This window comes from Capricornis sumatraensis, chromosome 1 (genome assembly GCF_032405125.1).
Source record: "Capricornis sumatraensis isolate serow.1 chromosome 1, serow.2, whole genome shotgun sequence".
Lineage (NCBI taxonomy): Eukaryota > Metazoa > Chordata > Mammalia > Artiodactyla > Bovidae > Capricornis > Capricornis sumatraensis.
The window spans coordinates 240,943,362-241,231,719 of NC_091069.1; the positions used below are offsets into that span (position 1 = coordinate 240,943,362).

Genomic DNA, 288,358 nt, shown 5'->3' on the forward strand with positions numbered 1-288,358 from the left:
AGCTTCCCCCAGCTGGCCCGCAACCAGCAGGGCCCCCTAGCCAGGGGCGCCCCCACTGCCGAGGGCCCGGAGCCGCGAGGACCTCCACCTCAGTACCCACACGTCATGCTAGCTCACGAGACCACCTCTGCCGTCACTGACCCGCGGTACCGTGCCCGTGGCAGTCCACACTTCCAGCATGCGGAAGTCAGGTAACTGCCCACCTCGGTCTTCAGGCTCTTGGCTTCCTTCCAGTGTAGTTTTCCCAGGGTGAAGAGCCTCCAGGAGGCTGGTGAGCTCCAGAGGAAGGCTGATGATACCCTCTCCCTCCCAAGATGGGAGCTAATGCTGGAAGGAAAGAGGGATTTGGCCAGGGTCACATGAGAACTTAGCAGCATCCCTTGCTTTAATTCCGAGACAGACACCATTGCCTAATTGGCTGTAGCCTTCAAGTAACTAGGGTTCTCAGGGGCTGTCAGTTAGAGCAGGGAGCTAAAGGGTAGATTTCAGAAAGAACTTGCAAGGACTAGAGTTGGGAATCTTTCCCAAGTTAAGTGGGAAGAAGGTGGGACCTCCTCTGGAAGCTTCTAGAAACAGAAGAAGTCTTTTCTTCCTTGCTGTCCATGATTTTTGGGAGGCATTCCTAAGTGGGGGCAAGAAAGAAAGGACCAGATGGCCTCCGTAGAGATCTCTCCTCCCCTACACAGGGGCGGGAGCTGCCCTGGAACTGCCATTCATTTCCGTTCATGTTCTGTGTGGTCCATGGGGCAGGAGCCTGGGAGAAGGTTCTTGTTCCAGAAGCCCCTTTATGTGGAGGCTCCAGAGTAGCTGCGGGGGAGGGAAGGGGTGTGGGGGGGGGGGTGGAGGGGACTCAGCTTTTAATTCTGAGAGCAAAGGGAAGCCTTTAGAGGATGTGATTTGGCGTCCCTTTTCAAAAAGGTTCCTCTGTTTCTTGTAGAGAATGGATTCTAGGGGCATGAATGGAAGCAGGGATTCCCAGGAGGGGCAGGAAGCCCAGAGAGTTTCCAGAAATAAGGTTGCTAGAAATGAGGCTCTCGTTTGGCCCAGGACCTTCTCCTGAGAAGCTGGCACACGCCCTTTTCACACGCCCTTAATTCCCCCCCACCCCCCACCCCCCACACAGGGGTCCAGGAAACCCCGGTGGAGGGGCCTGAAGGCTTGCAGACCCCCTTCCTCTGGTGTCCCAAGGTTCAAGTCTGGTTTTGTTCGTGCCTGCTGAGTCCTCATTTAGTCACCTGCTTTGCCACGGTGCAACGTTGCCCGGGAAAGATGCCTTTCTCTGCTCTCGAGAAATGAGTGACGTGATGGCTCTGGAATGGAGGCGCCAGAGGACTGAGCCTGTGGGGTTTTGCCAGCCTCAAGGCCCCCCTGCCTTACCTCCCTTCTCAGGGCTTGGTCCTAGAAGAGTTTCAGAAGCTGAGTCGTGGTTTCTTCTTTGGACCATGCTCACTGAGCCCTGTCAGGAAAAGATAATGTCGTGGAAAGGAAGTCGACTGTTTGCTGGAGAACAAAAAAAGTGGGGGAGTGGGGGGTGGGGAGCAAGTGTGAAGGAAAGGAGGCTCCATTCTCTCGGAGAGCCCAGTCATCCCCAAAGAATGCCATTTGTGTCTGCCTGGCCGGGAGCAGGGGAGCGGGTTGGAGGGAGCCACATTCAGCAGCGCAGGGGGAGATCGTACACTCCAGTGGGGTACCCTCTCAGCCCTCACTGGAAGCTCTACCTTGGACAGGAAAAGAAATACATCTGCCAGCTTCTCCTTCAGCTAATCTGGTGAAGATTGTTTGCTGGGAACTGGCGGTGGGACTTAGCCTTGGGTCTAAGAAGAGCAGGGGAGCTCGAGTCTGGAAGGGGAAGGATGAGGGCACAGGCAGGCATGGGTTCTGAGGGGATGGATTCATCTGCAGCTTCTGGGACTTGGGAAAGCTCCTGGTGAAACTGAGGCAGTCTAATTCTCTTACATCGGAGCCACAGGGCCCCAGAAAAGCTGTGTGACCCCACATGCTTGACGGTGGGACCTTGAGGGTGAAGACCTTGACACGGGACCCCAGTATCAGAGGCCAGGAGAACACTGTCCCTAACCTCAGGCTATTGTAATAGTCCACAGGTGGTCCCTTCACCCTGGATAATCCACTGTTCGGGTCACATTTACTCTCTGAGCAGAGAGTAGGCTGTGGTCTCCACGAGAAGAGACAGAGAGTAGGCTGTCACTGTGGAGATGCCCACTGCAGGCCCAGCACTCTGCCAGGCAGATGTGACCTGACAACCTGCCTGAGGCTAGAGACTCTCACCCTCCGGACTGAGCATGGGCCCATGCACCATGGCCTCAAACACTGGAGCCAGAATTTGAATGCTTGATCTGTCAGACTGGAGCCCAGACTCAGCCTGACATCTGTCTCACCACTCTAACCTTAGCCACAGTCTTCTAAAAATGTTTCTTCAAGGGGTGACGGGACTCAAAATAGGAGGGAGAAGAAGCGAGTGTGCTGCGTGGGCAGGTGTGCATGGAGGGCCTGACACCAGCAGTGAGAACAGACACAGGGTAGCTGCTGGGGCCCAGGGGCCTGGAAGGTTGTGAGTTTCAGTCATGATGAGTGACCTCCAGATTCAAAAAGAGCTGCCTATGGCTGGGACTATTCAGGCTGATCCCCAAGGCCTGGACCACAGGAGGCTGGGCATGAAATAAGTGTGCTGATGGTAATGCCCTGCAGCCCTGCTTCCCTGGCCCTTGAGGGTCTTGGGGACACCATGTGGAAAGGCCTTGCCTAGAGGTTACTGCCTAATGCTGCAGGAAAGCTGTCTGCCTGGGAGGGCTAGGGCAATTCTTTGTGGCTCCGTGGTCTCTGAGGACCGTCCCTTCTGTCCCCCAGGATCCTGCAGGCCCAGGTGCCCCCTGTGTTCCTCTCGCAGCAGCAGCAGCAGTACCAATACTTGCAGCAGCCTCAGGAGCGCCACCCGCCCCCACACCTGGCCGCCCTCAGCCCTCCTGGGGTGGAGGGCCCGGCAAGCACCCAGGCCTCTTTGGCCACCTCAGGCGGTGCCCACCTGGCCCAGATGGAGACTGTGCTAAGGGAGAACGCCAGGCTGCAGAGAGACAATGAGAGATTGCAGAGGGAGCTGGAAAGCACGGTGGAGAAGGCTGGCCGCATTGAGAAGGTAAGCCCTGCTGAGGCCTCAGAGAAGCAGCAGGGGGCAATAAGGGAACCCCAACAGGGCTGACCAGGGAGGGGGCTGTCAGAAGGGAGGCAGAGGAGTCTAAAAGCTGGTCTGGCTGGGCTTCTCAGCTGCCCCTGGGGGACCCCCCCTGCCCACCATCCCTCCTGCACCCTTTCCTGGCTGACTCCAGACAGCTGGGGAGCAGCCGGCAGAGCAGGCCCAGAGCACAAGCAGTTGCTGCCCAGTGGTGGTTAGAAAGAGCCCATTCACCGACTCGATCATGGTCGCACCCTTTCCCTGCACACGCCCCCTCCCGTGGACACCTCCCACAGAGAGCCCTTTGTATCCCCCACACAACAGCAAGTCTGTTCCAGGCCAGCCCTGGTCACAGAGAAAGCCCCTCCTCTTGGCAAAAAACGAGCGACTTATTGGAATCACGGGCCAGCTGGGAGCACGTGCAGAACCTGCCCGCTGCCAAGTGGGTGGGGCATCCGGGGCCAGGCTGGCCCTGTTGGGGGATGGCTGGAGAGGCACATACTCCAGGCAGCTCAGGCTGGATCCGGTGCTGAGTTCTGAGTGAAGGGGCACCAGCTGTGCACTCAGCCTTAGCAGGTAGCCTTAGGCTTTCTGTGACTGTGCGTGGTCTCCAAGATAGGTCCACCCCCACAGACCCCAGTTGGAGCCTCAGTGCCTGATCCTGGTCCATTGTGCTCAAATTTCTCACTAGAAGCCAAAGAAAAGGAAAATGCTTCTTTCTGGACACAAGGCACCAGGGAGCTGCCCTCAGTCACCCTGGATGCAGCTCCTTCCAGAGAACGTGGCCTTGTGTTCACTCAGCACCTTGGGACAGTTGAAGGGACCCTGGCTTGCCTGTTCCAGCAGTCTGGTCCCTCTCTGGAGGCCACAGGCTGCAGCCTGTCCCTCTCAGGCTAGGTGGGTTTCTGCTGTGGCTTTGTCTCTACTCTCTCACTCTTTCTGATGGAGAGTCAGCAATCAACCCTGGCCTAAGGAGGGGACCTTGATCCCATTGCCACCCTGGGAGCTCTCCCCTTCCTTCAGCTCTGCTCTCTGCCTCTTGCAGCTGGAGAGCGAAATCCAACGGCTCTCCGAGGCCCACGAGAGCCTAACAAGGGCCTCTTCCAAGCGAGAGGCCCTGGAGAAGACCATGCGGAACAAGATGGACAGTGAGATGAGGCGGCTGCAGGACTTCAACCGGGATCTTAGAGGTGAGGACCGCTCACACAGGTGGAGGGACAGGGACCACCTATGGACAGCTTGATTCCACTGTTCTAGGACATCATTCAGAATCTCTTGCCTCTGCGAAAACAGTACAAATCAATTCAAAGGGGACTCGGCTGAGACTCCTTGGGGGCCACCTCGATAGATGCTTGTCTCTGTGTTCTAGACCTTGGGGCCCCTCCTGGAGCTCTCCCCCATGTGGCCCAGGGTGACCCGGGGCTTCCCTATGAGCCCACCCCCAGCTTGGAGAATGTAGCCTGACAGACAGTTCCCTGGGGAGGGGTGCACCTCGGCAGGCAGCTTCACCTGCACTCAAACCTTTTTCCTTAAAGCGTCTTTTCTTCATTTGAAACAGAAAGATTAGAATCTGCAAACCGCCGCCTGGCAAGCAAGACGCAGGAGGCCCAGGCAGGCAGTCAGGACATGGTGGCCAAGCTGCTGGCTCAGAGTAAGTAGGGGACCCACTCAGGAGCCCAAGCAGAGGTGTGGCTGGTGGAACCAGGAGAGCTCCTCTTGAGGGAGGGTTGGCCTCCTCTGCCAAAGCAGGGCTTGGAGTGTGGGTTTACTGAATGCCCACTATGCACCCATCACTGGACTGGACTCGGGAGGGGCGGCTTCCCAAGGGGAGCAGGATCTGGTTCCCTGTGTACTGGGAAGATCAGGGGTAGAGGGACAGCTGGGGAGGTGTGCTGAGCGTCAGTTCGGTGTCCTCTAGAAGCAGTTGAGGAGAGCCGAGCACTCTGGAAACAGGTGGGATGAGAAAGAAGGAAGAGTCTGAGTCTCCCAGGGCGTGGACGTGTGGAAAGCTGGGGAGCATGGTGAGGCTGGGCCATAACAAGTGTTGGCACCAGCCAAAAATGGAGCTCACGAACACCGCAGCCTAAAGAAGGAGGTCAGGAGGGATCCCCTAAAAAGGATAGTCAAAGGCTTCTTGAAGAGCGGATGAGTTCATTGTTGACTGGCACATGCAGTCACTCATTTGTTCCCTAGCGCAGCCATGCTGAGCCCCTGGCAGGTGTGCAGCAGAGAGGGAACAGGCCAGGAAGGGGCCAGCACAAGGTCATGAGAGGTAGGGAGCTTGAAGAAGGAGCAGGGTCCTCCCACCATGGATTCCAAGGAACAAGCATGGCCTGGCCCTGGAGGCCAGCGATGGGGGGGGCAGTCCCCAGCACCCTGAGAGAGAGGTTTTGTGGGGTGGCAGGTGAAGCACCAGCAGGATAGCTCCAGTGGAGGTGGAAGCAGTTTGAAGGAAGGGGGGACAAAGGAAGCCACCAACTCAATAGTAGGAAGAAGCTGTAGCCATCAGAGAGGCAGTTATTGATAAGCTCCTCCTTTATGCTCTTACTGCCTGCTATAGTGATATTTGAGCGTTTGCAAAGGAGTGCACTGGGGCAGCTGATGTCTGAACAAGGATGCCTTCTATGAAGGAGGAACCCCTCCAAAAGCTTACTGAGCTTAAGCTAGATGGTTGGGGGTGTCTGGAAGCAGAGAGGCAGCTTGAAGACTGAGCTCTGGCTAGCAGCACCTACCTCCTTTCAAGCAGGGCTCAGGCCTGGACAGGGTGGCCCCCAAAGGGAATGGGGGAATGCAACACTGAAGGGCTGAGGGTTGAGGGTGGGCAGGAGGAGATGACTGAAGGCCTCTGGGAGGGAGGGGATGGTGGTAAAGGCTGGGGGGTGGGGATAGCCCTGGGGGGTCTCATCATTGTCCAGAGAGGATGGGTTGCTGGAAAGGAGCAGAATGGGGCCAGGCTTTGCCAAAGAAAGGAAGTCACGGCGGGTTCCTGGGAGCAGGCGGGGGAGGGGCCCGGGGCTGGCCAGCCTGGAGGCGTTTCCGCTCCCTGGGGAGTGGGGCTGTTCTTGGCTCCCGCCTGGAGCCATTAATCTCGAAGCGGCGGGTGACCTGGATGCCGGGCATTCCTGAGCCCGGGCTGTTCCGCTGCGCGCGCCTCCCCCTCCCCCCGCACTCCTGACTGCGCCCCGCCCGCCACGCTGGGAGGAGCGACTGTGGGACAAAGGGACTGGGACTTGCTGGTGGGGCCTCCCTTCCCCCATGGAAGGCCTCTTGCTCCCTCCACTGCTCCCCAGCCCACGGCCCCCCTCTGTGTCTCTCGAATCTGCTCCCACCCCAGCCTGGAGACAGCGGCACCCTCCCCCCAGAGTTTTATCCTGGTGGCTGGGGATGGCCAAGGTCTCAAGCCTCCGAGCTCTACCAGGGTCTTCAAAGTGTTAGTTGTTCAGTCGCTTACGACTATTTGTGATCCCATAGACTGTAGCTGGCCAGGCTCCTCTGTCCATGGGATTTCCCAGGCAAGAATAATGGAGTGAATTGCCATTCCCTTCTCCAGGGCACCTTCCTGACCCAGGGATCAAACCTGAGTCTCCTGCATTTTAGGCTGATTCTTTACTATCCAAACCACGAGGGAAGCCACCAGGGTATTAGAGGTGTGCAAGGCAGCAGGAACCTTCTGGAAGCCAAAGGCTGGGCCCTTGGTACCGACCCCAAGGGCTGAGGAAAGCCAAACTACCCTTCCTTGCTCCTGACATCCAGAAGCAAGAATCCTCAGGGAAAGTGTCTGTGGTTGAGCTCACCTGTTTTCCAGAGTCAGCGCTAGTAGCAGACTGTGGCCCCGATCACCTGTGCTATCTGCTTTCCTAGTAGGCAAGCAGTACAGACTCCCAGCTCTGGTCAGGCCCTGCCCACCCTGGGCATCTGGCCGTGAGTCCTGAGGCCTGGTTCTCCCAGCCGAGTCCCCTTTGAGCAGTTTCTTCTCACCCGAACCTCAGATTCTGAGGCTGTAAGATGGGACCATTTATGACTGGGATGAGCTGCCAGCCTCCGGCTAACTCTATAAGCTGTCCATTTCTGTGAAGCCTCCCAGGGCAGGGCCATTGTCTCTGGGTCCAAAGTCCCAGTCCCCATTCAGGTGTCAGGCCAGCTCAGGATGAGAGGCCCAGTGTTACTGAGTTTCGCCAACTTTTCCCTTCACCCCAAAGAATGAGGTGGGCCTGGGCCCAGCCTTCGAAAATTCAGAGTGAACCAGAGCTGACCTGGGTGGCCTGTGTCCTCTTTCTCTGCCCCAGGGCCTTGTGTAATTCTTTTCTGTTCCAGAGTCTATACTGTCCTATCTGATAGGTATTTAGCCACACGTGGCCCAAAGATTTAAATTAATTAAAATGAAGTAAAATGAAAAATTTGACTCCTCCCTGGCACTAGCCACATTGCAAGTGCTCACTGGCCACATGTGCCCAGTGGCTGCTGCCCTGCTTGGCACAGCGTAGAGCAAGTCCATTACAGCAGAAAATTCCACTCTGCTGTGACAGTGCTGCTCTAGAGTCCATCAGGCAGGCCCCATGACAGGTCCCCCTCTGCCTTCCAGCAAGGCAGGCAGCCTGCACACTAGGGGTGGGGTGGGGTGCCTGGTTTCACAGAATAAGCTCTGAGGCCTCTTGAGTACGAGGGCCTCACGCCATAGCCAAGCAGCCTGGTTCTTCAGAGGCAGGCTAACTTCGATCCCCACCTGGTGGCACCATTCACCTCCTATGATTCTTCCTCTTGAAGGTGGGGATCCCAGATCCCAGACTGTCATTGGAGGCTTCAGGGGAATAAGATGTGTAGATGCCTGACTCCTGGGGCAGCACACGGTGCTTCTCCCCCTTGGATGATGACCACGTGACAGTCCACCTGAGCCTGTTTTCTCATCTGCAGATGGGCACCGCGGTTCCTGCCTGCCCAGTCTCTAGTATCACCATGAGGCTAGAGGGAAGTTGTGAATGTGTTTTGGAGGTGTGACACCCAGCACAGGCGGACAGTGTCTCTTGCTCTCTCCCGGCAAGGCCACGTCCTAGCAGAGAAGCAGTGTGGCCCAGTTATCACTGCAAGGGTCCTGGTCTGACATTCCCATTTGCTCAGGCCTTAACCTAAACTTCAGTTTCCTGGCCCATACAACGGGGTTAATAAGGGTACCTAACTCCTGTGTTACTGAGAAGATGCAATCAAGCTTGAGCAGCGGTCAGCACAGAGCGTGGCATGTGGTGGGTGCTCTGTGGGGCAGCGAGGGAGCTGCCGCCCCTGACCGGGCCCCTCCCTCTCTCGCTGCAGGCTATGAGCAGCAGCAGGAGCAGGAGCAGCTAGAGCGGGAGATGGCACTGCTGCGCGGAGCCATCGAGGACCAGCGGCGGCGGGCCGAGCTGCTGGAGCAGGCCCTGAGCAACGCACAGGGCCGCGCGGCAAGAGCTGAAGAGGAGCTACGGAGGAAGCAGGCCTACGTGGAGAAGGTGGAGCGGCTACAGCAGGCCCTGGGGCAGCTGCAGGCTGCCTGCGAGAAGCGTGAGCAGCTGGAGCTACGTCTGCGGACGCGCCTGGAGCAGGAACTCAAGGCCCTTCGTGCACAGCAGGTGAGCTGGGAAGACCCCAGGAGCCCCTGTTGAGATCCAGGCCAAGCCCTCTTGGAAAGTTAGGACCACCTGGGCCAACCTTACAGAAGTCCCCTCCTGGCCCATCAGTCTCAGCAGAAGCCTTGCCCCTTGACCATGTGCCGACCTCAGGGACTCGAGCCTTGGGCCTCTATCCTCAGCAGCAGCTAGGATTGGCACCCTTGGTCTCTGGAGAAAGTCTCTCAGGAGCTGCAGTGGAGGGGACTGCTGCTGCTGCTGCTGCGTCACTTCAGTTGTGTCCAACTCTGTGCGACCCCATAGACGGCAGCCCACCAGGCTCCCCCGTCCCTGGGATTCTCCAGGCAAGAACACTGGAGTGGGTTGCCATTTCCTTCTCCAATGCATGAAAGTGAAAAGTGAAAGTGAGGTCGCTCAGTTGTGTCCAACTCTTAGCGACCCCGTGGACTGCAGCCTATCAGGCTCCTCTGTCCATGGGATTTTCCAGGCAAGAGTGCTGGAGTGGGGACTAGCCAGCTCTTATATGTCTCCCCAAGATCGGAGGTGGGGAAGATAGTCACTCAGATCCTGGGCCTTTATCCTCGCTTTGGACTGTGTAAACAGCTCTCGTGTTTATAGACCAGATGGAGTCCTATCTCCACCCCTAGCCTCACCCTTCCCACAGAGGCAGGGTGACCAGAGTTCCTGGATTGCCGGGGTCTGTCCTGTTTACAACAGTTCTCCTGTGTGATTAAGTCACCCCTTCCCCAGTTTGGAGGGCAGTGTATATGGTCACTATGCCAAAGCAAACCCAATCTCCTCTGCACCCTTGGCCACAGGATTTGGGGCAAGGCTGTGGGGCCCTGTGGCTCCCCTCTGTCTCCAGCTGGAAGCAGGCTGTGCAGAGTGCGTGGTGCCAGCTGACCAAGCCCTGGCCTCAGATTCCTCACGTGGCAGTGAGGACCTGCAGCCAACACACCCCACCCTCCACCCCTGACCACGGTACCCCTCTCTCTGCAGAGACAGGCAGGCCCCCCCGGAGGTGGCGGTGGCAGTGGTGGGACCCCGGAGCTCAGTGCACTGCGGCTGTCGGAGCAGTTGCGGGAGAAGGAGGAGCAGGTGCTGGCGCTGGAAGCTGACATGACCAAGTGGGAACAGAAGTACTTGGAGGAACGTGCCATGAGGCAGTTCGCCATGGATGCGGCCGCCACGGCCGCCGCCCAGCGCGACACCACTCTCATCCGGCACTCGCCCCAGCCCTCGCCCAGCAGCAGCTTCAACGAGGGCCTGCTCACCGGCGGCCACAGGCATCAGGAGATGGAAAGCAGGTTGGACACTGCAGGCCGGGTACCTGGGGCAGGGGGTAGGGGTAGGGTGGGATTTGTCCAGCCCTTGCCTGGGCCTTAGGTCTTCCCTGGTAGCTCAGACGGGTAAGAGTCTGCCTGCAGTGCAGGAGACTGGGGTTCAGTCCCTGGGTTGGAAAGATCCCCTGGAGAAAGAAGGAAATGGCAAGCCGCTTCGGTATTCTGGCCTAGAGAATTCTATGGACAGAAGAGCCTGGCGGGCTACAGTCCATAGGGTCACAGGTCAGACACGACTGAGCGACTTCATTTCTTTTCTTTGCCTGGTCTTTAATCCATGATAAACACCCCTCACTCCGCCCAGCCTAACAATCCCTCCTACTTCTGAGCTGACCCCCTGCTTTAGGCCCAGCTGGCATTACAGGCTATTCTTTCTCAGAGGTGCCAACCAAGTTGTTGGTCTGCCCAAGAGACTCCACTCATGGATGATACCCGAGGCTTCAGGCCTCTACCTGCACCCTCACTCCCACCATGTAAATCAGAGAATTAGACTTTCCTACCCTACATGCCAGGTACCACCCCAGAACAAATGTGGCCTAGGCCCCTGGCCTGTGGGGAGCTGGTATTTTCTCTCGAGAGACAAATCAGAGGCCCCACAGGATTTCCATTCGACCTCTTCCTGGCTCAAAAATACAAGCAGTCGACTTAGCTCCCTTGATCAACAGCCCTGGGGATGGCCCTCTAGGACAGGGTTTGTGCCACTACCGTCATCAGATGAACCCAGAACCTATCTCTGGGTTTGCTGGTGTGGGAACGGCCCAGCCCCTCAGGCACTGGTAGTTTTCAAAGCATCCCATTGCAGAGCTCTGATGGCACTTCTGAAGGCCCCATCCTGGCCCCTGCTGCAAGGCCAGGAGAGCCCAGCCTGGCTTTAAGGAAAGCTTTCCCTCCAACTTCCACAAGGCGGGGAGGGCGGAAGCCACAGGATCTGTGGGTCTGAAGATGTAAACATGGCCTCTCACCCCTCAGGTTAAAGGTGCTCCATGCTCAGATCCTGGAGAAGGATGCCGTGATCAAGGTCCTTCAGCAGCGCTCCAGGAAAGACCCTGGCAAGGTCACCCCAGGCTCCCTGAGGCCTGCCAAGTCGGTGCCATCTATCTTCGTGGCTGCAGCAGTGGGGACCCAGGGCTGGCAAGGACACTCCTCCGGCGAGCAGCAGGTGGATACCTCTGCCCAGCTGGCTGCAGGTGAGAGGAGATGGGTGGGCAACAGAGGCTAGGTTGTGCTCAGGCCTTTCCTTCCAGAACTGAAGTTCGGAGGAGCTAGGGGTCCCAACTCCTCACCCAGGGGAGCCGGCTTACACTCTGGCTCTAGTGACCTTGCAGCCCGCAGCTGTCCCCTGGTGTGACAAGGCAGGCTGAAGCCCCTGTCTCTGGAAATTCCACCACCCTGGCCCCAGCCACTCACCATCAAAGTTAAAATAAGCTTCCCCTGCAGAGGTGCCTTCTGGGCCAGCACTTCCACTTTTCCTCCTAAGCAGACACCACAGAAATCCAGGAATCCTTACTGTTTTAAGATTTAATCTACAACCTTTTAAGAAAGCTTCTTCCGCTCCAAGCTTCTGGAACCCAATCCTGTGTGGAAACAGGAGTGTAATCAAAGTTCTTGCAAATCAACAGCAACTAGCATCCCCAGGAGGTTAGTTAGGGTATTCTTCATGGGGGCTACATACTGTGGACAGGGCAGTAACTGAAACTCCTGCCTTCCTAGCAGACAGGGCCCCGCTGGAGGAGCCTGTGGCTGTGGCTCCCCTTGCTGCCCACGCCAAACATGGGAGCAGGGATGGGAGCACCCAGACTGATGGCCCCCCGGACAGCCTGGAGCCTGACAGCCTTTTGGGGTGCAGCAGTGGCCAGAGAACAGCCTCACTGGGTAAGTCACCCCCAACTTTTGTGGGGGGCTGAGGGCACCCTGGGGTGTGAATCCCACCCCGACTCATTGCCCACACTCCACGGGGAGCCCTACACAGGGAGGGTGAGCAGAATGTGGGACCCACCTCAGTAGCGGGGAGAGATATGGGAATAGGGGAACTGGAAACCCTAATTACAAACAGATCTACCTGGGAAGCCCTTTTATCTCCTCTTAAGAAGTCTTCCTTACATCTTTAATGGCCAATCTGAACATTTAAGATCGTGGACCTTGGCACTCCCAAGTTAGAAGACTTTGTTTTAAGACTCCCAAGTTAGAAGACTTTGTTTTAAGAGTCCCGGAAGGAGAAATTTGAGAAGATGCCCTTGAATGTGTTTGCTCTCTTTCACAGTAGCCTTTGCATAGTTGCCTGTGCCTCACCGGCTCAGAAAACCACAGGCACGAAAAGAATGTGGCAGCCTCCCTCCCTCAGGGCTCTCCACCCTCCCTCCAAGCCCTCCAACCAGTTCCTAGTTATAAACATTTGTATCTTCCACTCTGGAGGCTGATGGTCTGGATGGAGAGCTGGGAGGGAGCAGAGCTCTGTGACTGGTTGGCCAAGTTATGGGGACCTGGGCAGCTGAGGTGGGAAAAGTTGGTGAAGACAGAGCCTATCTTTAAAATGTTACCCGATTTAAAAGAGCAGCCTAGTAACCCTCGTTGCCATGTGCCTGGGCTCTTATCTCTCCAGATTCTGTTGCTACGTCCAGAGTCCAAGACTTTTCTGACATGGTGGAGATACTGATCTGAAGGAGGTGGTGCCGTGGGGACTCTGAACCATTTCCTGCTGCCCTCTGCCACACAGCCGTTCCAGCAGGATGCTGCATGGGAGAGGGGAGCTGTGAGCACCCGTCCCCACAGAAGACCCTGTTTCTTAGCCCCATGCTCCTCCTGGGCCCACGCAGCATGAGGCCTGGACCTTTACCTGGCTTGCTGCCAGGGTAGCAGTTGAAAGCTCAGAAGGGAGTAGTGTACCCACACTGGGCACTCGGGCAGGGAGGGAGGGGATGTGTTGATTTGGTGGCTGATTTCCAAGGATGGCTGCCCATGGACTCCAGGTGGACTGGTTTAATAGGCCTGGCTCAGTGTGGTCCCTCCAACTCCATCTGCCCCTCAGCTCCTCACTGCCTCCTGGGCATCACCCGGACTTGAATCTTGGCGGCCTATTGAGCGTGTTAGTCCTGCAGAGGCCGCAGCGTCACCCGTACTGTGGAGAGGACTGGGCTGTGCCGTGCAGTTTGTACATAATTCCCTTTCTTGTGAAATAGAAGATTGAAGTGGGCTGCTTCAGATTCACCCCCTCATTCCATGCTCCCAGCCCTGCTGCCTCGGTTCCTCCCAGCTATCTCCCCTTCTCAAGTCCTTGGTCCATGGATTTTGTTACTGCTTCATCCACGGGATATTGGCTTCTTAATCCCCATCTTGAGCCCTGTTTGAAATGCCCAAGGGACCTACCACCAGCCTCTTGAAATGGCTCCACAGCTCCTGTCCCTGGGACAGCTTGTCAGTTTGGCTATGAACCCTGAGCTAGATGAAGTCTGCCACCACACAGGTCTGCCATGGTGGGCTTCCCAGCACCAGTTCTCTGAAAGGAAACTGGAGAGATGGCCTTGTTCTCATCAGAGTCTTTGTTCCCCCTGGAGGCACTGGGAGAGGGAGATAGGCTGGTGAAAACTAGTCTATGAGCTGTAAGACGTGACTCAAATGGTCCTCTGAATGGAGCCCCCGTCACAGCATGGCGCCCTGAGGCTGGCTCCTCAAGCCGCCAGTGCGCAGCACCCTGAAATAGGGCCAGCGCTTGGGAACTGGAGTGAGGTGTCCGATGGCAGCCTGCCAGTAGCAGTGACTTTTATTTCTGGTCTTAAAGAGTCTCCCAACTCAGCCCCATGAGTGACTGGTGGGTTTTAGTGGTTTGTCTCGGCTGTTTTTAGTTCTCCGTGAGTCTTTGTTTTTGTTTTTCTTTTACTGTTTTTAGGTTTTTGTATGTGTTATTTTATTCCTATGGTTCCTCAAGTTTTCTTTTTAAACATTCGCATTTGCTGGACAATTGCATATTTTTTTAAATCCCCCTACCCCTCTGTAAAACTGAAAAATGCATTTGGTTCATGTGCATTGTTTACAAAACAAAAAGAAAAAAAGAGAGAAAAAGGCAAAAAAATATTGTGAAAGAAAAAAAAACAACTTAATATATTTTGGATTAATATTTGGTATTTCTTTTTAAAGTATTTTTTTGTGCTGTGAACATTTTCTGCCAAAGACCATGATGTGTGTCTGTATGTTTAAGTTATCGTGAATATTTAAAATGTAAACATGGCTGTTTTGTTATGCCACCCTGTACTAGGATTGCTGCTGCATTCCACTGGGTATAACAGTATTTTAATAAAAAAAAAATTTTTTTTTAATTAAAAGCACTGTGTTTGTACAAGTGAGAGACTGCACTGAGGGGTAAAGGAGAGAGGGAAGGAACTTTGGGAGGGGGCCTCCCATGTATAGTCCCGACCGCTCTCAACAGCGAGCTGCACCCCAACTTGTCCACCCTATGCTCCTGGGCGCCTTGGTTCTTAAACACTGACCAGAGTATGTCCATAAGCCACCAGCTCGGTAACTGCTGTCTCTCATAGGAGAAGAGTGAAGGGTGCTGGTTTCCATTTTCTGGTAGTGGGAAACCTTGGGGCATGGCAGGTCCCTCCTTAATTGCAAAGCTTGGAGGACACACAGTGTAATCTCTTCGAGGATCCAAAATTCCTGTAAATTTTGTGAGGCTGCATGAAGAGGAGGGTTAGAATGAGGATGTGATTGGCTTTCCACTTTCCAGAGAACATTTCTCTCAATCTGGGAGGGTCCGGCAGAGGGGCAGCCTCCTCAGATAGCTTTGTCCTAAACAGCTTTGTTTGGCAACATGCTGTGGTTACTCCACAGTAGGCCAAGGTGTCCGAAGGTGGCTTTATCCTTCCCTCCCCCTACCCAGCACAGAGTCCTTGTCTGGGACCATTGGAGAGACAGGGTTCTTCGCTGAGTATACACTGGCAGAGGGTCTTCATGTGCTTGACATAGTTCTGGGCACTGCCTCCTTCCCAAGCTGTGGCATCACCACTCCTGCCCCAGGCCCAGCAAAGCATACCACTCCAATCCACAAAAGAAAACCATCCTTGTATCAGAAACAAAGCCCCTGCCTCTGTGGGCCGGTTGGCACACTAAGGTTCCCCACCAGGATGTGGGCTGGCAGGCAGTGGGCAGCCAAACAGGCCAGTGATGGGAAGAGTCACTGCCATGCCCATGAGTGAAGTATTTTTAGGGTAGGTGTAGGGACTCGGCAGCCATGTTGTTTTGGGTTGTTTGTTTTTTTTTTAAATTGGAGTATAATTGCTTTACAATGTTGTACTAGTTTCTGCCATACAACATGAATCAGCTATTAGTTCACTTTAGTTCAGTTCAGTTTAGTTCAGTTCAGTCGCTCAGTTGTGTCCAACTCTTTGCGACCCCATGGACTGCAGCATGCCAGGCTTTCCTGTCTACCGACTCCCGGAGCTTGCTCAAACTCAATGTCTGTCGACTTTGTGATGCCATCCAGCCATCTCATCCTCTGTCATCCCCTTCTGCCTTCAGTCTTTCCCAGCATAGGGTCTTTTCCAATGACTCAGTCCTTCGCATCAGGTGGCCAAAGTATTGGAGCTTCAGCATCAGTCTTTCTGATGAATATTTAGGACTGATTTCCTTTAGGATCAACTGGATTGATCTCCTTGCTGTCCAAGGGACTCTCAAGAATCTTCTGCACCACAGTTCAAAAAGCATCAATTCTTAGGTGCTCAGCTTTCTTTATCATCCAACTCTCACATCCATACATGACTATTGGAAAAAGTTTTGACGAGATAGACCTTTGTTGACAAAGTAATGTCTCTGCTTTTTAATATGCTGTCTAGTTTTGTCATAGCTTTTCTTCCAAGGAGCAAGTGTCTTAATTTCATGGCTGCAGTGACCATCTGGAGTGATTTTGGAGCCCAAGAAAATTAAAGTCTCTCACTGTTTCCATTGTTTCCCATCTATTTGCTGTGAAGTGATGGGACCGGATGCCATGATCTTTTTTCTGAATGTTGAGTTCTAAGCCAGATTTTTCACTCTCCTCTTTCACTTTCATCAAGAAGCTCTTCAGTTCCTCTTCACTTTCTGCCGTAAGAGTGGTGTCATCTGCATATCTGAGGTTATTGATATTTCTCCCAGCAATCTTGATTCCAGCTTGTGCTTCATCCGGCCTGGCATTTTGCATGATGTACTCTGCACATAAGCATGGATCAGCTATATATATACATCCTCTCCCAGCCCCCCGACCCCACCCCGTATGTCATCACAGACCACCAAGCTGAGCTCCCTGTGCTATGCAGCAGCTTCCCACCAGCTCTATATTTTACACATGGTAATAAGCTCAACATTCAGAAAACGAAGATCATGGTGTCTGGTCCCATCACTTCATGGGAAATAGATGGGAAAACAGTGGAAACAGTGTCAGATTTTATTTTGGGGGGCTCCAAAATCACTGCAGATGGTGATTGCAGCCATGAAATTAAAAGATGCTTACTCCTTGGAAGGAAAGTTATGACCAACCTAGATAGTATATTCAAAAGCAGAGACATCACTTTGCTGACTAAGGTTCGTCTAGTCAAGGCTATGGTTTTTCCAGTGGTCATGTATGGATGTGAGAGTTGGACTGTGAAGAAAGCTGAGCGCCGAAGAATTGATGCTTTTGAACTGTGGTGTTGGAGAAGACTCTTGAGAGTCCCTTGGACTGCAAGGAGATCCAACCAGTCCATCCGAAAGGAGATCAGTCCTGGGTGTTCTTTGGAAGGAATGATGCTAAAGCTGAAACTCCAGAACTTTGGCCCCCTCATGCGAAGAGTTGACTCACTGGAAAAGACCCTGATACTGGGAGGAATTGGGGGCAGGAGGAGAAGGGGATGATAGAGGATGAGATGGCTGGATGGCATCACCGATTCGATGTATGTGAGTCTGAGTGAACTCCGGGAGATGGTGATGGACAGGGAGGCCTGGCGTGCTGCGATTCATGGGGTCACAAAAAGTCGGACACGACTGAGTGACTGAACTGAACTGAATGTATATATGGGGGCTTTCCAGATGGCACAGTGGCTAAAAAAAAGTCCACCTGTCAATGCAGGAGACACAAGAGATACAAGTTCAATCCCTGGGTTGGGAAGATCCCCTGGAGAAGGGCATGGCAACCCACTCCAATATTTTTGCCTGGAAAACTCCATGTCCAGAGGAGACTGGCAGGCTGCAGTCCATGGGGTTGCAGAGTCGGACACGACTGAGCAACTGAGCATGCACATAGTATATATATGTCAGCCCTACTCTCAATTCATCCCACCCTCTCCCGCCACTGTGTCCATGTCTGTTCTTTACATCTGCATCTCTCTTCCTGCCCTCAGCATTCATGTTGATGAGTATCTGAGGCAGGATCCTAGAGATTGACCTCCTGAGGCGGCCACCTGCCAAAAAGAGATGGAACCAAACAGATAGAGGAATTGGGAACATCCAAGGACTTTTTAGCAACTTTGCTGATAGCATGTCCCAACACAAGGCACCTCATGTCCATGCTTCCACCCCAGCCCCTGCAGGCCACCTCCCACCAGGCAGGCAGCACAGATGCCCATCTCTCCCTAGATTAGGATTTGCTGTGTGGAGTGTGAGTAGGTTGCCCCCCTCAGATGCGGGCCTGGTCCTCAGAGGTGGCCTGAAGGGTAGAGCCGCTGCTCCCATCTGCTTCTCCTGGCCACACCAGCCCCCAGAAACATTTGCTAAGGTGTATCCAGACAAAACAGCAGCACCCGTGGCAGGGCATTCCAAAGAACAGCCTGGCAACGAGGTTCCTGTCCACCTCCACCTGCCCCCAAAAGATCCCTGGAGGGCAGCTCAGACCCAGTGCAGTAAGGCCTGATGAGGGCACCATCCTATCCCCAGCACCTTGGTCAGGGGCTTGCAAAGCATCTTTAGGGCCTTTTGCAAGAATTCAGTCCATCAAGAGTGACTTTAGTTTTTCCTCTGCATAGACCAGGTGGTCGAAGAAACCAGTGTACCTGGCATACATACGTGTGTGTGTGTATGCGTCTGTACATGTAAGTGCCTGAGTCTGTTCCAAGAGAAAGACAAGAAGGACATCTATTTCTGGCTGGTGTCCTTTCTGGGTCACCGCAGTGTCCAGTGACAGGGTCACCAGTGGGTGTGAAGAGCCATGTCTTCTCAAGAAAGGGTTTGGGTCAGCTTCTCACTGCCATTTAAAATACAGCCTAGGGATTTCCTTGATGATCCAGTCGCTAGGGATCTAAGCTCCCAATACAGGGGACCTGGGTTTTATCCCTGGTCAGGGAACTGAATCCCATCTGCTTCAATGAAGATCGAAGATCCTGCGTGCTGCAACTAAAACCCAGAACAGCCAAATAAAGTTTAAAAAAAAAGAGGAAAGAAAGATAGAAAGAAAGGCGCCTGGCAAAGCTGTGCAACAGGTGAGCCATGGGGTGGTGTGGGGTGGGGGCGGAGGGGGGCTGGCCCTGGGGAGGGGAGTGTCTACCCACGTGCCTGGGCACGGGTGACAAGGGGGCCTGGGCCATGATGAGGCCAGTCCCTGAGTCCCACTGGCATCTCTGCTGAGTCCTTAGAGGCCCAGTTCTTCTCTGAGGGACAGCTCTGCTCTGCCCGCCCAGCCCCCACCCAGCCCCAACCCAGCGCCTCGGCCAACAGGGCTGGGAGCTCAGGAGGGGCCCCCACCACCCCAGAGGGCTGGAAGGCTGCCTATGGGTGCTGTCCCAACCCTCTCCTTTCTCTCACCTCTGAGTTAATGGTTAACTCTTCCCCGTCCCCAGCAGTGTTGGCAGCAGGCTCAGAGGGCTTGGTAAATATGCCAAGATGGGAGCAGCAAAAGAGGACCCAGGAGCCCAGAAGTGGCTGAAGCCCCTCCACCAGTCCCAGGGACCCAAGCCGGACAGGAACCCTGTCTGCAGTACCAGCATCTTGTCCCCCAGCTCAGTGAGGACTCGGCTAGGATGTCACAGTCCCTGAACACTTGTCCTGTGTGTGATGCCTCAGGAAGAAGCCCAGAAGCCCCAGCACCAAGCTGTGCCCTCTAGGGCCAAGCCAGCAGGAAAGCTCCACAGCCACTGAGCTCTCAGTATTCTTTGTTATTATTAATATGAAGATATAATTCACATGCCATAAAATCCACCCTTCCAAAGCATACAGTTCAGGGTATTTTATATCACAGCATCTGTTTTAAACCAGCAGTCAGCCCTGGGTCAACACCAAATGCCCCACCAGTGGACCACACGGACGCAAAGAGAAGTGCTGTTTGATCTGGTGCATTCACACGTGTCGGTTCCTTCTTCTCAAGATGACACTTTGATCTTTCTATAGCTGACAGTCTCCTTCCACTGGACTGGCCCGGCGATTCCAACACACCCGCCCTAGGCTACAAAGAGGACACTGCCTGCTCTGAGCTGGAGCCCTCAGCCATCTGACTCCCAGGCTGCGGGACAGACCTCCTGGCCTGAGATTCTGGGCAGAAGACCCATGAGCCTGAGCCCCCAGGCACCCACTGACTGCTCAAGGTTTTCCAGAGTCAAGGAGCACTGGCAGGGGTGGGTCCAGTTTTGTGGGCTCTGAAGTTTATATAATTTGGGGAGATCCTCTTTAGGAAGAAGAATGGAAATTGCAAAGACAAAGAGAGATCTAGAGTCTTGGAAGAGGCTTGTTCAAGTGAGCGCCTCAAGGCATAGGCTTCATTAACTTCCTAATCAATCTGCATCTGAGCATCATCACCTCAAAGAAATGGTGCTCTGGGAGGTGCCATGATTCAATTTGGGCTCATCCTTGTTCTCCGAAGCTTGGAGCTGGGGATCAATGAAGCTGCAGTTATTCCAACCCCAGGGCACAAGGAATGGCTGCTTCTGGGTCCCCTCTCTTACTGCATCCCTCCCGCTGGGGCAAAGGTGCCCACAACCAAGGGGCCTGGAGGGGAGATGTCTGGTGGGGAGATGTCACCACAGCTCCTATACAGTAGGGCTGACCAGCATGCAGAAGACCAGACCCATGGCTGGTCCATGTCCACCCGCTGCTCTCCCCCACCAAGCAGAGCTCCAGCTGCCTGCCAGAGCTGGTGTGGCTATGGGGTGGGGGTGGGGACGCACGGACATCTGCAGTTGGCTGGAGAGCCACGAGACTTGATGGTGCAGGGCCTGACTATCCGCTTTCGATTCTGAGCTGGCCAAAAGTCACGAGCTGTCCTCAGATAAATTCCTCTTGTGAGTCCAAAGGCTCCTACCTGGGGCCACATTCCAGGTGTGGTTGGGCAACAATGGACAGTTCCCTGCCTCAATGTGGCTTCTTTTCCAGCTCCAGAAGGCCCTGCCCCATCCCTCCTCTGCAGGCTTTGCTTGCTCGACACAATGTTCTGTGGAAATCCTCACGGCCTGTTGCATCATTGGCAAAAACACCAAAATCCTAACCATGGAGTGACTTAACTGCACAAGCCACAGTCAAGTTTCGCTGTGAAAAACTACAGCAACCTTCTCGAAAATAAAAATCGTTCTGCTTCCCAGAGAATCTTCTCTAAGGCTTGGGTTCTCTGCCTCAGCAAAACTGACTTTTCTTTAACCTATTTCACTGTAAGTGACCTGGCCATCCCTTCATTCGTTCATTCATTCATGTTACAGATGTTTACTGAGTGCCCTCCTTGTTCCCAGCACTGGGGTGGGCACTGGGGATCCAGGGATGAATAAGGCAAATTGTGTGTCCAAACATCCTTATGTTCCCAGCACCTCTTTTATCATTATATCCCATCCTGAGCTGAGTACAGGGTTGGTCAAAGATGTTGACTAAACAAGAACTGGCCCCAGTCTGCCTTCCTGGTTCTGGATTCCACCACTTTGCTGTTCACACCCAGCCATACAAACAACGGCTCTGTGGTTCCGAGGACACTGTGGTCTCTCTCACCAGCGGGCCTTGGCCCACACTATTCCTTTTCTCTGGAATGCCTTTCTCATTTCTTTTCTCTTCTCTTGGACTGTTTAGCTCAAAAGTCATCCATCAAAACCAAGCTTGAGCATCATTTGCCCCTGTAGCCTCCCTCTCCACAGCATCCTGTGTGTTTCCCAGGACGAGGAAAGGGAAGAGAGGTGAGACCTGCAGCCTGTGGGACCCTTGTTAGCAGACAGTAGTCTGTGGCTCTGCTGTTCAACAGGGAGCAGGTAAGAAGGTTTAACTGACGTTTTTAACTACACAGAGGTTCCTCCTGTTCCCATGCTGAGGTCACAAGTGGCCCTGAACACTGCCTGGACATCCCTAGGATGTTTGGCCCCCGATCCCTCCTCCGGGGCCACACCTGCCACCATTCTGATGAGACTGGGTGCGTTCAGGGAGGTACGACTGTAGACAGTCACCCCCCTGCCCCTGCCCACCACCACCACTCTGGAGCTAGCTGCTAAGTCACTTCAGTCGTGTCCGACTCTGTGTGACCCCATAGACGGCAGCCCACCAGGCTCCTCCGTCCCTGGGATTCTCCAGGCAAGAACACTGGAGTGGGTTGCCATTTCCTTCTCCAATGCATGAAAGGAAAAGTGAAAGTGAAGTCTCTCTGTCGTGTCCGACTCTGTGCAACCCCATGGACTGTAGCCTACCAGGCTCTTCCGTCCATGGGATTTTCCAGGCGAGAGTACTGGAGTGGGTTGCCATTGAGGAGGACGAAAAAGATTCTGTGGGTGGAGTCTCGGGGTCAGAGAAGGAGAGGTTGAGCCTGAGGGCTCAGGCCAAGGTGGAGGGGAGTAGCTAGGCAGGCAGCTTGGGTGTGTGAGCCCAGAACCAGCCCTGCAGGATGGCTGGCCCATGAGGCAGGCCCAGGCACTGCAGGCCACGAGCCCAGCCGTGGGAACAGCTGGTAGAACCAAACCTCGCCTACCTCCAAGAGAACTGCTCCTGCCTGGCCCTGCCAGCCCCAGGCTTCTTCTGGGTAAAGGCAGGGTGGAAAGCTTCTGATCAGGATGGCAGCTCCCAGCCATGCCCTGTGATACTGAAGTCCCAAGAAAACTCACAAGAGATCAGACCATAGCCCTGTGCTCATGGCCAGCGGGCAGGGGTGGGGCTCAGGGGGCATTTGCTGCCCTCCCACCCGTGTCCAGCTGCTGATGCTTCACCCGCTCGTTCCACCTCTGCCACATTCACTTATTCAACACATATCCATTAAGCCCCCACTATGTGCCAGACACTATTCCAGGTCCTGGGAGAACGTGGGGAAGAAAGCTGACAAAGCACCCGGCCCGTGGAGCTCGCGTTGAAGCAGCGATGGGCTGAGAGGAGGACAAACAGAAAACTGCATACATTTTATAGAGTGTGTTAGAACAATGAGTCTTAAATCCTCTGTGCAAAAAGCCCATTTATTTTTTTTCCAATCTGCATTTTTATTTCTAGACAATGTCAAATTGCTATAGATTCTGAAGTATCTGTAGAAGTTTCTAAATGCTTACTTTCCATGTCTGTAACTCACATCCACTCCTGCTGCTGATCACACTGTATGAGAAGCTGACAAAGCTTGGGAAAAACAGGAGGGCAAGAGAGATGAGGAGCTGAAAGTAGGGCGGTTGAGTAAGTGAGTGAAAATCGCTCAGTCATGTCTGAGTCTTTGTGACCCCATGGACTATACAGTCCACGGAATTCTCCAGGCCAGAATACTGGAGTGGGTAGCCTTTTCCTTCTCCAGGGGAGCTTCCCAACCCCGGGATCTAACCCAGGTCTCCCGTGTTGCAGGCGGATTCTTTATCAGCTGAGCCACAAGGGAAGCTCCAAAGGGGTGGTTATTGAGAAGCTAATATCTGAGCAAAGATTTGAAGGAGGTGAGGGGGAGAGCCGCACATGTGTCTGAAGTCTGGACTTTGGTTGAAGCCTTCCTGAGGGGCAAGGGGCAGAGGGCAGGAAGTGAGGGGGCATTATAAGGGAGGACAATGGGGATCCCCACAGATGACCCTGAATCCTCACAGGCTCTATAGCTCCACGAGGTGTGTCTCCCCTAAGGTGGGCCTGGGTCATCCACACCCTCTCAGCATTCATCTTGAGCCCAGGAGGAGCCTTCCTGAAGCCACTGTGATCCTAATGGGAGCACAGTTGCCCTGTAAATGGTCTCCACTCCCTTTTTAGGACTCTCTTCCTCCATGAGCCAGCTCTCCACACCGGCCACGGGACATTATCTTGGCCAGGCTCAGTGCATCCACTTCCAGCTTTGCACAAAAGACGTGCTCCCAGCCTAGGAGGTGATCTGAGCCCTGCTCCTGTGTCCACAAAAGTGCCGGGCCATGACTTCAGCAAATGTTCTTCTGATTCGTATCTGCATCTGAGTTCAGGGTATGTGGCAGTGGACACGTGGAGACATGTGGATATGTGTTCTCTTGTTGAACACACTTTCACACCCATAAATGCACACCCAGTCATATATACACACTTCCACACCAAATACACACCCAGACTTGAAATATACTCACAGGTTTAGCCACATGCACCCGTGCCCACCAACATCCTGCATAAACCTTCAGGTACACTAATGTGGGCATGCACACTTTTACACACACTCGAAGACACACACACATGCACAGTCTTGTGGGCCCACATCCATACCAACATGCACACCACAGACACACTTCCAGAAATGCACACATGCTCCCTGAACCCAGACCCACTCCTCTTCAAGAGAATTTCTACTAGGAGCAAACACCTGGTGTCTGCAGTGAGTGGCAGACAGACAGATGGGACAAAATTCATCCATGTGTGATCCTGCCAACACAGCTCCACAGGAGCAAACATCAAGCCTGTCCCCTTACCACCTGGCCTTCAGGAGGACAAGGCCAGGTGGGGTCAGGTTTGGGCAGGAGTATGTCAAAGCTCCCAGGAGCCAACTCAAGGCCAGGAGAGGACAGCCTATGCATTCCCGACATGCAGGTCACCATGATATTAAGTGCCAGCCTACACTCTGGCACCCAAGGTCGACTGGAACAGACCTAGGGAAAACCCAGTTGTTATGCGGAGGAAGGTGTTAAATAGATGTTTCCTTTTACTCCAACTGTTTGGTTAGGTTTTGGGCTTCCCAGGTGGTTCAGAGGTTAAAGCGTCTGCCTGGAATGCAGGAGACCCGGGTTCAATCCCTGGGTCGGGAAGATCCCCTGGAGAAGGAAATGGCAACCCACTCCAGTACTCTTGCCTGGAGAAGCCCATGGAGGGAGGAGCCTGGTAGGCTACAGTCCATGGGGTCGCAAAGAGTCAGACACGACTGAGCGACTTCACTTTCACTTTCATGCAGCCCTGGAGATTGTGTGTCAGGGGGCTGGCACCCTTGTTGTATACGGTAACTTATTATTATGTATTTTTAGTGGATTCCTTAGAATTGCCTATATACAAGATTATCTCATTTATAATAGAGATAGTTTTATGTTTTCGTTTCCAATCTGGATGCCTTGCATTTAATTTTCTTGCCTAATTGCTCTGGCTACAATTTCCAGCACAATACTGAATAGAAGCAGTGAGAGTAGATATTCTTCTCTTGATCTTAGGGGGAAAGCATTTAATTTTTTACCATTAAGCATGATACTAGGTATGAGGTTTTGGAGATGCCCTTTATCAAGTTCAGGAAGTTCCTTTCTATTTTTGGTTTGTTGTATGCTTTTATAAGAGAGTGTTAAATTTTATCAAAGGCATTTTCTGCAAATATTGAAATGATCATACAGTTTTTGTCATGAAATCTACTGATATGGAGAATGACATTGATTTCTAGATGCTAAACTAAGCTTGCATTCCTGGGATAAATCCCACTTGGTCATATTATACATTCTTTTTATATGGATTCATTTTGTTAGTATTTCATTGAGGATTTTCCCCACAGGAATATATGTCCAGCAAGGCTGAGGCCATATCATTGCAGTATTTCCTGTCCCTCAAGCAGGGCCAGGTGCAGTGAGTACCTACTGAGCTCCAAGAAATGAATGAAAAAATGGATCTATAAAGCATAGAATCTCAAGAGCATAAAGGCTCTTGTTAGAAATAGTGATCATTGTATTATTACAAATGTCTGAATATGCATTATCCTTACAAATCACAGAGGCAGTGGAGACTATGAAAAATCAAAACCTAGAATGAAGCCCTTCCCATTGGGTGGCTTGGTCCACCAGTCAAGAGTACCTCACCTGGGGACCCAGACTTGGGGGGGGTGCAGAAGCTTCTGGAAACTTATTCCAGAATCCTCCCTTCATGGGAAGTCCCTTCTCAAACAAGGGAAACATGGCAAGGACCCAGGGTGGTGGCATATGTCTTAGGGCCCCTAAGAGCGTACACAAGGCAGATGAATAGGTGAGCAGTGGACAGTGGGGTCTTATCCACTGTGATCCAGGTGGCGATTTCTGGATGCTGTGGCAGCCAAACCTGTCACCACTCTCAGATCTGGCTTTCATACAGCTTCTGAGTAGGTTTTTAAACTCATCCTTGAACACAGGGCTGGCATGTGGGTTAAATGAGATAATGCATGAAGAGCTCTTAGTTCTGGCATAGAATAGGCGTTTGGTAAACGGGGACATTGTTATTTCTATGGTCATTTTTTAAACTTTTTAATTTATTCTAGAAGGAAGTCCACTGACACCCAGACTATCTTGTAGTTTTATTCTATTCATAACTTCAAAAATCTTCCAGTAGGTGCCACTTGGACCACTCTAAGACCGAAGGAAATGATGTGTTCCCCACCTCACCACCCAGGAGCTGTCATCAGAGCTGCACTCTCACCTCTTACCTGGACACAGATGAAGCCTTCTTCAAAACAAGCAGGAAAGAAAGTTGGTGTTTTTTTTCCTGTCTCACTGAGTAGGAGCTTTAGGGGAAAGGAAAGGTGCCCTTCTTTTTGCCCCCTCCTCCCACCATGTATCAGCTGGCTTTTGACACACACCATAAGAACAGCCCAGTCACAACACCAAGGCTCAGGAGGGCACCACTGGAAGAAAGCAGGGCATGTCCAGAAAGCTGGGGCAATGGGCCCGCCTGCCAGCTCAAAGAGTGGACCCCAAGTTCTTCCTTCTCGTGTGTTGGGAATTCTTCTCTGGATTCTGGCATCAGGCCTAAACTCCTTATCTCCCCCATACCAGTCTTATCAAAGCAATTCGGTGAATCTACCAGGAATGTATTTGCTGCCCTTTCAACAACCAGAACACTTGCAGAGCTGGCCTTGGGCCCTTCTCTTCCAGGAAGCAGAGCAGCATAATTAGCCAGGCCAGAGCTCCAGCCTGAAATGCCCCCAAGACAGGACCCGTAGTGCCCCTCTACCCAGGTGTGAGCTAAAGACCTTCTACGGGACCACATCCCAGATCACCTCACAGATTCTTCTAATGGTGTGAACTCCGGGGTGGCCTCAGTCAACTCTGGCTTGAATGAAAGTATAATAGAGTTAGGACAGAAGTCTCAGGCATGGAGGGTTGGAGGAGAACAGGCCTAGAAAACCATGGGTCTGGGAATGAAGAGGCTATAGGTGACTATTTAGAGCAAAGCTTCATAGCTAGAGAAGGTGCCAACGTTGTCAATGGTGAAAAAGTGAAAATAAGTTCAAGGTCCAGCCATAGGATAGAGATAAGTAAATTATGATTCAGCCCTGTACAGGTAAAAACTCACAGCTGGGGCTGGAAGGGGAGAGGGAAGGGATAACGAGACAGAACACAGGATCTTTAGGGCGATGACACTACTCTGTATGATGCTACCGTGGTGAATACAGATCATCTTATACTTGTCAAAACCCATAGAGTGTACAACACCAGGAGTGGACCCTAATGTACAATTGGGACTTGGGGTGATCACGATGAATCAGTGTATGTTCAATAGATAAAACAGACATGCCACTGTGGTGAGGGGTATTGATAATGAGGAAGCTGTGTGGGGGGGGTGGGGACAGGGTGCAAATGGGACATCTCTGTACCTTCCCCTCAAGATCGCTGTGAGCCAAACATTGCTCTAAAATAATAAAGTCTTATAAAAAAAGTCCAAAACTCTGATCACAGGTTTCATTTGACTTTTAAGGAGAATGGGATTATTTGCCAACATTAAAAAGGAAATTTTTATGGAAAAAAAAAATCCCGATGTCTAACTTCTCTTGAACTCCAGAAATTTTGGCAATTCTAGGCCCTCATTTCCACCTGGGAAGGCTTTGCTGGAGGAAAGAACAGTGCTCCCCTCAACTGAGGAAGCACCTCCGGATGGCCGAAGTTCCTATCTGGCCAAAGTTGATCATGCAATTTTATATAGTCTCCTTCAGCTTTGGGAGTAAATCACTTGTTTGGGCTACTCCCTGTGCCTGAAACATCCCATGAGCCCTGGTAAGTTGTTTTGATCCTGCAGGAATTTCTCAAATGTCACCTCCCCAGGGCAGACTTCACTGACTACCCCTGACTAAGTTAAGTCACTCTTTTCCATTCTCATTGCATCCTTGTAAAACTCTTCAGTGCTGTCATAGAAGAAGTATTTGTGACAACTCTCCCTTACAGAAGAATTCTACTTGCTAAATATAGAAGGAATGAGGAAATACAAAACTACTATTAGGACACCAGATCTCCATAGGCAAGATCCGCCCCTAGATATTAACTTTAGTGGGCAAAAGCTAAAAGAAGAAACATGGTATTAACATAGTTTCAAAATTCTCTTCCAAAACCAAATTTTTATGAATGACAAAGGGGAAATAGCAAAACTGGAGTGGAGAAACCTGGCAGATTTTTAATGTATCTAAGTGAAAAATAGATTGACATCCTTAGTAATAAGACATTGTGATCATGCACCTCCTGAAGGACATGCCACCCCTGTGGCATCCTTTATGATCACATAAATTCAATCTAATAGTGAGAAAGTATCAGACAAACCCAAATTAAGAGACCTTCAAAAAGTAACCAGTAGTCTTAAAAAGTCTCAAGATCAGGAAGGACTAAAAACTGTCACAGATTGGAGGTGATTAAGGAAAAATGACAACTAAATATAACATGAGACACTGGGTTAAATCCTGGAACAGAAGAAAAACAGAATAAGAAAGTATGTACTAGACAGTTCAGTTCAGTTCAGTTCATTTTAGTCGCTCAGTTGTGTCCACCTCTTTGCAATCCCATGGACTGAAGCACACCAGGTTTCCCTGTCCATCACCAGCTCCTAGTTGCTCAAACTCATGTCCATCAGTCGGTGATGCGATCCAATCATCTCATCCTTCTCCTCTTGCCTTCAGTCTTGCTCAGCATCAGGGTCTTTTCAAATGAGTCAGTTTGGTCAAAGGATTGGAGCTTCAGCTTCAGCATCAGCCCTTCCAAGGAATATTCAGAACTGATTTCCTTTCGGATTGACTGATTGGATCTCCTTGCAGTCCCAGGGACTCTCAAGAGTCTTCTCCAACACCACAATTCAGAAGCATCAATTCTTCGGTGCTCAGCTTTCTTTATAGTCCAACTCTCACATCCATACATGACTACTGGAAAAACCATAGCTTTTACTAGACAGACCTTTGTCGGCAAAGTAATATCTCTGCTTTTTAATAGGTACTGAACCAATATTAACTTCTTGGTCTTCAAAACTATAATAATAGTTGTGGGGGATGTCAATATCAGGGGAAGCTGAGCTAGGTGATGGATATTAGAGAACTCTGCTTCATTTTGCAAGTCTTCTGTAATTCTAAAATTGTCGCAAAATAGAAAATCAAAAAAAGTATTTGTTTTCTTGAGGCCTGTGTCCCCTGCTGGGCTGCAAACTTCATGAGGACAGGGGCTGAGAACACTGACGTTTCCGTCACTGCATGGTTCCATGTGTCTGACACACAGAACATGCTGAATAAACAGACCTGGGGTCACTGACACAGAAAAAGTCCATGGCATATTATAGAGTGGAATACATAGGACACAAAGCAGCCATATAGTATGTCAAAATGTGGATAAACAAGGAGACTAAGGATTTACAAACCAGTGTTGATTGTGGCCATCTCTGGAAGATAAAGTTACAGGTAGTTTTTCTTTTCTGCTTTTTACTTTATTATACTTTCTAAGCATATGTAACTACTTTTATGTGCACCAGAATACACACACACACACACACACACACACACACACACCCTGCATCTTCATTTCAACGAAAGCCATAAGCAACATGCCTGGCAGACCTGGAGCCATCCCTAGATGGCTGAGCAGATGTGAGTGTCTGAGTCCCAGGTGGTGGTGACCCAGCTGCACCATGACTGCAGCCAGTGTGGAGACGAGGTTTCCACATGGATGACTTCTCTGCTTCTCAGCTTCTCAGTGTCTCAGCTTCTCTGCGTAGCCAGCCAGCACTCCCTGAGCAAAACCATTGATTTGCAAGTTTTACCATCATCTTCAAAAACGTGTGTTGCTCTTGGCTCATTCATTTATTCATTCACTCACGGATGCAGTGTTTAGCTTTGTTTTGTCTGTCCAAGGAAGAATTCTCCTCCTAGGATCTACTTTTCACCCTTCTTCAACCTAGGCCCCCTGTTGTTGTTCAGTTGCCCTAATGTAAACCACATGAAACATCATGAGGAAGAACCCACAGCTAGACTCAGGGAGCCCCCGGGAGCAGGAGTGAGAATTCCACACTTAGGAAGGTTGGGTAAGTGGCTCCAGTTGCTCAGGTAGGTGAATGGGCACAGGTGCCTGCAGGCTGAGAAGATACTGTGGAGAAGCTCCTGAGGGATCCTTAGCGCTTTGGTCAAGAGTGTGACATGTGGGCCCACTCAGCAGTGCACTTAGCTGGCGGCCGGTGGGAGCTGAGGGGCTGCACGGAGGAACCAGGTGGGAATCAGAGTCATGGTCCTGGAGCAGCAAGTGCAGCACACACAGGCCTGAGTTGAGTGCCAGCGCCCAGCCTTCAGGGCAGAGGGATACAGAAGTGGTTCACAGGAGAAGACAAGTGAGAGGCGAGCAGTGTGAAAAGCAGATCCTAGGAAGAGGGCTCTTTCCTGGAAGTGAGGCTAGACAGAGTGTCAAGACTGTATCACAGGAGGCAAGGGTTGCCTGTCACCCTGCCCGCCTAGAGGGCACAGGGAAGGATGCAAGGCAGGGAATGGTAGGGTCAGATTGCATCTTAGGAGGAGCTGGAGACTCATTCTGCTCCACAGTGCTGGGTACCCTGGTATTTCTTTGGCAGCTCTGTCCATAAGTTCCCAACAGTGACCTACCAGAGGGCTGGAAAAGACAGTCAGGGGCCCCAGCGGGCAAGTTACCCGTGGGAGATTCCCTGCTAGACACTGACCATGGGGGCCATCAAGCCCAGGGGTCACATGGACCTAGGATCCCTGGGCACGGGGGCAAGCGTGGCCCTCAGGCCTCACCCAGAATGGAGCCTCTTAGCAGGTCACTGACTCCCCAAGGCACTGAGCCTGGCCTGCATGCGTACCCATCCCGCCCTGCCTTCCTGCCTTGACTGCCCATTGGGCTGCTCTGGCGTAGCTACAAGGCCCAGGGCCCTGTCCCGCATCAAGTTTGCCACCCACCTCCCAGCCCAGGCTTAAGGAGGGGATAACTGGCCCTTGGCTCCTCACCAACTTCCAGGGGCTCGCTGATCCCATGCGTGTCAGGCAGTCTGGGCTGGGCTTCCTCCTCCATCATCTGCCAAGGATGCCCAGGCCCCCAGACCCCATCTCAGATGAGGGCCACACCACCGCCCCTCTGCACAGCCCCTGCTGGCAGAAACCAAGGAGATGCTCAGGGCAGAGCTGGGCTCCCACCCTTTCCCCCCTGCACAGGCACCTCCCACCCAGCGCTCCCTTGCTCCCCATGACAGGGCCCAGCCACAGTCTGTGGCACTTCCTCCACTCTCCTGGGAGGGGCTTCTCACCACCTGCTGCTGACACGGGGACAGGTGAGTCATCACTTTCAGCAGCAGCAGGCTGACATGGTCTCTAGCTCCTGCCGGAGGAAGGAGGAGGATGCCAGAACAGGCCCAGAGTGAGTGAGAGGGATTCACCAGTCCAAGCAGCATTTCAGCACCTCCTCTACTGTTGTGCTGGCCACAGATGGTGCGGCAGACCTGCCTCAGAGGAGTTCAAGCTGGCTGGAGGCAGCTGATTAAAAAAAAAACCTCACAACAGGTGGAGCAAGCATTCGTGAAGTTGGTGAAGGGAAGTAGAGATTCTACAGGAACCCAAGGCAGAGACCTATGATCTGGGGGAAGCAGGAAAATCTCACAGAGGAAGAGCAGCTCAGCTGAGGCCTGTAGGTTGGACTGGCCAGTAAGAGACGGGGTGTGAGAGTAGAAGGTGGGTGGCTGGGGTGAGAGGGGAGAGCTGTGTATGGGGTGGGGGTGGGGGTGGGGCAGCAGCCATTCTACATGGCCAGAAAGCAGAAGGCCAAGGGTACTAGATGGCCTGGAGGAAGGGAAATGCCGGCTGCCTAGAAGGGGGCTCTTTGTTCAGATGGCTGGGTGGGTCAGAAGGGGGTTCCTGGGCCTAATCCTGAGGACCATGCCCTCCAGAGCACTCACCCCTGCTTCTGCCCTGTGAGCCCTAGACCATAACAAGCCTAGACCCACAGGAGCCCACAGTGTGTCCTCCTGGAACTCCCAAGCCAAACCTGAGCCAAACTCACTCTCACTGACCACATGAGGAAAACTTATTCTGCTAACAGACATCTGAGGCTCAGAGCATCCAAGGAACTTGCCTGAAGTCAGGTGGTGGCATCAGGCAGGTGGTGGAAGGAACCCTGGGCAATGTTAATGGGCCTCACCCTTTGTGTCCCACAGGCACACAACAGAGCCCCTGGCCTCATCAACTTGAGAAGCACGGACTTCAACAACAACAGGCACTTTCTTGCAGGACTTTTCAGAGCCTTTAATGTTCTAATGGGCATAAGGGATGTAGAGCATGGAGAGATTCTGAAATGTATTTGGCAGGGAATCCTTTTGTCCCTGCCAGAGCTGCTGTCTCCAAGGGGCCACCCTGGGGCCTGCTGGTCTGGATAGCACAGTCAGGGACTGGGCTCTGGAAGTCTCCCTGCCTTATGCTTTGTTTGCACTCATTTTCACTTAGGTGTTTCCTTGTGTTTGAGAGACTTGTACACAAACTTGGGCAGAGGAGAATGGGAAAGCCGGGCTCCCTGGGTCCAGCCTTCCACTCTGTGCCCACTCCCTATCTCTGGTTAGAGAAGGGACACTCCCAGATGGAAGAGCCATTCCAGGTCACCAAGGACACTGGCATGTTTGGGAAAGGTTTCTGGGAAGTGGCGACACTTTACAATGAGGGATGAGTGACAAGAGAGGAAGTGCCAAGGAAGAAGCTGCAGTGATGCGAAGCGGGGAGAGAGGCTAGGAGAGAGTGGGTGCCTGTGCTTGGGTTTTGAAGGCTGTCGTGAGGGACCTGGACTTGGATCTGGGGTATCAGAACCACAGAAGGGGCTTGAGCTAGGGCTGACTCGGATCCACACACAATTCTGGCCTGGAATCGTTCCCAGCAGAAGGATGTCCAGCTTTTCTTCCTCCCATGGGCTCCTGGGATCTGCACCCCCATCATCCCCACCATGTGACCTCAGTCACTGTCTTTGACCCCCATCTCACACCTGCTGGAGTATGTCAGCTGTGACCCAGTCATGACACCTCTGACCTTGGCCCCCCTCCTGCAGCCTCCTTGGCCTGGTGTCTTGGTCTCCATAGGCCCCCATGGGCCAGAGGTGGCCTCACATCGCCCTGGCAGAGAACTGTGTGCTTGGCTTTCCCAAGGTTCCTGCCCTAGAGAGCAGAGGGCCAAGGGGTACTAGATGGCCTGGAAAGAGGATGGCCAGGACAGCTTGGACCCCAAGAAATGCCTGCTACCTGGAAGGGGGCTCTTTGTTCAGATGGACTTGGGGATGGGGCAAGTTTCCCCGGTGGCTCAGCAGGTAAAGAATCCACCTGCAATGCAGATGAGGGTTTGATCCCTGGGTTGGCAAGATCCCCTGGAGGAGGGCATGGCAACCCACTCCAGTATTCTTGCCTGGAGAATCCCATGGACAGAGGAGCCTGGTGGACTACAGTCCATGGGGTCGCAAAGAGTCAGACGTGACTGAAGCGACTGAGCACAGCACCCAGCTGCTCTGGGACACCATGGTATCTGAGCATGGAGAAAAGGCTGGGGATGGCCCCTGCTCCAGAGCACACAGGAAGGCGTGCTCTCCATGGGCCAGCCTGCTCTTCATCCCAGATTTCCTGGAGCCTGTCTCTGCCTCTCTGGGAAAGGGGCACATCAACCAGACCAAAGACTGGCCCTCATGTACCGGCACCCTGACCAGGATGCCAGGCACTTGCTTCACTCATAATAGGCAAATGCCAAAAGCCACCTGCAGAGATGGGGGGAGACAGAAGATAGCGGCCTGAGAGACTCAGACTTCACTGCCCTGCTGCCCCCACCCCATCCCTAGGAAGGCTAAGTGTCCATGTGGCTGAGCTAAGGCTGCTGTCCCCTCTGCTCTCTGTGCCAAAACAGGGATGGGGCTAGCTCCCTCCAGGGCTCTGCATGACATCCTTTCTCTGATGGTTTAGACCTTGGATGTGATTCTCCCTCTGTTACAGAGGGGTGGCTTTTCTGATCTCTGCTGGGTTCTAGGAGTGGGGTCATGGTGTCAGCTTCTGTTATACAAGTGCATGCACACAGATACACGTAATCCTGACACCCTGAGCACTCTCTTTGGAAATCTCCTTCCCTTGGCTTCCATGGAAGCTCAGAAGCTTAGCACCTCTTGAACCCACTGAGCCATTCCCTGCTGGCATGCTAGGCATTTTTACAATTGTTCTGAAATCCCATTATCTCTTCCCTCTAGACAGCCTCTGTGACTGGTTCCGCCTGAATACGTGACTGGCTGCTGGCCACTCACCGGTCCCCTGCTGCCCTCACTCCCAGGAACCCTGGGGCAGCGGAGAGACCTTTGAGTCTTCACATACTTCCCCTGCCTGCGGCCTGAGCTATGGGAAAAACACAGCGATAACAAAAATAGAAAAGAGCGGTCTGGACTACATGGGATAATTGTAAACACGGAATGACATTTCAAAGAAATACAGAAGTAAAATTATAGAGTTGAGACAAGCTCAGAGATAATTTTGCTCATTCTTTCTAGCCAGCACTTACCACATTAGTAATTTTAAACTTTATCTGTGTTATTATTTGCTTAATTCATTCAACAAATATTTACTGAGCACCCATTCTATGCCAGGTACTAGTCTGGATCTCTGAAAAGCAAAGACGCTGCCCTCTGGGTGCTTGCATTCCATGAGGGGGTGGAGAGACTGACACCGAGAGTACTGTTCACAATAAGCAAGCGAGGGACAGAAGACATTAGGAGGTGATCTGTGCTAAGGCAAGCAGAAGCGGAAGAGCAGGGAGAGCCGTGCTCCGGTGGGGGCAAGTGGTAGCCTTGGGTAGAGTCAGCAGAGACGACCTTACGGAGGAGATTGGCAGTGGCAGGTGCCACTAGAACAAAGGCCTGAGCACGGCTGGGGGGAGGTACAAAGGAAGACACCCCATGGGTCTCGATCACCGGCTCACTGTAAGGAGTTTGGCTTTTATGAGAATGAAGTAGGGAGCTCTGCAGAGGAGAGGGGTGGCTCGATGGGCCCTCACACTGTGAGACCCCCAGGGAACCAGGATCAATCTGCGACCCCAGGCCTAGCATTCAATAAGTACTAAACACCAGTGAAATATCCTATTTTATAGAAAGAGTACCTTATTCCAGGTATATGCAAATAGGGAAATCCCTGGTGGCCCGGTGGTCGGGGCCTCACTGCCGAGGGCTCAGGTTTGATCCCTGGTCAGGGAACTAAGATCCCACAAGCAGGGTGGCATGGCCAAATAAATAAATAAATTCAAATATAAGAACACGTGGTGTTGGTATATATACATATCTATACACACAGATATGTGTGTGAGACATACCTCTCCAAGCTTAGAGATGAGTCTAAAAGGTGCTCAGTATACTGATGACAGTATCTCCGGGGAGGGAAGTATGGTTGTGATGGAGTAAAAAGGGAATTTTCTTTTTAAAAAATATTTTATTTATTTGGCTGTGCTGGGTCTTAGTTGTGGCACACGGGATCTTTTGTTGTAGCATGCAAACTCTCAGTTGCAGCGTGTGGGGTCTAGGTCCCTGACCAGGGCTTGAACCTGGGCCGCCTGAGTTGGGACCTCAGAGTCAGCAACTGGAGCACCAGGGAAGTTCCAGGAATTTTCTATTTGAGTTCTTTGGCACTCTGGATTGGTTTTTTAACAATAAGAATGGATTTATATATTACTTACATAACTTAAAAATAAATAAGCTTAAGTTAAAAAAAAAAAAAAATCCTAAATACCAGTGGAATGAATAAATGAATCCAGGCTGGAGATCATGCCTCCACACCTTTCCAGAGAGATTGGAATGTGAACAAAAATGCTTCCAATCTGGTCATTGTGTCTGAGCCAGACATTCTGCTCCATATTATTTGAGGAGTTTTTCAAATTCTTCAGGCCCAGACCTCTCTCTAAAAGTCCCAATTCCTAGATTAGGTGGGGCCCAGCACGTGCATGTGAAAAACTTCAGTCTCGACCTTTCCCAGATGCCTCCAGCTCCTCAGCACCTGACAGGACATCCAGCCCCAGGGCGCAGATCAAATGGAGGAATGAATGTCCATTGGGTGAACTCATGGATGTGCACGTGCTTGAAGATGGCTAATGAACGGCCCTTCCCAGTGTGTTTCTCTGGAGTTCTTACTGGCGGGGGCTCTTCTCACAGAGGGTTGCTGAGGAATGGGGCTGGACTAGACACCCCAGTGCCCCCAAGAGCAAGGGGGCCCAGCCAGAGTGGAGGCTTGGAGGGAGGTGGCCATTCACTTCCCCTTCCTTGCAGGATGGGCCACCCACATTCCATAGACAAGGACCACATTCTTCCGGCAGGAAATGCCAGGGCTGGGAGGACTGTCCTGTCCACTCCTTTCCCTTCTTGCTTCCTCCCTCTTGGCCAGCTGCCAGCCCCGGGATCTTGGGGCCCCAGATCAGAGCATCTGGGTCTCAGATTCCTGGCCTCTAGCTTGCAGGTGTCACTTGCCAGAAATTTTTGCATGTGAACAGTAGGTAGCCCCTTATTAGTTTGACATACTTGGAATAAGCATGGCTATTTATTTTCTCTTCCCAGAATTCAAAAAAGGTTAGAAATTCCACAAGGCATCTGACTCAACTCTGTTTTATCCTTTCTCTTGCTTTTCCTAGTGTTGTTTGTAGAGTAGCCCAGGAGCCTGAGTGTTCCAGCCCTGTGTAGCTGTGGCCACACCTGGTGGCCGGAAGGAGTCCCGTGACCCAGGTGGGGCCAGAGGCCTGTCTGGTGCACCCCACCAAGGGGCAGCTCTGACTGCAGTGGAGCAGATGGTGATGAGCTAAGGGCCCAGCACAAAAGTCAGGCAGCCTGGGCTCGAATCCTGCCACTTCTCAGCTTGGCAGCAAATGCGTTCTGTCTCTGAGCCTCATGTCTAAGATGGATGTGTCAACAGTTTCTTTCTCTGAAGGAGGCTGTGAGGATTAAATAAGATAATACATGGAGAACACTTCACAAGTAGTAGCTGAATTATCGTATATTTTTAATACTGAGCACCTGTCAGCTCAGTTCAGTTCAGTTCAGTCACTCGGTCATGTCCGACTTTGTGACCCCATGGACCATAGCACGCTAGGCTTCCCTGTCCACCACCAGCTCACGGAGCTTAGTCAAACTCATGTCCACAGAGTCAGTATGCCATCCAACCATCTCATCCTCTGTTGTCCCCTTCTCCTCCTGCCTTCAATCTTTCCCAGCATCAGGGACTTCTCAAATGAGTCAGTTCTTTGCAGGAGGGGGCCAAAATGTTGGAGTTTCAGCTTCAGCATCAGTCCTTCCAATGAATATTCAGAACTGATTTCCTTTAGGATTGACTGGTTGGATCTCCTTGCAGTCCCAGGGACTCTCAAGAGTCTTCTCCAACACCACAGTTCAAAAGCATCAGTTCTTCAGCATTCAACTTTCTTTATAGTCCAACTCTCACATCCATACATGACTACTGGAAAAACCATAGCTTTTACTAGGTGGACCTTTGTTGGGAAAATAATATGCTGTTTAGGTTAGTCATAGCTTTTCTTTCAAGGAGTAAGCGTCTTTTAATTTCATAACTGTAGTAACCATCTGCAGGGATTTTGGAGCCCCCAAAATAAAGTCTGTCACTGTTTCCATTGTTTCCCCATCTATTTGCCATGAAGTGATAGAACCGGATGCTATGATCTTAGTTTTCTAAATGTTGAGTTTTAAACCAACTTTTCACTCTCCTCTTTCACTTTCATCAAGAGCCTCTTTAGTTCTTCTTAACTTTCTGCCATTAGAGGGATGTCATCTGCATATCTGAGGTTATTGATATTTCTCCCGGCAATTTTGATTCCAGCTTGTGCTTCACTCAGCCTGGCATTTCTCATGATGTACTCTGCATATAAGTTAAACAAGTAGGGTGACAATATACAGACTTGATGTACTCCTTTCCCAATTTAGAATCAGTCTGTTGTTCCATGTCCAGTTCTGACTGTTGCTTCTTGACCTGAATACAGATTTCTCAGGGGGCAGGTCAGATGGTCTGATATTCCCATCTCTTGAAGAATTTTCCACAGTTTGTTGTGATCCACACAGTCAAAGGTTTTGGCATAGTCAATAAAGCAGAAGTAGATGTTTTTCTGGAACTCTCTTGCTTTTTCCATGATCCAGCGGATGTTGGCAATTTGATCTCTGGTTCCTCTGCCTTTTCTAAACCCACCTGGAACATCTGGAAGTTCATGGTTCACATACTGTTGAAGCCTGGCTAGGAGAACTTTGAACATTACTTTACTAGTGTGTGAGATGAGTGCAATTGTGCAGTAGTTTGAACATTCTTTTGCATTGCCTTTCTTTGGGATTGGAATGAAAACTGACCTTTTCCAGTCCTGTGGCCACTGCTGAGTTTTCTAAATTTGCTGGCATATTGAATGCAGCACTTTCACAGCATCATCTTGTAGGATTAGAAATAGCTCAACTGGAATTCCATCACCTCCTCAACTTTGTTCTTAGTGATGCTTCCTAAGGCCCACTTGACTTCGCATTCCAGGATGTCTGGCTCTAGGTGAGTGATCACACCATCGTGGTTATCTGGGTCATGAAGATCTTTTCTGTATAGTTCTTCTGTGTATTCTTGTCACCTCTTCTTAATATCTTCTGCTTCTGTTAGGTCCATACCATTTCTGTCCTTTCTTTTGCTCATCTTTCATGAAATGTTCCCTTGGTATCTCTAATTTTCTTGATGAGATCTCTAGTCTTTCCCATCCTATTGTTTTCCTCTATTTCTCTGCATTGATCACTGAGGAAGGCTTTCTTATCTCTCCTTGCTATTCTTTGGAACTATGCATTCATATGGGTATATCTTTCGTTTTCTCCTTTGCCTTTTGCTTCTCTTCTTTCCTCAGCTATTTGTGAGGCCTCCTCAGACAACCAATTTGCCTTTTTGCATTTCTTTTTCTTGGGGATGGTTTTGATCACTGCCTCCTGTCATATACCCACTAATGTATAAAGTTCCAGAACCCTGAGCTAAAAGTTCAGGGCCCATAGAGACCTCCTCATTGAGGAGACAGTCAGGGAAGCAGCAGCTCTGGGCTCCCTGTCATAAAATGGTTTTCAAGATAGAAGTGGGCTTAACCCTTTGCAATAGACCAGTTTCACAGAGGAAAGAGACCATTGAAAAGACTTTGCAGATTGAATAGTAACTCTTAAGACAGGAAGAAAGGACGTTATAGGAAGGGGAGTCAACACATCCCAAGACTCAGAGATACAGCTGGAAGGCTGGGTTTGGAGATCCATGTATAGGAATCTAAAGTGGAAAAGGATGATGGTGGCAGAGGAGGTCATGAGATAGGTAGAAAAAGTCACAGGACGGGCAGAGACCATCCTAGAAGGCCTCGGAGGCCTTGCCAAGGAGCAATCCAAACTTCTTCCTGAGGGTACCGCCTTGTAGCAAAGGTTTCCTTCTAGGAAGATCTCTCTGCTGTAGTGAGAGGGAGTCAGGGCAGATACTGGAAGAGACAAAGCTGAGTCAGAATTGGAGGATAGATGCAAGAGGGCAGGGAGTGGCCCCCAAGCTTCAGTCATTCCCTGGCTCCTTCTTGGTGTTTGACATATCTGGGTACAACCCCAGCTATTATTAATGCAATGTTTCCCTTTGTGTTAGCTCAGTTTTCTGTCGCTTCTGTTATACCATTATACTACTGCTTGAAATGAAACATGTATGTCCACTTGCCACTGGAAATAGTCTTTGCCCTCTGGGGCACCTGCTTTGGGAACCATGAATCTGGCTACAGCCCAACAGCAAAGAAGGGAAAGGGATCATTTCAGTGTATGGTGTCAGCCGAGCTGCAGGAGATTGGTCCCAAACCCCTGTTTCAAACCCTATGGCCTTTATGACTTTACTTAGGGGCTAGAGGTGGGGCTCTGAAAGCAAAGACAAAACAGACCTGCCCCGTCCCTGGTGGTCTGGACTCGTCCTTCCTTATCAGAGCGTGTGGGCTCCAGCTCTGCTTGAGCATAAACAGGCAGATACACTTCTCTAAGAGAGAGAGCACCAGGCAGATCTAGCGATGACTCAGTGGTGGAATTCTTTGTGGGTAATTGCACGGTGCTGTGTTAGTGAGAAATATGCAGCGGGAGGGAGAGAGGGAGAGGAGGAAAGAAGGCAAGAAGGAAGGAAATGCATCATCTGATTTATCTTCACAGGAATCTTGTAAGGCAGGAATTTTTATGCCCATTTTACAGATGAGAAACCAGTCTCAGAGATAATAAGCTAACTGCCAAGGTCACTTCTAATGAGAACTATAACTAAGCCAATAGTTCAGATCTGTCTGACTTTAAAGCCACTCCTTTCTTTTAAAAGAATGATATCCATAATCACACCATGGTAGCCACTGTTATTTTTTTAATCCTTTTCTAGTCTCTCCTTTTTGGTGTGTCAAAAAAATGCATCTCTTCCTTTTATTCACCTACCATTGTATCACAAACATTTGCAATGTTGTTAAATAGTATTTACAATAATGATTTTTACATGATATGTGCACCCTGTGGACATACCGTGCTTCTGAGCCATCCTTGAACATTGAGGTTGTTTCAACATCTCAGGATTATCAATTCTCCCCACCCTCTACCCTTCCCAAGTCATACTCCCCTGGAATGAGTCAGGACTCCCCCCTGCCCTTCGTCTGGAAGGTTATGTAGGTCACTGGGGTCCAGTCATACCTGCAGTGGTGCAGCAAGGCATGCTAGAGCCTCTCAGAAGGTGAGAGCGACTCAGAAAGTCAAGTCTTCTGCCTCCCCTCACAGTCTGCCAAGCCCTGCCACTGCCCCACCCCATCAGGTCACAAAAGGAGGTGCTGTGAACTGGGCAGGCCAAAGGCTGTTCCAGGTGGCTTCTTAATGCGGTGAAGGCAGCTCAGACATCTCAGGGGCCAAAAGGCACCTGGATGACCCCAAAATAGGAATAGAAGCCAGACCTCTGCAAAAAGCCTGGGTCATTACTTGGTCCTCATTTTCCTGAGAGGCTCTGTCCAGAGAGTTCTCTGTTCTCTGACTCCTTGGGGAACATGCCACATGCCAAGCTGGCTCCCTAACGACTCCATGATAGACTCTCAAAGCAGAAACACTCCTGGCAGGCAAGCAGATGTGCACACTGCCTAAGGTGAAGGGCCTAAGATCACATTTTCAGGATGCTTCCCTGCTTTATCTGTTTGCAAAGCAGATATTTGGGGAGGTTGGGCTCAGAACTGCTTCTCAGTTGCCAGCCCCATGGGAAATGGTTCACATTCTTAGCATAGCTGGAGGACTGTGAGGCAAGGGAGCTGACTGCATATGACTGCCAGGAGGCTGCTCCGACCAGACCCGAGGAAGATGAGCCACCAGCTCGGCATCCTCTCTGCCTGGACCGGTTCCGGTGTGGGTATGCTGGACATTCTTCCCAAGGAGGCAGGGTAGTGGGAAATCTCTAGGGGGGCTACGTGGCTATTGTCATCACTGAAGTAGACCCAGGACTGAGAGGGCTTTCAGAGGTCAAATTCTTCATGCCCCTGACCAGCGCACACACCAGTACCAGCAGCACTGACCTTGGAAGATGCTCACCAAGTGTTAAAGAGACTCGCTTTCTTGAGCCAGTGGGATTTCAGTGTGTTCTGGGTGTGTTGCTCTTTGCACTTTTTCCTTTTAACAAGGAACATGTATCATTTAAAAACAAAATCAAGGTAACTGTGAAATAAAATAACTAGATAAAAAGGCTTCTGAGCTAAGGCATTTCATCTCTCACCTCGATTATAAACCCCAGCATATAGCACTCTCTCTTATCAGAAAATCATGATGTCACCCCTCTGTGCCCTTTCCCGCGGTTGCTTGGACACGCGGATGAGCTGCTGAAAGGAAGCAGAGCAGTAGCCTCCTTGGCTTGAACCTGGGACTGGCGCCCGGTCCTCACCTGGCACGCTGGCTGGCGGCCACCAGTCACACCTACAGAATTCTCTGAAATGAGGAACAGCATTCTTGAGACCACTGAGTGGAGAGCCTCAAGCTGGAGTTTATTCAGGCCCTGCTCCGTGCCAGAAACACAGGGAGAGAAACCCGCTCTGGCACCACCTCTGTGGTCCAAGCCAGACCCCTGCCCGGTCTGTGAGCATAGACATGTCTGTGGGGAACCTTCCAGGAGGGGTGTCCTGGGAGCTGGGTCCCCGACGGCTGCCGCTTCAGGGCTTCAGGAAGCCTCCAGGGGAGAGGCACTGAGGCAGAGGGAAAGCCCAGCAGCTCGCAGCCTGCTCGACAACCATGGCTGCTTAGCGTGAAGCTGGTAGAGAAATATTCCTGGGAACCAGGTGTGTGAGTCGGACTTAAGCCCCGGGCCCCTCCCTGGAGTGGCCACTGTCCAGGAGGCTGAAATGAGCGGCATGCCTCAGAAGTGCCAGAGCCCAACAGGTGTGTGTGCCTGCGGGTTGAAGGGCTGACAGCCTGCGCTGCCTGAACTTCCTGTGCAGCCCAGGTGCTCAGCCTGGATCACATTTTCAGGATGCTTCCCTGCTTTACACACCATACATCACCAGGATAGCTTTCTAAATTCCCAACACCCGGGCCACACCCCAGGCCAATTCAGTCAAGCTCCTTGGAGGTGAGACCCAGATACTAGCATTTTTTCAAGCTTCCAAGTAATTAAAATATTAGCCATGGTTGACAACCAGTGCTTTATAGAGATATCTGATGCATCCCAGGCTCATCAAACAAAATAAGTAGGGTTCTCCCTGAGTGATTCATGGAGCCACTGTCTCCTGAGAAGCCCTCCTCTATAAGAGTGAGAGGACAGTCACTCTTCAAAAACCATCTCGACACCCCCTCCTCCTGTGGGAGGTGCTCCCCGGCTGCCTCCACTGTCCCTCAGGACCTGCGTCACCTACCACACATAGCCATTGGTTGACTGAAATTCGCGGTGCCCACAGATGGGGCAATCTGTTACCACGGGAGCAGGTCATCAGTTGCATATTATGCCTCCTGGTAACCCGCTGACCTTCCACCTACCACCATTCATCACCCATATTACATGCTCAGCAAGTGTTTTCGGGCTGACTTATATTCTCTTGCATTTTAACATTTCAGGCAATCTTGGTGACGAAATTTGACACAAATCAGTGGGTTTAGTGTTGGTCAATGACTGTGGCCAAGGAGGAAACAGGGGTGGTCCACAGTGAATGAAATGGGAAGAATGGCCAAGAACTGCCTGTTAGACTGTCTTCCAGGAATGAATGTGTAACCCTTATAACTCAGCTCTCATGTGATCCAGGCTCTACACTGAGAAGACGTGGCAGTTCCGTGGGTTAGTAGGGAGGGGAGAGGGGTTTTCTAATCGAGAGCACTGTGAATATTTGCTGCAGTCTCTTAAGAAAATTTGAACGTGGCAAATGGAAGCCACATTTTTCTATCTCCTTTTTACCTCTTTCCCTGGAATTCACATCTGAGGAGCTGATATATCAGCTTGGCCTTAAAGGGTAGGGACAGAAGGAGAGGGTGTTTCAGGCAGAGAGGCTAATTGGGTTTTCAGACTGGCCAGTGGTCCTGTGCCTGTGGAATGAAGGATATGGGTGGTTAAAAAGTGACCAGAAAGGAGGAGCATGGGCAGTGTATGAGGGCCTTGAATTGCAGGTCAGGCAGATGAACTCCAGGTTTTAACATCCACAGCTTAAGGCCAAGGTGTAGTATAATAGGGTCACTCTGGCACCATGTAGAGGGTGGGATGCCAGTCAGGATATGACAGCAGGCCCAGGAGAGATGGCTGGGCCAGAGAGAGGCTGCCCATGAGGGAAGCACACTCAGGTCCTCCTGTGGCTGCTGAGGAAGCCTGTTCTAAGCCCCACATCCTGCATGATGTGTTCTCAGACCTGGGGCCAGTGATGGAGGTGCTCCCACACTCCTTACTCCACAGACCTGTCCAGAGGTCGTGGCCTACCTGGTCAGTCACCCCAGACCCAGACCAGCCACCCCACACTGCCTCTCCAGCCTCTGAGCTGAGGTCAGAAACCCCCGCCCAGGAGTTGGCAGACCCAACTGTCTTCACCCACAGGCCAACATGTTTGCTTTATGTCCAGTCCGAAGGACACTTACAGTCACCACCAAATAGAAAACAAACAAATCTTTAGACTTCAATATGAAATGCATTTCAGTGAAATTTTTTAAACTGAGGAATAGCTCTTGAATTCTAAAGTTTTACGTCAATTTTTACCAGAAAATTTCAGGAGTCTGGACTGCAAATGTTTTCCAGGGAGCTGATGCTGAGATAGAGTTAGGAATGCAAGAAGACTTATAGGGAAGTGTAGCAGAGGAGATAAAGCCTCTAAAAGAAGGGAGAGAAACACAATCGGAGCTTCATTCTCTGCCAGCCCACCGGGGGCCAGAAGAGCCCAGGGTTGCCCAGGGTTGGTGGGGGAAGCTTGAAAATGCCTGGGCCCTTGTACCACCACCTCGCTCAGTCGTTTGCCAAGGCCACCCCAAGAAGACCTTAAACTTGCTCTGAAAATTGGGGGAACCCAGGAGAAGCCCACAGTTCTACAGCTTTGAGGTCACCATAGCCTTGCCACCAGACAGTCCTTTCTTGAAGAGACATCTCTGCATCTGCCATGGAGTCCCTCTTCCTCCCACCTGTTGGTCTGAGTAGACCGTACCTGAGGCCTGGCTTCAGTCTCCACAAGCAGTCCATTCAATCTCGCCATCACCTTCCTCCCCTCCTGGCTCCGAGAATCTGTTCTCTCTTCCCCCTCCCTCCACTTCTCAACACTGAAGGCTTTTCCTTCATTCACCTCCTCACAATATTCTGTCCCAAATTTGCCACATCCAAAATCAAAAGATGAACAACCACCTGGGAAATGCTCTGTGTAACTGGAATCACCGAGAAATTCATCTTCCCAAGATATAAACAAACTCAACAAAAGTCATAGGCATAACCAAACAGAAAACTGAGCAAAAGATATGAATGGATGGCTCATAGGAAAATAAGTATAAATGGCCCTTAGATGAAGAGATGCTCAACCTGACTCACAGTAAAAGAAATTCAAATTATGACTGTACAGACACCATTTTCACCTATCAGATTGGCAAAGATCAAAGCATCTGATTCAGCACAGTGTTGGCGTGGAAAGAGGGCACTCACCCTGCTGGTGAGAATGGAGATTGGTCACACTGTTCGGAAGGTGATTTGGCAACATCCTCCTAAGTGACAAATTCCCACGATCTTCAAAAGGCAGTAGAACAGAACGATTAAGAAAATGAACCGGAGTCCTAGAAACTTGGTTTGCATCTTAGCTTTTCAGGTAGCCTACTTTTCTGTGCCTCAGTTTTTCTCATCTGTAAAATGGGATGATAATAGTACCTACCTTTGGAGATGCTCAAGAGAATTAAAATATATCAGTAATTGTAAAGCACCTACTCTAGTGCCCCACTCTTAGTGACTGCCATGTAAATGTTAACTAATACTATTTATTGACCCAGCAATCTCACTGCTAGGAAATTATCCCACAGATATGCTTGCACCTGTGCTAAATGAGTACACCGTGTGCTCACTGCGGCATTGGCACAGCTGGGGAGAAAACCGCAAACAACCCAAACGTCCTTTAAAAGACGAGATTGACTGGGGCATGTGTGGAATGGAATACCATGCAGATGCAGAAAAGTAACAAAGAAGCTCCTTTGGACTGATCCCGTGTGTTCAGGATACTACTGTGAGCTTTTAAATGCGTTGTATAGGCGCAAGTCCAAATACCCTTATCCACAGTTTTGAAATTCAAAACTCTCTCTCTAAAAAAAGCTTTTGTTTGTTTTAGGAGATTTGGCACAAATACATTTGGTAGCAAAATTTGAACTGAACTGAACTGACTTAAGGCTGATAACGTCTCTATTTATCAAAATCTTCATGTGTTTTATCACAGACTCTGCTGGGGATGTGACATAATATATACCCATTACCTTTGTAGATTCTGAATCCTGAATTCTCGGACTCATCTGCCCCCAGAGGTTCCAGAGAAGGAAGTGTGGATTTTCTCCGACCCTTTTTCTCTCTTTGAAGTATCTCTTTAAGAATACACAGGAAACTAGGCCCAGTTTGCCCTAATGAAGAGCTTCTTGGCTGTGCTACAGCAATGTGAGGGACAATTTCACCATGTTCAAATCCAAGAATGTGAAGAGTCTATGGATATCTTACTTATTCAAGAAACAAATAAATGCCATTGAAGACCTCCTCAGCCCAGGCTGTCAGGTCACCTTACAGCCTGGCTGCCCTTTCACTGGCATGTCTGTGGCAGCCTGCCCAGAACTCGGACCTGGGAGCCGGGGCTGGAGAGTGGGGGCAGGTGGGACAGGAGCCTCATCTCTGACTCAGGGTGCTGCCCTAGGCAGGTGGCGAGGCCTCCTCCCTAGAAAAGTGGAGATAATAGGAGTGACTCAGTGTCAGGCACTGAGATGGGCCGATTGGCAGGGAAGCCATGTCCCTCACCAGCACCCTGCTGCACACCTACTCCATCGAACACCTCCTAGCAGACACATGGTGTGAAGGCCTCCAATCCAGCTGGGAGCAGCAGGGTCCTGAAAACTGAGGCTCAAGTACACTATCCCAGACACATAGGAAGCTCCCAGCAGCCTGGTTCAGGGCTGAAGATTCTGAACAAGATCCTGCATGTGGACATGGTAAGGTGGATAGTTAAATACATCCAAGACCTGAGCGTGCAGCACAGGACAATGCCCATGGCCTGGCAATGAGTGAAAACGCAGACTACAGAACTATACCTGTGTATGGATAGGGCCAGTTTTCATTACAATCCCAAAGAAAGGCAACGGCCAAAGAACGCTCAAACTACCGCACAACTGCACTCATCTCACACGCTAGTAAAGTCATGCTCAAAATTTTCCAAGCCAGGCTTCAGCAATACATGAACCGTGAACTTCCACATGTTCAAGCGGGTTCTAGAAAAGGCAGAGGAACCAGAGATCAAATTGCCAACATCCGCTGGATCATCAAAAAAGCAAGAGAGTTCCAGAAAAACATCTATTTCTGCTTTATTGACTATGCCAAAGCCTTTGACTGTGTGGATCACAATAAACTGTGGAAAATTCTGAAAGAGATGGGAATACCAGAACACCTGACTTGCCTCTTGAGAAACCTGTATGCAGGTCAGGAAGCAACAGTTAGAACTGAACATGGAACAACAGACTGGTTCCAAATAGGAAAAGTAGTATGTCAAGGCTGTATATTGTCACCCTGCTTATTTAACTTATATGCAGAGTACATCACGAGAAACGCTGGGCTGGAAGAAGCACAAGCCGGAATCAAGATTGCTGGGAGAAATATCAATAAGCTCAGATATGCAGATGACACCACCCTTATGGCAAAAAGTGAAGAGGAACTAAAGAGGCTCTTGATGAAAGTGAAAGAGGAGAGTGAAAAAGTGGGCTTAAAGCTCAACATTCAGAAAATGAAGATCATGGCATCCAGTCCCATCACTTCATGGCAGATAGATGGGGAAACAGTGGAAACAGTGGCTAACTTTATTTTTCTGGGTTCCAAAATCACTGCAGATGGTGACTGCAGCCATGAAATTAAAAAACACTTACTCCTTGGAAGGAAAGTTATGACCAACCTAGAAAGCATATTCAAAAGCAGAGACATTACTTTGCCAACGAAGGTTTGTCTAGTCAAGGCTATGGTTTTTCCTGTGGTCATGTACGAATGTGAGAGTTGGACTATAAAGAAAGCTAAGCACCGAAGAATTGATGTTTTTGAACTGTGGTGTTGGAGAAGACTCTTGGGAGTCCCTTGGACTGCAAGGAGATCCAACCAGTCCATCCTAAAGGAGATCAGTCCCGGGCGTTCATTGGAAGGACTGATGTTGAAGCTGAAACTCCAATACTTTGGCCACCTGACGCGCATAGGTGACTCATTGGGAAAGACCCTGATGCTGGGAAAGATTGAGGGCAGGAGGAGAAGGGGACAACAAAGGATGAGATGGTTGGATGGCATCATTGACTCGATGTTCATAGGTTTGGGTGGACTCTGGGAGCTGGTGATGGACAGAGAGGCCTGGCGTGCTGCGGTTCATGGGGTCGCAAAGAGTCGGACATGACTGAGCAACTAACTGAACTGAACGGAACTGAGCTATACTGATGGATATCCCATATATATAGGATATGATAAATCCTATCTATATATGTGTGTGTGGTATAGCCCACATATGTGTGTCGGTATCCCACATATATAGTATATGATATATCCCATATATATATACATGGTATATGTATACTTATATATCTATATATAAAATCATATATATAGTCCCACCCTTAGATGGAAGAGGGGAGAGGGGAGAAAGTAACAGAGCAAAGATGTTAGTGTGTTTACAAAAGAGGAAAAGTAAGTGGCAGATGAACAAACTAAAAGCCAAGTGCCAGTCCGGAGAGACCTGCCCACCAGAAGCCTCCTGGTTTCTCAGAACATGGGCACTGCAGGAGGGACTGGAGTGGAAAGCAGGGAACCAGCAGTGAGACCCTGCCTCCCTCCCCACTAGCAGCAGGCTAGCTTCTCTCTCACCCAGAGGAAACTGGAAAGTTACACCCTGGGGACTCCAGATTCAGGGGGCACCAGGGCCTGACAGGGGGCAAAGGGCGATCCAGCACCTAGACAGGGCACTGGATGAGAGTCCAAGTGTGAAGGAGGAGCCCCCAACCCCTTTCCCCTAGATCCCCAACCACTGCCGCCAAAGGCAGATTATATCATTCTCAGAAGGGACTAAAAAGCCTTCGAGGAAAGACCCACAGAAACTGACTCCTGCGGCTCCCCCAACAAACCCTTGAATCCCCCATCACTCTCCAGTGACGCAAAGCTCTAGCTAAGCGCACAGTGAGAATCTCGTGCACCACAGCAAAGAGTAGGCCCTGCTTGCTGCAGTGAGAGAAAGCTCTCTCTCAGCAGTGAAGACAGAGCGCTGACAAAAGTTAATTAATGAATTAAATTAAAAAAAAGAGGCAGAGTAAAGCAGACAACAGATAAGACCCAGAGGAGAAGAAAACGTCAATAAAAACAATAAAGTGAAAGTGATGAGAAAATGGCTTCTGCTAAACTAGATCAGAGTATTTTTTAAAGACAGAGAAGAAAAATCTTAGAAATTAAAATAGTGATTCTAAATAAAAATAGACAAGATTTAATAGGAAGATTTGGAGATGAGAAAATCATCCAGAAAGACTAAAGCAAAAAGGACAGGAGAGAAAAAGACGAGAAAATTTGGAGGCTCAGTAGAGACCAGTGAGCAAAGGAAGCAGAGAGGAAATGGAGAGAAGGAAATGATGTGTAAAAATATCGCAGGAGAATTTCCTTGAGCGGAAGGATGCGCGTTAAGTGCTGTCCAGTACCCGGTGCTGTAAATGAGGACAGACTCACAGCAAGACAAGCGGCGGTGAGAGTTCAGAATATGGGGCACAGAGAAGATTCTCAAGGCTTTCTGCAGGAAGAAAACAGGTCAAGTACAGACAAATAAGAGTCAGAAATGGAGAAGAGCTTCAGGAAGAGCCAGGTTTGATCAGTGGAGGGGGGCAAACTCAGGAATTCATTTTTTAAACAGGTTGAAATTGAGATGCTTCTTCAGATGTTGCGTAGTGCAACTTTTTTCTTTTCTTTCTTTCTTTTTTTTTTTTTTTGGTAGGATACCTTCCCATAACCCTTATAACAACCTATTACATATCTTGTCTCTATGCCATACTTGTCTCTATGCCTAGGTATACACACATCTACAAAATGTATATACATGTATATATACAGACATATCTACATGTATACATACATGCACAAATATCCTTATGTAGACACACACATACACAAGCGTATCCACATGTGTGAACAAGTGACAGCAGAGGGATGTGCCTTCAGACCTCTGACTGTAGTGTTTGCACTGAGGCCAGGCTTCTCCAGTTGCTGAACTATCAAGGCAGGGACATTGAGGCAGACCTATTCTCAGGACTCCGTACTCCAGGAACTTGGGACTTTGACTCAAGGACACCCATCTGAGTTGCCAAAACTTTCTTAAAAATGCACCTTACCAGTCTCCTTCAGTAAACTCCCCAATTTTCACTCACAGGAGCTTTTCCCAATAAACTTGAAGTCTAATACTGTTTTGGAGACTAACTCTTGAAGGACCCAAACAAAGCATACAGATAACATACAAGCATGAAAGTGAAAAGTGAAAGTGAAGTCACTTAGTCATGTCCGACTCTTTGTGACCCTGCAGACTGTAGCCTACCAGGCTCCTCCCTCCATGGAATTCTCCAGGCAAGAATACTGGAGTAGGTTGCCATTTCCTTCTCCAGGGGATCTTCCCAACCCAGGGATTGAACCTGGGTCTCCCACATTGGAGGCAGACGCTTTAACCTCTGAGCCACCAGGGAAGCCCAACCTGGTTATATAACATATAAGCATATATATATATATATATATATATATGTTTTTAAGTTGTTGTTTCCCCTAAATGCTGTAAATGCTTTTCTTCATCTTGCCTTTCTTATTTATCAATGTCTAATGAAAATTCATCATGGCATTTCTCTATTTCATTTTTTTAAATGGCTGCACAGCTTTCTTAGATATGGATGTACTTACTCAACCTACAAATAGGCATTCATTTTGATTCCATCGACTATAGAATAACTATGGATAAGTGCTACAATAGTTATCATCATCTTGTGCAGATATTTGAAGACAGATGATAAAGAATAGATTGGCAGTCAAAATATATTTATACACATATAATTTATATGTCATAAGATATCAAATTGCTAATTTTATATAATAATTTTAATTGATGTGGACAGATTGATCTTTAGAAAGGGTATAAAATGAACATTTCTACTAATGATGTATGTGAATACTCTTTCTCTGCATGTCCACAAGCAGTAGCTATTAACAATAATTTTCATTTTTATTTTTGGGCTGATTTAACTACCTTGCTAACTACTAGTGATTTTTCATATCTTTTGACTCTTTAGAATTGCTCTTGAATAAATTGCTAATATTTCTGTTCAATCATTTATCTTTTTCTTGTCAGTTTGTAAAAACTCTTTTCTCCCTTTGTTCTGGTTTATAAACCAGGACAAATCTATCTGTTGTCTTTGTGTTATCTTTTGCTATGCAAAGTTTTATCAAGTCAAATATGTTCATCTTTTCTTTCATAACTTCTGGGTTTCTTGCATTTGATAAAGCTTTCCCCTACCCGAACTCCTCATGGTCCAAGAAGGCTGCTAGAGCTCCAGCCATCCTATCCATAGTACAGGCTACAGTATGGAAAAAGAGACCAGAAGGGCATTCCATCTCTCTTTGAAAGAAATTTTCCAGAAATTTCTAGACCATAATTCTACTCACATGTTATTGCCATAACTAGTGATATAGCCATAGCTAGCTTCAAGGGGAGTGTTGTCACAGTCATCTTTGAGAAATGCAATTTGGCACACCCACACTTAGAAGCAAGGGTGCCCTTTTTTCATGGCATTCAATAGACAAGCAGAGACCACACACTGCTAAGAGTAGCCTAGAGCCTAGAAACCTGTTTCTTAGGAGAGAGAGAGCGCGCCTCTCTTTTGGCTCCACAGGTACCATGCGTAACACAGTCAGCCTACTGAGTCAGGAAGGTCTCAGCTCTGAGGCTTGTGCAAGCATAACCCCAGGGTGGCCACAGGATCCAGAAGTGACACCTCTGCCCCAGGGCCCTCGCCCCTCAGTGCCCTCCCCAGGGGGCAGTCAGAGGTTTGCGGCTGCGTGGGGAATAAACAAGTTTGCTGGCATGAAGGACTGATGGCTTCTGAACTCTGGGAAATACCACTAGGCATTTCCAGACAGACGGGGGCCTCAGAGAATTACTTATGATTCATGCCAATCTGTGGGGTGTGTCTGTGCCAGAGAGAAAAACATGACACTGGAAACACTTTCTCATTCCCTTACTCAGTCCCTCACAAGCCCAGAGAGGGCCAGCCATATCCACCCAGATATTTCTTACAGGTTTTCTCCCTACAGTTATGCTCTCAGTTGAGAAAGCATCAGTGGAAGAGGTAGGTCAACACAGGAAAAACTGGCCAAGAAGAAGAAAGGCAGAGGTTTCTGTTTGGAAGAAGCTGGGAGGCAAGAGACCCAGCACACAGGGCTGTGGGTGATTAAAATCCCAGGAGGGCAGCATGCAAAGGCTGGTTCCACCAGGCCCCAGTGGGTACTTTTCTTCGAGTCCCTCTACCTCGCTGAGCCTCAGCCTCCTCATCTAGAAAGTGGGAGTGGTAATCCTGGGTCGGCCGCCTTGCCAGCATCGAGAAAGGGGCTGATTGTACAGTCCAGCATGCTCTGCTACAGTTCTCTTGTTTTTTAAAATATCTTTAACAGTAAGTATCACTGTTAACCAAAAAAAAAAAAAAAAAAAAAGAAGCACAGACAAACAAAAAGAAGGCCATAAAAGAGGGAAAATAAAAGAGAACACAATTAACATCTTGACATATGCACTTACAGCTTCCATTTGTTGTTCAGTTGCTAAATGGTGTCCAACTCTTTGTGACCCCATGGACTGCAGCACACCAGACTCCTCTGTCCTCTACTATGTCCCAGAGTTTGTTCAAATTCATGACCACCAAGTCAGTGATTCTATCTAACCATTACATCCTCTGCCACCCCCTTCTCCTTTTGCCTTCAATCTTTCCCAGCATCAGGGTCTTTTCCAAAGAGTCGGCTCTTGGCATCACGTGGCCAAAGAATTAGAGGTTCAGCATCAGTCCTTCCAATGAATATTCAGCATTGATTTCTTTAAGATTGACTGGTTTGATCTCCTTGCAGTCCAAGGGACTGTCAAGAGTCTTCTCCAACACCACAATTCAAAAGCATCAATTCTTCAGCGCTCAGCCTTCTTTATGGTCCAACTCTCATATCCTGGAAAAACCATACATGACTACTGGAAAAACCATAATTCTGACTATAGTTTCCCATCCTGGATATATTTTTAATAGGACCATACTTTATACGTAAAGTGAAATCGCTCCGACGCGTCTGACTCTTTGCAACCCCACGGACTGTAGCCTATGAGGTTCCTCCATCCATGGAATTTTCCAGGTAAGAGTACTGGAGTGGGTTCCCGTTTCCTTCTCCATACTTCATACTTTATGTATGGTTCTGTAATCTATTTTTCACTCAACAATATATCATGAGTTTTTTCTATGTTGACAAGCAAACTTCATGAGATATTTCAATACTTGTATGATATTCTGCCCTTGCTGTATTCAGTTCTGAACCTGTGATCACTATTACTGATTCTTCCTTTCCCACATGGCCCAAATTCCAAAATGTTACTAATTCTGTCTTTATTTAAAATCCTACTATTTTGTTCACCACGGATTGATTTTTATTTTTTAAAAATATTGCATTACAATATTATTCATCTTATTTATTTCTGGCTGCAACCCGTCTTCATTGCTGTATGCAAGCGTCTCAATGTGGTGACTTCTCTTGTTGCAGAGTGTGGGCTCAGTAGTTGCAGTTCATGGGCTTAGCTGCTCTGCAACACATGGTATCTTCCTGGACCAGGGATCAAACCCATGTCCCCCGCACTGGCAAGCAGATTCCTAACCACTGGACTACCAGGGAAGTCCCCCAATATTACCCATTTTGATTATGGCATCTTCCCCTAAGATTATTTTCAATGTTTCCAGTTCATTCATCTATTTCCAGCATCCAGCACAGTGCAGGACACATTGTAGTGCTCAATAAATATTGAAAGAATGAGTGAATGGATGGATGAATTGGTGACAAAAGGAAACTCTACACGCAGCTGTGAGTCTCCCTCACACAGGCGGAACCAGGAGCTCGCTGACACCAGGATGAAGGCCTGCTGGCCCTTCCCCCAAGGCGCTGGAACTGTGCCCTGCCCCCGGTGTGGAGCTATCTCTCCAGAGCACCAAGGGATTTTCCCAGCCCTAACCAACGTGTGGAGTTTTAAACTAACAAAACCAGAGCTCAGAGAGGAAATTCTAAGAACGTGAAGTAAGTCAGAAGAGCAAAGGTGCGTGTTTATTTTCCATCAACTGCTTGGGCCTCTGCCTCCCTTCCCCCACCGCAAAGACTGGGGAAGGGGTCCGGATTCGGATGTCAGCACAACAAAGCTAAAGGAAACCCATCTTCCTGTGTTTGCCAAGGAACAATGCTGGAGAGGCCATTCCAAGGCCTGCACTTTTCCTCTGTACAGAAGAATTTAGGTCCTGGAGGATTCCTGAGAGGGAGGCTCAGGAATTTCTGGATAGATGTTCCTGTTCCCTCACTCAGGGACATTGGGGATGCACTGGCTATGATCCCGGTTGGCCTTTGGTACTCAGCTCCATTCTGACCCACACTAGGTGGGGATCTAACCCACCCCTAGTTTGGGGCCTTGGGCCCACCCTGCAGCCAATCAGCTCGAGTCTGGTCATTGGCCTCTTTAGTCTCTATCTTCCAGCACTGCTTTCTATTCTCTCCCCCTTCAGCTCTTATCTGGCTCTTATCACTCCTTTTCTGGACTACTGCCCAAGTGCAGCCTTCCTGGCCCTGACCCTCCTATCCTCACTCACAGGCCATGTTCCCACAACACACCTCCAGGCGAGGCCCTTCTCTGCTCCCAGTCCTCTGCACCCACAGCACCAGGTGCCTTAGATGTTTCCAAGGAGCTTTGTGAGGACCAACCACACCGGGCTCATCTCCCAGCGAATCAGGCAGGGCACTGAAAACCAACCAGTATTAACTGAGTACCTACTAGGTACTAGGTGCCATCTAGACCCTTTGTGGGCTTTATCTCACAATACTCCAAAGCATCATGTTGAATCCTCACAGGCCCACTACTGTGCCTTCCGTAAACAGGGGCTCCATAAACCAACCAATGTCATGGGTTCAACTGAGGTGGAACCCGGGCCTTGTTGTGACTCAGCTGGTGGTCTGGCAGCCACTGATGGGTAGGCAGGCTCAGGGGGCTGTTTGGATCACATGCTTTTCCTTCAGGGGTTTCCCCGGTGGCTCACAGGTGAAGAATCCACCTGTAATGCAAGAGATGCAGGTTTGATGCCTGGATCTGGAAGATTCCCTGGAGGACATGGTAACCCACTCCAGTATTTTTGCTGGGAGAATCCCATGGACAGAGGAGTCAGGTGGGCTGTGGTCCATGGGGTCACAAAGAGTCAGATGTGACTGAAGCAACTAAGTAGGCATGCTCTTCCTTAAACCCTCTGAACACAAGGCTCCCTCTTCCACCCATCTTTTGGGCTAACTCCTATTGGCCTCTCAGGTCACTTGGCAGCTTCCTCCTGGAAGCCTTCCAAGATCTCCCAATCTGGGTTATTCTTTTATGTTTCCCAACACCCTTGGCTTCATCCCTCTCTGGGTGTTTCAGCAACTGTCTCTAGAATCTGAATGTCAGCTCCTAAAGGACAGGAGGTGCCTTGTTCACCTCTGTGCCCCCAGAATTTAGCTCAGGGACTGTCACAGCTCAGTCAATATTTGGTGAATGAATTAAATACGTCAGTTCAGTTCAGTTGCTCAGTCGTGTTCGACTCTTTGCGACTCCATGAACCACAGCATGCCAGGCCTCCCTGTCCATCACCAACTCCCAGAGTTCACCCAAACCCATGTCCATCGAGCTGGTAATGCCATCCAAACATCTCATCCTCTGTTGTCCCCTTCTCCTCCTGCCCTCAATCTTTCCCAGCATCAGGGTCTTTTCCAATGAGTCAGCTCTTCGCATCAGGTGGCCAAAGTGTTGGAGTTTCAGCTTCAACATCAGTCTTTCCAATGAACACCCGGGACTGATCTCCTTTAGGATGGACTGGATGGATTTCCTTGCCGTCCAAGGGATTCTCAAGAGTCTTCTCCAACACCGCAGTTCAAAAGCATCAGTTCTTCGGTGCTCAGCTTTCTTCACAGTCCAACTCTTCCTTTATAGCCCAACATGACCACTGGAAAAATAGCCTTGACTCTTGGATGTTTAGTCCCTCCCTGGCTTGTCAAAGAGCACCTGATCCCAAACTGGATCTTCTGCTTTTCCCTTCCCCTCTTCAAGCCTTACCAGCCACAGTATGCCCTAAAGTTGGCAAATCTAGGGTCTGAACTCTGTCCCTTGAGGCTGGTGGATTCCATCTTCCCTTCCACCCCTTCCCCTGCCTTCTCCATGCCACAGTGGACTACATCGGGTTTCCCTTCTTTCTAAACCACATCTGCTCTCGAAGCACGCTACCCTGGGACTGGTGTTGAGTCCCCGCTGGTCTGGCAGCCATCAGTACCCTATCCTCCAGCCGGACGTGCTACAGGTTCTGGGGGGTGGCAGAGAGGGGGCCCTCCCGCGGAGCCGCTGCCAGGCGTTCTCCAACGGGAGGGGACCGAACTTCTGCGTTCAGGGCGCGCAGTGTACAGCCTGTTCACATTCCTGCGCAGACCGGAATGCGGCCGCGGGACAAGCCAAGGGCCGCATTCCTCGGGTTGGGCGGGAGCACGGCCCGGGCCCCGCCCCACCGGCCCCGGCCCCGCCCCCAGGCCCTGCCTGCTGGACCCTGGACCACAGCCTGAGAGGGCGTCCCCTGGCGGTGCCGGCGGCCAGAGGCGGGACCCGCGGCTCTGCCCTCTATTCCCGGCCCCCTGCCCGTCCTCCCCGCCTCCTCCCGGGTTCGCTGGGCCTGAACCCAGCCCGCCCTTTGGATCTTAGAATCCCCTCCTTTATCTTCCCCGGGAAGCTGCCTGCTTCCGGAAACTGATTAGGACTCCAAAGCGCTGATTGGTTTTTGTTATGTGCTGCCAGTCAAATCAGAAAAAAAGGAATGGCTCCCCAGGCCTTCACAAAATCCTAACTCCAGGGTGGCTTCCTCTCCTGGCTTCCCATCCTGTCCCCAGGGAGCCCGTCTTGACCTGCCTCTGATGGGTGCCTCTGTGGGAATTTCCCACCCTCGTGCGCGGTCTCCTCCCAGCTGGCCCAACTGGCACCATCAGGGCCAGAGACCAAGACGAATGGCCTCGCCCCTGCCGAGTCACCTCCCACTGCTCCACTGAGGGCTTGGGGAAAGAAAATGTGGCCCTAAGTCAAAAGCTGTGAGAAAATGGGCCTGAGCCTTGGCCTCTACTGGAAAAAGCACCACTGCCTCAGAGGAAGGATCCCTGGGAGCCGAGGCCCCAAGAAAGTGGAACGCCACTGGGCTGAGGGTTTCCACGATGGTGTAGAAACACAACACACACACAAACTGCACTAACCTCAAAACACCACTGAAACAGGTTAGCAAAAAAGGGCTTGTACCCATAACCAAGACTGGGCTATACATGTTTAAGTCACCCTCCAGGGTCTTGAAGAAGAGGAGCTGTTTACTCACTCCTGCGTGAGGGGACAGGCAGCTTGTTTCCCCAGATACCTGGTCAATGGAATGGTGGACACCGCCAGGAAGGCGTGGGCTCACACCCCACTTTCTCAGCTTGTTGCAGGTATCCTTCCTAGTGGGAAAGAAGCTGCGCCCTCACGTTGCTTGCATATGGAAATTTGCATGTTTATCAGCCCATTACCGGTTAGGCACTCACCCTGTGGTTAAAGTGACATCTGAGCAGCCAGTAATGAAAGAAAGCATGCCTGGAACTTGCATTGCTCACCGTCAGAGGGGGTTGTGAATGTTGCCAGGAAAGACGGGAAAGCAGAAACCAAACTCTCATTGGCCAACACCTCAGCTGTAAGAAAGGGCAGGGCAGCAGGGGCACTGGATTGGAGCTTGGCCTTGATTGCTAGCTTACCTTGACCTTGAGAGCTGGCTTACCTTGCTCAGTTGTTTTCTCAGCCTCTCAAGGGAAGAAAACATTGTGGTCCCTTTGTCCCTGGCCAGGAGGGAGGCCCACAGTGGTAGACAAGGTGGCCGGTGGCCCTGCAGCTCTGGTTTGAGATGGCAGCCCTAGCTCTAGGTCTGCCTCTTCCCCCGACGCAGAAAATGGACATTCCAGACTGTCACAACACCCCAGTGGTTCCTTGAATGGCAGTGCCAGAGCTCTGTCTCGGTGGAGTGTGAGGAGCTTGAAGTATTCATGAAGGACGCAGGAGAAGACCCAGTGATGAGTCTATTCACTTCACACACTGACTCAGGACCTACCCCAGGAGACTTACCGTCCACTGGGGGAGAGTGATGTCAATCCGGCCAGTACAGTGCAATGTGACGAGCAGCAAGGCAGAGGAAGGCTGGGCAGAGCATGGGCAGGAGGGCCTTCTTCGTGGGAGTGGGAGGTAGAAGGGGTGGATGGTGGGGAGGTGAAGGGGTTGGAGGGAGGCTCTGCCAGAAGAGGGAGCTCTAATTCTTGCCTCTACTCTAGACTCAGTATTGTGAGGCCATCATGCGTTGTGCTACATTTTGCTAAAGAATCTCCATGGACTTTGCTGGTCACATGGTTAGATCGGCCAGACTTTAAAGCTTGAGTTCTGAGGTCACTTTCTAAAGATGAGTGACTTTGTATTCCCGTCTGGACCTGTAATGGGATATGGTTTTAGGACTGAATTTGCCCCCAGAATTTTCTGCTTCCCATGGAGTTACTTGAAGCCAGCATCCCCTTCACTGATGTGTGGACTGTCATCTCACTCCCTTCCACCGTGAGTTTAATGTGTGCAGCAGAACCGGGCAGCTCCCATCCTGTACACTTAGGTGAGTGACTGACCTCCTCTGAGCCTCATTCCACTCCACCCTTGGGCTTAAAATCAACAGAAGGCTACCAGGTCCTACCTATCCCATATTGAGAAAAATGAATTCAGATCATAAGTCCTTTGGAAAACTACAGTTTTTGAAAATTTTATTATGGGGAGTAAAGTTTTTAAAATATGAGTGTGCTTTAGAATCATCAGTTGGTGGGAGTGGGGATGAGGGTATATTTTAAATGTTTTTTTTTTTTCAGCCCACTCACAGATTCTGAGTCAGGAGGCCTCAGGAGGGACACTGGATCTGCACGTTTCCAAATCATCCTAAAGAGTCCTGATGCCATCAGTGCTTGAATTGCACTTGGCTGCGTTGGGTCTTAGCTGTGGCACATGGGCTTGGTTTCTCCACAGCATGTGGGATCTTAGTTCTCTGACCAGAGATCGAACCCGTATTCTCTGCATTGCAAGGCAGATTCTTAACCACTGGACCCCCATGGAAGTTCCTGGACTGCACTCGGATAAGAACTGATACCGGTGACCATGCATCTATTCGCGGTGAGTCCACTTAGAATGAACTCTCCCTATGTCAAGATTTGGACAAATCCCTTGATATTTTTGTAATCTTATGCCTTGGAAAGGAAGTACATGTGGACTGGGACTGAGGGGGAAGCCTCTCCACTGTGCACGGTGTCCCAGAAAGTAGGCCTACTCCAGTGAGCCCAGAAGAGGGTCACCCACAGAAGGCTCCCCTTTCCCCTTCCTCCTCCTTCTGTTACAGGAATTGGGCACTCGCGAAGCAGACCAAGAACAAACAAAACCCACCTGATTTGAAATGCCTCAGCAGGAATTTGAACCAAACCCCAAAGTGTCATCATTCCAATGACTGGTCTTAAGCAATGTCAGTAACAGTCTTCACAAAACCCAGTGCTTAGCCCTTTGGTCCACAGCGAACTCTGAGAACTGTGAGGCCACGAATGTGGCACTGTTGGCAAGTGGCACACACCGGGGATCTCTAGGCTCTTTTGATCTGGTCCTCAGCTTCCAAACATGCTTTTGCTTGCACCCTTGATATGCCATATGGCTGTACTCCCATCCCTAATACTCGTGACATCAAGGCCCAGGTATGTTTGCTATTATAGCAGAGCTCCCTATAAATATTAATGGGTATCATTTCAAATGGTTTTGACAGGTTTGGGTTTGGGAGAATGATGTTTTGTCAGATCTGAATGGTTTGTCCTTGTTTTTATGTCATATACTTCTAAGAGCTCATACAAGGAGTTGAGTGACAGCTCAATCATTTCTCTTTCTCTGGGTCACTTGTACCTTCAGACTCTGGTTTCTTTGTAGGGAATTATTAAAAGCTACTTGTCCATACTGTAAAGACTTTGGTCAAGTGCATAATACACTCTATAAGTTCAGCCTAACAGGGACACATAACCTCTGTCACACATGCTTTGCTGACACAGGGCTATTTGACATCCATCCAAGTGAGAGAGCCACCACCAATTTGGATATCAAATGTTAGTGAAACTACATTCTTCCTTTTAGATTAAAAGGATAAATAAATACATAAACTAGTGTTTTCTCCCTGGACCTCCAACAGATCACCGTGCATACCCCAATTTGGAGACCAGGGGTCTAACTGTGGATTCTCCCACCCCAGGGGCCCACATCTCTGAAAGCCAACCTTCCTCTCTCTGAAAGGGAACCTGACACTAGCCACACCCCTCGAAACCACTGGCAAGAAACTGCAAGGACGGGGGAGCCTGGTGGGCTGCCGTCTATGGGGTCGCACAGGGTCGGACACGACTGAAGCGACTTAGCAGCAGCAGCAGCAGGGACATCACATTCTCCAGTTCGGACATCTGCTGTACCGTCCGCAATGGTTAACCTCCACGTCGCTCCCTTTGTCTACCTGGGTTGCGTGCAGCCTGAAGGCTGTGCTGAGGGCTAGTCTCCTAGAGTCTGGGGGACGCCCTTGGGTTCACAAGTCCAAGCCCGGTGTGTGTTCTGTAGAGGACAAACTGGGTGAGTCGGGAACTGCGGCCGGGTTCCTGACCGGAGCACGGGGAAACAGCGGCCCCTGGTGGTTGGGACACGAGTGCCTCAGAACCTCAGCATACTTCCTGCTGTTAACACTTGCTGAACCTCCGCTGTGGTGTTCAAGTATTGTGGTGTAGTTAATTGCACAGACACGAGCAGGGAAGACCTGGCTCCTTCTCTGTGCTCCTCTGTGTGATCCCAGGCAAATTAACTTCTCTGAGTATTGGAGTTGTTGCTAGGAGTAAATGAGATGCTGAGTGAAAAGTAGAGAAAAATACTGAACACATAGGAAGAACCGTGCTGTAATATCACTGATTGATGTGAATGCCTCCAGACATTTAAAAACACTTGGAAAATATCTCTGGGGGAAGCCTGGAGGGAGATGGGAAACCATGAGCAAGAACTCTTGTGTTTCTGTGCTAAGAGACACAAATGAGCAGTGACTGTTCTGGGCAGTGATGGTGAGCATCAGTCTCTGTGTGTGTGTGTGTGTTTGTGCAAGCCCAGCTGCAGTAGAAAGGCAGAGAGCTCTGGAAGATGCTCAGAATTCCTTCCCGGGGGGAGCAGTGCTGACAAAGGGGAAGGCAGTGTCAGCTATTCCTCTAATCACACTGTAAGCTCAGCTCTGAGAGAGGATGAGGATTATTGAGTCACACAGCAATTACTTATTGATCACTTAGTATGTGCTGGGCAAGGTTATCAAAATGAGCCAGGACACAGGACGAGACACAGGACACTTTCAGATAGAGATCAGGGCCAAACAACAGGGATGTTAGTGGGTCAGTCTAGACTGGTGGTCTGGGGACTAATGGCTGCATTCCCTGCATCCATCAGGACAGAATCTTGTAAAGTGCACAAAGCCAGACCAGGCAGAGTAAAGACTTCTCTGCTCAGGTGCCCTGCCAGAAGTGTGTCACCGCCCAGCATTTTTGGAAAGTGCTGGGGCCTGCACAGTCCAGATGAAGCCGGGGGAAATTCTGAGGTGCAGTCTGTCGATTACCCCTACCTCATCTCTGGGGTTGCATTCAGTTAAAATTTGGTTCTGTTCAAACTAGCAACTTCTGAGAGTCCCCCTCCCCACTTGCAGAAAGAAGAGTTTGCTGATGGAGAAAGAAGGAGGGGCTGGTGTCACAAAAGAGATCTGCCAAGTTCTCGTGAGCCCTTCTGGGCCCCTCTTGGTCCTCCTACAACTCATTGAATAAAATTCTATCAAAATGCATGGGCCGCTTGTTACTGTGCTCCCCATCCTGCCTCCAAATTACAGACCTCTAACATGCCAACAGCCTTGAGAGGTACCCTGAGCTCACATTGCTTAGGATTTATATTACTTACTAAACACCTGTTCTGTGCTGAGCAGGGGTAAGAAAGGAAGGTGCGTGGTCAGAGAAGTGTTTCTGTCCAGGTTAAACTTCCCCCTCATCATGATTTGGTCTCTTCTCTCTCTCTCTCTGCTCCACTTGTCCCATCCCATTTGCCCAATTGGAGACATTAAGGGCTGCCTTTGTTCCACATCTGCCTCCACCAAGCATGACTCATCACATACCCCTCTACCCTCAACATACCATTCTTAGATAAATGCAACCTTGCTGGAGCTAATATGAAAAACTGACACTGCTATAGGGTTACAAGCCCTCCTGTAAAGGTCCAGCGCAGCTATTCAGCTTGGGCATTGGCTGGTGTGGGAGATGGATCAGGAACCAGCCACCATTGAAAATGCCATGTCTATAGAGACACTTTGAGTTCAGACAGCTGACCCCTGAAGCTCCAGTTCCAGATTGCTGTAGATCTGTTTTCCCTTTCCTAGGCCCCAGGAAGAAAAACCAGGAATCTGTTTCTTTCCTGACTTTCATTCCTCCCCGAGAGCCCTGATCCTGTCTTACCTGGTTCTGTTCTCAAACCTCAAGAGGGAGAGAAACAAAGGAAGGAGCCATTCCATGGAAAAGGGCTCTTCCAAATTCAGAAGGCATTTGCAGTGGTTTTTTTTTTTTTTTTTTTGGAGGGTTTAGAAGGCTTTAGTTAAAGATGTATGTAGGCTCAGAGAGCTCTATGAGTGCTCTGTGACAACCTAGAGGGGTGGGATGTGGTGGGAGGGCGACTCAAGAGGAAAATGACATATGTATACCTATGGTTGATCCATGTTGATTTTATGGCAGAAACCAACACAATACTGTAATTATCCTTAAACTAAAAATAAATTTGATGAATAAATGAGATGAATGTAGGGCTTCCCTGGTGCTCCAGTGGTTGAGAATCTGCCTGCCAATGCAGGGAACACAGGTTCAACCCCTGGTCTGGGAAGATGCCACAGGGCCATTAAGCCCCTGCTCCACAACTGCTGAGCCTGTTCTCCAGAGTCCAACCTCCACAGCAAGAGAAGCCACTGCAATGAGAAGCCTGCTTACTGCAACTCGAGAGTAGCCTCCACTCACCACAACTAGAGAAAACCTGTGCATAGTAATAAGGATCCAGTGCAGCTGAAAATAAAATTCATTAATTGAAGATGCATATAAAACTAAGGTCAAAAAAGATTTTTAAGGTAGTTATTAATTCCAGGGGGAGCAACAAAAGAAACATAATAATAATGGACACTTTAACTCAGCCATGAAATACACTCACATATTTATCTCAAAAAGTAACTAATATATTAACCAAAAGTCAGGCACAACTATTGCAGCAGGATGGAGAGAATGGCAGTGTGGACAGGGAGATGGTAGTAGGGCTAACTCTTCATCTTCCATGGTAGGAATCAAGGTAAATGTCTGGATTGAGAAATACAAAGAGTTAAAAAATACAGAGGTACATACCAAAAAAAAACATTGCTAAAATGTTTAGGAAAGGGTATCAGGAATAAGAAATTGCAAGACAGTGCTATCTATAAACTGGATAAACCACATTTTGTTTATACATTTTTTTTAAAGAGCAAGCTGAATGTTGACGAGATAATGGTGAAAAACATTTTCTTGAAGGCAGAGTGAAAAGACCAACAGTTGGAAAATGTGAGATAAAAATAAAATGCCACAAGGACGAATGTAGATGTCTGTACCCAGGGGAAAAGGCAGAGGACATAGGAGAGAGGAGACAACTGGAGAAGTAACAGAAGACTTTTTTCTCGAGGCAAAGGACACAGGTCACCTGAAGCCAAGAACATAGATACGGAGCCAGGACAAAGAAATTCAGAGGGCCAATAAAGACAGGAAATGATGCTAAGCCATACATTCAGCCGCAGAAACTCGTGTGAAAGCAAAGATGTTGTCACCTATCCAGACTGGCAGTACTCAGAGAGCTTGATAATACCTACTATTAAGCTAGCAAAGAATGAAACACTCTGATAACCTGTTCTTGAGAATGAAATGTGCAAAGTTTTTACAGGGCAAATTGGCACCAAAAGAAAAAAAAAAGGGATCAAAAAATAAAATGTCCATATTCATTATGCCAGCAATATCACTACTAAGAATTTATCCCTTGCATATAGTCATTAAAGAATGTCAAGATATCTATAGTCATCCAGTGTTTATTATAGCATTGTGTATATAGACATAAAACTTGAGATTATCTAAATGTTCGTCAACAAGGTACTGGCTATGTTAGCGAGTCCAAGCTCCTACTCTTCACTTCACGACAGGTCAATAAATACAGAAGTTGTTGGGGCAAGGAATAGTGACTTTCCAGAAAGCCAGCAGACTGAAAAGATGGTGGACTACTATCCCAAATGACCATCTTACTCAAGTTAGAATTCAAATTTCTTTTCTATTAAAAGAGCTTCCCTGATAGCTCAGCTGGTAAAGAATCCGCCTGCAATGTGGGAGACCTGGGTTCGATCCATGGGTTGGGAAGATCCCCTGGAGAAGGGAACGCTACCCACTCCAGTATTCTGGCCTGGAGACTATATATATATAATCCATGGGATCACAAAGAGACAGACAGTTTCACTTTCACTTCACTTTATTTTAAAAGGGGGAGGAGGTACGGTTGGTTGTTGCAAACTCCTTGCTGCTGGAATCGTTTGTTCCTGTTGCTGTCTGCCTAAGTCAAGTCATGATGTTTCTGTAAACCTGCAACAAAAGAAATATTATTTTATGTTCTGCAGCTTTTTATCTCTCTACGAATGGAAACATGTTATAGCTTTGAAAGTCAGAGCCTTGAGGACGGGCAATCCTGTATGTTTCAGGCTATAGGCAACATTCTTAACTTGTAGGGAAAGCAGTAGAATACAAAGATTTAAAAAAACAGATCCAATATGGAGTCAGATTTGTTCTTCCTTATCACAGTTAGATCCCTGAGGGAGTGAAGTGAGGGAGAGCTAATTGTGTTAAGTGTGTGTGTTGAGTACTTTTCAAAAGTGTATTCTATTCATCAGTAGAAATATTTTTTCCTGGAAGGATGTACTCAATGAACCAAGGAAAAAGGAGAGAGGGGCTGCAGGTGAGGCCTGAAAAAGGCTGTGCGTACACGCTAAGTCATGTCAGTCACGTCCAACTCTTTGCAACCCCATGTACTGTAGCCTTCCAGGTTCCCCTGTCCATGGGATTCTCCAGGCAAAAAGACAACTGGAGGGAGTTGTCATGCCCTCCCCCAAGGGATCTTCCCAACCCAGGAACTGAACCTACGTCTTTTGTCTCCTGTATTGGCAGTTGGGTTCTTTACCACTAATGCCTCCTGGGAAGCCCAAAGAGGGCTGTACCTTTCATTTTTATACAGTACAGAACTGTTTCGCTTTTTGCATGGCATTTTATTATTTTATGCTTTTAAAAAATGTTAACTGCGGACTTCCCTGGTGGCCCAGTGGTTAAAAATCCACTTTCCAATACAGGGGATGTGGGTTTGATCCCTGATCAAGAAACTAAGATCTCACATACCACAGGGCAACTAAGCCCACATATGGCAACTACTGAGCCTATGTACCTCAACAAAGACCCAGTATAGCCAAATTTTTAAAAATAAATAAATAAGTGTTAACTGGAATTATCTTCATGTTGCTATTATTGCCATCCTTTTTCCTCATAATATATTTTGGTACTAAACCAAATAAATGTTTTGTTTTGGATTTGTGTGTGTGTTTTTTAAGGGTCCCACTAAGTGCCAATGAAGATGAATAAAGAAATAACATGTTTAATTGCACTTGAGTAAAATTTCAGAACATAAAGTGTAAGGAGAAAAATCACATACTCTTCCAGAAAGAGAAAAAAAAAAAGTTACATATGAAAATGAGATTAAGTCTGACATCAAATTTTGCATCAGGTTTTGAAAGAAAATTAATTTGAATCTGGAACTCTACAGCCAACCAAAAATAACCACCAAAAGGAAAGATAAAAATAAAGACATTTTCTGAAATCCAAGGAGTCAGAAAAGGTAACATTAAAGAACAGCCAATGAAAAATATCACTCAAGAAAATGTCCCACTAAAACAAAATAATTCAAAAAAACAGTAAGCGAGATTTTAAAAATAGAAGCTGCATGTTAGCAGAAATATAAACAAAGAAAAAATAAACAGACACTCGTTTTGGAATTGGATCTCTGGAACATTCTTCTTTGACCTACAGATGTTTAGAAACTGAAGGTTATTTTCTTCTTTAGAGCTCCAGTCATGCAACTTGACTCTCTAGCAAATAATATTTACACAATTGTAACATCAGAATTACTTGTTGTAATAACGGTATTTATGTGGGGTTTAATATCTTAGATTCACTCTGTAGACAAAACATAGAATGAAATGAACAGAACAGAAAACTTGACAAAGTAAAGGGGAAATTTTACTTTGCTGAAAGCCAGGGAGCTAAATTCCCTAAATTCCTTTAGCTGCAATTAGTGTATCAAAGCCAGGGCTGGTTGATTAGGGTTTAGGGATTCTGTTAAAGAGCCCTGGCCAGATGTAAAGGAAGTGGCTTCAGGGCTGTACTGGAGGTGTTTTAACTTCCCCAGAGCAGATTGTCTTCATCTCCTCCCAGCTGTCACTGGCATCATGTTGTTAGCTTGAATCAGCCATGGTATGATATTTACACCAAAGATATGGCTAACTCTATGCATTTTTACCTCCTAGAGAGGCTTGTTGTGAGACATTTACCAGCATATCCCTGAGCCTGAAGGAGTATAAGAATAAAAAGGAAGATGAAGGTGGTGAAAGCAGGTGGTGAAGGCCACAAGGGTAGATGAGTTGGGGGAATTAGTGGTGTTCTTAGTGAAATTTTTTAAGATAGGAGTTAGCAAACTCTTCCCTAAAGGTTCCAGTGAGTAGCTGTGCTGAGTCGCTCAGTCATGTCTGACTCTTCATGACCCCATGGACTGTAGCCCACCAGGCTCTTCTGTGCATGGGGATTCTCCAGGCCAGAATACTGGAGTGGGTTGCCATGTCCTCCTCCAGGGGATCTTCCCAACCCAGGGATCGAACCCTGGTCTCCCGCATTGCAGGTGGACTCTTTCTGAGCCACCAGGGAAGCCCATGAATACTGGAGTGGGTAGCCTATCCCTTCTCCAGGGGATCTTCCCAACCCAGGACTTGAACTGGGGCTCCTGCATTGCAGGCAGACATTTTACCAGCTGAGCTACCAGGGAAGCTCTCCAGTGAATAGAACCATCTCAAAACTATTCAGCTTGGCGTTACAGCTCAGAAGCAGCCATAGGCTACACTAATGTGCATGGCTGTGTTGCCATAACACTTTAATTTACAAGTTAACTGGACAGCCCCTGAGCCATACATTAATAGTTTGTCAAACCCTGGACTAAGATAAATCCCCCAGAAGGGCAATTCAGATTGGCCCAGAAAGTGACAGCACTCACAACTGTAGGGAGCTAGGTATTTGACCTAGAAGTTTTTTCTCTGGCTCCCCTTGGCCTCCAAGTGGCTTGAAGGATTCAGAAATTCCTGTATCCCAACAGGTGCCGGAACACAAGGGTGCTGTATTAGATAGGATTAGGTTTGGTTTAAAGCAGCTTAAACTGTGGAAAATTCTTAGAGAGATGGGAATGCCAGACCACCTGACCTGCCTCCTAAGAAACCTGTATGCAGGTCAAGAAGCAACAGTTAGAACCAGACACGGAACAACAGACTGATTCCAAATTGGCAAAGGAGTATGTCAAGGCTGTTTATGGTCACCACACTTATTTAACTTCTCTGCAGAGTACATCATGTGAAATGCTGGGCTGGATGAAGCACAAGCTGGAATCAAGATTGCAGGTAGAAATATCAATAACCTCAATATGCAGATAACATCACCCTAATGGCAGAAAGCAAAGAGGAACTAAAGAGCGTCTTGATGAAGGTTAAAGAACAAAGTGAAAAAGCTGGCTTAAAATTCAACATTCAGAAAACTAAGATCATGGCATCTGGTCCCATCGCTTCATGGCAAATAGATGGGGAAAAAATGGAAACAGTGACAGATTTTATTTTCTTGGGCTCCAAAATCACTGCGGATGGTGACTGCAGCCATGAAATTAAAAGACACTTGCTCCTTGGAAGAAAAATCTTGACTTTTAAACCTTAACTTTGTATTAAAAAGCAGAGACATTACTTTGCCAACAGAGGTCCGTATAGCCAAAGCTATGGCTTTTCCAGTAATCATGTATGGATGTGAGAGTTGGACCATAAGGAAGGTTGAGTGCCAAATAATTGATGCTTTCATACTGTGGTGCTGGAGAGTCCCTTGGATAGCAAGGAGATGAAACCAGTTAATCCTAAAGGAAATCAACCCTGAATATTCACTGGAAGGATTGATGCTGAAGCTGAAGCTCCAATACTGTGGCACCCAATGCAAAGAGTTAACTCATTGGAAAAGACCCTGATGCTGAGAAAGACTGAGGGCAAGAGGAGAAGAGGGCAACAGAGGATGAGATTGTTGGATGGCATCATCAACTCAATGTACATGAGTTTGAGCAAACTCAGGGAGATAGTGAAGGTCAAGGAAGCCAGATGCTGGGAAAGATTGAAGGCAGGAGGAGAAGGGGATCACAGAGGATGAGATGGTTGGATGGGATCAACGGCTCAATAGACATGAGTTTTAGCAAGGTCCGGGAGTTGGTGATCGACGAAGACTGGCATGCTGCAGTACATAGGGTTGCAAAGAGTCAGACAGGACTGAGTGACTGAACTGAACTGAACGGAATGAAGCCTGGTGTTGGGCAGTCCATGAGGTCACAAAGAGTCAGACATGACTGAGCAACTGAATAGTAACATAGTAGATTAAAAACACAATTTAACAGTATCTTAGAACACTTGATTTATTCTCTCATATACAAGCATTGAGTTTGGCTATTCAGGCTGGTAAAGTGTGAAATTCCAGATCCACCTGATCTTTCCTCACCATCAGTCCTGGGCACAGCTCTCATGGCCACGGTGGCTGCTGAAGCCCTGCCATTATATCCCACATCCGTCAGGCAGGAGGAGGGAAGCAGAAGCGGGCAGCCCTCCCCACCCTCGGGGGACCCTGCACTCAGAAGGGCCCATACTCAGTTTAACAAGATGGTGGACTGTTACTGTTTTAAAATCTAACTCATGTTCTCTTTGAGCTTAGGTTTTGTAAACGCAATCCAATGGGACCAAGGAAAATGTCCACGAGCAGAGGAGACTAGTGTAACGTGCCATCGCCCGCTGCAGCCCTCGTTCTCACACAACATAGAAAATGCCTGCCACATAGCTTCAACGACGCACTTACCTTGGATTCTGACATGCACTCGGAAGGACCTCCATGAAAGCATTAATTTAATGCTCTGTAGTCCTATTTTGAATTCGTAATTAATTCTACCTTTGAACTTGTGCTTTGTGAGTGAAGTCCAGTAGGACAAAGGCTGATGTTTACTATGTGTGTCTTCCATTTGCACATGTGCCAGGACTCACAACATGCAAGCTTTTAGCAAGACTCAAAGTGAGTACAGATAAGGTTGTTACAATCTGTGACTGAGTGAGTGGGAGCCCACAGCCCTGAAAGGCCATGCTTTCCATTGGAATTAGAACTTGCTTCAAATGCAGAAAGAAGGCAGTGGTATTTTAGGAAACACAAGAAACCAAGGAACCTACCCATATCCTTTCTGACTTGTGTTACTTCCCTGTATCAGTTAGTCACTCACTTTGAAAATGATGACAGATAAATGATAGGGTAACGCAGAGTTCATCTGATGTTTAGTCCTTTAATTATCATTAAGGTGAAGGTAGAGAATGTTGGTACCATGTGAGCATACCAAGATGTAAAATTAAAATGTTGGTTTTATGCAACATTTTCACTGTGTTATGAGTAAAATACAAGTGCATGCATGATCTATGAAATATAAGCTGCATAATTTCTGTGATTCTTGTATATGAGTTAAATGCTCTTAAATTTTTAATTTAAAACTGGCCTTGTACAATTTGAAGATGAATGGTAAAATTCATAGTAATGGTATAAAATTTTAATTTTTTTACATAAATATGACAGTAAATATTGAATTAAAAACACCATGATGAATTGAGAGAGAGGTTGCAGAAGAAAGGAAAAATGATATTTTAGTACCTCTGGTGGTACTTTGAAATTTTTTTCTTTTACCTGTTTATTTTTGGTTGTGCTGGGTCTTTGTTGCTCTGTGCCGGCTTTCTCCTCATTGTGGAACACAGGCTTTAAGTGCTCGGGCTTAATAATTGTGGTGCATGGGTTTAATTGCTCTGAGGCATGTGGAACCTTCCCGTACTAGGGACGGAACCCCAGTCCCCTGTATTGGCAGATGGATTCTTATCCACTGCACCACCAGGGAAGTCCTGTAGTAGTACTTTTATTCTAGATTTTTGAACAAGGGGGCACTGGGTCCTGCAAATTCCAGAGCTGCCATGGAGCACATTAGCCCTGGTTGTCATATGGCTTGGTCTCAACTCCATGTCAACTGCCAGGAGCCGATGCCCCTCTCCTCAAAGAGAGTAGCAGAGATCCAGAGGACCTGGTGTGTTGAGGGCCTCCCTAAACTTCAGTGGTTATAATAAGGACCCTTATTTACCCAAATTCCCAGACAGCATCTTGAGGAGAGGAAGGGCAGGACAGTGAGTGTTCCAAAAGACTAGAAACCAGCCACATGAGGGAGTTCAGCTCCAAACAGACTGAACACCCAGACTGAGAGGAGGCCATTCCACGTGGAGAGCTGATACAGTGTTAGAGGAAGCCCAGGCTTCCCCCTGCACGGTAGGGTGGCACTGCCAAGGAAGACCCTCATCTTTGCAGATCTGAAGGGCATGTGCACTTATGCAAGCCTGCTACCCTGGGCCCAAGACATTTTCTGTCTGAAATACACTCCTTCCTGCTCCTCTTCCCTCACTCCACCCCTCATCCTGTAACCCTGGTCACCTGGCTAACTTCTCACCTTTCTATACTCAGCTTATTATCTCCCCCCAGGAAGGCTTCCCTGACTCCCCACCCTCATTGGCCCCTCCGGTGTTGTAACCTGCCCATCTGCATATCAAAGGAGCAGTTTGAATGACACCAGACATAGCACTTGTCTTGGAGCCTTCCTGCTGGTCCTGTATCCTCTTTGGGGCTTCCCTGGTGGCTCAGCTAGTAAAGAAGCCGCCTGTAATGTGGGAGACCTGGGTTTGATCCCTGGGCTGGGAAGATCCCCTGAAGAAGGGAACAGCTAACCACTCCAGTATTCTGGCCTGGCAAAGAGACACGACTGAACAACTTACACCTTCACTTTATCCTCTTTGAGGCAGTTTCTCCATTTGGAAGATGGGGTAATCATACCAGACCCACCCACTTTATTGAATTTTTTAAAATTTAGCTTCTGAATAGGTTCTACATATGCCTAGAACACAATTCAGAAGGTATATAAGGACACATAGTGAAAAATCACTCTCCTCCCCACTTCTCTCCTTTTGATTCCCGGTTGTCTTCTCCAAAGACAATCCTTGTCACCAGTTTCTTTAGCTTCCTTCCATAGACATGTGTGTAAAGTGTGTTAAGCTGCTTCAGTCGTGTCCGACTCTTGCAACCCCATGGACTGTGGCCCGCCAAGCTCCTCTGTCCATGGGTTCTCCAGGCAAGAATACTGGAGAGGGTTGCCATTCCCTTCTCCAGGTTCGATAGACATACCATGTGTTTTAGAGCAAATATATTGTCCATCACCCCCTATGTAGCATTCCTGGGTAGGAGAGTGCGTAACCTGCCTCTAACTATGAGGAAGCATCAGACAAATGAAGAATATTTTGTCTTTTTAAGTGGCAGTCACAGAGCATCAAAATCACAAAACGAAGAAAGGCTGTGGATATGTTCAAGAATTAAGAGAATGGTAGATTAGATAAAAGCACTGTATTTGTGTTAAATTTACTGTAGTTGATAAGTGTACATAAGAAGGGGAAGCAGGGCATACATGATAAAGAACATGGAGTAATCATTAACAATAGGTGAATTTGGGTAAAGCATTAATGAATATTTTTATTGTATTTTTATTTTTGCAATTTATGTCTACATTTGAGATTATTTCTCCTAAACCACTTTATATTCATATTTGTGGGTTCAAGTATTTGCAAATTCTTTTACTCACTAAACTTTATTTGGAGACCCAAATCGACACTTCAGGCACTGTCACAGTCATATGCAGACGTGCAGAGCAGGGACAAATCTGTGTCGTCCAACATGCGAGTTCCCAGCTAAGGTCAAACAAAGCAATCCCCTGCCTCCCTGCTTCAGCTCTCAGCCTGTAAATAAGTGTCCTCTTTGCACTCTATTTAGTGCCATGTTTCGCAAAATTTTGTGCTTTTTGTTGACAATTTGTTGCATAAAACTGCCTCCAATCTTAGTGCTGAAGAGCTGTCTAGCACTCCTGGGCACACAAGAGAACTTTGATGTTCCTTCCAGAGAAGATACAGGTGCTCTTAGATGAGCTTGGTTCAGGCATGAGTTCTAATGCTGTTGGCTACAAGCTCAATGAAAATGAATCAAAAATACAAATTACATAAAATGTCTTTAAACAGAAGCAGTAAAGTTATGTATGTGTTCATCAGTTGATGAAAATATTGTGAGCAGAGCTTACAGGAACCTAACCCTGCATTTCCCCTGGGAACCCTAGTTCAGTATCTGTTAATTCAGTGTTTGTGGCAACTTTATAGAACATAACTACTATAAGTAACAAGAATCAACTGTTTCTACGTCTTGTATTTCCTACACCAACGATAGAATACAGGCAGCACTGTTCTGTACTATATGAATATATTTAACAATGTTCATAGAGATCTTGCTGTTAGTTTGCATTCATTCTTTTTGGGGGGACCACAAAAAATCTGTATTTTTATACTGGGGAGAGAGAGTAGGAAAGAAAGTAGCCCTTATACTGGGCCCTATTCAGTGGGAGCTTCTTGTTCCATAGGGTTAAGGAAGACTTTGAGGAAATAAAAGTTGTTTGGAAAAATCCAGGTGTAGTTGCTTTGTACGTTGTGATGGGTAAAAGGGATGAAGTGTGAAGGCCCCTCACACCCTCCACGTTGCTTCAGACTATGTCCTGGAACCCAGGGGCAGAGAAAGCGCCACTTTCATTCCTGCTTCTTGGGGTTGTTGACGGCCACGCAGCATGTTGGCAAAGATGGGGAGCTGCACATCCGTGAGCACACGTATCAGGGGGTTCAGCTCCAGACATGGTCTGCACACTGACTGGAGGGAGGAAGCCTGGACCGGAAGTTTGCAGCACTCTGCATTCATTCTTGATCCGTTCTTTGTTTCTTTTCAATCAGGTGAACGACACATGATCTATGGAGATCAGCCTCTTTTCTCAGCCACCCCAGTGCTCACTCAGTGGGCCCATATAACCAGCTGGCCACAGTAGGGGGTTTTGTGGGCATTTGGGGCTTTTTGCTTGCCTTTTTTTTGCTGCTGTTCATTCTTTTGAACAGACACCTGGGATTCACCGTATGACTGTTTCTTAATTGGTCTGACTAATCTCCTAGTGACAAACATTAGTGTTTTATCTTTTCAAAATGTCACAGTCTTGCATATAGTACTTCCGTGGCATCTCCTGGTTCCTGGGATAAAATTTCAAGTCCTTTAATCTCAGTAGTTAAGACTAGGTGTTTCCAATGCAGGGGGCGAGGGTCTGATCCATGGTCAGAAAACTAAATCCCACGTGCCACGTAGTGTGGCGAAAAAAAACATTTAAAGCTCTTATCCATGACCTGCCAGACAATCTCACACCGCGTGCTGGTATCTGCCGGTCTCCCCTCCAGCCTTCTTTCACCCCTGGTTTTATCCACACTGCCTGCTGCCACAGCGCATGTGCACAAACTTCCCTCATGGGACTATGTCCCTTGGCCTGAAATTAACTATCCTCTTCCTTGAAACCTCTGTTTCACAGTTTTTGTTCACCAGTGTGTTACCATGGGGACCTGGCATAGAATCTGGCATGGAGAATATATTCAATACACTCAAGTTAAACAATGGAAAGAATGAGGTGGGAGGCAGGCCAGGAGGGAAGCCAGCTGGTGAGAATTATGTTTACGTGGCTCTCTTTTGACCAAACACTTAGTCTTAAATGCTTACTAGAATGAAAACTGCACAGCTGACTTATCTCCTGTCAGGCTCTCAGCTCATTAGCACTGGAGTGATTTCTGTTGAACTAGACCTGTAATGATGCTGGGAAGTCAGAAAGCCCTGCAGACTGACCCTGAGGAGGTCACCATACCTTTGTGTGCCAGTTCCTCCCCATGAGAGGAGGTGATAACGTCTGGATCTGCCTTGTTGCAAGCGAAACACTTAGGCACATCCCAGGGGCTCTCTTCTCCCCCTCTAGCTCCTGCCATCTATTGGATTTTTCCATCATCTTAAGATATGGAAAAACTCTGACAAATTTTAGAGTTTTAGATGTGTTAACTAATGTGTTAACATTAACTAATGTTAATGTGCTAACATTCAGTTCAGTTCAGTCGCTCAGTCGTGTCCGACTATTTGTGACCCCACGAATCGCAGCACACCAGGCCTCCCTGTCCATCACCATCTCCCGGAGTTCACTCAGACTCATGTCCATCGAGTCGGTGATGCCATCCAGCCATCTCATCCTCGGTCGTCCCCTTCTCCTCCTGCCCCCAATCCCTCCCAGCATCAGAGTCTTTTCCAATGAGTCAACTCTTCTCATGAGGTGGCCAAAGTCCTGGAGTTTCAGCTTTAGCATCATTCCTTCCAAAGAACACCCAGGGCTGATCTTTAGAATAGACTGGTTGGATCTCCTTGCAGTCCAAGGGACTCTCAAGAGTCTTCTCCAACACCACAGTTCAAAAGCATCAATTCTTCGGCACTCAGCTTTCTTCACAGTGCTAACATTAACTAATAACTAATGTGTTAACAACTTTTTCCTTAACATGATGTTATGGAAAAACTAACAAACTTTTCCACCAACCCAATATAAAGCATTGCCCCTGTCCTCTAAGGACATGTGGCTCAGATGGTAAAGAATCCACCTGTAATGTGGGAGACCTGGGTTTGATCCCTGGGTTGGGAAGATCCTGGAGGAGGGCATAGCAACCCACTCCAGTATTCTTGCCTGGAGAATCCCCATGGACAGAGGAGCCTGGCGGGCTACAGTCTATGGGGTCGCAAAGAGTCAGACACGACTGAGTGACTAAGCAAAGCACACTATCTTCAAGGGTGTCCTCAACATATTGACTCAGAAGAAAAGATCTGAATACAAAGATCCAGTGAGAAGTCACCATTCCCCCACAGGCTTTCTCCTACTCTCCCTCCAGCCAAGAGACGCCTGCTGGCATCAAGCAAAAGGGAGGGGTCCAAAGAGGAGGTGTCTTAGCCCAAGTGTTTTTCCACCTCCCCAGGGGCAGACTGCACATCCCTGAGAAGGGAGAGGCAGAGCATGGTCAAGGCCATCGCCAGGCCTTTGGCTCATTTCCACCTTCGAATGACTGATTCTATTCTCGTGGTTTCTCTAAAACTATATGAAACTCTTGGTTAAACCCACATCCTTCCCCTCTGCCAAAAGGCCCCCAGTCACATCCTCCCAATGACCACCACCACCACTTTTCTTCCGTTTTTGGTTGCAAAATGAATCCAACTAGCTCACACAGAAGGTCTGAGAGAAAGAGGGAGTGAGCATACACAGGGATCTCGTACACCCAGAATCCAACCAACTACTTCTCCCTCCCTACCAACCCCCTCCCCAGTATGAAGCATTCTCATCTCACCTGGTTTCTTGCGATATCCCTAGCTGATATTCCTACCTTAACCTTTGTGCACTAAATCTTTCTCCATGTATAGGATTGCCAGATAGAATTTAGGACACTGAGCTAAATTTGCACTTCAGATAAACGAAAAAATAATTTTTTTAGTATAAATATGTCACAAATATTATATGGGATACACTGCTACTAAAAATATTCATTAATCTGAAACACAAATTTAACTGGACATCATGAAGTTTTATTTGCTAAATCTGGCAACCCTACCCATTTAGCAACTAGAGTCATCCTTTTAAGATGCAAGTTAGCTCCTATATCCCTCCACTCAAAATCCACCAAGAGCTTCCCATCTCTGAGCAAAGTCCTTGCCATGATCTGCCTTTCCCGATACTCCTTGTGTCTCATCCTCTACCACCCACCTCCTTGGCCACCCAACCCAGCCACCCTGGCTTTCTTGTTGCTAGCTCCTTCTCCTTCTTAAAGTTTTGCTATCTCAGTGATCTCTTCTCTGACCATCCTTTAAATAAACACTGGAATCACCCTACCTTCTATCACCTCCCTGCTTTCTCTTTATCTTCTAACACACCACAGTTCGTATATGTATAGGTTTGCTCTCTTTTCTCACTAAAAAGCATGGTCCATGAAGGCAGGCCCTGCAGTTTGTTCAAGCTAAGTATCCGGCTTCAGTGGGCACTCAGAAATATTTGTTGAGCCAATGATGAAACCCAAGAACAAGAAGCACAGCCAGCAAAGTCCCAAAACAAGGGGATTTGGTTTTGTTTCCCTTTCTTGGCAGCCTTGCTCTAATCTTTCTCCACTTACTCATCTTGCTCAAGGCCCCCTTTGGACACCTTCCATGTTTTACCAGGACTTCTCAAGGGTGCCATCACAAGACTGAGGCAATCTGATTGACTCAGCTCACCTCCCTTTCTCTCCCTCTCTTTCTTTCTTTATCCTTTACCCCCTCCTTCCCTATCTCTCTTTGCCACTTATGTTTTTAATATTTTTAATGAATAAGTAATATTTCTAAACATATACTTTATTTTCTTTATGTCAAGGATGAAAAGGAGTGATTTAGGGCCTCTGTCAGCCAAGAGCAAATGCCACTAAACATTTTCCTGTGTCCCTACCCAGGCTCAGGTTCCCCACAGAAAGTCATTGGTGCTCTGGTCTGTATTAGCCAGAAAAGGACTGGTAGCAAACAGCCTCAAAATCTCAGCCATAAAAAGTAGAAATTTACTCGTTACATGTGATATACGTCTAAAATGAATTTGCAGGGATTCTGCAGTCCCAAGTCTGGGAACCCAGACTAATAGAGGCTCTTCTGAATTGTAGCAGGGAATTAGAGATGGAGGAATCCACACTGGCTCTTCAGTGGGTCAGCCCAGAAGTGAGGGCCAGCGCTTCTACTTGCAGCCCTTTGTCCAGAATTGGTCATATAATTGCGGAGGGGCTAGGAAATGTGAGCAAGCACAGATATTTGGTAAGAAGCAGATGTCTCTCCCTAGGCACCATCTTGCGAGGGGAAGAGAGGCAAAGTGGATGAGAAGCCTGTTCAGACATAGACATTCTTCTACTCACTCACTGCAACTCCCGGAGATCTGGAAACTCAAATGAACCCCAGCCAGTCAAGAGGAATAGATCAAATATGAGCCAACTCTAAGCACTTGAACCAGGCCAGATGGCAGTGAAAAAATAGATGATTTTTCTGAGTAATGCAGGCTCCATTTCCTGATCCCGTATCTGCTACAAAAAATTATAGCATCATCTTTCATTTTTTCAGCACTGACACCTTTCAAAGAGCTTTCTCTTCCATGTGGGCATCACAAAAAGGCAGAAATTACTACCTTTTTACCAAAGAGAAATTAGAGGCGCAGAAAGGATAAGAGAATTGCCTGGGGTTAGGAGCTCACAGAGGCGTAACTGTGACTTGAGCAGTTATATTTGTCTCTGCCTGGTCCGGTGATCATCATCACATCGTCCTTCCTTCGAAGGACCAGCATTGGCGAGGGACGAACACAACAGGTCCCACACGGGGTCTCTGCAGCCACACCACATACATGGGAAACCATCACTACTGCTCCCTCTCATTCATAAACAGGTTGCTGCTGCTGCTCCTGCTAAGTCGCTTCAGTTCTAGGCTCCTCTGTCCCTGGGATTCTCCAGGCAAGAACACTGGAGTGGGTTGCCATTTCCTTCTCCAGTGCATGAAAGTGAAAAGTGAAAGGGAAGTTGCTCAGTTGTGCCCGACTCTTAGCGACCCCATGGACTGCAGCCTACCAGGCTCCTCCGTCCATGGGATTTTCCAGGCAAGAGTACTGGAGTGGGGTGCCATTGCCTTCTCTGCATAAACAGGTTAAGATACAAAAATTAGGTAGAAGTTTAGCTGTGTTCAAGAGACTGAAAGCACGTTACCCTTTGGATGATAAGGAACAAAAGTGTGATGGATTTCCAAAGCAGAAAGATGAAGGAACTTTCAAAAAACCACATGCTTTCCATGCATCCCAGAGGGTTAAACTTTAGAACTAAACAGGCTGGTTACAAGGAAGGCTGCCCTGGGTTTGAATCCTGGCGCTGCCACTAACCAGCTATATAAACTTGAAGAAGTGACAGCCTTCCTGAATCACAGTCTCCACAGCTGTACAATGATCATCATAGCATCCCCTTTACGGACTCTTGTGTGGACATAATGTAAAGTGAACCTATATGGTTCTCAGTGCACAACTGTCATTTGGTAAAAGTTGTCTGTTTAGGGGACACAGTTTTCCAGGGCAGGAGCCCATTGTGTACCCCTTTACCTGGCAAAGCAATAAAGCTATCATTTTCTACTTCCAAAAAATAAGATGTCTGTTTAGAGTTTTTGGGTGGGCTGAGAACAAGCACGCGGGGTCCTCATGCTCAGAGAGAAGAGCGGAAGGAACTAGAGGGCAGGTGCATCCCAGTTTCTCTTCCTTTCACCCTTTCTTCTTCCTTCTCTCATACTACTTTTAAAGTCGGTAGAGAACAATTTTTTTTAAGTTTAGGAATAAAGAAGAAAAAATGCAAAAAAACTCACAAAACCTCATGACAGTAATCCAAAAGTCTTGCTTTGTTCATATTTAAGAATAAGTTTACATTCTCTAAATACTGTGTTTTGAGACTTTCTATTTATGTTGCCCGATAGGTTTAGGATAGCTTGTGTTCCAGGATCAACCCTCAAATCTCAAAAGTTTAAAATAATAAAGGCTTATTCCTTATTCTCCCATGTCCCCTACGGACCTGAGTGACTCTTGTACAACTATCTGCCACGGGGTGACTTAGGGATGGAGACTATTTCAACCTTATGGCCCCTCCATCTGAACACATGGTTTTCTTCTTGAATGTTATGAAGAACTGTGGAATTTGCTGTATGGCTCAGGAAACTCAAACAGGGGCTCTGTATCAACCTAGAGGGGTAGGATAGGGAGGGAGATGGGAGGGAGGTTCAAAAGGGAGGGGATATATGTATACCTATGGCTGATTCATGTTGAGGTTTGACAGAAAACAATGAAGTTCTGTAAAGCAATTCAGTTCAGTTCAGTTGCTCAGTCGTGTCTGACTCTTTGCAACCCTGTGAACCGCAGCACGCCAGGCCTCCCTGTCCATCACCAACTCCCGGGTCCACCCAAACCCATGTCCATTGTGTCAGTGATGCCATCCAACCATCTCATCCTCTGTCGTCCCCTTCTCCTCCTGCCCTCAATCTTTCCCAGCATCAGGGTCTTTTCCAATGAGTCAGCTCTCCGCATCAGGTGGCCAAAGTATTGGAGTTTCAGCTTCAACATCGGTCCCTCCAATGAACACCCAGGACTGATCTCCTTTAGGATGGACTGATTGGATCTCCTTGCAGTCCAAGGGACTCTCAAGAGTCTTCTCCAACACCACAGTTCAAAAGGGTCAGTTCTTTGGTGCTTGGCTTTCTTTGTAGTTCAACTCTTACATCCATACATGACTACTGAAAAAACCATAGCTTTGACTAGAAGGACCTTTGTTGGCAAAGTAATATCTCTGCTATTTAATATGCTGTCTGGGTTGGAGAAGGCAATGGCAACCCACTCCAGTACTCTTGCCTGGAAAATCCCATGGGCAGAGGAGCCTGGTAGGCTGCAGTCCATGGGGTCGAAAAGAGTCGGGCATGACTGAATGATTTCACTTTCAATTTTCACTTTCATGCATTGGAGAAGGAAATGGGAACCCACTCCGGTATTCTTGCCTGGAGAATCCCAGGGGCAGAGGAGCCTAGTGGGCTGCCATCTATGGGGTCGCACAGAGTTGAACATGACTGAATCGACTTAGCAGCAGCAGCAGCAGGTTGATCATAACTTTCCTTCCAAGGAGTAAGCGTCTTTTAATTTCATGGCTGCAGTCACCATCTGCAGTGATTTTGGAGCCCAGAAAAATAAAGCCAGCCACTGTTTCCCCATCTATTTGCCATGAAGTGATGGGACCAGATGCCATGATCTTAGTTTTCTGAATGTTGAGCTTGAAGCCAGCTTTTTCACTCTCCTCTTTCACTTTCATCAAGAGGCTCTTTAGTTCTTCACTTTCTGCCATAAGGGTGGTGTCATCTGCATATCTGAGGTTATTGATATTTCTCCCGACAATCTTGATTCCAGCTTGTGCTTCCTCCAGCTTAGCATTTCTCATGATGTACTCTTATCCTTCAATTAAAAAATAAATAAATAAAAAAGTCATGTGTGGGATCTTAGATGCTTAAGCCCAGCAGAACACTCACTTCTAGCCAAAAGACCATATCTTAAGGCAAGGCAGGGTGTGGAGAGGCCTGGTCAATGTAGTCTTCCTTGTGTCCAAGAAGGAAACTGAGGGTACCTGTGAGCCATCTTTCAGCACTGTGTTTGCTTAACTTTTCATTCATTGCACATTCTATCCTTTATAGTTAGACATTTAGATTGCTTGTAATTTTTCGATACTATAAATATAATCAGAGCTTCCCAGTTTCACTATGTTTATAGTTGGGACCACACTGGCACTGAGACTGCCCACTTGCAGATGGAGGCCACCACCTACTCAGGCAGAGCCTCAGCTCTCATCCCCACTCATCCAGATTAGCCCCATGTCCCAAAGTCCGCAGGGGAGTGAAGACCACTCAAATTCGTCTACTCATTCAGAAACATACATTGAGTGCATGCTGGAGGTGAGGCACTGTGCCTGACACTCCTGGGCATACAGCAGAAAATCAGATGAAGTCCCTGCCCTCATACACTCCATTCATGAGTCCTCTGCTCACACCACCTCTGCTGCTGGGAACCTCGCGGAGCACTGCTGAGAGCTCTGTGCCTTGACAGAGTGGCGTGGGTAGGAGAATGTTTCTCTTTGTTGCCCGTGGCACTTGACCATGTAGGCCCTGAAGCTGCATGGTTTGGATGTTGTGGGCTCACATGGCCTTTTGTTAATTCTTCTCTTTCTGTTTCTTCCACACAGAGTCAAAACCAGTGAGGCAGCCAGTCTCAGGGTGGCAGAGACTCAAACCCTTTTGTCCCTCATGGTCCTTATGTTTATCCTCCCTAGGAACCTCTTACTCATTCTTCAACCAAAATGCCAAAGCTGCCATATGTAAGCACACACTTGTGGAGAAGAGTGTCCCCTAACGCCACCCACCAGGACCATTGTGGATTCTGGGACAGGTCATCCAGAACCTTCTGAGATGTCAGTAACACCCAGTGGACATCACCAATAACAGCTTTTTTCTTTGCTAGATTATTTCCCTAAGATAAATTCCCAGATGTGGGATAGCTAGGTCAAAGTATTAAAATATTTTTTGTGGCTCTTGATTCAAGTTGACAAATTGTTTTCTGAGATTTATGTGGTGATAAACACTATCTATGATAATATCAGTTCTTTGCACTGTCATCAAGATTAGGAATTATTATTGTTATAAAATATTGTTAGTGTGGTGAGAAAAAGCCATACTTTTTCCTTGTTTTAATTTGTATTTCTGTGAATACCCCAGGTTCTAATTTTTGCCACATTTGTTTATAGCAGTGCTTATACTTGTGTGATTTGTCACTGAAGATGTTGGTTTATTTACTTATTCAAGCCTTAATTTCTTAAACCATTTTTTATGAGTTCTTTATATAACAAAGATGTTAGTCTTCTGGCTGTGGTAATTATATCTTAGAGCCTCCACCCCATCATCCTTCTTCTGGTCTTTTTGCTTTCTTATCCTGGTTATTTTATTTTCATTGTTTTTGTTGAAGTGCAGAAACTTTAAATTTTAATTTATTCAAATGTGTTAGTCTTTTCCATTGTGGTTTCTTCTTTTTTCTTTTCAATTCAAAGCTTACAAATATATTTCCTATCCAGAAACTTGATCAATATCTAATTCCATTTTCTTCTAATTTGTTTTCTATGGTTTGGTTTTAATTAAATAATTTTTTCCTGGGTGTGTACTTAAAGAAAACAATTGTTTGAGCATGGATTGTTTCTTAATTGTTTTCTTTAATGTTTATTCAATTTATTTAAACTTAAAAAAGAGTTCCCTTATTTCTCCTACCCTCCACACCCCCACCATATCTTGCAACCACCAGTCTGTTCTTTGACCTTGTTTTTGTTCTGTTTTGTTTTAGATTCTGCATACAGTATAAAAGAGATCATATGGTATTTGTTTTCTTTTCTGACTTATTTTACTTAGCATAACGCCCTCAGGGCCTTTTCTGTTGCTGCAAATGACAAAATTTCATTCTTTTTATGGCTGAATAATATGCCATTATGTATATTCCACAGCTTCTTTATCCATTCAGTTAGGATGTTTCCATATCTTGGCTGTTGTAATAAAGCTGCAATGAACTTAGAGTATATATGCATTTTTGAATTATTGTTTTTATTTTCTTCTCCATTTATTTTTTAACTAGACTTAGAGGGGATAATAACCCTCTCTGCGAGGTAAGGAAGCTTATTTGGATGTTTAATTCTAAACCCAAGTTGCTGAGTCTTAGATTCTCATTGGTTTGAAGGATTAGAGATAACTCTGTCCCTTGTTTCAAGCAAACTGAACTATAAAAATATTAATTCTTCTAATCCATAACCATGGAATATATTTTCATTTATTTGTGTCTTCTTCAACTTCTTTCGTTAAAGTCTTCTAGTTTTCAATATATGGATCTTTCAGCTCCTTGGTTATATTTTATTGACAGGTATTTTATTCTTTTCAATGTAATTGTAATGTATTTGTTTTCTTAATTTCTCTTTCTGATAGTTTGTTGTTAGTGTTTGAAACACAACAAATTCTGTGTATTGATTTTGTATCCTGCAACATTACTGAATTTGTTTATTATTTTTAACAGTTTTTTGATAGAGTAGTATTTTCTATACATAGTATCATGTAATCTGCAAATGACTTCCCTGGTGGTTCAGACAGTAAAGTGCCTGTCCGCAGTGTGGGAAACCTGGGTTCGATCCCTGGGTCAGGAAGATCCTCTGGAGAAGGAAATGGTAACCCACTCCAGTACTCTTGCCTGGAAAATTCCATGGCTGGAGGAGCCTGGTGGGCTTCATGGGGTCGCAAAGAGTCGGACGTGACTGAGCGACTTCACTTTTACTTTCAATCTGCAAATAGGGACAGCTTTCCTTTTTCTTTTCCAAGTTGGATGCCTCATCTCTTTTCCTTGCCTAATTGCTCTTCCTATGACTTCCAACACTGTCTTGAATAAAAGTGGTGAGAGTGAACACCCATTTCCTGTTCTTGATCTTAGAGGTAAATATTTCAATGTTTACTGTAGAGTATGATATTAGCTGTGAGCTTGTCATTTAGAGCCTTTATTAGGTCTCCAGGAGGGAAGCTTTACACATGTCTGGTTTATGCAGCTGATGCCCAGGGGACACTCCTTCATCACCTAACTACGGTGGCTGGAGGAGCTTGTGTTCCTGGGACCTATGGGAACATGGAAATCGATGGAACAGTCCTTAACAAACTATCATGTCTAAGATACAGTATAGACAGTGGACTGAGACACAGCCACCATTCTTTCTGTGAATGGAGACCATTTTGCTTGTCCTAGAGCTTCAAACTGAGGAGAAGCCTTCAGGTCTGGCTCACATTTAGTGGCCTACTGAGCTGCTCTCAAGAAACACAGGCAGGGGACACCATCTTGGTGCTCTCTCTCTGCTTTGTCTAGCTTTCTGGTATCTCCCAGAAAAGAGCTTAAACACTCATCTGGAGCCCACACAGTGGACACCTCTGGATCATGGATCTGGTGGCCAGTGGGACTTACCCTTGAAGCCCCCTAGGACTGTATATATTTGCATATTTTAAAAGCTGCTGCCTGAGGGTCCAGCTTCCAGTCAGCCTGAACCTAGGTGCTGAGATCCTCCACATTAGGACAGTGACAGGTTTGGGCACATCCACAACTACTGGGAACTATTAAAAATATAATAGGCTGCCTGGACAAGCACAGAGGTTTGAGAGACAGCCAGGAGCTGAGACAGGAGTGAATAACAAGTTCATCTCCTACACCAGCGTACTCCTTAAATATGGGAAGAAGTGGTTGTTTCCTGTACAGAAACCAACAGAGTCAAGCAAAATGAAGAAACAGAGGAATATGTTCCAAATGAAAGAATAAGATAATGATCATAAAGATACTCACTGAACTGGGGAAAAGAAAAGATGAACACAGTGAAAACTTCAACAAAAAGATGGAAAATATAAGAAAGTACCAAACAGAAGTCACATAGATGAAGAATACATTAAAGTGGTTTAAGCATAGACCAGACGTAACAGAAGAAAAGATCAGTCAACTCAGGGACAAGGCAGTGGAACTTAGTCAGAATAGTGAAAAAGAAAAAAGAATGAAAAAATATGAAGATAGCTTCAGGAGTTTATGGGACGATATCAAACAGACTAATATTTACTTTATAGGGTTTCCAGAAAGAGAAGAGAGAAAGGGGCGGGCATCTTATTTGAAGAAATAGTGGCTGAAAACTTCTCTAATTTGGAGAAGAAAATAGACATCCATATCCAGGAAGCCCTAAGAGTTCCCAAAAAAGATGCTACCAGAGAAACCCACACCAAGGCACCTTATGATTAAAAATGTCAAAGTCAAAGACAAGGAAGGAATTTAAAAGAAGCAAGAGAAAGACAACTAGCTCTATACAAGGGGACCCCCATAAGACAATCAGCAGATTTTTTTAGGACAAACTCTGCAGTGCAGAAAATGCAGAAGAAAACTTCTAACCAAGAGTATTCTCCCCAGCAAAGTTTTCATTCAGAATTTAAGGAGGGGTAGAGTTTTCCAGACAAGCAAAACTAAAAGAGTTCATCACCACTAAACTAGACTTACAAGAAAAGTCCCAAATAAACACTTAACTTCACACTGTAAGGAAATAGAAAAATAACAAATGAAGCCCAAAGATAGTGAAAGGAAGGGAAAAAAAAGATTAGAGCAGAAACAATTTAAATGAGATCAAAAAGACAACAGAAAAAATTAGTGAAACCAATAGCCCATTCTTTGAAAAGATAAACAAAACTGACAAATCTTCAGGTAGATTCACTGAGAAAAATGAGAGGATTCAAATAAATAAAGTCATTTTAAAATTAAATTAAAAAAAAAGAAAAAAAATAAGTAAAGTCAAAAATGAAAGATATACTGTTACAACTGATACCACAGAAATACAAAAGATCATAAGAGAATACAATGAACAATCACAGGCTGACAAATTGAATAACCTAGAAAAAATGGATAAATTCCTAAGTACATACAACCTATCGAAACCAAATCATAATGAAATGGAAAATTTGAACAAACCAGTTACTAGCAAGGAGTTGAATCAGTCATCAAAAACCTCTCGATGAACATAAATCCAGACCATATGACTTCACCAGTGAATTCTACCAAACATCCAAAGAAGAATTATTAATAATGCAAATCCTTTTCAAACTCTCCCCTCAAATAGAAGGGGGTGGAACTCTTCCAAACACATTTTACGAGGCAGGCAGTACCAATTACCAAAACCAGACAAGTATGCCACAAAAAAAGAAAATTATAGGCCAATATCTCTGATGAACATAGATGCAAAAGTCATCAACAAACTATTAGCAAATCAATGTCAACAATACATTAGAGGTATCATACATCGTGATTAAGTGGAATTTATTCCAGGGATGCAAGGATATTTCAACATCCACAAATCAACCATGTGACACACCACATTACCAGAATGAAGGATAAAAGCCATACAATCAACACAGTAGAGGCAGAAAAATCATTTGACAATGTTCCATATCCATTTTTGATAAAATCTCTTAACAAAGTAATTATTAAGAAAATACTTAAATCTTTCATACATTTGTATGAAACTTACTTTTAGTCATTTCTTTTTTCAACAGTAGGAGTTGTAAGACTTTCTACTATTCCTTAAGGCAAATAAATAAGAAGTCTGAACAAAAGTATCTCAGGGAATGTCAGGACTGGGGATGGGCCTGGGAATTGGAATCTTCTTTAGCTTTTCCAGCCATTCCTTTGCATTGCTGCTGCTAAGTCGCTTCAGTCATGTCCGACTCTGTGAGACCCCAAAGACAGCAGCCCACCAGGCTCCCCCGTCCCTGGGATTCTTCAGGCAAGAACACTGGAGGGGGTTGCCATTTCCCTCTCCAATGCATGAAAGTGAAAAGTGAAAGTGAAGTCGTTCAGTTGTGTCCGATTCTTCGCAACCCCACGGACTGCAGCCCACCAGGCTCCTCCGTCCATGGGATTTTCCAGGCAAGAGTACTGGAGTGGGGTGCCATTGCCTTCTCCGATTCCTTTGCATTACTGATGAATAAACAAGGGTTGGGAACGGCCCATCCGGTCAACCCCTTTTCTATCAGAGTCCCTTCAAAAGAATAGAATAAACACCAATTATTAAAATCCTTTTTTTGTTGTTGTTTTTGCATGTAACAACTACCAGACTGAGGGTCAGTGGAGGGAATGGGGTTAGAGTAGATGCTTTTATTTCAGGATTTGTGAGATTTTATTCTCAAGTTGTCTATACCAGTAATGGTCTGTGGGGTTTCTGTCACAGACCAATATTGTAACTTAAATCATCATTTACCAGGTCTCTATATTGAGAAGTCTGTGTAGCTGCAATCCCTAGCAAAATCTTTTAAAGTGGGAGTGGAGTACTGATGAGCCCAAGTTGAGAGGAGGAGGCAAAGATTTAGTTACAAAGAACAAAAACTCACTGAATTTTTGCTTCAATTGAAGGTAGAGAAGTGACTTAGTGCAGCCCCAACCACCAGATTGATTGCAATGACATGTTGTTGTTCAGTTGCTAAGTTGTGTTCAACTCTTTGTGACCCTATGAACTGCAGCACAGCAGGCTCCCCTGTCCTTCACTATCTCCCAGAATTCACTCAGATTCCTGTCCATTGAATTGGTGATTCTATCTAACCATCTCATTCTCTGCCGCCCCCTTTTTTGTTTGCCTTCAATCTTTCCTAGCATTGGAATCTCTTATCCAAAGACATGAGAGACCTTGAACCAGAACCACGCAGCTAAGCCACTTTCAGACTGCTGCCCCACAGAAGCTGTAAAATAATAGATGTGTGTTGTTTCAAGCTAATAAATTTGGGGATAATTTGTTATGCAGCAGTAGATAAGGAATCATAGATCTGTACTGACTAATGATCAATAACTACTGAAATCACAGCTGCAAGGCTATGGGGGAGCTTCATAATACGTGGATCAGTAAGCAGACAGTATCTGAAGTTAGCAATCAATTTTTTGAAATAACTGGATCTTTTAAAGTAAATCCCAAACATCATATCATTTCACCCACTGATCAATCTTAATGTCACACACAAAAAAAGATGTGATGCAATTAGAAGTACCCAACACTCCCTATGAAATATTGTTACTAAAAAAAGTTAAACCTGAATTTAATTAAATCCCAACTACAAGTTTACATGAAATACAGAGGAAATGTAGAAAACTTTACACATAAGTGACTTGATTTCTTTAAAAAACACATGCCTGAAAGAGTGAAAAAAGAGAATCAAGGTAACCCAGCAATGTGTAGACTCTACTAGTCACGGTTCTCCAGAGACACAGAAGCAGTAAGATACATATGGGAGGAAATTCATTCTAGGTGTCATTTCACCTGGTTATGGAGGCTGCCAAGACCTGCGTCTGCAAGCTGGCGACTCAGGGAAGCTGGTGATATGATTCAGTCTGAGTCTGAAGGCCTGAGAACTGGGTGGGGGCAGGGGGTGTGGGGCAGCAGTGTAAATCCTGATCTGAGTCTGAAGGCCCTAAAGTCAGAGCAACGTGTCTAAAGGTATCTCAGTCCAAACAGAGTGCGAATTTGCCCTTCCTCGGCATTTCTGTTCTGTTCAGGCCCACAATGGACTGGATAATGTCCACCTCAAATTGGCAAGAGTGATCTTCTTTACTCAATCTGCTGAATTAACTGCTAATCTCTCCCAGAGACGTCTCACAGACACACCCAGAAATAATGCTTTACCAGCTCACCTGGTGGCTCAGATGGTAAAGCGTCTGTCTACAACGCAGGAGACCTGGGTTTGATCCCTGGGTCGGGAAAATTCCCTGGAGAAGGAAATGGCAATCCACTCCAGTACTATCGCCTGGAAAATCCCATGGACAGAGGAGCCTGGTAGGCTACAGTCCATGGGGTTGCAAAGAGTCTGACACGACTGAGCGACTTCACTTTCCTTTCCTTTCCTGGGTACTACTTAACTCAGTCAAGTTAACACAAAATTAACCTTCCCATGAACGCTATTTGGAAATCAACTCAAACAAACCATCAGTAAAAGACATTGGAAGACAACAAGGAAAATGGAACATGAACTAGATATACAATCACATTAAGGAATTATTGAATTTTTCAGGTATGATAATGGAACTGTTGTTTTTGTTGTTGTCCTTATCTATAGAGATCTATATTGAAGAATTTATGATAAAATTAAATTGTGTGATGCTGGAATTGGCTTTGTGCATCATGAATTTTTTTTTTGCATTTTGATTTTTTAAGTGTTTCATAAAATATTGCTTACCTTGATTACTGAATTTTTCTGGCATGCCCTTAAGTGCCCAAAGTAATTGCCTCACTCAATGACTCTAGTCCTGGTTCCGTGGAGACTGAGTGTAAACAAGGCAGTCAAGATGCAAATAACACAGCTGCAGAATGTGGTGAATGCTATAAAGAAAACTGTGTTAAGAATCATTAGGGAGTGGGAATGAGAGAGATTGAGAGAGAGAAACAGTGTGTATGTGTGTATGTGTGTGTGGATGGTGTTAGGTAGTGAGGGCAGAGAGGGAGTCAGGGACAAGCTTTCCAAGGAGACGATAGAGGGAATTCAGGATATATTTTTAGGATGAAAAAGATGGGATTTGCCAATGGCTTAGGAAAAAGAGGGGAATTTCTGCATTGGAGAGGGAAATGGCAACCCACTCCAGTGTTCTTGCCTGGAGAATCCCAGGGACAGGGGAGCCTGGTGGGCTGCCGTCTCTGGGGTCACACAGAGTCGGACACAACTGAAGCAACTTAGCAGCAGTAGCAGCAATAGGTAAGAAAAGGGATTTCAGCTTCAGGAATGTCAACCTGGGGTACCCTTTACTGAGGTGAATGATACTACAGAGGAACAGAACTTAAGGGAAACCAAGCTTGACTTAGAATGATGTTAAGTGTGAGCTCCTTATCAAAGACAGAAATAGAGTGGGAAAAGGCATTGATAAAGGCAAATCCTGAACTCAAGTGGGAAGGGTAGAGCAAGAGATAGAAATCTGGCTGAGATCACTTGTGGAGATTATGTAAATAGAGAAATGAAGGGCACAGATCTGAACCCTCTTTACGCGCCTTACGCTTAAAGGTCAGGTAAGCAGAAAGAGACAGCATATGAGGCTGAGCAGTAGCATCAATGAAGCAGGAGGAAAGTAAGGAAAGCCTGTCTCGAGGAAGAGCTGTGTGAAATGCCACCGAGAAATGAAGTCAACGGATAAAAGAGAACTAGTCCTTGGCTGTGGAAACAGGCGATTTCTGGTGACTAGGCAGGGGCAGTTTCCGTTGAGCGCGGGGATAGAAGCTGGACTGGAATGAACTGGCAAGAAAATGAAGGCAGTGAATTTGGTAAAGTATTTGAGAAATCCTTCAGGGATGGAGAATAAGAAGTGGCTTGGAAGAATCACGTTGGGACATAACCCACAGCCCGCACAGTCTATTGCCTACCTCCAGTATTTTGCATTGAGTACAGTTCTGGTTCAGGAAGCTGTGGAGGTTTCATGAGTATGGATTCCTTTGCGTGAAGATTATAAAGAGGAAGGAAAATAAATGTAAACTGTTTTACATTTTGTATATGTTTTTTAATACATTATCTTTTAACCAGCTACGACAGTGGCAGAGGAAGATATTAGCTAAAAAATGGTAAGTCTAAATCAGGGCATGAGTATTTTTAAAGAAAGAATCCTCTTACGGCAGGGGACCAAGAGTGTAGACAAGTGAGAGGTGAGGGCAATGGAACCCCATACCTGGGCAGAGGTCTGACAGCAGAGCCTGGGGGTTTGCCTTGAAGCACCCAGATGTGGGGCCCTGGCTGAGTGACTGTATCCTTGGAGCAGGCTGCCCTGAGATGGAGCAGCCTTGGGAATATTCTCCCCGTCTTAATTTTGTGAGCAGTGCCCCATTGTCCTCTCACCTTCCCACAAGAGCATAGCCAGGACGGTCCCTGACGTTCTAATCACCCATGGTGGATGGAGGGCTCCTTCCCTCATCAACAGAATGGAGACTGAGAAGCGACGTAGGTGGCATCTCTTCTCCCCGCTGCATCCCCCCAGTTCTCCAGTAGAGAGAGCAGAGAGAAGTGGAACAACAAACATCCTTTGGAAAACCACCAACCCCATCTTTTGTCTCTACGTATTTTGAACTAGCCTTCAAGGGGGAAAATTGCTGCTCTTTATTTTGCATTTTAAACCCTAAACCCAAGGTACCAGGCATGATGTTCTTGATATTCTTTGGTTTCAAGGATTCTAGATAACTCTGCTCCTTGTCTCAAGCAAACTGACCTATAAACATGCCCACTTCTCTGAGCCCTGCTTGTTCTGCTCCCATGGCTTTTAAAACTCTCCCCCGGGACTTGGGCAAGAACTGCTCAGATAGGCCTAAGTTTCTGTCTTTAGACAAGAGAAAGAGACATTCATTTAACCAGCAACTTTGGCCACACTTTACCCAAAGGTATATCGAGAACACACACAAATCCATCTCCAAAAGCTTAATAAGACAGACAGCTTTACTGAATATTTTTCCAAAAAGGGCAATGAGGGGGGATCATGCCACTTACCACAGCAGTCTCTCCTGGTCCTCCTCTTGGAAGAGGGCAAGGCGTCTCTTTCACAAAATGCCCTGTACCCAGTCCACTGACCCCGGCTCCTCATCCCCTCACACCGCTCCCAACCATGTACGCTTTCTCAGTGGAAGGGCCTGGCCTGCTCTCAGCCGCTGTCACTTTCTTCTCCACCTCTCACCCCAGAAGTCCTGACCAGTCCTGCTCTTGAGTGTTCCTGCTCAAAAAGGATGTGTGGGCCCACTGTTTCTAGTGACAGGACTCCATTTGATCACTGAGGTCCCTTGCATGCATGCATGTGAAGTCCCTGCTGTCGTGTCTGACTCTGTGTGACCCCGTGGACTGTAGCCCACCAGGCTCCTCTGTCCATGGATCGTCCAGGCAAGAATACTGGAGAGGATTGCTGTGCCCTTCTCCAGGGGATCTTCCTAACCCAGGGATCAAACCCTCATCTCATGTCTCCTGCAAGGGCAGGTGGGTTCCTTACCTCTAGTGCCACCTGGGAAGCCCCATAATATTAGTCTCCTATTGCTGTTTTAACAGCTTGCCACAGGATCAAGGGCTTTAAACAACGTAGATTTACTATCTTACAGTGCTCTAGTTCAGAAGTCATAAAAGGGTCTCAGTTGGGCTTTAATCAAGGTGTGAGTTGGGCTGTGCCCCTTTCTGGAGCCTCTGAAGGGGAATCTCTATTTGCTTTTTTCAGCTTCTGGAGGCTCCCTCATTCGTTGGTCTGTGGGCCCCTGCCATCTTCAAAGCCAACATTTGCATCACATCCACCTCTCTCATCGCCTGTCTCATCCGATTCTGGCTCTTCTTCTGCCTCCCTGTTCTACATGTAGACCCTTTCGGTTACGCTGGGCCAGCCCAATTACCCAGGGCACTCGCCCTATCCTAAAGTCAGCTGACTAGCAACCTTTATGCCATCTGCAGACTGAATTTCCCTTTGCCACGTAACATAACACAGTCACAGTTCCTGGGAGTTAGACCATGGACAATTTCAGCCTGCCACAGAGTTCACAGGTCGTTGTGGCTGGGGGAAGGTTTTGGGAAACAATCCCCTCCTTCTTTAGCCGAAGACTTAAACTCAACTCCAGTGAGTGTCTAAGGGACTGAGACCCTCAGAATAAGATCCTCTGGAGAAGGGAATGGCAACCCACTCCAATATTCTTGCCTGGAGAATTCCACAGACATAGGAGCGTGACAGGCTGCAGTCCATGGGATCACAAAGAGTCAGACACGACTGAGTGACTAATCACACTTGGTACTTGAATGTCTCTCCCATCCCCAGCTTAGGGCCAGAATCACACTGAATGCGTCTCACTGACTCAGGGAGAAGGAGAAACATCATCTCCCAGGGACTCCGATAGTCAGATGAGGAAATACTGGATAGGCACTTGTTTTGATATGGTAGTATCTATCACTCCAGATCCCACAATTCCATGGTATGAGATAGATAGTCTCCAAAGATGGTTGTCGTTAATTTTTCATCTCCCTAACGCACATCAGATGTGGAGTCAAATTCCCCTGCCTGTGCTGGGAATAGTGACTTGCTTGACCAATAGAATGTGGTGGAAGTGATGTGGGTGTCTTGAGGCTAAGCCACAAGGCTTTTGTATGATCATTGATTCTTGGAATCCAGCTGTAATTACGTGAGAGACCAAGTCATGTGGAGAGGCCAAGTGTAGGCTCTCTAGGACCTGCTGAGCTCCCAGCCAACAGCAGCATCAATTACTAGCTATGTGAGTGAGCCATTTGAACAAGATGACCAGACAAGCCTTCAGCTGACTCCAGCCCTGGCTGCTATCTGAACACAAGAGTGTGCAAGGTCCTAAGTGAGAACCATCCTGTTGACTTCAGTCAACCCCCAGAATTGTGAGCAATAAAAGCACACTGTTCTTTTAATCTGATAAATTTTGAGATAGGACTGTTACAAATGCAATCGACATACAGGGTATCCTGATATCCCTGCAGAACCTAGATCAAGTCTGAGCAGTGTACCAGATGACAGGGAAGCTACCAAAGCTTGCCAGATATAGGTGAATAAGATATTAAATGTGTGATCAATACATAATAGGGACTAAGTGCCACAGATGGTCAAGAAAGGTTCCCCCAGAGAAAATGAGATTTAATCTGAGTCTTGAAGTCTGGGTAGAACTTAATAGATGAAAAGTAGGGACAAAAGAGAATATATCTGAAAGAAGTAAACTGGACAAAAATAGAAGACCAAAAGAACAAAGGGTAGATGAGAAATGTGAGTTTACTGAAAACACTCATCTTTCAAGATTTCAGTTTAAAGGTGCCTCTACCAGGCACCCTCCTCCTCTTTCTTCTACTTCCCTCCTTTTGTGTGTGTGTATTTAGTCTCTCCAGTTGTGTCCAGCTCTTTGTAACCCTATGCACTGTAGCCCATCAGGCTCCTCTGTCCATGGGATTCTCCAGGCAAGAATACTGAAGTGCGTTGCCATGCCCTCCTCCAGGGGATCCTGCATTGGCAGGTGGATTCTTTACCACCTGGGAAGTACCACCTGGGAAGCTCCTTCCCTCCTTCTACACAAACTGAACTGAGGCTTCATTTTTATCATAGCACCAGGAATATTTTAAGCTACTTTTTTTTTCTTTTAAACATTCCTGTTGTGGTTAGGGTAATTGTCTATATAAAAAAAAAGTTCCCCAAATAGGGTGGCTTAAATTATGTAGATGTTTATTTTTCTCTGCTGTGTAATGGTTATGAGATGAAACCTGCTCTTCATGATGATTCAAGGACCCAGCTTGTTGCTCAGCTAACCCCTCAGGCAATGTCATTAACTGCACGCTAGGAACTTGGTCACCACCAGATCCAGCTCCAGTGTGTCTGGAAGAGGGAAGAGAGGTGTAGGAGGTGAGCTGGACGTCCTGGACTTGGAAGAGGCAAATATCACTTCCCCAGCATGCCCTTGGAAAGAACAGGGCCATATGGCCTCACCCAAGCCCAAGGCAGGCTTCCCAAGTGGCTCAGTGGTAAAGAATCTGCCTGCCAATGCAGGAGATGCGAGTTTGATCCCTGGGAAGATACCCTGGGGAAGGAAATGGTAACCCACTCCAGTATTCTTGCCTGGAGAAGTCCATGGACAGAGGAGCCTAGCGGGCTACAGTCCACAGGGTTGCAACAGAGTTGGACATAATGACTAAACAACAAACAAGCCCAAGGCAGGTGGGGAAATGTGGCCTGGCTGGGAAGCCATATAGAGTTGTATAGAGCTGAAATTCTATTATTAGAGGAGAAGGGGATTTGAGGCGGGCAGTGGCAACTGTGCCCCAAGGGCTCATCTTCCCCTGAGTCTGGGAGCTCCATGAGGGCAAGAACCACATTTTACTCATCTCTAGTCCTACCACTGAGATTGCTGCCTGACCCAAAGCAATGTGTTCTGTCCACGCCTGCTGAAGGTATGAAGAACTGCCATGGTCTAGGCTGGACGTGATGAACGTGTAAGCCACTGCAGGGAGCCGAGAAGCAGAGGACAGATGTGGGAGAATGTAATAGGGAAATGCACAGGGCTTGATGAATCTTGCCAGAACAGAGAGCTTTCAATGTTATGATCTTTTGTCATCTAAGTTGACAGTTCTTTGGCCCGAGTTGAAAGGACATGAACTAAATACCTCACTTAACAGAAATTTATTGAATGCCTTCCAAAGTTAAGAAATTCCTCAATCATTTCAAAATCACTTTAGGACAAAATATAACTCAAGCTTGAAGACTTTCAGGGTTCTTATTCTACACTTGCCTCCGCTACTGTTCACAGGTTAGAGCAACAGACTGCACATCAAGGCTTTCACCTGGTTGCTCTTACACACCATCAACAACGCCTTTCTGTGCTGACAGCGCTCCCCTCACCCCTGCCCCTGACAAGTAGATGTGCGCCCACTCACTGATGTCCAGACACCAGCTGCTCTCTAGAAACCAGGCTCTGTGGCTATAGGCACAGTTCGGGTGTGTTATTCTTCAATGTCAGCTCAGGTTTGGAATCAGCACAGACTGAGTCTGAATTCAACTCTGTCACTTACTACTGACTTTGGTCAAGTTACACAACCTGTTTAAACCCCAGCTCCATTATGTGTAAAATGGGATTGTAATGGAGCTTCATCACCGGGTGTATGAGGATTAGATGATGTTCCAGGGGTAAAGCACTTGGCCCTTACTGTGCACTCAATGAATGATAACTCTTAAACTGTTAGGACAATAGGTTTTCAGGCCCCTGTGGCCTCTTGAGTCAGAAGATATTAACAGGATGATGAAAATAATAGCCAAGTGTGGCCATTGCAGTAGAACCTTATGAACTTCTTGAACTGGCCTTATTTTCAGATCTGATGACTCTGTCCTGGCCTTTGAAGGGTGAGTTGATCCTGATCCATGCAGTCCTAGCCCATGACTTCGCAGCTGCATTTGGGATGACTATCAGGCTGGAGCTCAGAGGGTCCTCTTCCCTTCCTCTGCCTGCTGCTTGTCCAGCAGAATCTGGGAACTTTGCTTATCAGCACAGTCACCATGCAAAGAGAGAGACAAATCCCTTTTTTGGTCTCCTGGGCTTCTTGGACCCAGAATGTTGTCAGCTCCTGATGTCCGATGATCAGTGTGCTCTCTCAGAGATGACATGGTGGCAGCTCCGGTCAGTGGCACATCCTGTTCCATTCACAGAGCCCTGCCTCACCCTTCCCTCGCTGCTAAGGATCAGGCCTGTCCTTCTCCTATCTCCTGGGAAAGGTTAAGCCCATTCTGGCCCCCATGGGTATAGATGTCTCTTTCCGAAGAGACAGGTTTGCCCTCCCTGTTAACCTGTGACTCACTACAATCTACTAGAAGCCTGCAAGTCACTCTTGGGCCTGCAAAATGTGGGGGCCCACTCATGACTCAATGTGATATCAATCTTCTCGCTTCTCTTTATTAGAAGGTAGAAGTTTCACCCTGGCAACTGCAATTCAGACACCAAGTCCACGAGCCTTCACTTCTTGGAGGTGCCCCAGCCTCCAGGGCAATGCGCCCCTCCCTCTTTCCCTCCCCACATCAGAAGCCTGTTGGGGGAAGACTGTTCCACCACTCATCACTCTTGCTGTCCCTCTGACTCTGTCTCCCATCACTGTCCTCCTCCAGCACACAGCTCTTTTTATGGAGGTGGAAGAAATATGCACGCACATGCGCACACACACACATCATGGAAACCAGTTCTCCAAGTCTGTGCAAATTTTCCAGATTTGTCTCCTGTCCACCAGAGAACAGAGCCTCTTTGAAACAATAAGCTAGGGCATCTGCCATTGCTGGCTGGCTTCTGGTGGTGGTTGAGGGGAGTGAACCTGCTATTTGATGTCTGTGTGCCATAGATTAAGACTTCATGTTTCATCCTGTCTTATGAGTTACACGGGTTTTTACTACGTAGCTGGAATGAGGTCTACCAGGCTGCTCAATTCGCAGGGTGAGCATAACTGCTTCATCATGTTCCAATTCACCCTTCTTTATCCCCTTTCAATCTTTCACTTCAATTTTTTATCAAAAGCCCACATACATATAATTTTAGAAGTCAAGTAATTCTCTAAAACTTTAGAGAAACAGCAGTCATCTCGTCCCCTCTCTTGTCCTCTCGTCTCAGTCTCACTTTACAAAGAACTAATTTTTGAAAATATTTTCATTCACGTTGCTAAAGAATGCAACTATATTGCTAATTCTTGACTTTTCGGCATTATTTACTGATTTTGAAGTATAGGAATTAAAAGAATCCCGCACACACTAACTTACCCTCCTTCCATCGATATTTAGGATTTACATGATTTTGACAATATAATACTAGTCACAGGTGAGCCCTGTAGTATGCTCTAATTGCTTTTCCTTTCTTTTTTTCCTAAAGTATTTACTTACTTCTTGGCTGCGCTGGGTCTTCATTGCCGCGTGAGCTTTTCTCCAATTGTGGGGAGCAGAGGCTGCTCTCTAGCCGTGGCGCTTGGGCTCCTCACGGCAGTGGCTTCTCTCATCACAGAGCCCAGGCCCCAGGGAGTGTGGGCTCAGCAGTTTTGATTCCCTGGGCTCTGGGGCACCAGCTCAATGGTTGTTGCACACTGGCCTGGTTGCGCCACAGCACATGGGATCTTCCTGGATCAGGGACAGAACCCGTGTCTCCTGCATTGGCAGGTGGATTCTTTACCACTAAGCCACCAGGAAAACCCATCTTTCCTTTCTTGGATAACATTTTGTCTTCCTTGGATCTAATAATTGCCCCTTTCCTCCTCTGTTTAGTTTTCTGTGTACGTACCTCTAAGTCAATGTCCTCTTCTTGCAGACGTTGCTCTCAGACCCTCTATCTCATCTTCTATTGACCCTTGGTTGACAGATGTGTGGGGCACACCTCCGTTCTTGGCTTCCCTGGCAGCATTCAGCTGGCATGACGCACAACTTTTCCTGGACTGCACTGCTACTCTGCCAGTTCGCCTCACTCTCCGGTCACTCCTCCTTGTCTGTGGTTTCTCTTCCTCTCCTGTCCCTTACAGTGATGTGCCCAGCGTTCATTCCACCTCTCTTCCCCGCTCACGCTACATAAGCTTCCCAGACTCATCCCATACTAATTGCTCTCGCCTCTCCTGCCACCTCTGTATGAATGGCTGATGGATGGCTGTGTCTCTTGCTCAGTATTTCTGCTGAGCTCAGGCCCACATTTCCATTGGCTGGTGGGATGTTTCTGCCAGGATGTCCTGCAGAAACCTCAAACTCAGCATGTCCCCAAACAAAATCACTATTTCAGAACCTAAATGTATTCAAAGCCTATTTTTTTTTAATCTGTGAAACTGTGCGAAAGTGACTGCATTCTTACCTGCAAAATTGGATGACACTGCATTCCTTAGAGGATTGAATGGCCTCATGTATCATGATGCATATCAAGCACTCTTCAGGGCATCTGACATGCTGCCCATGCTCAATAAATGGCCCTGATTAGTAGTAGAAGCAGAATGAGGAGAGGATGGTGAGGAAGGAGAGTGTTAATATTGCTGTCATCCTCTATCAAAATGGCCCCACCATCACCTGTTCCCAGTCCAAACGCAGGATTCGTCCTTGGCCTCTGCTTCCTTCCCATACCTTACTTACTCTATCATGAAGCCAACTGATCATATCCCATAAATATGTCTCCCATCAGGTCCCCTGCTCCCATCCTCACAGCCTGGCCCTGTTAAGCCCCACTGCTCTCTCACCTGCTCTGCCAGGAAGACCCTACTGCCTGGCTCCCCAGCCTTTGATCTTACATTTCGCTTCTAGTCCATCCTCTACATTTCAGCAAAATGATCCATCTGACACTCTAGTCTGATTGTCATGTCTCTCCTAGGCATATTTCAGTAATAATTATAATTGTAGCAGAGAGGGCGGAAAGCTAATATTTAAAATCATAACAGGGTGCAGCTGTGTCTTCCCCCAGGCATGCATTCCTCCTGCATACACGGCTCTTCATTTGACAAAACACCTGGGTGGATGCAGAAGGTGAGCAGTTGAGAACAGAAAACAGAGGGGCAGTTAAACCCCTCTGCAGAGGAAATATGCCAGAATCAGGAATTAAAAGGCATCTCGAGTGGGAAGGGAACTGAGGACAGCTTTTGGGTCAGGGGGAAGCACTATCTCACCAACTCATTGGGTGCCTGGACAGACCTGGACCTTGGTGGGACTGGGGCTGTCATGCAAAGATCAGCAGTGTCTCAGGATTTGGACCATTGTGTGATGGTCTAGAATTCCCATTCTTCCCTCAACCCCCCTGCCCTGTACCTCACATCTTTAATAATATTACATGAACACTGTCCCCCAGGATCCTACAAACGGAGGAAAGGGATTGGTGCTGTCTGTATCTGCTTGGCACAGAGAACTGAGAGCAGGGTGGAGAGTGAAAGTGGGGCCTGCAGATCCTAGGAACACAAGGGCCCTTTTTGTGGCAGGGTGTGAACCTGAGTGGAAGCAAAGGCGGGTTTTCCAATCGGTGATAATGAATTCCGAGACAGTGTCACAGCTGTCCTTGTGTGGTATACTAACAGCCCTACTCCCTCTGGGCCAGGCAACCAGCTGGGAGTTTTGCATGAACAGCCTCCTTTCCTCTCCCCTGATGCAGAACTGCTGTTGCTGATCTATTTGCAACCACGAATCTGCCACTTGCCTGGGGGTCATGGAGCTGGAGGGAGTCAGAGCCAGATCTGTCTCACCATCACTCAGGGCTCTCTCCCTGCTCTTGGATAAACTCTCCGCTCCTCCAATAGGTCCCAATTTTCTAACTGTGACTCAATAAAACGACAGGTTCAGTTTCAGGTCTGTATAAAGCAATCAAGTCTATCCATCTCATTTTGCACATTGGAAGAGGTCGTTCTGAGGAAGCATGGTGACCCTGTGGATCAGGAAAAAGTTCCTTTTCATTTCAAGCCTAGTGGTCCTTCCTCTATACCAGTTTCCCAAACATCGTCTGTAGAACTGATGACACCAATAGGTGCACTGTGAGAAAGCATCTCACAATTAAATTGCCTGGAAATTACTGAGTTAAGTAAAGCTCACCAGGACTTCTCACAGTATTTATTACATTAATGTACATTTTAAAGTTTATTTTATTTATTGAAGTATAGTTGATTTACAATGTTGTGTTAATTTCTGCTGTACAATAAAGTGATTCAGTTATACATATATATGCACATTCTTTTTCCGTCTTTTCCATAATGATTTAGAGATTGGTGGGACAACCGTAAACCTCTTACCAAGCTGATGTATCATGGGACAGAATTCTGGCTTTCCTTGCAGAAAAGCATTTACTTGTTGGAAATGCAGGCACAGAATTAATCAGGGGCTTTAGGTAGTGCTAACTGATTGCCCAGAGAAGGCAATGGCACCCCATTCCAGTACTCTTGCCTGGAAAATCCCATGGGTGGAGGAGCCTGGTAGGCTGCAGTCCATGGGGTGGCTAAGAGTCAGACATGACTGAGTGACTTCATTTTCACTTTTCACTTTCATGCATTGGAGAAGGAAGTGGTAACCCACTCCAGTGTTCTTGCCTTGAGAATCACAGGGACGGAGGAGCCTGGTGGGCTGCCGTCTATGGGGTCGCACAGAGTCAGACACGACTGAAGAGACTTAGCAGTAGCAGCAACTGATCGCCATGATATATTCTATAGTAAGAATGAGGAACCTCCATAATCCTTCAGGGTCTCATATATTTCCTGATAAAACTGGGGAGAGACAGATGCCAAAGAGAGAGGATCTGCTGAGTAGGAGAAGAAACTCCATGGGCTTTGGGAGAAATGCTGCTGCTGCTAAGTTGCTTCAGTCTTGTCCAACTCTGTGTGATGCCATAGACGGCAGCCCACCAGTCTCCTCTGTCCCTGGGATTCTCCAGGCAAGAGTACTGGAGTGGGTTGCCATTTCCTTCTCCAGTGCATGCATGGGTGCTAAGTTGCTTCAGTCATGTCCAACTCTGTGGGCCCCTATGGACAGCAGCCCACCAGGGTCCTCTGTCCATGGGATTCTCTAGGCAAGAATACAGGAAAGGGTTGCCATTTCCTTCTCCAGGGAGAAAGGATAGAATCTAACAAAAGAAATCTGAGTAGAAAAAGGTCAGATCTCAAAACCCTATCAGATAAGGACTGCTCTACAGTACTCAAAGTACAAAGATGAGACTGTATAATTTTGCTTTTCTCAAACTTATAATGGCCAGCAAGAAGACTTGTATTAGTCATGTTCAGCAACTCTGTCCTCTTCCCTATGTCATATGAGAAGCCCAGGCTTATCTAGACCAGAACTATGGGGAGAGATGTCTGGTCATAGTAAACCCTTATGAGTCACTAGTGTTACTCCCGTGTGGTAGAGTTGGACTTCAGCTTGGACTAGCCCTACAGCTCCAGGCAGGACTAAGATGGGCCTCCCAAGGCCTTCATCACAAACAGGACTCAGTTACAGGGCCCCTGTGGCAATCAGGCTCATTGCTCAGTGGCCAAGACATCCAGCCTCCTCACAAACCCTGAGACACTCCTCCACCGTTCCAGTGACGTTTCTTGGCAACCAATCCCTTCTTCCCTGGGAAGCCCGAATCTAGCCCCCACCTCCACTCCTGATTCATCCAATTTAGCTTCTTTAACCAAGTTCCTGAGAAAATAGGTCTGGTAACTCTTTGGGGTTCAGGAGATCTAGGCAAGCCTTAAGCTCATTGAAAGAGCTTGTTTAAAGCTGTTGCTGCTGCTAAGTCGCTTCAGTTGCATCCGACTCTGTGCGACTCCATAGATGGCAGCCCACCAGGCTCCACCATCCCTGGGATTCTCCAGGCAAGAACACTGGAGTGGGTTGCCATTTCCTTATCCAATGCATGAAAGTGAAAAGTGAAAGTGAAGACGCTCAGTCGTGTCCGACTCTTCGCGACCCCATGGACTGCAGCCTACCAGGCTCCTCCATCCATGGGATTTTCCAGGCAAGAGTACTGGAGTGGGGTGCCATTGCCTTCTCCATGTTTAAAGCTATCATGAGCTAAAGATCCTCTTGAACAGGGAGGGAAGAAATGACTTTTCTTTCTTTGGCTGATTGAATCCATAGCAGCTACCTGTGACAGTGTCATTAGAAGAAGAAGGAGGAGGAGGAAGAGAAGAAGAAGGAAAAGGAGAAGAAGAATAAGACATTTTTCCAGAATAGGCTGTGTCATAAATATACTGTTTATTTGTTACGATTACATTTGTGAAAGGGCTAGAGACAGCATCAGTAAATCAATGAAGACAAGGAAGGGAAATTCATTTCAGTGAAATCTTAGTCCCAGGGGAGCTTCCCTTTAAGTGGAGCTTCCCTCTTCACGGAGCTGGGAGAACCCTGGAGTGATTCTGACACTTGAGTGAAAATGACACCCTTCCGTTTCTGTGGTGACATGGGTGCCTGGAGACCGTCACATGGCTGAGCATGGGAGATAACATGCTGTGACATCCACAACAATGAGTAACCACAGAGGTCCTTGGGCAGAGAAGAGAATAAGAACAGGAAGCCTGGCTGCAGTAGCTAATTTTATGTGTTAACCTGGCTCAGCAGTCATGCCCAGCTCTTTGGTCAGACAGCAATCTAGATGCTGCTGTGAAAGTATTCTTTAGATGTGATTAACATTTGACTGTGTGAACTTGTAATAAAGCAGATAACCTTCCGTCATGTGGATGGGCCTCCGTCTAATCAGTTGAAGGCCTTAAGACTTCAGTTCCACAAAGAGGGAATTTGACTGCCAGACTGCAACACAAAAATTCTGCTTAAGTTTCCAATCTGCAGATTTTGGACTCAGGGACTGGATAGCAATTCTTCCCTGAAATTTCAGAATGTGGGCCTGTCCAGCAAATTTCAGAATTACCAGCTCCCACAATTACAGGACCAATTCCTTAAAATCAGTCTCTCTGTGTCTCAGTCATAATACACTGGCCTATGCTCTTTTGAACATACTGTACACTGCTGCTGCTGCTGTTGCTGCTAAGTTGCTTCAGTCGTGTCCAACTCTGTGTGACCCCACAGACGGCAGCCCACCAGGCTCCCCCGTCTCTGAGATTCTTCAGGCAAGAACACTGGAGTGGGTTGCCATTTCCTTCTCCGATGCATGAAAGTGAAAAGTGAAAGTGAAGTCGCTCAGTCGTGTCTGACTCCTAGCGACCCCATGGACTACAGCCCACCAGGCTCCTCCGCCCATGGGATTTTCCAGGCAAGAGTACTGGAGTGGGGTGCCATTGCCTTCTCCAGTACTCTACACTAGAGAGTAATAATTAGAGATGAGAAAGGAAAAAGGCAGCAAACTCGGTGGACATATCTTCTGTCCCTTCACTCATTCCCAAATCTCATAAAGTCATGGAGCGAGATGTAGAGAAGAAGGAGAGGGGGTGGAAAGGAGGAAAATCCATCATGGCTCCAGAGAATACGAATCTAATTATTGAATCACATTCTTTTTTGAGAAGAATTATACAAAATTATTAAGGGAAAGGAGAATATGTTTACCTGGTTTAAAATTCTAAAGATTACCAAAGGATGTACAATAAATTTTCCTTCCATCACTACTCCTGTTCTCCAGGCAATCAGTGTGGTGGTGTGTGGGGATGGTGACGGTGGTGGTGGTATGTATATAACCTCCCACATCTATATTATGCATATACAAGCATATAAATTATATTCCATTGCCCCTTTTTTGTACAAATAGTAGCATACTCCACACATTGCTCTGCATCTGGTCTTACTCATATATATAGATAAAGAGCCTTCTCATTTTTCTTTATACCCACATAACCATGGGGACCCACCACAGCTTATTGAACCACTGCATTGTTAATGAACATGTTTCCCAATTGTTTGCCCTTATGAAATAATGCAGTGAATAACTTTGTCCACATATTACTTCGTAAGTGTGCAAATATATCTTTAGGTATAAGTAGTTCCAAAGAAAAGCAAACAGAGATAAGAAAGCCTTCTTAAGTGAACAATGCAAAGAAATAGAGGAAAACAAAGAATGGGAAGGGCTAGAGATCTCTTCAAGAAAATATGAGATATCAAGGGAATATTTCATGGAAAGATGGGCACAATAAAGGATAGAAATGGTAAGGACCTAACAGATGCAGAAGAGATTAAGAAGAGGTGGCAACGGAACTATACAAATAAGGTCTGAATGACCCAGACAACCACGATGGTGTGGTCACTCACCTAGATCCAGACATGCGGGAGTATGGAGTCAAGTGGGCCTTCAGAAGCATTACTACAAAAAAAAGCTAGTGGAGGTGATGGAATTCCAGCTGAGCTATTGAAAATACTTAAAGATGCTGCTGCTAAAGTGCTGCACTCAATATGCCAGCAAATTTGGAAAACTCAGCAGTGGCCACAGGACTGGAAAAGGTCAGTTTTCATTCCAATCCCAAAGGAGCGTAATGCCAAAGAATGCTCTACTATATAATCATGCTCATTTCACGAGCTAGCAGGGTAATACCCAAAATCCTTCAAGCTAGGCTTCAACAGTATGTGAAAGAAATTCCATACGTACAAGCTGGATTTAGAAAAGGCAGAGGAACCAGAGATCAAATTGCCAACATATGCTGGATTATAGAAAAACTAAGAGAATTCCAAAAAGCATCTACTTTTGCTTCACTGACTACACTAAAGCTTTTGACTGTGTGGATCACAACAAGCTTGGGAAAATTCTTCAAGAGATAGGAATACCAGACCACCTTATCTGCTTCCTGGGAAACCTGTAGGCAGGTCAAGAAGCAACAGTTAGAACTGGACATGGCACAATGAACTGGTTCAAAATTGGGAAAGGAGTGTGTCAAGTCTGTACATTGTCACTCTGGTTATTTAACTTATATGTATCATGTGAAATGCTGGGCTGGATGAATCACAAGTTGGAATCAAGATTGTCAGGAGAAATGTCAACAACCTCAGATATGCAGATGAGATGCTATCACCCTTATGGCAGAAAGTGAAGAAGAACTAAAGAGTCTTTTGATAAAAGTGAAAGTGGAGAGTGAAAAAGCTGGCTTAAAACTCGACATTCAAAAAACTAAGATCATGGCATCCAGTCCCATCACTTCATGGCAAATAGAAGGGGGGAAAGTGGAAACAGTGACAGACTTTATTTTCTTGGGCTCCATAATCACTGCAGATGGTAACTGCAGCCATGAAATTAAAAGGTGCTTGCTGCTTAGAAGAAAAGCTGTGACAAACTTAGACAACATATTAAAAAGAAGAGACATCATTTGGTTGAAAAAGTCCATATAATCAAAGCTATGATTTTTCCAGTAGTCATGTATGGACATAAAAGTTGGACCATCAAGAAGGTTGGGTGCCAAAGAACTGATGCTTTTGAACTGTGGTGCTGGAGAAGACTCTTCAGAGTCCCTTGGACTGCAAAGTGATCAAACCAGTCCATCCTAAAGGAAATCAACACTGAATATTAGCTGGAAGGACTGATGCTGAAGCTGAAGGCTCCAATACTTCGGCTACATAATGCGAACAGCCAACTCATTGGAAAAGACCCTGGTGCTAGGAAAGATTGAGGGCAGCAGAGGAAGGGGATGGCAGAGGATGAGATGGTTGGATGGCATCACCAACTCAATTGGCATGAGTGTGAGCAAACTCTGGGAGATAGTGAAGATAGAGGAGCCTGGCATGTTACAGTTCATGGGGTTACAAAGAGTCAGACAGAACTTAAGTGACTGAACAACAACAACAAGAACTAGATTGTCAAAGAATGCGTGCATTTGTTAACTTGTACACACCAGTCAGAATGTCTGCCTTGAAGACTTGTGATTTTCTTTCCCATCAAGCATGATGAGAGAGTCTGTTTCCCCACGCTGTGAACAGCAGAATGCTATCAAACTGGTAAAGACTGGTTAATCTAACAAGTTAAAATATAGTATCTCAGTGTAGTTTTAACTGGCATTTTTATTATTTATGACTGAGTTTAAGCATTTTAATATACTTCCAAACTATTTACGTTTTTCTTTGATTATCCATTTCTTTATCTGCTTTTGTTGAGTTGTAGGTATGTGTGTCAGTACTTTACCGGGAATCAGAACTGTAAAGATTTGTCCTCAACTTGTTTTTTGCTTTTAAGTTTCACTTATGGTAGTTCTGTCATCTGGAAATACTGATATCTTTTACATGGATCAGAAAAATTGAGAAATTTGAGCAAAGACAGAAAGCAGATGGTATCAGGCTTCCCTGATGGTCCTGTGGTTAAGAATCCACCTGCCAATGCAGGGGACATGAGTTTGATCTCTGCTCCTGGAAAATTTCACATGCTGTGTGGCAAATACTGAGCTTGTGTGCTGCAACTGCTGAAGCCCGCCTAGAGCCCCTGCTTGGCAAGAAAAGAAGCCACCACAATGAGAAGCCTGGGCACCACAACAAAGAGCGGCCCCCACTCTCTGCATCTAGAGAAAGCCCACATGCAGCAACGAAGACTCAGCACAGTAAAACAAAATAACTAAGTAAGTAAGAAAAAATGAAAGCAGATGGTATCAAACCAAGAGAAACAAGATTAGAGAAAACTACAGTGAAAAATCAGAAAAATCCTGTTTTGGGGGTGGGAATGGTTGGTCAACAGAGCAAAGTTCAGAGTCAATGGACCCAAGGAATGGGAGACTCTTTGGGTGATATCCACAAGGATATTTCATCTGAAGCAACAGGGTTGGTGGAAAGTTCTGTCAGCGCCTCTTGTGCTGAGCAGGGGTTAACAGTGGAGCAGAGGAGGCAGCAGGTGACATTCATGGAGGCCTCCTAGCAAAGATACGCGAGCGGAGGCTCCCCAACTCTCAGCAGAGGCACGCTCTCCTCCCCGGAACCTGGGCCTCAAAAACACGGGTTTACAAGCCCAAGGAAGAGAAAGCTGTCAAGCGTCAGGAGTTATCTGAGGAAAACCAGTTCCCTAGAAGAAAGCAGCAAACTCAACAAGAAGAAAGACTGATGTCGGGGAAAGACTGAGAGCAAAGAGAAGAGCTTAAATGCAGATGAGGAGTTGCTTCAGAATGGCTAAGCACATGAGATCAGGAATCAAACCACCTGAAATCAATTCCTAGCTCTATCACTTTCTAGGTGTGTGGATAGCATTGGCCAAAGTACTTAATTTGTGCCTCGGTTTCCTAATCTATGAAATACCAATGTCATAGGAGGGATTCCCAGGTGGCACATTGGTAAAGAATCCGCCTGCCATTTTAGGAGACACAGAGACGTGGATTCCATCCCTGGGTTGGGAAGATATCTGGAGAAGGAAATGGCACCCCACTCCCATATTCTTGCCTGAAAACCCCCACGGACAGAGGAACCTGGTGGGTTACAATCCATGGGGGTCACAAAGAGTCGGACACAACTGAGCTATTGAGCATGCATGCAATGTCATAGGATTATTGTGAACATTAAATGAGATAATCCATGTCAAAAGACTCACTTGGTTAAGCAGCTAATAATAAGTGCTCAATAGAGGCTAGATGTTCTTTTATTATTGTTATTATTATTATTAAACAAAAAAAAACAAGGACTGGCTGTAGTAGAAAAGCAATCATTTGAGAATTTGTAAATTAAAATCAAATTTATGGTAATTTTTAAATGAAAAAGATGAGCTGAAACAGACAGAGACACAGATAAAAAGGGAATTAGTGATAGACATTCTGGCCAGTATACCCAAGAGGTAAGAGATGGCATGTCATGGGCCCAGCCCATGACCTCCCCTCCTATTCCTTCATGGAGGCAGAGCTTTGGCTGGCATGTCTGGGGAGTGGGGAGTTGGGGTGGGGACTGGTGTTTCTGGGGCTAAGCTTTTAGCAAGCAGGGCTAAGAGTTTGCTTACCTGTGGAAGGACTGAACAAATAAACAGATATATTGTGGTTAACGGGAATCAGGTTCAGTTCAGTTCAGTTCAGTCGCTCAGTCGTGTCCGACTCCTTGCGACCCCATGAATCGCAGCACGCCAGGCCTCTCTGTCCATTACCAACTCCGGGAGTTCACTCAGACTCACGTCCATCGAGTCAGTGATGTGCCAGAGCAGCCTTAGTCGCTCCGTCACGTCCCTCTTTGCAACCCCATGGACTGTAGCCCACCAGGCTCCTCTGTCCATGGAATTCTCCAGGCAAGAATACTGGAGTGGGTTGCCATTCCCTTCTCCAGGGGATCTTCCTGACCCAGGGATCGAACCCGGGTCTCCTGCATTTTGCTAAGATTCTTTACCCTCTGAGCCACCAGGGAAGCCCAGTGTCAGAGAAGGGATGAGGAAGGAATGGCATAAGAATAGAATCAGAGGTATTGATACAAATTTGTAGCTTTACAGATTTTTTGCATGCATATACACACAGGCATATACATACATAAACATGCTTATTTCCTTACTCTGTCTCCTCAGAGGGCCTAGAACCAATTATACCTCAGTAGCAATAAGCATACCTAGCTCCCCAATTTTGGTTTCTGAATATCATTCTCCACAAAAGGAACTGGGGCTCCTAAGAAAAATGGACTGACTTTAGGATAAGGACAGAAAAGTACAAGAGGAGATAAAAATATTTTGTTGTTCCAAAAAGTAAAAAAAAAAAAAAAAAAAAAAAGCTCAACTGATGCTGGAGACATACCAAAGGACAAAGGAACCAGCTGAATGGGCTTTCCTTGGCCAAATCCCAAGTCTCATCAGATATATGAATCCACGCTGATGTAAATAAAATTTAAAAATAAATAAGAGACAAGGGAAAGGTCTCCATTAGGGCTGAATGCCAACTAAATAAGGAAGGTATAATAAAATCAGAAAGTCATCAATCATTGGCAGGGTGATCAAACTAGTGAATAAATGCTTGATGAAGAGTTAGAGGTTTACACAATCTCAAAGTGTCTCCTCCAAATTTCTTATTAATAACAAAGGAAAAAATAGTAACTTTACAAAAAAGGAAATGTATCAGACAATATATTAACCAAGTGATAAAAGTTAATATGTATATATATATATATGTGTGTGTGTGTATATATATATATGAAAGAGGAGAGTGAAAAAGTTGGTTTAAAGCTCAACATTCAGAAAACTAAGATCATGGCATCTGGTCCCATCACTTCATGAGAAATAGATGGGGAAACAGTGGAAATAGTGTCAGACTTTATTTTCTGGGGCTCCAAAATCACTGCAGATGGTGATTACAGCCATGAAATTAAAAGACACTTACTCCTTGGAAGGAAAGTTATGACCCCTTTCTCAGGCCTTTGGATTCAGAGTGAATTACACTGCAGGCTTTCTTGGGTCGTCAGCTTGCAGACAGCAGATCCTAGGACTTCTGAGCCTCCATAATCATATGAACCAATTCCCATAGTAAATCTCCTCTTATCTCTCGCCTCTCCCTCTCTCTCTATATATATATATATGTATTTATAACTTGGGGGGCTCCAAAATCACTGCAGATATTGACTGCGGCCATGAAATTAAAAGACACTTACTCCTTGGAAGAAAAGTTATGACCAACCTAGATAGCATATTAAAAAGCAGAGACATTACTTTGCCAACAAAGGTCCGTCTCATCAAGGCTATGGTTTTTCCGGTGGTCATCTATGGATGTGAGAGTTGGACTGTGAAGAAAGCTGAGCACTGAAGAATTGATGCTTTTGAACTGTGGTGTTGGAGAAGACTCTTGAGAGTCCCTTGGACTGCAAGGAGATCCAACTATTCCATCCTAAAGGAGATCAGTCCTGGGTGTTCATTGGAAGGACTGATGCTGAAGCTGAAACTCCAGTACTTTGGCCACCTCATGCTTAGAGCTGACTCATTGGAAAAGACTCTGATGCTGGGAGGGATTGGGGGCAGGAGGAGAAGGGGACGACAGAGGATGAGATGGCTGGATGGTATCACGGACTCGTTGGATTTGAGTTTGAGTGAACTCCGGGAGTTGGTGACGGACAGGGAGGCCTGTCGTGCTGCGACTCATGGGGTCGCAAAGAGTCGGACACAACTGAGCAACTGAGCTGAACTGAATACTGTTTATATGTTATATTTATTTCTTATTGGTTCTGTTTCTGACTAATACAATTGCTTTTAACAGGTTCTGTTTCCTGACTAATAAAATTGGTTATAACAATTGAGAGCAGAGCAGTTGGGCTTCCCTGGTGGTTCAGTGGTAAAAAATCCACCTGCCAATGCAGAAGACACAGGTTTGATCCCTGGTCAGGGAAAATCCCACGTGCCATGGAGCAACTAAGCTCGTGCATTACAAATTGTGAAAATTGTACTATGGCTATATAAGAGAATGTCCTTGTTAGGAAATGCACAATGAAGGACTTAAGGGTAAAGGGGCATGATATTTCCAACCTATTCTCAAACGATTCAGAAAAAAATACATATTGAGCTTGTGCTCTAGATCCACGGAGCCGCAACTACTGATGGCAGAGAACCCTAGATCCAAGGCTCCACAACAAGAGAAGCCACCACAATGAGAAGCCCTCTCACTGCAACTAGAGAGTAGCCCCCACTCTCCGCAACTAGGTAAAAAAGCCTATTCAGCAATAAAGACCCAGTAGAGGCAAAACGAATAGTGAAACAGTCAATAAACCGATATCATGGGCCTTCTGATATGATGCACAGAGAATACAATATTTCAGGCATATTCCTGCCAAAAATGTGTAACCTGAATCCAATCATGAGGAAATATCAGGCAACACCAATTGAGGAACATTAAAATACAAGAAATTCAGGCAAAAGAAAAGTTGAGAAACATTTCAGATTAAGGATACCAAAAAGATATGACAAGTGAATGCAACATGTGATTCTGGATTGGATTCTAGACCAGGAAAAACAGTTATAAAGATTTTGTTGAGACAGTTGACAAAATTTGAATATGGACTGTGGATTAGAAAATAACTTTGTATCAATGTTTACTGTCTGTATTTTGAAAATTGTACTATGGCTATATAAGAGAAAGTCTTTCTTAGGAAATGAACAATGAAGGACTTAAGGGTAAAGGGGCATGATGTTTCCAACCTGTTCTCAAATGATTCAGAAAAAATACATATTTATCTATTAATATCTATCCATCTAGGAATGACAAAGGAAATGGAGCTGAGGATTTCCTGGGATTTTTTAAGGACACTAGATCCAGCAATCACAATAAATTCCAAGCAAGATAAATGGAAAGGTATCCACGTATACATGTATCCTAGGAGAAGGCAATGGCACCCCACTCCAGTACTCTTGCCTGGAAAATCCCATGGATGGAGGAGCCTGGTGGGCTGCAGTCCGTGGGGTCGCTAGGAGTCGGACATGACTGAGCGACTTCATTTTCACTTTTGACTTTCATGCATTGGAGAAGGAAATGGCAACCCACTCCAGTGTTCTTGCCTGGAGAATCCCATGGACCCAAGAGCCTGGTGGACTACAGTTCACAGGGTCACAAAGAGTCTGACATGACTGAAGTGACTTAGCAAGCACACACACTGTAGAAGCGGAACACCACTTAAAAAACTCTTAAACAGCCATGAAGAAAAGACAGATAATGTGTGAAAGTGGCAGTGAGAGTTACAACTGACTTTTCAAAGCAATAATGGAGAAGAGAAGACAGGTAAGGAAGAATATCAGAATACAGGAGACCCCTGAGGGTCCCCTTAGCTTACTTTGCCCTGTGATCAAGGGCAATGGAAGACTGTGACAACCCAGTCCAACCCAACCGACAACCCAATCCGGCTTAGTAATGGCCGGATCCTTTAGGAGTGAAGGTTTGGGTCCCCCTACCAGATAAAGAACCACGAACAGCTGAGGTGTTGGCAGAAGGCAAAAGGATTACAGAATTGGTAATAGAACAAGGTAGTGATAAAAGCCCAGCTACAATCGTGGGACCAGCTATAGAAATGAGGGCCATAATTATCACAAATTTTGTTACATTTATACTGCGATTCATGGGGTCACAGAGTCAGACACGACTGAGCGACTGAACTGACTGAACTGAACTGATGTATGTATATTTACTTATTTATTGCTATTTATATCCTATTGGTTCTGTTTCTCTGGAGAACCCTAATACAGATGGATTAAGGGTCTAACTTTTTTGAGGGTACAAAAGCATGAAAAAAAACCACAAAAATTATTCATTGTGGAGTTTTTTTTAAGCAAGATACAAAAGCAGAAGCCATAAAAGAATACATTGTGAGAGTTATCTAAAATTAAAAATCAAAAATTTAAATTAAGTAAAAGACATCATAAATAAAGTTAAATGACAAGGGATACAGTAAAATAAAATATGTACAACTCAGCAAAAAAGGAAAATCACCCACTAGAAAAACAGGCCAAAGCTGTAAACTGAATGGTCAACAAATACCTATGAGAAGATGCTCAGCCTCACCGGCAATGAGGGAAACCCAGAGTAAAGGAGTTATTTTTTCTCTCACCAGCCTGTCAAAAGCAAAATGAAAAACCCTGACAGGACTTCCCTGATGGCACAGTGGATAAGAATTGGCCTGCCAGTGCAGGGGATACAGGTTTAAGCCGTGATCGGGGGAGACTCCACATGCCTCAGGGCAGCTCAGCCGGTACACCACAACTACTGAGCCTGCTTGCTGCAACTACTGAAGCTCGTGTGCCTAGAGTCTGTGCTCCACAAGGGAAGCCACCGCAATGAGAAGCCCGCACAGCACAAGAGAGAGAGGCACCTGCTCCGGGCAACTAGAGAAAGCCATCGCAAAGTGACAAAGACCCAGGAACGCCGAAAAGAAACACACTAATTAATAAATTTAAAAAATTCTTTGTTGATCCTGAATAAACTCATTAAAAAAAAGCAAACCTGACATTTTGTGTTGTCTCTTTCATTTATGCCACTGGTGGAAGTATACCCTGATAAAGCCTTTTGGAGGGCAAGTCAGTGGAATCTATGCAGTGGCACCCCACTCCAGTGCTCTTGCCTGGAAAATCCCATGGACGGAGGAGCCTGGTAGGCTATAGTCCATGGGGTCGCACAGAGTCGGACATGACTGAAGCGACTTAGCAGCAGCAGCAGCAGCATCAATAATAAAAGGTAACTGGCCTTTAACTCAGCACATCCACTGCTGAGAATCTTCCCTTCTGAATATGTGCAGAGTTGCACGTGAAAGGATATGTGGTCCATCACCAGAACTACGAAATCTAGCATGGCCCATCGCATGCTAGATGGCATGCATGCATGGTATAACCAATGCAATGGACATGAACTTGGGCAAACTCCTGCAGATGGTGAGGGACAGGGAGGCCTGGCATGCTGCAGCCTATGGGGTCACAAAGGGTCAGACACAAATGGGCAATTGAACAACAACCACCACTGCAACTAAAATGCTTGTGTCCTGTCAAGCAAGCACCCTCAAGACCTCAGTCCATTTTGACCAGGGAAAAAAGCAAATAGTGTCAACAATAATCCATTTCTGTGAAACTGAAAGAAATCACACATACATATAGTTGTGTATCTAATATATGTAGCTAAGTGTCTAGAGAAAGGGCTATAAGAACATACACCAAACTGGGAGGTGATGGAGAGAGATGATGATGTGTGTCAAGGAGGATGTTCGTATTTCCCTCTGAGGACCTCAGTGCCACTTGACTTCTTCACACGGAAATGGAGGGAGAAGGTTTAAGAAGTCGACTGCTCCACAGTAGGACAGAGCAGCGCTCCCAGCTGCTGATGAAATGTACATACCACTTCTTTCTGTGTTGCTACCCTCTGAAGTTGTTTCTTCAGTTAGTTTGGGGTGGGGCCGAGGGATGAGCGTTTTCCCTAGGTCCCAAACGGAAACTACTGGTTTGGGAACCACACTTTGACAACCACTAGCTTTTTCTTTCTTGCGCTGATGAAAATGTGTAATAAATGTTTATCATATTAGGTTGGTGCAAAAGTAATTGTGGTTTTGCATTTTTGAATTTGCCATTTGATACTGGAACGCATTCTTAAATAAATGTGGGCTATGTGATACATCATTTTAATGTGCATTTCTCACTTTATGTTTTTTGATAATGACATTACTTGCTGTTTATTTTATATTTATTTTAGATTATAAAAATGATGTTAAACAAAAAGCAAACCCTACTGCTTTTTTTAATTCAAGTGCAAAATGTGTCATAAAGCAATAGAGACAACTCACAACATCAACAATGCATTTGGCCTAGGAACTGTTGATGAGCTTACAGTACAGTGGTGGTTCAGGAAGTTTTGCAAAGGAGATGAGAGCCTTGAGATTGGCCAGCCATCCGAAGTTGACAAAGACTAATTGAGAGCCATCATGGAAGCTGATGCTCTTACAACTACAAAAGAAGTTGCTGAAAACTCAACGTCGACCATTCTATGGTTATTTGGCATTAGAAGCAAACAGGAAAGCTGAAAAAGCTCCATAGGTGGGTGCCTCAGGAGCTGAGCCCCTCCCCCACAAAAAAATCGTTGTTTTGAAGTGTTGTTTTCTCTTATCCTACTCAACAACAATGAACCATTTCTCAGCCGGATTGTGACATGTGATGAAAAGTGGATTTTATATGACAACCAGTTATACCAGCTCAGTGGTTGGACTGAGACGAAGCTCCAGAGTACTTCCCAAAGCCTAATTTGCACTGAAAAAAGGTCATGGTCACTGTTTGGTGGTCTGCTGCCCATATCTGACCCACTGCAGCTTTCTGAATTCTGGTGAAACCATTACATCTGAGAAATATGCCCAGCAAATCGATGTGATGCACCAAAAACTGCAATGCCTGCAACTGGCATTGGTTCAGGACAACACCCGACCACATGTTGTGCAGCCAACACTTCAAAAGTTGAACAAATTGGGCTGTGAAGTTTTGCCTCATCTGCCATATTCATCTGACCTCTTGCCACCCGACTACCACTTCTTAAAGAAACTCAGAAACTTTTTGCAGGAAAAATGCTTCCACAACCAGTATGAGGCAGAAAATGCTTTCCAAGAGTTCATCGAATCCTGAAGCACAGATTTTTTTACACTATAAGAGATCAAATTGCCAACATCCGATGGATCATCAAAAAAGAAAGAGAGTTCCAAAAAACATCTATTTCTGCTTTATTGACTATGCCAAAGCCTTTGACTGTGTGGATCATAATAAACTGTGGAAAATTCTGAAAGAGATGGGAATACCAGACCACCTGACCTGCCTCTTGAGAAACCTGTATGCAGGTCAGGAAGCAACTGGACAAGGTACAACAGACTGGTTCCAAATAGGAAAAGGAGTACGCCAAGGTTGTATATTGTCACCCTACTTATTTAACTTTTATGCAGAGTATATCATGAGAAATGCTGGGCTGAAGGAAGCACAAGCTGGAATCAAGATTGCCAGGAGAAATATCAATAACCTCAGATATGCAGATGACACCACTCTTATGGCAGAAAGTGAAGAAGAACTAAAGAGCCTCTGATGAAAGTGAAAGAAGAGAGTGAAAAGTTGGCTTAAAGCTCAATATTCAGAAAACTAAAATCATGGCATCCAGTCCCATTACTTCATGGCACATAGATGGGGAAACAATGGACTTTATTATTATGGGCTCCAAAATCACTGCGGATGGTGATTGTAGCCATGTAATCAAAAGACGCTTACTCCTTGAAAGGAAAGTTATGACCAACCTAGACTGCATATTGAAAAGCAGAGACATTACTTTGCCAACAAAAGTCCGTCTAGTCAAGGCTGTGGTTTTTCCAGTGGTCGTGTATGGATGTGAGAGTTGGACTATAAAGAAATCTGAGCGCCGAAGAATTGATGCTTTTGAACAGTGGTGTTGGAGAAGACTGTTGAGAGTCCCTTGGACTGCAAGGAGATCCAACCAGTCCATTCTAAAGGAGATCAGTCCTGGGTGTTCACTGGAAGGATGCTGAAGCTGAAACTCCAATACTTTGGCCACCTCATGAGAAGAGCTGACTCACTGGAAAAGACCCTGATGCTGGGAAAGATTGAGGGCAGGAGGAGAAGGGGATAACAGATGATGAGATGGTTAGATGGCATCACCGACTAAATGGACATGGGTTTGAGTGGACACCGGGAGTTGGTGATGGACAGGGAGGCCTGGTGTGCTGTGATTCATGGGGTCGCAAAGAGTCAGACACGACTGAGCGACTGAACTGAGGAATAAAAAACTTATTTCTCATTGGCAATAATGCGTTGATTGTGATGGTTCCTATTTTGATGAATAAAGCTATGCTTGAGTCTAGTAATAATGATTTAAAATTGACCATCCAAAACCACAACTACTTTTGCATCAACCTAGTACATCCTCAAGGAAGCTCCTCCTCACCCTGGCATCCTAGGGCCAAGCGTGATGCCTGGCATTAATGTCTTGAACTTGGCTCTGGGGTAGGTGTGGTGTTACACTGAATGGTCTTGAGGATCCCTGGTTTGAATAGCTGAAGGTAACTGTTGACGAAACTTTCCAGGAAGTGGTCATTAAAGGGAAGAGATTACTTATAATAACACTAACAATGGATGTGACACCCACCGACTCCAGTGTCTGCTTAAGTGTTTTATTGACATCTTAGCCAATTAAAACCTGTAAAAGCCCTGTGAGTGTGGCATTATCACTTCTATTTTATGAATGAGGAAACCAGAGGCTCAGTGAATTTAAGTAATTTTCCCAAGGTCAGGTACCAGAATCCAACCAAGCCTGACTGCCAGATAGTTCCGTGCTTTGTTTACATCACACCCTACCTCAAGAAGTCACTGATAAGAGGAGACTGTTTTGAGAACTGGAGCTTCCTTACTTGGGGACTGTGAATCATTTTCAAAAATGCTGGGAAGATGCCATCCTTTAAGGAAACTTTGCCTTTCTGATTTGAGAGTCTGTTCACACAAAACATTCCTAGCCCTAAACCATTCCTGACACAGCTCAGGTCCCTTAACTGGTAGCGGTGGCTGCCCCAAGAGTATTTTTTCTGACCTTTGTGGCTATTTTATTTTCCAGTGGATCATTCTTCCTCAGCCCCCACCCTCTGCCCAGCCTCCTTGGGCACAGTATTCTGTGCTGAGGAGCTAAGGCTTGACAAATTGAGGCCATGTGTGTACATGCATGCTAAAGTCACTTCAGTGGTGCCCAACTCTGTGCAACCCTATGGACTGTAGCCTGCACAGCTCCTCTGTCCCTGGGATTCTCCAGGCAAGAATATTGGAGGGAGTTGCCATGCCCTCTTCCAGGGGATCTTCCCAACCCAGGAATTGAACCTATGTCTCTCTCATCCCCTGCATTGGTAGGTGGGTTCTTTACCCTAGGGCCACCTGGGAAACACTTTATCAGTTCAGTCGCTCAATCGTGTCTGACTCTTTGCAACCCCATGAATCATAGCATGCCAGGCCTCCCTGTCCATCACCATCTCCCGGAGTTCACTCAGACTCATGTCCATCGAGTCCGTGATGCCATCCAGCCATCTCATCCTCTGTTGTCCCCTTCTCCTCCTGCCCCCAATCTCTCCCAGCATCAGAGTCTTTTCCAGTGAGTCAACTCGTCGCATGAGGTGGCCAAAGTACTGGAGTTTCAGCTTTAGCATCATTCCTTCCAAAGAAATCCCAGGGTTGATCTCCTTCAGAATGGACTGGTTGGATCTCCTTGCAGTCCAAGGGACTCTCAACAGTCTTCTCCAACACCACAGTTCAAAAGCATCAATTCATCGGCGCTCAGCCCTCTTCACATTCCAAATCTCACATCCATACATGACTACTGGAAAAACCATAGCCTTGACTAGACAGACCTTAGTCGGCAAAGTAATGTCTCTGCTTTTGAATATACTATCTAGGTTGGTCATAACTTTTCTTCCAAGGAGTAAGTGTCTTTTAATTTCATGGCTGCACTCATCATCTGCAGTGATTTTGGAGTCCAAAAAATAAAGTCTGACACTGTTTCTACTGTTTCTGCATCTATTTCCCATGAAGTGATGGGACCAGATGCCATGATTGTTGGGAGCCAGTATGAGGAACTCTGCCCATGGCAAAGGTCATGAGGAAGGAAGCTTGGCATACGCAAAGGTGTGATCAAGCCTCAGGAAACCCCCTGTTCCCGAGCATCTACCCCCCAAACCAGAGTACTTTACGGGGAGCTCTCCCCCATAACCATTTCTCTCAGAGAAGGAGTTAACTTGCAGCTCCAGTTAATAAAAATTCCTGGGCATGATAAGAGTGTTTCAACTTACGAACTCTGAAGGTTCTCTGGCCTGCCTGATCAGGCTCGTCTGGCCGCATGTGATTGTTTACAGCCTCCCAACTGTGAGAGGCACTGGATGTTTTAAAACTTTCTAAATACAGACTCTTTTGAGAAGTTAGAAGATCATTAGTATAGTATAGTAGGTTGATTAGGAATTACATTGGTGAAGGGTTTTTTCATTTGTCCTGCCAATAATTACTGCTAATCCCCTGCCCTGGGTGTGACAAGGGTGTCTCAGGTCAAACCTCTCTGCTGACAGACTAGCTTGTGTGACAGCCCCTCAGTCATAAACAGCACAGAGAGCTTGGAGTATGTAGGGCTTTTTTCATTGATGAGTCAATGATTGCCAGCAGCCCTCCATATCCTTAGGCATCTGGGAATATATTAATCAATGTATTTGGAATATAGAAAAGGAAATATAGTAGTTTTTGATGTTAGCAATACTAGACTTTTTGAGTTAATGAATTTTCTCTTTTATTATAGACCACTGTACTTTGTTATAAATCAGTGTCCTTGCTATGCAAAAATGTAACTTTATCACTATCTTAAGACAAAATAGATCTTAAGGGAAACATTGGTGAAGGGTTTACATTTGTTGAGCCAATATTTGCTGCGAAATCTCCATATTCCTGCCCTTATAATGAATATAACTAGCATATAGGAGAAATAAGTATTAACCTTTAAGATTAATCATGTTAAACCTTAGGTTCAGTAAATTCCTTTCTTGATTGTAACTCACTACACCCTCACCCTATAGGAATGCAACTTTATTTGGAGGGTGGTGCCTGATTTAAGAAAAAAATCACCCCTGGAAAAATAAGTTTTGTGGTTAACTGACTGATATCAGAAAGGGCCATAAAATGTCAGCAGACCTCATGGCCAGAGGATGTTGAAACTCATAAGACCTTTGTATAATTTTATATGAAGCACCTGATTGTGACAAGGGTCAGGTCTGCTGACCCCCGTGTGACTCTGTATTCATCCCTATGTATAACAAAAAGGTATATAAACAAACCTGAAAAATAAAGAAATCGGATCAGTTTCTGGAAAGACTGATTCCCCCGTGTTGCTTCTTTCTCGCTCCCCATTTTCCTGGCTGAATTCCCATCTGAAATGTGGGTACTCACCAAGCCTGCTAATTCTGCCTGGGCTTCTGAGATCGGACCGGGGAGGCCTCAGTGCCTTCTCTCCTTTGGGAGAATGGAAAGACGCCTGTGGCCTACGTAGGTGGTGATTGGTATTCCATGTAAACCCGTTATTCAGCCTCTTTTCTCCACTAATTCTCCTACTACACTATCTGTTTCTAATCTCCCTCTATATCTGTAATTAAATAAGTTTTTTCCAGGACGCCGACTCTGTCTCCACCTTCGAATTACCCTGGATCCACTGGGGCTGGACCCTGGCACATGGTCTTCATTTTCTGAATGTTGAGCTTTAAGCCAACTTTTTCACTCTCCTCTTTTACTTTCATCAAGAGGCTTGTTAGTTCCTCTTCACTTTCTGCCATAAGGGTGGTGTCATCTGCATATCTGAGGTTACTGATATTTCTCCTGGCAATCTTGATTTCAGCTTGTGTTTCTTCCAGTCCAGCGTTTCTCACGATGTATTCTGAATATAAGTTAAGCAGGGTGACAATATACAGCCTTGACTTACTCCTTTTCCTATTTGGAAACACTTTATCAAGGGCAGTTTAATTGGAATCCATCCCTCTCCATAGAGAAGAATACCAAGTTCCAGGACTTCCCCCACCCTCCCCAGAGGATAAAAATAGCAGCCTCTCAGGGGCTCACCACTGGTGCAGCAACTGCTCACTGAAGCTGGGCCTGGCAGGGAGCAGCTGTTTGTAGGGGCGCAGGCCTGGTGGGAAGCATGAAGGGTCAAGGCAGAGACCTGCCTACAGGGACTAGGTGACCCAGACCGGCAAGTATGCTTGGAAGCCTCCAGAAGAGAGGCAGCATCTGGAGCAGGTTTCACTGCGATAGGTCATGACATTACAAGGCGCACCAGCTCGCTGGATCGCCTTTGTGATTCTTAACCTCTTTGAAGGACAGGGACTCCCTACAACAATTGGGATGTCCATATCACTTCTGTGTGTGCTCAAGCCCACACACAGAACACACTTTTGCACACAATTTCATATGGCGGGGGAGAGCTGTCAAAGTCCAGCACGGACCATATGTTAACGACCCCAAATGCAGGTTGATTATAGAGATGCAGAACGATTATAAAAAATAAAAATTTGTCACATGTAGAAATAAGGTTAAAAAGTTTGCTGAACAAGATCTTGGAAAATAAAGTATATAGTATATACCCATAAAGACAGACAGAGAAATGTTAGTGTTGACCTCTGTTGGTAGGATAAAAGGTGATTTCTATTTGTCTCCATCTTTTCTCCAAACGAAAAGCATGTTTCTCTTTTGCAATCCACGGCCGCATCCACACAATTCCCTGGATTTGGGAGCCTGGTCTGCTGCAGCCGCGGCCTGGGCCTGCCTGCCACGACCCTCCATCCTGGGCGGGTGTGTGTGTGTTACAGACAATAGGCAAGCAAACATCAGGCTAGTGACAACGTGGGGCGAGGGCAGGTTCCTTTAGAGGGTGACCGGAGAGTCCTAGGCCAGCAACGCTCCTGGGAAACCAAAGGGTTCCTCGCGAGGTTCGAGGTCCGCACAGAGGAGGCGGTGCGTGCGTGCGCGCTCTCAGGGCGGCGGCGGCGCGCGCGCGCGTTACCGCGACCCGCTCCCCGCGGCGGACGATGCCGCCGAAGAGGAGGAGGCGGCGGCGGCGGCGGCGCGCTCCGGCGGTCTGAAGCGGCGGCCGGCTGCCACGGGCCGGCGGCGCGATGAGCTGGGCGGCCGCCCCCGGCTCGGGGCTGTGAGGGGCTCGGGGCCGGGGGTGGGCGGCGGCGGCGCAGCGGGCGGCCCACGCTTCTCCTCAGCGGCGGCGGCGGTGGCCATGCGCCGGACGGCGGGACCGGGGCCGCCGGGCCGGGGCCGCCTCCCGGGGACCCGCGGCCTGAAGGCCCCGCCGCCGCCGCTGCTGCTCCTGCTCGCGCTGTTGCCGCTGCTGCCCACGCCTGGCGCCGCTGCCGCCCCGGCCTCGCGGCCCCCGGCGCTGCCGCCCGCGGCCGCGGGGCCCAGCGTGAGCCTCTACCTGAGCGAGGATGAGGTGCGCCGGCTCATCGGTGAGTGGGGACGCCTGCGCCAGGGCGGGCAGGTCGGCCCTGGCCCGGGTGCTTCCGGCCCAGTCCGCGCGCGCTGGACCGCGGGCGGGTCGGTCCCAGCTCCAGGGTCGCCTCCGGGCCCCGGCGTTTGCCTGCTGTGCTGGCCGGGAGGTGTGGTCCCTGCCCGCCCCCGACCCCGGGCCAGCCTTCCGGCCTACTCCCCAAGCCGCCTAAAGACCCGGGGACCCCTCGGCCGCCGGCGAGCTACTCCATTCCAGCCTGCTTACAGCCTCTTCAGCCTTTCGCCTTATTCCCTAGAGGCACTCTTCCCCGCCGCTCCAAGTTTCTTTGACCCTTCCTATACGTGTCGCTCTAGGGCCCTGGACTTTGGGTACTCGAAATCCACGTTTTATTTGGGAACTGCAGTGAATTTGATGCCCTGGTAGAGGCCACACTACTGTGCTGATACGTTGCTGCTATCATAGGTTTATATTTTCTTTAAATGAAAGAAATTGGTTATAAGGGCGCTACGTGTTCGAGGCAGTCTCCAGATCAGGGACGATAAGCGTATTTTATAATAGTGAATGAATCTCCAGGTGCCAGACCTTTTAGCTTCTTCAGTACCTTGGTTTTTGTCTTGGATATGTTGGAGTTCGGACTGGTCCTGTATTTCTGGGCCACTCTTCTTCGTTGATACCTTCTAAGGAAAGGAGAACTTGGCTTTGGGTCAGCTGGTGGTTCTGTTCTACCTAAATAGTTTTGTTATTGGGGAATTAATTTGAAAAATATGACTTGTGGATTCTGGAAGTAACCCCTTAGAGGAAGGTCTAATAGAAATGGCCCCAAATAGGAAGTCTTTGGTACTTGGAGATACCTAGACATTCACTTTCTTTTGTGTATTATGGGCCAAAGAGCAGTTTGTTTTTTTTTCCCCCGTCTTTATTTCATCTCAGATTTGTGGTACATCTGAGTGTTTGATGGGAAAAATTATTCTTTTACCTATCATTTTATTCTGTTTTTTAAAAGTCATAAGACTTTCTTGAAGCCTGTTGAAGTCGACGTAGTGTTAAAATGGAATTGCTTTTAAGCAGACTGTTTAGACATTATTGCATATATGGGTTTGTAGTCTTTAACCAAAGAAGAATGCTGTGTTTTTGTAATGTCCTGCCATTCTAAATCCTCTTTGCAGTCTAGCAGAATTAGCAGAATTTCGTTTAGCTGAATGAAAATTGCAAATTGGATTAGTGCTTGAAGCAAGACTAAGGTTTAGGAAAAATATTGTTTATAAATTAACCCATCACATTAATTAAAAAATAATATTTTTAAAATAGTGATTTACTCATTTAAAAACTACTATGTATTTATTGTGCATGATTTTGTAAAGATTTTTTGGTTAAAAATGTGTATATAATTTGTGGCTTTGTTTATATGTAAGAAATCATCTCCAGGAGAAGGACAGGGAAGCTTGGCATGCTGCAGTCATGGAGACCCAAGGAGTTGGGTCTCCAACTGAACTGGATTGAGGAAAGGGACAGGGGACAACCAGAGGCTGACCTGGAGTGCCTGCCATATACTTGCTCCTCCATCTTTTATACACGTTATTTTCTTTAATTTTCTTGTGACCCAATGAGGTGAATATTATTATCCCCATTTTAAGGATGAAGGAAGTGCGACTTTTAAGTAACTTGCTCAAGGCCACACATTTAATAATCTTTTTTTAAAAAATCAAACGTAGTGTTGACATAGACCACAAAGTTTCATTGAATGAAATGAAGATATTTATAATAGAAGTTTGATTATGGTGTGGTGGAAAAGAATAATTGCTAATTAATACTTGAAACGTTGTATTTGTTACCTGATTGATAAACATCCAATTTATGCCCAGGAATGAGCCATTGGGAAGAAGGGAGAAAGAATATCCTTGCTGATAAAAACCTCAGTTACCTCTGGGACAGGGGAGACCTGTAGTATTTTCTTTAATACAGAAAGAGTTGATCCGTTATAGTGGGTCTCTTGACTCTCCATCCTGCACAGATCCAGGTCCTCTTCTTCCTTTATCTATTCTTCTATTCTAACTTGAAAGTATTCCTTGGCTACTCCTGGCTGGAAAAGAGCAAGTGGGTGGGGTGATGTGTACCAGGTGTACTGAGTTCTCAGAATGCAGTTTCCTATAGGAACTCTTACTAAGACTGCTTGTGTCTTGTTTTTGTATCATTATGATTTACGTGCCTTCTAAAAGCTAATTTGAGAAACTAACCATCACTGTATAATATTCTATATGTATAATATTCTATATTATACAGTGTCTATATTCTAAGACAACGAATTTGCATTGCCAAGTGCGAAACTTATAAATGAAGTTGGTAGTTGACTTCATAAATTGAACTAAATGGAACTAATTGTCTTTGGCATGAAAATAATTTTTTTTTAAATGCAGTTCATACATGCACATAGTTTTAAAAAAATCAGTAACGCTAAAAGACTTAAAAAGCAATAGTCTTCTGCTTTTGGCCTTTCATCTTCCAGGCCCTACTTTCCAGTGGAAGCTGCTTTCCCAAGCTAGCTCTTTTTTTTCCCCCTGTTTTTTTACTTTTCATATTTTGATATCAGTGTAGATATCCTAGTATAATAACTGAGCAGTTGCCCTCTTCTCATTCCCAAACCCCCGTGCTTAGTTCATTGTTTTTAGTAAAACCAGCAGTCTATATTTACATTATTGTGTATATATTTATATTATAAATTTTTATTATACATTATTGTATGTATACATGTATGTATACACACACACACACACACATAAATATAAATTCACTTCTGAGTTAAATGGTGACCCATAAATGGTTATGTTTTCTTTTCCAAAACGCTTTTGTTTTTCCTGGAACAAATAAGAGGCTTAAACTTTTTGATTAGTCTGTTTTGTATCTATGGCTACATTCTCTCATACACTCCAAGAAATATATTAAATGCCTTTTGATATTTTTTTTCAAGTAACACATCAAATCATCTGTCAGTTCCACTTGTTTTCCTCATAGAGCCTCCTTGTTTTGGAGGGAGAAAGCAGCAAGCTTGTTTTCTCTGCAGATTCTGTACCCTTCTCTTCTGTCCTCTGTACGCTTTTCCTCTGTTCCCTAGATCTCCTGCCTTTTCTTTTTCTTGGTTTGCTTCATTTTACTAAAGTGTATCCTTAGTAGCTTCCCGAGAAGAGTGCATGGGAGGTAAATTATTTCAGGCCTTGTACGTCTGGAGATGTCTATCCTGTCCTCATGCTTTTAGGTGATTTGACAGAATTTACATATCAGACAGAAAAAAATACATATGTTTTTGCTACTTCTGGTGGCATTTTTCACAGTTACCTGGCTTTAAGGGTTTCTGATGAAAAATCCAAAGGCATTCTGATGCTTTTTTTCTTTGTTGTTTGAGCTTAGGGTCTTTGTCTTTAAGAAATTCTGTGATTTTATAAGCTTCTCTGTGGCCCCTTCTCCTGTCTGTGGTTCCTCTTGTCTTAGTCAGCCCTTTCAATCTAGAGACTCATATCCTTCAGTTTTAAAGAATGCCTATTACTTCTGATAATTTCCTGTCCATCACTTTTTGTTTGTTTCCAAAATGTCTATTGGTTTGGTTATTGAATCTCCAGTAATTGATCTTCAGATACCCTTAACTTATGTTGTCTCTTATTTATATCTTTATATTTGGAGGTGGAAGGAGGAGGAAATTTTCTCAGTTTTGTTTTCTAAGCTCTTGTATTTTAAAAATCTTAATGATTTTAAATTTTAGAATTCCTTCTGTTCCCTGTTTCAATTTCATTTTATTCTAATTTTATGGATATATTATCTTCATTTATCTTTCAGGCATATGTTGTTTGTAATTTTTTCTGTATATTTAATATTTTAAAAATATTTCTTCTGCTTCCTCCAATGTGCCTGTTTATTTCAGAGTTCTTTTTCTGTTCATGTAAATTATATCTGTTGATCCTTCCATGTCTGTAATTAATTAAGAGTGAGATTCTGAAAAGTTGATTATGGGAGAGCAAGCTTATGTGTATGTGTGTGAGAGGTCTCCCGGCCTCTCATGGGGTGCCAGTGGACTTTTCACTGGGAGCCTCCTACCAGCACCTTCACCTCTTCTTTAGGGCTAGTCAGCGTCTGTGGAGAAGACACCTCCAGTCTGCTGCCTCAGATGTGCTGCCTGGGTTTGGATTATCAGGTTGGGGAGAGATGGAGGGTGCCGTTATTCAGGCTGTAGACTTGGACTTCTGTTTACAACTCCCTTGTCTCTGTGGTTCAGTTTCTTCAAAGAAAAACTTTGCATTAACTGCCAGACCTGGGGGCCCAACAGCTTTGAATGCCCCTCGTCCGTGGCTCCTCCTGTGACAGGCTAGAGCCTCAGGCTGGTGGCCCTTGGTGCATCCAGGGCTGAGTCCCTCCAGGGGTCCTGAGAAGCACTGACCACTCCTTCAGCCATGTCGCATCTTGCATATAGGGTCACAAAGAGTTGGACAGGACTAAGCACACACGAGCACATCATGCAAAGGTTTGTTGAAATATTTGATGGGTTGTTGTCTACTTTCCCTTTGTTTGTAGTTTAATATCTTGGTGGTTTCATTACTGTCATTTTAGAGGAGTCCTAGGAAGCTGGGGTTAAAGGCTAGTGATCACAGTGTGTAAATGGAAGTTAGGGTTGTGCTTTGACTGTTGAAGAGCTGGTGATGTGTAGTTTTTTGGTAATAACAATATTAGGAAGAGTAGTGGTGGTGGTCACAGTAATGGTTAACACTTTATAGTGCTGCTGACACGTTAAAATCTTTTCCCTATGTCAGGTACAAAATAATCCCTGTTTTGGGTATGTATTGTTACAGATTTGAAGGAAGTATGTAACCAGCTCATTCCCTGGTAGTAGGGCATGCAGCCTTGATGGAGGTCTATTGGTATAGAGACTCCAAAAGCCTCAGAAGCTTTATGGGGAATCCCTTTATTTGCCCCAGGGCCTGCTTAGGCAGCAGTGTTGGCATTTGATTCCCCATTTTACTAATGAGGACTCTGATTTGGGGCCCTTTGGGCAGTGAGTAGAGGGCCAGGTCTTAACCCAGTCCAGAATCTATATTGCCTCTATGTCAGCTCTGGAGGAGCTGTGATTAACTGAAATTCTTAAGGAGTAGAATTGACAAGCCTGCTGCCACATGTGCTCATTTGTCTTCACTATTATCCACTTTCTCTCCTGTTCACTGTCTAATTGGTAATTCTGATAGTTGAGTTCCCTGGAAGTCCAGAGCTGGTGAAAATTGTCTGTGGCTGGGGCAGTGCTAGGGTGTGGGAAAAATTTGCTGACGGATGGGGGGTATGGTATAAACTGGTCGTGATAGCAGAGATGCTGGCAGTAGGGCATCTGTAGGAGTCTAGGGGACTTCTGAGAACAGAGTCCGCCTCCCACCAATTAGGAATTCACTCTGGATAACTGCCTCTCCATTAAAATAAAGTACCCTCTGGAAGAGTTAAGCATTGTTAACATCTTATTTAAAGTCAGTTTAATACTAGTTGAGATCATTGCTTCTCGAATCAGTCCAGTAAAAATTTTTGAAGCCCAACCAAGTACCACATACTGTGGTAGAAAATGGCAATTCAAAGTTACTAAATTCCTTCTCTTAAGGAACTCGAAATTTCGTAGGAGAGACTAACAGTTGTAGCTACAACTCTAACATTAAGATATGAGTTATACTTCTGATTGATGTAAGTTATCGTGGGAATGATTGCTTTTGACTGTAGAAGGGTGGAGGGTCTTATGGGGTTTAGGGAAGGTTTTTCTAGAAAAGGGGACATTTGAATCTCATCTCCAAAGATGAGCTTGAAAGACAGAAAAGAGGAGCATTTCATGTCAGGCAGAAAAAATTGCACAAAGCCAGAGATGTATGGAAGCAGGTATGTGTGAACTCAAGGAGTAGGAACAATTTAATGTGGCTAAAATGAGAAAATTTGGCAAAACCAGGGAGTGGCAGAATATAAAGCTGAGAGGTAGGTTGAAATTAGATTAGGAATTTGAATTTTATTTTATAGGTAACGCGAAACTATAGAATTTAGGAAAGGAGAGTACACAGAAGGGTTATAGAGAAGACAGCTTTGGCCCCAGTCAAAGTGTGGCTTGCAGGCTGGAAAGATGGATCAGGGGAATGGAACAGAGTCAGCCTTGTGCTGTGCTAGTCGCTCAGTCGTGTCTGACTCTTTGCCACCCCATGGACTGTAGCCCGCCAGGCTCCTTTGTCCATGGGGATTCTCCAGGCAAGAATACTGGAGTGGGTTGCCATGCCCTCCTCCAGGGGATCTTCCCAACCTAGGGATTGAACCCAGGTCTCCCATGTTGCAGGCAGATTCTTTACCATCTGAGCCACTAGGGGCTCAGCTAGGGGAGTTGAGGGTGTGGGATGGGTTTATGGGGAACTCACAGGGAGTTTGGAGAAGACTCAGTTGGGGAGAATGGAGGGCTAAAGAAAAGGGAGGAGGCAGAGAGGAATCAAAGTTTCAGATTTGGGCAGCTTTTTCTTATTGAAAATGGTTGAAGGAAAAGAAAAATGAGATGAGCCATTTTTCTCCCAGCACTCTCTTCCTTTTCAACCTCAAGTGTTTGGGGTGGGGGAGCAGTGAGCGTGTTCTTTCTGCTGCTGTGGGGCCTGTTCTGCTGCTGCTCAGACTCTGAGGAGGTGGGTGCTGGTGGAGGTGGGTTAGCGCCCTGCAGCATGCTCCTAAGCCTGGATGTTTTGGGTGGGGTTGGTGGTATTGATACAGTGTTAATTTGAATCCATGTGTTCTTTGGGAGAGCAACACTGAGACATCGTGCAGTTGTGGGTTTTGAATTTTTTTTTCCCCATCTTCATTCTACACACGTGGGAGAACTGTCCAGTTATGGCTAAACCTGTCTCCTGTGAGTCACATCCTGAGTGACTCGTCTGTTCTGAAGGTGCTGCCTGAAATACTGTTTGGACTTTAAGGGTCACTTTAGAAACAAATGAAACATGGGTGTTTGTTTTTATTTTTATTGTTTTGAGCATCCTGAATTGAGAAGTTCCACATGACTACTTTTGGGGTTTTAACACAGTTATGCCAGTGTTCTGAAAAAACTTGCCAGCTATATGTACTAAAACAAAACAAAACCTTGACATGAAATAGAGCCATTACCTACTCTGAAATTGTATTACGCTTAAAACTATGTTTTTTTTTCTGTGTTATTGTTGATGTATACCAAGTATAATATTTTCTAATCAAGATGTTATAAACAGCTTTCATTTATGTAGGACCTCTAAAAATGTGGTGTGCCAAAACAAATGTGTGTATTGCTGAATTACATAATAAACCATTTACTGAAAATTCTCAACTGTGTTAACAGTGTTGAGTGGCAGACTATTTTTGAAAAGTAATTTCAGAGGTCTCATTCTTGTTCTTAAGACAAATATGTTCTATCCTGTTCATAAATAATGAACGTGTTCTTTTATAAATATGTCTTGCTGTGTCATCAGTTTCACTTAATTTCTTTTATTTATCAACTGTTGGCAGTAGATGGCATTGGCATTTTTTAATAGATAAAGCTGAGACACTGGGAAATTACACAGTTTGCTGGAGGTCACAGAGATGTCTGGGGCTGTATGACTCTAAAGTGCATGCTTTCTCTACTATGCTGCCTCTGAAAGTTAACAGTTTACATAGTCTTTATCCAGCCAGAGTCATCCAAGGGGCTTAAACAAAATACAGATTCAGAGACCTACTCTGAGCAATATGTTTAGGAGATCTGAGATGGGGTCCAGCCAATGAGGTTTTTGAACAGTATATCTCATGAATTATAAGATGTACGGCTTTTTCACATTTGAACATCTCTGAAATTGGAATTATTTTACAATCAGTGGTGAGTCATCAGGTAATTGACAGCCTTTTCTCTTTCTTAATGGCACAAAAAATAATGGTGCATTTAGACTAAATGAAATACAGTATTTTAACAAGGTGAAATTGTAAAGGAGACTTAGACATAATTTGCCATCTTTCTTGTTATTTGAGTATCTGTCACAACTTTCTTTCAGAATCGTAAAATTCACTGGTGGTAACTTATTTGTGGTAATGGCTGCATAGTAATGTCCTTGCAGGGAAGGCCAAAATGGCATTAGGTTTAAAAACAATGGAAACTCGCTTTTCAGCTAGGAAGTTGCTGTCAAGAGAAATATCAATGGTTCTCAACTTATTTTGTGAAAACCTTAGAGCCTTTCCCTAGACAAGGGTATGGATCCCACATATACTAAGTTTTGTGTACTCTGATGGGAGTTCTTAGACTTTGGGGTTTTGCAGGGCCTCTTGATGAAAGCTTATGGGTACATCTGAATCCCTTAAAGCTGCTTCTGGAAGGGAGCATCTATTACATTCTGTATATCATCAGGTCAGATTCTCTGACCTCCTACGTGATGTTTTTTCTTTCTTTCTTTTTTTAAAATTTTTATTTATTTATTTTTTTACTTTATTTTACTTTACAACACTGTATTGGTTTTGCCATACATTGACATGAATCCACTACGGGTGTACATGCGTTCCCAAACATGAACCCCCCTCCCACCTCCCTCCCCATAACATCCCTCTGGGTCATCCCTGTGCACCAGCCCCAAGCATGCTGTATCCTGCATGGGACATAGACTGATGATTCGATTCTTACATGATAGTATACATGTTTCAATGCCATTCTCCCAAATCATCCCACCCTCTCCCTCTCCCTCTGAGTCCAAAAGTCCGCTATACACATCTGTGTCTTTTTTGCTGTCTTGCATACAAGGTCATCATTGCCATCTTTCTAAATTCCATATATATGTGTTAGTATACTGTATTAGTGTTTTTCTTTCTGGCTTACTTCACTCTGTATAATCAGCTCCAGTTTCATCCATCTCATCAGAACTGATTCAAATGTATTCTTTTTAACGGCTGAGTAATACTCCATTGTGTATATGTACCACAGCTTTCTTATCCATTCATCTGCTGATGGACATCTAGGTTGTTTCCATGTCCTGGCTATTATAAACAGTGCTGCGATGAACATTGGGGTACATGTGTCTCTTTCAATTCTGGTTTCCTTGGTGTATATACCCAGCAGTGGGATTGCTGGGTCATATGGCAGTTCTATTTCCAATTTTTTAAGGAATCTCCACACTGTTTTCCATAGTGGTTGTACTAGTTTGTATTCCCACCAACAGTATGGGAGGGTTCCCTTTTCTCCACACCCTCTCCAACATTTATTGCTTGGAGATTTTTGGATCGCAGCCATTCTGACTGGTGTGAAGTGGTACCTCATTGTGGTTTTGATTTGCATTTCTCTGATAATAAGTGATGTTGAGCATCTTTTCATGTGTGTGTTAGCCATCCATATGTCTTCTTTGGAGAAATGTCTATTTAGTTCTTTGGCCCATTTTTTGATTGGGTCGTTTATTTTTCTGGAATTGAGTTGCATAAGTTGCTTGTATATTTTTGAGATTAGTTGTTTGTCAGTTGCTTCATTTGCTATTATTTTCTCCCATTCAGAAGGCTGTCTTTTCACCTTGCTTATATTTTCCTTTGTTGTGCAGAAGCTTTTAATTTTAATTAGATCCCATTTGTTTATTTTTGCTTTTATTTCCAGAATTCTGGGAGGTGGATCATAGGTGGATTTTTTTCTTCCAGTTTTATTGAGATATAATTGATATACAGCACTGTGTAAGTTTAACATGGCCAGCATAATGATTTGACTTACATACATCATGAAATAACTACCATAGTAGGTTTAGTGAACACTATTATCTCATGTAGATGCAATATTAAAGAAATAGAAAAAAAGTTTTCCCTTGTGGTGAGAATTCTTCAATTTACTTAACAGCATTCATGTATAGCATATAGCAGTGTTAATTATCATGTTATACATTATACCCCTAATACTTACTTATCTTATAACTGGAAGTTTGTGCTTTTGACTACCTTCATCCAACTCCTCCTGCCCCCTGAATTTGTAAAAAGTTTGCAGACATTAAGGCTTCAGTTCAGTTCAGTCGCTCAGTCGTGTCCGACTTTTGGCGACCCCATGAACTGCAGCACACCAGGCCTCCCTGTCCATCACCAACTCCAGGAGTTCACTCAGAGTTGCGTCCATCGAGTTGGTGATGCCATCCAGCCATCTCATCCTCTGTCGTCCCCTTCTCCTCCTGCCCCCAATCCCTCCCAGCATCAGAGTCTTTTCCAATGAGTCAACTCTTCGCACGAGGTGGCCAAAGTACTGGAGTTTCAGCTTTAGCATCATTCCTTCCAAAAAACACCCAGGACTGATCTCTTTTAGAATAGACTGGTTGGATCTCCTTGCAGTCCAAGGGACTCTCAAGAGTCTTCTCCAACACCACAGTTCAAAACCATCAATTCTTCAGTGCTCAGCCTTCTTCACAGTCCAACTCTCACATCCATACATGACCACGGGAAAAACCATAGCCTTGACGAGACGGACCTTTGTTGGCAAAGTAATGTCTCTGCTTTTCAATATGCTATCTAGATTGGTCATAATTTTCCTTCCAAGGAATAAGCGTCTTTTAATTTCATGGCTGCATTAAAGCTTATTCTGTTGTAATTACATGGCTTTTGACAAACGCATCTACTGTGGTATCATACAGAATAATTTTGCAGCCCTGAAAATTCCCCTGTGAAGGGGGCATTTATGTTTATTAATACCTCTACTTATATTTTAAGTAAGTTTGCTTTTAAAAAATGTATTTATTATGGAGAATTTCGAACATTCAGGAGTAGACAGACTAGTATAATGAAATTCTATGTATTCATTATCCAGTTTCAACAATTATCAACTCAGGGCCAGTTTTGTTTGTTCGGTACCTCCCCACTCCCAATCCACTCCCTTATCATCACTTCCCCCCGTCTTCTGCTTGGATTATTTTGAAGCAAACTCAGAAAATTGCATAAAATATTATTCAGTGTGTGTGTCTAAAAGATAAGGACTCTTAAAAATTTATAATAACCAAGATCACACCTAAGAAATTAACAGTGATTCATAAATATCGTATATCTAGGCTTCAGTCTTCCTGCTTTATAAATTAATGTTTATATGGAGACTCTTGCCTGCCACCTGCTTCTTCTCTTGTCGCTGCGCCCCACCACACCGCCGTTTAGTTCCTTCGGTGCCAAGTTCTTCTCACCCTAGGGTCTGCAGTCAGCTCTTGCTCTGCCTTATGTACTTACCTCGGATCTTTTCATGGCTGGAGCCTTCTGGGTCTCAGCTTAGTGTTCCCTCCTCAGAGAGCTTTGCTTCTCTAGGGCTGACCCTCAGTGCCACTCTGTTCTGTCACTTTTGTTTTCTTTTAGGTGGGATTCTCTGGTGGCTCAGATGGTGAAGAATCTGCTTGCAGTGCCAGAGACCTGGATTGAATCCCTGGGTCAGGAAGAGCCTCTAGAGAAGGGACTACCCATTCCGATATTGTTGCCTGGAGAATTCCATGGACAGAGCCTGCGAGCTACAGCCCAAGGGGTCGCAAAGAGTCAGGCACGACTGAGAGGCTAACACTTGACTTTTGTTGTTTCTATCTCCCTCTGTAGGACAGTTAATTCTGTTTGAGTAGAGACCCTTTTATATTGTTTTACTCTGTATCCCCAGCACCTGAAATAGTACCTGGCACATAGTCAGGTACTGTTCAGTTAAAATTCAGTGAATGAGTAAGTGAATGAATCATGCTTTTTTTAAAAAAAATTCCCCATCTTGTGCCTTGCTGGAGTCATCATTCTTTTGATCATTTCCCTTTGCCCACTTAGTTATTATCCAAAAGGATATTGGATTCAACTTGCAAATGGAAGTGTAAATAAATTAGTTATAATAGCTTCCTTTGAAGTTGCCTAATTTTCCCAACTCTCTCTCCCTTGAACCCCGCTCCCTGGTGAGATGTCCCCACCTTGGCTTCCATAGCTCTGTACCATATATAAACCGTGTGATCACTGTACGCATCATATTCTCTAGTGTCCCTGCTTCACTAAGGCTACCTTGTGGCTTGGCACGTAGCTGTCTCAGCAGACTGCTGGTCCACACTACAGCTGAAGGATATAAAATATTCAACAGAGATTCTGGCAAAATAATTAAAAGCTGGAAAACAGATTTCAATCTTCTGAAATGCTAATCTGCTGTTAACCCTAGCCAGTGTATTTTTTCATCTCTAGAAATTTGATTTGGGTGTTTTTACGTCTTACATATTTCTTCTTGACTTTCTGTGGGGGTACAGTTACAGTAGTTGTTTTAATGTCAGCTGATTCTAACATCTGCCAGTTCCGCATTGGTTTCAGTTGATCTATTTTGCTTTTTTGCATGCCTGATAGTTTTTGACTAGATGCAGGCATTATGAATTTCGTCCTGTTGGGTCCTGGATATTTTTATATTTCTGTAAATATTTTTTGGTTTTATTCTGGTGCTCAGTTAAGTTACTTGGAAATAGTTTGATCTTTTCAGGTCTAGGTATTTAGACTTGTTAGATAGGACAGGAGCAGGCTCAGTGTAGGTCTAAGTATTTCTGAGTCAAGAGCTTTCTGTGTACTTTCTCCTGTGACTCATGAGGTTTTCCAGTCTGGTAGATGTGAATAGGTGATATTCCAGAACCTATGAAGTGTTACACTCTGTTAACCTTTTATTTTTACTCTGTTCTGTGTAGCTTCCTGATGCATGCTCTGATTAGTACTCAGCCAAAGGCTGGAGGGGCAGCCCTCTGCAGATCTTGGAAGTTCTCTCTCTATGCAGTTCTCTCTTCTCTGGAAATTTGTCTTACATACTCTAGCTGTCTTTGCCTTTCTGAACTCATGTATTTTGTCTGGTTTTGATTATTTCAGACGAGAGAGTTTATCTGGTCCTGTTACTCTGTCTCATCCAGAAGTGGAAATGTCCGAGGATTATCTTTTCGTTTGCATTTTTTCAAAAGTTGTTTAACTCCTTAGATTATTTGTTAAGATAATTCAGTCCAATTTCAAGAAAAAGTTCTAAGGTTTGTATATGTGAGCATGTATGCACATGTGCAAAAATGTGGGTTTATAGTAGATAATATGGTGTGGGATAATAGTGGATTTGAAATCTGCATATTTGAGTTTTAAATCTATCTCCTCCTTCTGTTATATGTGGGCAGGCAAGTAATTAATGTTTCTGAGTGTTGGTTTCCTCATGAATGAGATGCTTTTCAGTGTATAACAGGATGTCTGTTACCGTAGTTGCTGTATATGAAAGTGTCATATAATCCTCAGAATAATTTATTTTAGTTATTGGTGGGGGATTTGTATGTTTTTGGATAAAAACTCAAATCATAGAATGTTAGAGGGGTCATTTAGATATCACTTGCTTGATTGATTGCCTTAGGTAGCAACATTATCACTCATTGAATACTTACTTACTGAGTTTACATTAGGCCTTATTTTAGAAGCTAGACATGTTTTGGTGAAATAAAACAGATAAAGATCCCTGTCCTCATACAACTAACTTTTAGCAGAGAGCTGGAGTGACTTGCCTGGGGCAAAAAAAATTCAGGTAACTTTGGGACAAGGACTCCAAATTTGCACTTGGAGTTGCTTGCAGGGAGGAATAATGTTTGTGAATTCTCTGTTGTGTCTTTGATTCCCTGGCTGTAACAGCCAACTCTGAGTTACTAATGGCTGCACAGCTGACTGAAAGTGTGTGTGTGCTCCTGTTAGGAACTGGCTATGAAAGAGATTGAAAGGTGGTTATGTCAGACTGTGAGTAAATTACTTCATCTCTACTGTAGCGCTGCGCTTGCAATACATGAGCTTGGTAAGAATTTTCTTCTTTAAATAGTGCAGGAATCAATGATAAATTGTTTTTCAGAGTATCATTTTACCAGATAGAACATTCTGGCACTGTGGCAGGGCATGGTTCATATTTTATGTTACAGTGCTAGAGATTATGGGTTATGTTTTTGTTACTATCCTTAGATAGGAGTTGAAGAAAAGATGCTCCTTTCCTACAGTGTAACATTTGTAAATTCTCTTCTTATGATGTAGTTAAATATTAGGCTTCAGCTAATTTTCTAGGTATAATTTGACTATAGCTAGATTTATGAGCTTCTGGTGGACAAATTATTACTTTATTATATCCATTTCAGTTTGTTAGTTTCCATAAACTAGGAAAATCTGAAACAAGAACTCTGTATTTATTTAATTTGAGCATTGATAAAAATACAGACTATTTAGTGGCTTCAGACATAGTAAATGATTTAGCCTTTTTTTTCCTCTGGCTCGCACACCATATCGTCCTCAGAGCCTAGAAGGGTATCTTGACTAAATTTTCAACTTTAGTTTGACTAACATTTGGAAACCATGGATGATATCATAGAATAATAGAGTTTTGGCTGACTTTTGGAAACCATCGTGATATCATAGAATAATAGAATTTTGTGGCTGAGGAGGGACTTTAGCTTTCTCTGGTTTAACTCCCTTGTTTTATAGTTGAGGAAGTTGATGCCTGGAGAAGGTGGTTAAATAATTGATTGCCAAAAGTCACTCAGCTACTCATTAGCAAAAACTCCACTTTAGTTCTGTTCCTACAATACTTTTGTTTTTTGCCTTAACTGATTCCTCATGTTCGTCTTTGACGTTGATTTTTATCAATAGCCAGCCATTCATGCATCTAACATTTGAGTGCCTACAAGTACACTAATATTCCAGCCTTGCTTGAGAGGTGTGCGAGGTAGCAGGGAAGACAGATGGCTGGTCACTGGCACTAATCGTTCAACCATTGTTGTGGTCTTAGGAAACCAATAGTTAACTTTTAAAATCAATTAGAATAGTTTTTAAACTGTTGTGTTATTTGAACTTAAGCTGCACAGGCCAGGTCATGTAGAATATAAGCCTTGAATTAAGCTTGAGCTTAAAATTGTTTAGGGGAAAGTGAATTTTCCTTGATGGATGTTGAGCGTTTTGTAGAAATAACTTTCGTTTTTCAGCTTGGAATTTGGGTTATCTAAAAATAACTTACGAATAAAATGTCATTTTTCTAACAAGAGAGTAACATTCCTACTATGCTAGAATTGGCAGTGAGAAATTTAAGTCTGGTTATGATAGTTGAAGAACTGAAATGTTTTTCATCTTAGGAGAGAACAGTTCGATAATTTTAAGACTGGAGTGCTGCCTTTTCAGCCCACGACTGCTCACCCTTGTTCCTGTCTGCCCTCCAGCAGTCGCGTTCCACTTTCCATCTGCTTGTTGGCCTGCTCTGTCCTCTTTTCTGTTGGCCCTTTCATTTTTATCTTGTGGAACTCAAGTTTTGTTTTGAGGTCTCCTCTGACTCTTTCACAGTGCTGCTTTTTCTCCTCAGCTTAACTGAAACCTGATTTCCTCTTGTGAGTGAAATTTTCCTCAGAATCCTTTCCAGTTGCTGGAAAACAGTGTTAGCACACTCCCTTTGCATTTACGGGGTAGGGGTCAGCTTTTTTTCTTTTCTTTTTTAAAAATAATAATTTATTGGGTGATGTTCACATGACATAAAATTCACCTTTGTAAAGTGAAGAAATAATTCAGTGACATTTAGTTTATATATCATGTTGTGCAACCACCAACCCTGTCTAGTTTCAAAGCATTCCCATTGCTCCAGAGTAAAAGTCCTTACCCATTAAGCAGTTTTTTCCCATCTTCCTCCCTCTCCAGCCTCTTGCAGCCACCAATTTATGTTCCATTTATCTATGTGGATTTATCTATGCTGGATATTTCACATAAATGGACTAATAAAATGTGAGACATTTTCTATCTGGCTTCTTTTTGGCGCTGTGTTTTGGGAGTTCATTCACACTGTAGCACGTGTCAGTCCTTCATTCCCTTCCATGACCGTTCTGTGTATATACCAAAATTTGTTTATTCCTTCGTATTTTGATGGACATTTGGGCTGTCGCCACATCTTTACTATTGTGAATAGTGCTGCTATGAATGTGTGTGTTAAGTACTTGATTATCTATTTTCAATTTTGGATGTATACCTGAGAGTGGGTCATGTAGTAATTCTCTGTTTTAACTTTTTGAAGAACCACCAAACTTTTTTTTTTTTCAGCGACTGAGCCTTTTTGTGGTCCCATCACAGTGTACAAAAGTTCCAACTTCTCCATATCCTTGCTAACGCTTGCAGTTTTCTGTTTGTTTTTTTAATTAAAGCTATCCTAGTGAGTGTAAAGGGATACCTCATTGTAGTTTTGATCTGTATTTCTCTCATGATAAATGATAGTCACATGTTTGTTGGCTGTTTGTGTGTTTTCTTTGGAGAAATGTCTATTCAGGTCCTCTGCCCATTAAAAAAAAAATTTATTGATTTGGCTTCGTGAGTCTCAGTTGCAGCACACAGGATCTGTGTTGCGGCACACAGGATCTTCGCTGTGGCATGCAGGCTCCTCTCTGGTTGTGGTGTGTGGGCTTAGTGGCCCCACCCCATGTGGCATCTTAATTCCCCGACTGGGAATCAACCCAGTGTCCTCTACGTTGGAAGGTGGATTCTCAACCACTGGACTACCAGGGAAGTCCCCCTTGCCCATTTTTAAATTGTCTTTTTGTTGTTGGGTTGTAAGAGTTCTTTATGTATTGTGGACACTAGACCCTTATCAAATAGATGATTTGCAGCAGTTTCCTCCATTTTCTAGGTTGTCTTCACCTTGATAATGGCTTTGGATGTGCAGAGGGTTTTATGAAGTCCAATTTATCTATTTTTCTTCTGTTGCTCTTGCTTTTAGTGTCATATTTAAGAATCCATTGTTAAATCCAAGGTCATAAGGTTTTATCACTATACTTTTTTATAGTTTTAGGTGTTATATTTAGGTGGTTGATTTATTTTGAGTCAGTTTTTATATGTGGTTGAGGTAATTTCATTCTTTTTGCATATGGATATCCAGTTGTCCCAGGACCATCTGTTAAAGAGGCTGTTCTTTCCCCATTAAGCAGTCTTGGCACACTTGCCAAAAATTAGTAGGCTAGATGTCTTCTTGGACATCAGGTGGATTTTTGAGGTCATGAACAGCCTTGGCCTTACAGGGTTTCCCAGGTTTGCGCTTGTGCCCCACTCCCTCCTATCTATTGCTTCTCTGCCATGCATCATAACACATCCTTTACCATATAGTTCCTGAGGAACTGAGTACCACTTTTGATGATGGTTAAAATAACTATGGGTTTTGTTCTGTGCCAGTACTAGCTAATGAAGCCAATGTTTACACATGATTGAAACACTCTGCCAAGAAACCTAAATTTACCCTACAGAACACATTTCCCCTTTTAAAAGTTGCATAGAGAAACATTGCCAATTTCATTGCAAGATATTTTTGTAGTGTGTTTAAAATTAGTGTTTTTCTGGTTCCTTAAATTCTACATTAATTGGCTAAGTCTTTTATGCTGATTGGGAAGAAGCAATAACTGCTAAGTGACCAATATCTCTGGTTGCACAATATTTTATATCAAAGGCCTGATTATACCTGCATCAATTGTGTAAAACTTTAAAACTTTAAACTTTTTAACTGTTGAACTTAAGCTATGTAAAAATTAATCAAAAAGATAGATAAGCAACAAGGGCCTACTGTATAGCACAGGGAATTCTACTCAATAATCTCGGATAATCTATATTCAAGAATCTAGAAAAGAATGAATGTATAACTGAATCACTGTGTCATATGTCTGAAACTAACAAAGCATTGTAAGTCAACTGTACTCCATTAAAATTAAAAAAAAAAAAACTAAGGAAAAAAGTCAATTGGGTAGAAATATATAGGCTTATTTCCTTACTCTCAGTTTTCTTCCATCAGTCTAGAGATCTGTCATTATGCTATTACCACACTGTTTTGGTTTCTCTGGCTTTATTGTAAGTTTTGCAATTGGAAAACGTAACTCAACTGTGTTCTTTTTCAAGACTCTTTTGGCTGTTGGAGGCTACTTGCATTTCCATATTAATTTGAGAATCTACTTTTCTGTTTTCTACAAAAAGGGCAGTTACTATTTTGATAGGGATTGTACTGCTATATCCCTTTGGGTAGTATTGCTACCTTAACAATAGTAATAATAAGTCTTCCAATGCATGAAGATGGGATGTCTTTCCATTTGCTTAGGTCTTCTTTAATTTCAGCAGTTTTGTAGTTTTCAGTGTATAAAACTTTTATCTCCTAATTTAATTGATTGGAGTTGTTTTCTTAATTTCCTTTTTGGATTGTTCATTAGGGGACCAGCTTTTATCATGCATTATATCCTTCATTTGTTACTTTGATTTTTGATTATTTTGCCCTAAAATAGTGACTTAGCATCCTCTTCTCTTTTTATATCATTGAGATTTACTTATAGGACCTTTGACCCGTTAGGGTTGTTGGAGACACTGAGTTGTAAGATGAGCCTCAGTGAGTTGTTTTCATTATTTCCCTCCCTTTATCCTCGAGGATATTAACATTACTATGATTTTTTTTTTCTCACTTGTTACTTGTGGCTGTGCTGGTGCTTTTCTAAATAAGGCACTCATTGAAACGGCCAGTTTGGACTTGGTCCTTTTCTCAGCCCTTGGAACTTCCTTGCTGTGATCAGGGTACCCCAACCTACTCTTAGTCACTCCCTTCTACCAGAACCAGGCTGTTTCCTGGTCTCTTAAAGTTGCCCTTTCTCTGGCTTGTGCACAGCTGCCTGAGTAAAGCATCACTGAATAAACGGTTTCCTTCACTACCTCTCTAACCATTCCTCACGGCCCACTTCTCTGCAGAAGCTACAGCACCACTCCTAGACAGTGATAAACCCTGCCATCTGCTGGCCCTGCTTTGAGACTGCGTTTAATTGTTATGTCATACTGGAAACACGAGTGATTAGTGGCAGTTAGAAAGGAGTAGATTACCTAGATCCTGTCTTCAATTGTCTATTACTTTTCTCTTTCTTAAAAATTGTTTTGAGCATGATGGGGAAGGGAAGAATAAAGATTACATTCAGGAATACATGTATCATAGTCTTTACAGATTTCATCTTTTTTAAAAAAATCAGTTTGTTTAAAATTCTTTTTATTTTACTAACTATTGCCTGATTATCTGAATAAAAACATACGCCATTTGGAAAGTATACAGGACTGTAAAAAAGAAGAAAAGTACACATTATTTAACTATGCATTGGGAGTCTTTGGTAAATATCTTTCCAGCATTTTTCCATGTTCTCATTTTTCTTTATGCAGTTGAAATCTTAGGATACAGATAACTCTTTGAGATAGATGGTACATCAGGACCTATAATGTTATATTTTCCCTCCCTCCCCTGTGGTTAGGTTGTGGACTAAACATTTTCTTCTTTACAGTCTTATTGTGCTTTTCCTTATAGCTGATCACCTTTTTTTAAATCTCGTATGGTTGCTTTGGAAGAATTGAATTTCCTTTAAAAGTATGGTCTTGATGTGTCTACATGTCCACTCCCCCATATTAATTGTGGATGGAGATACACATATCTATGTGCTAAGATCAGTCATAGGCTGATAGTTTCATAACATGATTAAACATATATTGGATTCTCCTCATATTTCTGTTATTTTGGGAAAATTGATTACATTGGTTTTTTTTTGCATTTCTAATATTTAGAGATTTTTTTGGATTCTACGTTTTGATTTAGAGCTATATTCATAATTATTATACTAGAATTATTATGTGTGATAAACCTTTTCTCAGTATAAAATGATTATCTCATGTTAAAAATAAAAGTGCTATTAATGTCTCAGTATGTTTTGGAGTGACTTTTATGGAGGAGGATACATAATTGGTATTTTTTTGAGAATCTATTGTCTTTGCACTTGATGAGAATTTGTCTGGGAATATAATTCTTGGTACACTTCTGATTCTCCTGAAACCTATTGCTCTGTTGCCTTCCCTATCATCTTTAGGATTTCCCAGGTTATCCTCATTCAGACAGTGAGCCTGGGTGGTTCAAGGATTTTCTTCTCATTTCAGCCCCATTGTCACTGTTGAATGGTGAAATTCTGAGCTTTGATCTTTTTCACTTTGTAATGCTTTTCCAAATTTTACCTTTTGGTTGGGGCTTCGCTGGTAGCTCAGTGGTAAAGAATCTGCCTTCCAATGCAGGAGATGAGGGTTTGATCCCTGGGTTGGGAAGATCCCTTGGACAAGGAAATGGCAACCCACTTCAGTATTCTTTCCTGGGAAATCCCGTGGACAGGGGAGCCTGGTGGGCTACAGTCTACGGGTCACAAAGACTCAGACACGACTTAGTGACTGAACAGCAACAATGACAGCCTTTTGGTTGGCTATTTTAAGGGAAAGTTGAGGGAAAGGTGTTTTAGTCATTAGTAATTTGCTATTACTATGTTAATCTTAATATATCAAAGATATTATCTCTACCAGTGTGATTTTTTAATTGAATTTTGTCATTTGAGGGCCTTTTCTCTAGCTTTTACTGGCCTTCATGTATTATTTTAGACAGCAGTTGGGTTTTTGTTTAGTGAATTGCTGCAGCTGACTGAATATTTCTTTAAACGTGATTTTGAAAATTAATTTTTATTTTTCCCAGTTTAACTTAACTCTTATGAAAAATATAAGAAAAAGGATAAAAGCATAACCCATAAATTACCATTTAAAATCAATTACTGTTCATATTTTTTGGTATTTCTTTCTTTTTTGAGAAATGGAACTCACACAGTATGTATATAAATTTAGTTTTTTAAAAAATGAAGGTTCTCGTCTTTTTTTAGAAATCTTATTAAAAATTGAAGTATAGTTAATTTACCATGTTATATTGGTTTCAGTTATACAGCAGAGTGATTCAGTTATATATTATCTATTCAGTTATAACTGAATAGATATTCTGAATTTGTATATATTCCTTTAGATTCCTTTCCATTATAGGTTATTACAAGATATTGAATATAGTTCTCTGTGCTATACAGTAGGTCCTTGTTTATTTATCTTATATATAGTAGTGTGTATACGCTGATCCCAAACTCCTGATTTACTCTGCCCACTTTTTTAATACCCTGGTGGCTCAACGGGTGAAGAATCTGTGTGCATTGCAGGAGATTCAGGAGGCGTGGGCTAGATCCCTGAGTCGGGAAGATCCCCTGGAGGAGGAAATGGCAACCCACTCCAGTACTCTTGCCTGGAAACTCCCATGGACCGGGAGCCTGGTGGGCGACCGTCCAGGGAGTTGCCAAGAGTCAGACATGACTGAGCGTGTGCAGACACATAAACACACTGTCCCCTTTGGTGACCGCAAGCTGGTTTTCTATATCTGTGAGTCTGTTTCTGTTCTGTAAATAAATTCCTTTGTATCATTTTTTTTAGATTTCACATAAAAGTGATATCATATAGTATTTATCTTTCTCTATCTGACTTACTTAATCGCAAAGAGTCAGACTCTATCTCACTTAATCGCAAAGAGTCAGACACAACTTAGTGATTAAAACAACACAGGCAACCAATAAGCTTGTCTTCTAAGTCTGTGCGTCTCTGTTTGCTAAGTTCATTTTTCTCATTTCTTTTTAGATTCCACATTTAAGGGATGTCATTTCTCCTTCTCTTTCTGAGTTACTCCACTTAGGATGCCACTCTCTAGGTCCATCCATGTTGCTGCAAATGGCATTAGTATGTACGTTTAAGTTTAATTTACCAGATGTTTATTGAACATCTGTTTTATGCAAGAGACCCATTATAAATGACAGACATTATTTAAAATTTACTATGTATAGTATGTATCTTGCCTGTCCTTATTTAATGTTATTATAAGCAAAACTCAATTTGTTAAAATTTATTTATAATAGTCTTATTGATGGCTTCATAGTCTTTTCCAGTAATTTTTTAGTGGCTAAAACCTGTCTTCAGAGGGGAATTTCAGTATGTCTCGTGGGTGAGCAGAGAGAGATTGGACTAAAGGGTACAGTGGCTTGGAACACCATCTCTCTCCTCCAAAGAAATCGTTGAAAACTGTTGTTCTCTGTTATGGATGTATTATAGTTTATTGATCATGGCTCTGTTAGTGGTAATTTATATTGTTACTTTTCTTCAGTTTTAAATATGATTTTGACTAGTATCTTTATGCATAAATGTTTGTGTCTATATTTGGTTTTCTAAGGATGAATTTTTAGAATTGGATTTACTGGGTTAGAGTATAAACATTTATAAATCATTGATATATGTTCATAAATTGCTTGCTTGCTACACCCTATCTAACATTCAGTATTGTATTGAAAGAATATAAACATTTCTGTTCCAACATCAAATGCATTTCTAACAAACAAAAACCTTTAAGATTTCGAAATCATTAAAAATAACAGGAATTATGGGAAAAATAAGGTTAAAGGCAAACCATTCAAGACCTCTGCAATTTTCAAACCAAGTACTAATAAAAGCATAATTGGTACCTTATGGGATAACTTGAACAGCTTGGTCAAACCACTTAGGGTGGCTGAGGCAGCTTCAGAAGAGAGTTAAAGATGTTAAAAAATAATAGGATGGAAATCACTGGCTTGCATGATTTTGAGGTAGTGCAGATGAGAGCTGCTTTCTGAGCTGGTGGGGCTGCCATCAAGTTGGGCATAAGAGAACGTGCAGCTTCCTGGGACTGGGAACCACACAGAGACTGGTGGTGCTCCTCTGAGCAGAGAACCTTTTGTCAGCTGAACTAAGTGAGGGTCTTTTCCTTTTCCAGTGAAAGTTATAGTTCTTTACCTGCTATTCTAGTTCCCCATGTCTGGGAAGATTCAAATGTTAACTGACACAGTTTCTATTAATATGTTGTACTGGTATTTTTATTTCCTAACCACTGATATGCTAATTGATGTTTAGGAATATATTTTATGATAGAACAAACTAGATTTACTAATTTGATGGGTGAAAATTTGAACTTCATTTTAATGGCTTCTTTGAAGAAATTCAAATCCTTTCAAACTAGGAATAACTACCTTAGTAAAGAATGGCTATTTCAAAACAAATTCTCTCAAAATCTAATCAGGAAACAGCAACTCTGTTTGCAGTTGTATTACAGTTTTACAGTATTACTATATTATAGTTTCAATACCTAAATCTAGGGTAGTGCATTTAAAATTTCAGTTTTTATTTTGGTGGCCATTAAGTGTTTATAGACATGGATCACAGGGCTCCAAACTGTCAGCAGCTTATAAATATTTATTTGTTGAACATAGAAGCATGGTGTTATAGTGACTCATTTGTGGGAGTGCCTTCATCCAGGATTATGCAGCACTCAGTTAGAGCACCGGAGAAGACAAGGAGCAGCAGGGAAGTCAAAACAGTTCAAGACCGGTGTTGGCAGGATGGGGTATGCATGTCTTAGCTGTGGGAGAAAGTTGAGAAAGTAATTGCAGTAATTGGGGTTGAGGTCAGTAAGAAAAAAACAAGGAAATGATTGCTATAATCAAGTGGGGGAAACAAGAGGATTATGGACTCTGAAGGTATGAGCCCAGAGAACAGCTGCTTTAACAATAAAAGGAAGGAACTGAAGAGCTACTAAAGTATTGAGATAAGTACAGTTCAAGATTTTGGAGGTAAAGCAATTTGTATATTCCCACTGTCCATAGAGATGGGCTACTTTGGTATGGATAAAGGTTGTTGGAGTTGGGGAATGAAAGGAACATTGAAGAACACGTTGAGAGTGGGTTCACCTCACGTACATTGGGAGTCTGGCGTAATAAGTCACAGGAGAAGGGTGTTTAGAAATTTCATTAACAGGTTCCAGTATCAGTGAATGAGGTAGCTAAGACACTGGGAAGGGGGTTTGCGTGGAGTTGAATTTACTAGATGCTCTTAACATTTTAAACTGTGTCTGGAAAGTGCAAATAAGCATCATTGTTATTATTACCAGTAATAACATTGTAACTGTTATTTGTTAGGAACAGATTTCTTTATTTCCCTGTGAATGATATTTGAAATTTAAATTTGGAAGTTGTTGGTCACTTATGATGATTTTTTTCTAAAACTTTATGTTGGTGCTAGTAACTTTCTATGGTATGCAAACTTTCTGAGATTAGAAAAGAGAGGTAAAAACTATTGTTGAGTCTTTTTTTTCCTCCCTCTTTAAAAAAGTTTAGAGGAACTTTATATATAATGAAACATGCAGATCTTAAATGTACAGTTGGTTAAGTTTTGAAAAATACATACACCGATGTAACCATCACCCTAGTTAGATGCAGAACGTTTCCATCACCCCAGGAAGTTCCCTTAATAACACAGTGATTTGATCTATCACTACAAATTAGTTTTGCCTGCTCCTAGAACATTTTATAAAAATAATTAATACAGGATGTACAGCTTCTTTGGTTCATGGTCTGTTAGAGTCATCTCTTGTTACAAAATCTCAGCAGTTTGTTTTCATTGCCGAGTAGTATTCCATTGTGTGAATGAATATAACACAATTGGCTATTCATCTATCTACCAAGGGGTGTTTGTGTTGTTTCCAGTTTTTGCTGTTCTGAATAAGAGTGCTCTTAATGTTAACATATGAGTTTTTTTTGTGGAATCGTATGTTTTAATTTCTTTTGGTTAATTATCTAGGAGTGGAATAACTGAATCTGAGTAGACGTACACTTTGCTTTGTAAGAAAACTGCCCTTTTCCAAAGTAGTTGAACATTGTCCCATTCTTAGCAATGTATGAGAGTTGTATTTGCTCCACATCCTTGCCAACGTTTAGTCATTCTTCTGAGTGGAAATCATATCTCATTGTGGTTTTAACTTGTATTTCACTGTTAGCTAGTAATGTGTAGCACCTTTTTATATGCATATCGTCTATTTACATATCTTTTCTTACAAAATGTATGTTCACATCTTTTGCCCTTTTTATTTGTGTTGTCTTTTAATTTTTGGTTCATAAGAGATCTTGACATATTCTAAAAATAAGTCCTTTTGATAGATGTGTTGTGAATATTTTCTCCCAGTTTGTGACTTGAATTTTCTCAATATCTTTTGAGGAGCAAAGTTTTTAATTTTAATGATGACCACTTCATCAGGTTTTCTCTTTGGATTCATGGTTTGCGTGGCTAGTCCAAGAGATGTTTGTTAAACCCAGGCTGTGAAAAGTGAAAGTGAAAGTGTTAGTTGCTCAGTCACGTCAGACTCTTTGCAACCCCATGGACTGTAGCTGCCAGGCCTCTTTGTCCATGGAGTTTCCCAGGCAAGAATACTGGAGTGGGTATCTTAGGAGGTATGAGAGCCTCACCTTGACCTCTTCGCACACCACAAGGCGTTTTAAACTCATGGTATGAGGCTCAGTCAATAGGAAATTGACATTTCGTTTGGCCTCCCCTGTACCTTTTTCCTCCCATGTGTGGAATACGTGTCATCCGTTACTGGAGGGACACCTACCCACAACTATAAATAACAGGAAATCAATTGAGAGCTCTTATTCCCTGCTTTTATTCTTTCAGTTCTTTTGGATTATATTGTGGAGAAAACTTCTGATATTTTTACCTCTCTCAAGCGCTTGCTGTTACCCTCTTCTTCCCTTTTTGTAAACAATGAGCTGTGCTCAGGCTCACAGCCTTCACGTAGACAGTAGTGTTTAGCTAGCCGTTAGTAGGTAGGTTTTTTGTTTTTGGTTACCTTACATTTTTTTCTCAGTAATTACTGGGTTTCTTCTTAAGATGGTGATTAAATCTTTCCTTTAAATTTTTATTTAAAAATTGAATTAATTTTAAAGAAAATATTTAATACAAGTAGGATGAAGGGGTTATCACAAAACTGAGTAATGTGATATGTGTTGTGTTGGGTGTAACCTTGGCCAAGAAAGTGGTGTGGAGATGAGTGAAATTTGAAATCTCTAGCATTTCTTAGGCATCTTGATACGTTTTCCTTTCATCTGTGGTGCTAACTTGTCTAACAAGAGTTTACCGAGCATCTGCTTTGTGGAGAGGGCAGTCCTGAGAATGTGAGAAGTGTAGTGTTCTCTGCTTTGCAGTTCAGATTTGGAAGAAGATGTGTATCTGTGTGGCAGTGGCGTGAGGGTACCTTGGTAACATGCTGTTCAGGTGGCCAGCACATTGAACTGACAGAAGCCAGGATCACCTCTGGCTGGGTCTTGAGGCCTTGACTCACCTGTTTTCCCCCAGGTGCCTGTCTCTTTTCCTAAATCCACATCAGTTTTGCAGGGTGAAGGGGCTTTTGTCTGTAGGCATTTATCTGAGAAGGTCTTTGTCCCAAAGGAAATGCATCGCATTGGTGGTTCTCAGAACCAGAGTTCTGGCTCCAGCACCCCTGTGCTTAATTGTTCCGAATCTCAGTTTCTTCATCTTTGTTGGCAATGATGAAATCCAGTCTTCTTCCTGCTTCATAAGGCAGCACGCGTGGGATGTGCTTTTACTCTGTTATTAGGATCAGTATTTGAATGCTTTTGAGGGTATTTGGGGCATTTAATTTTTTCTCTTTTTTTTCCTAGGTCTTGATGCAGAACTTTATTATGTGAGAAATGACCTTATTAGTCACTACGCTCTGTCCTTTAACCTGTTAGTACCCAGCGAGACAAATTTCCTGCACTTCACTTGGCATGCAAAGTCCAAGGTAAGAGAGCGGTCCACCAAAGAGGCCGAGACAGGACCACCCAGGCCCAGAGGCTGAGGCAGAGGCTGGATCTCCGGGGTGGGCTGCCAGCTGCCTAAGAGGGTCAGTGGGTGGTGGGCCATAGCGGTACTGGGTCTTCTCAGATTTGTGTTTTAAATCTTGAGCCTGTTCCTCTAGACTTGCAAAATCCTTGAAAATGAAAGTAGCCTTTCATTTGAAAATGAAAAGAAAGCTAGTCATGTATGTGACTAGCTTCTGACAGAACACTTATTTTCAGGCTTTTCAAGCAAGGATGTAGCTCTAGCTGGAAGAGGGGACAGGTGGACCTGCTAGTGACTGTGGTGTTATAAAGAATGAATGAGGGGTGGGGGGATTGGTAAGATAGGTGGTTTAGACACGTTTGAGGTCTTGGGTACAGTTCTCCCAGTTATGGAGAAGCAGTAAAAGGAAAGAACAGGACGTGTGTGTAACTGTAACAAACTTCTTGCCCGGTTTACTTGTTGCTGAATTCTTCAGATTTCCTCTGTTTGGGCTCGTTTATCATGGTAAGTTTTCTCTTAAGTCAAAGAGTGAGAGGCTGAGTGTAGAGTCCACCTTCCCCAGTCAACTTCAGTTTCTTTTCTTTTGTCAGCCTCATGTATAAGCTTCTGAGTAGGATTTTATTTGGGAAATAAAAATAGTTTTTGCTATACTAAAATAAAAATACCTATTGTAGAGTTTATTTTTTAAAAATTATTATAAAGTGGTATTTGTTCTTACCCAAGTCATTTAAATCTGACCCCTTTAATATAGATCTTTGTATCTTCTTAGAAAACAATAATGGTTATTGGGAAAATTCAACTATTACAGAGTTGTTTTAAGAAATGTTAAGACTTTGTACATCTGAACTGAGAAGAATAATCATTGTTTATAAATTTGGTGTACTTGATACTTGAAACCGTACTTCTTTTTCCTTTTTAAACAAAAAGGGAATTACCTGATACATGTGTTGCACAGTACTTTTTCCCTACCTGATACTATGTCTTGGCAACTTTCCACTTTTGTAATTACAGATTTAACTCAGTCTGTTTAATGGCTTTATAGTATGATATTGTATGGATGTATGATGTATGGTTATTTGTTAAGTGCTTCATTGATGTATGGATTTTTAGTAACATTTCCCTTCCCTGTTACAAATAGTTTCATTCATTTGGCAGGCAAAATTTTATGGTAAAGGGATGGTAAAAACAATTGGTTTTTAGTTTCTAGTGTTATTATTAATGAATATAGAATCATAGAAAAAATATGTGTGTGAATGTGTATGTATGTATATAGGTATATGTGTGTGTATATATATATATTAAGAATATCTAAATTTGTTCAGAATTTTTGTGTACTTTTAGCATTATTTCTGAATAGTACATTGTGATCAGGAAGTGAAATGACTGTGTCAGAGAATGTTCATGATTAAAATTTTGATTGCTACTGCCAGATTCTTTCTCCCATCCCTCTCCCAAGATGGTACCAATGAGCCAACATTCCTTTCAGAGTGAATAAGGTGCTTATTTCAGTTCACTGCTTAATGCTAAATATTTTAAGTATATTTGTTTGCCAGTTAGGTAAGCAAAAATGATTATGTAAATATGCATATATCCACATTTTTATATATGCTCACATGTATATTAGAGAAACGTACACATATAGACATACGTGCATTAAAATGCACCTGCAGGAATGTTTTGATTAAAGTTAAATTAGCTTGGATCCTGGGTAAAGTGTATGTGCCTTGCTGTCTAGAACACCTCAAGTCCAACATTATTGCCTTGGGGTATCCAAATAGGGGATGTTCTTTTGGAAGTGGTTAGATCTCTTTAGGATGAAATCTGCAGAAACAGGGAGAAGATTCATGTGATCTAAGAACATTTAGTAGATGGTAACTTGGATATGTTGAAGTGCCAGCGTAAATGACATATGTCACTCAGAAAAGGTTCACTGGAGACATTTTAATCTGAGGTCTGTTGGTTTGAATGAGTAGGCACCTGGACTCTTCAAGGAGACAAACCTAATGCATTTTTCAGTACTGTGTGACTTTATTATTACTTGGGTGACCTTACCATTACTTGGGGGAGTAACCTTTAATTTTTATATAATTTCAGACAGAAAATTACAAAAACAGTGCAAAGAATTCTCATTTATCCTTCACCCGGATTCACAAATTGTTGCTGGTTTGCCACATTTATTTTATGATTCATTCTCTCATTCTCCCTACTCTCATGCACACAGACGTTTTTCCTCTTGAACTGCATGCAAGTGAATTGCATGTTTCGTGCCCTTTTACCCCAGTGTACATCAGTGTATATTTTCTAAGGATAGGAGCGTTCTTTATATAACCAAAGTACAGCGGTCAAAATCAGGAAGCTTAACACTGACACAAGACTGTTCCTAATCTCCAGAACTCACACTTCACCAGTTAATCACAGTCATCTTTTTTGTGGCCTTTTTTTTTTCCCGCTTCTGTGGCCTTTCTGTTTCTTGACTCTGACATTTAGGGACATATAGGCCGGTGGAGGGCCGCCTCAGTTTGAGTTGCCTGAGGCTTCCTCGTGATTGGGCTCATGAATGCCTCCTTGGTGGTAACACCGCAGCAGTGCTGTCCTCCACTGGGCACGTGATGTCAGCTTGTCCTTTTACTGTGGATGTTACTGTGACCGCTCAGCTCACCAGATTTCTCCACTGTAAGGTTCTCTCCTTTATAATGAACAAGTAATTGTGGGGAAATAATTTGAAATTAGGGCTTCCCAGGTGGTGCCAGTGGTAAAAAAACTCACCTGCCAATGCAGGAGACATAAGAGATGCAGGTTTGACCCCTGGGTTGGGAAGATCCCCTGGAGGAGGGCATGGCAACCCACTCCAGTATTCTTGCCTGGAGAATCCCTGGGACAGAGGAGCCTGGTGGGCTACAGTCCATACGGTTGCAAAGAGGCTGACACGACTGAAGTGACTTAGCACGCACACGTGTGCACAATTTGAAATTATATAAAATTCTGTAACTCAACACCCTTTCAAACACTAGTTTTTGCACCTGTGTTTAAAACTCGGTTTCACTTTTAGCCATTGTGATTTTTCCTCTCACTGAAAGAGGTCAGATCTGCACTGGGTAACCATTTGGTGGGGGTGTTGTAGAAGGAATTTAAACATTTGTGGAATGGTGGTCTTGAATTTTAGGTTCCCTTGCAACTCTGAGATCCATTGTTTCAAGTAGAGAAGCTTTTTATAGTCTCCAAAAAATTGATGGTTAGTCCTTTGTTACTTTTCCCATCTGTAATGTTAATGAATATAAAAACAAATAATACATATATTTTAAAGTTGTGAAAAATCTAATGAAATAGTAGAGATTTTATTCTGAGTGAACTACTGACTTTGAACAGGATGTGATTGTTTGGGGGCCCACTTGGGAAAAAAGATTGCTGGTATATGTGTGTGTGTATATATATATATATATATATACCATGAGAATATTTCCCAGGCAAGAGTATGGGTAGTGATTTAGGAATAAAAAGGCAATGTGGGATGTGGCAGTTAGAATTGAACAGAATTAAACCTCTTATTCATTTGTTTTAAAAAATATACATACACTAATTTTTTTTTTTTTTTTTTTTTGAGTGAGTTTCAGGGATCTGACTGCTTACGAGTGCCTGAGGAGTTTTAGAAACCTGTAGACAAGGAGGAAATTGGAGTGGGGCAGAATACATAGAAGAAGGGGCTCAGATGAATGTATATGTTTGAACGGGAAGTAGTGTTGCTCTGGGTACATGTTGGGTGAGGAGGAGCCTTGGTATAGCTCCGCAGTACTTCGCATTCTTCACATTATCTTGTAGAGCATAACTTTCTTCTGTGGCAGGTGTTAAACACCATCCTTAGTGTACATTTGGGCTGCCCTTACTGGTATGATGGTCTTTGTAAGTCAGAAGTTCCCTGAGTTGCTGGAGGCCATCACCATTTATTTACCCGGCCCGGCCAGATGCCTAGAAGGGATCCTAGACGCCTCCTACACCTTTCAAGTCCAGATGATCCAGATGATTCTCTCTCATAACTATGCCTTAAATTAGTTTCTTATCTCTCTTGAGATCTAATACCTCCTCCTCAACTTAGGCTTCCATGTTTCAATCATGTTTCTCGATTATGGAAAAATAGCAGCCTTCTAACTGGTCTCCTGGCCTCTGGACTGACTTCTTGCTGCACCCCCTGCAAGGCTGCTCTGAGGCTCTCGGTTGCCACCAGAATAAAATTCTGTTTCATAGGGAGCCTTCATGATCTCATCTTTGTTTTCTGCCCGCCCTCCAGCTAATCGTTTAGTGTCTCTCTTTATTTCCTGAATGCCCTGGACTCTGTTACTGTGCTGCTGTTCGCTGTGCTAGAGATACCCTTTCCCCAGTCTTTACTACACTAACTCTTGTTTAGCTCATGAAACTTAGACCTGGTGTCACCGCTTTTTCAGCTGTGTCAGGCGCCCTTTCCTTTCACGCCCTTATCATGCTCTTAAGAATATTTTTGTAGTTGATCTTCTCTCTCCCTTTGAGGCGCTGAGCACGTCAGGGGTAGGGACCTCTTCTCATCTTTCTCTGGGTCCCTTGTGCCTGTTGTAGCACCTGGTGCTTAGTTACAGGTGCTCCTTAACTGACTATGGAAGAGATGCATAGGGCACAGCTCAGCAAAGGGGCAACTTCGGAGCAGTTAGAGCTTTTCAGTTAGGATGCGCTGCTTCCGAGGCAGTGGATGCCTGTATCTAGAAGTGTGGAAACATGGGTCGGGTATTCTTGACAAACTATTTGGCAAACTAGTTGCACACCTGGGATTTTGCAGATATTTTACTGTGAATAAAGTTGTAAATTTGAAAAAATATAGTTTTAAAATTGAAAAAAATGAATGTAACTCATAGTTTGAACATATAGCTAAGCCTATTTCACAGTTCATCTGTAGAAGGTATAAGAATTCTGAGGAAAGTACTAGTCATGTTATGACTTAAAATGTTTTATAGTAAAAAAGCAAAGCAGTGTCTGTGTGTGAAATCTAATGTCAGGTTTGACCTCCATTGCAACTCCTAGTTCCAGTTTTAGGTCATATTTTCTTTTGTGGTTTTAGCATAGTTGTTTAATTGAAGTTTGTTTATTTTAAAAATTAATCTTTTGAGTATTTTGTTTATGCATATGGTACAAAATGCGAAAGGCATAGGGGTGTGTAGTGAAAAATAAATCCCCTACCCCTTTCTAGTACCATCCCCAAGCATTTTAGCCACCTAACTCCCCTTCCATTGGCAGCCACTGTTGCCTGATTCTGATCTCCCCTTCTAAAGATAGTCTGTACATGGATAAGCATCTAGATATGTGTATGTATGTGTGTGTATATATATATTTTTGAAATGATAGTCATGCAAGGGGGCAGGAGAGACATGAGGAAGAGTTCTTCACCTGATCTTGTTAGCTCTGGAATGCAGTTAGGAACTTTCAGAAGGAGAGTCAAGGCTCCTCGGCTCCAACACTGTGCAATTATTGCTTTTTAAGAATTACCAGAAGATGAGATACTTGCTTCCAAAGATCTTCAGTCTTCTTGGTATGTCACTTCATTGTGGATATTTTAACATTATCGAAGGTTCTGATAATAGTGTTCTGCAGTGACTTTGTTTTATCTTGCCAAACAGATTGTGGTCTTCTCAGAGACTGGAGCTTTGTCTTACTCTTGACATTGTATCACGCTGCCTTAGAGAGTGGTTGGTAAATATAATGGGTTAATTGCATTTCCAGATGGGGTAAGAACTCTGGTGTTGCTTTTCTTTCACAGTCCCCTTACTGGTGGTTTTAACAGATAACAACTTGCTTCTGCATTCCAGAACATTCTCCAGTATCCAGGAAAAAAACTTGCAATTGCATCTGTTAAGTGTCAGATATTTTAGATAGCTGAAAGGCAAAAATATACCAAAAGGTAGCAGAATACTTACCCCACTCAGTCCCTATAAGCTGTTCTCTGGTTTCAGGAATTGATCATTGTCAGGAGGGTCTGCAGGGAACTTGTCCAGAGTTCCTACAGCAGCCCTGGGGGCCAGCCTGCTGTATCCCCTGCAGAGTGGGGTTTCTGTGAGAAAGGCAGCACTTGTGATAATTTCAGAGAAATTGAAAGGCTGTTGGGCTTCAGGCAAAGTGTACTCGCTTTAAATCTGTACTGGGTTCCAAGAGGAAGTGGCTTTACTTAGCAGCTGCCTATTTGCAATTACCATTTGTTTCCAAGTAAGGGAAGATTACAAAAAATGTTTATTTCTTAGCTTATTCAAATATTTATATTTTTTTCTTATTTCTTTTCTGAAGTATTTTGGCTCATTCTTTGTTCTGATAAACAACTGATTTTCAGATTTTCTTTGTTCCAGTAGATTATAAATGTTAGCTTTAGAGCAGATCTGTTTCTTCAAAGGATTATTGGCCAGTGAGAGTCTGTATAGATCGATGGCATGCCAAAATAGAAAAAACTGCCCTTTAATAATAAGCTGTTTCTAACCCCAGAAACTACAATTTAAAATTTTATATTCTGAAGATTCCTGAGGGAGAAGAGAACTGCTTTGGAATGCCTTTCATGTTCAGGCAGTCCCTCAAAAAGGGAGGCCACAGGGCAGGCGCCATGCTTTCACACTTATCTGTGTTCCAGGCTGCTGCTGGCCAAAGGGCTGGGCTTCTCAGAAATCCTGCTCAACCCCTTCACCACTTCTCCGAGTGCCTCTGATGCTACCCAGCTCCATTCACGAGCCCATTTCTCTACCTTCTGCCCTCACCCCCTGCCACACTGAGGCTCTCCAGTGCTGGTCTCGTCCCTGCCCTCAGACTACAATTAGGGCCTTTAACCTTGTTTGCAGCTCGCTCTGTCTACTGCCCCAGGGGTTCTGGTCCCTGGCTGGCTGTACCTCTGCCTGCAATTATTGAGACCTAGAGTAAAGGAGACAGCAAGTGTGGGGAAGCATAGTAAATTTGGTTTTCAATCTGCTATGTTTGAGAGCTGTAAGATTATTAGGCACATATGTCTAGTAAGTTATTGGGCACATGGGAGAGAATGAAGATGTAGGAGAGTGAGAGAGACGAGCTGATGATACAGGATCCCATTAGTGGTCTAGCGGGCTAAGGCTAGTGTGCTGAGAGAAGGGTTTATCATTTGGAGAGGAGAATAAATCTCTCCTTGGGAGTGGAGTGCAGAGGAAGAGTGCTCTAACAGATCTGCCTGGAAAGTGAAAAGTAAAGTCGCTCAGTCGTGTCCAACGCTTTTCGATCCCATGGACTGTGTCCTACCAGGCTCCCCCGTCCATGGGATTTTCCAGGCAAGAATACTGGAGTGGTTTGCCATTGCCTTCTCCAGGAGATCTTCCTGACCCAGGGATTGAACCTGGGTCTGCCACATTGTAGGCAGACGCTTTACCATCTGAGCCACCAAATCTGCCTGGAGCTGAAAAGAAAGGCAGAAAGTGGGGTGCCGGTTCTTGTGTGCCAGGTGAAGGGGACAGGAGCATTGTCTGAGAGGAGGAAAGTGGGGCGGGCAGCAGGTGGTGAAGCCCTGAGTCCCATGAGGTTTAGAGTGAGATGACTAGGGAGAAGGGGCTGAGTGGGGAAGGGACTACTGAGCAGGATTAATGGCCTACCCTGAACATGGGGATCATCGTTGTGTAAGAGCAGCTTTCTCTCTGGTCTGTGGTTTCCCCCGGCTGTGCTGGGTAGCAGGGGTGGTGTGAGAGGTGGTCAGCATTCTGACGGCAAAAAGACGGTGTTGGTAGCCAGTCTTCTCTGGGGCACAGTCTATGGAAAGTGAAACCAGGTCCCTGGATGGATAGGCTGGAGAATGGAAATAGCGTCACTGGCCATTACATCCCAGCTATGAGCACAGCCCTTGGTTTACAAATGTGCTTCATAAGTGTTGGTTGAATCAGAGTGTTGGAAACAAAGAACTGGTTTTGTAGAAATCAGAGGTTGTGATGGGATCTTTGATAGATTGGGATTTTTACATTTGTTTTGGTTATGGAGTACTTCTTCAGTACATAGGAATGCTGAATATTAATATCAAAGCCACCAGGAAGATGGCAGGAGACAAAGAGAGCCGAGTGCCACGGCCTCTGTAAAGTCCTTGTGTGACACTGGTGATGATGGCGTGAGAAATAGCCATTGTGAGTAGAAGCTGTGAGCTTCAGAGTACAGGGGCTTGTGCATGAGGAAGGGAAGTAGAGAAAGGACCTGAAGATCCTGAGGGAATGCTGACCCTGCTGTCTAGGCCCTGAGGGTTGAGGGTTACAGGGACCAAATGATTAGGAAAGCCAGGCTGGAGGAAAAGGCAGGGAAGACTCTTGTGAAGAGGCCGACAGTGTGAGAGTCTATTCAGTCTAGTGGGGTTCCCAAGATAGGGGACAATACAGAGGGCTGCAGGATTGCTCTTGGCAGGGCACAGGAAGGCTTGTGTCAGAATCTTGGCGGTCAGGAGCAGGCTGGCCAATATGAGGAAGTGCAGTGGGGCATAGCATGGCCACCCTGGAGTGACTGCTGATGCTACTGGGGTCTGCGTTTATCAGAGGGGACCTGTACCAGACTGACAGTTAGGTATTTCATTTAATTATTTTATTTGATCCTCAGCAGCAGCAGCATTTTATAAAACCTGAAGCTCGGGGAAAAGTTAGTAAATTATCTGATGGTCACACAGTCTCATGGTTCCAATCCAGTTCTTGCTGACTGTGCTGAATTTTTTTTTCAGGCAGTTACCTTTCATGTATTGCTTTGTTTAGAAATTGCATGGATATAGGAATATAGTCAAATGCATTTTCTTAATATTAGTAAGTATTGCTGGCAAGCCTGCTCATTCTTGGCCCACACTTGCTGGGCTATGGCTCTCTCACACCCCCTGGTGGCAGTGACTAAGTATTGCAGCATGCTAAAGTGAGCGGGAACACTTCTAACCAAGGAACCACCAAGTCACTGATGTGCAGCAGCGAGAGCATTTCCTTTGTTATGAACATGACACTTAACAAATACAACTTTTAACAATTGTTTGTATATCTATCTTAACTGTAAAGCAGTGCTTTAATGCTTGCATATCCCTATAGCGTTCTGGGTACACCTGAATGGCCCAGTACCCTGATGCTGGGAAAGAAGGCAGGAGGAGAAGGGGACAGCAGAGGACAAGATGGTCAGATGGCATCACTGACTCAAGGGACATGAGTTTGAGCAAGCTCTGGGGGATGGTGAAGGACAGGGAAGCCTGGCGTGCTGCAGTCCACAGGGTCACAAAGAGTCACACATGACTGAGCAACTGAACAACAGCAATACTGTTCTGGAACTTTCAAGTAAAGTGTGAAAAGGGGAACCAAGAGAGAGAGTTATAGTCATTGGATTGATCCCTTCTTATCTGTGGGTTAAACACCTCCTGACTCAGTCAGTGCCCAGGTGTCCATCCTTTCTCTTACAATCTGGGAGGTTACTCTTTTCCCTGTTTTCTTTCATCTTTGTTATGTCCTATTTGTTGGTTTTTTCCATTAGCGTGTACCACATTTGAGTATCTCCCATTGAAAAAAGAAAGATAGGCTTTGAAGTCTATTCTGCCATTACCTAATTATGTTCTTTCTAGTTAAGTTTCTTGAAGAATGGTTTCTTGAACCTCTTTCCTACTACGGTTTTCCTAACCCTCTGCCCTTTGGCTTCTGCCAATCCCAGCCTTCACTGGAAGGCCTGTGACCACTGAATGGGAGAGGGGTTCCCTTCTCATTGAATCCCAAGGACAGGACAAAGAATATCGGGAAATACAAGGCCTCGTTGAGGGTCTTGAAGATGGCATCCATTCTGAATTTCAGCTATTGCTTTGCAGTTTGAGCTGTTTCTTTCATGAACATCTTGCTAGCAAAAGGGGTGTGTTTGGTGTTGATATCGATTGATACTGATTGGTTCTATCAAGCCACCTATAGAGGCCAGGTATTGATAGAGAATATTGGTGTTCCAGAGACATTTTTCTAGTCATCTCTCTTCCTTTCTAAATTCTGAATCACTTGAGATCCAGAGGTTAGGTGGACATCCAAACATTAACTCTATTAGTGGTGAAAGCTGGACTAGAGAATGCAGCATAGATATTTTATGAGAAGTTTTTACTTTGGAATCTACTTGTGAGGTGAGTGGATCTACAGATCAGACCTTCGTCTGCCAGTCACATACAGGCCTTCAGAGCTTGGCTTTTATCAGCTAGAGAAGACATTGGTGACTAGTCATGGACTGTAAATTATACATCTCAACTCCCTGGCTCTTCATATCTCTCTGCCTCCCTAGGGCTTCTCTGTCGGTGACTGTGATCCTCAGCAGGATTTCTGACTCCTAGATGGCAGGTGGTTTAGGAGAGTGGTGGTACTGTTCCGGGCATGAGGTAGAGGGTGGCTTATTGGACTGGATTTTTATCCAATTGAAAATTCCCAGGAACAAATGAACAAGCATAACAAAACAGAAACAGAGTCCTAAACATAGAGAACAAGCAGGTGCTCACCAGAGGAGGGGTTGGGGGAAGAGATAGACGAGGGAAATTAAGAGGTGCAAACTTCCAGTTGCAAAATTATAAAGAATCAAGGGTATGAAATTTACATTGTGGAGGGTATAATCAATAACTAAATAATATTGTCTTTGTGGTGACATATCATAACTACTTATTGTGGTGATCATTTTGAAATGTATAGGAAAAAAATCACTGTTGTATAATAGGAACTAACATAGTGTTGTAGGTCAGTTATACTTCAAAAACAGACGTGCAAACAAACTCATAGAAAAAGAGATCAGATCAGATTTGGTTACCAGAGGAGGGGGACAGGAGAGGAATTGAATGAAAAGGTGCTACAGATTTCCAGTTATAAGATAGGGGTGCAGTGTACAACCTGATAAATGTAATCAACTGCTGTATGCTATGTATGAATGTTGAGAGAGTAAACCCTGAGTTCTCATCACAAGGAAAAATTTTTTTCTATTTCTTTAATTTTGTATCTATATGAGATGATAGATGTTCACTAAACCTATTGTGATAAGCATTTCATCATGTATGTAAGTCAAGTCATTATGCTGAAACCATTTTATACAGTGATATATGTCAATTAAATCTCAGTAAAACTGGAATAAATAAATAAAATACACCCCAAGGTAGTGATCTAATGAGTCATGTCAGAAGCAGCACAGTTCGGTGGGGAAACGTCTTAGACTCAGCAGATCTGGATTCTCACTCTGGCTGCTTTGCGTATGTTAAACTTCCCTGGCTTGGTGTCTTTGACTGTTAAAATACAGGAACATTCCTAAGACTGTTTCTGACAATTTGGACTTTAAAAAATAGAGCTAGATTATCTGTTAATGACCAAAATCAGTGTGGTCAAGCTATACTAAGCCCTGTCTGTTATCACAGGTCCAGTTTGTTTATTTCTCCATATTATAGGTTGAATATAAGTTGGGATTCCAAGTAGACAATTTTGTGGCTATGGACATGCCCCAGGTCAACATTTCTGCTCAGGGGGAAGTTCCACGCACTTTATCAGGTGAGTCTCAGTGACGGAGTTTAACATGCTGTTTTTAACTGTATCCCCTGTACCTGGAGAAGGGCGTGGCAACCCACTCCGGCATTCTTGCTTGGAGAATGTCATGAACAAAGGAGCCTAGCAGGCTACAGTCCATGGGCTCGCACAAGAATTGGATACGACTGAAGCAACCTAGCACGTACGCACACACCCATACCTTTAAAGAACATAGGTATAAGATGCATAAGTTCTTTAAAGTGATTACAAGTGATTTACAAGTGATTTTTGTAAATAAGGATTATTTGGATTTTTTAAACGGTTTCTTCTTCCCCATCTCCTCTGGAATCACGTGCGCTCGGCTCTTCCCTGTCTCCTTTTCTGCATTGTTGGCCCTGACCCGAGCCCCTTTGTCTGATACTGCCTTTCTTCCATTAGCTCCTGCACTGCAGCCTGGACAGTCACTTCCTCAGTGCCCCACCCTCATCTGTTGAGCACCTTCCAGATTCTCCAGCTGGTGTGCTGTGCTTAGCATCTCCCCCTGCCTGTCTGTCTAGCCTGTTGCTGGATCTTCCCCCGTGCTCCAGCAGTGCCAGGCTGCATGCGATTCTCAGAGCCAAGCCTTTGCCCATGCTGATCTCTATGTTTGGAACCATTTTTCCATCTTTCCTGCATCTGAATTTCTGTTCATATTAAATATTCTGCAAGACTCAAAGTCTTTACTCTTATTTTTCTGCCTCCTCTCCCTCCATTTGTTAACTCTTTCTATTCTTCCTGCCCTGTAAGATCTTTATTTAACTGTTTAAAATTGATCACATTATTTTGTAATTCATTGTCCTTGTCTGTGCCTGCTAGTCTGTGGCCACCTGAGGGCAGGAGCTGTCTACCCTTGGTGCCTAGCGTAACATCTGAACAGGATAGGTTCTCAAGAGTTGCCTGAGTAAATGATATGTATCATGTTTATACCAGTTTGTTTTGAGCGTCTTTTGAGAAGGGCTCCTGAAGATGTGAGATTTAAAGAAAATGAAAAGTTTTAAAACTTGAAAGTATAAGCCCCAGTGTTATGAAACTTTCTTAACTCACTGTTACCAGTAGCATACGTTAATCTAAGCCTTAAGAAAATATGAGAAGGCTGATTAATTTTTATGGGCTAATAAAGAAATTCAGAAATGCCCATTTGTTCATACGCTGATACAGATGGTAGAATGATGCATTCTAAATTTGTAGAAAGAGTCTTAAACTGAAAGATTGAAAAAAAAAAAAAAGCACCCAAGTCTGTTATCCCATTGCTGTGGTAATTGATTAAAACAGTTTCTGCTTAGAAAGTTTTTTTTTTTTTGATGCATAGGTGAGAATTTATTAGTTTCATTTATAGCTGTATATTTAATCTCTTCCTTAACAACAATACATAATTGCATTTTGGTGGTAAAACTGTCTTTCCTTTTTATCAAGTGAGTTTTGTTGTTACTGTTGTTGATTGTGCCTGGTAAGATATGGAGTTTGCCTCATGATCTTGTATCTTTACAATGTGGTAATAAGAGAATTTAGGAGACAAATTGGTGTATTAAAAATCATGAGCAAATTTGAAAATAATTCTCTTCCTTTGTCTTGATTTGTTCTTTAATGTCAACTTTTATAGTACTTTATACTTAAAGCTGTGTAGTCTAAAGATAAATTCTCTGAAAGTTTTTGCTTACTATTTTATGTAAATGTATTATTTTTTAGTTTTATTGCAACAGAAATACATTCTAAATTATGGGACATTAATGTTGATTTTTAGAAAATTTAAATATTTTTTCTTATTTATTTTTTTTTAACAGTGTTTCGGGTCGAGCTTTCCTGTACGGGCAAAGTAGATTCTGAGGTTATGATACTCATGCAGCTCAACTTGACAGTAAATTCTTCAAAAAACTTTACAGTCTTAAATTTTAAACGAAGGAAAATGTGCTATAAAAGTAAGAAATTTATTTACTAAAGTATGTTTTTTATATAGATGTGAGAAGATCAAAAATAGATTTTGTCGTCTTTTTACAGATTTGTGTTCCAATCTTGACTATAGTTGCAAGTAAGAAAAGGGAGCGTAACTGATGAAATTCTGAAATAATCACCGTGATAGCTTCTAGCTAGGAATCTCATTTAGGCCCCACTCAGTCCCTGCTTTCTCAAAATTTTTGTCAGAATTGGTAAGAATGTTTTCCTTTAGGAATGTGAAATAGCACCAATGGCCGAAGAGGTAAAGAAATTACAGCCTTTAGACAGGGGCCCCTGAGTAATGGGATGTTAACTATGTTTCCTTTATGAATTACTTTTATATAGAAACATTGCCCTGGACCCAGAAAAACATGTTAGAATTATAACTCTACCCTTGGTGGAGTACTGGAATAGGTTTCCTTTTATTAACCTAAGTTTCAGGTGTTTTTTTTTTCCCCCATCTATAAAATGGCATAATAACCTGTTTCAAGAGGTAGGTGGGTTGATTTTAGATTAATCTACTATCATGAAACTTAAAATTCTATATGTCGATATTTACTAATTGTCGGTAGTTTTTGGCTTTGAGTAATCCGTTACTCAAGAAATCGCAGCAGATATGAAAGAGCTTCAGCACACGAGTTCATAGAGCAAGAATTTTAGAATTCTCCCTAAAGGTTATCTAATCCAACCCACTCACTTAAGTTCCATAGAGACTAAAGTGACCTGAATTTACCCATCACAGTGGTGGAGCTGGTTAGTATGTAAGGTAGGAAAAAAAATACTAAAGAAAACTTGCTGAGTTTGGGTTTTGCTGAGTGACAACCATGTTCCAAGTGCTTTACAAACACATTAAACCCATTTAATGCTTTAGCAGCCTGATGCAGTAGCTTCTCTCATTATCTCCAGTTTCTGAGGAGGAAGCTGAGTCTCAGAGAGTCCGACCAACTTGCCAAGACAAGATAACTAAGGGGTGGAGCTGGGTTGCAAACCTGTGCTTTTGCTTCATTGTCAAACTGTCTCTTAACATACTTCCTAGTCAGGATTACTGCTGAGTGTTATGAGAACACCTGAGGCCAGCAGGTGTTCATTAGCCAGAATTAAAATGGCTAATGTCCAGATATGTGCCAGCAAAAAAGTGGTACTGCATTAGAATGGGCATTTTTTTTTTAGCTCTCATTTAATCTTTTAATTAAGAGTAAACAGTTGCTCTCTCTATATATTTTCCCCAGTTTTATTGAGAAATAATTGACACATATCACTGTAAAAGTTTAAGGTGACAGTATCATGGTTTGATTTTCATACATTGTGAAATCACAGTGTATGAAACTTATCACAATAAGTTTACATAGCCGCCATCATTTCATGTGGGCTTCCCCAGTGGCTCAGATGGTAAAGAATCTGCCTGCAATACAGGAGACCCAGGTTCAACCCCTGGGTCGGGAGGATCCCTGGAGAAGGAAATGGCAACCCACTCCAGTATCCTTGCTTGGAAAATCCCATGGACGGAGGAACCTGGCAGGCTACAGTCAATGGGGTTGCAGACACAACTGAGTGACTTCACTCCATCATTTCATGTAATGAACAATAGAGAAAGCAAAAAAAGAAAAAAAAATTTTCCATGTGATGAGAATTTAATAAATTAGGATTTACTCTCTCAACAACTCTCACATAATCATGCAGTTAACATATAACATATGCCATGCATACATTATATCTGTAGTAATTATCTTGTAACTGGAAGTTTGTACCATTTGACTACCTCTCTAGGTCCTCCTCTTTCCTCACACCCGGCCTCTGATAATATCAAATCTAATCTCTTCTCTTATGATTCAAAAAAACTTTAATTCTTGGATTCTGAAAATATAAGTGAGATCATGGAGTATCTCATAGTCTTTCTCTGTGTGACTTATTTCAGTTAGCATAAGGCCCTCAAAGTCTACCTGGATTGTTTCAAATGGTAGGATTTTCTTATTTTTTTATTTTATTGTGTGTGTATATTTTCACCACTTCTTTATCCAGAATAGACATTTTTGTAATGAAAAGTTAGCCCCATTTTAGCTTTAGTGTTTTGGTACATTTGTCAGTTCTTGCATATCCGGTTACACACTTCCTTTCATGTAATTTTAAAGCCAAAGTGGACTTTAGATACAGAGTGCAGAACAGATGGTTCCTGGTCCCTAGGGAGGTGGCGCTGCCTGTACAATGGCATTTCAACTGTTAGTGCTTAAAGGCAGAATGATGGCCAAGTGTGATGGAGTCTGTGGAGCACACCAGTGCTAGTACCCACTGAGGTTTAATGCTCAGCTGATACTCAGAATGATCTCATACCCTCTCCATTTTCTTTATTATGTACATGAAAACTAACCATTGATGTAGTTTTCTATTCTGTTTTTGACTTAAACTTAATATTGAACCAGTCTTTTTTTTGGTGGTTGTACTTCTGGCCACCCTAATCTTCCAGTTCACATTCATGATTCTTACTTTATTATGTGATCTTAATATATTTATTTATATGGTCTTCAAGCTTAGTACTGTTTGAAAAGTGTCTGCAACAGAAAAGGTGTGTACTGTATCGAATGTTAATTGGTGGTACTGGCAAGAAAAGTTTCCTTTATCATATGAGGATGGAAACTATTGGTTCAGACAAGTTTCATTACTCTGAAACTCCTCAGTGCCTTTACACTCTGCTAATGTGCACTGTTAGCCTCCACAGAGGTTATGGTTTGTAGGTTTTCATAGACTTCTTGACCACAGAAACCCTTTTTCAATGAGTAACTGTAATTGGCTAATATAGGCATACACTGTTGATTGATGAATATAGTAATGATTATCAGAATAGTAATGTAGCATTTATCATTTTGCAACAAATACCTTGTTACTTAGTTTAGGCAGTGTTCTTTTAGAATATAAAACTGTTAGAAAAAATTCAGAAAATTTAATTACAATATATAAGGATTTTCATGGAAAAGAACTTCTAAAGCATCTTTTATCTCCTTTTAAATTCAGAACTTGAAGAAGTAAAAACTTCAGCCTTGGACAAAAACACTAGCAGAACTATTTGTAAGTGTTACTGTATTTTTCCATCATTAGGGATGAAAAATAATTGATTGCAAATAGACTTGATTTCATGAAGCTTGGAGGTTTTGTGGTTTCCAATTTCCCAAAAGATTAAGTGATGCCATGCTATTTATTTAACTGATGTTTTGTAGAATGGTATATTTAGATGGAACTATTTTAATATTGAAAATTTTGTAAAGTAAAATTCTAAAAAACTTTTATAATCAAGAATTTATATCATCATTTCAGGTGGCCATAATTAAAGTATGAATATGAAATATGTGTAAGATCTTCGTCTGTTTAACAGAAAGTTAGAAAATCTAATTCATGGCCTGGATGCAGCTCTCAGCTAGTTTCATCCAGGCTAAAATACAAGCTGAAAGATCCACGTTGTTTAAACCTACAGAGCAGAAACGCAGCATAGGTTTTTATTTTTTGGTAATGGTTCCGTAAGATTGTATAACTTAGACTTCTTTTTCCTTTTCTGATATGGGTGCATTCTTAAGTCTTACTCTTCCTGAAGCCGTTTTAATAGCAGCATCTTAACATGTTGTTAGATTCTCTTTATGGAAGTAAACTAAAAACAACTGGGGCAGAGAAATTCAAAAATAGAGAAGTCAAGGGAATGTCTTGATAAACCCCCATGTGACCATCACCCTCCTTAGTAATCATCAACATTTGCCAGTCCTGTACTGTTGATTCCTTCGTCTTTCAGACAGGTGGGTAGGTAGGGAAGGGTAGAATTTTTTAAAGCACATTCTAGGCATCATGCCATTTCACCTATAAATGTTTCAGTGTAAAGAACTTTTTAAAAGCCATTAGTTACTGGAGAAGGAAATGGCAACCCACTCCAGTGTTCTTGCCTGGAGAATCCCAGGGACGGGGGAGCTTGATGGGCTGTCGTCTCTGGGGTCACACAGAGTCGGATGCGACTGAAGTGACTTAGCAGCAGCAGCAGCAGCAGTCAACAAGCCACAATCATCTAACACCTCTTGTATTTGATTTATCATGTGTAACAAAACTAACTCCCTAATGTCTTCTAGTAGCTAATCCATGCTCCCGTTAACCTGATTGTCTCAAAGCTGTCTGTGTGTAGTTTCTTCCCCGAATCAGGATCCAAATGAAGCAAACTTACACTGTATGTGGTTGACATGTATTATATTAATCAGAAACCACCCCTTTCCCTTCACTGTCATTTATTTGTTGAAGAACTTAACTCATTTGTCTCATAGAATTTTCTACATCTGCATTTTAATGGTGCCATTTAACGTGTTTTTCTCTCTTCTAAACTGGTAGTTAGATTTTGTACTTGGTTAAATTGAATAGTTCTGGATATTTCACAGCATACCATTTTTAAAGAGAAAATAATATGAGATTTATCTGCCTTTTAAAAATATTTCATTTGGATTTGTCTTTGAGAAGAAATTAAACTATTTTTTAAAATATCACTGCTCCCCAAGCTTACTTTTAAAATTCTGGTGATTTCATCCATTCCTTTTATGCTTAGGATTATTATTTCTGACAGGGAGAATAGAGTGTTGTATATCCTTGGTCTCTTCCTTGCTTCCTCTCTCCTCCCTTCCCTTTCTTTGTTTTCATCTACCTAACATTTACCAAGACGCTATGACACGCCAGGTGGTATGATTGAGGCAGAAGATTAAACCTTGAATGAAGCAGACTTTGTAAGCTCCCTCGGGCTTCTAATGCACCAGAGGAAATGGATAGGCAATAAGCAGTGATAACAATATCCTGTGGCAAGCTGTGGCATGGCAAGCACAAGGTGCTTTGGGACCCTGAGGAGAAGGGTATGTAATCTCCTGTGAGGAAATGTGGGGCAGCTTCCTGAGGAAAAATGGCGTCTCATCTGAGACCCGAAGGGTGACTAGGTGGTAGTAGGTAACATATCAATGAGGGGATGGGAACAGTGCATACACTAGTCTGGAATTAAAGGTGATCAGGCAGGGTGCATTTGGGCATGTGCCCAGCAGAGCAGCGTCCTCTCCTCTGCCCTGCAATGTGCTGAGATGGATGCTGCCAACATCAACCTTTGGAACCTTTCTTTCCCAGCCCTTCAAGATTGAATGACCCCTAGTGTTCTGAAGGAAAGTCCTGCTTTCATTCAGGCTGCAGGTCAAGTATAGCTGTTCTAGAAGCCATTTGGTCTCTCTGCATCAGTCTGTACTGGTTCATTATTTGTTGATTCAAAGTTTAAATTTTAGAAAGCAATCTTAAAATAAGTTTTTGAAAGCTGTCGCTTTTATATCTTTTGTCCTGACGTATTCCCATAACTCTGCATTTGTCTGTCTGTCAGTTTGACATCTCCACATAGACATGTACAGGTGCTCTTGGACAAAACAAAACTCTTAATTCTCTCTTTCCCCAACCTGCTTCTTTTTCCTCTTTATAAAGGTACCTTTTCCACCTAATTCTTTAAGCCAAAGCTTTGATTCCTCTTTTTCTTTCTATCCTGGCGTAATCCCTTTAGCAAACTCTGTTGACCCTGCTTCCCAATCCATGAACTTCTTACCTTCCCCGTAACATTCTTGTCCAAGCCATGGGCGTTTCTTTCTTGGCGTGTTCTTGCTTCTGCTCTTGCTCTTCCCCACAGTATTCTTTATATAGCATGCAGAGTCATCTTTGTTTTTTTCAACTTCCGTTATGTGTGTCATTCCTTTGCTTGAAGGCTTGTGGTGACTTCCCATATCATTTAGGATGAAACTCAAATTCTTCAGTAGAATGCTGATGTGAGTACTCATTAATCTTCAGTTACACCAGTTCCAGTTACGTCGTTTCTATTCCGTTCTGCTTGCTCTTAATCATGTGGATCTTTGGTTCTGTGTCTTTCTCTGTTGCTCCTGTGTGTATGTGAGCACTCTGTTGCTGAGGCTTTCTTTTTGAATAACATTAAGATGAATATTATTTCATGAGTAAAGTCTTGTTTTCCTGCTTTTATTTTTAAAAACAGATGAGCAAAATAATTTCTTTTAACTCTCAAGAGAAAAAGATGAAAAACGTTTGTTTTACCTCGTGGGTTGCCCTGCTGTATATTCCTCCCCCTTTGAGGAGTGGTGACTGGCAAAATAGATGTCTTATCTCTCACACCAGACGCCACTGTTGAGGAAGGGTCTGTAGAGCTTGCTGTTCAGTATGGTAATTACTAGCCATATGTGAGTATTTAAATTAATGAAAATGAAATAGAATTAAAACTTCAGTTCTTTCATTGTACTAGCTACGTTTCAAGTGCTTACTAGCCACAGGTGGCTGGTGGCTACTGTACTGCATGGCGTGCTGCAGGGCATTTCCCTGTTGGACAGCATGACTGTAGATAGATGGTTTATTATGTGTGTGCCACTTGTGAATTGTGCTAATTAACCAAAAGTCCAATTTAAAAACCCTTTTTTAAACTACAACAAAAACACTTTTTAAATTGTATGAATTTATAGCAGCACACTACTGGTAACCGATCTTATCAAAAAATGGACACGTGAAATGAAGATCTCTTTTACAAAGAACAGGATACTCATGGTGTATATTGGGTTACAAAGCAATTGATGACATTTGTTTCAAAAGCTTAATGTGCTGTTCATTTTTATTTCAGATGATCCTGTACATGCAGCTCCAACCACTTCTACGCGTGTGTTTTATATCAGCGTAGGAGTTTGCTGTGCAGTAATATTTCTTGTAGCAATAATATTAGCTGTTTTGCACCTTCATAGTATGAAAAGGATTGAACTGGATGACAGGTATTGTACATCTTTGGGGAAAGGAAAAAAATAAAAGCAGTTATTTGCATATACATGGGAGCCTACCCACACCCATGCGCAGTGGTGCACAGTGGTGCAGGGGAAGAAGGGAAGGTGATTAAGCCCTGGCCAAAGGAAAAATACCATCTTTGTGTTTCTCTGTAGTTTTATTTTAAAAAATTTGTGAGGTCAGAAATACAGTTTATTATTTGGTGAAAAAGTAGAGATCAATTTTTTTTCTATCCCCTTTGACATGACTGTCGTCTAGACTTCTAGTGCCTTTTTGAAATAGCCCTTCTTTTTTCTTCTCGCTTGTCCCTCCATCATTATCTGTCCATTTGTCCATTCATCCATCCAGTTTAACATTGACTGAGAACCTGCTATGATTTAAATCATAGTTCTCAACCTGGTTGCCTATTTGAGTCATGGGTAAACTTTTAAAATATATCAACACCCCTTCCAAAAATTCTGATGTTATTGGTCTAGGGTGGTGGTTGGGCATTCAGTATTTTATGTTTTTTAATTAAAGCTTCACTGGTGACTCTAATGTGTAGCTTTGAGATACACTGGTAGATACTATGCTAAGTGCTAGGAATAAAACAATAAATGATGTACTATCATGGCTTCAAGTATTTAATCTTTGACATTAAACATATTTATAAAAGTCTATAAATTTGATGATATGTATTAGAGTGTGGGAATATAGCAGCTTGTCCCAGCCTGGGTGAGTCAGGATGACTAGAAGTACATTGTAGACAGGATAGGGTGAGAGGTAGAGATGAAATGATAGATGAGTTTATTTTCTTAGTCCACAGTTCTCGTTTCCCTCCTTAGTGATTCCCACTTGCTGACTGAAGACATTCTCAGCTTCGTGACTTGGCTTTCAAGGTGTCCTCCTTTAAAGTGTGGAGATAAGCACCCCTTCCTCTTTGAACTTGCCTCTTATGCTCCAGTCAAATAATTACTTCTTCCTCACCTTTGCTCTACTCTTTGCCCTCCAGGACTTTTGTTCATGCCTTCTTTTGTTCCCTATATTTGCCATGGATTCAAATCCTCTCCATTCTTCACATCTCAACTCCATTGCCATCTCTTTCATGAAGTCTTTTTTGAGCCCCCCAGCTGTCAGTTTCTCCCTCTTCTTTTTGTCTCTCTTTCCTTCCCTGTTTCTCTTTTCTCTCTGTTTGGTAGCAGTTACTGTACCTTTTCCCTATGTACTTGTCTTTCCTGCTCGAATGTAAGCTTTTCCAGTTAGGAAGCATTGCATCTTACTGCTGACTCCCCCAGTCCTATGTGGTGTCATACATATAGCGAGTAAGCATATGTCCGGCAGAAACAGCACAAGGGAATGGGGGAGGCTGGTTGGATTAATTCCTGCCCCTAAGTATTCTCTGTCCCCTCGGTTACACTTTTTTTATCTGAGCAGAGAAAGAAGAGAAAGGAGGTCAGAGTAAGAAAAGAAACAAATGGGTGAGGTGTTGCAGAATATGTTTTGTGTGTATGATTGCGTTCATTAGATTTGGGTTTTGTAGAGAAAGAGCTAAGGAGGTCATGAGGTAACAGGAACATTTTGATGGGACTCTTGAGAGAGGATATGGCAGAGTTAAAGGTCACTGGGAGGCACAGCATTTCAGAGTTAGTCTTGATAAACACATTCTTCTTGAGGGTTTGCTTGTGTGTGAGGGCTCTGAACCATGTACAGCCAGGTCAGAGTTGTACAAAAACTTAAGAATTTGTGGGGCTTATACCTTTGCTGCTGAAATAATTCGTTACCACCCATTGCTCAGACGGTAAAGTGTCTGCCTACAATGCAGGAGACCCGGGTTCGATCCCTGGGTTGGGAAGATCCCCCAGAGAAGGAAATGGTAACCCACTCCAGTATTCTTGCCTGGAAAATCCCATGGACGGAGGAGCCCAGTAGGCTACAGTCCACGGGGCTGCAAAGAGTCGGACACAACTGAGTGACTTCACTCACTCACTCACCCATTAATTGGTGTTCCAGTTCTCTCTAGTTTTTTGACAAAGATTTCCAGACGATGCCTGATGAGAAGCACCTTTCATCATCACTTGTTTTCAGGGTACAGCCTAATGGTTAAGAGCATGGACTGGAGCTAGCACACCTCTGAATTCTGGTTTTGCTACTTTCTAACTTTGTGGCCCAGAGGAAGTTTTGTAGCCTCTTTATGTCTTGGTTCTCCTTATCTCTAAAGCAGAGATGATCATGGCACATACTTAGTAAGCATGTTGTTAAGTTCTAGTGAAATAAAACTGTAAGCTCTTAGAACAAGCCCTGCATATGGTAAGTGCCTTTATTAGGCTTCTTCTTTTCAGAAAGTTGCAGTGTACTGGTAGTCATGGATTGATTTCTTCTTCAACTCTTGCCTGTTCTACTGCTGCTGCTAAGTTGCTTCAGTCATGTCCGACTCTGTGTGACCCCATAGACGGCAGCCCACCAGGCTCCCCCGTCCCTGGGATTCTCTAGGCAAGAATACTGGAGTGGGTTGCCATTTCCTTCTCCAATGCATGAAAGTGAAGTCGCTCAGTCGTGTCCGACTCCTAGCGACCCCATGGATTGCAGCCTACCAGGCTCCTCTGTCCCTGGGATTTTCCAGGCAAGAGTACTGGAGTGGGTTGCCATTGCCTTCTCTGCCTTTTCTACTAGCTGTTACTTATTACTTGACAGCAAGCTAATAGTGGTGACTCGAAACTTCCCATGTAGTAATCTAATAGTATCGAGGCACTTGGTTCTCTTTGCGTTGGGGCCTGTGAGATGGCAGTGACTACCACTTCATCAGGTGTTGTCTGCTAGTACTACACCATGCTCTGTATGTGTAGTAGTTTATTTGATGCTCACAGCCACTTAGTGGTATGATGCTGTCCTTGTTTTAAAGGTGAAGAAACAGACTTGAAGAGATTAAATAACTTCTTCAGGATTGCGCTGCTAGAACCAGAGCAGAGCAACAGGAAGGACTCATTGTTGTTGTAATGAAAGTGAAAGTGTTAGTCGCGCAGTCATGTCTGAGTCTTTGTGAGCCCGTGGACTGCAGCCCGCCAGGCTTCTCTGTCCATGGAATTCTCCAGGCAAGAATACTGGAGTGAGTTGCCATTTCCTCCTCCAGAGGATCTTCCCAACCCCGGGATCAAACTCTGGTCTCCTGCATTGCAGGCAGATTCTTTACTGTCTGAGCCATAAGGGAAGGCCAATTGTTGTAATAGATGTATTGTAATAACTCAGTATTGTAATTGTATAAAGCACTTACATTTGGTTTCCCTGATGGCTCAGACGGTAAAGAAACTGCCTGCAATGCAGGAGATCCAGGTTCAGTCCCCGGGTTGGGAAGATCCCCTGGAGAAGGGAATGGCTACCCACTCCAGTATTCTTGCCTGGAGAATTGCATGAACAGAGGAGCCTGGCAGGCTATAGTCTGTGGGATCGCAAAGGGTCAGACACAACTGAGCAATTAACACTTTCACTTCTTTTTTCACTTGTTATATGCCAGGCACTGTTCCACGTGCTTTATATCCATTAATTCCCTCAGTCTTGACAACAGCCCTGTAAGGTTTGATGGAACCCATGGCTCCACGGAATTCCTTGCACAGGGATGGTAGAGAGTTTTTCCATTCCTGACACTCGGGAGCCAGAGTCCTGTTCTACACAGCTTATTTAGAGGCAGAGACCAAAACTGCCTAAGGGGGTGCTCATGCCAAGGAATTTGGAGCCCATGTGTGTGACTTGCCCTCTCCTGACAGTACAAGCTCATCTTTTCCATCTCTGCTGTGCCAGGGGAGTGTGTTCTGGAGAAGCAGAGCTTCTGTGAAGCCTTTGCACAGAGGGACTGGCCTTTGCTCTGTCTGCCCCATAGTCTCTCCCTGTTGGCTGTTGAATATAGGAGAACTCATTCCTTTGTGGGTTGCTTGAATTTGTTGTTTGACAATATCTTCATTTTCCATTATCTCATTACTGGCGACAAGGCCGTTTTATTTCCCTTTATTCATTTCTGTGTCTGGTGTCTGATGGCTATCGTTGAATGAATATTTCATGAAGAATTTCTTGAAGGAGGGATTAGTGGAGAGAGGCAGGAATCATTCTATTAGAGCAGTAATTCTTTGCCTCTTTTGATACATATCAATAGCTCATATCAGAAGCAACCATTCTGTGTGCTTTATAGCTTTCTATATGAAGAAAGTGTGTTTTTCTCTGTTTATTGATTGATCCAATAAGTGTTAGTTGAGCTCTCAGTAAGGCTCAGTTGGGCCCACTTGAGGCCTCTTGGGCCAGGCCCTGACTTTAGTGTTGGGGAGGAAGGAGTGAACAAACAGGTACTTCTCCTGCTTTCATGGAGTTTATAGTCTGCTGTAACAGGTATTAAACCAGAAATCCTGCTAAAATGTAGGCTTCACGAAAGTAGGGATCTTTGTTTATTGTGTTCACTGCTGTATCGCCAGCACTTGGCACAGTATCTGGCATATAATAGACACTTAGTAAATAGTGTTGAATTAATAAATGAATTAGATATATAAATATAAATTATAACAAGTGCTCTGAAGGAAAATGATGATCTTTGCCCTAAATTCTAACTTTAACTCTATAGCAGAGTTCATATCTGCTCATCTTACTTGCTTATGAAAGTTAAATGAGATAATTTATTTAGACTGGTATTAAACTATTAAGTGCAAGCAAGTGTACATTTTTATCTCACTTTTTATCTCATGTGCTATAGCTATGTAAATATTGATTTTAATAGGTAACAAGGGTTGATCCTCAAATGCTCCATCTTTCTCATAAATCTGGGATTTCAAAGGTTTGTTCTGGCCGCTTGACATAGTGCTTTGCTCATTATTCAGTTCAGTTCAGTTCAGTCGCTCAGTCGTGTCTGACTCTTTGTGACCTGCAAATGAATCGCAGCACGCCAGGCCTCCCTGTCCATCACCAGCTCCCGGAGTTCACTCAGACTCACGTCCATCGAGTTGGTGATGCCATCCAGCCATCTCATCCTCTGTCATCCCCTTCTTCTCCTGCCCTCAATCCCTCCCAGCATCAGTCTTTTCCAGTGAGTCAACTCTTCGCATGAGGTGGCCAAAGTACTGGAGTTTCAGCTTTAGCATCATTCCTTCCAAAGAACACCCAGAGCTGATCTCCTTTAGAATGGACTGGTTGGATCTCCTTGTAGTCCAAGGGACTCTCAAGAGTCTTCTCCAACACCACAGTTCAAAAGCATCAATTCTTCAGCGCTCAGCTTTCTTCACAGTCCAACTCTCACATCCATACATGACTACTGGAAAAACCATAGCCTTGACTAGACGGACCTTTGTTGGCAAAGTAATGTCTCTGCTTTTGAATATGCTATTTAGGTTGGTCATAACTTTCAGCCACTAAATATGTACATGCTCCTAACATTGTTGCATGCTCAGGCTTTTCAAGAATCTGAGGTGGTACAAGAGTGCCACCTACTGTTGAACTAGTAAATACTTTGGGATCTGTGCATATTTATTCAGTCATCAGTGTTGGTTGCAGGTAATATTTAAATTGTACTTTCCACATATATTATGTAACTTGAGCCTCCCCTAGATCCTGGGATATGGGTTTTCTTAATCCCATTTTATGGGTAAGTATTTGTATTCTATTATATTCTCCATCTTTGGGAATGATAATGCTTCTCCTCCCTCCCCATTATTGAATCCTGGACTTCTACAGTTTTAATTTCTGATGTGATCTTTGAGTCGTGCTCAAAACTCCAAAAACGGGTGCTCTGTGGTTCTAAGGATTAGGGATGGTAATATTAGTAATAATGAATATAAATAGTAATAATAATAGATAAATGTATATTTGAGGGCAGGCCATTGACCTAAAAGGATTATATTTTTCATGTAATAATTTTAGCAACCTTTTCAGGAGGTAGTATTGTAGTCATTTTATCCATCACGAGTTTGAGGCTCCAAAAGCACTATTTTGCCTAAGGTCATACAGCTAGTTAATAAATGGTGGTGCTGGCAGTTTTGATTTCAAGGTTATACTTTCCATCTCTTCACTCTGCTATCCTGTACCTACTATACATGTAGACCTATATAGATCAATTTTTGAGTAGCAGCTTTTTGTCATTATGTGTATTTTTAATCACTGGGCTTTGAAAATACAGAACTATTGTTGGGGTGTGGTCATTCAAAAGATTTCCATATTTAGGAAAGTTCGGAGTCTCTGATTGGACTCTGCTCATCCTACAGCTAAGAGAGACATGGAAAGTAGCCCTTCCTTCTTGAGGGTATGACATCTTGCCTTTGATTTCACACTTCATGCTGAATTTCTATGCTTTACTTTTCCACTGCTGCAGAATTACTAGACTTGAAGCAGTGTAATTAGAATGTGGTCGAGGGTGACCTGGGATAAGGTGGTTGTCCACTGACAAAATGAAAGGACATTGATTTGTAGTAATCTCGAGTATGAAGTTGTTTGAGCCTACCATCTTCTGGGTCTCTTGATTACTTAAAAAATGTGGCATAATAAAATGCTTCAAGTGCTAGCGATTTCTAATAAATTCTATAAATTCCCAAAAGGTGGGATTAGGGAAGTAGAAGAAGCAAAATGTATTCAATTAAACAGACTTGAACCCGGTAGGATATCCTTTCCCAAGTTTTGAGCATGTTTGATTTGCTTTCATATGCCATCATCTGTAGGCCATTTGGTTATGGACCATCATTAAAAGAATCCTGTCTTTATACTCCTTATCTTAAAAGCGATCTAAATTGAGTGGCATGAGTTCTTAACTAAGTATTGGTCCACAGTTCCCTAATATATTGTGTGAGGTTCAAGACTGCTATCTATGGTATTTGAAGAATGCTACATTTTGTGAATGACTTTGATATGATGAATCACCTGATGATTGTGGAGGTAGAAAGGAAAGAAAAAGAACAGAGCTCTGCATTATGAAGTAGAGTAAAATTTCAGTATGAAACATTTGTGATGGAGATCCATGCATTATTGTGATCTCTGTTAAGGTTTTAAGCTGGTTGTAATGGCTCCATGCATTTTATATGTATTGAAAAAGGAAATTTCTCATTGAAGCTGACTTGCCAAGTGTTTCTCTTTTAAAAATTATTTGCAGCATCAGTGCCAGCAGTAGTTCCCAAGGGCTGTCTCAGCCGTCTACCCAGACGACTCAGTATCTGAGAGCCGACACACCCAACAATGCAACTCCTATTACCAGTAAGAGTTAATTTAATTCTAAAAGTTAAAGATGATTTACTAAAATTGTTTATGGTCTGTTCTTGGTCCTGTCTGTCTTGTCCTTGGTTAATTACTTATGGGACATATGCCGTGCTACATTCATAGAATCGAACATGTACAGAATTAGGCTTAAACTTTTGTCTTCTAGAACATTGAATGAAACATTCCAAAATTAGAGTATTAAAATTTTAGGTTTAGTTGTTAGAATTAGTTTTAGGGAGGTTTCTAGAGATTATGTTAAAAGGGCTACTGAATCACTTCTGTACAAATTCAAAAGGAGGATTTTCAAATAGTTAGAATAAGCCACTGAGCTGTATGAAGACAGAGACTTGGATTTTAATGAATTATTTGGTCTCATGGGCTGTGGTAAGGACTTTACATTGTTTTCTGATCATGATGGTAAACTAGCTGCCATTGGAGATCTAATTTCCTTTATTTTGAACAGGATTTTAATTAAAGTTTTTATACTGTAGCTGTTCAGGGGAAAATAATCATTCTTGGAGTATACTTTAGACATAATGAGGATTGAGAAACGTCATTCACCAAACAAGAAACAACGCAATCATCAGAATAGACAGTGGGCCACAAGTCAGGACTCAACTCACTGGTGCCATTGATTAATTAGGTTCTTGTAGGCAAGTTACCTTTTTCTCCCTTGGACTGACATTTACTTTCTAGTAAACTAAAATTAAGAATATCTGTTCTTGGACTTCTCTTGTGGTCCAGTGGTTAAGAATCTGCCTGCCAGTACAGGGGACACAGGTTTGATCCCTGGACTGGGAAGATCCTACAGGCTACAAAGCAGCTAAGCCTGTGGACCACAACTACTGAGCCTGCATGCTGCTAAATACCGAAGCCCGTGCGCCTTAGAGCCTGTGCTCTGCAACCAGAGACGCCCCCACAGTGAGAAGCCATGCACTGCGTCTAGAGAGCAGCTCAGCTAGAGACAAGGCCAGGCACAGCAATCAGGACCCAGCACAGCCCCCAGATAAACAGATGATCCTAGGAGTGAATGCAAAATGCAAAGTCAATTAAAAAAAATGATAAACAACATTATTTAAAAGATAAGACTATCTGTTCTTCACCCAGTGCCCTCCTATGGTCTTTCAGTATTGTTTCTCATTAAGAAGAATCAGGATTCTTTGGAGAAACGGACGATCTTAGGACTGGGTCAGGAATAAGTAAGATAACCTGGGATATTTGTTGAGCCAAAAATCAAGGAAACTACTAAAGACTTTAAGAGCTTTCCAAAATGGAACCATTGAGCATCAAAAAGAATAATGACTGCAGTAGATTGAAGTGATATAAATGTGAAATGTAGAAATGTGTGAAAATCCACAAATTTGTAGTGATACTTTTTTTAAAAAAAAGTTCCTTATGGGAGGTAACTGAGGCACCAATAATACCTTACTCTGACAGCTGAGCATGAACTGTTTTGCACTAACCAGATAGTGCTGGCTTGAGAAGGGAACATTTTTTTTTTTTAACAGAAAAGTCCCAGCTAATAAATGCAGAAGGAATGATAGACTCAGAATATCATACCTGCATCCCCTAATAAAATACTTGATTCAGTAAAAGATTGTCCATGTTTTAAACTATATGAACAGAGGGAGGGTAGGGAGCTTTACCATTTGAGGGATCATAGTGTTACTGCCTGAATCCGCTACTGGAACTTAGCATCATTAAAAGTAGGATAGCTAGGTAGTTTGTATTCCCAGGTGGAATATTCTTGTCTTCTTCCCCTACAGAGAGTTAACCTGGATCTAATTAAGGCTATAAGACTGACTTTCAGTTTACAAGGATAGAGCAACGAGTTAGATGACGCTGGAAGAGTCAGATGCTGGACTTTCTCCAGGGTAGTTGATCTAGTTTCTTTAGTAAGATGTGGCAAGAGAAACGAAAGGGGAAAGAAGCGGGCATTGTAGCTTAAAAGAAATCTAAGAGAAATCATAGCAGCAGTTAACATCTCCACCAAGGAAAGAAAGATGTATGTCCCTCAGGATATAAAATGATAGATGTGAGGGTAGTTCAGATTATTCCTAAGAAACACATCATTGCTTTAAATGTTTAGCTTTGCTCATTGGAGTCATTTCTTGATTGTGGATATAACCTTAAAGAGGTAGATAAGCAAATCATTATATATGCTAAAAGCAAAACGCACTTTAAAAAGTCAGTGGAAGTACAGTTATTTTTTGACAGATTTTCAAGTTTACCACCAATAAGTTTACTTGTTTTTGTAGACATTGCCTTAAGGAGATAGATACTTCATTTCTTAAGCATGATACAAAATAAATAGTGTTTTTTAAAAAAAGCCCAACAGAAATATATTTGCCTGTAAATAAAAAAAGTGAAAGGAGCAGAAAAAAATACTTGAAGATAAAGGAGTCAAGAGTTTTCAAAAATAACAAAACACAATAGTATACAGAGGGAAGAAACTCAGAGAACTCCAGGAAGGATTAAACACTCATATATACTAGACATACACACACACCTAGGTGTATCATGGTCAAATTGCTGATCAGTGGGATCAGGTTTTGTCATCCTAATGCATCCTTTTTATAGTAAAGTTTTTCAAAGCTTGTCATGTAGTTCTTCCAGCAGCCACTGATAATCATTGTCTGAGTCCACCCTTTCTTTCGGGATTTTTCTTCCCTAAAATACCGTTCCAATTTCTGCTTGCTAATAACACTAGATCTTCCTTTTATTCTAACTTTTTTTTGTTGCAATGAGAATTTTAATTTATGGCCAGAAATTTTGTTTTGCTGTCATCATATTAAGAATGAATATGAATCAAGGGAACTGAAAAACGAATATGGATCTCACAATGGTATGACTAGGCTGTATGGATGCTAGAATGATTAAACCAATTATATATGTGTATATATATATATATATTTTTTTTTTTTAAGAAAAGATATTTTTACAAACATCTCTTCATTTGAAGTTTTTTTGTTAGGAGACTATATTAGAAAATCTTTGGAGAAAAAAGCAGTTCATTCAAGGGATTAGATTAATTCCATGAGTCAAATTTTGTTTCATTTGGCAGAAAAGCAATTGAAGTGGTATTAATAAAATACTATTTTTAGTGTTTCTTGTTTTAATTCTGCATTTTAAGGTTTTGGGGTAGGTGGGAAAGTGTTTCTTTAAAATTTAGTAGGGCCTTCATAAATAATTCTCCCTGTGTGTGCCTTTTTCCTTGTTGATACTTACCTTCATTTGTTCCTGTGACTTGACTCCTGGGGTTCTAACTGAACTAGTTTATTCTGATGCCATAAGAAGGTATTTATATTTCTTGGTTTGGCTTTGTTGGCTCCTCAGGTTATCCTACTTTGCGGATAGAGAAGAACGACCTGAGAAGTGTCACTCTTTTGGAGGCGAAAGCTAAGGTGAAGGATATCGCAATATCCAGGGAGAGGATAACTCTAAAAGATGTACTCCAAGAAGGTACCTATTCTCTCAAAATCAGATTTTCAAGGAAGATTTACTGTTAGTATAAATGGTTTTTTGTTTCAGATTTTAAGAATTTCATCTCATTTCATCCCTAAGGATAGAAAGCAGTTCAGTTCAGTTCAGTTGCTCAGTGATGTCTGACTGTTAGCTACTCCATGAACCTCAGCACGCCAGGCCTCCCTGTCCATCACCAACCCCCGGAGTCCACCTAAACTCATGTCCATCGAGTCGGTGATGCCATCCAACCATTTCATCCTCTGTCTTCCCCTTCTCCTCCTGCCCTCAATTTTTCCCAACATCAGGGTCTTTTCAAATGAGTCAGCTCTTTGCATCAGGTGGCCAAAGTATTGGAGTTTCAGCTTCAAAATCAGTCCTTCCAGTGAACACCCAGGACTGATCTCCTTTAAGATGGACTGGTTGGATCTCCTTGCAGTCCAAGAGACTCTCAAGAGTCTTCTCCAACATCACAGTTCAAAAGCATCAATTCTTTGGCACTCAGCTTTCTTTATAGTCCAACTCTCACATCCATACCTGACCACTGGAAAAACCATAGCCTTGACAAGATGGACCTTTGTTGGCAAAGTAATGTTTCTGCTTTTGAATATGCTATCTATGTTGGTCATAACTTTCCTTCCCAGGAGTAAGTGTCTTTTAATTTCCTGGCTGCAGTCACCATCTGCAGTGATTTTGGAGCCCAGAAAAATAAAGTCAGCCACTGTTTGCACTGTTTTCCCCATCTATTTGCCATGAAGTGATGGGACCAGATGCCATGATCTTAGTTTTCTGAATGTTGAGTTTTAAGCCAGCTTTTTCACCCTCCTCTTTCATTTTCATCAAGAGGCTCTTTAGTTCTTCTTCACTTTCTGCCATAAGGGTGGTGTCATCTGCGTATCTGAGGTTATTGATATTTCTCCTGGCAATCTTGATTCCGGCTTGTACTTCTTCCAGCCCAGCATTTCTCATGATGTACTCTGCATATAAGTTAAATAAGCAGGATGACAATATCCAGCCTTGACGTACTCCTTTTCCTATTTGGAACCAGTCTGTTGTTCCATGTCCAGTTCTAACTGTTGCTTCCTGACCTGCATATAGGTTTCTCAAGAGACAGATCAGGTAGAAAGCAGTGCACAATTTATTTCCTCTATAAAGCTGATCTTTATTTTCCCTTTCTTTAGATTTTTAACTTGCCTTATTAAGCTTTGGTATGATTTTGATATTTTGACATTCAAGTATATTAAAGCATGATTATTAGTGTTTGTCACCTTTAAAAGGATATTTCCTGTTTAGTTCTTGACCAAAGATGATCACTTGCTCACAGGCCTTTTTGAAACATTCTAAGTAATTTTCTCTGTGATGGAAAGTATAGGGGTTCCAGCAGAAGGAGATGCATCGATATTGGAGTTATGCCCAAATTCCAGTCTCAGTCCCACAGTTTATTACCTACATGACCTTAGACAAATAATTTCCTGTCTTCCGTAGCCAGTTTCCTTGTCTGTAAATATGGGTTTATGTTTTCTACTTTAGACATGAAGACTAGATGAACTGATGTACATTAAATGAAGTAACACATGATAAGTGTTTGAGAGATAAGACCCTGCCCTTCCCTGTTTGCTGGTCCTTGCTTTCTTTTTTAAGTTTCAGGGTATTGACTGGGGACAATGCTGAAAGAAGAGGACAGAAATTAATAATAACATACTTTCCTGAACTCTTCAAGTTGTTCAATAGACAGTAGCTTTTCCCCTTCCATAACTCAGTTTGAAGTGTTTTGGGTGCATGTGAGTCATTCTGAATTCATCTATCAGTTAGAGATGCTTGTTTGTCAGTCACAGCTAAGGGAGGGGTTTGAACTGTCCCAGAGGCAAATAGTCATTAACAGAAGCAGGGTTTTTTTTGTGTGTTTTTGAATGTTTAAGGAGAGTCCATTTTTCTCCTTTGTCATTGCTCTGAGGCTAAGTCTAGAAATTTGTAAATGTCTCTCTGGATAGCCCATTGCTGAGCTCCAGTGCTCTTGCTGCTGCTGCTGCTGCTGCTGCTAAGTCGCTTCAGTTGTGTCCGACTCTGTGCAACCCCATAGACGGCAGCCCACCAGGCTCCCCTGTCCCTGGGATTCTCCAGGCAAGAACACTGGAGTGGGTTGCCATTTCCTTCTCCAGTGCATGAAGGTCAAAAGAGAAAGTGAAGTCGCTCAGTCGCGTCTGACTCTTTGCAACCCCATGGACTGCAGCCTACCAGGCTCCTCCGCCCATGGGATTTTCCAGGCAAGAGTACTGGAGTGGGGTGCCATTGCCTTCTCCCCAGTGCTCCTAGCTGTATCATTAGTTTGTTTAGGCTATTTCAGAATGAATTCTCATAGACATTTTAAATACGTCTTTTCTAAAAGCAAGTTAAGATGTTTTGTAGTTTAAAAAGAAGGAAAATAAAAGATTTGAGTCTTTCTATGGTAGGGCTGGAGTAATGTTGATCACATTTGGCCTTGTTATGTTTAAGTTGTATTGTGCCAGAAAGTTTTGTACGTATAATTTTATAAGCATTATCATATGATCTCAGTAATTATTGTTTTTCCTTCTAGGTACTTTTGGGCGTATTTTCCATGGGATTTTAGTGGATGAGAAAGATCCAAATAAAGAAAAACAAACATTTGTGAAAACAGTTAAAGGTAGGATTTGTTCCCATCCTGTCTCCATAATGCTTTTCTGTCTAAGGTGGCTTATGCCAGTGAAATTATTTCAGATTTTCAAAGTGTGACAGACCTTTCAATAAGTCCATGTTAATATAGCTCATACAGGCTAACTTTTAGGAGATTTGTGTTGTTCTCATTAAGGTATAGAAAATAGAAGCTAATAGTTAAGACATTATGCATTTGTTAGATGGTACTCAAAAGTGAAAGTCACTCAGTCGTGTCCGACTCTTTGAGACCACATGGACTGTAGAGTCCGTGGAATTCTCCAGGCCAGAATACCTGGAGTGGATAGCCTTTCCCTTCTCCAGGGGATGTTCCCAACCCTGGGATCTAACCCAGGTCTCCTGCATCGCAGGTGGATTCTTTACCAGCTGAGTCACAAGGGAAGCCCCAGATAATACTCAGGCTTCCAGTTAAACTGCATCCACTTAACTTCTTTTTTCTTATATCTAATACTATGTTTTTCCTAGGTTCCAATGTTTGGTTTTTCCTTCTTAAAAAACATCTCAGCACACCCTATCCCCAGTACTGAGGAATTGTAAAGAAAAAGATGAACTACTCTACCTTATGAGTATAGCTGTTATTTGCCTTCCTCTCACTCCTGGTACCCCCTTTTTTTGCTGTTATGTATAATTTGCAGAAAATATCCACTTGTGTGTGTTCTATCTTGGTAGAGTTTTACAGATACAGCCATAGTTAGAATTGCTGCCCCATAAGGTATTTACATTGAAAATTTTGATAGTTGTTGCCAGATTGTTTTCTAAAAGGTAGTGCTTAGTTTATATTTTCATTAACAGAATACCTATTTTCACATGTTCACCTTTTGGAGAAATATATTGCTTAGATTTTCACTTACTGGTTTATATAAAATTTTCAGTTAGAGAGTCCCTATAAAAATATACTAGAATATTTTTAATATGGTTTATTGCCTAATACTGGTAAATTAGCAAACCTTTTTATGATATTAAAATTTTAATGATTTATGATTGGTGTTTGTAAAAGCTTAAAAGTCCCTTGGACTGCAAGCAGATCCAACCAGTCCATCCTGAAGGAGATCAGTCCTGGGTGTTCATTGGAAGGACTGATTTTGAAGCTGAAACTCCAGTACTTTGGCCACCTGATACAAAGAGCTGACTCATTTGAAAAGACCCTGACGCTGGGAAAGATTGAGGGCAGGAGGAGAAGGGGACGACAGAGGATGAGATGGTTGGATGGCATCACCGACTTGCTGGGCATGAGTTTGGGTAAACTCTGGGAGTTGGTGATGGACAGGGAGGCCTGGCGTGCAGCAGTTCATGCGGTCTCAAAGAATCGGACACAACTGAGCAACTGAACTGAACTAAAATAATTCTTAGTTGAGTCTTTTTGCTTATTTTAAGAGAAGAAAAAATGTGGTAATTTAAAGAGTACTTAATTAAGCCTGACAGTGTCTGATGTAAGGTGAGATAACTAGAATATTTTGGAAAAACAAATTTAACATTTCAAATGCATAAATTGAGGGCAAAACTAAATTCAGTTTTATGAGTAGGAGGTGACAATTTTATGACATTCACAACGTTAACTTACAAGAACTTATGTTTAATGTTAATTTACAAGAACTTTGTTTCTAAATTTACTTAAAGGAATTCTTGAAAAGTATGAAGGGCTTATGTTTATCATTTCTAAAAAGTTGGATTGTACTAATCTAACCAAAAAAATCCTAGGAATATACTTTCTTTTAATTTAGCAAATTGTTTAAGGATGCTACAAGCACAAATTTATACTTTTCTTTTCTAAACAAATGATTCAACTTACTGTGTTCAATATTTATTCATTCACTTCTCCTAAGCGTAAAACACTATTAAAAATGGATATTTAAGTTTGGTCCCACTAGGTTTTCTGACTAGTGTTGAAGGATACTTTATCTATTACTCTTTGTAAATGTAAAATTTGAGCCCTAATTTTAATAACATCTGTCTTTTGTTACACTTTCTCCACTTTTTAAAGGAAACATTTCCCCTTAATTCTAATATTTCTTCTGAGGTTTGTAAATATTCTATGGATAATTTAGAACTGAACTAATATTAATTTGTTCTGAATAAATGTAGAATTAACTAAAGAGGTTTCTATACAGAATTGGGTTGATTTAGGATTGGAATAGGGGAGAAAAGGAAATAATAGTGATAAGAAAACACAGTACAGATACTGGGACTGTTTCACAAGATAAGATTTCTCTGTCTGTATACATTTGCATTGTAGTCACTTGCTTGTTTCTGTATCTTACCACTGTAATTATAATGTTCTCTCTGAGTTATACGGAAACCAGAGAAGGCACAGTGAGTCCTTAGCCAGGATACAGTCATGGTTTGTGTGGGAAACACGGAGGAAGTGTACTGACCACAGTATTTGCTTTAAAATTGTTAGATAGCTCCACATGATTGTCTCTGAGATTTATTCTCTTGGAATGTTATTTTTATTTTTTAATTGAAGCCACATAGAGCTGACAAAGTTCTCTGACAAATCTGTGTGCTTTGTTACATGCTGTACAGTTAGAAGTACAGATTAAAATACACAAATAAGTTTTTAAAAGATCAGTGACCTTTCCTTTAGGCAAAAGCACAAAATTGGAGTTCGGCTTCTTAAAAAGTTCATAATTTTTCACAGAAACTTAATGGATATGCTAATATAAATTTCCAGAGATTGAAATTAGGAATCTGAATTTCACACATTGAATATTGTGAAATTGAATTCCATAAAATAAATGAATGAATTTGAGGTTATTGGTATTAAGTTCTTATTTTCTTTTGTAACTTCTAATTTTTTACAAATTAGAAATAAGTAGGCTTTTAAAAAATCATTTTGTTCTTTCTTGAAACTTTTAGAATATAAATTATTGTATAGTATTCTTTTCAAATACATACATTTTGAGTTAGACCTTTCAATATTTAAAATTAAAAATGTATAAAATTATTTCCCCCTTAAATTTTCTTAGCTCATTATCCAGCTCAAGTGTCCCTTGCTTAATAGAACATACTTATCAAAGTTAAGAACTTGAAAAATTATGCAGAACATGACATTGTGAAATTACTTCTTATTTTGCTTGGATCTCTGTACTAGCTGGCAGCAAGATAAACTCTTACCAATTAGGTGCAGACTTCCAACTATTACTAGTTTTAAATTCTAAAAAATTCCTTCCAGCCCCCAAATACTAATAGTTCTGACCATAATTTGATTAAAAATTGTTTATATTACAGAAAGAATAAAAAAGACATATTCTGCCATTTACTGAATGATCCTAAATTTTAAACAGTTTCTAAACAACTAAAATTTATTTCAACAGACATTGGGGTAAAGTGATTTTTCCAAAGTAGCAAGTGTTTCAAGTCCTAGGGTTTGTGTCTACGCATTTTTTATTCCTACAAAAGTTTTAAGTGACACCATCTGGAGTGATTCCATGGGTTAGTCCTGGAAGTAAGTGAAATTAATAATTTCTCAGCTTTGACAGCTCTACTTTTAAGGAATGAGTATGTAATCATGGTGGTTGTGTTTAGTGGTCTGGATTTTATTGATGGTTCAACATTTTCCTAGGTAGGACTGGAAGCTGGATGTTGGCTTTTCCTTTTTTTTTTATTTTTATTTTTTTTATTTATTTTTATTTTATTTTATTTTTTTTAATTTTAAAATCTTTAATTCTTACATGTGTTCCCAAACATGAACCCCCCTCCCACCTCCCTCCCCATAACATCTCTGTGGGTCATCCCCATGCACCAGCCCCAAGCATGCTGTATCCTGTGTCAGACATTGACTGGCGATTCAATTCTTACATGATAGTATACATGATAGAATGCCATTCTCCCAAATCATCCCACCCTCTCCCTCTCCCTCTGAGTCCAAAAGTCCGTTATACACCACTGTGTCTTTTTTCCTGTCTTGCATACAGTGTCGTCATTGCTATCTTTCTAAATTCCATATATATGTGTTAGTATACTGTATTGGTGTTTTTCTTTCTGGCTTACTTCACTCTGTATAATCGGCTCCAGTTTCATCCATCTCATCAGAACTGATTCAAATGAATTCTTTTTAACGGCTGAGTAATACTCCATTGTGTACATGTACCAAAGCTTTCTTATCCATTCATCTGCTGATGGACATCTAGGTTGTTTCCATGTCCTGGCTATTATAAACAGTGCTGCGATGAACATTGGGGTACATGTGTCTCTTTCAATTCTGGTTTCCTCGGTGTGTATGCCCAGCAGTGGGATTGCTGGGTCATAAGGTAGTTCTATTTGCAATTTTTTAAGGAATCTCCACACTGTTCTCCATAGTGGCTGTACTAGTTTGCATTCCCACCAACAGTGTGGGAGGGTTCCCTTTTCTCCACACCCTCTCCAGCATTTATTGCTTGCAGATTTTTGGATCGCAGCCATTCTGACTGGTGTGAAGTGGTACCTCATTGTGGTTTTGATTTGCATTTCTCTGATAATGAGTGATGTTGAGCATCTTTTCATGTGTTTGTTAGCCATCCGTATGTCTTCTTTGGAGAAATGTCTATTTAGTTCTTTGGCCCATTTTTTGATTGGGTTGTTTATTTTTCTGGAATTGAGCTGCATAAGTTGCTTGTATATTTTTGAGATTAGTTGTTTGTCAGTTGCTTCATTTGCTATTATTTTCTCCCATTCAGAAGGCTGTCTTTTCACCTTGCTTATATTTTCCTTTGTTGTGCAGAAGCTTTTAATTTTAATTAGATCCCATTTGTTTATTTTTGCTTTTATTTCCAGAATTCTGGGAGGTGGATCATAGAGGATCCTGCTGTGATTTATGTCTGAGAGTGTTTTGCCTATGTTCTCCTCTAGGAGTTTTATAGTTTCTGGTCTTACATTTAGATCTTTAATCCATTTTGAGTTTATTTTTGTGTGCGGTGTTAGAAAGTGATCTAGTTTCATTCTTTTACAAGTGGTTGACCAGTTTTCCCAGCACCACTTGTTCTCCCTCCTACTGCATTGATTATAAGATATGTAAATTATTATTACTATTTTTTTTTACTATTGACATACATTATTGGTTTCTTTGAAAGTATTTTTAAAGATATACTCGTGACTTTGTTTTTGATATCTAAAAACCATTTTAAAAAATTAAAATTCATTTTCAGTTCATTTCCAAGGCAAACTATTCAGTATCACAGTAATCCAAGTCTATGCCCCAACCAGTAACGCTGAAGAAGCTGAATGGTTCTATGAAGACCTACAAGACCGTTTAGAACTAACACCCAAAAAAGATGTCCTTTTCATTATAGGGGACTGGAATGCAAAAGTAGAAAGTCAAGAAACACCTGGAGTAACAGGCAAATTTGGCCTTGGAATACAGAATGAGGCAGGGCAAAGACTAATAGAGTTTTGCCAAGAAAATGCACTGGTCATAGCAAATACCCTCTTCCAACAACACAAGAGAAGACTCTACACATGGACATCACCAGATGGTCAACACCGAAATCAGATTGATTATATTCTATGCAGCCAAAGATGGAAAAGCTCTATACAGTCAACAATAACAAGACTGGGAGCTGACTGTGACTCAGATCATGAACTCCTTATTACCAAATTCAGACTGAAATTCAAGGAAACAGGGAAAACTGCTAGACCATTCAGGTATGACCTCAATCAAATCCCTTATGATTATACAGTGGAAGTGAGAAATAGATTTAAGGGCCTAGATCTGATAGATAGAGTGCCTGATGAACTATGGAATGAGGTTTGTGACATTGTACAGGAGACAAGGATCAAGACCATCTCCATGGAAAAGAAATGCAAAAAAGCAAATTGGCTGCCTGGGGAAGCCTTACAAATAGCTGTGAAAAGAAGAGAAGCGAAAAGCAAAGGAGAAAAGGAAAGATATAAGCATCTGAAGGCAGAATTCCAAAGAATAGCAAGAAGAGATAAGAAAGCCTTCTTCAGCGATCAATGCAAAGAAATAGAGGAAAACAACAGAATGGGAAAGACTAGAGATCTCTTCAAGAAAATTAGAGATACCAAGGGAACACTTCATGCAAAGATGGGCTCGATCAAGGACAGAAATGGTCTGGACCTAACAGAAGCTGAAGATATTAAGAAGAGATGGCAAGAATACACAGAAGAACTGTACAAAAAGGATCTTCATGACCCAGATAATCACGATGGTGTGATCACTCATCTAGAGCCAGACATCCTGGAATGTGAAGTCAAGTGGGCCTTAGAAAGCATCACTACAAACAAAGCTAGTGGAGGTGATGGAATTCCAGTAGAGCTATTTCAAATCCTGAAAGATGATGCTGTGAAAGTGCTGCACTCAACATGCCAGCAAATTTGGAAAACTCGGCAGTGGCCACAGGACTGGAAAAGGTCAGTTTTCATTCCAATCCCAAAGAAAGGCAATGCCAAAGAATGCTCAAACTACCACACAATTGCACTCATCTCACATGCTAGTAAAGTAATGCTCAAAATTCTCCAACCCAGGCTTCAGCAATACGTGAACCATGAACTCCCTGATATTCAAGCTGGTTTTAGAAAAGGCAAAGGAACCAGAGATCAAATTGCCAACATCTGCTGGATCATGGAAAAAGCAGGAGAGTTCCAGAAAAACATCTATTTCTGCTTTATTGACTATGCCAAAGCCTTTGACTGTGTGGATCACAATAAACTGTGGAAAATTCTGAAAGAGATGGGAATACCAGACCACCTGACCTACTTCTTGAGAAATCTGTATGCAGGTCAGGAAGCAACAGTGAGAACTGGACATGGAACAACAGACTGGTTCCAAATAGGAAAAGGAATATGTCAAGGCTGTATATTGTCACCCTGCTTATTTAACTTATATGCAGAGTACATCATGAGAAACGCTGGACTGGAAGAAGCACAAGCCAAAATCAAGATTGCCGGGAGAAATATCAATAAACTCAGATATGCAGATGACATCACTCTTATGGCAGAAAGTGAAGAGGAACTAAGGAGCCTCTTGATGAAAGTGAAAGAGGAGAGTGAAAAAGTTGGCTTAAAGCTCAACATTCAGAAAATGAAGATCATGGCATCCGGTCCCATCACTCCATGGGAAATAGATGGAAAAACAGTGGAAACAGTGTCAGACTTTATTTTCTTGGGCTCCAAAATCACTGCAGTTGGTGACTGCAGCCATGAAATTGAAAGACACTTACTCCTTGGAAGAAAAGTTATGACCAACCTAGATAGCATATTCAAAAGCAGAGACATTACCTTGCCGACTAAGGTCCATCTAGTCAAGGCTATGGTTTTTCCATTAGTCGTGTATGGATGTGAGAGTTGGACTGTGAAGAAGGCTGAGCACCGAAGAATTGATGCTTTTGAATTGTGGTGTTGGAGAAGACTCTTGAGAGTCCCTTGGACTACAAGGAGATCCAACCAGTCCATTCTGAAGGAGATCAACCCTGGGATTTCTTTGGAAGGAATGATGCTGAAGCTGAAACTCCAGTACTTTGGCCACATCATGCGAAGAATTGACTCATTAGAATAGACTCTGATGCTGGGAGGGATTGGGGGCAGGTGGAGAAGGGGAAGACAGATGAGATGGCTGGATGGCATCACCGACTCGATGGACGTGAGTATGAGTGAACTCTGGGAGTTGGTAATGGACAGGGAGGCCTGGCGTGCTGTGATTCATGGGGTCGCAAAGAGTCGGACACGACTGAGCGACTGAACTGAACTCAACTAAACTGAACTGAATGAAAATATACTATTCACTTAATGGAAGTGTTCTTTTCAAACAGGAAAGAATATCCTCTATTTTATTAAGATAGTGGAACCCTTATAGATTTGTACAAATATTTGATGGTTTTTTATTTAATTCATTTGAAGGTGTAGACTAAAGATATTAATAAACTCGTTATCATGTTTTCTTTCAAAAACATTGAATTAAAAGCCAATTTTAGTCTGTTTGTTACCTGGAGAGAAAACCATGAGTTCAGAAGCTAAAAATAAAATGGAATAATCCTACTGATTTTGACTAGTATATGAAAACTATATCTTTTTACTAATGTAGTGGTACTCCTTTTTGTTTGTTTAGCTACATAGAGGTAAGAAGGAAACAATAAAAGGCACCACCGTCTCCTGTGGTCATTCTTCTCTAGTTGTATGTTTGTAAAGTTAGAAAATTTAAATGGGACAGGAAAGTACAAAATGCAGCTCTCCTACCTCTAAAAGTAGCCACCCTAAACAGTTTCTTATGACTCTTTACCAGTAAGAAGAAAAACATCCAAATATATCTAATTTTCAAAAACCATTTAAAAAAGTAATTTTTATTGGAGTATAGTTGACTCACAGTGTTGTGTTAGTTTCTGCTGTGTAGCAGAGTGAATTAGTAATACATACATATACGTCCACTGTTTTAGATTCTTTTCCCATATATGTAGGGCATTACACAGTACTGATTTGAGTTCCCTGTGCTACACAGTAAGTTTTTGTTGGTTATTTTATATATAGTAGTGTGTGTAAGTCAGTCTCCTGGTTTATCCCTCTTTCCCCCCTTAGTAACCATAAGTTTGTTTTCTACGTCTTTGACTCTATTTCTATTTTGTAAAGAGGTTTATTTGTATGCTGTTTTTAGACTCCGCATATGCCCTGTCTGACTTAATTCACTCAGTGTGACCATCTCAGGTCCACCTTTATTGCTGCAGATGGTGTGATTTGATACTTGTTTATGGCTGAGTAATATCCCATGTATATATGTACCATATCTTCTTTATCCATTCCTCTGTTGATGGACATCCAAACAAATTTGATTTTAAAATATATCTGATCACATAAACACAGTTTTTTTACCTTGCTTTTAAAATTTAATGTATCTTTTAAATACTCCTGTGTCAGTGCATATAAATCTGATTTTTTAAATTAAGATATCTGCATAATGTTCTTGCATGCTAAAATTTAACTAGGTCTCTGTTGATGGGCACTTTGGTTTTTGGTTGTTTTGAGTTTTTTGCTGTTACAGTTGAACAGTATTCTTCTTAAGTTATGTATAGATGAGTTTTTGTGAGTAGATTTTAGCAGTGGGATTAATGATGGTATGTGGTATATGTATTTAAAAATTTTGTTGGATGTTGCTTCCTCTACCTACCCAAGATGCTGTTCATGAGCCTGTTTACACTGTTGCCCAAACTGGCAGGTAGCTGACTTTTTTGTCTCTTCCAACCTTAAGAGGAAAATGGCATCTCGTAGTTTAATTTGCTGGTGACTCAGACGGTAAAGGCAACCCACTCTAGTATTCTTGCCTGGAGAATCCCAGGGACGGGGGAGCCTGGTGGGCTGCTGTCTATGGGGTCGCACAAAGTCGGACACCACTGAAGTGACTGAGCAAAGTAAAGAATCCCCCTGCAATGCAGGAGACCCAGGTTTGATTCCTAGGTTGGGCAGATCCCCTGCAGAAGGGAATGGCTATCCACTCCCTTGAGAATTCTTGCCTTGAAAAGTTCCATAGATAGAGGAGCCTGGCGGGCTACAGTCTGTGGGATCACAAAGAGTCAGACACAGCTGAGCGACTTTCACAGTTTAATTTGCATTTCTTTATTTAGGAATGAGGCAGAAAACCCTTTTTTAATTTTGCTGGTTCTTTATGTTTCTTTTTTAAATAAACTGTTTATATCCTTTGCCTCTTTTTCAAATTTTTTTCCCTGTTGTATGAGCTCTAAGTGGGAGGGTGGGGTGGGAGGGGAGTTGGCCCTTTATATGCCTTATGTGTTGCAGATATTTATCCAGCCTATTACTTTCTCTACTTTGTTATTTCAACTTTATGTAGTCAAACGTATCCTTACTGGCGTTTGTAAATGTTGACCTTGTCAGTGAGATTCTATGTACTACAATAGAATTTTAGGCTAGACCTGTTTAGATTTACCTGAAACTTTTAATGAAAATTTACCATATAGTCTGTTATTCAGTCACTAAGTCACGTCTGACTTTTTGTGACCCCATGGACTATAGCGCACCAGGCTCCTCTGTGTACCACACTATCTCCTGGACTTGGCTCAAATTCGTCTTGATCAAAATTCCAGCAGGTTTTTCTCATAGAAATAGAAAAACTGATGCTAAAATTAATGTGGAAATGTTAAAGATAAAAAGCCAGAATGATCTTGAAAGAGCACACATTTGGAGAATTTATACTGTACTTGATTTTCAGATATACTAGAAAACTACAGTAATCAAGAAAGTGTTATATAGACTTAAGATCGATGAAACAGATTCAGTTCAGTTCAGTCGCTCTGTTGTGTCTGACACTGCAACACCATGAAATGCAGCACGACAGGCTTCCCTGTCCTTCATTATCTCCCAGAGTTTGCTCAAACTCATGTCCATTGGGTCAGTGATGCCATCCAACCATCTCATCCTCTTTAGCCCCCTTCTCTTGCCTATAATCTTTCCCAGCATCAGGGTCTTTTCCAGTTAGTCAGCTCTTCATATCAGGTGGCCAAAGTATTGGAGCTTCAGCTTCAGCAACAGTACTTCCAGTGATTATTCAGAGTTAATTTCCTTTAGGATTGACTGTTTTGATCTCCAGCCCAAGAGACTTTCAAGAGTCCTCTTCAGCACCATAATTCAAAAGCATCAATTCTTTGGCTCTCAGCCTTCTTTGAGATAGTTCCTTACTAATATCAGAAAATATTGGTGTCATAAGTGTAATATCATCATACTATATATGACAATATTTTTTTCTTTATATACAGATCAAGCTTCTGAAATTCAGGTGACAATGATGCTCACCGAAAGTTGTAAGCTCCGAGGTCTTCATCACAGGTAAGAGCAGAAACCACTCAGCATTTAAGTGTTAGGTACTTGGTAACATAGTATGCTATGTTTTTTAAAAATGTTATAGTGTGTTCTTAATTGAAAGCCTTTTTGGAATAGCTTAATTTTTTTCTTGAATATAAAAATGAAATGCATGCTCATTGCACAAAATTTAAAAACATAATGTAAAGAAGAGTGTATAAGCTCACATCTAGGTAATTATAGCTGAGCTTTCAGGAAAGGGCTAATATTTATGTCTATATTTCCCTTTAAAAAGTAGGATAATGATATACATATGATAAAAAAATATTTGTTAGGAAATTTTGCGCATCTAGAGCAGGGGTCCCCAGGCCTATTAGGAACTGGGCTGCACGACAGGAAGTGAATGGCTGGTGATCTAGCAAAGCTTCATCTCCCGCTCCCCTTTGCTTAGTTTACCACCTGAATCCCCTCGCCCCCGCCACGTCTGTGGATAAATTGTCTTCCACAAATCCAGTCCCTGGTGCCACACAGGTTGGGGACCTCCAATGTAGAGTACCAAAGACCAGAATAGAAACACCAATAAGCCCACAGCTTAAATTCATTGATAGTTTACATTTTGCCGTTTGTGCTGTGCATGTCTGTATCATTCATTTATTTAGATAGATACAGATAGATAGGTATTTGTGATTGTGGAAATATTTTAAACTAAATTGGATATCTCAGCACTTTTAATGCATTTCTAGCATGCAATTTTCCAAAACATTGAGAATATTTTCCTACAAAATCACAATAGTATTATCTTTAATAAGGTTAGCATCCTTCTTGTTATAGCAAAATAATGTATTTAACTTTTCATGTAAGTAACTAGATTCATATCCATATTTTAAAAGACTGCTTGTAGTTCATTAAATGGTGCATCAAATTTTATTTAACTAGTCTCTTATCATTAGTTTTCAGTATGATTTTTTTAAAGATACATATAGTTCTATTATATGAAGAAAAATTTTTAAAAGCTTGATAGCAGTCCTTTTCCAGAGCTATAACAAGATATTCTAACTTCTGAGCCAAAAGGGGCATAATTATAGTATCACATTATGTAGCGGTATCAGTGTTTGGGCAACGTGTTTGTTGTTGTTGTAAAGCACTGTACAGAGTCAGTTTAATTTGTGTGCCTACTGGAAATTTGGTCAGTTATGTTTGAAAAATGGGAGGGTGACCATCGTTATTGGAAGATATTTATAGACTTCTAGGAAAAAATAAAGTAATATGTGCAAAAGGTATCATACATTGTAATTTCTGTGTACTTTGAGCAGTTACTTGAGTTCTGCAAAAAAATGTGCAGTTTTATTTTTTAATTTTATTTATACTTCAGTTCATATTCAAAAGAATTTGAGGATGTAAAAAGGCAGCTATAGTAAGATAAAAAAAATGGTAATGAAAACGAAACTGAGTTTTTTGGCATTGTGATGCTGGAAAAGCCAACAATAAGGAGACAAAGCAACTCTTAGCTTCTGGGCAAGCAAGGCTGAAGGAAGTATTACAATTTGTTATATCTCAGTATTAGAAGAGAAGGAAATGTACATGTTTCCTGGCGGAGAAAAGATTTTCTGGCTTCATACTCTGAGACAGATGTCTCATTAGGTTTATCATATATTTGGGACATTGATTAAGTTAGTGAACATTGAAAATAAAGCAGCCAGAGACTTTTGAAAAAAATTGACCACACAGTAATGAGGGGCTAAAAATGTCCTTTCGAAGGATTAAAGTCGTGTACTTTTAAGAATATGACCTTGCATTGGCCTGATTCACTGATTTAATCCAAGAATAGAACTCATTTGAAGAGGAATGGATAGATAACTCATTCCTTAGATTATATTTTCTGAAAAAAGCTACATTTTATTTCCTCTGAGTAACAAGATAAGAACTGGGTAATGATGAACTGGGAAGTGTTCTTGTTGACAGTGTTGGGAGTACATTATTTATCATGCTGACCCTTGGGGGAAAAACCAAAATGTTAAATACTAGTGTATAATATTAACCTAATACTTAGGTGCTTAGCTAGTATTCTTACTCTGATGAAAGATCTGCACCACATCAGCACAAAAGTGGGTGGCAGGGATAAAAATAGACAAAGCCAGAATTTTCTCATGAAGCAGTTTCATATCCATGGTAGCCCAAAGGTGCTCTGGCTGACAAATGTTCACAGCAAGTATTCGTAGCATTTTCTCAGGCAGCTTTAAGCTGGATTTTCCAGAATCCAACTAGGATGAATTAGTAGCCACAAGATACCCTTTGGAGAAGGAAATGGCACCCCATTCCAGTATTCTTGCCTGGAGAATCCTGTGGACGGAGGAGCCTGGTGGGCTGCTGTTTATGGGGTCACACAGAGTCGGACATGACTGAAGCGACTTAGCAAGATACGCTTAGATGGTGGAATGGGATGACTTACTGAATTAGGGTTATTTGTTACTGCACGTTCAGTGATTAGGGGCAGTCTTCTAAAGATAGGTTATGGTTTGATCCTGATTAATTGTTCCTTCCAGTCATAAAGTGATACCAGGACTCCTAGGTTTTAAATTAGCAAAATACATTGTTAATATGTAGAACGTATATGGTTCTTTCTACTCATGGTAGGAATTTATTTCATTTATAAGGGGACTAGGGTCTACAATACATTTCTTTTTGACTCCTGATGTCTAGACTATAAGAAAATTAGAGATACCAAGGGAACATTTCATGCAAAGATGGGTACCATAAAGGACAGAAATGTCGTGGACCTAACAGAAGCAGAAGATATTAAGAAGAGGTGGCAAGAATACACAGAAGAACTGTACAAAAAAGATCTTCGTGACCCAGATAACCACGATGGTGTGATCACTCACCTAGAGCCAGACATCTTGGAATGTGAAGTCGAATGCTGAGAAGACTCAGCAGTGGTCACAGGACTGGAAAAGGTCAATTTTCATTCCAGTCACAAGGGCAATGCCAAATAATGTTCAAACTACTGCACAATTGCACTCGTCTCACACGCTAGCAAAGTGATGCTCAAAATTCTCCAAGCCAGTCATCAACAGTACATGAACTGTGAAGTTCCAGATGTTCAGGCTGGATTTAGAAAAGACAGAGGAACCAGAGATCAAATTGCCAAGATCCATTGGATCATCAAAAAAGCAAGAGAGTTACAGAAAAACATCTACTTCATTGATTACACCAAAGCCTTTGTGTAGATCACAACAAACTTGGGAAAATTCTTCAAGAGATGGGAATACCAGACCACCTGACCTACCTCCTGAGAAATCTGTATGCAGGTCAAGAAGCAACAGTTAGAACCAGACAATGGACTGGTTCCAAATAGGAAAAGGAGTATGTCAAGGCTGTATATTGTCACCCTGCTTATTTAACTTATACTCAGAGTACATCATGCGAAATACTGGGCTGGATGAAGCACAAGCTGGAATCAAGATTTCTGGGAGAAATATCTATAATCTCAGATATGCAGATGACACCACCCTTATGGCAGAAAGTGAAGAAGAAATGAAGAGCCTCTTGATGAAAATGAAAGAGAAGAGTGAAAAAGCTGGCTTCAAACTCAACATTCAGAAAACTAAGATCATAGCATCTGGTCGCATCACTCCATGGCAAACAGGTGGTGAAACAATGGAAACAGTGACAGACTTTATTTTCTTGGGCTCCAGAATCACTGCAGATGGTGACTGCAACCATGAAATTAAAAGACTTGCTCCTTGGGAGAAGCTGTGACCAACCTAGACAGCATATTAAAAAGCAGAGCCATTACCTTGCTGACAAAGGTCTGTCTAGCAAAGCTATGGTTTTTCCAGCAGTCATGTATGGATGTGAGAGTTGGACTGTAAAGAAAGCTGAGCACTGAAAAACTGTTGCTTTTGAACTATGGTGTTGTAGAAGATTCTTGAGAGTCCCTTGGACTGTAAGAAGATCAAACTAGTTGATCCTAAAGGAAATCAGTCCTGAGTATTCATTGGAAGGACTGATGCTGAGGCTGAAGCTCCAATATTTTGGCCACCTGATGTGAAGAACTGACTCATTGGAAAAGACCCTGATGCTGGGAAAGATTGAAGGCAGGAGGAGAGGGGGATGACAGAGGATGAGATGGTTGGATGGCATCACCGACTTGATGGACATAAGTTTGAGCACTCCAGGAGTTGCTGATGGACAGGGAATCTTGGTGTGCTGCAGTCCATAGGGTTGCAAAGAGTCAGACACAACTGAGCGACTGAACTGAGCTGTCTGGACTGCTCATGGCTATGTTTATGCATTTGTTTATTCATTGTTTTGTTCTCCTTTATTAAGTGCCCATTTTGCACTTGGAATGCTGCCAAGCATGAGGGTTAAAAATCAGATAATGATCTTTAGTAATCAGATTATAGAATTTATCAAGCAAACTCAATATACTCAGCAACAAATGACGCCTGGTTTCTGATTTTACCCTTTTTAAAAAAACTAGGTTTGGTATGTAATTCATCATGTTTACTTTATTTTTTACCTTCTATGATTAAGAGTTGTAAAGGACTGAAATATTTTAGAGCATTTTGAAATTCTGTTCACTCCTTTTTCCAGTGGAATTTTTGAGAATAATTTTTATTGTAAGTTAAAATAGCTGTATAAATAAAAGATAGCTATCAGTTTACTTAAATTCCATTAGGACTGCTTCATAAGAAGTACTTGAACTATTTTTCTTGTGGTTTGACTCTCCATAGGCCCAAGAGTGCCTGATGGTAGGCACTTTGCTGAATGCCTCATGGCTCTCACTCTGCAGGCCCACTCGGCAAGATGGAGAATTGTACTATTCTTGTCTCGACTCCCCCCAGAACCTACCTTTCCTTTATACACCTGCTTCTGCTCCCATCTACTCTTTTTATAGATCCCAGACCTTCCTCTTTATCATCTTTCCCTTTATAAACTGGGCAAAATGAAGAGCAGCCATCTGTTCTTTGAAACATTTTTGTGCAGCTTGTTATTTCTCCTGGAGGGCTTTTAAATAAAGGGTAAATGCTTTGATCTCATCCAGCAAACTTACTGTGCTTGAGTCAGAGTCCTTTAACTCTGCTCAGTGAATTTCAGTCATTAAGAAAGGAGCAGAAAAATAATTTTGAAAGTTTAATAGATTGGACAGCTCTTTCACATACCTCTGAAGTCATAGTAGGTTCACTTAAACCTGAGTTCACACCTGTTCATCATTTTTTCCACTTTTATTGAGAAATAATTGACATATCACTGTATAAGTTTCAAACATACAGCATGATGGTTTGATTTATATATATTGTGAAATGATTACTGCAGTACATTCAGCTAACATTATCTTCTTATATAGATACAATAAAAGGGAAAGAATAAAGGAAAAAAGTTTCCTCCTTGTGATGAGAGCTCTTAGGTTTACTCTCAATCTGTTAGCTGTAGTCATCAGGTTGGCTCAGAGGGTAGAGTGTCTGCCTGCAATGCAGGAGACCTGGGTTCAATCACTGCGTTGGGAAGATCCCCTGGAGAAGGAAATGGCAACCCACTCCAGTATTCTTGCCTGGAGAATCCCATGGACAGAGGAGCCTGGCAGGCTACAGTCCATGGGGTCGCAAAGAGTCGGACACGACTGAGCGACTTCACTTCCGTACTTATAATGAGAAGTCTGTACCTTTTGATCACCTCCCTCCAATCCTCCTGCTGCAGTCATTTTAGGATGTATGGGACTTGGTGTGAAAAGAAGCTCTGTCTTGCTCCCCTGGTAGGGAATATCCAATGATCGAGGGGAAAACAGGGTTTTAGAATCAGTTGAAGACTTGACGTTTTCCTTCATGTGCTTGCTGTTATTCTTGGCAGATACCCTTATCACTTACCCCTGCATGGATTACCTCCCCTGTGAAGTAGAACTAATCATCGCTGCCACTCCCAGGCTGTAATACAAGCAAGAAGCCTTACAGAGAGGTTACCACATACAAGTGTACTGATCTAGTCCTCATTTTCCTGGCTCCACAGGATCAGTGCTTTCCATCTTAGTAGCTCCTGCACAGCAGAAGGGGGGCCCATAGCTTTCACTTGTGCACTGTTAGGCCAAAATTGTGTGACTGTGGTTTTGATAAATATATACTCAATTGAAACAATGTAGCAAATACAGAAAAGCAAGGTAGGAATGATCTAAAGTCCCATAACTCAGACAACAACTCTGGCACATTTTTGTGCAGAGTTTTACTATTCTTCTACTATATTTGTAATTATCCTGCAAATGTGTGAATTTTGTATCTTGTTTTCCTATAATGTAAGCTTTTACTCATATTCTATAGCATCTCTTTGTGACTGTTTTGTATACTAGCCTATTATTTGGCTGTACTTTCTTACTTTTGGACAATCATGTCGTTTGCAACTTTTTACTAATAATCCTGCATTAACTATCCTTGTTCATATAGCTTTATGTTAAATAATGTTTCCTTATTAATATGCTTAGAGACAATTTTCTAAGTTAAGGAGAAGTGTTTTTAAGGTTGTTGTTTGGTGTTATTTTTTAGATATTTATTAAATGCTTATTTCTTTGGCACAGAATACAAAGCATTGGGTATTTTAAAAAGTTCACTTTAGTTTTTGCCATCTAGGAATTTTCAGCTTAGTGGGGGAAATGAGGTATTAATAATTATGTAAAAAGTTATATAACTTTGGGAAAAATTATTTCCAGTACCAATGGAAGAGATGTCACTAGGCAGAGGATGTATGTATTTATGTCTGCCCTGGAGATTTAAAAAGGAACAATTTTTTTTTTTTAATTACATGCTTGGCTTTTTGCATATCACAGCAACTTTTTATGGTTGGGGGTGTCCCTATGTTAGAGGTGTGGAAATTAAGGCCAAGAAAGATGGTCACCCTGACAGTAAATAGTAAATTTAGGATTTAGAAATCTCATGTGAACTGCTAAGAACTCTTTGGCTTTGTGAGATAGTTTCAGGCTGTTGATTATCATATTCTTTTCTGTAGACTGCATTGGGCCCCTTTTTTTTAAAAGTGTTGATAATGAACCAAGTAAGCTATTATCATATGCTCATCATCAAGTCATCTTTTGGGTCTCTCTGATTACCCTGTAGAGTAACGATTTAGTGTGGCTAGAGTAGTATCTTAGAAGAATCTAGTGCACAGGAAACAGCTTTTGAGTTTTTTCCCTATCAAGAAAGTGGATACTTGGGAAGCATTAAAGTCTATTCTAAAAGAGCTTTATAATTTTACATTTTAAATGGTTATGTGTTTTCAAATAAGTTTGAGAATTTCTTGTTTTCTTTTAGGTTACCTTTATTTTACTACTTTTAATTAAAAATAGCCCCCTGAAGTTTCAGATTTCACTTGTTTTCTCCTGATTTCTTATTATTTTTTAGAAATCTTCTTCCTATTACCAATGTGTGTATAGAAGAAGGAGAAAAGCCCATGGTGATATTGCCTTACATGAATTGGGGGAATCTTAAATTGTTTTTACGGCAGTGCAAATTAGTAGAGGCCAATAATCCGCAGGTGAGAAAAATTTGCCCAAATACCAATTATTTGCCAGTAGCTTCTAAATAATATCTTTGAAAGTAGATGTTAACATTCTTGAATACAAACTGTTTAGAAGTCTGCAAAAAGAAACTCACACTGAACCAGAGGTGTTGCTAACCTGTTGATTTAGAGGAAGATGGTTTGTGATTCCTGTCTTGAGGCTGGTGCTGAAGGTTTTCCCTGTGTAGCCATGTGTGTTATTCATAACCACCTCAGACCCTCTGTAACACCATCTCAGTCATTTTCCTGATAATTCTTTGAAGGTACTTGCAGTAGATCTTTCTTCTAGAAATGAAAACAGACCTTACAGAGGTTGTACTCCCCCCAAAAAAACTGGTGATAGCCAGAGGTATACATTGTGGGGAATAATTTGATAACCAGGATTTCCAACAAGTTGTTGGAGGCTGTGTCCATCAGCATCATGTGCGGGAAAATTTCATTCCTTATGGGCACACTGGCTTCAGAGAGCACATCAGAGTTAGCTGTAAACTTGCATTAATTTGAAAATGGTCCCTAGGGGATAACCTCCTATAAAATAACAAGTTATTTAATTATAAACATTAGAAATATTACCTGGAGAATTCAGCATTCATTGATCAGATGTTTATTGAGCCACTGTTGCATATTCTGGATGTTGGTGTGATACGCCTACCAGATGAGAAATAGTAAACTAAATGGTCAACAGTAAGGACTATAGTGGATATAAGTATAAGCTATGGAAACATACTCTTAGTCAAGAAATAGCTTTTTAAAACTCAGTGTGCAGGTATAAAGTATTTGGGGATAGAGTTAAGATGTGGGATAAAATAAACAACCCAGCAATGTTTTTGTGCTAACCACAAGCATTGTCATTTTCTGTTACCTCAGGCAATTTCTCAACAAGACCTGGTCCACATGGCTATTCAGATTGCCTGTGGAATGAGCTATCTGGCCAGAAGGGAAGTCATCCACAAAGACCTGGCTGCTAGGAACTGCGTGTAGGTGCCATGACTTGTCACTGTGGTTTGATGTTTAGCGCTCCCTAGATTTGGGGTTCTCTCAAGGAGTCACAGTGGGGATTGTGTTGTATTTAAGAGTGACTATGTTCCTTATTTTTTTCAACATGCTGATTGTATTTGATGTTCATGTCTTTCCTTTTCAGCATTGATGACACACTTCAAGTTAAGATCACAGACAATGCCCTCTCTAGAGACTTGTTCCCCATGGACTATCATTGTTTGGGAGACAATGAAAACAGGCCAGTTAGGTGGATGGCTCTTGAAAGTCTGGTTAATAATGAGTTCTCCAGCGCTAGTGATGTGGTAAGTGCTGAGACGCCCGTATAGCAGCAAAATGTGGAAGAGGTTCCAAACACGTTTAGACTGTTTTCCACTTTTTAAAATCTAGTATCTGTTCCCCCCAATTTTTTATTCAGAAAGCAAGTGTAGTTAGCTCCCTGTCAGCTGATTTGTGGAGACGAGCTGTGACCCAAACTGTGGGACCATCACTGTGTGTAATCTCATTCCATCCTCACAATAACCTGTGAGAGAGAGATAGACACCATCCCAGTTTTAAAGGTAATGATATTGAAGATAGGCTGTTTAAGTCTCAGAGTGACCAAGTGGCTGTCAGATAGTAAAGATTTATTGTTTTCTTTTTTTTTTTTTTCCCAAATGACCTCTTCCAGGTTTTGTGGCCTGTATAATTTATAATTCCCCAGATGTCACTCTCTTCCCTCTTGTCAGTGTCTAGGTGGTTCTGCTCATTCAAGGAGATCATATAGTGGGATCCTTTAAATTTAGTGATGTATAGTTTCAGAAGCCACATTTATTGGTGTGTATTTTACAGCTATTTTAATTGTTTTTCATTTCTGTCATGTTTTAGTTGGATTTGGAAAATTGTTTTTCTGTGTCTTGTTCACTGCGCTTTATTATTATAGCTGAATGTTTAGAGATTAGGTAAAACTTCTGTTTACAAGTCCCCTGTATCAACCGGGTTCTGTTAGTGTTGCATGTAAATATTTGTAGGGTAATTTGCTTCAAAGTTTCAGCTGTAAAAATCATACTTACCATATCATTGTATCCTGGGTCTCAGCGATTTGTTTAGGGTTACCCTTTTACTAAGTGTGTGTCATTTAAGGACTTCTCATTTAATACACACTTTTTCTCAGTGTATTAGTGTCCTGTGACTGCTGTTGTTATACCCTTGGTGGTAAAACAGCAGAGATTTATTCTTTCACAATTGAATTCCGGAAGTCACAGGTTTGAAATTAGGGTGTAGGCAGGACCATGCTCCCTCCAGAGCTGCTAAGGGAGAAACTTGCCTTGCCTCTTCCAGCTTCTGGTGGCTGTTGGCATTCCTTGCCTTGTGGTTGCATCTCTCTGCTCCATGTTCATATCGTCTGTGCTCCATGTGCTGGTCTCTCAAAACTCCCTCTGCCTCTCTTACAGTGATATGTATGATTGCATTTAGGACTCACCTCAAAATCCAGAAGTTGCTACTCTCAAGGTCCTTAATTTAATCACATCTTTTGTCATATAAGGTGATATTTATAGGTTTCAGGGATTAGAATGTAGACATATCTTTGTTGCCACCATTCAATCCACCCCTCAGTAATTGAGGTTATTTAATATTTCCTTGTTGAGGGCAGGTATTCCAGTTTAAAACCTTTGAAATGAGAATGATTTATTTGGGGAGAAACCCTCTCTTGTTATTATAATCTTTTACTTGAAGTTTGTTTTTTCTTTGTCAGAAGTTAGGTTGGCTATTTGATATATTGTGCCTTTCTGCAAACCAAGTGTCTTGATAAAATGTACTCACTTGATGTGAATGAACAATTTACATATGTACTTTTTAAAGGTTTTTTTTTTTTCCTGTAAATGAAGGTCTTCCATTATGCATATCTACAAAATACTTTTTTTAACTTAAAGTCAGCTACTCTCTGGAAAAAAAACGTAAAATAACTTATCTGACACTTGTTAGATGGGCAGAGTAAATATGGATGATGGGGCCTTCCCTGGTGGTCCAGTGGCTAAGACTCTGTGCTCCCAATGCAGGGGCCCAGTTTCGATCCCTGGTCAGGGAGCTAGATCCCACGTGGCGAAACTTAACAGTTTGCAGGCTACAGCTCAAGATCCCGCATGATGCAAGTAAGACCCAGTGCAGCCAAATAAAAATAAATATTAGAAAAAAATATGGATGATAATAAGAAGGATGTTTTCTTCTTCATGGAGCAGCTGCAAAGGTTAATAGTGGATAGAAACTAGCTTCATGTTGCCACAGTCTTTCCCAGCCAGAGGCGTGGGTTCTGCTGGAGAATGGGTGGAAGTGGGAGAAATAAATGCTGATTCTTAGATACTGAGTCCTGAGGGTTCAGCTTGTATGCAGTGGGGAACTAGGTCTAGTCTGTTCTTCCAGAGCTGTGATAATAAAACTTCTCTAACATTAATGTCACAAAGTTAAAATCCCAAGTAAAGCAGTACAGATACACGAAACAGCTTATATGACTCCATAGTTACATAAAGAGAACCTGGACTTCTTTGCAGGGAAGGAGGGGTCGCTTTCTTGTTTTTTATGTTTATGTTTCTCAAATGATATTTTTAAAAAGGAAGGCAGAATCTAGGCCAGCACACAGCTGCTGTGTTGAATGACAGTAAGGACCAGTTATACGCAAGTGCCTGTTCTTCAGGTTGCCAAACCTGTGTTCAGAAGTTCTGCACAGTAGACGAAATACCAGTTTCTACACTAAGCAAAACTGTTTTCATGGGGGCGAAAACTGAATTTAACTTTGGTGTTAGAACATAATTCTAAAACATAATATCGGTTGAATTAGAGCTGTATGGTTTTCAAATTCACTTCTGTAGTAGGAAAGCCAACATATAAACACTTTTAAATGCAGAAAAGTAAAAGAAACTTCCCTTACATTTTCTTTGAAAATATCATTCCATAGTTGATTTAAAAGATTAATTCATTCATCTCTTTTGGATGTTAGTATTCTTTTCAGTGGTTGATTTTGAAACTTTATGATTTTATTACTCACTGAAATGTAGCATAGTTGCCTTAGCAGACATGAGGTGGCAGTCATGGTGAACTCACAACTAGCCTAACAGGCAGGAAACCCAAAGATATTTCTGAGATTACAGTCTTCATGAATGCCATGTAGCTTCAAGAGATTGGGGATTGTTTAATTATTAGAAAAATTTTCAGAGGGGTATGCATGATGGTACTGTTTGCTTGCACAATGAAAACCCCCCAATATGCCTGCTTAACTTAATGTATCTGCTTATTTCTGTGTAAGTATTCCATTGTATATTTAAACCGTATTAGGAAAATTTTTAAGAAGATATTTTTAGTAACACTTATCGCATATTTCACAGGAACTCCAGAGTAAAAATTAGATGATACACTTCAACTAATGAGGTTTCACTTAATAATACATTTCTAACCAATATGATCTACATCTCTTCAGCTTGGTACACTGTGCTGTATTAACTGGTGAAGTCCATGTGGAGCATACATTGCTTAGTTAAGCAAATATTTCAAAATCATAGTTAGGATCAGTTATTCTTACTGTTACGATATTTTACAAATTTTACAAGAGTTCATATATGAGAACTCGCCTTCCATCAGGATAGAGTCCGACCAAATACCCTGTTACTTGATCACTTGATGGCTTTATTTTTAAAAATCACCACAGTCTTACTGGTAAGAAGCTTAACAGGAAAATTACTTTAAAATCATCTCTACTTTTAGTGTGCCTTAGCATAAACTTGAAATATCTGTGTGACCCAAGTTCTTCGGAGCGTATGATAGTGAGCATACCTGTCAATTTACATTTAACATGGTCAGATCCTAAAAAGTTCAGATTTTTCTTCTTTAGATTCTTACAATGTCATTTCTTTTAAGATAGATGTATTTTTCCCTTAAGTATCTTTTGTCTTGGATAATTGAGATTGAAAGGAATGGAAATACCTTTCTGTGTCCTATGACTCTAATGGGACTTATTTAGTGTAAAAATCTAGCCTTTCAGTTTTGTGAGATTGAATATTTTTTGAATTCTTATATTAAAGCACATGTGTTAAATTGCCTTTTAACTTTGGTATTGAAAATGTATAATCATGTATTCTGATCCCACATTTCCTTTATGGATGGAGTTGGTTGTTTTTTTTAATTTTGAAAATTTTTATTTTATATTGGCATATAGCTGTTTAATAATGTGATAGTTTCAGGTGGACAGCAAAAGGACTCAGCCAGACATATACATGTGTCCATTCTCCTGGAGTTGGGATTTTAAAAACTATATTTAACAGTCTACTTTTGGGCTGTAAAACTTCATTCAGAGTCATAACTAATGTAATCTCCCTTCCCACCAGAATATCTATGCATGTAAAATACCTGTTTTAGCTATTACATTTAATGTAACATCTAACAAATGATATTACTGCCTTGGAAGGGACATTTTCTCTGCCCTTTAAAAGACCCTTGATATTTTTGCATTCCTTTATATTTAAAAGTTCTCCTTGGAAATACATTAATGTTTTCCATTTAAAAATAATACATTGCATTTCTGGCTTGTGTTTTAACAGTTTTTACTGGATGCAATATTTCACTATGTCGACATTCTTATAATGTTAATATAAGCTTTTAACTGTTGAACGTAGGAAATATGCACAATTAGATTTGACTAGTTATAAATCTCTAATATTATTCTAAGATATGATGTCATCCTAACCATTCTTAAGAATTTCTGGATATTGTTTTTATTCTGTTTTCATCAGATGTGGTACTGCCATAGATTTTTTTTTTTTTTTTTTGGTGACTTGCTTTTCCTTTATTTGAGAACAGATTTTTTGATTTATATCTTCTTTGAATTATTTAGCTAATTTTAGTAGCTAACATAATTCTGCTAACAGGCCTTCTATTAAGAGACAAATGCAAGCAGGAATGCACAATTAATAGTTTTTCATGCTAGTTTTCTTGTCTTTGTGGTGTTACATAGTGTTTAAAAAGCATTTTCTTGGGAAAAACAAATCAAGGAAATGATTTCCATGCTGGTCTTATCAGTGTAGTTTGTGGCAATGAGGAGATCCTTTAAGGTATTTGAACAGTTTTTAGGGTGCAGGGCATATGAAAAGTGGGCTTCCCTGGTGGCTCAGATGGTAAAGAATCTGCCTGCAATACGAGAGACCTGACTTTGATCCCTGGGTTGGGAAGATTGTCTGGAGAAGGGAATGGCAACCCACTCCAGGATTCTCACCAGGAAAGTCCCATGGCCAGAGGAGCCTGGCAGACTACAGTCCATGGGGTTGCAAAGAGTCAGACATGACTGAGTGACTAACACTTTCACTTTTTACAGATGAAAATGTATTCATTGACATTTTTTTTTTGTGAATATTAGAGATTATTTCTAGAAGAAGGAGAGAAATCTGTAAGTTATCTAGATATTGTGTTTGATGTAGAGTGCTTCTTAAATTACTCCTATTTGCCCAGTGCCATGGAAAGTCACTGCCACAATCCTGAACAGACTCAAGCAGGAGAAACTCATGTTTGTAATATGCCCAGGAAGAGTGGTCTTCTGAACTGCTGTGATACTGTGGTATCAGAGAGAGTGCTGTAGTTTTCAGAGAAGGCTTATTATTTCTAAAAGAACAGAAAATGTTCCATTTTATGCTATTCCCTCCTTATTAATTTTTGAATAATACTTGAGTCCCATTACTTATTTTGTTTCCATTATGGTTGACATTTTATACATCAACAATCTTACAGATGTACTTTTTATTTATTTTTGGTTGTACTGGATCTTCGTTGCTTTGCACAGGTTTTTTTTAGTTGCAGTGAGTGGAGGCCATTCTCTGGTCACACTGGGTAAGCGTCTCACTGAGATGGCTTTCCTTGTCGCAGAGCACAGGCTCTAGGCTTTAGCAGTGGCAGCACATGGGCTCAGTAGCTGTGGGCACGGGCTTGGTTGCTCTGTGGCGTGTGAAATCTTTCCAAACCAGGGATGGAACCTGTGTCCTCTGCATTGGCAGGTGGAGTCCTAACCACTGTGCCACCAGGGAAATCCTGGACTTATTATTTAAATATTAAATTTATATTAAGATGAATTGTCTAAAAGATGTTAGGAAAAAGCTGCAGAAATGAAAGATCATTGAGACATTAGGAAATAAGGATTTAAAGTTTAATATTAACATTAAGAAATATGTTGTTTAGTTTTATGAAATAGACCTAATATTTCCTGAGAATGAGGAATAAGTGGATTTACCTTGGGAACAATTAACATAGTTTCAGAGTGACCATTTCTTGTCTTGAGATCAAGTAGTTGCCCTCAATACATTTTCTGTGTTTGGCTCTCCTTGAGACTAAATTTGATCTGGTCATACCTGAAAGGTTTAGTGGTTTCCCCCACTTTCTTCAATTTAAGGCTGAATTTGGCAATAAGGAGTTCATGATCTGAGCCACAGTCAGCTCCCAGTCTTGTTTTTGCTGACTGTATAGAGCTTCTCCATCTTTGGCTGAAAAGAATATAATCAATCTGATTTCGATGTTGGCCATCTGGTGATGTCCATATGTAGAGTCTTCTCTTGTGTTGTTGGAAGAGGGTGTTTGCTATGACCAGTGTGTTCTCTTGGCAAAACTCTATTAGCCTTTGCCCTGCTTCGTTCTGTACTCCAGGGCCAAATTTGCCTGTTACTCCAGGTGTTTCCTGACTTCCTACTTTTGCATTCCAGTCCCCTATAATGAAAAGGACATTTTTTTTGGGTGTTAGTTCTAAAAGGTTTTGTAGGTCTTCATAGAATCATTCAACTTCAGTTTCTTCAGCATTACTGGTTGGGGCATAGACTTGGAGTACTGTGATATGGAATGGTTTGCCTTAGAAACGAACAGAGATCATTCTGTCATTTTTGAGATTGCATCCAAATACTGCATTTCAGACTCTTTTGTTGACTATAATGGCTTCTCCATTTCTTCTAAGGGATTCCTGTCTGCAGTAGTAGATATAATGGTCATCTGAGTTAAATTCACCCATTCCAGTCCATTTTAGTTTGCTGATTCCTAGAATTTCGACGTTCACTCTTGCCATCTCCTGTTTGACCACTTCCAATTTGCCTTGATTCATGGACCTAACATTCCAGGTTCCTATGCAATATTGCACTTACAGCATCGGCCCTTGCTTCTGTCACCAGTGACATCCACAATTGGGTGTTGTTTTTGTTTGGCACCATCCCTTCATTCTTTCTTAAGTTATTTCTCCACTGATCCATCAGTGGATTTCTCCACTAAATCCATTAAGTTATTTCTCTACTAAACCATTCAGGTATGACCTAAATCAAATCCCTTATGATTATACAGTGCAAGTGACAAATAGATTTAAAGAACTAGATCTGATAGATGGCGTGCCTGATGAACTATGGACGGAGGTTCATGACATTGTACAGGAGACAGGAATCAAAACCATCCCCAGGAAAAAGAAATACAAAAAAAGCAAAATGGCTGTCTGAGGAGGCCTTACAAATAGCTGTGAAAAGAAGAGAAGCGAAAAGCAAAGGAGAAAAGGAAAGATATATCCATTTGAATGCAGAGTTCCAAAGAATAGCAAGGAGAGATAAGAAGGCCTGTCTCAGCAATCAATATAAAGAAATAGAAGAAAACAATAGAATGGGAAAGACTAGATCTCTCTTCAGGAAAATTAGAGCTACCAGGGGAACATTTTCATGCAAAGATGGGCACAATAAAGGACAGAAATGGTCTGGACCTAACAGAAGTGGAAGATATTAAGAAGAGGTGGCAAGAATACACAGAATAACTATACAAAAAAGATCTTCACGACCCAGTTAATCACAATGGTGTGATCACTCACCTAGAGCCAGACATCTTGGAATGTGAAGTCAAGTGGGCCTTAGGAAGCATCACTACAAACAAAGCTAGTGGAGGTGATGGAATTCCAGTTGAGCTATTTCAAATCCTGAAAGATGATACTGTGAAAGTGCTGCACTCAATATGCCAGCAAGTTTGGAAAACTTGGCAGTGGCCACAGGACTGGAAAAGGTCAGTTTTCATTCCAATCCCAAAGAAAGGCAATGCCAAAGAATGCTCAAACTACCACACAATTGCACTTATCTCACATGCTAGTAAAGTAATGCTCAAAGTTCTCCAAGCCAGGCTTCAGCAATACGTTAACCGTGAACTTCCAGATGTTCAAGCTGGTTTTAGAAAAGGCAGAGGAACCAGAGATCAAATTGCCAACATCTGCTGGATCATGGAAAAAGCAAGAGAGTTCCAGAAAAACATCTATTTCTGCTTTATTGACTATGCCAAAGCCTTTGACTGTGTGGATCACAATAAACTGTGGAAAATTCGTCAAGAGAAGGGAATACCAGACCACCTGACCTGCCTCTTGAGAAACCTATATGCAGGTCAGGAAGCAACAGTTAGAACTGGACATGGAACAACAGACTGGTTCCAAATAGGAAAAGGAGTACATCAAGGCTGTATATTGTCACCCTGCTTATTTAACTTACATGCAGAGTACATCATGAGAAACGCTGGGCTGGAGGAAGCACAAGCCGGAATCAAGATTGCTGGGAGAAATATCAATAACCTCAGGTATGCAGATGACAGCACCCTGATGGCAGAAAGTGAAGAGGAACTAAAAAGCCTCTTGATGAAAGTGAAAGAGGAGAGTGAAAAAATTGGCTTAAAGCTTAACATTCAGAAAACTAAGATCATGGCATCCGGTCCCACCACATCATGGCAAATAGATGAGGAAAAAGTGGAAACAGTGTCAGACTTTATTTTTTTGGGCTCCAAAATCACTGCAGATGGTGATTGCAGCCATGAAATTAAAAGATGCTTACTCCTTGGAAGGAAAGTTATGACCAACCCAGACAGCATATTTCAAAAGCAGAGACATTACTTTGCCAACAAAGGTCCATCTAGTCAAGGCTATGGTTTTTCCAGTGGTTATATATGGATGTGAGAGTTGGACTATAAAGAAAGCTAAGTGCCGAAGAATTGATGCTTTTGAACTGTGGTGTTGGAGAAGACTCTTGAGAGTCCCTTGGATTGCAAGGAGATCAAGCTAGTCTATCCTAAAGTAGATCAGTCCTGGGTGTTCATTGGAGGGTCTTATATTGAAGCTGAAACTCCAATACTTGGGCCACCTGATGAAGAGCTGACTCATTTGAAAAGACCCTGATGCTGGGAAAGATTGAGGGCAGGAGGAGAAGGGGACGACAGAGGATGAGATGGTTGGATGGCATCACTGACTCAATGGACATGAATTTAGGTAGGCTCTGGGAGTAGGTGTTGGACAGGGAGGCCTGACGTGCTGCAGGTCATGGGGTCACAGAGAGTCAGACACGACTGAGCGACTGAACTGAGCTGAGAATAGATATTTTCCTTAAGAGATCTTGTGAACATCTCTTTCCTTTCCTGCCTTATCCTTATCATTCTATTTAATATTCCCTTCAAATGGCCCCATTGTTCTGATGGAGCAATGTCAAAGCATCTGATACCATGGAGGAAAGTACTGTATTTAGCAGATATGTGTGATGGCTTGGTAGGCATCCAATATTAGATCTGAGGACAGATTTATGGTAGAATTGATCTCTTTTCAAAGAGATCTCAATTGATCTCTGTCCAAAGATTGCTGATTTTTGAAGTTGAATTAACAACATGTACTCAATCTGATACTTGTGGCAGACAGTGTGTATTTTTTGTCAGTGCATTTTATATACAGTAATTGTACACTTGGGGACTTTTTTTTAACTGTAGTAGAATAATATTGCCATAATATAAAATATTGTGGCATAAATATAAAGATTATTAAGATTTTTAGGTGATAGTTTATACTGAAGTTATTAAAAAGACCCCTTTAAGGCTCACTTGTATAAATTTATTAATCAGATCCCTGCCTCTGTCCTTTGCCTCTCTCTGTTCATGCCACCACTGTGCATCCAGTAAAGCTTTTTTATTTTATTTTTTGTTTTGTTTTAACAGTGATGGATGTGATTTATTGATAAACTGATTACTAATAAAAGTAAGTTTTATACTAACTTCCTTACAATTCAAGTAGGTCACAGAATGAAGAAAACAAAGCAAATCCCCAGTCCTTAACCTCTAAATGTTACATTTCCTTCCAGCTTGCCCAAATATACAAATATATGAATGACTGTGTATAGAGCTATACCATTAAATTTACTTGAATAGTGTTATTTTTTTTCTTACTTAAATGTTTACTGATCTAATTAGAAAAAATTAAAGAACCGTCAGTTTGAAATTAGAGCAGTTAACACAGAGGGGCAACAAACTAAAAAAAAATCAAATGGCTAAAAATAACTCAGTTATAAAAGTACAATTTACAGTATCATTTATCTCAGTAAAAGAAACAAAACCACTAAATGTCTTTCCTTCTAGATAAGACTGTTTTCTCTGCAGAAAGGAAAAAAAAAGCAACTAATGATTTGCAACTATAATCCAATATAACTATTATTTACCCCAGCAGCATCTAAAAATATATGAACCACACAGCACAAAAATCTCCCTTTAGAAAATTATTGTATTAGATAAGGTGTTTATTCTTGCTGTGACGTTAGTTTCATTTGTATAGGCCACAAAAGTTTAATTGGCACATTTTACTTAATAAGACAAAGTAAGTCATTCTTCTTTTTAAAAATTATGGGATATTCCATTTTCAAAGAACCATCCCAGATACTTTGTTCATTATATCAGTGTTCTACCATAAGCAGTCAGGCTTTTTAAATGATCACTAAGTATCCAAGTACCTGAAGTTTATCAATGCTGTGTAAACTGTTAACTTCTTTTGAAGATATGTGTACATTTATAATATGATACAATTTTGTACTGAAGAATTTTTTTTTTAAAGATAACCTACAGTACATATAGTTAATTTGCCTCACAGAACTTAGAGATACAGTGTAAACATTTAAGAACCACAACAGAGTCCAGTGTGGTTCAAACTTGAATGGATATTTTCTTGAACCTAGCACAGAGGTTACTGGCTCAAGACGATATTCCACAGTGACATCAGCACAGGATTCTCTTGTAAGACTCTACTTCTTTAAAAAAGAGCACACTTGGTTATGTTGTTACTCAGTCGCTAAATCATGTCCAACTCTTCTGCGACCCTTTGGACTGTTGCCCACCAGGCTCCTTTGTCCATGGGATTTCCCAGACAAGAATACTGGAGTGGGTTATCGTTTCCTTCTCCAACAGATCTGCCCAACCTGGGAATTGAAAGTGCATCTCCTGCAATGGCAGGTGGATTCCTTACCACTGAGCCACCAGGGAAGCCCTATACTTGGTTATACATGGCTTTTAGCCTTGAGCTACAGTTACGCTACAAATCCTTCCCACCCTCCCAATCGAAGTTAGTCATGTGGAGATGTGTGCCTTCCCTGAGCACGTTCCCCAATCAAAGTTAGTCACGTGGAGATGTGTACATTCTCTGAGCACGTTCCCCAATCAAAGTTAGTCATGTGGAGATGTGTATATTCTCTGAGCAGTTCCCCAATCAAAGTTAGTCACCTGGAGATGTGTACATTCTCTGAGCACGTTCCCCAATCAAAGTTAGTCATGTGGAGATGTGTATATTCTCTGAGCAGTTCCCCAATCAAAGTTAGTCACCTGGAGATGTGTACATTCTCTGAGCACGTTCCCCAATCAAAGTTAGTCATGTGGAGATGTGTATATTCTCTGAGCAGTTCCCCAATCAAAGTTAGTCACGTGGAGATGTGTACATTCTCTGAGCACTGTTTCCCAATCAAAGTTAGTCATGTGGAGAGGTGTACATTCTCTGAGCACTGTTCAGACAGTCCTTGGTTTTCTAGCTCTGATGGAGATCTCAAAGGCGCTCAGAAGTCCGTGTGCTTACATTCAGACCAGGATGAACTTTATAAATGCCACTTTCCTCCATTAGTGACAGGCCACAGATTCCAAAGTGTACATGCAAAGCATCTAAATGATTATCTGGTCACTTGACAAATCCCCCTATGAGTCAGTCTTAAGTTGATGAGATGTAATTTTTGTTTACCTCACAATTCAGTTCAGTTCAGTCGCTCAGTGGTGTCCCACTCTTTGCGACCCCATGAATCGCAGCACACCAGGCCTCCCTGTCCATCACCAAATCCCAGAGTGTACTCAGACTCATGTCCATCGAGTCAGTGATGCCATCCAGCCATCTCATCCTCTGTCATCCCCTTCTCCTCCTGCCCCCAATCCCTCCCAGCATCAGGGTCTTTTCCAATGAGTCAACTCTTCGCATGAGGTGGCCAAAGTACTGGAGTTTCAGCTTTAGCATCATTCCTTCCAAAGAAATCCCAGGGCTGATCTCCTTCAGAATGGAAATTTAGAGTTGAGTTGCTCCCACTCAAAAAAAAAAAAAAAAAAAAAAAGATATCTTCATATCAGGTAGCCAAAGTAATGGAGCTTCAGCTTCAGATTCAGTTCCTCCAATGAATATTAAGGTTTGATTTCTTTTAGAATTGACTGGTTTGATCTTGCAGTCCAAGAGACTTGCAAGAGCCTTCTCCAACATCACAGTCCAAAAGCATCAATGCTTTCGTACTCAGCTTTCTTTATAGTCCAACTCTCATATCTGTACATAACTACTGGAAAAACCATACCTTTGACTATACAGACCTTTGTCAGCAAAGAAATGTCTCTGCTTTTCAATAGGCTTGTCATACTTTTTCTTCCAAAGAGCAAGTGTCTTTTATTTTCATGGCTGCAGTCACCATCTGCAGTGATTTTGGAGCCCCAAAAAATAAACTCTGTCACTGTTTCCATTATTTCCCCATCTATTTGCCATGAAGTGATAGGACCAGAAACCATGATTTTAGTTTTCTGAATGTTGAGTTTTAAGCCAGTTTTTTTCACTCTCCTCTTTCACTTTCATCAAGAGGCTTTTTAGTTCCTCTTCACTTTCTGCCATTAGCGTGGCATCATCTGCATATCTGAGGTTATTGATATTTCTTCCGGCAATCTTGATTCCAGCTTCTCCTTCATCCAGCCTGGCATTTCATATGGTATACTCTGCATATAAGTTAAATAAGCAGGATGACAATATTCAGCCTTGATGTACTCCTTTCACAATTTTGAACCAGTCCGTTGTTCCATGTCTGGTTCTAACTGTTGCTTCTTGACCTGCATACAGATTTCTCAGGAGGCAGGTAAGGTGGTGTGGTATTCCCTTCTCTTTAATAATTTTCCATAGTTTGTGGTGATCCACACAGTCGAAGGCTTTGGTGTAGTCAGTGAAGCAGATGTAGATGTTTTTCTGGAACTCTCTTGCTTTTTCTATGATTCAACAGATGTTGGCAATTTGATCTCTGGTTCCTCTGCCTTTTCTAAATCCATCTTGAACACCTGGAAGTTCTCGGTTCATGTATTGTTGAAGCCTGGGTATACAAATTACATGTCATTTTTATTGCCTTCAAGTATACACAAAAACTTTCATCTTTTAGCTGAAGGGTTCTTTAACCTTCTAAGCAAGCATCTTTATTTACTTGGCTTAAGTCAATCTCCAAGAATAACTAGGAATGAAAGGTCAATGTAGGTCATTGCTGTGTGGCCACTATCATGAGGGTAAACTGTTCAAGGATTCTTTGATGGATTGAATGAATACCCAGATATGAAGAGCCTCAGAAACCACGGTGATTTAGATTTGATCTGTCTTCTGTGGGAAAGACCTGCAGGGAGTAAATCCAGTCAATTATATCATCCCTGTTCACCACATGCAAGGAGTCCAACGTTTCAAGCATGGAGAGCGCAAAAAATGCAATAGTCAGTTGCTCACCACAACCCTTGCACCTTAGCTCATGGGAGCGTGGGTGACCACAGGCTGGCAGGGAGTGGAGACAGTGCCAGGTGGATGGTTGTGCAGCCCCCCTGAGGGTGCTTCCCGGCTCCACAGTGCCTTTCTGCAGGACCAGCCTATGACACACACTCACTGTGGCCATCAGTTACCTCCTGCAGACAGCTCTGGAAGCACGTGTTGGTCCCATAGGAGATTTAGCCGCTCATCCTCCATGGCTGCCATGCTGCTGCCAGTAAAGCTTTTTTAAAGTAACATAATTCTATAGATAAATGTTTCAGCTGTGGTTAGTTGGAAAGGGGTTAAAAATATGTCTGAAAAATGAAACTTGGTAGAATATTATAACTTCAAAAATTGGATATTCAAAAAGGGATATATATATTAATAAAACCTATACCTTGAATACAGCATAGTGTTAGTTTTGGAAGTTTGTGAAAATTTAGTTAATGTCAATGAAAATTGAGCTAAGTCAAGCCTCCACTTCCAGGAAAGTTACTTCATGATATTTTGATCTTCAAAGTGAACTCTTAAAAAAACTGGTAAAGAGAGATCCAGACTCCTTCCCTGTGGTTTTCAGAACTTCCTGTCCCTTATCTTCTTGTTTTATCTATTGTTGTTGTTCAGTCCCCCAGTTGTGTCCCACTCTTTGTAAACCTGTGAATTGCAGCACGCCAGGCTTCCCTGTCCTTCTCTACCTCCCAGAGTTTGCTCAAACTTGTGTCCATTGAGTCGATGATGCCATCCAGTTATCTCATTTTCTGTCAGCCCCTTCTCCTTCTGCCCTCAGTCTTCCCCAGCATCAAGGTCTTTGCCCATGAGTCCGCTCTTTGCATCAGGTGGCCATAGTATTAAAGTTTCCGCTTCAGCATCAGTCCTTCCAATGTACATTCAGCGTTGACCTTTTTTTAGGATTGACTGGTTTGATCTCGTTGCTATCCAAAGGACTCTCAAGAGTCTTCTCCAGCACCACAGTTTGAAAGCATCACTTCTTCGGCACTCAGCCTTCTTTATGGTCCAGCTCTCACATCGTACATGACTACTAGAAAAACCATAGCTTTGACTATATGCACCTTTGTTGGCAAAATGATATCTCTGTTTTTAAATATGCTGTTTAGGTTTGTTGTACTTTTTCTTCCCAGGAGCAAGCGTCTTTTAATTTTTTGGCTGCAGTCACCATCCACAGTGATTTGGAGCCCAAGAAAGTAAAGTCTGTCACTGTTTCTATTTTTTCCCCTTCTATTTGCCATGAAATGATGGAACCAGAGGCCATGATCTTCATTTTTTGAATGTTGAATTTTAAGCCAGCTTTTCCACTCTGCTCTTAAACCCTTATCCAGACGCTCTTTAGTTCCTCCTCGTTTTCTGCTATTAGGGTGATGTTATCTGCATATCTGAAGGTGAAGGTGAAAGTTGCTCAGTCGTGTGTGACCCCATGGACTGTAGCCTGCCTATCTCCTCTGTCCATGGAATTCTCCAGGCCAGAATACTGGAGTTGGTAGCCATTCCCTTCTCCAGGGGACCTTCCCAACCCAGGGATGGAACCCAGGTCTCCCACATCGCAGGTGAATTCTTTCCTCTTTACCATCTGAGCCACCAGGAAAGCCCAGCATATCTGAGGTTATTGATATTTCTCCTGGCAGTCTTGATTCCAGCTTGTGATTCATCTAGCCTGGCATTTCTCATGATGTATTCTGCATATAAGTTAAATAAGCAGGGTGACAGTATATAGCCTTGACATATTCCTTTCCCAACTTGGAACCAGTCTGGTTCTAACTTTGCTTCTTGACTTGCATACAGGTTTCTGAGGATGCAGGTAAGGTGGTCTGGTATTCCCATCTGTTTAGAATTTTCCACAGTTTTTTGTGATCCACACAAAGTTGTTAGTGTAGTCTATGAAACACAAGTAGATATTTTTCTGGAATTCCCTTGTTTTTTCTGTGATCCAACAGATGTTGGCAATTTGATGTCTGGTTCCTCTACCTTTTCTAAATCCAGCTTGTGCATCTGGAAGGTCTCAGTTCATATACTGATGAAGCCTGGCTTGAATGATTTTGAGCATTACCTTGCTAGCCTGTGAAATGAGCCCTATAATGTGAAAGTTTGAACATTCTTTGACATTGTCCTTTGTTGGGATTGTAGTGAAAACTGAGCATTTCCATGTTGTCACTGCTGAGTTTTCCAAATCTGCTGGCATATTGATCTTCTTTGTACAGTACTTCTGTGTATTCTTTCCATCTCTTCTTGATCTCTTCTGCTTCTATTAGGTCTTTACTGTTGCTGTCCTTTATTGTGCCCATCTTTGGATGAAATGTTCCTTTGATATTTCCAATTTTCTGGAAGAGATCCGTTGTTTTCCTCTATTTCTTTGCATTGTTCACTGAAGAAGGCCTTCTTGTCTCTCCTTGCTATTCTCTGGAACTCTTCATTTAGTTGTGTATACCTTACCGTTCTCCCTTGCTTTCAATTCTCTCCTTTCTTCAGCTATTTGTAAAGCCTCCTTTGGAAGGCTTTCCAAATTTGGAAAACCCAGTAGTGGCCACAGGACTGAAAAGGTCCATTCTCATCCCAGTTCCCAAGAAGGGCAGTACTAAAGAATGTTTAAACCTCTGGACAGTTTCACTCATCTCCCATGCCAGTAAGGTTATGCTCAAAATACTGCGTACTAGGCTTCAGCGTTATGTGAACTGAGAACTTCCAGATGTCCAAGTTGGGTTTAGATAAGGCAGAGGAACCAGGTGTCAAGATTGCCTACACTGGCTGAATCATAGAGAAAGCAAGGGAATTCCTGAATAACATCTACCTCTTGTTTCATCAACTATGCTAAAAGCCTTCACTGTGTGGATCATAGCAAACTGTAGAAAACTCTCAAAGAGATGGGAGTACCAGATCATCTTACCTTTCTCCTGAGAAACCTGTATGCCGGACAAGAGGCAACAGTTAGAACCTTGTATGGAACAACTGGCTCAGGATTGAGAAAGGATTACAAGGCTGTTTATTGTCACCCTGTTTATTTAACTTGTACACAGAGCACATCATGAGAAATGCCAGACTAGATGAGTTACAAGCTGGAATCAAGTTTGCCAGGAGAAATACCAACCACCTCAGATATGCCGATTCTAATGGTAGAAAGCAGAGGATCTGAAGAGGCTCCTGATGAAATTGAAAGAGGAGAGTGAAAGAGCTGGCTTAAACCTCAATATTAAAAATCTAAGATCATGGCATCTGGTCCCATCACTTGATGGCAAATAGAAGGGGGAAAAGGCAGAAGCAGTAACAGATTTCCTCTTCTTAGGCTTTAAAATCACTGCATATGGTGACTGAAGTGAAGTTCAGTTGTTCAGTCGTGTCTGACTCTTTGCGACCCCATGGACTGTAGCCTGCCAGGTTCCTCCATCCATGGGATTTTCCAGGCAAGAATACTGGAGTGGGTTGCCATTTGCTTCTCCAGGGGATCTTCTCAACCCAGGGATCAAATCCGGGTCTCCCGCATATGGTGACTGCAGTCATGAAATTAGATGATGACTGATTCTTGGCAGGAAAGCTATGACAAGCCTAGACAGCATGTTAAAAAGCAAAGACATCACTTTGCCTACAACATCCGTATAGTCAAGGCTTTGGTCTTTCCAGTAGTCACGTATAGTTGTGAGAGCTGGACCATAAAGAAGGCTCAGCACCGAAGAATTGATGCTTTCAAACTGTGGTGCGGGAGAAGACTCTAGAGAGTCCCTTTAGCTGCAAGGAGATCAAACCAGTCAATCCTAAAGGAAACCAGCCCGGAATATTCATTAGAAGGACTGATGCTGAAGCTGAAGCTCCAATACTTTGGCCACCTGATGCAAAGGGCTGACTCATTGGAAAAGACCCTGATACTGGGAAATATTGAAGGCAGAAGGACAAGAGGGCAACAGTGGATGAGATGGCTGGATGGCATCACCAGTGCAATGGACATGAACTTGGGCAAACTCCAGGAGATGCTGAGGGATAAGGAAGCCTGGCGTGCTGCAGTCTGTGGGGTCATGAAGAGTCGGACATGACTTGGCAGCTGAACAACATTCAGATTATCTGCTTCTTGACTGAGTTTTGAGAATTCTTATCTTCCAAAGAATTTGTCTGTTTCATTTGAGTGTCTAAACTTATTGAGAAAAAGTTGTTCATAATATTCTCTTACTACTTAACACCTGTAAGTAGTAGTATCACCTTAATGATATCACCTTTCTCATTCATTATATTATTAATTTATAACATTTATTTCCTTTAATCTGGCAAAAGATTTATCATTAATGATATTCTCAGAGTTATGAATTGTTTTCACTAACTTTTCTGTTTCATGTTTCATTGACTTCCATCTAATCTTCATTATTTACTTTCACCTACTTGGGGTTTAGTTTGTTCTTGTTCTAGTTTCTTAAGGTGAAAATGAAAGTCACTAATTTAAGACTTTTCTTCTTTTCTAATATTGATGTTTAATAGTATACATGCAGCATCCCACAAATTTTGAAATGTGTTTTTATTTTCATTCAGTTATAATAAGTACTCTGTAATTTTCCTTTTGATTATTTCTTTGACATGAGCTGTTTGGATGACATGTATTATTTAGTTTCTAAATATTTGAGGATTTTCTAGATTTCTGTTTTTGATTTCTAAATTTAATTCCATTGTGTTCACAAAACCCTACTTTGCATGAATTAAGTCCTTTAAATTTATTGACTTCATCATGGTCAAGAATATGGTCCACCTTAGTAGTAAATATTCCATGTGGACCCGAAAATACACATTCTGTCGTTGTTGGATGGAATGTTCTATAATTGTTAGTTAAATAAAGATAGTTGATACTGTCTTTTAAATCTATATCCTTAACTGATTTTCTCTTTTATCAATTACTGCAAAAAGAGCATGGGAATATGTTCAGTGATCTTTTTAAAGGATTTAAGCAATGAAAAAAAAAAAGTTGTACATATTTACCCATGCAGTTACCATGTCTGGTACTCTTTGTTCCTCTGTTAGAGCCATATTTCCATTTGACATTATTGGTTCCTATTGGACTTCCCTTACCATTTCTTATAGTGTGTATCTGCTTGTGATAAATTCTTTCAGCTTTTTTATTTCTGGAGAAGGCTTTATTTCTCCTTCATATTTTGAAAGATATTTTAGCTGGGTATTTTTCATGCAGTAGATGTTGAAGATATTTAAAGATGTTGCTTCACTGTCTTCCCCCTTGAGTGGCTTCCAGTGAGAAAGTATCCTGGTTCCTCTGTATATTAACATTCTTTTTTCTGGCATCTTTTAAGATTTTCTGTTTATCAGTAGTTTTGAACAGTTTGATTATATTCGGTAAATTTCTTCACGCTTACAGTGTTTGAGGTTTTTGAGCTCTTAGATCTGTTGCTTTATAATTTTAATCAAATTTGGAAACATTTCAGTAGCTATTTCTTCATAATTTTTTCTGTCCACTGTCCCCTGTCCCATGTCTCCACTGCATGTTTTTGAGGACCCCACTTACAAATATATTCAGCAACCTGAAGTTGTCCCACAGGTCAGTGAGAGGTCCTTCTTTAAGAATTTTCTGTATCTTCTCCCTCCTATCTCTTGCTCTAATTCCATCTCAGATGAGGTATACCTCCTCCTATGCCAAAGTGTACCTTTACCTGGACTTCTGGGCCCATTCACCTGTCGTTGCTTGGACCTCTCTTCCAGTAATCATATGTCCAGTTTCTTTGTCCCTGTTGCTTCCTTGCCTAAAACCCAAACAAACTCAATAAAAGAAAACACAGTAAAACCTCTCTTGCTCTTACCAGCCCATTAAGGTACAATCCTTCCACTCCTCCTCATAACTGAACTACAGTCCATAGGGTTGCAAAGAGTTGGACACTACTAAAGTGACTTAGCATGCACACAATAGAAAATGCAAACTATTATTAATGACAGAAAGCAGATTATTGGTTATTTGGAAATAGTAGGGGTGGTGGTGGAGAGGACTAGGGGAAAAGGATTAGAGCTGTAAGAATCTTTTGGAAGTGATGGATTTGTTTATTGTCTTGATTATGGGACTTGTTTCAGAGGTATATACATGTGTGAGAATATAGCAAATCAGTTTATTATATGTTGGCCATACTACAGTAAAAATAAAAGCTGTCATCTGTCTTTGTTGTCTGACCATCACTGCTAACTCATCTAAGACTACCTCCTAAATTTGCAGGATCTTTAGACCCAGCTAGGTCTAAAGATAGATGGGTCTAAATATCTGTTAAAAATATTGACTTCCAGGCCTCCAAACTATTAAGATGGGGCTGGGGAATCTGTATTTTTAACAAACACTCCAGGTGACTCTTCTTATTACTCAAGCTTGGAAAGCACTTGTCCCAGATTAAATTAATTCTACTTTGGTCATCTGAACCTATTTCCATATATGAAAAAAGGATGTTAAGTTTCTAGTGTTAACAGATTTTTGAGCCATAGAACACTTGATGATGCCCTACTGTGGTCAGATGAGATCATTCAGAATTGGACAAAATTTTTTTCTTACCATATATAATATATTGAGATTAGCCTTGCATTATAAATACCTGAAGTAACAAAATGAAAATCTCTGAATAGTCCCAACATTAGTGAACATTCTATCAAAGAGTAAAAAAGAATTTTATTTATATACCTGTTGACAAGTCACATCAGTGTGTTAGTGAACATCACATGTTGTTAGTGAAAAAAGGTATTTCATATCTTTTGTGTATTAAACTATAAAATAATACAAGTTGGACAAGAGGATTAAGAGAAACAGAAGAACATTGTTAGTCTCTACATGTTCCTTAAATGGACATAGCAATACATTTTACATAAAACTCTGGGAAAAACAGCCTGACCTTCTTACTGGCCCCTTTCCATCAACATCAAACAAGTGGAAATTATAGAATGTCTGTCTAAATTTAAAATAGTTCAGTTATCAGAAGACTTTAGAGAACAAGTTTTCCACAAATCGTCCTTGTGCTATTTGGTCTTGATTTCTTTTTTTTAAAGAGGGTTGGTGAGCCAACATGTAATTAATCACTTTTTGTGTTGTTGTTAGCTTCTAAGGAAATGAAACTGCAACTTTCCATTTGGCTTTATTGTTCTTTTTTGGTGTTTATTAGTGCTGCAATTTGTAATACAGGAACTGTAGATGGTGCTTAGTGATAATGTGGACAAAACAATGTGAACGATGTACTTCTTAAAAGTCAGCTTATATATGTTATACTGTTATGATACCTGTGTACACTCCAGGTCACAAATACCACCAGCAGTACTGTCTTACAGTCAGAAGTTGTTAGAACTTCTTTTGTCAGTGGATGGGGTTACTGAAGTGGCAGCATCCAGTTCTTACCAATTCTCATTGTTTCTTCCTCCAAGATTGTTTGGATTGATTATTCCTTCCCCACAGCTGCTGCCCCAATGAGTGAATAACAGATCCGTCTCTTTATCTTGTAAAGGCTCTGCTCCATCTGTGTAGGTGAACTACTTTCCCTGTGGAAATAAGACACCACTTTAAAACTTAATCATTGCATTGACTAATTACTGTCATTATTAAGAGTTTATATAAAGTTTCAGTTCAATTCAGTCGCTCAGTCGTGTCCAACTCTTTGCGACCCCATGAACTGCAGCACACAGGCCTCCCTGTCCATCACCAACTCCCACAGTCTACTCAAATCCATGTCCATCGAGTTGGTGATGCCATCCAGCCATCTCATCCTCTGTCGTCCCCTTCTCCTCCTGCCCTCAATCTTTCCCAGCATCAGAATCTTTTCAAATGAGTCAGCTCTTTGCATCAGGTGGCCAGAGTATTGGAGTTTCAGCTTCAACATCAGTCCTTCCAGTGAACACCCAGGACTGATCTCCTTTAAGGTGGACTAGTTGGATCTCCTTGCAGTCCAAGGGACTCTCAAGAGTCTTCTCCAACACCACAATTCAAAAGCATCAATTCTTTGGCACTCAGCTTTCTTTATAATCCAACTTGCACATACATGACCACTGGAAAAACCATAGCCTTGACAATAGATGGTCCTTTGTTGGCAAAGTAATGTCTCTGCTTTTGAATATGCTGTCCAGGTTGGTCATAACTTTCCTTCCAAGAAGTAAGTGTTTTTTAATTTCATAGCTGCAGTCACCATCTGCAGGGATTTTGGAGCCCAGAAAAAGAAAGTCAGCCATTGTTTCTACTGATTCCCCATCTATTTGCCATATAAAGTTTAAAGGTAGACAGATAACCTGTGTGTAAGCAGGCACTTTCTTTTAACTTTATTAATTTGAAATCATTTTTCCATTTTTAAGCAGAATAGAATATTACTCTTAAACTGGTAAGTTTGTGGAAATTTCAGTAGACTCTGTCTCTGTGGAGATTTTAAAAATACAGACCCACCTGCATCTGATCCTGTTCTCTTCCGTCCTCCAAAAGCATAGACTTCAAGGATGGCCATTGCTCTACCTAGTGGTAACAATTAATGAAAAAGATATTAAGTCCAAAAAGGTTTAACTCTTTGGTTTGGTTATTTAGGATAACTCTGGTCTAAAAAAGAATTGAGAAGTGTTTCATCCTCCCCTGTTTCCTGAAAGAGTTTGTATGTGATGGTGCTGTGGTTTCGGTTGTGTTCCCCCAAAGCATACATTGAAGCTCTTAACCCCTTTACCTCAAAATGTGACTTTTTGGAATTGTTAGAGATATAATGTTGAAAAGAAGTCATAATTAAGGTAAACCTTAATCCAGTATGACTGATGTCATTATAAGAAGAGACACTGGCCTGCAAGGGGAGAATGATATGTGAAATAGAGGTAGAAATTGAAGTACTACAGCTGCAAACTGAGGAACACTTAGGATTGCTGGCAAACCACCAGATGCGAGGAAGAGGCAAGGAAGGATTCACCCCTACAGGCTTCAGAGGGAGAATAGCCCTGCTGACACCCTGATTTTGGACTTCCAGCCTCCAGAGCTGTGAGATAAATACCATTGTTCAAGTCACCTGGTTTGTGGTGCTTTTTATGGCATCCCTAGCAAACAAATAATAGGCTTGTATTATTCTTTTCTTTCAGCTGAATAGAACTCACCCAGTGAAATTGTTTGGATATAGAGTTTTCTTCGTGGAAACATTTTAAATTGTGAATTCAGTTTCTCTAAAAAACATTACTGAGCTATATATATTTTCTTTTTTGCTGTCTGTTTTGGTCATTTGTGTATATCAAGAAGTTTGTTCATTTCATCTAAATTGTTGAATTTATTGGCATAAAGTTGAGCTACTTGTAATATTTTTTGACGTCTATGGGGTCTGTAATGATGTTCCCTCTTTTATTCCTCATTTTGGTTCTGTCTTTTTATCTTCTTTGATCAGTCTAGCTTAGGGTTTCCTCAGTTGGGGGCAATTTTGTACCCTCTGTCCTGGGGGTTTGGGCATTCGGCAGTATCTGGAGGCATTTTCAGTTATCACTGCTTGGGGCATCTAGTGGCTGAAGGCCAGGGATGCTGCCGAACGAAACATCCTGCCATGCACAAGGCAGCCTCTTGCAATAGAAATTCAGTCACTCTGTAACGTCAGTAGTGCTGAGGTTAAGAAACCTGTTCTAGGATTTACAAAAGTACACATCCTGCTTTCAAATATTATGCCACTTCATATGTAATATAAGCAGCTTACAATACATTGTTTTCACTCATCCCTACCCATCCTTTATGCTGTTCTGGACATACATTTTATTAGGTTGATGCAAACATAATTGTGGTTTCAGACCATGAATTTTAAATCATTATAACTAGACTTAAACACATCTTTATTAATCAAAATAGGAAGCATTACAATCAACACATTTTTGCCAGTGAGAAATAAGTTTGTTTATTCCTGTAACATAAAAATCCGTTCTTTGGGATTCAACAAACTCTCAGGAAAGCATTTTCTGCCTTCTGCTGGTTATGGAAGCATTTTCCCTGCAAAAAGTTGTAGAGATGCTTGAAGAAGTGGTAGTCAGTTGGTGAGAGGTCAAGTGAATATGGCAGATGAGGCAAAACTTTGTAGCCCAATTCGTTCAACTTTTGAAGCATTGATTGTGTGACGTGAGGTCTGGCATTGTCATGGAGAAGAATTGGGCCCTTCGTGTTGACCAGTGCCAACAGCAGGCATTGCAATTTTTTGTGCATCTCATTGATTTGCTGAGCATGCTTCTCAGATGTGGTGGTTTTGCTGGGATTCAGGAAGCTGTAGTGGATCAAATGGGCAGCAGACCACCAAACAATGTCTGTGACCTTTTGGCGCAAGTTTAGCTTTGAGAAGTGCTTTGGAGCTTCTTAGTCCAACCACTGAGTTGATCGTCTCTAGTTCTTGTATAAAATCCACTTTATATTGCATGTCACAGTCTAATCGAGAAATGGTTCATTGTTGCATGGAGGAAGACAAGATGACACTTTAAAAAAATGACAATTATTTTGATTTTTGGTCAGCTTATGAGGTACCTCGGAGAAGGCAATGGCACCCCACTCCATTGCCGGAGAAAGCAATGGCACCCCACTCTTGCCTGGAAAATCCTGTGGACGGAGGAGCCTGGAAGGCTGCAGTCTGTGGGGTCACTGAGGGTCAGACATGACTGAGCGACTTCACTTTCATTTTTCACTTTCATGCGTTGGAGAAGGAAATGGCAGCCCACTCCAATGTTCTTGCCTGGAGAATCCCAAAGACAGAGGAGCCTGGTGGGCTGCCGTCAGTGGGGTCGCGCAGTTGGACATGACTGAAGTGACTTAGCAATAGCATGAGGTACCTACTTACCAAGTTTTCCACCTTTCCAATTTACTTCAAATACCAAATGACTGTAGAATGGTCCATGTTGAGTTCTTCAGCAACTTCTCATGTAGTTGTCAACTGATGATGACCAGCCACTACGCTTCTCATTTTCAAGCCCCTCGTCTCCTTTGCAAAACTTCTTGAACCACTACTGCACTGCACATTTGTTAGCAGTTCCTGGGCCAATTGTGTTGTTGATGTTGCGAGTTATCTCTACCGCTTTACAACCCATTTTGAACTTGAATAAGAAAACTACTCGAATTTGCTATTTATCTAACATCATTTCCCTAGTCTAAAATAAATATAAAACAGCAAGTAATAAGTCATTAGCAAAAAAATAAATGTACATTAAAATGATGTATAATGTAACCACATTTATTTAATTGTATTCCAGTATCAAATGGTAAATTTCAACAATGCAAAAACCACAGTTACTTTTGCACCAACCTAATACTTCCATTTATATTATAAACGCCATAGTACATGGGATTTTGCTTGAAACAGTCTATTAAGGAAATTTTTAAATGAGGAAAAAATACCTAGTTCATTTGTTTTCCGCATTCTTCATGCTTTGACTAGATCCAAATTCCCATCAGTGTTTTTTCTTTCCACATGAGGAACTATCCCATGTGTCTCAGTGTAGGTTTGCCAGTGACATGTTCTCTCAGCTTTTGTTTGAAAACCTGTATTTTGTCTTCATGTTTCAAGTGTATTTTTGCTTAGTATAGAATTCTTTGACAATTTAAAAAATACTCCAAAAGATAACATTCTACTGTTTTCTTGTCTAGATTATAATAAGAAATAAAGCTATTGTTCACTAATACATCTTTTAAAAAATCTGTATCCAGAAGATAACATTCTACTGTTTTCTTGTCTAGATGATAATAAGAAATAAAGCTATTATTCACTAATACATCTTCTAAAAATCTGTATACTTTAGATAATATTTCTAGATTTTATTATTATTAAAAAATAGCTTAAAATTTAATGCATTATGCTTAAATGTTTTAAACAGACCAGTTCTTGTGTTTTCCTCTCCTCTTTTTTCCTTTCCTTTTTTCCCCCCCATCACTTATAAAAAGTGTATTTTGTGGCAAGTTATTTCTTTGGGCCTGTTTCCTCATCTGTAATACCAGGCTACCAATGATGCTTATAGGTTTGTTGTGAAGGAAAAATGAAAAAAATGAGAAAAAATGGAAAAAAAAAAAAAAACGTCTAGAACTTGAAGGGATTCAAAACATGACAGCATGGTACACAGATATCTTCCTCCTTGTGCGCCTTCAGCTCCCCTGACCTCAAGGCTCGTGCGTGGTAGCAGATGAGTGGGTATCCCAGTCTGGGTCCTTCCCTGCCTCGTGGCAGCAGCTGCATGTAGACGTATTCCTGCCAGCCACTCCCCATATTCCTGCCGTACTCCCCAGAAGCCGCAGCTGAACTGAGGAGCCCGGATGGACCATGACTAAGCACTGTTGCCACTGCTTATGATTTCTGCTCCTACCACTATCTGGTCTTTTACTCAAGCAAGGTTGAAAGATATTCTTTCCAGATACCGAAATTTCCTGAATTTCTGGTAATTTAAATTATTTGAATATAGTAAAATCCATGACATTGTATTTTATACGATTTACATTTTCCACTTCTCAGCTATGCAGGCTAGCCATGGTATTTATAGTAACACATTTAAATATTAGGAAAATTTTAGAAATAATTAACGATTTTGAGTGGTGGGGCTTGTAATCAACAATAATTCTTTCCAGTGGCTCTAAGAATATACATAATAATATTCATATTACAGATTGCATTTATTCAACTGTTCTTTTCTGTTCAACAAGAGAACCTAACTGGATAAGTCAAGAGTTGATTGGTATTTTTTATCCGTACCTGGCCGCAAGTAGCAGCATTCTGACCACTGTGTTAAATATCCCCTCATGGTGTTACTACTCTTCTTCTCAGTGGGCCTTTGGAGTGACACTGTGGGAGCTTATGACTCTGGGCCAGACACCCTACGTGGACATCGACCCATTTGAGATGGCTGCATACTTGAAAGATGGTTACCGAATAGCCCAGCCAATCAACTGTCCTGATGAACTGTAAGTTTCTTTCTGAGCTTGAAGACATGGATTTGATTCCATTTACAGTGATTGGGATGAAAGAAATAAGAACAGGTGTCCATACTAATACAGAGACTACTCTTTTGAGACTCATGCCTCTCTGGACTTGAATTATACTCCTGTAGAGAAGCCGTAAGCTTCCCTGATGGCTCAGTGGTAAAGAATCCATCTGCAATGCAAGAGATGTGGGTTCAATCCTTTGGTGAAGAAGAGGAGGAAATGATAACCCACTCCACTATTCTTGCCTGAAAAATCCCGTAGACAGAGGAGCCTAATGGGCTCCAGTCCAAAGGGTCACAAAGAGTCGGACACGACTGAGTGAGCATGCACACAGAGAAACCACAAAGTCAGCCAGACTCAGTCACTCTTGAGTGCATTTGACATTAGGACATTTTTGTCTCATATTTGTAGTGATTAATCCAAGATACTCATTTGCATAGTGAGAAAACACTGAACATGCTGTTAGTTATTCAGTCGCCCAGTCATGTCCAGCTCTTTGCAACCCCGTGGACTGCAGCATGCCAGAACTCTTTGTCCCTCACCATCTCCCGAAGTTTGCCCAAGTTCCCATCCATTGCATTGGTGATGCCATCCTGCCATCTTATCCTCTGACGCCCTCTTCTGCTTCTATATCGAGCCTTTCCCTTTGCCATCTGGCCTTGCCAGCTGGTGTGAATTGATATACGTATAAGGAAGACGTTCTGGTCTAGTGAGTGAAATATCTCCCATCTCCTGTTTTTACCACATAGCTAGTCTTCCCATGTAATGGGATCAGAGTGGGCAGGAGGCTCTTCAGGGGTGATGCAGTGCACAGTGATTAAGTCACAGTTCCAGAATCCCCTGAGGTTTTTATACTGTGATGAGGGGGCAGCTTTGTACAGATTTTACTATAGATCCAGGATTCTTACAGCTTAGTTACAGCTTCCCCTTCCTCCAAGTTTTTTCTGTCACAGCTTGCATACAGTTGACCCTTGAACAGTGTGGATTTGAGCTCTGCAGGTCCACTTCCATGTAGATTTTTTTTTCAGTGATAAATGTTGCAGTATCATACAGCCTGTGGCTGGTTAAGTCTATAGATGTGGAGGAACTGGGGATATGAATGGCTGACTATAAGTTATATGCAGATTTTTGACTTGTGCAGAGGGTCAGCTCCCCTCACCCCTGTGTTCTTCAAGAATCAACTGTGCAGGATAAAGCAGATTATTATTTTGACTGTGTTTTAAATAGTTACATAAAATCTCTACTTGGTGGTATATTTTGACATGTTTCAGAATTGAAATCCACATGTAATGTCCAGATAACTCATTTTTGCTCTGTGAAGAGATTGATTTTTAATACGTCTTCCTCTCCACACCTACATTTAAACTGAAAATGTAGCTGGTATCATATTGATCAAAAGGTTAAGAGTAACACCTTGTGGAAAAACCCACACTTTTTGGCCAACCCAGTATATCGTCAATAGGCAAATTTTCTGGTTTTGTCACTGCAGATTTGCTGTGATGGCTTGTTGCTGGGCCTTAGATCCGGAGGAGAGGCCCAAGTTCCAGCAGCTGGTCCAGTGTCTCACAGAGTTCCATGCAGCCCTGGGGGCCTACGTCTGACTCTGCTGTCACAGTCTCATGGCGTCAGGAGGAACGTGCCTGCCGGGCCTGCTTGGAGCCAATCTTGGATGCCACATACGTCACGCAGCGCCACAGAAGCACATTTGTCTTCCAGAACACCATGCCTTAGGAATGCTTTAGAATTTGAACTATATAAGACAGACTTAATGATATGGAATATTTTCTAGATATCACTTTTATTAGATTGAACTGAAAATGTTTGTGTAAATTTTTTGGCCAAAACTTTTTTAAACATAGTTAACTTTGGACTAGGGTACATTATTACAAAATAAATAAACAGTTTTTTAAATTGTTTAAACATGGATATTTGGAATAGCTATCTTAGTGCCAACTGCTTTTTTTTTTTTTTTTTACTTCATCAATGTAGGTGATTCACCTTTAAAGTTTTTTGTTTGTTTGTTTTAATATCACCAGTCTTGGGAATGGTTTGTCTTCAAGATGCAGTACTTTTTCTTAGGGGGAAAAAAAACAGAAAAAAATGTTGGTTTGCCTTGTACAGGAAAAGCTAATGTTGGAGGAAGAAAACTTAAAGAAAAGCTAGAGAGGAAAAAAGAAAAATACTTACTAGAAATAGAAACTGGCCTTTCATGGAAAATTGTTTCTTTTTTTATTTGTTTAATGGAAAAGGGTTCTGCTTTCTTATTTTGGGGGAAGTAGGAACTGAGTTCATTGAAACATCTTAAATTTGGCAAAACCTAGCATTTCTGAGAGCCAGGAGTGGGCTTGGGGGCAGGTCAACAGTAAACAATGGTGATTTTATTTATTTTTACTCTTTGGAAAGGAGATAACAGAATTCCAGAAAGTGAAATCCTGTTTTTATAGTTAAGACTCCCTTTTCTTGCACCTAGAATAGTGCTATGCACAGAATGGGTGCTTAAGTGTTTTGAGTTAAAAAATGTAAACAGGTAGATTTTGTGCTTATTTTCAAGGCTGACAAGTATAAAAATTTTTTTTAAAAGAAAACACTTGAAAAATTAAAATATTTGTTTTATATTATGACAGTATTGAAAATGTTCTTCATGATGAATGATTGTTTGTGTCTGATAAGTCTCTGAACACACAACAGCTGGACACCCTGTTTCGTTTCATGCATGTCTCACTCAGGCTCCCAAGCCCTAACACAAGTGCAGTCAACTCTACTCAGCCACCAGGTTCTAATAAAAAGTTGAGAGTATTATTACAGGACAGTATTAAAACACTAAAGCTTTTCTCCAGAGCCATTAAATTTAGGGTATGTGTGTTTATGCTTGGCTATAGTTGGCCTAAGGCAGAGGTGGTTGGGCCTCTTAAATGTTAATAGCTAGGCCTTGCAGGTGCCTGCCTCTGCTCCCATCCTCAGGAGAGAGAGTAGAGAGAGTACGTAGCAGTTGAAGGCTTTTGCTCTTGTTAAAAGGAGCTTTATGAATCAGCAGTTCATTTGGGGAAATAGCTTACATGGTTCGTGCTCTGCTACAAGCAGCCAAGACCATGGTCTCTCTGGGTGCTCCTTTTTAATACTGGTTCTTCGGTTTTGTGAAATACTCAGCCGCCTAAAGGGCCAGCTCTTTGAACTTTGTAAGTCATAGAAGTTTGGGTTCACAACCTGCAATCTTAGAAGACATTCAGTCAACAAATATTTATAGCATTTACTGTATATTATTATGCACATGAAGTGAGTGGTTAAGCTCTGGCATCACTTCTAACATTCAGTGCATGTTTTTAAGTGTTCGGGATAGTATGTTGTTTAGATATCACAGTTCAGTACACAAGATCAGTTCAGAGAAAAAAGTGCTGTCATTGACTTCTACCCTAAGTTAGCATGTAGTAAGAGGTGCTCTCAGTTTGCTTGGATGTGCAGTGCCTGTAACCGTATCTCTGTTTATAAGTTATTTTATGTTTGTATATTTGTTTTAGAAGTGGTTTAAGACTTAGATAGGTTTTTCTTGCTGAACTACTTCGAGTCATTGACTGCAACAAAAACAGCAGTTATAAGATTTCCATGGCTGGTCTCGTTCCAGTGGTTTGTGGATATTACTGAATAGATTTTGTAGAAAATGTAATTTTTATAGGAAAGAAGCAAATTGGCAAAGCGCTGATGTGGTATAAGCTAGTGACAAAGAACACTGTTACATTCTCTCCTTATAACAATCCCATTGTAAGAAGATTTTCTTTCTAAAAGTAAGGAAGTTTGGGTTATTCATTCAGTTTGTATTTACTGAGATCCCGCTGTACATCTGGCCTTCAAGATATGCAGGGAACAAGACATTGATGTCCCTCCGATTTTAGGTCTCACATTCTAGTTAGGCTCAGATAATGAACATAAGCAAGATTTTGGTAAGTGTTATAAAAGAAAAAAATACAGGGTGGTATCATAGAGAGTAACTTTAAGTGTCTTTAGCCAGGCTTCTCTGGGCAGCTGGCATTTGAGTTGAGATCTGAATGACAAAAAGCCAGCCATGAGACAATCCAGACAGAAGGGACATCCTTAGAAGCCTGAAAGCAGGAACGAGCTGACCTCCAGTGTCAGCCATCCCTGTTCATTTTCCAGCTGCTGCCACTGGAAGAAGAGAATAAAGGCCAGTGTGGCCAGAACGTTGTTAGGGAAGAGGGCGGCAGAGGAGATGCAGAGACAGACCTGTTTGGGGAGGGTAGATTGTAAGCCAGGCGACACATTTATATTCTAAATACAATGGAATTTCATTCAAGGAGTGTTTAAATAAGGGTGTGACGTGGTCTGCATGGCTTTTACAGAATATTATGCCAACTTCTTGTGAAGATTAGATGGTAGGGAGGCAAGGGTGGGTAGTGAGACTGTAAGAAACTGTTGCATAGTTTAGGAGAGACAAGATAGTGGTTTGGGACTAATCTGAGTAGTGCAGGAAGTCAGGAGGGAAAGATTGGACCTGATTTGTTGGATGTTGGAGGGTGGGGTGAAGAAAGAAAGAGCACAATCAGAATGATAATTTGACACTTGAATGTATAGTTGAATCTGTATGGCCAAACTATACGCTGAGATGGAGAAAACACCCAAAACCTCAGAACAGGATTATGCTTTGGCAGGGGAAATCAGTAACTTTGTGTAAGCCATGTTTGAGATGCCGATTGGTAATCTAAGTGGAGATTGTTAAGGAGATAGCTGAGAACCTGCAGCTCAGGGAGGAGGTCTTAGTGAACATTTAAGTGTAGGAGTGTAACATGTGGGTCATATTTAAAGCCATGGCATTGGATGAACTTGCTTTGGGAGCAGTTACAGATGGAGAGAAGATCCTGGGACTGAGTCCTGAGCACTCCGACTGGTAATGGTCTAGTGAAAGAAGAAAAACCAACAAAAGACTGAGCAGAAACCACTCTTCTTGGAAAAACCAACAACAACAAAAACAGGAAACAGGAAAGAAAGTATTTCAAAATGGAGGAAGAAGCCTGTGTGGGATTTGGCATTATGGAATTATTGGCAGAAGCAGTAGGGCCTGGAGCAAGTTGAAGTGTAAATACTAGGTGGGAAAGTGGAGACCTTACTTGAATGTTTTGCTGTGAAGGGAAATGGTGCTGTAATTAAAGAGATCAGAGAGGTACTGGGGTAAGGGGGTGTGGGGAGTGGGCACAGGCATGTTTGTTTTCCAGGTGAAGATACAGTATCAGGAAATGTTTCCCTGTTCATGGGAATGACTAAGCAGAGGGAGAAAAATCCCTTGGGTGTGGAGTCCTCTTCATTCTTATCATTTGGTCTGCAAGCATGAAAACCTCTCTAGCCACCAATCTCTTTCTCTGTGGTAAAGGTTATGCTTTTACTGGGGCGGGGGGAATGTGAGGGTGAAGGGAAGTGGTGCACAGAACTTTTAACGTTTCCATCATATGAAAACCTGAGCCCACATGCCCCAGAGCCTGTGTTCTGCAACAAGAGACGCCACTGCAATGAGAAGCCCGCACACAACAGCTGGAGAGGAACCCTGCTCACTGCAACTGCAGAAAAGTCCTGCAGCAACGAAGACCCAGTACAGCCAAAATAAATAAGGAAAATTATTTTTTAGAAAAGATGGAAACTGATTATATTTGAAATTATTCCTCTGAGCAAATAATAGTATGCCATTTGTTCATATTTGGTTTATCAGTATTTCAAAACTAAAACATTTTTTAGCAATTTGTTTTTGGAGAGGGGTAAGCACCCCCTTGGGGATATACAAAACTGGGAAAAATACATATAGTTTGAAAATAAAATAACTACCCTTTTTTTAAAAATTAAGGCCCACTGCATGGCATCTGAATGTTCCATTTGGAATCCACTTTTTTGTGTCTTTCTGAATTTTTTTTTCGCCTTCTTGGCCCCATGAATCAGTCCTGCTGATGTTAGCTATCATGCATCATTATGAATGATGCATGAATGATCGCTTGGCTGCAAGCGATCAAAACATGATTATAATCACTTAACGAAGTACAGGCTTATTTCTTCACATAACAACTCCAGAGAGAGAGAAGCCAGAGCTGGTGTGGGGATCCCAGGATATCGCCCATTACCCACTACCTCCATTTTGGCTACTCTTTCAGCTTTAACGTGTTTTTGTTGTGAGAGACCCCAGGGCCTAGATTTGTAGTAGGCAGAAAGATGAGAAAAGGATGAAAGGCAAAAGGCATGAGTTAGTTGAGTCTTTTCCTTGAGGAGACAACTTATCCGTAGTGTACTTCCACCAGCGTCTTACCAGCCAGAGCTGTAGCACATGGGCACCCCAGCAGTCCACCATCTTGGGAAATAAAGTTTTATTGGATTTTTTTCAAAGATTTATTGAGATTTAATTCACATATTGCCCTTCCAGTGTACAACCCTGGTTTTCAGTATATTTATAGACCTGTGTGATCACCACAATTGAATTCATTTTTACCAATGCGAAAAGAAAAAAAAACCCATACTCGTCAGCAGTCGCTCCTAATTCCATTCCTACTCTGCCCTTGGCAACCACAAGTGTGTTTTCTGTCTCTCTAGATTTGCCTGTCCTAGACCTTTGATGGAAATGGTATCATATAGCATTTAACTTTTTATGTCTAACCTCTTTCATGTAGCATAACATTTTGGGGTTCATGCATATGTTAGCATATTCAGTGTTTTTATGCAAAATTTTCCTTTGTAATGAATATATATGTATGTATATGTATATGTGCATGCATGTATGTAAACATACACTGTTCATCAGCTTATGCACATTTGAGCACAAATATTGAACAAGATTTACCTTCCATTGGTAAGGAAGTAGGGATGGCTGTTGGTGGGCAGCTAGCTGTCTGCCCTTGTGCAGAAATGGGGTAAGGGGCTGGTCCCTGGGCTCCTTTAGCAGTATTGCTGCTTCAGAGTTCTGTCAGTTTGAGAGGATGTGCAGTGGTTGTGAAGCCTTGCCCAGTGTAAGGAGGGCCCAGTCAGCTTGTTTTTGGGTTGGTGAGTACTGCCGTTATTTGAGAAAGCCAGATCAGGACAACTGCCTAACATTTGAGCCTCTATATCCAGAAAACCCTACTATTCCACCATGATCGCTGTTCCCTTGGCCTCAGCCCTACTATTTTCCACCAGTCCATAATTCTGCCGCCACTTTATAGGTTTGGCCTTGTGGGGATATTTTTGTTCTGTGTTTGGCCTGCAGTATTTCCCACCAGGTGCCTTTCCTCTAACTTCAGTCTCACTACCTAGAGCCTTTGGGTTTAGCTGTCTGTCTCCATAAAAATTCTTAGTAAAAGAGCTTAAACATTTGTTTATTCATTTAATGAAATATCACGTGAATTTATTGGACTATATTTTATATGCTTTTTAAAGACTATTTGCATTCATGTAAGGTTTGTTAATTGTGAATTGAAAGTATTTGGTGACAGTGTTACTTAATATACATCTAAAGAACATCTTAGATGTTGTCTGCATAACTCAGAGAACAGGACATTCTGGACACTGGTGGACTTGAGGAATTGGTCATAGGCCCTGGCCCCAGAAAAATGCTGGAGTTCATATTCTGAATGAAGCTCGCTCATCTGACTCTGACTTGTTCAGGCCAAAATAGGTGTGACTTGACCGTAATCTCTTCATCAGGAAGTGCAATGTCTTGATAAACCTGTGTTTAAGTTTTGTGTCGGAATCTCTAGGCAGTGTCCCTCTGGCCTTTGCTCTTTTTTCCCCCCTCTTAGATACCCACAAAATGACCCGACTGAAAGGAGGGCAGTTTTATTTGACCTGCCAGGCATTCTTGGTCAGTTCATCAGACTCTTGTCTCGGTGGGGTAGTGGGGGGGGGGAGGGTTAAGTACTCCCTAGGGGGTCCTTCCAGCCTCTTCTGGGAAGGCAGGAAGAGGAAGAGACAGGAGGCCGCAGCCAGGCACTGCTGGGCTTTGTGGAAACCTGGGGCTAGCTCTGCCCTCAGGGCCTGCCCCGTCCCCACAGCCCTTGCTGGCCACCCTGGCCATCTTACTGCCAGCCTCAACATCAGACTCATGTGTCATGTCCCTCTGAAAGGAACATCCTTCCCTTTCCACAGGAGGCAACACTTCAAATGTATGTAAACAATAGAATAAGATTTAAAAGTAGATGTAAAGATTGTTTCCTGCCTCCCTCAAATCATCTTAGCGTAGAGCTGATAATATCATCGCACTTTAGAGCTGAAAAATGGATATCCTAACTTCTATTTTAGGAAACTGAATTCAGTATCACTTCCCAGACACAGGATAAAAGATAGGCTTTTTCATATGGTGATTTTTAGGGAGTGGGTGTTTTTTTCCAGCAAGGGAAGTAGACATTAATACTGGAGTAGTCACTAATATTCCAAAAGTGGGCATTTTAATATCTATCTGTCTAGTTAGTGAATGTTTTATTATTTTAGATCTGTGGGCAGTTTTGGTATTTTTGGAACATAGCATTCAAGGAAAAATGTCAAGAAAGATTTCTGGGGTAAATGGCCAATGTGTCATGAAGGACTTTATTTATTGCAAGGTTTAGACTGAGTTTTGTAGGTGATGGAGATTCAGTGAAAGGCCTCCATCTAAGGTGGTGTGGTCTCGTTTGTTTTAGTGGCTGGTGGCCATTGCTGACTAACACCAGGCATTATCTCACTTATCCGCACAGTCCTGTTCAGTAGTACTGTCATCTCCATTTTGCAGCGGAGGAAAGGAATGCTGAGGTGGGTTGCACAGGTAGTATGTGGTGGAGCTGTGAATTCCATCCAGGGAGTCTGATCAGAGCTCAGGGAAAAGGACACCAGCCACTGGGATAGAGGAGAGCATTGCAGGGGTGTGGGGGACTTGGTGGACCCTGCTTGCTCATCTCCACATTTGTCGTGCATAAGGGACAGGATTGTTGAGAGTGAAAGTCGGATGGGGGCCTGATAAACATGAGAGCTGGAAGCTTTTACTACGGGAAATTGGCAAGGGAGCTGATCAGAATCAAGTGAAGGTGGATCTTAGCTGAGGCCTGGAGACAGGACTGCCCTGATCAGTTAGAGCATTGTTCTGCACACTTTTGACTGTACTTGAATCTGCTATAACAAGGAGTGGGTTAGATACGATAAACATTGATTTTCTCTCATGTTACAGTCCCAAGGGAGGAAAGTGGAGTGACTCATTTTCCAGAACCTCTCAGGGTCCTCAGTCCTTCTGTCTTGTTCCACCATCCCATCAACTGCTAATGTGGCCACAGCCAGGTCTCTGCTGCAGCAGTGTTCCAGCTCCTGAGAGCAGAAGCGGAAAGCAAGCAGTTTCCTTTCAGGTAAGAGAGAGGGAAGTTGTGCACATCACTTCTGTTCACATTCCACTGGTGGGACCTTAGACACCCCGCTACAAGGAATTCTGGGAAATGGGTCTAGTTAAACTAAACTACACCATTCCCAGATGAAACTCTACTACTGTGAGAGAAGAGAATAGATTTGGGGGCCAGCTCGGAGTCCACCACAGGAGAGAAGGCTGAATGTGGGGTTGATGAAGGATTGTAGTTTTTCTGGACAGGTGTAAGGGCAGCAGTGTGAGAAAGCTTCAGGTGTTGGTGAGACGTATTTCACGTGATCAGCTGAGTCCCAGCTGGGCAAAGTAGTTAGGCCAGGATATTAAGGGCCTGGAGCTTTGCGTCATAGAGGCTGCAGAGTAGGTGTGAGATTAAGTAGTAAGTGGTTGGAATAGGAGTTAGTGTTTTGTGGGTAGAGTAGGCTTGACGTTGGGTCTAGAAGTGGCGTAGTTCTGGGGGATGGGGGAGCCATGGCTTTGGGAGGGGGGCATGGGGACATGGTGGTGCCCAGAGGTGAGGCCGTCCCAGAGCATATTCAAGGTTCCCTGCACAGCAGCCAGCACACAGGACCCTCCACCATCTGGGCCTGCCCTCTGCTCACATGCACCTTCTTCCCTTCCCTTGCTTTCTACCCACCACACGAAGCCAGTTGTTCTTACACATATACCCTTTATATGACTTCTCCCATTCTCTCCCTTCCTGCAAATGTGCACCACACCACACTTCCCTTCCATCTAGGTAAAGCCTCACCTGCAGAAACCACCACACATTTCATCTCTCCCAAGAGACTGTCCTTTTAAAATTTAATGTTTAAAATCTTTTTTCAGTTTTGTTGAGGTATAATTGACAAAAGCTGTATGTGATCAAGGTATACCTGTGATGGTTTCATATAAATATACGTTTTGAAACGATCACCACAGTCAAGCGGATTAGCATTCATTGCTTCACAGTCACCTTTTTTTTCCCCACCGCTCCCACTCTCTGCCCCTCTGGCAGCCATCTGTTTGTCCTCTGCATCTGTAGGTGGTTTCTCTTTTGTTTCTTCATTTGGTTTTCAGGTTCCACATGTAAGTGAATTCACATAGTATTTATCTTTCTCTGACTTTTTTCACGTAGTATAATCCATGTTGTTGCAATGGCAAGATATTCTTTTTTATGTCTGAACAATACTCGTGTGTGTGTGTGTATACACCACATCTTTATTCATCTATGGACGGACATATCAGTTGCTTCCATATCTTGGCTATTGTGAATAACGCTGCAGTGAACACAGGGATGCATTCAAGTTTTCAAATTAGTGTTTCTGTTTTCTTTGGGACAATACCAGAAGTAGAATTGCTGGGTTGTATGGTGGTTCAATTTTAATTTTTTGAGGAACCTCTGTACTCTTTTCCAGAGTAGCTGCTGCACCAATTTACATTCCCACCAGTAGTGCATGAAGGGTCCCTTTTTTCCACATCCTTGCCAGCACTTGTTATTTTGTAATCTTTTTTATTATAGCCATTCTGACAGGTGTGAGGTACTATCTCATTGTGGTTTTGGTTTGCATCTCCCTGACAGTTAATGATGCTGAACATCTTTTCTTGTGTCCATTGACCATTTCTACGTCTGTGGAAAAGTGTCTATTCAGGTTCTCTGCCCATTTCGTAATTGGGTTGTTTTTTGGATGTTGACTTGTATGAGTTCTTTATATATTATGGATATTAACCCCTTATCATACTTATGGTTTACAAATATCTTCTCCCATTCACAGGCTGCCTTTTTGTTTTGTTAATCATAATCTTCGCTGTGCAAAAGCTTTTAGTTCGACATAGTCCAATTGCTTTATTTTTGCTTTTGTTTCCCTTATCCAAGAGGCTGTTCTTGAACCTAGAATTTTAAAGCTTCCTCTTGGCTTCTGTCTGGGTACCAGATAGCTTCCTCCTCTCTTACAGTTTGTAACTGAAGCTTGAATATGGCCAGTTTGGCCATTCCAGCCCTCTGTGTACACACTGCATATCTGTAACTAACTGACAGTTTCTTTGCTTATGTGCGTGTCAAATTTCCAAGACAGGCCATCTGCTTGGCCCTGCCCATCTCATCTTTTCATGCCACAGCATAGCTAACTTGTGTGCTACCTGCCATCAGCCAGCCAGTCACGTGCAGGAGAACAGAATGAGACTCACAGCTAGCCCGGCTGCTTCTTGTGCTGGGCTCAGTGCTGCGGCTGTGGCCGTGGGCACAGTGATGGAAAGAAAGGCAAGCTCCTCATTACCTTGTTGTCCTGCCAGGCCTTGAGTGTAGGAGGGGCTTTTAGGGAGATACAAGTTGTTTGTCCTCACTGCTGAGGAATAAAGTTTCTATTGTACCAAAGGGATGGGATGAGCTGGCTGAGTATTGGGTTGTTGGTCTGTTCCTTCCACAAGAACACTGAGGAGCTCTGCCAGTCCCTGGGAATGGAGAAGGCTAGGAAGACATCTTTTCTCACAGTCTGGTGTGGGTGGCAAGGTAGAACAGAAGAGGGGGTGCAGGGCAGATAACCAGCCAGTTATGGCACAGTGTTTATGAGAGGAAAGGCTCTGAAGCTGGGGCACCCCAGGTTTCCAGCCACACAGAACCTTACCCCCGGGCCCAATAAAACCAGCAAAGCCTGAACTCTAGGGGAGGGCATCGCCAGCATCTCCAGAGTTGTGGGGTGATCCCTAGAGGGCCAGTGGCTCCTGTTCTAAGAGGGAACTGCTCAAGCCACTCCTGTGGGATCGGAATGCTGCTAAGGGCTAGTGTGTGGGTTACGTGGACATGCATGGCCCTTGTCCGTGTGAGTGGCCATCACTTCTGTCCTGGAGTTTGGTTTTCTGACTGGTGTGAGGAGAGCCGATATTCTAAACCCAGTAGCTCAGACCACTGAAGTCCCAGAGTCTGGCTGCAGTTTTGCACACACCCTGGGGTTGAGCCTCATCCTCACAGTAAGGCGATCATTTATGGCATCAGCTGGAAAGAGTCTGGCTGACCTCCTCCCCTGCTCCCCCCATTTTTATTAAAACTTTTATTTGCAAATCCAGTTCTTTCTATCCAAAAATCTGTTTGTTGCAAAACAAATGCTCCATTTCCCAGAGATAAAAACCAAAACTGTCCATCTTGTGGAAAGCTGTATCACGTTAGGTGAGTTGCCTTCCTAGGATGGATGAGTGGAGTCTAGCCTGGCCTCCCAGTCCACACAGCATGGTTTCACCCAGCGCAGGAACTGGGAGAAGTTGAGGGCACAGGCCTGAGGTGGTCCCATGAGGCTGGACCTCCTCCAGCCTCCCCGGAGCTGGCTCAGAGACTTTGACCCTGAACCTTTCAGGGAAGTCCCTGCATGACTGTGCAGGGGAAGCGGCCCCTCTCAAGCCCTCACCCATGGGCCCTGCCCACCCTCTGGGCCTCTCAGGAAAACAGACAGCTGCTCTTTTGTGGAAAATCCTCTGGGCTGCCATGCACTCATTAGTACCTTTCTTGCTAGGAACTCTGCTGGTCAGATGACAACATTCAGTGCCACTTAGTCTGAGAGACCAGCCTTGGTTCCCCTTTTTTTCTCACCCCCATACTCAATCCACTCCTAAGATGTGCCCCTGCACCCCCACCCCCACCCCGCCGCTTCTCCACTCCATCACCAACCCTGTTGTCCAGGCCTCCATTTCTCCTGCTAGGACACTTCAACCCCTTCCTAACGAAGCTGCCCTCCAGCCTCCCTTACTTCAGGCCATGGTCCTCACAGCTGTCTGAGCTGAAGGCCCATTGGATCATCACAGTGGGCAAGTATGGCACAACTTGATTCTCCAGAACATGGACCCCAAAAGCCTGGGTAGGATTTCCAGAAGGAATAGCGCAGGAAGTGTCACCTCCTTCCCCTGGAAGCTGTGAGTGAAGGGAGGAAACCACAGGAAACAGAGCAAGGCCAGGTTATGCTAGACAGAGGACCTCTGGGCTGGAGTGTTCCCAGAAAAGAAGCCACCACTGTCTCGGTGGTCACCTGGAAGCCTTGAGTTCCCTGGGGCTCAGGGAAAAGGAAGACTGACCATGGCGTGACCTTGGGCTCCTTTTCAAAGCTGCAGGCTAGGCCAGGGCCGCTCTCAGGAGTCTAGCTCTCCCTCGCTAGTCCAGACCCACTTTGTGTATGATCTGTCCGCTGGTGTCCCGCTACGGTCCTCTCCTTCACTCTGGCCCTGCTTGTCCTCCCATCTCATCTGACCTTCTCCCTCCTGCTGGCCCTTCCCGGCAGCTCCCTGACTTAGCCCTTGGAGAAAATCCTTCTCGTGTTCTTCGGATGCCTCTCCCCTTTCTTGGAAGAGCTTTCTCATCTCTTGCTCTTGCCAACACTCTCGTCCCCTCCTGCCCTGGGTCCTCTCTCAGGGTGGTCTTCATCCCCTGTGATTCTCTCGTCTCTAATGGCCCCTCCTCTGTCCAGACTTCCCTCTGCTCTCCATTCAGTGCCCACTGCTGGGCAGCATCACAGGAAGAGGCGGCTCAAGCACCCCTGGGCCATCTCACGGCTTGCTCAGGGGTCAGCACCCCAACCTGTGACCAGGGGCTATTCTCTGGGATGCCTCCCTCGGCAGGTTCCAATGCTCCTGAAGCAGCAAGACTCAGTGTCCTCCTCCTGACCCCTCAACCACGTCACCCTGCGCAAAACACTGTTCCCTCAGTGCTTCTCTCTTGGGCCCTTTCTTCCTCTTCCTCTAGCCTTCTGCTCAGGCTCCTTTCTCTCCCATTCACTCAAATGTGGGACTTCCTGAGGCTCCTAGCCCAGCCTTCTCTCTCCATTGTCTTACTCAGTGGTTCCATCTTTACTCAGATAACTGCTCCATGCCAAGCCACTGCCCCCGTCCCCACCCGCCCCTGGAGCTCTAGTCCAGGCCTTTTTGAATATCTCTTCCTGGGCATTCCCACCTGGATGTTACTCAGCTACCTCAAACCAACACAGACAACACAAAACTCATCCTCTTCATTTTTGGTCCTCCATCAGGGCATGATCAGGGAGCCGCTTTCACTCCTTCTCTTGTGATTCTTACTGAGTCAACCGGGGGCAGAATTTTGGATCTCTCTGACCAATCCTGCTCTAGCCTCCATCCTCCCAAGAGTGTCTTCTCTGTAGGCCAGCCTCTTCTGCTCCTTCCCTTTCCATCTTCTTCCCAGTCTTACCTTGGCTGCCAGAGTTAACCTTCTTTTTCTATTTTTTTGAAAATCACTCAAGCATTCTGAAAAACGGGTATGAGAAATGTTTTCCAATAACAAATACTGATGCATAGCAGAGATATATATTTTGGAGTCTGTTACATTGTAAGCTTCCTAAGCAATGAAGGATCACTCCACCCTCTTCTCTGCAACTTCTTCTAGGGCTTATGACATATAATGATTTATTGGAGCAAAGAGTAAATTTTACTGACCAAATAAAGGTGATCTTCCCACTGAGAAATATGCACATATGGAATTCATTATTCTAAGAGCTCCTACTGGCAGAAAAAAAATCTAAATGTATTCAAAGGCCTTGGAGGAAGGTATGTGAGAGACAAGGTTGTTTTCTAAGACACACCCTCCTGAAAGAAAGAGAAGAATGGAATGCTTAGTGCAATCTACTGGGTGAGATGGCCACGTGTAGGAAGTTTTTACATGAGACCCACTGATGGGGTCCCTTTCCCACTGCATAGCGTCATGCTGGCTCATATGTTTATGCATTCACTCAACCTATATTTAAGCATGTGCACGGTCCAGGTAGAGTCCCTGGAGCTGCTTTTCTAGTAGTGATAGCAACTTCGGCCCAGTGGCCCTGACCTCTGGACCCAGACTTGAGACCACAAGGCGCCTACTGGGGTTGGGCTGCTGCCTGTGGTAGTGAGCCACTAAGGAAATGACCCATGACCTAGACGTCATCACTCTCTGCTCTAATTCACCAGCACAAACATCACTAAGAATGTCGTTCTGAAGAGTTGACATGGTTGGCTGACCCACCATGGAATAGAGGCACCAGCAACCACCATGGTGACTTCATGACAAATGCCTTCCCTCACTCCTTCGTACCCAGGAATTAGATTCCTAGGTCTATTTTTTTATTTTAAAAAAATGTATGCAGCAAAATTAGAAAGCACACAGTACCTTTGTTACAAATATACTTTCTCATCTAGGCACAGGATACCAGGAAGCAGCCTTGAAATTGTTTTCAAAGATCTAAGGAAAATATGTTTGTGTGTAAATGTACTTGCTACAGTAAGCATTTGATTAACTTCCTTTTATCTGGGGGGAAATGCCAAGTTTTGGATACAGGACTAGAGTATAGTGTTAGATTAATCCTTAACAATAAAAAGGGAAAAAAATATGTTGAAGTCTAATTTTGTCTTTTCCTATTCCCCTTTCCTGGTGGCTCAGGCAACGAAGAGTCTGCCTGCAATGCAGGAAACCCAGGCTCAATCTCTGGGTCGGGAAGATCCCCTGGAGAAGGAAATGGCAACCCACTCCAGTATTCTTGCCTGGAGACTCCCATGGACAGAGGAGCCGCCAGGCAGTCTACAGTCCATGAGGTCAGAAGAGTCGGACATGACTGAGCTACCAAACCTGCCTACCTACCTATTCCCCTTTTCATGTCTCTTAACCTCTCTTTAAAACTTTTCCTCATTTTAATTTTCTGCCCTGCATTCTGGGTAGATTTTTGTAACCTAGCTTCTGATTTACCAGTTGTTGTTTTTTTTTCAATTATAGTTGTTCTGCTCTCTAATGGAATTTGAGTTTTAAAGTTCAGTGTCTCTTTTTTTTCATTTCCCAGAGTTCTCTGTTTTTTTTTTTTTTTTGAAAAAAAATCTCTTTTTACTTAAGTAGTTGCTTATGTTTTTCATTACACTTTTTGTTTCTTTAATCATTTTACACATTCCTTTTTAATAATTTGGATCTATTAATTCCATTTCTTAAATTTTTAGTCTCAAGCTGCTCATGTTTTTGCTGACTTTCATTTGTGGTGGTTTCTTTTCTCATGTGGTCCATAAATTTGGATTGTGACTTCATGTTCTTCCAGGCCTTATTTGTCAAAATCTCATGGTACAGTAAGATACGAATAAGAAATAATATGGGAAGGCAGGTGGTGGTACAGGAAGGGTGACAAAAATTGTGGTCATCACCAGATTTTTTCATCAAGTAGCTAGAAAATGCAGGAGACTCAACTGACAATTATAACTAATAAAGCTATTAGACAAACTATTAGAAGTAAAGGAAAAAAGCAAAAACAACAACAACAACAAAAAAAGAGGCCTAGTAAAGAATAGCTTACCAAAACCATTAACATTTCAAGAAGCCAACAATACCTAAACAGGGTACTTGACTTTTTTAAAAGTATTTTATAAAAATAGCTTTATAAACAATTATACAAAATAGGAATAAGCAAGTCTTAAAATGTGCAAGACTTATACAAAAATCTATCAAGCATTATTGAAGATACTGAACTTTTTAAAAAGCAACCTTGAATAAATGGAGATGTTAAACATGTTCCTGGATACAGAGATGCAAAATTATAAACATGTCAGTTCTTCCCAAATTAACTAATAGGTTCAATGCAGTTATAAACAAGGGCTTTTTAAATGAATGGTGGTGGGGGGGGCACTTCTAGTGGGACAGAATGGGAAGAGGGGGCTGGAGTTGGGAATTTCCCTTCTCCCTTGTGGAAGACTAGAGCTGACCAGAGTTGGATATTTCAAGAGAAAAATTACAAGGTATACTAAAGGACAAAAAACAGCTTGAAAAGACAGAGCAAACAGAACTGGACATGGAGGGGGTGGATATTAGAATTATGAGACCATAAATTCAAAGCAACTAATATGCTAAGGAAACTAACGGATAGAGTATTGACATGCAAACCAGATGCCCAACGTAAGCAGGGGAACAAATGCTGCAGATAAGCAGCATTACAGAAATAAAGAGTTCCTTTGATGTGCTTGTTAGTAGACTGGAACAACTGAGGAAAGAATCTGAGCTAGTGAATATCTCAATAGAAAGCTCCAAAACTGAAAAGCAAGGAGCACAAAGACTAAAAGACAAAGCAAACAATCAAAAATGAGCAGAAGATTCGAGGTCTGTGAGACAACAATAATGTGTAGTATACGTGTAATGGGAGGGCCAGAGGAGAAGAAAGCAAGAAACAAAAGAAACACTTGAAGCAATAATTATTGAAAAATTTTGTTTGTGTTACAAAAGTTTTTGTTTGTTAGTTACTAAGTGTCAGGCACCAAACCACAGAACTGGGAAGAAGCTCAGAGAACACCCAGCAGGATAAATGCTAAAAAAGAAGGAAGGAAATGAAGGAAGGAAGGAAGGAAGGAAAAACAGAAGAAAGACTAGGCGTACAATTTTAAAACTACTGAAAATAAAAAATAAAAAAATCCTGAAAGAAGACAGAGAGGAAAAACACCTTACCTACAAAGGAACAAAGGTAAAAATTAACATAGGACTTCACCTCAGAAAACATGCAAATCAAGAAGGCAGTGGGGTGAAATTAAGGTGTCAAGAGAAAAAGAAAAACAAACTCACCAACCTAGAATTCTCTACCCTGCAAAATTTCCTTCAAAAGTAAAAGAGAAATAGACACTTCCTCTGACAAAAATTCAGGAAATCTGTTGCCAATAGACCTTTTTAAACAAGAAATATTTGAGGAAGTTCTTCTAGAGGGAAGGAAAATAATATAGGTCAAAAACTTGGATCTACACAGAGGGAGAATGTTGAAAAAGTAGTAAGTGAGTGTAAAATGAACTTGGCATGCTTATTCTAAAATTTGTCTGGGAGAAAAATGTTCAAGAATAGATAAGAATATTTTGAAAAAGAAACAGAATGATGGTGATTGGTAGTAGTGATGTGGTTAGGGTGGGGAAAATTATTAAGGATTTGAAAAATGTATCACTGAAACAGAATAGAGAGCCCTGAAATGGGCATATTTACATGTGAAAATGGGGGAATGATTTAAACAACATTTTTTTAGGATAAAAAAACTATTCAAATGCTAGTTTTTAAAAATTATCTATATGAAAAAAAATAAAATTAGAAAGTTATAACCTCAAAAATTAATATTAACCTGAAGCTGTAAATTTGTTACATGAAGTGAAAGTAAAAGTCGTTCAGTTGTGTCCAACTCTTTGCAACCCCATGGAATATACAGTCCATGGAATCTCCAGGCCAGAATACTGGAATGGGTAGTTTTCCCTTCTCCAGGGAGTCTTCCCAAACCAGGGTCTCCCACATTGCATATGGATTCTTTATCAGCTGAGCCTCAAGGGAAGCCCAAGAATACTGAAGTGGGTAGCCTATCCCTTCTCCAGCAGATCTTCCCAACCCAGGAACTGAACTGGGGTCTCCTGCATTGCAGGTGGATTCTTTACCAACTGAGAAGAAAAAATAATTTTCATACTATATGAAACAATAAATAAAAGAACTTGATATGAAAAAAACTAGAAGAATAATATGAACATAAAGTTTATAGAAGAGAAAACATAAATGTTCAACAAACACAAGAAAGGGGCCACCCCCTCTGAAGTCAAGGAGATGCAGTGAAATGCAGCAAGAGCATCTTTTCTTTTTAATAACATGTATCAAGAATTAAACTCATTTTTAATATCAAGTGTTGATGCAGGAAATTGGTACCTTCACTGAAAGACCTGAAACAGTACAGCATTATTTATACCTGTAAAATATAGACATAAACTTATCAACAAGAGGCAGGTGGAGTATGGATCATCGTCATGAAGTCGCTCAGTTCTGTCCGACTCTTCGTGACCCCATGGACTGTAGCCCACCAGGCTCCTCCATCCATGGAATTTTCTAGGCAAGAGTACTGGAGTGGGTTGCTATTTCCTTCTCCAGGGGATCTTCCCAACCCAGGGACTGAACCCGGGTTTCCTGCATTGAGGGCAGATGCTTTACCGTCTGAGCCACCAGGGAATCGTATGGATACTGCCTAGTAATTGAAGTAAATCTGGAGGAACTGACCTTGGAGAACATCCTGTTTATTAAACACAAAAGACTAAGCTGCAAAACACTGTGTACAGTAAGATGAACCTATGAAAAAAATAAACTACAAGCAGAACTCTATAAAGGTGTAGAGAGAGGTCTGGAAGAACACACAGCAAGTAACCAAGGAACGAGAAGGGAATAATAGCTACTGAGTGCTTGCTTTGTGCTATGAGATGTTACAGATTCTTTACATGTACTAGCTCTAATATTCCCAGCAATTCTGAGAAGATATAACTCTGAAGACTCTCAGATTTAAAGTTCTATATCTTTATTCAGTTCAAGGACATTTTCTGAAATTATGTATTTGATTGTGTTCTCCCCAGAAATCTGTTTTCTTTTTCAGTGACTCTTCCTCCGTTCATTCTCTAGATCTTTTAATTTTTCTCTCACATTTCTCACCTCTCTGTTTTTTTTTTTCCTATGTTTTAGGTCACAGTGATTATCAAACTTGAGGTGCACCCCAGTCTTCTGGAAGGCTTGTGAAAACCCACAGATTGCTGGGCCCCACCCCTAGTTTCTGATTTAGTAAGTCTGGGCTGGAACTCAGAAATTTTCATGTTAAAAAGTTTCCCAGTAATCCTGATGCTGCTAGTTGGGCATCACATTTTGAGACCTACTGTTCTCAGTTATTTCTTCTACGTCTTTGCATTTTTTAAGTTTGAAAATTCCAGTTTTAATTTCCAGGAACATTTTCATTGTTTTCTATTTCTGATGACATTTTTTCCCTTTGTCTATAAAAGAAAAACCTCCTAAAAATCTCCCTGAGGATACCAAGTAGACTTTTTTTCAGTTATTTTCTATTCCATACACTATCTCTGTTTCCTCTGGGTTCATGGTTCTGTTTGTTTATCTCAGCTCTTTTTCTATGGGGTGTTGGTTTTACGCAAAGATCTGGGGATCCTTGGCTACACATTTATATCTGTGAATGAAGGATTTGTGTTTTAATATAGATGGCTGGTATTTATCTTCTCTACAGTCATAGAATCCATTTCTTCAACAGCCCTCTCCTCCAAGTTGGAACCCTTGGCATATCAACTGGCAAGATTCCATTTAAGGGTCATTGCCAGGGCCTCTTCTCTCCCAGCCCCCAGTAAAATGGAGAAGCCTTCTCCTGGGCTGGTAGCACTGGCTGCAGGAACTCCCAGCCTTCTCCCAAAACTCTAATTTCTTTTATAAGGCACCCTCTGGTTTGGCCTGGGGTGGGTACCATCTTGGCCTATTGTTCTTCCTACTCAATACAGAGGGCAAGCATACAGTAGATGTTCTCTTGGACACAACTCTTTCCAGGTGGGCAAAGGACTCACCCTGATTTCTCCTCCCTGCTGTCTCCTGACCTCTGTACCTGTACCTTCTGACCACTGACTCTTCCCAGGTCCCCATGAGCAGTGGTTCTCACCTCCCAGGCGTCTACATCTCTGGCTGCCTCTCTGCTCTGCTCATCAGGATGGTCCCATATGATTTTCTTCAAACTCTTCTGGTGGCCCCTGTCCCATGAGTGCTGTGAATTAGTGCTGTAACTTACATTTCCGTTTGCCATTTTGTAAACTAGTGTAATCAGTGTTAAAATGGGACTCTTCAGTTCATCTGAGTCACCAACGTGATGGACAATCAGATTCCAGCAATTCCAAGACAGACCATCACACACAAAACTTGTAAGAAAATGTCCAAGGAATGTTCTGTTTCAAGAAAATGAAGGAAGAGCAAGGAAGATGGGAGAATTTCTTTGGCCACCTGTAGAAGGGCTGGGCCACGGGGAACAAGAGGGAGAGTGAGGATCAGGGAGCGGGAAACAGCCAGCAAAAGCTGTTCCCTCCTCCTTCCTCCAGCAGCTCAGTAGGAGACGGGGATGAGCTGGCCCCAGCCCCTGGTCCGCTGAACTACCACAGGAAGCCTGTGAGTCTGTAGCTGCTCCTCTGTCTCTGGTCCTCTCCTTTCTCTCCCACCCTGCCTCTTTCTTCTTCCTGCTTTCATCCCTTACCTCTCCTCTCTCTCATTTATTGCCGATTATACCAGCCTCACATTGCTAAGTTCTCATCACCGTTTATCAGGGACTCTTCTCCTCTCTTTCCGTGTATTCAGCAAACACCACTGCAGACTGTGGTGGTGGGTCTAACAGGAGATAAGAACACACAAGCACAAACAGTGTGATCAAGTTCCAAGAGACGGCAACATGAAGGAGGAACCCCAAATTCAGCCTGGGGTATCTCAGGAGCTAAGGCTTCTCAGGAGCTAAGTCAGGAGGAAGAGTAGAGCTGTCCAGGAGAGGGGGATTCAGGAGGAGTCTTCCCTGCCAGAGAGAGCATGGTATGCAGAGTTCTAGAGACACCACAGGGTCACTTTATTCTGCTATTGCACACCTCAGCTCTACAAGGTAAGCATCACAGTGTGAAATACCTCTCACAGGTCAGGAAACTGGGGCTCAGAGAATCTATCCCACAAGCACTTACAGACCAGAACTGTTTTCCACGCAGTGACAGAGAAGCTGGCAGTAAAGAGAGAAGGATTTGATTATTGCACTGGACTGGTCATGTTTATTATAGGATTCTTGAGACTCAGTTCTGTTCAGTTCAGTTCAGTCACTCAGTCGTGTCTGACTCTTTACGACCCCATGAATTGCAGCACGCCAGGCCTCCCTCTCCAACACCAACTCCCAGAGTTCACCCAAACTCATGTGCATTGAGTTGGTGATACCATCCAGCCATCTCATCCTCTGTCATCCCCTTCTCCTCTTGCCACCAATCCCTCCCAGCATCAGGGTCTTTTCCAATGAGTCAGCTTTTCGCCAAAGTTATTGGAGTTTCAGCCTCAGCATCGGTCCTTCCAATGAACACCCAGGACTGGTCTCCTTTAGGACAGACTGGTTGGATCTCCTTGCAGTCCAAGGGACTCTCATGAGTCTTCTCCAACACCACAGTTCAAAAGCATCAATTCTTCGGCGCTCAGCTTTCTTCACAGTCCAACTCTCACATCCATACATGACCACAGGAAAAACCATAGCCTTGACTAGACGGACCTTTGTTGGCAAAGTAATGTCTCTGCTTTTTAATGTGCTGTCTAGGTTGGTCATAACTTTTCTTCCAAGCAGTAAGCGTCTTTTAATTTCATGGCTGCAGTCACCATCTGCAGTGATTTTGGAGCCCAAAAAAATAAAGTCTGACAGTTTCCACTGTTTCCCCACCTATTTCCCATGAAGTGATGGGACCAGATGCCATGATCTTCGTTTTCTGAATGTTGAGCTTTAGGCCAACTTTTTCACTCTCCTCTTTCACTTTCATCAGGAGGCTTTTTAGTTCCTCTTCACTTTCTGCCATAAGAGTGGTGTCATCTGCATATCTGAGGTTATTGATATTTCTCCTGGCAATCTTGATTCCAGCTTGTGCTTCCTCCAGCCCAGTGTTTCTCATGATGTCCTCTGCATATAAGTTAAATAAGCAGGCAAAACTCAATACAGCCTTGACGTACTCCTTTTCCTTTGAGCACTGTATTCACATTGTCTTACTACTATCTCTTTGTAGGGTCTTAAATATCTGATAGGGCAAGATTTTCTGTTTTGTTTTCCTTTAGATTCTTTGGCTCTTAACCCTGTGTATTTTAGAATCAACCTGTCAGTTTCACTAAAAGAAAGAAAGAAAAAAGGAAACCAGCCTATTGAACATTTTGATTGGGAATTCATGAATCTGGAAATCAAAGTAAGGAGATTGGACATCCTTTTACTTCAAATACTTCTATTCCTTTCTTTCCTCTCCCTGTTATTGCTATTACATTAACCCTCTGTAACTGTCCCACAATTCTTGGATATTCTTCCTTTCCTTTTCTTCCTTGCTTCCTTTCCTCCTTGCTTTTCAATTTAGGAAGTTTTTATTCAAATATTTTCGAGCTCACTAGTTCTTTCTTCAGTCATGTGTGATCTACTGATGAGCCCATCAAAGGCATTTTTTCATTTCTGTTAATAGTGTTTTTCATTTCTGTTAATAGTGTTTTTCATTTCTGTTAATAGTGTTTTTCATTTCTGTTAATAGTGTTTTTCATTTCTGTTAATAGTGTTTTTCATTTCTAGCATTTTCTTTGGGTTCTATCTTAGAGTTTCCATCTCTCTGCTAACACTACCCATCTGTTCCTACATGTCCATTTTTCCCCCATTAAAGTCCCCAGTGTATTAACCACAGTTATTTTAAATTCCTAGCCTGATAATTCCAAAATCTCTGCCATATTTGAGTCTGATTCTGATACATTGTGTCTTCAGTCCTTTTTTTTTTTTTTGCCTTGTAGCAAGGTTTGCAATTTTTTGTTGAAAGCTGGATGTGAAATATTGTGTGAAAGGAACAAACAGAGGAGTAGTGGAATATTTTCCATTTGTCTGGCTGGGAGTCAGGCTGCGTTCACTGCCAGCTGGAGCTACGGTCAGAGGCTAAATCTTCTTCTAGCATTTTTGTGTTTGTCTGCCCTGTTGTCACTGAGTTTCCCAAGAGACTCCTTCTTAAGTCAGATCTGAGGTTTGCAGTCTTTTGGCTGTTATCCCTGTTGTACAGGATGTGGAAGTGGGGGAAGGGACACACTCCGTAGTGCCATCACTGGACTTCAGTCGTTTAGTCGGCCCGTGTCCCTGGGCATCACGAGCGCTTCCCAGCTCCCTCACCCTTTAAGTGAGACAGGAAGCTCAGAGGAGACTGGAGTTGAGTAGTGTCCTTTCCTCAGGTTGGTTAGACTTGGGCAAAACTCAGGTCAGTCAGGCTTTGATAAAATAGTTTCCCTTGAGGGTAGGCCATGTCAAGGAGAAGAGGGGACTCTGGGCATATTCTAAAGTGTTTACTTTGCCCCTCCTCTGCCAGAAGCACAAGGGGAAACTTCTCCAATCTTTACATGAGAGGTAGAGAGGCTCCTGAAAGTAATAAAAGTGTTAGGAATCCCCATGACTGCCCCCTTCAGAGTTTTTAGCTCTCAAGCTTGTCTATGCTGAGCTTCCAGCAATCTGTCAATTGTAATTTATACTTTTTATCATACTGACCTCTGCTCCTGGGATTCTCCAGGTGAGATACGGGTCTCCGTATCCAACTGTTTCTCTAGTTTTCAGGGAAACAGTTTGCCCTATGACTTCAATTTTCTGTGGCTCTAAGAAGAGTTGTTGATTTCCCATTTGTTTAGCTTTTTTCTTATGTAGGGATGACAGTGATGACTTCTAAATTCTCTACATTATATCTGGAAGTGCAAATAACCAAAATGTCTATCAAATGATGACTAGATAAACAAAACATGGTATAGTCATAGAACAAAATATTATTCAACTGTAAAAAAGAATGTAATACTGATATATGCTGCAATATGGATGAACCATGAAAACACTGTGTTAAATGATGAAGCCAGTCACCGAAGACCGCATGTTAAATGATTTCATTTATATGAAATGTTCAGAATAGGCGAAAATGTAGAGACTATGACTGTTAGGGTTTATTTCTGGACTCTCAATTCTATTCTGTTAATCCATATGCCTATCCTTATGCCAGCACCACACTGTCTTGGTTACTATAGCTTTGTAGTAAGTTTTGAAACTAGAAGGTTTAAGTCTTCCAACTTTATACTTTTCTCAAGATTCTTTTGGATATTCTGCATCCCTTCCACATGAATTTTAAGATCAGTTTGTCATTTCTGAAAAAGAAAAGAAAACCCCAGCTAGGAGTTAGACTAGGTTTACATTGAGTTTGGGGAATATTTTCATCTGAACAATATGAAGTCTTCCAGTCCAGGACCATGGGATCATTTTCCATTTATTGAAAACTTCTTTGATTTCTTTCAACAATGTTTTATAGTTTTCTATATACAAGCCTTGCATTTATTTTGTCAGATTTATTCCGAAGTATTTTATTCTTTCTGATGATAGAGTAACTTGGATTGTTGTCTTAATTTCATTTTCAGACTTTATTGCAAGTTTATAGAAATACAATTGATTTTTGTATGTTGATACTGTATCCAACAACCTTGCTGAAGGAATGTTGATTTTTTTATATTGAGTTTGTACCCAGCAAGCTAACTAAACTTTATTATTAATGCTAATATGTTATATTGTTCTACGGCCATCACAGCAATACAATACATAATGTATTGATGGACCTCATACTCTTCAGTCTGTTATGTGGCAAGTTAATTAATTGATTGATTTTCTGTAGTAATAATATGCCAATTTTGTATACCTTGAGTGAATACAACTTGATGCTGTATTCTTTTTATATATTGTTGTATTCAATATAACATTTTTAACATAATGCTGGAAAACTCAGCAGTGGCCACAGGACTGGAAAAGGTCAGTTTTCATTCCAATTCCAAAGAAAGGAAATGCCAAAGAATGCTCAAACTACCACACAATTGCACTCATTTCACATGCTAGTAAAGTAATGCTCAAAATTCTCCAAGCCAGACTTCAGCAATACGTTAACCGTGAACTCCCTGATGTTCAAGCTGGTTTTTGAAAAGGCAGAGGAACCAGAGATCAAATTACCAACATCCACTGGATCATGGAAAAAGCAAGATAGTTCCAGAAAAACATCTATTTCTGCTTCATTGACTATGCCAAAGCCTTTGACTGTGTGGATCACAATAAGCTGTGGAAAATTCGTCAAGAGAAGGGAATACCAGACCACCTGACCTGCCTCTTGAGAAATTTGTATGCAGGTCAGGAAGCAGCAGTTAGAACTGGACATGAAACAACAGACTGGTTCCAAATAGGAAAAGGAGTGCGTCAAGGCTGTATATTGTCACCCTGCTTATTTAACTTATATGCAGAGTACATCATGAGAAATGCTGAACTGGAAGAAACACAAGCTGGAATCAAGACTGCCGGGAGAAATCTCAATAACCTCAGATATGCAGATGACACCACTCTTAAGGCAGAAAGTGAAGAGGAACTAAAAAGCCTCTTGATGAAAGTGAAAGAGGAGAGTGAAAAAGTTGGCTTAAAACTCAACATTCAGAAAACGAAGACCATGGCATCCGGTCCCATCACTTCATGGGAAATAGGTGGGGAAACAGTGGGAACTGTCAGATTTTATTTTGGGGGGCTCCAAAATCACTGCAGATGGTGATTGCAGCCATGAAATTAAAAGATGCTTACTCCTTGGAAGAAAAGTTATGACCAACCTAGATAGTATATTCAAAAACAGAGACATTACTTTGCCAACTAAGGTCCATCTAGTCAAGGATATGGTTTTTCCCGTGGTCATGTATGGATGTGAGAGTTGGACTGTGAAGAAGGCTGAGCACCGAAGAATTGATGCTTTTGAACTGTGGTGTTGGAGAAGACTCTTGAGGGTCCCTTGGACAGCAAGGAGATCCAACCAGTCCATTCTGAAGGAGATCAGCCCTGGGAGTTCTTTGGAAGGAATGATGCTAAAGCTGAAGCTCCAGTACTTTGGCCACCTCATGCGAAGAGTTGACTCATTGGAAAACACTCTGATGCTGGGAGAGATTGGGGGCAGGAGGAGAAGAGGACGACCAAGGATGAGATGGCTGGATGGCATCACGGACTCGATGGACATGAGTCTGAGTGAACTCCGGGAGATGGTGATGGACAGGGAGGCCTGGCGTGCTGCAATTCATGGGGTCGCAAAGAGTCGGACACGACTGAGTGACTGAACTGAACTGAACTGAAAATATATATTCATGAGTGATGATAGTTTCTAAGTTTTTGTTCTTATACTTTCTCTGTTAGATTATAGCATTAAGGTTTTGATGCCAGCCCCCACAAGGAAAAATGTATTGGAGATATTCCTTCTTTTCTATTCTCTAGAAGAGTTCATGTATGATTGAAATTATTTATTGAATAATTGTGAACAGTGTTGAAGTGACTTGTATCTAGAGTTTTCTTTGTCATAAGATCTTTAATTACTGATTCAATTTCTTTTGAAGTCAATATTTAGCTTTCTATCATTCTTAAGTTCCATTTTCCCTAGCAACTTCTCATAACATGCTTCAAATGAATACAAAATATTTATAAAATTATTTTCTTATATTTGTAATATCTATAGCATTAGTAATTATTTCACTTTTTTATTCATGATATTGTTGCTCCGTCATGTCTGACTCTTTGTGACCCTGTGGATTGTAGCCTGCCAGGGTCTTCTGTCCATGGGGGTTCTCCAGGCAAGAATACTGGAGTGGGTTGCCATGCTCTCCTCCAAGGGATCTTCCCAACCCAAGGAAGATCTCTCCCTTGCAGGTTGACTCTTTACCATCTGAGCCACCAGGGAAGCCTAAGAATACTGGAGTGGGTAGCCTATCCCTTCTCCAGGGGATCTTCCCAACCCAGGAATTGAACTGGGCTCTCCTGCATTGTAGGCAGATTCTTTACCAGCTGAGGTACCAGGGAAGCCCTACTTATAATATTATTTTCTTATATTTTTATTGTCTGTAGCACTGGTAATTGTTTCACTTTTTTATTCATGATATTGGGTGAATGTGTCTTCTTTTAATGACAGGTTTTATCAGAGTTCAATTTTCAAAATCTTTTCAAATAGTAAATTTCTGGCTTTGCTGATCCTCAGTATTGCATATTGCGTCTCTGTTTCATAAATTTCTTTATTCCTTTACATTTATTTAGATTTGCTTTGTACTTTTTCTACATTTAAAGGTTTATTTTAGGTGTTTTTTCTTTTCTAATATATGTATTGTAGTCATTACCTTTTCTTCTAAATACTTCTTCAGCTGGATCACATGAGTTTTACTTACCATTTTCATTCTCAGTACATTGAAAATACCTTCTAATTTCCGTTATGATTCCTTAACCCGTTGGTTATTTAGGAATGTATTCATTAATATTAAAATTGAAATTTTCTAGTTGTCTTCTGTTGTTGTCAACTTCTAGAATAATTGCATAGTGATCACAGAACATGCTCTATGTGTTTTCATTCCTTTCAAATTTGTTTCATAGCTTTATGGTAAAATCTGTCTAAATGTTACACTTTATGGTAAAATTTGTCTAAATGTTGCACTACTAAGCCTGTAACAATGCGGGCACAGGGGCTTAGTTGCCTTGTGGCATGTGGGATCATCCTGGACCAGGGATTGAACCCATGTCCCCTGCATTGGCAGGTGGATTCTTAACCACTGGACCACAAGAGAAGTCCTTCACAGCATCTTTGTCTGAATGGCATACATTATTGGGCTTTCCTTGTGGCTCAGCTGGTGAAGAATCAGCCTGCAGTGCGGTAGACCTGGGTTTGAAACTGGGTTGGGAAGATCCCCTGGAGAAGGGAAAGGCTACCCAATCCAGTGTTCTGGCCTAGAGAAGTCCATGGGGTTTCAGAGTCGGACACGACTGAGCGACTTTCACTTTCACTTTACACTTGTAAAGAACGTGTACTCATAAGTTATCAGGCACAACAAATGTGTCCTTAGGTCAAGTTTCTTGATAGCATTGCTCAAAGGAGCTCAACAGTATTGCTGACTTTAGTGTATCTTGTTCTATCAGTTACAGAGAGAGAGATGTTAAAATTGGCTAAGTCAACTTTCTTTTAGTTAATATTTAAATGATAAATCTCCTTCTTCCTTTTCACTGTAAATCTTGCTGCTTCTTTATAACATATAGCTTAGAAATAACGTCACTTGTGTTTTGTTTTGATTTTATGTAGTTTGACTATTAATTACTAATACATTTCAATTTAATTCAAATCCATGTGCTATCTCATAGGTCTCATAGTTTTCTGTCCTTTCTTTTCTTATTTTTGAATAGATTTATATTTTAATAATTTCATTTCCTCTCAGCTAGTTTCTTTTTTTTTTTTTCAACTAGTTTCTAAGTACACTAAATATGTGCTCTACTTTCATTCTTTTGGTATTTACCCAGGAAATTATAACAATTTATTTTTGATTTACAAAAGTTAATATTAATCAATGCCTTTACGTACCTCTTGGATAATGAGATGACCTCAGAACATTTTAACTTCATGTAATTTTTTTCTCATTATTATCAAATATACTCTATTTCACTATAATATGTTTCTTTAATTATTAGCTCATACATGACTGATAAACAATGATGTCAGCATAACTCAGAAACTCTGCTATTTTGCTTGGACTTTTCTCCAGGACATTAGTGTTTTGAAGTCATGAGAGGTAAACTTTCTTATAATTAAAGACAAAGCCTTAGTGTGATGCAAAGACCTTAAAAAAGAAAAAAAGCTAAAAATTCTGCAGACACGCCAAACTTTAGTGCAAGCAGAGGCTGTTTTAGTGGCTTTAAGAATGTCTAGGGGCTTCCCTGGTGGCTCAATGGTAAAGAATCCACCTCTTAGTGCAGGAGATGTGGGTTCAATCCCTGATCCAGGAAGATCCCACGTGCCATGGAGCAACTAAGCCCATTCATGACAACTACTGAGTCTGTGTTCTGGATCCCTGGAGCTACAACCACTGAGACCCCAGGCCACAACTACTGAAGCCCACGTGACCTACAGCCTGTGCTCCCAACAAGAGAAACCCGAGCAGCTAGAGAGCAGACCCTGCTCTCTGCAGCTGGACCCAGCACAGCCAAAAATAATAAATAATAATTTAAAAGAACCTCCAACACATTTGGTAACTTTGGCCATCTGGGTAACTAAGAGTGCAAATCAAGAAGCTGCAAATAAATTTCTTCTGGGTCGAAGTAAGGTCTAATTGATGAAGTCTACCCCCAAACTATTTTTTTGCAACTTGTTTCATTGTTTACCTAACATATGACTTGTATTGTGTATAGCTCCATGAGTTTTGGCCCAGGTATATATTTTTATAACCACTACCCTAATCAAAACAGTTCTTTTTTTTCCCCAGCACTTTCAAACTGTTGTTCCACTTCCTTCTGGCCTCTTTGGTTTCTGATAAGAAATCCATAGTCATTTGACTCTTTGTTCTTCTAAAAGAAACGTTGCATCATTGTTTTCTTATTCTTCCAGATTTCAAGATTCTTCCCCTTGTCTTTATTTTTCAGCAATTTGATTATGAAATGCCTAGCATGAACTTCTCTGAGTTTATTATCTTTGGATTATTTTAGCTTCTTGACCCTGTAAGCTTATTTTTTTCCCCCAAATTTGAGTTTTTTAACCTTATTACTTCATGTATGTTTTCTGCACTACACTTTTTCTCCTCTTCTTCTGCAACACGATTTTTGTGTTGACAAAATTATTTGACAATTTTGATATTGTCACACAGGCTTCTTAGGCTCTGTTCATTTTTTTCCCCCTATCTTTTTCTCTCTGGTGTTTAGATTGGATAATTTCTCCTCATCTATCTTCAAGTAAGCAGCTTTTTCCTCTGTCACCCCATTAAGTCCATCCAATGAGATTTTTGTTTCAGTTATTATATTAGTTCTAAAATTTCCTTGTGGCTCTTTATAGTTTCTGTTTCTCTGCTGAGATTTTCTATCTTTGCATTCATTTTTAACAGTTTCATCCTCATTTTATAATAGCTGCTTTAAGGTCTTTATTAGATAGTCCCAATATTTACGTCACATTTATTGTCGTTTTCCCTGAGAGTTGACGTTTTCCTAGTTTTTTTGCATGCCTGGTAGTTTTGGACTGTGTCCTGGCCGTTGTAATTATGTTGTGAGATTCTGGGTCTTATTTAAATCCTATATAAAATATCGAAATTTTGTGTGAAGAGGCAGTCAGCTCACTTGGATTTTGGCTGCAAGTTCCAATGAGCCTTCTGCCATGTGTAGTTTTAACACTAAGTTCCATTTTCAAACCTTTGCAGTGCTATTCCGATCTAGCCTGCGTGTACGCCACCTAGTGGTCAGTTTGGTTCCCAGAACACAGTCTATCTCAGTTTAGTTCTCAACTCCTTTGGTATGCTGTTTAGAATTAGATCTATGCATGCACCATTCAGAGGTGAGCCCAGGATTTCACAAACAAGTTCATAGGATTGTTCTCTTAAGCTCCCCATTCTCTGCAACCTCCTACACGCTTTTTACCTCTCTGTGGCTCCATTTTGGTCTTCTGGCTAGGAAACTAATGTTGGACCTCTAGTTACCCCGCTTCCCACATTGCATTCATGTCTTGGGACAAGTGACAGAAGGGAAAAAACAGCAATGCAGGTTTATCTCACCCTCTTGGGATGCTCTTTTCAGTACAAATAACCCTGATGAGAGAGTAAGGTTCCCTTCCATTAAAGTTTTAGGTCCATCAGGAAATTGTCCTGGAATTGTTCCTGGAAATAGTCAGTTTGTAGTCTGTCCATTTTTTTTTTTTTTTTAAGGCAGATGGCTTATCTCTGTTGTCTCTTCTTTTCTCTGTAATTCATTATATATTCTGGATATTATTTACTAGCTGATATATTGTATGTAAACACTTTCCCTATTATCACTAATTTTTTCTTGTTTTGATATAATAAAATTCATTACTTTTTTTCCATTGTTGTCTTAAGAACACCTTCTTATCTAATAATTATAAACATATTAGCCTAAATTTTCTCCTGGTACTTTTATAGATGAGTCCATATTTGTCAAGGGATAAGACAACTTTGTTTCCCCTTCCACATGATAAAGTTAATTGTTCCTAAATCATTGATTGAATATTCTGTCCTTTCAAAAACTCTTTTGCAATGCAACCTTTGATATATTTAATTCCTATACATTCATAGATTTCATTCTGTATTCTTTATTCTGTTTAATTGTCTACTTGTTTATACCTGAATCAATACCATGCTGTTATGATTACTATAGCTTTTTAGTATGCTTTGTTATATTAAAGGACACGCTTCTTTCTTATTTTTTTTTTCTTGTCTTTTCCAGTCATCTTCTGTAATCTTCCGGCTTCCCTTGTGGCTCAGCTAGTAAAGAATCTGCCTGCCATGTGGGAGACCTGGGTTCAATCCCTGGGTTGGGAAGATCCCCTGGAGAAGGGAAAGGTGACCCATTCCAGTTTTCTGGCCTGGAGAATTCCATGGAGTGTATAGTCCATGGGGTCGCAAAGAGAAGAATATAGAAAAAGTGAAAGTGAAAGTTGCTCAGTTGTGTCTGACTCTTTGCAACCCCATGGACTATAGTCCATTGAATTATCCAGGCCAGAATACTGGAGTGGGTAGCTTTTCCCTTCTCCAGGGGATCTTCCCAACCCAGGGATTGAACCCAGGTCTCCCACATGGCAGGTGGATTCTTTACCAGCTGAACATTGTAAAGGTTCTGTATTCTTGTAATTTTCTCTTTCAGATGGATTTTGGAATCTTTCATAAAATCCCTTTAAGCATTTCTATTGTAACTCTAGTTAATAATTACCTTTCAGTGAATTGACATGTTAATAAAGAGAATAATCCCATCCACCATCACACTATATTTTCTAATTGTAATCTATTATTTTTATGTCTTCTAAAATTTTATAATTTGCTTCATATAGGTTTTTCACATTTCAAAATTTATTATATATTATGAACTTGCAAATATAAATTTTAGAGATTTTTTGAAAAAATAAATGGAAAATTTTCTATTATAGTTTTTAAATGGTTTTGTTGGTATAAAAGAAAGCTACTTGCTATACCCTCTAACTAGTTCTGACAATTTATCCATTGGTGTGTTATGAAATTTTCTATGTATATGATTATATTACCAATAACTAGATAATTTTGTCTGTTTTTATTTTTTCTGGGTTTATATATTAATCTTTTTCTCCCTTTGAAAAAGCCTTTAGGACAGTCTTCAATATTTGTAATTGCCTTATATCTTGTTCTTTTACATTAATGAAAATACTTCCAGTGTTTCATCTTTCTGTGATGTCTTCTGTAGCTTTTTGAGAGGTACTATCAGTTCACTTCAGTTCAGTCACTTAGTTATGTCTGACTCTTTGCGACCCCATGGACTGCAACACGCCAGGCCTCCCTGTCCATCACCAACTCCCATAGTTTACTCAAACTCATGTCCATTGGGTAGGTGATGCCATCCAACCATCTCATCCTCTGTCGTCCCCTTCTCCTCCTACCTTCAATCTTTCCCAGCATCAGGGTCTTTTCCAATGAGTCAGTTTTTTGCTTCAGGTGGCCAAAGTATTGGAGCTTCAGCTTCAACATCAATCTTTCCAATGAATATTCAGGACTGATTTCCTTTAGGATGGACTGATTGGATCTCCTTGCAGTCCAAGGGACTCTCAAGAGTCTTCTCCAACACCACAGTTCAAAAGCATCAATTCTTTGGTGCTCAGCTTTCTTTATAGTCCAGTTCTCACATCCATACATGACTACTGGAAAAACCATAGCTTTGACTGTAGGACCTTTGTTGGCAAAGTAATGTTCTAATACACTGTCTAGGTTGGTCATAACTTTTCTTCCAAGAAGTAAGTGTCTTTTAATTTCATGGCTGCTGTCACCATCTGCAGTAATTTTGGAGCCCCCCAAAATAAAGTCTGTCACTATTTCCACTGTTTCTCCATTTACTTGCCATAAAGTGATGGGACCAGATGCCATAACCTTTGTTTTCTGAATGTTGAGCTTTAAGCCAACTTTTTCATTCTTCTCTTTCACTTTCATCAAGAGGCTCTTCAGTTCTTCTTCACTTTCTGCCATAAGTGTTATCTGCATATCTGAGATTATTGATATTTCTCCCAATAGACTGCTTTTACAGCATCAATTAAGACAATCATTTTCCCTTTCTTCTTAACCTGTTAATATAGTAAATTTATTTTAAAATTATCTAATGTTGAACTTGGCTTCTCTAGTTGCTCAGATGATAAAGAATCTGCCTGCAATGCAGGAGACCTGGATTCGATCCCTGGGTTCTATCTCCCCTGGGAAGATCTCCTGGACTAGGAAATGGCAACCCACTCCAGTATTCTTGCCTGGAAAATTCCATGGACAGAGAAGCCTGGCAAGCTACAGTCTATGGGATCGCCAAGAGCCAGACAGGACTGAGCGCCTAACACTTAACACTTAATATTGAACTACCTATCAATTTCTGAGGTATCTCTATTTGGTAATAACATATTGTTCTTTTGATTCTTTAGATATAACTCAGGGTTTGATTTTCTAATTATAAAGTTAAATGCAAGTTTATAAACACAGCTACTCTATATTCTCGTTTTACCTTACTACATTTGCTGTTTTTTGGTTTTAGTGTTATATTCAGAAATTGTTTACAAGTTTTTAGGCTCATAGTTATTGTCCTCTGTTCTTTGAAGGTTTGATAGATTTTTCTATGTGTAATATATAATCCTACTGCTTTATGTAGAGGGAAAACATTGAAAGGTAGTAAATTTTTATTTTTGTTTTAAAATTGTTATGATTAATATGCAACAAAGTACACAAGTCTTGAATCTTTATTTTAATAAATTTTGATCATTATATATACTGTGTAATCATCACTCAGATATTTACCAAGAAACTCATCCATAAAGTCAGGTGTCCCTCAGAAATAAACCTATGCACCTATGGTCAGTTAATCTATGACAAAAGAGGCAAAAATATACACTGGAGAAAAGACAGTCTTCAAAAAATAATGCTGGGAAAACTGAACAGCTATATGTGAAAGAATGAAATTAAGACATTCTCTAACACCATACACAAAAATAAGCTCAAAAGGATTGAAGAACTGAATGTAAGGCCAGATACTTTATAACTCTTAGAGGAAAACATAGGCGGAACACTCTTTGACCTAAATCGCAATAATATCTTTTTGCATTCGTCTCTTACAGTAATGAAAAAATTTTTTAAATGGACAAATGGGACCTCATTAGACTTAAAAGCTTTTGCACATCAAAAGAAACCATAAACAAAATGGAAAGACAGCCTACAAAATGGGAGAAATATTTGCAAATGATATGACTAACAATCAGTTACTCTCCAAAGTATACAAAGAGCTCATATACCTCAATATAAAAAAAAATCCAATGAAAAAGGCAGAAGATCTAAATATACATTTCTCCAAAAAAGATATACAGGTGGCCAAATGGCACATGAAAATATACTTCACATTGCTAATTATTATAGAAATACAAATCAAAACTACAATGTGGTAACAGCTCACACTGCTCAAGATGGCCATCATCAAAAAGTCTACAAAGGAAAAATGCTGGAGAGGATGTGAAGAAAAAGGAACTTTCCTGCACTATTGGTGGGAATGTAAATTGGTGCTAGTCACTCTGGAGAACAGCATGGAGGTTCCTTAAAAAACTAAAAATAGAGCTACCATATGATCCTGCAGGGGCTTCCCTGGTAAAGAATCTGCCTGAAATGCAGGAGACATAGGAGACGCGGGTCTGATCCCTAGGTCAGGAAGATCCCCTGGAGGAGGGCATGGCAACCCATTCCAGTATTCTTGCCTGAAGAATCCCATGGACAGAGGAGCCTGATGGGCCATAGTCCATAGGGTCACAAAAAATAGGACATACTGAAGCAACTGAGACAGCACGTGATCCTGCAATCCCACTCCTGGGCACGTATCTGGAGAAAACCACAATTTAAAAAGATACACGCACCCCAGTGTTCACTGCAACACTGTTTACAACAGCCAAGACACGGAAGCCACCTAAATGTCCATCGACAGATGAATGGATAAAGAAGATGTGGTACACAATGGAATATTACTCAGCCACGAAGAAACGAAATATTACCATTTGTAGCAACACAGATGAATCTAGAGATTATCATACTAAGCAAATTAAACAAACAGAAAAAAACAAATATGATATTACTTATATATGAAATCTTGCTTTGCTAAAAATTTTACTTTTATTTCAGGTTCGAAGGATTTCTTTACCAAAGAAACCACTCATTACACATAAGTAAATAATTTCAATGTTTAATAGAGGATTATTTAACTTAATTTCAACATGCAATCATTAAAAGAAAAGAGAAATGCATCACCAAATTAGGCTGGCCAACATCCAGACTTAAACAGAGTGCTGAGAAGTATCCCAGGCAGTGTGTCCACTCCATGGGTGAGACTTCAAATTACAGTTTCAGGGGATCCTGCTTATAATACCAGGCCACAAACTGATATTAATAATTTGTGCACAAAAATGCAGCTCTGGTTTTAGTTTAATCTTTTTGCAATGCTGTTTGTTTCACGTTGTGAGTCATAGGATTTCATTAAACCCCATATGGTTGGCCAGACCTCCAGGTGCTCAAGAATTCCAAGACACACTCCCTTTTTTATCTAAAGTGCTGCCTGATTTGCTGTGCTTGCAGGCAGGGATGGAATCCAGGCAGTATCCAGGCAGGTCAGAGGCAAGATCAGAGGCCTGCTCTCCTGCTTCTGAAGACTTTATTTTAATTTCCTTAACAGTCGGCCTCAAGATTGTTTAGGCTGAAGAATACAGGAATAAGGCAAGTCTTCTTAATTCTGTAAGTTAAGTAACAATTGCAGATAGTTAATAAAGAAATAAGTAATGGGTTAAACAAGGCAGAAAACAATTTTTGAGCAGTAGGGGATTTAGGCAAGAAAAAGTCCCCCATGAATGAGAAGGATGTTTTTGAACATCAACTCCTACAACCATTAACTTATTGGTGGCGATAGTAATAACAGTGGAATGTTCTATCAAGTTACAATTATGTTTATCTATGAAATTTTGTAACTCTTTGGTTCCTTCCAAAATTTTACTTAACAATGCTAAGGAAAAACTAATATTAGGAACAAGATAGGAAATAATATTTGAGTCCATAATAAAAATTTCTCATGGGGGAAAAGTAATCGGTGACCCCCTTTCAATATATATGATTAACATGTGCTAGACTTCCAGAAAAAGAGGTTTCTCACTGATACATAGTAGTTTCTACATCATTGTTACAATACACATAAACTGAGGGGCTACTTAAAAAAAACATATTAAAGGACTTAGGGACTTAGTCCATTCACAATAGTTAGTGGAGTTCTCCAATAAGCTGCTGCTGCTGCTAAGTCGCTTCAGTCGTGTCTGACTCTGTGAGACCCCATGGACAGCAACTCACCAGGCTCCTCTGCCCCTGGCATTCTCCAGGCAAGAATACTGGAGTGGGTTGCCATTTCCTTCTCCAATGCATGCATGCATGCTAAGTCGCCTCAGTCGTGTCTGACTCTGCGACCCCATGGATAGCAGCCCACCAGGCTCCTCCGCCCACAGGATTTTCTAGGCAAGAATACTGGAGTGGATTGCCATTTCCTTCTCCAATAAGCATGGCTCCCCAAATGCAAGAAGATGGTCCATATAACAGTCCTCTGAGAATCTTGTCACAGTCTATCAGTAAGTGGGTGCAATTATTAAAGTAACACGTGAAATCGGCACATAAAGCTTCTGTTCATGACTTGAGCTATATCTTTACCAGGGCTGTATAATCTAGCAAAGAGATAAATTTTGTCCATAGAAAGTCAAAGTTATGAAAGAACAGGCCTTGTTTGCAGTACAGTGATGTTAACCTGAGTTCAAGTCTGGCTCATGTTTTTCCTGCTGAAGACACCCCAATAACTTTCTTCATATTTTTCTTTTAATTGTAGCATATCCTTGAAGGTTGAAGCATGAATGACAACCTATATTATAATCAGGCTTTCAAGAGTAGTCTATTCATGAGAATAACAATGTGTTAATGGCACATATTTCAGTTTTTCCTGTCCAGGCATCATCACTAATACAGTATTATCCTTTCCCTGTGAAATCACATCAACAGTTATGGGAGGACTGTTGGGCTCCTTTACCCAAACTTTAGCTCTGATTCCATGTATTTCATTTGTGGATTCAAACCCTCCATCATCTCTAACTGTTAATAAAGTGGGAAGTTCTCCTTTTTGAACTTTGTCAATTACATATGGAAAATTCAGCAATTGGGCAATTTGATTATGCTTATTAATAAGAAGATCATGCTTTCCTTCATTTAAAAAAAATTACTTTAATTTCTCCTTACTAGTCTGAGTCTATAACTCTTCCACAGACATAGAGCCCTTTCAGTGTTAAAAACTGGAACATTCTTAGATTAATCCAAAGTGCTCAGGAGGTATTTTGATTCCAATACCAGTTGAAATAACACATGCCAATCTTTTAGTAACTCTACACTCAGATATAGAGTAAAAATCCAGTCTAGTGACCTCAGGAGTAGCTTGGAAAGGAGCTAATGCTACTGGGCTAATTTCCCAATACTCAGTTATTTCAGAATGCAAGTCTATTTTATGAATCTGTACGTTTGGAATAGTCATTCTTATCAAAGCAGTTTCTGATTCTCCTATCTGTTGTTCAGACACTCAGTCATGTCCAACTCTTTGCGACCCCATGTACTGCAGCACACCAGCCTTCCCTGTTTTTCACCATCTCCTGGAACTTGCTCAAACTCATGTCCATTGAGTCTGTGATGCCATCCAACCATCTCGTCCTCTGTCATCCCCTTCTCCTCCTGTCCTCAATCTCTCCCATCATCACGATCTATTTTAATGAGTTAGCTCTTCACATTAGGTAGCCAAAACATTGGGGCTTCAGCTTCAGCATCAGTCCTTTCAAATAATATTCAGGATTGATTCCTTTAGGATTGACCGGTTGGATTTCCTTGCAGTCCAAGGGACTTTCAAGAGTCTTCTCCAATACCATAGCTCAAAACCATCAGTTCTTTGACACTCAGACTTCTTTATGGTCCCGCTCTCACATACATACACCAGTACTGAAAAAAACTATAGCTTTGACTGGACAGACCTTTGTTGGCAAATTAATGTCTCTACTTTTTAATATGCTCTCTAGGTTGGTCATAGCTTTTCTTCCAAGAAGCAAGTGTCTTTTAATTTCATGGCTGCAGTCACCATCTGCAGTGATTTTGGAGCCCAAGAAAATAAAGTCTGTCACTGTTTCCCCATCTATTTTGCCATGAAGTGATGGAACGGGATGCCGTCGTTTTTTGAATGTTAAGTTTTAAGCCAGCTTTTTCACTCTCCTCTTTCAGTTTCATCAAGAGGTTTTCTAGTTCCTCTTTGCTTTCTGAGTCTCCCATAGGTCTATTATTTAAAATATTGAAAGCAGCATTCAAGTTAGTCCTCCCATTTTTATGAGAGCTCTCTCCAAGCTTAATTAATTGTTGTTTAAACAAACTATTCTTTCAATCAAGCCAGCAGCTTGAGGATAATAAGGAATATGAAATATCCATTGTATATTATGTTCTTGGGCAAACTCTTGTATTAACTTACTTTAAAGTGTGACCCATTTTTACCCTAAATTTGGAAATGAAGTACCATAATACAAATTAATTATTTGCAATGTTTTAGTAATATTAGTCTGATTGACTTTCCCAAAGAGGATACTAAATATCCAGAATAGGTACTTACTGCAGTACTTACATACTGGTATCCTTTTATCTAGAATTAATGGACCAATATAGTCAATTTTCCATATCTGCCCAGGCAGTTTGCCACATGCCAGTTGTCCTTTAACTAGACATGGTAAGCTTCTATGCTTAATATATTGACAAACTGGACATGGAATAATAACATATTTAATGAGATCCATAGTTAAGGAAATACCTCAGTCTTGAGCCCACCTCTATGTTGGTTTTATCCCAGATGGCCACATTTTTGGTGTGCCCACAGAGTCAAACCTTTTAAGTCACTTGAGTCTGAATCGACTTTTATGCTTGGATTTGGGTTTGTTCACCTGTAATAGAGTTATACCATCGTTCCATAGAATTTGGAACACTGTGTACATCTACATGAAAGACTTAAACATTAGTAGTTTGAACAATTTCCCAAATGTCAAACCATAATTCCTTTCCCTGTAGCTCTTAGAAGTGAATTTGCCAATTATTCTTTACACAAAGGGGAAGCCAAGTGGCCAACCCATTGGCTACTGACCAAGAATATATGTATATATGGCATTCGGTTAGATTTTCTTACTTTCATACCTGATAAACAGAATATAACTCAGCAAATTGACTACTTTTATCTTCCCCAGTCATTGTCAGCAATTTAGCAGTGACCAGATTAAATGCCACTGCTTTCCAATAGCGAGTGACCCTATAAAAGTAAACCACACATGCTGTTTTCCTGGTGCAGTTAGTCAAAGGGCTTTCTCCATTTTACAAACAACTCAGTTATTTCAGGCTTAATTACTGCCTCTTGCTTGAGGCCTTCTATAGAATTTCAGAAATCCTTTCAAGTAAGGCAGCAACCCCAAGTGACCCAGGTTTGTCTTGCTCCTGAATATACCATTTCCATTTCATTATGCTGGACTCCTGGGCTTGCCCCTTTCTGTAGGTTTGGGGTGAGCTTTGTACCCATTGCATGACTGGCACTTGAGGTCTTAATATTAAATTATGATCTATAGTCAATTGTTCCATATCAATCAAAGCCCAATAATGAGCCAATAATTCTTTTTCAAAGATAGTGCAATTTCTTCCAGCCTCTGGAAATTTCTTACTCCAGAAGCCCAAAGGCACTCTTTTGCCTTGCTGGTTTTGCCATAAACTCCGATTAGCATGCAATACACTTACAGACCACATGCAATTTTATGTCCCTTGGTTGTAGCTAACGGGGTATGTGATCTCCATCCAAAGATAGATTATTGGAATAAGCTTTAGAATGATTCAGTTAAACTTTTTAGCAATAAAACATAATAGTAAGGGACTATCCTCATTCATGGATCACAGCCTTGTCATGGTGAAGGAACTTGCGTAACTCAGTGAAGCTACAAGCCATGCTGTGCAGGGCCACCCAAGATGGATGGGTCACATGAAGAGTTCTGACAAAATGTGGTCCACTAGAGGATGCAATGGCAACCCATTCCAGTGTTCTTGCCACAAGAACCCTATGAACAGTATGAAAAAACAAAAAGATGAGCACCCAGGCTGGAAGGTGTCCAGTATGCTCCTGAGCAAGAGTGGAGGGCAATTACTAATAGCTCCAGAAAAAATGAAGCCATTGGCCCAAAGTGGAAATGATGCTCAGTTGTGGATGTGTCTGGTGGTGAAAGTAAAGTCCAATGCTGTAAAGAGAAATATTGCATAGGAACCCGGATGTTAGGTCTAAGAATCATGGTATCGGATGTCGTCAAGCAGGAGATGGGAAGAGTGAATGTTAACATCTTAGGAACCAGTGAACTAAAATCGATGGGAATGGGTGAATTTAATTCAGATAGCCATTATATCTACTACTGTGGGCAAGAATTCCTTAGAAGTGGAGAACCCTCATAGTCAATAAGAGAGTCTGAAATGCAGTACTTGGGTGCAGTCTCAAAAATGACAGAATGATCTTGGTTTATTTACAAGACAAAACATTCAGAATCACAATAATCCAAGTATATGCCCCACTGATGCTAAAGAAGCTGAAGTTAACCAGTTCTATTAAGAACTACAAGACAGTCTAGAATTAACACCAAAAAAAGATGTATTTTTTATCATAGGGGATTAGAATACAACAGTAGGAAGTCAAGAGATACCTGGAATAATAGGCAAGTTTGGCCTTGAAATACAAATACAGGGCAAAGACTAACAGAGTTTTGTGAAGAGAACATACTGGTCATAGCAAATACCGTTTTCCAAGAACACAAAAGATGACTCTACACATGGATATCACCAGATGGTCAATACCAAAATCAGATTGATTATATTCTTTGCAGCTAAAGATGGAGAAGCTCTATACAGTCAGCAAAAGCAAGATCTGGAGCTGACTGTGGCTCAGATTATGAGGCTCTTATTGCAAATTTCAGGCTTCTATGGAAGAAAGTAGAGAAAGCCACTAGGCCATTCAGGTATGACCTAAATCAAATCCCTTATACAGCAGAGGTGACAAATAGATTCAAGGGTTTAGATCTGGCAGACAGAGTGCCTGAACAACTATGGATGGAGGTTCATAACATTGTATAGGAGACAGTGACCAAAACCATCCCAAGGAAAAAGAAATGCAAGAAGGCAATCTAATCTGAGGAGGCTTTACAAATAGCTGAGGAAAAAAGAGAAGTGAAAGGCAGAGGAAAAAAGGAAAGATAAACCCTACTCAATGCAGAGTTCCAGAGAACAGCAAGGAGAGATAAGAAGGGGACTTGTTAAATGAAAAATGCAAAGAAATAGAGGAAAGCAATAGAATGGGAAAGACTAGAGATCTCTTCAATAAAATTGGAGCTATCAAGGGAACATTTCATTCAAGGATGGATACAATAAAGGACAGAAATGGCAAGGACTTAACAGTAGCAGAAGAGATTAAGAAGAGGTGGCAAGAATACACAAAAGAAGACTGAAGTAAGCCAGAAAGAAAAACACCAATACAGTATACTAACACATATATATGGAATTTAGAAAGATGGTAATGATAACCCTGTATGCGAGACAGCAAGAGAGACACAGATGTATAGAACGGACTTTTGGACTCTGTGGGAGAGGGAGAGGGTGGGATGATTTGGGAGAATGGCATTGAAACATGTATACTATCATGTAAGAAATGAATCGCCAGTTCGATACAGGATACAGGATGCTTGGGGCTGGTGCAGGGGGATGACCCAGAGAGATGATACAGGGTGGGAGGTGGGAGGGAGGTTCAGGACTGGGAACTAGTGTATACCCGTGGCGGATTCATGTCAATGTATGGCAAAACCACTACAGTATTGTAAAGCAAAATAAAGTAAAAATAAAAATAAAAATTAAAAAAAAGGTCTTAATGACCCAGATAATCACGATGGTGTGGTCATTCACTGAGAACTAGACATCCTGGAGTATGAAGTCGAGTGGGCCTTAGAAAATATCATTGCAAATAAAGCTAGTGCAGGTGACAGAGTTCCAGCTGTGTTATTTCAAATCCTAGAAGATGATGCTGTGAAAGTGCTACACTCAATACGTCAGCAAATTTGGAAAACTCGGCAGTGGCTACAGGACTGGAAAATGTAAGTTTTCATTCCAGTCCCAAAGAAGGGCAATGTGAAAGATATTCCAACAACCATACAGTTGCCTTTATTTCACATGCTAGCACAGTTATGCTCAAAATCCTTCAAGCTAGCCTTCAGCAGTGTGTGAGCTCAGAACTTTCAAATGTACAAACTGAATTTAGAAAAAGCAGAGGAACCAGAGATCAAATTGGCAACATTCAATGGATCATAGAGAAAGTAAGGGAATTCCAGACAAACATCTACTTCTGCTTCACTGACTACACTAAAGCCTTTGACTGTGTGCAAAGTGGAAGTGAAAGTCACTCAGCCATGTCTGACTCTTTGTCAGTCCTGTCTGACTCTTTCTGTACAGTCCGTGGAATTCTCCAGGCCAGCATACTGGAGTGGGTAGCCTTTCCCTTCTCCAAGGGATCTTCCCAATTCAGGGGTCGAACCCTGCATTGCAGGCAGATTCTTTACCAGCTGAGCTACCAGGGAAGCCCCTAGTAGTTGTGTGGATTGCAACAAACTGTGGAAAATTCTTAAAGAGATGGTAATACCAGACTAATTGACCTGCCTCCTAAGAAACCTGTATTCAGGTCAAGTAGCAACAATTAGAACTGGGTATGGAACAGCAGACTGGTTCAAAACTGGGAAAAGAGTATGGCAAGGCTGTATATGGTTTCTCTGCTTATTTAACTTAACGTGAAGTGTACCTCATGCAAATGCCATGCTGGATCAATCATAAGCTGGAATCAAGATTGTTGGGAGAAATATCAACATCTTCAGATGTGCAGATGATACCACTGTAATGGAAGAAAGTGAAGAGGAACTAAAGAGCCTCTTGATGAGGGTGAAAGAGGAGAATGAAAAAAGGTGGCTTGACACTCAACATTAAAAAAGCTAAGATCATGGCATCCAGTCCCATCACTTCATGGCAAAGAGAAGGGGGGAAAGTGGAAGTAATGACAGATTTTATTTTCTTGAGCTCCAAAAATCAGTGCGGATGATGACTGCAGCCATGAAATTAAAAAATACTTGCTCCTTGGAAGGAAAGCTATGACAAACCTAGACAGCATATTAAAAAGCAGAAACATCATTTTGCTGACAAAGGTGTGTATAGTCAAAGCTATGGTGACTGCAGCCATGAAATTAAAAGATGCTTACTCCTTGGAAGGAAAGTTATGACCAACCTAGATAGCATATTCAAAAGCAGAGACATTACTTTGCCAACTAAGGTCCGTCTAGTCAAGGCTATGGTTTTTCCAGTGGTCATGTATGGATGTGAGAGTTGGACTGTGAAGAAAGCTGAACACCGAAGAATTGATGCTTTTGAACTGTGGTGTTGGAGAAGACTGTTGAGAGTCCGTTGGACTGTAAGGAGATCCAACCAGTCCATTCTGAAGGAGATAAGCCCTGGGATTTCTTTGGAAGGAATGATGCTAAAGCTGAAACTCCTTTGGCCACCTCATGCGAAGAATTGACTCACTGAAGAAGACTCTGATGCTGGGAGGGATTGGGGGCAGGAGGAAAAGGGGAAGACAGAGGATGAGATGGCTGGATGGCATCACTGACTCGATGGACATGGGTTTGCGTGAACTCTGGGAGTTGGTGATGGATAGGGAGGCCTGGCGTGCTGCAATTCATGGGGTTGCAAAGAGTCAGACACGACTGAGCGACTGAACTGAACTGATGGTTTTTCCAGTAGTCATGTATGGACGTGAGTTGGACCATAAAGAAGACTGAGTGCCAAATTGAGGCTTCCAAATTGTATTGCTGGAGAAGACTCTGGAGAGTCCCTTGCACTATTAGGAGATCAAATCAGTCAACCCTAAAATAAATAAACCCAGAATATTAATTTCAAGGACTGTTGTTGAAGCTCCAATACTTTGGCAGCCTGATGTAAAGTGTCAATTCATTGGAAAAGACCCTGAGGCTAGGAAAGATTGAAGGCAAAAAGAGAAGGGGGCAACAGAGGATGAGATGATTAGACAGCATTACCAACGCAGTGGACGTGAATTTGAGCAACTCTGGGAAATAATGGAGCACAGAGGAGCTTAGCGTTCTACAGTCCACGGAGTCGCAAAGAGTAGAACACAACTGAACAATAACAACAACGTGTGCCCACGCTCTTCATCGATCATGTGAAATAATATTTATTTACCAAAGTAACAAAAGACTTTAAGAACAAATGTAAATCACTTAAAGGCAGACAAATTTATATTGTCTATTATCAAAATCCACATTCCAAGAAAATCCTGTTCTCTTAACAGAGAGAGAAAAATCAAATTCTAGTCTGACACAAACTTACTGTTAATAACAAATTTATTTATCTAGTTGATTGTAATTTAATATTAAAAAGTCCTCTCTTGAAGAGGTAGTACTTTTGCAAAGGCATCAGAGTGAAACCATAGGTTTTTATAATGACAGAAAGGCTTAAAAAGGCATATTTAAAATCTGTTTACAGTGCAATTGATAAAAGTAACTTGGTTACTGCTGTGACACGTAACACTTTAAGATAGTAACTAGAGGTATGACTGACATTTTATCATGACATATCAGATCTTTATGAATTCTGTATAATTTCTAAAATATCTGTATTAGTAAAATTTACCATACAATATAATCTAAGGAGATTTGTTCATGTAATAAGTCTTTAACATACCAAGTGATGTTAGTTTAATATCTTTCTTTGGGATGCCTCAGAGGCCCTTTGAATTACCTCAAAATTAGCTAGCAGTCAAAAGAACTTAATTAGAATCTGATTTTAGGAAGTTCTGTCAAAAATATTAAAGGGTTTAGAATATTCAGTGAGATAAAATCATAGGTCATTATGAAACAATAGTTATTCATTCAGCCAAATTAACAATAAAGGATTTCAAAGGGAGAATAGAACAGATCACTTAAAAGGTAAAGAAACATAAAATCTGTTATCAAAGGCAGTTCAACATCTCAAGAAAACCTATACCATATATGAAGCTCTTTTCTCAGAGTCCATCTTCCACAAACCTTTCTTCTCATTTTTGTATCCAAAACTTTATCTTCCCATTCAGAAATGGATACCTGTACATCAGACCTACTTCCTTTTCCCTTAACAAAATGCAATTCCATTCCTCATAACTTCTTTATTAAAAACATACATTCTACTTTCCTTGAGCAACCAGGAACTGTCCTTTTATTAGCATTCTCTAGGTTGGTGAACACAAGTACCAGTGATAAGTTCTGCAAATATTTACTTTCTTACAGAGAATATCTCAGGATAGCACCAAACATATTCATTAATAGTCTAAAACATCTTTCAGTTCAGTTCAGTTCAGTTCAGCCGCTCAGTCGTGTCCTACTCTTTGGGACCCCATGAATCGCAGCACTTCAGGCCTCCCTGTCCATCACCAACTCCCGGAGTTCACTCAGACTCATGTCCATCGAGTCAGTGATGCCATCCAGCCATCTCATCCTCGGTCGTCCCCTTCTCCTCCTGCCCCCAATCCCTCCCAGCATCAAAATATCTTTAGTTTCTCTGTAAGAGGAAGCCTGTGTGTAGCAATTAATGTTTTAGCATCTTATATTATTTTGTTTTTGTTCATTCACTCAGTTATGTCCGACTGTTTGCTTCCCCATGAATGGCAGCATGCCAGGCTTCCTTGTCCTTCTTTATCTACTGGAGTTTGCTCAAACTCATGTCCATTGAGTCAATGATGCCATTCACCTATCTCATCCCCTGTTGCCCCCTCAATCTTTCTCAGCATTAGAATCTTTTCCAGTGAGTTGGCTCTTTGCACCGGGTGGCCAAAGTACCAGAGTTTCAGCTTCAACATCAGTCCTTCCAATGAATATTCAGGGTTGATTTCCTTTAGGATTGACTGCTTTGATCTCCTTGCTGTCCACTTAGAAGTGGCTTAGTTATTTAATAAAATTCCATCATTTAACTTAATTTACCACAACCCTAGAAATTCAAGTTACCAAAATCTGGAGAAACTATTTTAGATAGACATTACTCAAGCGTAATAATTCTTAATAGTGTTTATCATGGCAACCCACTCCAGTGCTCTTGCCTGGGAAATCCCATGGGTGGAAAAGCCTGGTGGGCTGCAGTCCATGGGGTCTCGAAGGGTTGGACACGACTGAGTGACTTCACTTTCAATTTTCACTTTCATGCCTTGGAGAAGGAAATGGCAGCCCACTCCAGTGTTCTTGCCTGGAGAATCCCAGGGACAGGGGAGCCTGGTGGGCTGCCATCTATGGGGTCACACAGAGTCGGATACGACTGAAGTGACTTAGCAGCAGCAGCAGCAAAAACTCTTATCTCATTTACATTTTCTCTCCTTAAAAGTTTCTTCACATCAAGTTACTTTGTCAAGCGGACTCAGTATCTGGCCCAAATGTGAAATATGTTGTCACCAGAAACCAAATAGCCTTATATATTTTGAGCCTCCTTTTTGTCTGGGGAGTTTTAAAATTATATTATCTTTTGTTTAACCTTAGGTAAAAATCTCTCTATGGGCTTCCCAGGTGGCACTAGTGGCAAAGAACCCACCTGCCAGTGCAGGAGACATAAGAGACATGAGCTCAACCCATCAGGAAGATTCTGTGGAGGAGGGCATGGCAACACCTTAAGTATTCTTGTCTGGTGAGTCCAAGGACATAGGAGCCTGGCAGACTATAGTACATAGGGTCGCACAGAGTCAGACCCTGAAGCAACTGAGCGTGCATGCACACACCTTATGGTCGGCAGAGAGGAGGATCTAGCCTCTCTGACCCAGCGTGGTACATTCATCTACTTTCTCAATTCGAGTGAGCCGCAAACATTAAATAACTGCTAAAGGTTTGACCCCTTTAATTTGAGGTTCCATTTCTCACACAATTCAGTGGATATACCCCATTTAGTAGCTAATGAGCAGTAAGGCTAATCTTCCAGTTCAAGGATAAAAATTGCATTCATCTTAACCTCTTTTTTCCTTAAAGAGTGGCGTTTTGTTTCATGAATCCTGCTCACAACGCTAATTTGAGTTTTACTGCACGTCTTACTTTCAGTTCAGGATCAAAGGATTTGTTAACAGAAGAAGCCGCTTGCCACACACAAATAAACAATTTCAATATTTAATTGAGGATTATTTAATTTACCCCTTCATGGATCACAGCTCTGTTGTGGCTAAGGGGCTTGAATAACTCAAAGAAGCTATGAGCCATGCCATGCCGGGCCATCCAATACAGACAAATCATAGTGAAAAGTTGTGACAAAGCGTGGTCCACTAGAGGAGGAAATGGCAACCCTCCCCAGTATAACAAGAACCTCATGAACAGTATGAAGAGATAAAAAGATATGACAGTATCTCAATATTAAAAAAAAAAAAACTAAGATAATGGCATCTGGGTCTTATCACTTCATGGCAGATAAAAGGGGAAAAAGTGGAAGCAGTAACAGATTTTATTTTCTTGGGCTCCAAAATCACTGCAGATGGTGACTGCAGCCATGAAATTAAAAGGCACTTCCTCCTTGGAAGGAAAGCTATGACAAACATAGACAATATATTGAAAAACAGAGACATCATTTTGCCAACAAATGTCCGTATAGTCAAAGCTATGGTTTTTCTAGTAGTCATGCATGGATGTGAGAGCTGAGCCATAAAGAAGGCTGAGTGCTGAAGAAGTGACGCTTTCAAATGGTGTTGGAGAAGACTACGGAGAGTCTCTTGGACTACAAGGAGATCAAACCAGTCAATCCTAAAGGACATCAACCCTGAATATTCATTGGAAGGACTCTTGCTGAAACTGAAGCTCCAATACTTTGGCCACCTGATGCAAAGAGCCAACTCATTGGAAAATACCCTGATGCTGGGAAAGATTGAAGGCAAAAGAAGAAGGGAGTGGCAGAGGATGAGATGGTTAGATAGCCTCACCAACTCAATGCACATGAATCTGAGGAAACTCTGGGAGATAGTGAAGGACAGGGGAGCCTGGCGTGCTGCAGTCCATGGGGTCATAAAGATTCAGACATGACAGTGACTGAACAACAAAATTTAACTTAAGTTCAATATACTACCATTAAAAGAAAAGAGAAATAGAAACAATAGAGAAGAGTAATAGCACATGCATCACCAAATTGAGCTCACTGACATCCAGACTTAAACAGGGTGCTTGGAAGTCCTGAGTAACAACAATCTGGAGTCCCAGTTGGGAAAACATCCCAGGCAGTGTGTCCACTCCACCAGTGAGACTTCAAGTTGCAATTTCAAGGGCTCCTGCGTATAAGCCCAGGCCACAAACTGATATTAGTTTGCACACAAAAATGCAGCCCTGGTTTTATTTTAATCTTTGTACAGTTCTGTTTGTTTGACTTCGTGAGTCATAGGATTTTGTTAAACCCTGAGCAGTTGGCCAGACCTCCAGGGGTTCAAGAATTCCAAAATCCACTCCCTTTCTTATCTAAATTGCTACCTGATATGCTGTGCTTGTTGGAGAAGGCAATGGCACCCCACTCCAGTACCCCTGCCTGGAAAATCCCATGGATGGAGGAGCCTGGTGGGCTGCAGTCCATGGGGTCGCTGAGGGTCGGACACGACTGAGCGATTTCACTTCCACTTTTCACTTTCATGCATTGGAGAAGGAAATGGCAACCCACTCCAGTGTTCTTGCCTGAAGAATCTCAGGGACGGGGGAGCCTGGTGGGCTGCCGTCTATGGGGTCGCACAGAGTCGGACACGACTGAAGCAACTTAGCAGCAGTAGCAGCATGCTGTGCTTGTAGGCAGGCGTAGAATCCAGGCAGTGTCCAGCAGGTCAAAAGCAAGGTCAGAAGCCTGCTCTCTTGCTTCTGAAGCCTAAGCGAGATTTCCTCTGTTTTAATTTCCCTAAAAAAAAAATCTTAAAAAAAAAAAAATGACCCAAACAAACTTATATACAAAACAGAAACAGACACACAGATAAGGAAAACAGATTTATGATTACCAAAGGGGAAAGTGGAGAGGGATAAATTAGAAGTTTGGGATTACAATTTGTATACAGCTATATATAATATAGAAAACAACCAAGGATCTACTGTATAACACAGGGAGTTATACTCAATATTTTGCATAACCTATGATAAAAAAGACTGCAAAAATGAATCTGATAAGTTGTCATATTCAGAGTTATTACATAATTAAAAATATTCCTGTCCCAAAATTATGCCTTATTTCATATTCTTGATATTGGCTTTAAAAACTTTTTTTGGTGTTTTTTTTCTCTTGATCACACTTGCCAAAGATTTGTCTTTTTTATTGATTTATTTCAAATAACCAATCTTCAGTTGTAGTGATCATTTCCATTAAAAAATTTTTAATTTGCAGTTTTTGTTTTTACTGATTTGACATATTTCTTCTAATATGTTTGGTCTATAGTTTTTGTTTGTTTTAACTTGTTGAGTTTAAAATTTGTTTCATTAATTTTTAATCTTTCTAATAAATTCATTTAAGGCTATAAATTATTCTCTTAGTCTATGTTTGGCTGCTAATCACAGGATTTGAAATGAAGTGGTCTTGCTTTTATTTATTCCTAAACGTTATTTTCTTACTTATAGTTTTAAAAAACCCACTTAATGTAAAATTTGCCATATTAAGTACTGTTAAGTATATTAACATATTGTGAAAGAGACCTCCAGAACTTGCTGCTGCTGCTGCTACTGCTAAGTCGCTTCAGTCGTGTCCGACTCTGCGCGACCTCATAGACGGCAGCCCACCAGGCTCCCCCATCCCTGGGATTCTCCAGGCAAGAACACTGGAGTGGGTTGCCATTTCCTTCTCCAAGGCATGAAAGTGAAAATTGAAAGTGAAGTCGCTCAGTCGTGTCTGACTCTTCGCGACCCCATGGACTGCAGCCCACCAGGCTCCTCCGTCCATGGGATTTTCCAGGCAAGAGTACTGGAGTGGGGTACCATCACCTTCTCCAAACTTGATCATCTTGTTAATCTGAAACTCTATACCTATTAAACAACTCTGGTAACCACCACTCTACTTTTTCTTTTTCTATGATTTTGACTAATTTAGATACCTAAGTGGAATCATACAGTATTTATCTTTTTCTGATAACTATTTTATTCAGCATAATGTGCTCAAGGTCCTGTCACATGCTGCACATGTGACAGCACTTTCTTCCTTTTTAAGGCTGAATACCGTTATATGTATGCACCACACTTTGCTTTTGCATTTATCCATTAATGAACATGTGAATTGCTTTCACCTCTTGACTATTGTGAATAGTGCTTCTACATACATGGGTGTGAAAAAAAATCTCTTCGGCGCCCTGGTGTCAAATCTTCTGAATACCTATCTAGAAGTGGGATTGCTAGATTGCATATCAGTTCTATTTTGAGGAATCTCTATATTGTTTTCTGCAGTGATTATACCACTTTACAATTCCACTAAGAGTGCACAGGAGTGTCAGCTTCTATGCATGCTTGCTAATACTTGTTATTTTCTCTTTCTTTTTTTTAGTAATTGTCAGCCTAATGGCTCTGAGGTGGTATTTCACTCTGGTTTTGTTTTGCACTTCTATGATGGTTAATGATGTTGAGAATATTTCCATATGCTTGTTGGCCATTGTATATCATCTTTGAAAAAATGTCTATCCAAATTATTTGCCTATTTTTAATTGGGTTACCAGATTTTTTTCTTGTTGAGTTATAGGAGTTCTTTTTATATTCTGAACACTAGACCCTCATCACATATATGACTTGGAAATGTTTTCTTCCATTCTTTATGTTTTTTTCTTTAAACTCTGTTGATTATGTCTTTTGATGCACAAAAGTTTTAAACCTTAAGGTAATCCCATATGTCAATTTTTGGTTTTGTTGCCTGTGTTTTCAATGTCATATCTAAGAAATCATTCAGCCCAATGTCATAAAGCTTTTCACTAATGTTTTCTTTTGAGAGTTCTATAGTTTTAAGTCTTACACTTAGGTATTTAATCCACTTTAAGTTAATTTTTGTATATAGTGTAAAGTAAGGGTTCAACCTCATTCTTTTGCGTGGGGATATTCCATTTTCCTTCTATTATTTGTTGAAAAGACTGTACTTTCTTCTCTTACTTGTCTGACACTCTTGTTGAAGATCACTTGACTATACATGTGAAGAGTTATTTCTACAATTCCCATTCTATTCACTGATTTGTGTCTGTCTTTTTGCCAGTATCACACTGTTTTGATTACTGGGCCTTTGTAGTATGTTTTGAAATCAGGAAGTATTAGACTTTGAACTTTGTTTCTCTTTTTCAGAATTGTTTGGCTATTCCATGTCTCTTGAGACAGCATGAATTTTAGGATTTATTTTTCTAAGTCTACAAAGAATGTCATTGAAATTTTGAGGCTGATCACACTGAATCTGTGAATCACCTTAAGCAGTACAGCTTAACAATATTAAGTTTTTCAGTCCATGAGCATGGGATGCCTTTCCGTCATTTTGTGTTTCCTTTCATTTTTTTCACAGTGTTTTGTAGTTTACGGTATACCAAGTTTTCATCTCTCTGGTTATGTTTATTACTAGATATGTTATTCTTTTTTAATGCCAGTGTAAACAGATTTGTTTTCTTAATTTTTTTTGTAAGTGAAGCTTAATTGATTTACAATGCTATATTATTTTCAGGTATATAGCATAGTGGTTCAATATCTGTATAGATTAAACTCCATTTAAAAGTATTATAAAATATTGCCTATATTCCCTGTATTATACAGTATAACCTTGTAGCTTATTTCTTGTATACATAGTAGTTTATACCTCACATTTCCCTATTGCTATCTTGTCTCTTTTCTCTCTCACTGGTAGCCACTAGTTTGTTCACTCTATCTGTGAGTCTGTTTCTGTTTCATTATATTTATTCATTTGTTTATTTTTTATATTACATATATAAGTGAATTCATATTTGTGTTTCTCCACCTGACCTATTTCACTGAGTATAACTGCCTCCAGGTCTTTGTTGTTGCAAAAAGAAAATGTCTTTATTCTGGATTAATAACACACATATATAAACATATGGAATATATATGTGTATATATTGAAATTTTCTTCTTCTATATCCATTCATCTGTTGATGGACCCTTAGCTTGCTTCTATATCTTGGCTACTGTAAATAATGCTGTTATAAACATTGGGATGCATGTATCTTTTTGAATTAGCATTTTCATTTTCTTTGGATATATGTCCCAGGGTGGAATTGCTCAGTCACATAGTAGTATATTTTTCATTTTTTGAGGAAACTTCGTACTGGTTTCCAAAGTGGCTATACCAATTAACATTCCCACCAACAGTGTAGTAGAGTTCCTTTTCCTTCACATCCTTGTTAACATTTGTTGTCTGTGATCTTTTTGATGATAATCATCAAATAGGCAGATGTGTGGTGATATCACATTGTGGCTTCGATTTGCATTTCTATGGTAATTAGCAATCTTGAGCATCTTTTCATGTACCTGTTGGCCATCTATATGTCTTCTCCGGAAAAAAGTGTCTATTCAGGTATATGGCTCAATTTTTAAGTGGGTTGTCTGGGGGTTTTCTTGATATCGAGTTATATGAGCTGTTTATCTGTTGTATCAGCCAAAAGGTTTGTTCAGTTTTTCCCATAAAATGGCTCTAGTGGCACTTAGTTGCCTTTAATGTCATTTGAAACAATTTTGTTAGTTTATTGTGACAGCTGTCATATCAGCATTCATGAAAAACTTATCAAAATCGGAGAATTTGGGGGTAACCATTTTAACAGTGAAGATGAAAGAAAAAAGCAACATTTTAGCATATTATGTTTTATTATTTCAAGAAAGGTAAAAACACAACTGAAACACACAAAAAAAGCTTGTGTAATGAGTGGACAATGTGCTGTGACTCAGCAAATATGTCAAAAGTAGTTTGTGAAGTTTCATGCTATAGATTTCTTGCTGGATGATGTTCAGTGGTCGGATAGACCAGTTGAAGTTGATAGCAATCAAATAAAGAAATTAATTGAGAACAATCAATGTTATACCACATGGGAGATAGCCAATATACTCAAAATATGCAGATCAAGCATTGAAAATTATTTGCACCAGTTTGGTTACGTTAATTATTTTGATGTTTGGGTTCCATATAAGTTAAGAAAAAAAAGAAAAACCCTTCTTGACCATATTTCTGGTTGCAATTCTCTACTTAAACATAATGATAATGTTCCATTTTAAAAATAAATTGTGACAGGCAATGGAAAGTAGATACTGTATAGTAATATAGGATGGAAGAGATCATGGAGCAAAGTGAAATGAACCATCACCAACTACACCAAAAGTAGGTCAGTAACACAAGACTGCAAATTTCTTTGATGTGCTGAGTCGCTTCAGTCATATCTGACTCTTTGCGAACCTATAGACTATAGCCAGCCAGGCCCCTCTGTCCATGGAATTCTCCAAGTCAGAAAACTGGAATGGGTAGCAATTCCCTTCTCCAGGGGATCTTCCCAACCCAAAAATTGAACTGGTGTTTCCTGCATTGCAGGCAGATTCTTTACCAGCTGAGCTACCAGGGAAGCCCATTTCTTTGATGACCAGCTAAAAACTATTACAGCTTGGCTGGGAAGTTCTGATTCATCTGCCATATTCATCACGCATTGCAACTTTGGAAATCAATTTATTTTGGTCTTTATAAAATTCTCTTAATGGAAAAAATTTCAATTCCCTGGACAACTGTAAAAGACACTTGGAACAATTCTTTGCTCAAGAAGATAAAAATTAGGGGAAGATGGAATTATAAAGTTGCCTGAAAAGTGGCAGACAAAATGATGAATATATTGTTCAATAAAGTTCTTGGTGAAAATTTTAAAATGTGTCTTTTATTTTTACTTAAAAGCTGAAGGAAATTTTTGGCCAACCCGATATTTTAGATTAACCCTGTATCAGACATATCATTGTCAAATATTTCCTCCCATTCAGCAGATTGTTTTTTCATTTGTTGATGGTTTCCTTTGCTGTAGAATAGCTTTTAAGTTTAATTTGGTCTCATTTGTCCATCCTTGCTTTTGTTTTCTTTCCCTGAAGAGACAGATCCAAAAACATGTTGCTACTAGCTATGTCAAAGGGCATTCTGCCTATGTTTTCTTATAGAAGTTTTCTGGTTTCTGGTCTTGCATTTAGATCTTTGATCCACGTTGAGTGTATTTTGTATGTGGTATGAGAGAATGTTCTAATTTTGTTCTTTTGAAGAGATTGTCTTTTCTCTACTGTATAGTTCTGTCTCCTTTGTCATAGCTTAACTGACGTAAGTGCTTGAGCTTATTTCTGGGCTCTTTATTCTGTTCCATTGATCTACTGTTTTGTAGTTTTGTTATAGAGTCTGAAGTCAAAGAGTGTGATGGTGCGAGATGGTGCTGGAGATGGAGGGGCTGGAGGCAGAGTCAGGTGTGAATCTGTCTAGCTCTCCTATTCTCAGGGCCTGTCACTGCACTCTTGGTGGCAGAGTCAGGTCCCAAGGTGCTAGAGGAGGAGCCCTGAGGGTCATGTCTGAGCTGGTTCCACTTCCTATAGGTATGCCCTCTCCCCACTCTCAGCAGTGGCATCTTTTTTTAAATTGTTTTATTTTATTTATTTTGGTCGTGCTGGGTCTTCGTTGCTCTGCATGGGCTTTCTCTAGTTGTGGCAAGCGGGGGCGACTCTCAAGTTACAGTGTGAGGGCTTCTCCTTGCAATGGCTTCTCTTATCGCAAAGCACAGGGGCTAGGCATGCAGGCTTCATTGGTTGTGGCTTGCAGGCTCTAGAGCACAGGCTCAGTAGCTGTGGCAAATGGGCTTAGTTACCCCATGGCATGTGGAATCTTTCCAGACCAGGGATTGAACTCCCATCCCCTGCACTGGCAGGCGGATTCTTAACCACTGGACCACCAGGAAAGTCCAGTGGCACTTTTTTGATTCCTTATTCAATCTCCTAACTCATTATTAATCTGCTCAAATTTCCTATTTCTTCATGATTCAGATTTGCTATGTTATGTGTTTTTAGGAATTATCCATTTCTTCTAGGTTTAATTTATATAAATAATTGTTCATAATATTCTTTTTTATCAAAAAGAATATTTTTATTTCTGTATCATCATTTGTAATATCTCCTCTTTCATTTCTGATTTTAGTTATTTGAGTATTTTCCCTTTTTTTTTTTTTAAATCATTATTTATTAGGCTACACTGGGTCTTACTTGCTGCACATTGAATCTTTGATCTTTGTTGTGGCATGCAAACTATTGGTTGTGGCATGTGGAATCTAGTTCCCTGACCAGGGATCAAACCCCAGCCCCCTGCATTGAGAGCGCAGTTTTAGCCACTGGACCACCAAGGAGGTCCCTTGTGTATTCTCTTTTATTCTCAGTTAATCTAGCTAAGAGTTTATCAATTTTGTTAATCTTTCAAAAACTTATCTCAATTTTTTCTATTCTCTGTTTCATTTATCTCTTCTCTCATCTTTGTATTTCCTTGCTTCTGGTAGCTTTGGTTATTTTTTGATAAACTTTCAAAAACTCTTTCAAACACTTAACTCAATTTTGTTGATTTTTTCTCTTCTCTATTTCATTGATCTCTTCTCTCATCTTTGTATTTCCTTGCTTCTGCTAGCTTTGGTTATCTTTCAATTATTTATTTACTTATTTTTGGCTGCACTGGGTCTTTGCTGCTGCACTGCGTCTCTCTAGTCATGGCGAGCAGGGTCTACCCTCTAGTTGCGGTGCACTGATTTCTCATTGGCGTGGCTTCTTTTATAGCAGAGCACGAGCTCTGTAGTATGTGGGCTTCAGGAATTGAGCTGTGTGGACGCTGTAGTTGCAGGTGTCTAAAGCCTGGGCTTAGTAATTGTGGCACGTGGGCTCAGTTGCTCCACAGCATGTAGAATCTTCACAGACCAAGGATTGAAACTGTGTCCCCTTCATTGCAAGGCAGATTCTTAACCACTGGATCATCAGGCAAGTTGTAGCTTTGGGTTTAGTTTCTTTCCTCAAAGTTTTTGTAGGTATAAATTTAGGTTATTAAATTAACTTCCTTTTTAACATACACACTTACAGCTATAACATTTCCTCTGGACTGAAAGCAGTGCTAACTGCTTTTCAGTGCACAACACAAGTTTTGGTACACTGTATTTTAATTTTCATTTATCTCAAGATGTTTTCTAATTTCTCTTGTGGTTTATTCTTTGGTCCATTTGTAGCTTAAGAATGTGTTATTTAATTTTCACATATATATAAAATTTTCTGTTTCCCATGTGCTTTTGATTTCTAGTTTTGTTCCATTTGTAATCAGAAAAGATACTGTGTATAATTTTGGTCTTGAATGTGTTAAGATTTGTTTTATGGCCTAATATGTAAAGCCTTTAACTCTGTGGATCACAATAAACTGTGGAAAATTCTGAAGGAGATGGGAATACCAGACCACCTGACCTGCCTTTTGAGAAACCTGTATGCAGGTCAGGAAGCAGCAGTTAGAACTGGACATGGAACAACAGACTGGTTCCAAATAGGAAAAGGAGTACGTCAAGGTTGTATATTGTCACCCTGCTTATTTAACTTCTATGCAGAGTACATCATGAGAAACGCTGGGCTGGATGAGGCACAAGCTGGAATCAAGATTGCTGGGAGAAATATCAATAACCTCAGATATGCAGATGACAGCACCCTTATGGCAGAAAGTGAAGAGGAACTAAAAAGCCTCTTGATGAAAATGAAAGAGGAGAGTGAAAATGTTGGCTTAAATCTCAACATTCAGAAAACGAAGATCATGGCATCCGGTCCCATCACTTCATGGGAAATAGATAGGGAAACACTAGAAACAGTGTCAGACTTTATATTTTTGGGCTCCAAAATCACTGCAGATGGTGACTGCAGCCCTGAAATTAAAAGACGCTTACTCCTTGGAAGGAAAGTTATGACCAACCTAGATAGCATATTCAAAAGCAGAGACATTACTTTGCCAACTAAGGTCCGTCTAGTCAAGGCTATGGTTTTTCCTGTGGTCATGTATGGATGTGAGAGTTGGACTGTGAAGAAGGCTGAGCACCAAAGAATTGATGCTTTAGAACTGTGGTGTTGGAGAAGACTCTTGAGGGTCCCTTGGACTGCAAGGAGATTCAACCAGTCCATTCTGAAGGAGATCAGCCCTGGGAGTTCTTTGGAAGGAATGATGCTAAAGCTGAAGCTCCAGTACTTTGGCCACCTCATGCAAAGTGTTGACTCATTGGAAAAGACTCTGATGCTGGGAGGGATTGGGGGCAGGAGGAGAAGGGGACGACCGAGGATGAGATGGCTGGATGGCATCACAGACTCGATGGACGTGAATCTGAGTGAACTCCAGGATTTGCTGATGGACAGGGAGGCCTGGCGTGCTGCGATTCATGGGATCACAAAGTGTTGGACACGACTGAGCGACTGAACTGACTGACTGAACTGACTGATGTAATCTTTCATAAAGGATGTTCCAATGGTCCTTGAGAAGAATATATATTCTTTGGGGGAGAATGAATACATGTATATGTATGGCTAAGTCCCTTCACTGTTCACTTGAAACTATCACAACATTGTTAATAGGCTGTACTCCAATACAAAATAAAAAGTTTTTAAAAAACACAAAAATGTATATTCTGTTGTTATTGAGTGGAGTGCGCTATTAGATCCAATTGCTATATTGTTCGAGTTCTCTGTTTTCTTATTTTCTGTCTGTTTGTTCTATTTAGTATTGAAAGTGGGAGTATTGAAGTCTCCTCCTATTATTGTATTGCTGTCTATTTCTCCCTTCAACTCTGTGGTTTGCTTCATATATTTAGGAGCTTTGAGGTTTGGTATTCATAATTTTTATATCTTCTTGGTGGATTATCTCTTGTAACAGTTTTTGATTTAGTCTATTTTGATCTTTGATATTAGTACTCTTCTCTTTTGGTTACCATTTGTAGAATATCTTTTCATCCTTTTGTCCTCAGCTTATATGTGTTCTGAGATCTAAAATAAGTCACTGGTAGACAGCCTTTTGTTGGATTTTGTTTTTTAAATCCATTCAGCCAGTCTATGTCTTTTGATTGAGGAATTTATCTATCTACATTTAAAGTAATTAATAAGGGGGAAAGACTTACAGTTGCCATTTTGTTAACTGTTTTCTGTTTGTCTCATAGCTTCTGCATGTCTCTCCTTTCCTCTCTTAATCTCTTCCTTTATGTTCCTTTTTCTTTTGTAGTAATTATGCTTTGGTTCCCTTCTCATTTCCTTTTGTGTATGTTCTATGGGTGATTTCTTTTGTGATTGCAATTGCATCAAACCACCTGAAAGTGTAACATTCTATTTTAAACTGATAGCAATTTGACTTCAGTTATGTATAAAAATTTCTGCCCCATCACAGCTCCCCACTTCCTGTAGCTTATATTATTGATGTCACATATTACATTGTATTCCCATAACATAGGTTTTTTTTGGTTTAAAAATGTTTTTGTCATGTGTATTTGTCACATATGCATCAAAAATTACTATATTTACTCCTGTATTTAGATTCAGTTCAGTCACTCAGTCATGTCTGACTCTTTGTGACCCCATGGACTGCAACACACCAGGCTTCCCTGTCCATCAGCAACTCCTGGAACTTGCTCAGACTCATGTCCATCGAATCAGTGATGCCACCCAACCATCTCATCCTCTTTTGTCCCCTTCTCCTCCTGCCTTCTATCTTGGCCAACATCAAGGTCTTTTCCAATGAGTCAGTTCTTCACATCAGGTAGTCAAAGTATTAGAGCTTCAGCTTCAACATCAGTCCTTCCAAAGAATATTCAAGACTGATATCCTTTAAGATTGACTGGTTGGATCTCCTTGCAGTCCAAGGGACTCTCAAGAGTCTTCTCCAACACCACAGTTCAAAAGCATCAATTCTTTGGCGCTCAGCTTTCTTTATGGTCCAACTCTCACATCCATACATGACCACTGGAAAAACCATAGCTGTGACTAGATGGACCTTTGTTGGCAAATTAATGTCTCTGCTTTTGAATATGCTGTCTAGGTTGGTCATAACTTTTCTTCCAAGGAGCAAGCCTCTTTTAATTTTATGGCTGCCGTCACTATCTGCAGTGATTTTGGAGCCCAAGAAAATAAAGTCTGTCACTGTTTTCATTGTTTCCCTATCTATTTGCCACGAAGTGATGAGACTGGATGCCATGATCTTAGTTTTTTGAATGTTGAATTTTAAGCCAACTTTTTCACTCTCCTCTTTCACTTTCATCAGGAGGCTCTTCAGTTCCTGTATTTATGTATTTGCTATTACTGAAGATCATTATTATTTTCTTTCTTTTCCTTTAAAACATTGAGACGTACACCTATATTTGCATAATATAATTGTATATATATTATAATACATAAATTACAGGGGTACAACATAGTGATTCATAATTGTTAAAGATTATACTCCATTTATAGTTATTTAAAATATTGGCTATATCCCCTATTTTGTTTAATGTATTCTTATAACATTTTTTTATGCACAATAGTTGGTCCATCTTAATCACCCTCTTCTACTTTGCTCCTCCCCTTTTCCCTCTCCCCACTGATAAGCACTAGTTTGCTCTCTACGTATATGAGTCTGATTCTTTTTTGCTCTATTAGTTTTTTGTAGTTTTTGGATTCCACACAGAAGTGATATTATACAGTATTTGTCTTTTTCTGTTTGACTTATTTTGCTTAGCATAGTGTCCTCCAAGTCCACCCATGCTGTTGCGAATGACAGGTTTTCTTTCTTTTTATGGCTGAGTAGTACTCTGTTGTGTGTGTGTGCATGTGTGTTTCACATCTTTTTATTCTTTCATCTGTGGTTGCTTCCCTGTCTTGACTATCATGAATAATGCTGCTTTAGTGTTTTTGTTTTTGACCAAGAGTAGAATTGCTGAGTCATATGGTAGTTCTATTTTTAGTTTTTTGAGGCATTTCCAGACTGTTTTCCACAGTGGCTTCACCCGTTGACGTTCCCCCCAACAGTGTTCTTGGGTTCCTTTTTGTCCACATCTTTGCCAACATCTGTTATCTGTGGTATTTTTGATGATAGCCATCAGATAGATAGGTGTGAGGTGTTACCACTTTGTGGTTTTGATTTGCATTTCCGTGGTGGTTAGCAATCTCGAGCAGCTTTTCACGGGCCTGTTGGCCATCTGTTGCTCTTTGGAAAAAATGTCTATTTGGTTCTTCTGCCCATTATTTTTAACCGTGTTGTTTGGATTTTTTAAGATATTGAGTTGTATGAGCTGCTTATGTATTTTGAATATCAACTGCTTATTGGTCTTATCATTAGGATTCCCATTAGCATTCTCCTATTCTGTAGGTTGTCTTTTCATTTTGCTGATAGTTTCCTTTGCTGTGCAAAAGAGAAATCATTATAATTTTTAATGGTTTCATGTTGCTTACATTGTTTCATTTCAACTTGAAGGGCTCTCTTTAGCATTTCTTCTTGAGCAAGACTAGTGGTAATAAATTCTCTCAGCTGTTCATCTGGGAAAGTCTTAATTTCTCCTTCATTCTGAAGGACTCTTTTGTCAGATATAATATTCTCAGCCAACAGTTTTTTTTTTTTTCTTTCAGCAATTTGAACATATCATCCCACTTGCTTTTGACCTGCAAAGTTTCTTTTGAGAAATTCACTGAAAA

General features: G+C 42.5%; 2 protein-coding genes across 3 annotated transcripts in view; both read left to right on the forward strand.

The window, feature by feature from the left end:
• The window catches only part of AMOTL2 (angiomotin like 2), a 17,863-nt gene extending 3,510 nt beyond the window's left edge, over nucleotides 1–14,353 (forward strand). Inside the window, exons 2-10 of one of the 2 annotated variants that reach the window (XM_068967664.1) lie at nucleotides 1–191; nucleotides 2,866–3,151; nucleotides 4,233–4,377; nucleotides 4,746–4,838; nucleotides 8,492–8,787; nucleotides 9,784–10,091; nucleotides 11,094–11,311; nucleotides 11,835–11,996; nucleotides 12,724–14,353. The exon at nucleotides 1–191 is cut by the window's left edge and continues 607 nt beyond it. In XM_068967664.1, the coding sequence (XP_068823765.1) occupies nucleotides 1–191; nucleotides 2,866–3,151; nucleotides 4,233–4,377; nucleotides 4,746–4,838; nucleotides 8,492–8,787; nucleotides 9,784–10,091; nucleotides 11,094–11,311; nucleotides 11,835–11,996; nucleotides 12,724–12,782 (1,758 nt within the window). In that variant the 3' untranslated portion in view covers nucleotides 12,783–14,353. The remainder of the gene's footprint in view (nucleotides 192–2,865; nucleotides 3,152–4,232; nucleotides 4,378–4,745; nucleotides 4,839–8,491; nucleotides 8,788–9,783; nucleotides 10,092–11,093; nucleotides 11,312–11,834; nucleotides 11,997–12,723) is intronic. The other variant, XM_068967673.1, reaches the window with a different exon arrangement.
• Nucleotides 14,354–45,135: 30,782 nt separating this feature from the next.
• Nucleotides 45,136–229,208, forward strand: RYK (receptor like tyrosine kinase). Its single transcript, XM_068969315.1, has 19 exons — nucleotides 45,136–45,284; nucleotides 55,810–56,291; nucleotides 56,946–57,095; nucleotides 59,317–59,399; nucleotides 120,009–120,549; nucleotides 146,918–147,039; nucleotides 158,485–158,584; nucleotides 160,381–160,515; nucleotides 163,538–163,591; nucleotides 167,187–167,331; nucleotides 174,429–174,529; nucleotides 177,869–177,994; nucleotides 180,570–180,656; nucleotides 191,377–191,446; nucleotides 198,805–198,937; nucleotides 199,829–199,938; nucleotides 200,103–200,262; nucleotides 226,511–226,647; nucleotides 228,158–229,208. Exons 1-19 carry the CDS (start codon nucleotides 45,136–45,138, stop codon nucleotides 228,267–228,269), a joined length of 2,997 nt encoding a protein of 998 aa, XP_068825416.1. The 3' UTR covers nucleotides 228,270–229,208.
• The last annotated feature ends 59,150 nt before the right edge of the window (nucleotides 229,209–288,358 follow it).

Coding starts and splice junctions, on each gene's coding strand:
- RYK (XM_068969315.1), top strand. CDS start 45,136: ATGCTTGCACCTGTGCTAAATGAGTACACCGTGTGCTCACTGCGGCAT. Junction 59,400..120,008: donor CTCGTGACATCAAGGCCCAG/GTATGTTTGCTA, acceptor GGGAAACCAAAG/GGTTCCTCGCGAGGTTCGAG. Junction 199,939..200,102: donor CTGGCTGCTAGGAACTGCGT/GTAGGTGCCATG, acceptor TTTCCTTTTCAG/CATTGATGACACACTTCAAG.